Source organism: Perissodus microlepis, chromosome 1 (assembly GCF_051167445.1).
Source record: "Perissodus microlepis isolate ML-2025 ecotype Zambia chromosome 1, ASM5116744v1, whole genome shotgun sequence".
Lineage (NCBI taxonomy): Eukaryota > Metazoa > Chordata > Actinopteri > Cichliformes > Cichlidae > Perissodus > Perissodus microlepis.
The window spans coordinates 7124755-7376922 of NC_140461.1; the positions used below are offsets into that span (position 1 = coordinate 7124755).

A 252168-nucleotide genomic window follows, 5' to 3' on the forward strand; every position below is an offset into this window, starting at 1 on the left:
ATCTTACATTTTTCACAGGGCAATTGCATAGGTGGCCTAGTGGTAGGCAACAGCTTCAGACAAATTAAGGAGCTTGAAAAGAAAAAGTGACTGGACTACGTCATCTCTCATTCGAGAAGCTTCTTAGGGACAAAGAACAAATGGTGGAAAGTCCCAGCTATTTAAGCCCTAGTGGGAGTTGTCCCTTAAGAGGGTCGTTGACCCACTATCGATCATGTGCCTCATCACATGAACGAAGGTGTGAAAAAGGGTGTGGGTTAGTATCAGCAGTGGTTTCAGGTGAAACCTTTACTCACCCTATCATGTGACCTATTGAGATCAGCTGACGCCAGATGTGAGTGGGCGTTAAAGTGCCGGGGAGAAGATCTCAAAACTGGATTGTAGGTGGCAGACAGTGGGTGTGATAAGCCGCCCGTCTGTTCAAGGATGGTCTTTCACAGATGGCTTCTTCACTCCTCTTTCAATACGTTTATGAAGTGGCTGTTTGGTTTCTCTAATGTAGAGGTCTGAGCGTTCCTCGCTGCACTGCACAGCATACACTAAGTTGTTTGGTTTGTCTCTGGAGTTTTGTACTTGGGATGAACCAGTTTTTTGTCTGAGTGTGTGGCTAGGTTTGAAGTGCACTGGGATGTCATGAGTGGAGAAGATTATCCTGAGTTTCTCTGATAAACCTGCTACATAAGGGATGACAACGTTGTTTCTGTTTGTCATTCTGTTTCTCCCTGGTCGGTGTCTGACCTTCTAAATTGTGCATCTTTGCTGATTTGATCAAAACCCAACTGGGATGACAACTTGTTTTAAGAGGTTTCTTTACATGTGTGTGCTCCTTCTCTTTTGGTCTTCTTTTTTTAGACCGATCGTTTTCTGTTGCAGGGTCCTGATTACTCCAAGTCTGTGTTCCAGAGGGTGGTGGGAGTCAAAGAGCAGGTACTGGTCTGTGTGTGGGGGCTTCTTCAGTGTTGAGGTTTCCATTCTCCTCAGTGTACACAGCACAGTCCACAAATGGAAAACTATTATCCTTTGTATCTTCCCTAATTAAATATTTCTTTTCACTGAGTTGATTTGGACAGTAAAGGTTGGTTACAATAGGTGGGACTGGGGTGCCCATTGCACATCCATGTTTTTGTCTGTAGAAACCCTTGTTGTATTTAAAATATGTGGTGGTAAGGCAGAGGTCTAACAGTCTGCAAATCTGATCAAGGGTAAGTCTGGTTCTGTTTTCTAAGGAGCTGTCTCGCTGTAGTCGTTTTCTGACTCCACTGCCTCAGTTATAGGTATACAGGTGAAGAGTGAGACCACATCAAAGGACACTATGGTTTCATCTGTGTACGTTTCTGGACCTTATTGGTGAAGTCAATGGAGTTTTTGATGTGATGGGGTGTATTCCCCCCAAGGGGAATCAGGATGGTGTCAAGGTGGTTGAAAATGTTGTAGGTGGCTGAGTTTATACTGGTAACAATGAGTCTGAGAGGGACTCCTTCTTTGTGGATCTTTGGAAGTCCATGAATACAGGGTATAACATTCCCTGGGTACAGGCAGTGGTATGTAGGACGGTCAATGGCTTTATCCTTTCAAGCTGTTGTAGCCAACTGATGATTTTCCTTTGTAGTTGCTTTTCTGGTCTCGTCTTAAGGCTTCATAGGTATCTTTGTCACTGAGGAGTGCAGTAATTTTTGTGTGATAATCAGTTGAGTTTAGAACAAAAGGCAGTTGGTAATATGGTGATAATAGGAAGTGATAGCCTTCTTTTCTTGTATTGTTAAGTTAAACAGAGTAATTTTTGCTCAGGAAAATGTATCTGAAACCTTTAGCGTGATTTGCTCTGCTTCAGGTTGTGTTAATTTATTAATCCTTATCGCTGTTTCTGTGGTTGTGATGAGTTGCTGTTGTGGAGAAATGGCAAAAATGAGACCTTTGGCTAGCACCTTCTTTTCAGGTTCAGTGAGGTTCCTGTCTGATAAGCTCTTCACCAGTGTTGGGCAAGTTACTTTGAAAAAGTAATTAATTATAGTTACTAGTTACTTCTTCAAAAAAGTAACTGAGTTAGTAACTGAGTTACAATATTCTAAAAGTAATTATTGCGTTACTTTAAAAAAAACATGTTTAACCCTCTGGGGTCCAGGGTATAATTGGCCATTTTTAACTACTTTTGATTTTCCCTCCACATTTTACCTTTAAAAACGATTTACTTTGCCTTGTTTGGTATCATCCTTTTCAGCACAACCTCACGTGTCTGAATTTACAGTTATGTTTTCATTTTGACATACTGTATTAACAGAATTGATCTAAAATCAGACAAAAAACATAAAATCAGAGTAGAAAAAGTTATATTTTTTACTGTAACAACCACAAACATGTTTAATGAATCATATTTCATAACTTTAAATGCAAATATAAATTGTCAGTTTTAAAATCCTATGCACAAGTTTTGCAAACAACAAAGTTATTTGCATCCATTTACCTTTTACCTTGATTTTTTTAAATAACCATTTCAAACTATTTACAGAACAATCAACTGTTCTGCATTCAATAAGATGCTACACAAATTATTTGTGCCACTCCAAAAAATACTTTCTGTCCACTATAAAGGAGAACATCACAGCCTGATACCTGCAGGTCTGACAGCAGCAGGTGTATCGCTCCTTTTTCTACCTGGAGACAGCAGTCGCCCCATTGTTCTGACACACTACACAAAACTATCCACAACACTACACACTAACTACAAAAGACAACACATTAACTACACACTCCAAACACGCTTGTCTTGTCTGTATGGTCTAAGGATTGATTTGGAATTATACGCTTTTGTTTGCAATGTATTGAATTTCCAGAATTGTCTTTCTTTTCCTTTAATGTGTTGGGCCGGCTGATCCTTATCCACAAACTCAGAAATCTCTTCTAGGACTTTCCAGTTTTTGATGGATGGCAGGATAGTAAACAGCCTCCCAAAAAAAAACGACATAAGCTATCCTGAAGACAATATAAACAGAGGTAAAAATCATTGTTCCTCCAATTTTGAGAAAGGGTTGAAACCTGCTCTACTCATCGATAAAATCAACGAAACAAAATCACGTGAAGAAACCGATGCTAGCTGTCACACAGCTAACCTGGCTTCGGATGATCCCAGTGGAGGGGAACATCTGATGAATTTAACCGTGATTCTTAGAGAAATATGCAACTTCAGACAAGATGTCAAAGAACAGCTCGAAGATCCTAAAGGAGAAATAGGGAAAACCGACACAAGACTGGATGAGGTGGGAAAACGAGGAGAGGCTGCAAAAAACGGAGGAGGCTTTATCTAAGCTGCTAAATATGCACAAGCAGACCCAGCTGAGACTAACCAACCAAGAGCGATGCTTAAGAAGAGAAAATGTGAGAATATATGGTGTCCTGGAGGGAGCTGAGGGTGAGCCAAAAGCGATGATTCAGTTCGTAGAGAAATTACCGAGAGAAAATTTGGACACTGACAATGAGAAAAACATGGTGATTGAGAGAGCTCACAGAGCGTTGGCTCCAAAGCCCCCACTGGGAGCACAACCCCGATCCATCCTCATGAAGTTCCTGAATTACAGAATGAAGGAGGAAGTGGTGAGGCAGGCCTGGCAAAAGAAAGGCTACACATGGGACAACTGTAAGATCAGCATCGACCACGACTACGCTCTGGGAATCCTTGCCAGAAGACATGATTGCATGGAAGTGAGGAATGGTCTGAAGGATAAAAACATCAGGTTCCACACCCTCTACCCTGCTCATCTCAGCATTCTTTACGAAGACGAGACAAAGATATACGAGACTGCTAAGGAGCCTCAACTTACAGAGAAAAGTTGAACTTTTGGGACTTCAATTTCAAGTTAAACCCTATACTAGACTCATTGTGATCATCACCTCAGAACAAACCCCTTCCTAAACAAGTGAAAACATTAATGGAAGAGATGGACATAATAGATGTTTCGAGAAATCTTCACCCAAAGAGTAGAGGCTACATACACTACTTCATCCCACATTAAGTTTACTCCATAATTGATTATGTTTTATATTTACTGCAGACAGATTTAAAATGAAGGACTGCAAGGTTCTGACAATTGACTTGTCAGATCATAGCCCGATTGGTTTGTCCCTGCTACCCGGAATGAGAAATAGGAAAACATGAACTGACTGATAGCAAACTGACTCTTATTGCAATTTTATCTCTGTTCTGATGTGCCAACATTGGTTTGAAGAAAGCAGCTGTGAGTGTTCCCAGACCTGCCTTCTGTTTTTGAAGCAGGCATTTGTTCATTGAACACAGTCGTAATAATTCTGGTAGGCAAAGTCTCCAACAAAATGGTAAATGGCCTGTATTTGTATAGCGCTTTTACTAGTCCCCCCAAAGCACTTTACACACCCAGTCACACACACATTCACACACTGGTGGAGGCAGCTACAGTTGTAGCCACAGCTGCCCCGGGGCAGACTGACAGAAGCGAGGCTGCCATATCGCGCCATCGGCCCCTCTGGCCAACACCAGTAGGCGGTAGGTGAAGTGTCTTGCCCAAGGACACAACGACCGAGACTGTCCGAGCCGGGGCTCGAACCGGCAACCTTCCGATTACAAGGTGAACTCCCAACTCTTGAGCCACGATCGCCCCCAAACAACTGCTTTCCTTAGTGTGGCTCTAGCATAAGGGGATGACAGAGGGAAATTAAGCACTTTTTTGTGCAAAGCAAAGCACTGTGACTTAAATTGTGGGTGACATGCTAGCACCATTATTTCAAAAGGAGGACTGACAACATTCCAGATGATATCAAGGTACTTTTGTTTACTTGTTTTTGCTATTATGAATGCAGTTTCCCTTTACATATTGGTTTAAAACATGTGGTTTAAAAAAAATCTACATTCTCAGACACTGTCTCTGTGCTGTGTTTTTGGTCATTGTGGTTGGAGAAAAAGTTATTTATGGTAAATCTCTCTTTCCCATCCTTTGCATTTTTTCCAACTGGCTGCAGGGCATTGGGACCCAAACACTGTGAAAACAAGCTCCATACATAATGAGCACTTCTACTGTTTTTGCAGAAATGTTAAAAAAAACGTTTGTGCAGTGGAACTCAAACCAGCAACCTACAGTCTTAGTCTTATTTGAGTTGCTCTAGTATTATTTGATTATACCTCATTTATTAAATGATTGTGTGGCTGAGTTTAGTGCCAACCCAGCAAGTCTTAAAAATAAAAATTCACTTTCTTGTTATGCTTTATTAAGTATAATTTGTTTAGGTACAAATCAATTGTAATCAGATTAACATGTTTGCAAAAATGCAGGATTCTGAATGCTGTTACTTAACTTAAATATCAAGTGCAGGTCAATTATCTGCTCGTCATTGCTTTTAGAGACAACTGCACTTACAGTTTTGTGTTCTTGTGTTGCTATATGGAGGCCCTGATTAGTGTGTTTACAGATCCTGGCTAAAAGTCGTAACTTGGTCAGAGTGTGCAGCTGAATGTGCCAGGAAAGCAACATCCATTTTTTGTCGCATGTTTCATTATGTATATGAATGAGTCATTTGTTACTTTTGCTCATTTCGCCATCTCTAATTAGATTTAGAAAACAAAGTAGGAAAGTATGGCTAAAAGCAGTGACACAGCCTGAACCAAATTAGAAAATGACAACGTGATTCAAAGGCCTCTGGTGTGGAACAATTAATGAACTCTGCAGACTCGCTGTGATAACCAGGGAGCTAATGTTGTGCAGCACTGCCAGAGCAAACAAGCAGGGGCGCTTTTGACTGCGAATCCTGGGTAAACACTGCAGTTTGGCATTCCTCAAAACAGCAAGTTTCACCCTCCAACAAGTAAATAACATCTCCAGAACATCTTCTCACAAACACTACAATGTGTTGTTGGAGTAAACAGGTTTAAGGTCATTCTGTTACATGCTTAAAACTTTTTTGGTATTAACGACTGTTTTTTGCAGTTGAATTATGTTCCACAGGCCTGGGAGTCGCATAAAAGTTTTAAAAATGAAAACTGTGCTAAAACTGTAACTTACAAAAAAAAAATCGATCCTTGCTCTTTTATCCTTTTCTTTATTCTCCCCACTAAGCATTGCTCAATGTGAACTCTTGAATCAGCAACCTGAGAGAGGTAATGAAATGTAATGGGAAATAAAATGGGAACCAAAGAAGCTGCAGTTCTCTGTGTTCCAAATGCACAACTTCTGAATCCCACCTGTTAAAATGGATTATGTGTCCATTCACCACATGAGTTTTTGTGTAGCTGTGCCTCGTGAGTCAGCTCTCTGGTCGATTTTTGACATTTTCTAAAGCAGTGGATGCAGATCATGTTTATCAATGAGTGATGCTCCACATAGAGAGGGAAGAACATTAACTCAGCCTCTCCTTTCTTTTGCCCTGCTTGGCTCAAGCCCAGCAACGTGAACCAACACTACACAGCCTCTGGGCTGAATCACCCAAGCCTCAATTATAAAAATTATGGATATTACTGGCAACTGATTTCCTAGTTGATTAAAGAGTAGGAAAAAAGCAACTAAGCAACTAGTCTAAAAGTAAGAAAACATTCAGAAAATAGTCCAAATTTAGCAAATGTTAGCTAATGGAATTAGACATACAAGTCCATGCAACTACTCCATATGTGTTCATGAGGTATATGGCACTGTTATTAACATCCTTCTAAAATAAATATAGCATTGTACATACACTTGATTTTTTGCCTTATATTGACCAGTTTACTGAGTGTGGCTAATGTAAGCACTGGTTACACCAGCAGCTTTCTTGTGTGTGTTACGCATGTGGTAATATGCCACTTTATTCTCCCACAGCCGATATAACGGTTCAGTTTGTTCATCACAATGCTAAAGATCAGGGCGATTTTGCTGGGATTTAATTTTTTCATCACCCTGCTTTTTTACAGCTTCCTGTCAGACAGAGAGTGTTGCTTTCTGTTGCATGTACATCTTAAGCCTAACAGTTATCTGGCTTTGCATGTCCATAAATATCAAGAAGTACAGCTGGACAAGTTTAATTTTAATTTCAGTTCTGATTTTGGCTTCCAACGATTATCAAAAAGAAATAATTATGATCAGCCAAATCCTTTTCACAGATTTTTATTCTGTGCACCAGTGCATTTTCACCCACCCCATAACCTTCAAACTCACTCACTGTTCATCTCCAGCCAAGGTGACGAAAGGAGGGCATCCGTTTCTTTCTAAAAGAATTAAAACTCACAATGTTTCCAATGATCAGCCACTGGAAGGATATTAACGGAGCTTAGCTTTTGTCTCAACATCTCAGGGTCTTCATCTTTTTTTTGGCACTTACTACTTGATTGAGGCTCTCAAGGCTCCCATCTGCATACATAGACATCACGCAGTGGAAGCAGGTGGCCAGAGAACAGTGGTACCCTTTGCAACACAAGCTTTAGAGTCAAGATCACCTCATCAGGATACCCTACTAGGTGACTGTGTGGCAAAAACCTATTCATCACCTATTTCTGTAATATTTTCATATCTTTCCCTTTCGTTTTATTTTCAAAGCACATAAACGAAATCCTTAGTAAAAAAAAAAAAAGACAAGGTTTTAGTTTTAGTAAGTGCATGATGTTCATTAAGTAAATGAATAGTCTTTTTAAAAGTTGGAAATTACAGTATTGATCAATATTTTTATTTATTTTTTGCCATAGTCAGACTACCTCTGCTCAGTTGACTGGGGTTTTTGGTGCTAGAATTGCTTACATGGCAATTTGAAACACCCGTGCATCTATTTTCTTAACCTTTTTTCCAGTACACAATAACTACAGGCAGCGTACATCCTGGACAGGCCACCAGTCCATCAGAGGGCTGCCATCATTCCTGTTCACCTTTTTTCCAGTACACAATAACTACAGGCAGGGTACATCCTGGACAGGCCACCAGTCCATCAGAGGGCTGCCATCATTCCTGTTCACAAAACACAAAGAGATAGAAAACCTTTTTTTTTTTTTCACATTCACCCCTATGGGCAATTTATAGTACCCAATTAAGGGAAACGGCATGTCTTTGGACTGTGAGAGGAAGCTGGAGTACCTGGAGAGAACCTATGCAGGCACAGAGAGAGCATGCAAACTCCACACAGAAACAATCCAGCTGACCAGCAGGTTAGAACCAGGAATCTTCTTGTGTGAGGTGATGGGGCTAACCAGTGTTTTACCATGCTGTGCACTATTAAAAACAGATTCCTTAAAGAATGTAATGTTACTATAATGAAGGTGGTCTTTATTCTGTTATTGTTTGCTTTTGCGAAGGAAATAGAAAGTTTAGGTTTGCATCATGGAGCAGAAAAGATAAAGTGTATCCCCTCTCTGTTACGTATCCTAGTGAACTAGTAAAGCCTCTGCTGCCATTGTCACAGCTCTGCATTTTTATGACCAAAATCCATATGCAAATTAAAAGCATTCTCCAGCTGAGCTGGTTCAGATGATTATGATGTGGGTCAGACATGGTGGTGGAACATTACTGATGATTAAGTTGTTACCAAATGAAGCATTGTTCATTGTTCTGCAGCTTGCTACAAGTCTTTAATGTTTTGGGCTGAATCATTAAACACTTTGTACAACAATGGCCTTTCCCGGGATGTTATGATTCAGACTTGTTATGTAATACAGGGAGTGCAGAATTATTAGGCAAGTTGTATTTTTGAGGAATAATTTTATTATTGAACAACAACCATGTTCTCAATGAACCCAAAAAACTCATTAATATCAAAGCTGAATGTTTTTGGAAGTAGTTTTTAGTTTGTTTTTAGTTTTAGCTATTTTAGGGGGATATCTGTGTGTGCAGGTGACTATTACTGTGCATAATTATTAGGCAACTTAACAAAAAACAAATATATACCCATTTCAATTATTTATTTTTACCAGTGAAACCAATATAACATCTCCACATTCACAAATATACATTTCTGACATTCAAAAACAAAACAAAAACAAATCAGCGACCAATATAGCCACCTTTCTTTGCAAGGACACTCAAAAGCCCGCCATCCATGGATTCTGTCAGTGTTTTGATCTGTTCACCATCAACATTGCGTGCAGCAGCAACCACATCCTCCCAGACACTGTTCAGAGAGGTGTACTGTTTTCCCTCCTTGTAAATCTCACATTTGATGATGGACCACAGGTTCTCAATGGGGTTCAGATCAGGTGAACAAGGAGGCCATGTCATTAGTTTTTCTTCTTTTATACCCTTTCTTGCCAGCCACGCTGTGGAGTACTTGGACGCGTGTGATGGAGCATTGTCCTGCATGAAAATCATGTTTTTCTTGAAGGATGCAGACTTCTTCCTGTACCACTGCTTGAAGAAGGTGTCTTCCAGAAACTGGCAGTAGGACTGGGAGTTGAGCTTGACTCCATCCTCAACCCGAAAAGGCCCCACAAGCTCATCTTTGATGATACCAGCCCAAACCAGTACTCCACCTCCACCTTGCTGGCGTCTGAGTCGGACTGGAGCTCTCTGCCCTTTACCAATCCAGCCACGGGCCCATCCATCTGGCCCATCAAGACTCACTCTCATTTCATCAGTCCATAAAACCTTAGAAAAATCAGTCTTGAGATATTTCTTGGCCCAGTCTTGACGTTTCAGCTTGTGTGTCTTGTTCAGTGGTGGTCGTCTTTCAGCCTTTCTTACCTTGGCCATGTCTCTGAGTATTGCACACCTTGTGCTTTTGGGCACTCCAGTGATGTTGCAGCTCTGAAATATGGCCAAACTGGTGGCAAGTGGCATCTTGGCAGCTGCACGCTTGACTTTTGTCAGTTCATGGGCAGTTATTTTGCGCCTTGGTTTTTCCACACGCTTCTTGCGACCCTGTTGACTATTTTGAATGAAACGCTTGGTTGTTCGATGATCACGCTTCAGAAGCTTTGCAATTTTGAGACTGCTGCATCCCTCTGCAAGATATTTCACTATTTTTGACTTTTCTGAGCCCGTCAAGTCCTTCTTTTGACCCATTTTGCCAAAGGAAAGGACGTTGCCTAATAATTATGCACACCTGATATAGGGTGTTGATGTCATTAGACCACACCCCTTCTCATTACAGCGATGCACATCACCTAATATACTTAATTGGTAGTAGGCTTTCGAGCCTATACAGCTTGGAGTAAGACAACATGCATGAAGAGGATGAAGTGGACAAAATACTCATTTGTCTAATAATTCTGCACTCCCTGTAGTTGCATCACATTATTAGTATGCTTATTTTTATTACAGACTTCTACACAGCCCTCTTAACACTGTCAGGGTGCTGCTGTTTTGTCAAAGCTGCTGGCATCTCACAGATGGTAATAGTGGGACAGATCTGTCCTATGGACACTTGTAGTGGGCCCATGATGTCACATTTAACATTAGCAGCGTTAATATTGTGAAAGGGACTATCGGGATCCAAATAAGGGTCTTCTAAATACAACAAAGTAGATTTGTATGAAGGGATATTAGAGCTGCATTAAGAAAAAAATATTTGATTATTTTGAGAATAAAGTTGAATTTTTGAGATTTAAGTCATAATTGTATTTCGAGGGGGAAAAAGGTCAAATTACTGTTTCAAGATAAAAGTCCAAATGTGAAGATTACAGTAAATGGTTCAAGACAAACTTGCTATACCCTCAATGCCCTCAATATCTCTTCAACGTCCTTATGCTCACTAAGGCTACGTCCACACGTACCCGGGTATTTTTGAAAATGCAGATTTTTCTATGCGTTTGCACCTTTCGTCCACACGTAAACGGCGTTTTCGGTGACTGAAAACGCAGATTTTTAAAAACTCCGGCCAGGGTGGATATTTTCAAAAACTCAGTTTTTGCATTTATGTGTGGACGAGAAAAACGGAGAAAACGCAGAAAACGCAGCATCAAAGGTGTGCGCCTTTTTTGACATCACACTGTGCGCCACGTTATTGTTTCGGTGAAATGAATTTCTACAATACTATTACTGTTAATTGTACTCTCTGCAGTGTTTAAATGCTTACATATACACACACGGTTACTGTCCCTCCACACATACGACTCGGTTCTGCTTCTATTAGTGATGTGCGGATCGATCCTGAAATATCGATTCCTCCGATACCAATCATTTATGTTCTAGAATCGATTCTCACATTAAAATATTGATATTTTAGTAATTTAGGGTAAATTTGTAGTTTATCATTAACAGGAACACAGTGGAAAGAAACTATAACATTCGGATTGTCTACATTCAAAGGAACTACTTCCTCTTCCGCCTTTCATAGTCATGTGCGAAATACGGCTGTATAGACCAAAAATCAAGATGCTCTTCAAACTTCACTCCAATTATACAGAAAACCCTAAAAAAGTTCAACCAGTGGCTGCAAAGGGACTTGTCTTTGAAAGGTAGAGTGTTAATTACTAAAGCTGAAGGGATATCCCGATTAACATATGCTGCTCTCTCCTTACATCTGGATAAGAAAATTAGTAAAGATATTGACCGTATGCTCTTTAATTTTATATGGAAAAACCGTACGCATTATATTAGAAAAACTGTTGTGATGAATAAGTACGAATCAGGTGGGCTTAACGTCCTAGACTTTTCTACTTTAAATAACACTTTCAAAATTAATTGGGCTAAACATTTTCTTAAAAACCCTACCTCTATCTGGAACTTTATACCATATTATATTTTCTCTCGTTTTGGTGGCTTTAATTTTATTTTAAATTGTAATTACAATGTTGAGAAACTCCCTGTAAAGCTTTCATCCTTCCATAAGCAGGTCCTCTTAGCGTGGACCCTCATTTATAAACACAACTTCTCACCTCACAAATACCTTATCTGGAACAACAGAGATATTTTATATAAAAATAAATCACTTTTCCTGGAAACTTGGATCCAAAATGGGATCCTATTGGTGGCTCAGCTGGTTAGTAAAGAGGGACAACTACTTACTTACGACGACTTTATTGCACTATATAATTTTCCAATCAGTGTTCAGGAATTCTCAATGGTGCTTGGTGCCATACCCTCAGGGACTTTAATGTTATATAAAAACACTGACAGCTCAATATCTACCTCAGTCACTCTCCCTGATCCAGCTGAGTCACCAATAGGAAAAATCTGCTTTTCACAGGAACTTGGTAACAGCAATAAGAGAATACGTAGTTTATTCCAAGAAGATATCGTCTCTCTCCCATATATAATATCTTATTAGAACCGCTTTGTTCCAGATATCAAGTGGAAGACAGTCTGGATGGTCCCCCATAAATATTTGATTGTAAATAAGGTGAAAGAAGTCTCATTTAAAATTCTACATAAATGTTATCCAGCCAGTCACTACATGGTAAAATTTAAAAGGGACATAAATACTAATTGTACTTTCTGTGGGGATCATCCAGAAACTGTGACACATCTTTTTTGGTACTGTTCTTTTACACAGAGATTCTGGAAGGAATTTAGCAGGTTTGTTATTGTCCATATTTTAAGGGAGTTTTCTTTACGATGGGAAAATGTTTTATTCTGTTTCTTTAAGTTCCCCAAGAAGTATGATAAATGTTTTTTTATGATAAATTTGTTAATACTTTTAGCTAAATTTTTTATCCATAAATGTAAGTTTACTAACAAAACACCATATTTCTGTCATTATTTTAAGGATGTGGAAATGTACATACAATCAATATCAGACTCCACCAACAAAAAGGCTCTCAAAACAATATATGTATGTGAATTTTTGCGTGTATTCTTATAATTGTTACCTTTTTTTTTTACCCTTGGCTTTTTGTGTTCATGTTCTGTTGTTTTGTATACTTCATCTGTTCGTATGTTGTATACTCATTGTTTGTTAAATAAAGTTTAAAAAAAAAGAAAAAAAAGAAATAGGGCTGTATAAAAGTCTCGCAGCCCCTTGGCGTGCGCACTCACAACAATGGCTGAGCGTAACTTGGAGTCATGTGCGGACTTATTTTACCTCCACAAACAGCTGAGACGTGGTTTGCAATACATGTGGCAAAAAAGTGAGGTGTAGTGGCCATACTTGCCAACCTTGAGACCTCAGAATTAGGGAGACATTAAAGATACATTTTACAGGGTTTATTTATCGGGTAAAATACGTTAAATATCACCGTTGTTATTGGCCGACCTGGAAACAGCGGGGGTGTCCGAATTCAGAGGCTGCTTCCACCTGAGGACCCGGCCTTCGCGGTCTAAAGAAAGCCGGGTAGTACGTCACGAGCGGTGAGTGGAGTGGAGTGAAACTCTGCCGTCTGCTCCTTGCTATCTAAAATATAACAGGGCGCTGACGTAAACTCTCGACCGTCTCACACTTTGTTTAATTAGTTTTCTGTTTGACTTTTTTTCAGCTGTGTGAAAACCCCGGAGGAACCCTCCCGAGGGATTAATAAAGTTAAATTTAATTTAATCTAATCTAATAACTCAGCCAAACTGATTTACTCACGAACAAATAAAACACTGAAAAAGCCAAACAATAACATTTTTAAGTTATCAAAGTGACTTATATATCATGTTTAACCCGAGTAATGAAAGACCGCGGGGGTTTGAAGACGATGTGTCGGTCGGCTCAGATATTTGAAGTTTACACAGCTACATTCTCACCTGAAAATATGTTAAAACTAAGTACCTGCCGCCATTGGTGGAAACTGGAATTGGCTAGGCCGCGCTATGAATTCTGCAACATGGTTTTTCAATTTTGTTGTCCAGGTGGAAAATCGGGAGAAATTTGGGAGAATGGTGGCTCCGGGAGATTTTCGGGGGGGGGGGGGGCACTGAAATTCGGGATTCTCCCGGAGAAATCGGGAGGGTTGGCATGTATGGTTGTGGCAACATCACTAACCTTGTCAAACACCTCAGCGTAAATCATATCACAGAATATGACAAGCATATGTTGAGGCGAACTGAAGATGAGGACAGGGACAGGTGCTGCTAGGGCAAGACAGACGTCTCTCACGGAGTCCTTTAGTGCTGCAGGCAGGCAAGGTGTTCAAAATGCGCACAACTTCAGTTTTTTTATTTCTATATGATGAACTCTGCATTATTAAGTGATAAGAACAAGTAATCTGATGTCCTGTAATCATTATGATGCTATAATTTGAGATACAATGAATAAAATAAGTTTTTGTACAAAGTATCGGTATCGGATCAGTATCGTCGATACCACCCTGAATATTACTTGATATCGGATCGGAAAGGAAATCAGTGGTATCCCACATCACTAGCTTCTATGCCCCATATTTGTTTACTATTTCCCACCGAGGCTTCTAGACTTCTGATTGGCCAACATTTCTACACGGTTAGGAATATATCGCCATGTTCCTAGCAGCGTTTTCCTTCATTTCTGCATTTACGTGTGGACAGGATTATTTTTTAAAACGAAAACGGAAAACCTCCGTTTTCAAAAATACCCGTGTACGTGTGGACGTAGCCTAAGTCTCACTAAGTCATCTACAAAAGGCATTTTGTAGCAGGTGTAGCAGCCATGGCAGTTTGTCATGAAACAATCGTAATCTCCACATTATGACTTTTTTCTGAAAATTTAATTTCAACTTTATTTTCCTAGATTTTTCTACTTTAATTTCAAAATTTTGTCTGTATTCTCTAAATGTTTGAACTGGTGCTGTGGATCCTATTTGAATGAAACTTGCTGACCTTGATGTCATAATGCGAGCCATCTTTAAATGCACCAGAGGTGTCAGTTCAGCCTGCAGCAAAGTGTCTGTATTCAATATGTGTGGACATAAGGCAGAGCTATTTTCACTTGTCAGTAATGGCTACTTTGATGAGTGTCTACATCAACAGCATATCTATTAAGTTTCAGCTCAAAAATGTTAAGAGATAACTGCCAAATGGAGCCTTTGACATGAATGTGTTTGGATCAATAAGCACTCTGATCTTAAGCTCTATTCAGATGGGATTAGGGTGATTGGTATAAGAGATGTGAACATGTCTGTACATATGTACACTTGAAGACAAACTCTAAACAGAACAGTAATGATATGACAAGGTGAGTTATATATGAGTTATATATAAAAGTATATTTTAAAAGTTTGTTTTACAAACTACTCAAAGCAAAATTTTGACTTTTATTTATGTTTTTTTATTTTACTTTTTGTTTTTACGTGAGTCTCATGTGGGGTTTTTTTATTACACAGTATCATTCTGTTCATTTTGTGAATAGAAATTATGAATTGCGCAGGTTGTTATGTTTGTTCGATCTGGTGTAGCAATCACACCTAAAGGGGATTGTCTTTGATTTTCCTCAAATATGTCCAGTCAGAATGGTAGATATTCATATTAAACAGGGCCAGGCTTTCTTATTATGAGGCCCAAGACATGTACAAATCCAAATCTCAAATTATCCATTTGAGAGAAAAGCTCAGGCTTCAGGCTGCTCTAAAGACTTAATTCCAGGGTTGTTGCTTTTTTACCCATGGCTCTGTATGTTTTCAGTAAGAAAAGGTAGTCTTAATATGGCCATTTCAGGCAGACAGCCCTGAGTGTGAAGCCAAAAGAACAAAAGAGGGGCTGCACCAAGGCCCAGTATGAGACAAATGAGGACTATTTTGAACTGTAAATGCAGAACTGCTGAAATTAAACTTAAGAATAAAAATGTGAAGTTGTAAATCAGCATAATTAGTCCTCTATAAGTAGCCACAGAAGTGTCTTCTATCCTGTTTCACACATTTTATTTAATTAAGGTTTGTCTTTTATTTGTGCTGTCCTGTTGCGAGCTGGTGGGAGATTTAGCACCACCAGCTGGTGATCTCATCTTGATTCTTCCTATGCATAGTATATTGCATGTTTTAAAATGAGGTCTGGAAATTCTTTTAAAAACACCATCACATCAGCAGCAGTGAGACAGTGGTGCAGTGGTTAGAACCATCGCCTCAGATCAATGACATTCTGGTTCCAAACCTGCTGCCTGGCTGGAGTCATTCTTGGTGGAGTTTATATCTCTTTCAGTGTGTTTGCAGTGGATTCTCTTGGGGAGCTCTGGCTTCTTACCACAGTTCAAGACATGCATGTTAGGTTTAAGTGGTGGGTCTCAATATGAGCATGGATGACTGTCTCTCTGTGTTACCCTATGAGTGTACTGCCTCTTGCCAGAAATCAGCTGGGATAGGTCCCCTGGAACCTTGAATTGGATAAGCAGTTAAGACTTTAATGGATGGATTCACTGTTACTTTGCAGTGTGCTCCTGAAGACATTTCTGTTATAGTGTGTACTATTAGAAGGTCATGTCTGCATTCACCACTTGTTTCTGTGTTTTTGTGATGCTGAAGTTGTTTTGTGCTGAGTTCTCAGGGTCATAGGTTTACAATTTTCTACTTAAATAAATGCACTGGGAGGATAAGTGATAGTGCAAAACAACTGTACAGAAAATAAAAATAACTGTCAGTATAAAGAATGATCACATCCATGATGACAGTTCTGCAACTTCACAAAAAGATGTATTTGTGCTTGACATCCTGTACATCGGTTGTTACTGTGATAATAAACAAAAAAGTGTCAGTGTGTGCTTAAATAAACCATGCAACATTTTTCACAGTTTGATCCTGAGCTGCTTGAACAATAACGAACCAGCACAGCTGTGGAGGAAAAAGAGAAAGTGAACTAAAGCACAGCGTCTGAGTCTGATCTCAGTTTGGAGTGAACTGAGTGTTTCTGCGCTTTTAGGTGTAGTTTAGGCAGATGGCTCTCCACCATATGCTGTTGGAGGGAGGCTTGCCAACATCCTCACAGACATCATTTTGCACAGGTCTAGTTACATGTGAGCTTATTTTTTACTGAGTATTTAAGAGAAGGTTGAAAAGAGGACTGAGTTTTTCCTGGCGTGACTGTAAAAATTACTGGCTTGCTGAATCCATGTGGGACTGCAAATACAGGTGTAGTCTAATCCAGTTCAAATATGCATTTAGCAGACATTCTTATCAGGGAGACTTGCAGCAAGCGTGCAGTAAAATAAGCCCGAGTTCTCCTATCACCAAGAGGGCGCCAACAGGAAGGAGTTTATAGCTCTTTTTAGAAACATGAAATATAATCAAAGGAAAAGCGTAAGAACAACTTCTTTGTCACCGAAGGAAAAACATTACTTTGATTTGAGTCCAACCAGATTTCTTACCATGTATGAATCCCACTTAAAATAGGAGTTTTTACAGAGCTTTGAATAGTGAGACAATATATGAATCACTAGAGTTCTCCACCATCCAAGCAGTCTTTGTTCATCCTCTTACGTTTGACATTCCCTATTTTAAGCCCTACATGTCATGTCTCTTTCATATGAAATTAGGCTTTGATGAATATTGTATGAAAAAGAACCTGCTCACAAAGAGACTGACCTTCACAGCTGCTTTGCTACTGCCTTTGAAGTATTGTCAAGTCCTGTGAGCTTACGAAGACACTTAGACTAACAGATGTAAAAAAAAAAAAAGAGAAAAGGACTGCAAAATATTTAACTACCGTCGCATTGATTTGAAAAGGCTAGCCATGAGGCTCAACAGGCGAGGGCTTAATCACCAGGATGGTGGTATTTGAAGCGGCAGTTTAAATGCCCTTTCTCCTTGTTCTGTATTGGTGAGCTGTCTGCATTGGTCCATTCAGCTGCATAGCTGTGATAAAGGTTAATCTGTCCGTGTCAGATATCACAGTGTAATGGCTGTCTTTGAATTAAAATAACAAACCAGGAGAAACCGGGCTAAAAGATGCATGCACATACACATCAAGTCTTTGACTTTGTCTCCATTAGTAATGTGTTTTATCAATCTTTTTATCAGTTTGGTTCCTTTGAAAACACACTGTCCTTCCTGCTAAAGGCACTTTATAAATAAATGTATCTGGACTTAATTTTTCCCTTTCAGTCTGATGGTCTGCGGCACTGCCAGCCATCTGAAGAGTTTTGAGTAAATAACTACTGACTTTTTAATCAAAGACACTGAGGCTTATGGCCCCACCTTAACACACGCGCCTGAAACATCTGGGTGACCAGCTGCTTCTTTCACTAATCCGATCGACTCTTTAATGTTCTCTGAGAACATCTGGCAGCGCCTCAGATCTTTGATTGATCTCACCTGGCAGAATCCTGCTTTTTGGCTGCTACCTTGCTCAGTAAGCATTTTTTTAAGAACACGCTTTAAAAATGTCATTGCACCTCACTGCGATGCGTCGATTGAAAAGTGGAGACATAACCGGTGGCACATCTGAGGTGCTAGTCAGGTGTTTGGCCTGCAACTTTTTATGTTGACACAACAGCCTCAGGTGACTCTGATTGCTGGCTCATTTGCTCTTTTTAACGTGTCACTGACTGTTCATACTCGGGGTTATTGGGACCAGCAGCCTGTTAATATCAGCTGCTCTGATGTAGGGCAGAAACGCTGCAGGCTCCACTGACTTCACGCTGCATCCTTCACTTTCCTTCAAAGCAGAAAAATGACAGAACCTTGATGGCAGAATGTGACCAAGGTGATTGCCCCTGTAGATCTAAATCAAACCTTAGTGCATGATTACCTTTCAAAAGGATGTATGAGATATGTTAGGAATGTCTGGAGGAACAAATGATAGCTCTTGGTAATGTGCCACCATTAGTAAGGATATAATAATTGGGGAGGTAGGGGATAACATAGTTAGAGGGCCATGCTCTTAATCAGTGTTGATTATAATTCTAAGACTGATGGCAATGGATTATCCAATAATACTTTGAAAAATCAAATCAAGCATTCTATTTTGAGCGTAATTCAAAAACATTTCACTAGTTAAACAGCGCAGTCTGAGGCTCTGGAGCCACAGAGTAAACAATAAAAGATGCTAAATATGAGAACAGACCTCCATATGCAGAGAGTTTGTCAGACTGGCCTATAGGGCCGCTTGTGCTGTGCTTGGCCCACTTCCTGTTTGAAACCTGAGATGCAGAGCGTCTGTCGGGGCAGTTGTCCAAACTACAGCCTAATCAGGCCCTGTGCCATCTTTGTACAACTTCACCACAAGCTGTCGAGCTCAAGAACGCTCTGGTGCCCTTGTGGGCAGCGAAAATGGCCATCACTTACTATGGAAACACAATCTTGGTAAATTTAGATGGAGAGACGTGGAGCACAGCTCTGTACACTACATGCTGTGCAGTTTCTCTCATAGTAGCTTCTTACCATAATGAAACTGGCAATTGAGATGCTTATCTGAACAGCTGGATGGCTCAGTCTGTAGATATCACAAGCAAGACCACTCTCAACCCTTTTTTGTGCCTTTCTCTCTCTCATCTCATCCACGTCATCCTGCTGAGTACCTGGACTAAATAAATGGTTGGAGTCATAAATTGTATGTGGTGCACCCTCAAAGTGTCTCTATTCTGGGATGTTATGCAGTTGAGGAGCTGGCTTCACCCAGACCACGTGCTTCTCTCTCCTTGCTGTTAAAATTGTCAGCTGCACTCATTTTCACCACTTGAGTGCAGGTTCTTATGAACTCAACCTTGGCTAATCTGCAGAGCAAGTGTAGCACTTACGTGGAGTTACATAAAATACCAATGGATAATTACCAAAGTAATGAGTAATTTGGGCTAGTGTCAGAAGACTGAGAACGACTCTTAGAGCTCTGGTACACGAATGGCAGAGAAACCAGACAAACACAGTTGTGTGGCTTTTAAAAATACTTTAGTGATGTTAAGCCTTGTAAAATAAATTTGTAAACAACACAGTAATTCAACAGGTTTTAACAGAATGTCAAGTATAAAAATTTCCCCCAAAGTAGCAAAAAAATAGAATTAAATAAAATTGTGCACAAGTAAAAGAATTAGTCTTTTTAAGTCCAAATGGTACCGGTGGGGCCCATGACAAACAGGTGTATTCCAATAGAATTCGTCCGACAAGGAGTGTGTGTGTGATTGTCTGTCCTACCGTACTACTTGTACAGTAGAGGATTGTAGTCCATCAATGTGCAAATGAGTGTGCGTGTATATGTATATCGTCTCCTAGGATCTTGGGTTGGCTCGCCATCCAGTGAACACTGGAACACTCTGGGTTCTGGAATCGCTGACCTGGTCTTTGGATTCGTCCCATATAAAAACCTGACCTATAAACAATGGCCAAATATATGTCACGTCCCCTTTAAGGATAACTCTCACAAATTAAACTAAAGTAGTGTCACAGTGCAGTAACTACTATTCAGGTCAGCTATCATCAATTCAATCATCATCAGTTCAGTCATGTTGTACAACAGTAAAATATTAAGTTTCAAAGTTCAAAGTATCAATATCCAAAATTTCACAGTATCAAGGTTCAATACTTATTTGTAACCTGCAGTAACATTAAAGATTATCTACAAGGTTTTAAACATTCAGGAATTATAGTCACCATATAATTCACTTTCATTGTAAACATTAATTACATCCATCAAAATAAACTCACTGTACATATATATCTAATCACAAATAAATAAGTATATTACCCCTTTTAAGAAATGGAATAATATGCAAATGCTTATCAGAGATTGAACAAAGTGCAAATAATCAATTTCAATAACACGTAAACACAAGGACTCAGTCCACAAATAGGAGTATTAAAATAGACGTGCTTAATCCCGCTTGTACCATAGGCCTACTAGTACAAGTGGAAATACACTAAAAATTACCTCCAAGTGTTCAATACTGAGTATTGTAAAACAACTGATTGACATCAAAATTTAAACAGGAAGCAGGATAAAGTCTGCTTACAATTATCTCTCATAAAGTTATTTTTAGCTGCTTTAACCATTTACAGCTTTTCACATGTTAATGACTTAGTTAATGATCTAACTAACATAACAACAGTGCGTTTCAGAGACATCCAACAACTGTACCCACACTCCGCACATCACGTGTCTGATTAGCCACATTTAGCTTACCGCCGTCGAGTGGATGCTCAGCGTTTACGTGAAGCCACAGCTCAGTAAACCTTCCGGTTTCGCTCTGCCCTTGACCACAACAAGTGCAAATACATAATTTGTGAAAAATATCAGTTTAGATGGTATTTTTTTTTAACTCGTTAGAGGTTAATTTCTCCAGCTTACCGATAACAAAAGTTTTAGTCCGTCTGCTCTGTTCGGCTGTAGAAGCAAGAGACTGAAAACTTGGGAGCTGGTACTAAGGAGGGACAAGAGCTGCCTAGAGCTTCACCGATTGGCTGACATGCGAGGAGTGGAGTAAAACAATAGGCTCTCATCAGAGCTCATCAACCCTCTGAGAGAACTTAACCCTTGTTTGACCAGAGCATATCAAATATAATCTGCGTCCCTTCTATGTTTAAATAAATATTTTTATCTCATTTCACTTTCATTAACTGGGACAGTAAGAACAGAACAATGAACATTAAATGTTTTAATTTTTCTTCTCTTTTTGCTTGAGATGATTTTAGGAACTGGGTTACACCCTCCCCTCTTGAATTCATGCAAGTCCCTTTGCATGTCTACTGTGAACTGCATCATCTAAGAACAATAATTCAGCTTTAGCATTTAAAGAGTCAATGAAAGCTGTGGTTAAACCCTGAAATAATGATTTGACCACAGTGACAAGAGGATTTCCCAATTCAGCATAGTCTAGCCTTTTTGGTGGCTGGCGACTTCTTTCTGATCTTCGGACAGGAATTTCTTTGCTTGTTTGTTCATCTCTCTCCTTGTTTACTGTTTCTCTGTCAAATATCAAGTCCTCTCCTTCCTCATCACTCCCTAACATGTCTGGGGGAAGTAGGATTTGTTCATCCCTCGTGTCAGGGCGATCCGTAGTAGGTAAGTCTCTTTCCTTTTCAGGTTCGTCATTTCCAGGTAAGTCTCTTTCCTTTTCAGGTTCGTCATTTCCAGGTAAGTCTCTTTCCTTTTCAGGTTCGTCATTTCCGGGTAAGTCTCTTTCCGTTTCAGGTGAGGCTTCTCCATAACTCGCGATCTGATTGTCATAAGGTTGGTTATGGTCAGCATGACTGGCTGGAACAACATCAGAGACGGTGTCTGCACAAGCTGGAGTATTACCAGCCAACTTGTCTTGATCTGCAGTCACATCATCTTGACCAAGACTTGATTTATGAGTCAGCAGAACATCTCGCTTGACAATGTACGCCGAGTCATTTGGCACTGATCTATCTGCAAACCAGTGGACTGAAACAATATCATCCTCGTCCGAGGGGTGATCTGCTCTTTCATTGTCTTTGTGAGTGGTCTGTCGCGTTCTGGGCCTTTTCTTCGGTTCAGGCTTCACTTCCTTGGCTGCAGAGAGGAACCCACAAGGGAGTAAGAGGTCTCTGTGTAGGGTGCGTATGGGGCCATCCCCGCCCTCTGGTTTAACGGTGTAGACGGGGAGGTCTCCAGCTCGTTTCACCACCACATAGACGGTCTGCTCCCATTTATCGGCGAGTTTGTGTTTTCCTCGAATGCGTATGTTCCTTACCAGCACTCGGTCCCCGATTTCCAAGGTAGATGTGGTCACATGTTTGTCAAATCTGGTTTTGTTCCTTTCGGCTACCTTTGCAGCACTCTGTGTAGCTGTTCTATAGCTCTCCTCAAGATGGGATTTGAGGTCCTTAACATATTGGGAGTGCCACTTGTTTTGTTGTTCTCTCACAGGTAAACCGAAAGCCAAATCGACAGGCAACCGTGGCTGACGCCCAAACATCAGCTCATACGGTGTGAATCCAGTTACCTCGTTCTTGGTACAGTTGTACGCATGAACTAAAGGCTTTACAAAATCCTTCCAATGTGACTTGTCTTTGTTCTCCAGAGTTCCAAGCATACTTAAGAGTGTTCGGTTAAAACGCTCCACCGGGTTGCCCCTGGGATGGTACGGCGTAGTCCGAATCTTCTGTATGCCTGCTACTTCACACAGCCCCTTGATCAGCTGAGACTCAAAATCAGGCCCTTGATCGCTGTGTAATTTTTCAGGAATGCCATAGTGTACTATGAAATGGTCCCACAGACACTTTGCGACAGTCCGAGCTTTTTGGTTCGATGTTGGGATAGCGACTGCATATTTAGTAAAATGATCTGTGATGACAAGAACATCTTTCACATTACTGCTGTCTGGTTCAATGGATAGGAAATCCATGCAGACTAACTCGAGGGGTCTTGTCGTCATGATATTCACCAAAGCTGCAGCCTTCTCAGGTAACGTTTTCCTGCGCACACACCTGTGGCAGGTCTTTATCTTTTTCTCCACATCTGAGGACATTCTCGGCCAATAGAACCTGGCTCTGACCAGATCGAGTGTACGCTCTATTCCCATATGACCCATGTTGTCATGTAGGCTTGTCAACACAGACTTTCGCAGGTCTTCAGGTAAGACCAACTGGTAATGTTTATTACCGCCTTCATGGCGTGTTCTGTAGAGAATGTCATTGCACAGCTCGAACCTGTTCAACTCTCTCAGCAATAGGACTATGTCTGGAAGTTCTTTCCTCAATGTGGGAGGGGGTTTCTCCCCACTCTCCATCTGGGTGATAATATGTCTGATGCACCGATCAGATCTCTGGCTGTCTCTGAGATCTGCCTGTGAGAGTTTGGGAATGATGTCTAGGCCTCCCAACGTCTCTTCGTGCTCAAAGCTGTCAGGTACAGCATCTTCAGAAATGGCAAGACTTTCGACAAGGGACATACCTGCATCATCACCCAAAGTTTCAGAGGTGGTTGAGTGATAAACAAACTGTCTCTCACAGATAGCATGAACAACGTCCTGATCGACTGAGTCAATATTGTCTGGATCTGACAGATGTTGTTTGGCAAACTGGCATATCCGGTCTCTCTCTTTTTGAGATGTAGGGTCATCAGGTAGCTTGCCATGAGGATGACGCGAGAGTCCATCGGCATCTCCATTTTGTTTTCCAGAACGATACTGGAGTCTGAAATTGAAGGTAGAGAGGGCCGCCAACCACCTGTAGCTGGTTGCATCGAGTTTTGCTGAGGTGAGAATGTAGGTCAGAGGGTTTGAGTCTGTGACAACGGTGAACTGATTGCCATAGAGGTAGTCACTCAGCTTCTCTGTTACAGCCCACTTTAAAGCCAAAAACTCGAGCTTATGTGCTGGATAGCGGGACTCACTACACGACAAACCTCTACTCGCGTAGGCGATAACCCGCAGCTGTCCCTCCTGCTCCTGGTATAAGGCTGCTCCAAGGCCCGTAGTGCTCGCATCCGTATGAAGGATGTAAGGCAGCTTTGGGTCAGCAAAGGCCAGGACTGGAGGCGACGTTAGCTTGTCAATGATAGCCTCAAATGCTTTCTGGCATGCAGGGGTCCACCGTCCATAAAACGGCTCCTTTGGATCATGATACTGATTACTCCTCCCTTTTGATTTGCAATGCTTCCTCAGTGGTGGATAACCGGACGTTAGATCGTTCAGCGGTTTCACAATACTTGAGTAGCCTTTAACAAACCGTCTGTAATACCCACAGAACCCAAGGAAGGATCTCAGCTCCTTAAGGTTCTGAGGGACTGGCCAAGTTTTAAGTGTGGCCGTCTTTTCTGGGTCAGTTTCTACTCCGTGCTGTGAAACAACATGCCCCAAGTACCGAACTGAGGACTGGAAGAACTTGCACTTTTCGGGAGACAGCTTTAACCCATACTCCTTTAAGCGTTCCAGGACTTTCATGAGTCTGGCTTCATGCTCCTCAAGGGTTTTCGAGAAAACTATGAGATCATCCAGAAAAACAACAACTTCCTTCAGATTTATGTCTCCCATGCATCTCTCCATAAGCCTCTGAAAAGTACTTGGCGCGTTTGTCACTGCCTGTGGCATACGGTTGAACTCCCAGAAACCTAGTGGACAGACAAAGGCAGTCTTGGGCTTATCACTCTCTGCAACTTCGATCTGATAATAGCCGGACTTAAGATCGAGTGTACTGAACCACTTGGAACCTGAGAGTGCGGTGAAGGTGTCATCCAGTCTTGGGAGGGCGTATGCGTCTTTCACTGTTTGTAAGTTTAACTTACGGTAGTCAACACACAGACGTACCTGACCGTTCTTCTTCCTGACCACAACAATTGGCGAGGAGAATGGGGACTCGCTCTCGCGGATTACTCCAGTTGCGAGAAGCTCTTGCAGATGCTTTCGAACAGCCTCTATGTCGTGCGGGTGAATCAGTCGGGCTCTGTGTTTGAATGGTGTCTCATCTGATAGCTTAATGTGGTGTTTGACCTTGTCCGTCCTTCCAAAATCCAGATCAGTCTGGGCAAAGACCTCTGGCATACTGCTCAGCTTTTGAGTAATGCGGTCTTTCCAGTCAGAAGGGATGGGAGAGTCGGCAAAGTCAAATGTCACACTGGAGGTCTTGGATGGTTCACGCTCTGATGATTCGCTCACACTTTGCTTGTGAGGTAGGACAATCTGTATTGCACTGAGTTCGGCAATCACGCTCTTAGCTGGGATGGTAATGTCATGCTCTGACTCATTGGAAACTACTACAGGTAGTTTGCACAACTGGTTACTTGGCAAGTCAAGGAGACAGGTTTGCACTAAAAGCCCCCCAGGCAGGGAAGATACTGAAGGATATTCCAACAGGGCAGATCTCTCAGTGTAAAATTCTTTGATTGATACTGTCCCCTCTAGAACGACTATTTTCCCAGCTGGGACGATCACTTCATCCTTGCCACGCATCCTCACTAATCCAACGTTTTCATCTGAACCTTGCTTTTGCCGCAACTCCAGTACTTTGAGTACGGTTCTGTACCCATGAGGAATGGGATGGTAGCCCTCTGGGTTTGTCTCTCTGTACATTTCATACACTACATCAAGAGTGTTTGTTCCAATCAATACACAAGACTTCGTTAATGTCCCGGTGTCTGGGACTACTAGAGCTAGCGTTTTGACTTCTAGTTCAGCACCAAGAAAGTCTTTAGGAAAGGTGATTCCAATCTCAACATAACCCAGGTAAGGTACAAGCTGCCCATTGGCCCCTTCAACCTCCAGAAGGTCATGTAGTGGCTCTATCTGTTGCTCAGACAAATACTGGTCATAGTAGGACTTGGTGACAGTGGTCACTTGAGAACCTGTGTCAAGGAGACAACTGCACACCTTACCTTTGATCGTGACTTGACCTGTACTCTTTGTGCCTATGAGCCTCTTAGGTAGTCTGAAAGGTTGTTCTCCAACATGGGATTGCCTCAAAGTGGCCTGTGCTCTTGGTTTAGCTTGACTTCCAGATTTAGCGGGACGATGTTGACCTGCTTCAGTCCCAGTTTGCCCCACAACTGAGACTGCGTCTAAAAATCCTGGTCAGCAGATGGAGTGTTTTGCATCTCCCCAATGCGACGCTTCTCTCGCAATTGCTTCCTCTTATCAGCGACAAGAGTAGGGTCTGGGTCATTACTGCAACTTGCTGAGATGTGGCCATCCTGACCACACTTGAAGCAGTACCATGGTTTTGGCTGGGTGCTCTGCCGCAAGTTGGCAGGCTTCGCACTTGTGACCTTGATGCTAGGTGTTGCCATAGCCATCTCACGTAAATCACACTCAGCCTTGTCCTTAGGCTTGGAGCTTTTCTTCTGTTTCTTTGCCATCAAATTAGTAAGCTGACTCTGTAGGGATGCAACTTGCTTCCTCAGATCTGTCAACGGGTCAGAATCAGATTGAGTCACTGCCTGTAGCTCACTACAGGTGCAAGTCTTTTGACAGTGTGCCACAACCCGCTGCCGGGTTGAGCCAAGGTGTTTCTTCATCCGTGTAGCTTTAGCTGCCAGTCTATCTTCTTCTGTTCGGAGCATTAATAGAAGTTCTGAGAATGTTGGAGGTTGGCTTTTCTTGTTTTCAAGATCAAGATCCGAGAGCAAGGTGTGGTCCCAACATCCACGACAAAACTGCTTGAGAATGTGTTTATCGGCATCCCCAGCAGAGACTCCTCCCCTCTTCAGAGTAAGGTTCAATGCGCCCTGAAGACGGCAGAGGTACGCAGAGGCCTTTTCACCAGGATCCTGAAGAGTGTTCATGAATTGGGTGAAAAGCTCCTCTCCATCTTCCACTGTTCCAAAAGCTGCATCCAACAACTGAAGGTAAGTTTCAGGTGCAGCTTCTGGGCTCAGTCTGTTGACAATGTCAGCTGCAGGGGACAACAAGCTCTCAAAGATCTTTCTAGATTGTTGAAGTTCAGACATGGCGGGGTCTTTCCTGAGAAGTTCGACATGTGAACGCCATGTGTCATAATCTGTCTCACCACTGGGTCTGGGGATCCTGCCAGAGAATGAGCGGAGTCTCATTGGAGAATATGAATGTGCAATCAAGTCATCTTTCTTCACGATGTGTTCCACAATGACTTTCTGAATTTCAGGTGGGTTGAAACTGTTTGCCACACTGAGTGGGCTCTTTTTGAAATCAACAGGTAGGTGTAGCTCCGCACCACCTTGAATCAATCCTACCTGTGGTGGATCTTCAGACAACTGCTGGCATGCAATCTCAGAAGTTTCAAGAGAGGGGTGAAGCTGGTTCTCCCTGTTTGGATCATCAACTTGCATGGAGGAGAGCATACATTCATCTTCGGTCTCTGAACTCCCAATGATTTCACTGATCTCTGTCATCATCGACTTCAGTACCTCTTCAAAACTTTTGCCACTCAGTTTTGCCACCTGCTTTATTTCATCTAAGTAGGATTTGGTAGCACTGCCACCCACCTTGGCAGTGTAAACGCTGGAGAGAGCTCTTACATGGTATTTTACACCAGGCTTCCCTTCAACTTCATATGTGTATGGCAAAAGATCAGTTAAGGCATCAATGGAGTTACCACTTCGGTACTCGACGATCAGGTTTTTGAAAAATTCTGAGTTTGGATCTACAACTGGGACGGCTCTAAAGGTACCATACTGCTTAAAAAAGTCAAGAACCCCTTCATCATCCGATGAATTGAGTGTACCACTAACAATTACTGCATTGGGGACTTTGATACCTGAGCTCAATACAAAATCCATCTTGTGGCAATAACAAAAGATGTTTCAATGAAAATACACACTTTAAGGAGGTTTCACTGCTGATATTCATGCACCAAAGAGCTCCTGGCTGGCTCGCCACTTTTGTAGCACTTACGTGGAGTTACATAAAATACCAATGGATAATTACCAAAGTAATGAGTAATTTGGGCTAGTGTCAGAAGACTGAGAACGACTCTTAGAGCTCTGGTACACGAATGGCAGAGAAACCAGACAAACACAGTTGTGTGGCTTTTAAAAATACTTTAGTGATGTTAAGCCTTGTAAAATAAATTTGTAAACAACACAGTAATTCAACAGGTTTTAACAGAATGTCAAGTATAAAAATTTCCCCCAAAGTAGCAAAAAAATAGAATTAAATAAAATTGTGCACAAGTAAAAGAATTAGTCTTTTTAAGTCCAAATGGTACCGGTGGGGCCCATGACAAACAGGTGTATTCCAATAGAATTCGTCCGACAAGGAGTGTGTGTGTGATTGTCTGTCCTACCGTACTACTTGTACAGTAGAGGATTGTAGTCCATCAATGTGCAAATGAGTGTGCGTGTATATGTATATCGTCTCCTAGGATCTTGGGTTGGCTCGCCATCCAGTGAACACTGGAACACTCTGGGTTCTGGAATCGCTGACCTGGTCTTTGGATTCGTCCCATATAAAAACCTGACCTATAAACAATGGCCAAATATATGTCACGTCCCCTTTAAGGATAACTCTCACAAATTAAACTAAAGTAGTGTCACAGTGCAGTAACTACTATTCAGGTCAGCTATCATCAATTCAATCATCATCAGTTCAGTCATGTTGTACAACAGTAAAATATTAAGTTTCAAAGTTCAAAGTATCAATATCCAAAATTTCACAGTATCAAGGTTCAATACTTATTTGTAACCTGCAGTAACATTAAAGATTATCTACAAGGTTTTAAACATTCAGGAATTATAGTCACCATATAATTCACTTTCATTGTAAACATTAATTACATCCATCAAAATAAACTCACTGTACATATATATCTAATCACAAATAAATAAGTATATTACCCCTTTTAAGAAATGGAATAATATGCAAATGCTTATCAGAGATTGAACAAAGTGCAAATAATCAATTTCAATAACACGTAAACACAAGGACTCAGTCCACAAATAGGAGTATTAAAATAGACGTGCTTAATCCCGCTTGTACCATAGGCCTACTAGTACAAGTGGAAATACACTAAAAATTACCTCCAAGTGTTCAATACTGAGTATTGTAAAACAACTGATTGACATCAAAATTTAAACAGGAAGCAGGATAAAGTCTGCTTACAATTATCTCTCATAAAGTTATTTTTAGCTGCTTTAACCATTTACAGCTTTTCACATGTTAATGACTTAGTTAATGATCTAACTAACATAACAACAGTGCGTTTCAGAGACATCCAACAACTGTACCCACACTCCGCACATCACGTGTCTGATTAGCCACATTTAGCTTACCGCCGTCGAGTGGATGCTCAGCGTTTACGTGAAGCCACAGCTCAGTAAACCTTCCGGTTTCGCTCTGCCCTTGACCACAACAAGTGCAAATACATAATTTGTGAAAAATATCAGTTTAGATGGTATTTTTTTTTAACTCGTTAGAGGTTAATTTCTCCAGCTTACCGATAACAAAAGTTTTAGTCCGTCTGCTCTGTTCGGCTGTAGAAGCAAGAGACTGAAAACTTGGGAGCTGGTACTAAGGAGGGACAAGAGCTGCCTAGAGCTTCACCGATTGGCTGACATGCGAGGAGTGGAGTAAAACAATAGGCTCTCATCAGAGCTCATCAACCCTCTGAGAGAACTTAACCCTTGTTTGACCAGAGCATATCAAATATAATCTGCGTCCCTTCTATGTTTAAATAAATATTTTTATCTCATTTCACTTTCATTAACTGGGACAGTAAGAACAGAACAATGAACATTAAATGTTTTAATTTTTCTTCTCTTTTTGCTTGAGATGATTTTAGGAACTGGGTTACACAAGACTTCTTATAGCGTCTTTGTGGAGATAATATTATTGGATAACATGTGATAAATCTTGATTGTTAGCAATCTGTTTTAGAGAGATTTGGAGAAGAGGGGGAGGTAGGAAATGGTAATCAACATTGTGAGTGGCCTGATCACCCTTAGGGGATGTACACTTGTTACTTTTCAATTCAATGAGCTTCACAGCTGTTGATTTATCCTACAGCAACCCATGTCTGTCTGTTCTGTGTCTGTATAGACAGTGATAACCTATTTTAAAAGTCACAGCTCCCAGTTCACACAAAGAGCGGGCTTGTCACAATATGATCATAATGTGGTATTGATAACAACACAGCTGAGTCTTAAAGCCCAAACACTTCTGTTCACCTTCACTTCCACAGTTTATTCTTACAGATGGAGATTTCCTGTAGGATAAAGATGTTTTTGAAGAGTGAGAAGATGCAGCTTCACTCATCACATTAAAACCCAACTGATGTCCTCTAGGATTAGGTGGAATAGGATGTGGCAAAAAAAAAAAACTATGGCAACTTCTGTGCCAAAATGGGCAAAGATCCCTGCAGCATTGCTCGCTTAGTTCACATCTGCAAAATTTCACATGCAAAGACAGTATGCTCTGCGTGTGTATAAGCTCAACGTGTCAAGCTATCTTTCACACATTGCAGCAGCTCCTGTTTTTGTTTTGTGCCTAACAAACTCAGACATGCTAAGCAGAAACAAAGAGAAGCAGGGACAATAGATGAAAGGAGACAAGACAAGGGGAAAAGAAAAAGCAAAGGCACAATGCTGTGTGTGTTTTTCTCTAGCTCAGTCAACAGCTATCGATGCATAATTTGTTTTTAACTGATTAACTAGCATGTATAAGGACTGTGAGGTGCAATTGTACAGCACTGTAATGATCTGTCACCTCTCCTGGGAGCATAGTGTTTTTCTGATTGAGTGTGACACTTTTCTTTATGGATAACCTTCAAGAAAGTGAGAGTGGACAGCTTTGCAGCAGCCTGGTCTCATAGTAATAAGTTAAGTTGCCATAACCACCAACTCAGTGCATGCTGTGGCGGTAAAATATAGGCTTTACAAAACAACAAAAAACAACTTTGGATTACACATTCTCAGTTCAAGCGGCATGAATCTTGAATCCAATTTAGTTTCAGTTAATTTCCCAGAGTGAGTTAGCTCAGTTTAATGTTTGTTCTATGAAACTTTTTAGTTTTAGTTGAGTTAGTTGGGCAAAGATACAGTTTTTGTAGTTTTGCCTTTGTACACCACGAGAATAAAGTTTAAATCTGATAACTTGAGCTGTGATTGAAGTACACGGCTTTAAGTCAAGAGCATTAACTGTTTAAAAATCATGGCCAGTCTCATACATATTATTCCAGATATACATATCAGAGGCAAAATATTAACATCTTCCTCTCCTGTTGCAAACACACCCTTGTGTTTCAGACTAATTATAAAGCTAGAAAAGTGAGAATACAAAGCTTGTTTTGTTTTTGTCTTTTTATATTTTTACCTGAAGTGAAAAGGCCATTGCTTCAAAAAGTACTATCATTGTAAATTGTTTGTATCTAACCCCACAGCAAACAACTAATACCTGTTTAAATGAACAGAACATAGCACTGAACCTAAGCCTCTGTTTACATCAAGAACTGGTATGTTTTTTTGTCACAGTGGTGTCTATTCATCTTAAAGCTTTAGATGCCATCACAAGGCTATTCTAAGCTGCAGGCCATGCTCAATCTATCATCTCTTTGTAAAAAAAGAAAGAAAAAATCTATCAGTGAAAAAGTCAGCCATAGCCACCTTCTGTGACATCTCAAAGTGGGGCTGAACCGCTGCTGTATTGCTACAGGATTACAGGTGATCTGTCATAGCAGCCAGGTGTTTTGTATGCTCTTCAGTGTCCCTTAGAAACAGCATCTGCTCCCTCGCATCCTCCCAATCAGCTGCCCTGTGCACACACACACACACATGCACTCTTTGTGCCCGATGCCCTCTCCAGCCCTGCTGTTTATCTACACTTTCCCTGACACTGTTCACCTCAACTTGGAGGCGACACAGTCATACCTGGGCACAGGCGTTTTCTAAGTAGCAGAGTTTGGCCTGTCAGCAGGCTGGATTTGCTGTAAAGCTCTGTGAATGCACAGGGAATTAGGCCAGTAGCGGTTGGATGGGCACAGTAACAATTAGTTGCGGTGGAAGACAGCGAGAGGCGTCTCTGGCTGTGAATATGCATGCTGTGGTTCTCCACTCCTTGTCATTGGGACTTAATAAAAATGCACGACTCAACAAGGGGCACTGAGCAGAAAGATTAAACTGGGTTAATCCACCAAACTGCCTGCATCTCTTGAATTTTACATCTTACAGGGCTAGAGGCACAGTCTATCCTTCTGACATACTCCACTGGTCTTTCAAGCAGATCTCAATGCATTCACCGATGTGTGTGAAGTGATACAGGAAGGCCCCTCCAATCTCCTTACCAGTGGACTGGAACGAAGCTCACCAACACTGCATCTCTGTATCTGGACGGGGCTTAGATCTGAGCCACAACATTCAAAAGGAGTCCTGACATGGGTCAGCCTAAACCAGGCCTAAACAGATACAGGGAAGAATGACTAACCATGACTCACATGACGATGCAGGTGGGAGCATTTGGTAATAATACACACTGACAGCAGGGAGTTACCTCAGACTTTGAACTTTAGTTCAAATATAAAGTAGTAGATAAGGTGATACCCCCAAAATTAGAATAAATAAATAATCTGCAAAGTCGGAATGTGGTTCCAATTCAAATATTTGAGCTAAAAAATGTTTTACTTTAAGCTGAGACTCAAGAAAATATTGTGGCCAAATAATTCAGACTTTGTCTCATCTGACTGTAAAACGTTTCTCCAGAAAGCATTTGGCTTGTTCATGTGCGAAGCTTCAAATTTCAGATGAACTGCAGGGTGTTGATTTTGGAGCAGAGGCTTCTTTCTTGGTCAGAACCCCCTCTGTTCATAGTGATGTAAAACTCGATTCAGTGTGGACAGTAACATTGGTGTTTCACTAGTTTTCAGGTCATGACAGGTTTGAGCTTTTGGGGTTGTTCTCGAACATCCTAACCGATGACATATTGGAAGAACTTGCACTTAGTACATACAATTGTTTGAACTGATGATGCTGTAATATGCAGTTGTTTAGAAATGGCCAGCTAATCTTCTGGAATGCATTCCCTATAAAAAAAAAAATCTGAATTTATTGACTAAAAGCAAGCTTTGTACCAACAAACGAACTAATTTGAAAGCACTATACTAATGCTGCAAAGAAGAGTAATCAAATATTCAGCCAGATTTATGCTAGAAGCTTGATGGGCATCAAAGGTATCTGGTCAAGGTGCAGCTTCCTAAGGAACATCTTAGTGATGGATTAAATAGAATCTAAAATAATTTTAAACTTGTGTACCGAATTTCTTATTTTTTAAGTCGTTAAAGATGTATGCTGTACATCTTTCCACCCTGGAAAAAGAATAGTTCAAAGAAATCATTAAAAACCCAAACCAACTGTGATATTCATCCCCGTGATAATTGTATGTGAACTTTTGACCACTATTGTATCAAATTTGCACATAGATTAAACCTCTGGTATAATTCTTGTTTTATAGATATTTTTTACTGTTAAACACTGATGAGCCTACAGCTAAAAGAATAAAAACAAAATATATCTCACATAGATTTTAATATTAATTCAATTTAATTTTAATGGAAAAAGAGTTGTGAACGATTCCTCCATGTTTTAAAGTTGGAGCTCTGATGCTGGTAAGTCTGTTAACTCGCACAGTTGGCGGTTTTGTCAGCTTCAGATAGGCTAAGCTTTTCAAAACAGTACATCTTTTCAGAACTCTTAAAGCACGCAAACTGTAATACAGCTCCTGAACACAAAATGACTGTTCTGTGCTGTTCCTGTTACAGACACTCTGCTAGCATACCACTGAATTTTCTGCAACAACGGTAAATAGCATGCCAGTCACAGCCAAGTCAGAAAAGTAGGCGTATTTTACACCAGTGACTTGAACGTGTCTCAAGTTAAATTACATATAAGTGACATCACAGCTTGAAAAAAAATCCTACTGTAAATTGACAAAGCTGCCCACAACTATGTATTAAGTCTAACATGATTGAATTTGCATTGCTTCACGCATGCAGCATTGTCACATTTTTCACCTGAGCGCCACACTTTACAAACAAAATGTTCAAAATGAGGTAGAATGATGATCATGTAACATTATTGATCACAGTAAAAAACTAACTTTTTAAGGCTTTGATACTTTTTGAGACGAAAATTTGTAACCATAAAATGTCATTGGAGATATGTGGCTAAAAAAAGGATTATTTAGATTAATATGAGTACTGATTCATTCTTCTCCCACTCGATCATATGCAATAACGACAGTAGTGGCCTGTCTGTGTGTGGGCTACCATCTGCTTCTCTTTCGCATTCACTGGGCATCTTCATTGCAGTCAAGAGAGGAGGGATACATCATTCCTCCCCGGCCATATGTATTCATCAGAGGAAGAAAGCCTTCACTCATACTCAAGATGTTGTATAGCTAAAAATGAGGTGCTGTCCTAAAGGACACCTGGCAGGTCAAATAGACCAGCTTTAATCTGTTCTACTTAACTGCACTGTGTCAGGAAAAACAAGACTGTGTCAGTAGAAAAAAATTCATAAATAAATCAGAAAATCTGTGAGGCAAAAGTACAAAAAAGCATGGAGTTGAAAAGATAATGTTTCAGATTTATTTTCCACTACAATCATCCATTTACTTAACCTGTTATAGCTGTTAAGAAGGGAAAGGTTGTACACCATGGACAGGCTAACAGAGAGACTGAAAAGGAGACACTCCCACACCTGAAGCCAGTACAGAATCACCTGTGGTAAAATTGTAAAGCTACATCCACACAGGGAGAGATGCTCATTGGACATCACTTAAAAGCTCATGGATAGTCCAGGCTCTGGTTGCCTAGGTAACACTCTCATATCTTTACTAGGTCATATGTCAATCAGTGATACCCTGCGCTCCCACGAGTACTTGCTGCAGTCGCTGGCCTTAAAATTTGATAAAAGTTTATTTCAGGACCCAACCACTTCCTATCAGATTTTTTTTTTCTCTTTTTTTCTAAATTTTGTTCCCCCATTTGTAATCACTTGAAGTTGCCAAATGCCGCTGACTTTCTATGGTCTTTGCTCGCCACATCACAGTGAATCACTTCCTGTGTGGAAACTTAACTGTAAGCTTGTCTTTTATCCCTTCTCGCATAATGCTGTCTGCATTTATGTTTGGCAATTATTTGTACCTTGTAACGTTCTCTCTTTAAGCACAGCTTATTTACAATATCTGGTGGGTAAGGTGCATATCCTTGATATAAAATATAAAAACCTTAACTGAAATCCTCATTTGCATGAATTGCTAAAAAAAATAACCAGGAAAATGCATTTAAGTATTAAATAAAAAATCTAAATATTAAGATCAGAAAAGTATATCCTACTATTATTATTATTATTAATAATAATAATAATATTGACAGTGTCAAGTTATTTTTTTACAGGGGATGAGAGAAGATGTGTGAGGACAGATGCATAATGCCACCAGAACATAATGAAAATATGACAGCAGTATACTAATGATATACAAAGCGTCAATGGATTTAATCTTTTCATTAATTTCTATTCATTAGGATTTTTATTTCCATTTTTGATAGAAAGCAGAAGGCCAGCCCAACTGAACAGGCTGACGTCAGATGTGTGTCCTTCTACAAACCAAGTCAGAGTATAATAGGCAGTACACAGCCTAAAACAGGACATATAAGCATGCGATGTAAGCTTCTTTAGTGTGCTTGTATATTAACAATATGAAATGTAAACCTCCTGAGACAATTTTATAACCTCACTAATCTTAGCTTACTTTTTTATATAAATGTGTGGGTGCTTTCAACAAGTTAACAGTTTCTTCTTTAACATTCATTTTCATATTTATAGGGTTTAAGTTAGTAAATTGTGATTGCTATTATAAAGACTAGTGCAACAGGTCATTTCTGTAGAAAGTCTAATTGTGAGAACTGACTAAAGGAGAAAATTGCTTTGTTATTTTATTGTTTTGTTTGCATTTGTTCATGTAGTATGTTTCTTCATAGTGCGTCCCTTGAACTATTTATTTTAATTTGGTGTTGTCGCAATTGCGAGAAATGCATTTCCCATGAATATTGTTAGTCATTGTTCTAAGGTCACTGGGGCTGATGTTCGCAAGGAAAACTACTTAACTTTCTTAGTAAACTTAGCTTAATACTCGATGTTACCATAACTTCTTACAGACGTTGAAACCAATTTTTTAAAGCATTTTTATTCAACTTTTTACAGGTATACAGGATTGAGATGTTCTCCTTTGCACAGTGCTGTAAGAATGCTTAGCCATAGTCTGGACGCCTACAGCCCTTCTTTTGTATATAGCCATAAGCCTATAAAGGTTTTAATCCTTTTTTGAAAAAGTTTATGTTATCCACATTAGCTTTACATCCTTCTACCATCCTCCTCTAAAGTGAAATATTTACCCCCTGAACGTCCTACCAGCTGCTATTGGCCCAGTGAGGGAAGTCTGTGGTTGTACTTATATGTGGAACTCATTCAACTCTCTGCTTAAGTCCGGATTAAAATAAATACTTTTATTGCTCTGATACTGCCAGTTCAGATAGAGGGAGAGGAGGTGGAGGTGGTCAACACATACAAGTACCTCGGGCTGTGGGTGGACAACAAACTGGACTGGTCATGCAACACGCAGAACCTGTATAAAAAAGGCCAAAGCCGACTGTACTTCCTCAGGAGGCTGAGGTCTTTCAACATCTGGAGGAAGCTCCTGAGGATGTTTTACCAGTCAGTGGTCGCAGGAGTCCTTTTCTATGGCGTGGTGTGCTGGGGGAGCAGCACAGCAAAGAGGGACTCATCCAGACTGGAGAAACTAATCAGGAAGGCGGGCTCTGTGGTCGGCATGAAGCTGGACACTCTGGTGACAGTGGCAGAGAAGAGGACCTTAAAGAAACTGATGGACATTATGAACAATGCCGGGCATCCTCTGCACACGGTTGTAAACAATCAGAGGAGCCTATTCAGCGACAGACTGCTTCTCCCCAAGTCAAAAACCAACAGACTTAAAAACTCCTTTGTCCCACACGCCATCAGACTGTTTAACTCCTCACTGGAGGGGAGAGGGAGGAGAAACAGGGGGACAAGGGAGGGCGGGAACAACTGAGTTGTAGGTGCTTTTCTACACTGTGCAATATTTGCAATATTTGTTTTTTGTTTTGTCTTTTTTTTTTTCTTATATTTGACTGTGCAATAACCACTGTGCAATATACTCACTCAAATGAGCAATCCTATTTATCCATATTGTATATTCTGTATATATATATGTGTATATGTGTATATATGGTGTATTTATTTATGCTTATATCCTTACTCTCTTTCCCCTTAATGTATCTGTAACATGCAACTTCTTTCGGTGCTTTGCTACTGGAAACTGAATTTCCCGGAGGAACCCACCCGAGGGATTAATAAAGTTTCATCTAATCTAATCTAATCTAACTATGAGTGCTCAATATAAAGACTTATGTTAGACTAAGAGAAACGGGAAAGCCCTATTTTGCAAATCAAAAGGTGAGTAAACTGAGTTTAGATGGGTTTATCTTCCTCTATAAAGTGAATTTCAGTCTAACTCCCTTGACACTCAGGCTTTGCTTAACAAGAGGAGCTGAGACAGAAAGCCCAAGGCACTGAAAGTGAAGGACTGTTAAATAATTTTTGTCAGAAGGGGTGGCAGGCTTGGATTCAAGCAGACAAGGCTTCAGCAAAACACAAGGGATCATCCTGTGGGGGGAGAATGAATGTGTGTCATGCTCAACACCTTCGCAGGCCATTCTGATCAAGCTTTTTCACTAGATTGGCAGCTGCTGAACAGAGCAAAGTCCTGAAACACACACACACTTATATAAGTCACACACATACCTTAGATTGAAACTGAGGATGTGCATTTCAAGAAATAAATGCTATTTGATTTTCAATGGGAACTATTCCTTTGTTTATCGAGGAGTTCCCCAAAACTGGTCTCAAATGCTGCACTTAGTCCATCCATCCAACCATCCAGCCTCTTCCTGGTGGGACATGCCCAGAACACCTCACCCAGGCGGCATCCAGGAGGCATTCTTGTCAGGTGCCCAAACAACCTTAACTGGCTCCTTTCGATGTGCAGGTGTAAGTGGCTCTACTCTGAGCCTCTCCCGGATGGTCGAACTCCTCATCCTATCCTAATGTGGGCAACAACAGTGAGACCTGGCTGCACGTAGTTGTGGCAGATTTGTGAAGTGATAACTTTATTTGCCACAATTTGCACTGGACTTGAATTTTATTTTGTTTTGTTCTAGTACCGTCTAATCCCGCGTCTCACACATTTTATTGGTCTTATTTCTGTTCTTCTAATTCTGTTCTTCTAATTTCATCAGCAGACCACTTCTCGATACATTATCACCATCTTCTGGCATTAGCAACACATTAAATGAGGGCAAAAATTTTGACAAAGGGGTGTTCAAGTCGGTCAAGGGTCCTTGTCGTGATCCGATAGTTAGTAGGTAGGAAAAGCTCCTCTTGTGCTGCATTGCTTACAACGCTTTACCTCTGCTGTGCTGATTACTCATACGTCTGCTATACCTCCTACTCAAAACTTCCAACCTTATCTGTTTATTTCCCAGAACTGCATGCCACAACACTGGGTGCATCTTAATTGGAAAAAAGTAAATGTTTTAGTGTTAGGAACTTTAAAAAAAAAAAAGGTTATTTCTCTGTGTTACCAAGTAATAGTAGAAACTTTCTAGTTATGTTGATATTCTTTCTCATATATATATTGTACTTCTCACACAGATGATGATCACAAATGATCACCACAGAGCTGGGATCACAGTCTCACAAAATGATCTTTAAATTGGTCTATATATCATGAGCCCAATGTGCCGTGGGCCTGTAGCTTCTATGCTCTCTGACCAAGCTAAAGACAAAGATATGAAGAGCTGTAATACACTATTATGTGAGAAAGACATATTTTCACAGACACACAAGGTTTTCTACAGCTGAGTTTTCAGTGTCCTTCAAGTTCTGTTTTTTAAAGTAAATTTGGCCAACTGAGTTACTTGGACTATGGAAATATCCACAAATGCTGTGCAATTTACAACAATAGGATTAAAACACTTGAGAACAAATTGGATGATAATAGCCCCAGACATCAGATTCATTGGCTGTATCCCAATTCAGGGTCTGCAGCCTTAAAGGCCGCATTTTAAGGCCGATTACGTCACATCGACGCGACGAAGGCTGTCCCAATTCAAAGGCTGCTCAAAATGCGGCCCAAATGCGTCCTTCATTTCCCAGAATTTTAAGGATGTGGCGGTGTAGACTTCGTGGCCCAACATATCCCAGAATGCATAGCGCGGCGGTGGGTGTGGATAATTTTGCCGAAAAAAACGGCGGATGAGGGGCACCCGAAGAGTAAACTTTAAGTAAGTGCTGAATATTATGTCACTTATTTATGTGCAAATGTTTAATAACGAAGAACATTAAAACATTACTGTTGGCCACATGTCGGCAAAGTTATGTGACATTAGTGACCTTTGTACTAACTTGGTTTTAAAGCCTTTACTTTAAAATATATGCCGTTCAATATCTGACCTTAATCTTACAGAGAATGATCAAAGCTCATGTAGAAACAAACAAACAAATGAACAAATGATTTTCTCCTTCATTTCTGTCACACAATGCTGTATGAAACGTTTCCAGCTGTTAGTATCATGGTTGCTAGGCAACCTGGGCAGCGCAACGGAGGCTAGACCGTCCCATTTCACAAGCCTCGCACTTCCGGCCTTAGCGGTCTTTGAGTACACGGCCCTCGAGGATCGTTGAGACTGCGTACTTTAAGGCTGCAGACCCTGAATTGGGATACAGCCATGGAGAAATGTCCTGCAATTCTTCACAGATTATTCTTTTCAGCTGCTCTTTGCTGCTGGTGTTCGATTAGTTTAAAATCAAGATAGAGAGATAGAGAGAACTTGCACCTTTGCCTCCTTTCAAACCTTGGGGAGTCAGCGTCATGTTGTAATATCATATGCTTTTTGACACTGGGTGTAGGACTGCTCAATTATGAATTGAAATCTGTGCTATTTAACATAATTAATCAGGAACTTAACAACCATTGTGCATTTGTTGAACCTAAAAAACATTTGCGTTACATGGGATTCCCATGAACCTAAGTTCAATGAAAAATGCCTAAACAAATGTATCGAATGGTACTATGGTAGTGGGGACCTGTAGCAAGTTAAACTTAATTTGTACTTTTGGTTAACGCGTATGTAGAGCCAGCCTATACAAGAGGCTGACTTGGCAGCATTTATACCTGTACATCTCGCGGCTTCATTTCTCTGGATTTTCACGATGCGGTTTCTGTCTTTGGGTTGACATAAGTTGATCCATTCTCTTCTAGTCAGTTTGTAAAATTATGTGACACAAGAAGTAGCTAAAGATGCATAAAAGGAAATAATGGTGCTTTACAGGTCAGTCGCCGTTATTGCAGGCTATGTCGACATGAAGTGTGGACAACCACCAGTCGCGCAGCCACCAGTCCTAAATCCTCCAAGTGGGCTGCCTGGGTGAAGAGGCCCACATGGGAGTGGATGGTAATCACAGCGAGAGCAATGGAGAGCTGACAGCCAGCCAACACTTGGAACATGGAAAGCTGAAAGCAAGTCGCAGAACCCAGTGTTGTGTTCAGAATTTTTGGAAGAAATCTCAGGAGAAAGATTTGTCTTTTAAAAAAGGATTTACTTTGCTTTTGGCAGTTGAAATTACAAGTTTACACAGCGGACCTCTATGTGAACCAACAGCATGTTTCACAAAAAGGATGCCCCTCAAACGGGCTGTACACATCTTCCTCTATATTTTCATGTCCTCAAAACTTCTGTAAATCTTTATCTTTGTTGCTAGTGTCAAAGTGGATGCATTTTGAGCTCTTTTGATTTTCCGCTGATTTTTCTTGTCCATTTTCCATGTTGTTCCAATCTTCTTCTTTCTCCCTTTCTTTACGGAGGGAAAGTACGGCAAAAAGTACGGCATTTACAATTCCGTCTTTTTCAGAAACTCCCACGAAAATCTATTTTGTAAAGGCCACTTCTTGTGCCAATGCCTGTTTGTTCTCAAAAACGCCACTTCTCCTTTCTGAGTCCAAGTCAGTTCAGCTGTAGAATGTCTCTTGGCAATGGTTAAAATGTTCAGTGATGAAATTATTGCTCCAGCATCAGCCATCGAACACATCTTTTCATCCTCGATTGTACAGGTCTCCATTGGCTCCGTCATAGGTGTTGTAATCGAACCTACATATATTCCAGGGTCCTATCAGTATGGGTTTTGGTCCAGATCTCGGGAACCGCCTCTCCCTTTAAGCGGGGGCCTTTTTTTGGTAGTTTGGTGCTCTCCTATTATCATACTCTGGAATCAGTTGTTGTCGTCCAGATTGGTCTCTGGGCACTTATCTGTTGTGGATATTGGTTTGGACATTCCTTCCTTCAATGTCCTCTCATTCGACAGGCAGAACAAAGATCACCCTCAGCGTGAGGCCTTCCTTGTAGTCTTTCATACACTTCTGCCTGGTGTTCCCCTCTCAAGCGTCCTCTTTCAACATTCTACATTTGTTAAGGTCATGGGCCTGGACCTCGTTCTTGTTGTCGCCGTGGTTTACACTCAGGCTTTGTTTGTGTAGCCAATGCAGCAGCCACAGCTTGTCATTTCCCACAATATATTAGTCCGGACAGTCACGCCGAACGAAGCTTATGACCTTCAGAAGACTGAGTGCCAACTCATTATGAGCACGTTTGCAGTAAATGTATGAAAATGATTATAACCACTTATTTTATTAAAAGAAATCAAACATTTTCAATCCCAACAACAGAGGCAAAAGCAGTGGTTGGCTGCTATTAATGATTCTTCTACAGGTTTACCTGCAAAAAACTTTTACATAGTTTGAGTGCACCTTAGATCCTCTTTCTATTTGGGTCGTAAATGATAAACAAAGATGGACAATGTGTCAGCACATCTTCCCATTGTGCAATTGTGAAACTACAAAAGGTACTGCCATCATTTACAGCCACGGTGTACAAAGTAGTGACTGAGTAATCAAGGGAAAGGGAGAGACTTCTACACTCCTTTCTTAATCCATTAATACACACACGCACACTCATTTTCAGATAGCGCATCATTCTTGACCTGGTATTGATCGTTTTTATGCATATATGGATAACCTGCTGTATAAGAGACTTCATCTGCCTTTTAACTTAGTGTGAAGGACTAGGAAAGAGGCATGACCTTGGTACTGATTCTCTAGCCCCCTGTCACTACTGTACATACACATTGAGATTGGAAGCATCACCAGTGCAAAATGGTAGCTCCCATTTAAGACGTATTTTGCATTTATACAACCCCATATCCCCATTCTCCCACCTCTTTGTTTCGCATTCAGCACAAGTCACTGCGGCAGTGCTGGCCAGATCCAAGTCAAAACACGCTGGACCCCATCTGTCCCAAACTAATCTATTTTGGTTTCATCTGACCGAATGTACTGCCAAAATTCACCAGCCTTTTTTTCGCCTCTTCCCTGTATTTGGAGACATTTATTCTTGTATTTTTGTGTCCTTTTGTGATTTTCTTCTTGTTTATAGACATTGATTTCATAAAAAGTCCTTCGCACTGTTTGAGCATCTCCAAGACACCAGTTTTCAGAGTTAAATCCTCTGCCAGATCAGAATAACTTAATATGTGTATGGGCAGAGAAATTAATCAGCATTCAAGGATAACTTCTGTAAAACAGACACACAAGTTCAATACATGCATTCTTTGGGCTAACTAAACAAGATTACAAGTCATGTAATCAGTCATGTTAATTATTTTTTCCATATTCAAGCAGCTCTAACTGGAAATTATTTTTACTTTGCATGCTCCTAACCACTGCAGCAACTTTATGTTCAGAACTTGCTAATTCTCCTGTACCTTTGTATCTTGGAGTTTTTTAGACTGTATCTAGGGCAGGGCTCTAGACTAACTTTTTGCCATGGGCGTACCGGTACGCCTAACTTTTTAAAGTTAGGCGTACCGGCACAAAAGTTAGGTGCACACAAATTTTATAATAATTTATATAATATAATGTGTTTTTCTGGATACACTGTGCTTTTTCAGCATTCAAAGATTGATGACACCGTGTCAGAGCACTGGCTATGAATTTCAGAAGGATCAGGCCTTAACTTAACAGAAAAGTTAGCAATAGTTCTTTTCCTATTACAGCTACATCCACTTCTGTCGTGCCTAGGCTGCTCACTAGGGCTGGGTATCATCACTGATTTCTATAATCCATTCGATTGCGGTTTTCAAAGTCCCGATTCGATTCAACTTAGCCTCAGACAGTCAGAAATATTATAATTCTGATCATTTATCAGTACTGACTTCATCAGAATTGTGAACATCACAGCAGATGCCTTTGTGTGAAAGTAACTGAGAATAAAACAGAAAAACATGAAGGAGATTTTCCTGGTCTGGCTTTTTATAGCAGATAACCTTAAAAATATTCTACAATGTTCTGCATATAAAGTTTAAATTTCTTCAGTATTGAACAACAGAAAAATAGGCTTTCTTGTCCGAGGTCATTTAAGTGAAAAAAAGAAAAAGAAAAGAAAAAGACAGCAGCCGACAGCGCTGTAAACAACGGTAGACTGGTGGGTAATAAGCGAATGAATAATACAGAAAACAGAGATTGGAGACGGGAAACTGTTCTTGAAGTACAGAGAGAGATAGAGAGAGAGCTAGCTGTGCATGAAGTGTGATTTTAATAGTCGTGGAAGCAAAACAGCAAAATTCATGACGACATTGATCAAATGTGAAGCGCAGTTTGCTGCTTCTTTTGCTGCTGGCTCGGTGAATTTTGGTTGCAGAGAGACAAAACCTGCAGCTCAGAATCAGCGCAAAAAGACGTAATCACAGCGCGGACCGGCGCATCAGAATCGCTAAGCTCCGACAGCGTGTCCGTCTACGGGCCGTCGGGTGAGAAAGCCGAGAAAGACAAAGTTGATTCTGATGCGTCGGTTCCGCTCCGTGTTTACGTCTTTGTGTGGAATCCGTGTACCTGCTCTCATTTACTGTTTGGTTGTTGTTGAAATGGTTTTGTGAGCTTTGATCTGAGAATCTGGCGTTTCTGGCAAAACACAGTTATATTTAAAAGTCGATTCAGGATTTAATGAATTGATATCGCTTTATTCAAGCTACTCACCTCCCACTTCCACCTGCACTTTCAACTGGACCACGGCCAATCAGAGAGGTCCCGCCCCTTACTATCTCTGATTGGTTTAGTCCACGATAGGGGCATAACGTGTGTCTGTTGTTGACCACAGGGAAGGTTTTTTTTTTTTTTTTTGCTACCCGAACAGTTGGTCGCACAGGTGCAACCAAATATTTTTTTTTAGTCGCACCACTGAAAAATTTGGTCGCATTTGCGACCAAATTGGTCGCACTCTAGAGCCCTGATCTAGGGGGATTTGGGAATTTCCTGAAGTTTTGTTTTACTGATGATGTCAAACACCTGTTTAGACCATTACACAAAAATGTCCCCACAGGTCAGTAAGTTGGATTAGCTACCTATAGCAGGCTGAACCTGGGTTTGGTGTAACTTTGGCATACCTGAGGCTCTTTACACAAACATCCACTACAACAGAATTGTGCAAGCTATAGCTAAGGGTAGTGCTTTCAAACAAGGGCAAAAGGTTTTATTATTTTAGTGAGGGAGCTAAAGACTGTCCAGAATTTTATGTGGTATGTCCCAGTATGATTCAGTTTGTTACCTGTTCAGATAGAAAATGTTGTTAATGGCTCCGCGTGCTTCCACCAAAATGGGAAGTTCTTTTATACCTGTAGGAGGTTAGGGAGAAGGAGAGTCACAGTCTGATTAATATTGTAGGTCTTGACTTCTCTTGGATCTGCATCTGATTTCTGTTTGAGAACTCCCCAATCTGCTCCTCTGTGTGAAAAGTTTTAACTCCTGGTAGACAAAATATAGTGTTTATATTGAGCTGTCTCCTTTGAAATGATAAATATCAGCAACAGTATCAATATCTTACCCATATTTTGGTCTTTTAAATGCTTTTTTATCCTATGAAATGCTTTTAAAGAGAACTGAAGATTTTATTGCGTGCACTTTAAAACATCAGAATGTGCATGTGTGTGAATCTATAGTGTGTGTACAGATGGCAATGCTTCAAGAAAGTATGTGGTTGTGCGGGAGGCATTTCTTATGCACATGCACATGCGCTCCTCCTACTGCTAATGGCCTTTTGCTTTTTGCATCTGTATGCTAGTCGTGACGCTGCTTTCTCTGTCAGGTCTCCCTGGAAAAAGAGTTTTAATCTCAACAGGATTATTCTGTTGCTAAACAAGGTTAAATAAAGTCAATATGAGTTAAATATGAGGTTGAATAAAATAATAAGGTAAATACTGTGCCGAATTATGCATGTTAGACTTGGTCCCAGTTTTGCCTGATTTGTGTTTGGTTCACTCTCTCAATAAAAACAAACAAACAAACAAAAAAACAAGAAAATCTTTTACTGAAGACTACAGTGGATGTGTGCAGTAGCTGTTAATCATGTGCTAATGTGATGTCACATTAGATTTCTTTTCTAATGTAGCATGGTGGGTAACTATGATTTAATTCAGCTTTATAACATTATCAATGATGTGAAGCCTGATATATTTTGATGGGTACAATGTTAAACTATTTAACTGTTGATGTTAATCACACTGCTACTGCTCTTATGTTACATATGTTATTCATTACTACAATTTTTTTTGTTTTTATTGTTAACATCATTTCTTCTATATAGAGAGTTTCACATAAGAATTTGGCCCAATTGCCCAGATCCAGTTCAAAAGTATGTTGGGCAAACTGATTTGCTGTTTCCACCAATCAAGTCTGTCTGTGAAGCAAACTGGTTGATACGGACTCTTGTAGGGAGCTTTTTCTCCGACCTCAGACTTTTCACATCAAAATACCAATAAAATTCCTTAATTTTCGAACAGATATTTTATATGTGAAGAAAATCAATGTTTATAGCTCTCCTAAACTGTCAGTTTGTTTTATAGAGTGACAACAATACAATTAAATTAAGAACAACCTAAGATACAAGCTGTCTGTATGCAGATAAATGAATAAATCTTTACTTGTCAGATTTATGTAAACTCCTGTTGGATGACTGTTGCCACACTCTCTACCAGCAGTACCTGCAGCATTCAGGTATTCCATGCTGCATGCAGACTAAAATAGTACATCTGATTTTAAATGTTAATATGTAATCTACCAGTTACATGGCAGCAACTTAGTGAACTTGAGTGACGATCTTCTGGAATTCAAGTATCAAAGAGAAGATAGATGAATTGTGAGTAACTTTGAACATGGCATTGTTATTGGTGTCAGAAACTGACGATTTATTACATTTTCCCATAAAACTAATTCTAGGGTTTGCAGAGAATGGTCTGAGAAAGAGAACATATCCAGTAAGCAGCAGTTTTCTGGGTGAAAAAACCTTGTTGACGCTAGAGATCATATTAGAATGGGTTGATTGCTTGGAGCTGATAGGAGGGCAACAGTAACATCTGTGACATTCAGATGGTAGAGTCAGAATTTTGCTTATACTGCATGAACATATGGATCAGTGGTTCAGGCTGATGGTGGTGTAATAGTTTCGTGGACATTTTTTGGCACATTTTGGGCCCCTTAATACTAATTGAGCATCATTTAAATGCCTACCTGACTGTTTGTACTGACCGTGTCCATCCCTTTATGACATGCCATGTCGTGCTCAATGTGTCTCAGACTGGTCTCAAACTATTGAATGTGACAGTGAGTTCACGATGGCTACCAGAGTGAATAGATCTCGATCAAATAAAAGACCACTGGGATGTGTTAAAACGGGAGATTTGCATCATGGATGTACAGCCAACAAATATGAAGCAACTGCGTGATGCTGTCATATCAGTATGGATCAAAATCACAAAGCAACATTTCCAGCACCTTGTTGAATCTGTGCCACAAAGGATTACGGCAGTTCTGAAGGCAAAAGGGTGTCCATACAGGTACAAGCAAGGTGTACCTCACATAGTGGCTGGTGAATGTAGATTGATAATTTAGAGAATTCACTAAAAAAAAAAAATTTCCACATTAAGCTAATAATTAAAAGAATTCAAATAGTCTTTTTGTGGGCCAGTAAAGTTATACAGAGGGTAAAACCCTGGTCTGCTATTCCAGTAGGAAAGAAATATTCTGTTTGAACACTGTGTATGTTAAACTATACAGCAAGTGTTTGGAAGGACACTGAGGAGGCATAATAGGTTACCTTTTACTCTTTAACCAATTAAGAACAAATGAAAGCATTTTCTATGCCAGGGTGCTGGAAAGGAGAGTTCGTCCGTTAGTCGAACTTCGGATACAGGAGGAACAATGCGGTTTTCGTCCTGGTCACGGAACACTGGACCAGCTCTTTATCCTCTCAAGGATACTTGAGGGTGCATGGGAGTTTGCCCAACCAGTCTACATGTGTTTTGTAGACTTGGAGAAGGCATTCGACCGTGTCCCTCGGGGTGTCCTGTGGGAGGTGCTGTGGGAGTATGGGGTGTCTGGCCTATTGCTACAGGCCATTCGATCCCTATACAACCGTTGCAAGAGCTCGGTTCGCATTGCCGGCAATAAGTCGGACTCGTTTCCGGTGGGTGATGGGCTCCGCCAGGGCTGCCCTTTGTCACCGATTCTGTTCATAATTTTTATGGACAGGATTTCTAGGCGCAGCCAAGTGGCGGAGGGATTTCACTTCGGTGGCCTCAGAATCTCATCTCTGCTTTTCGCGGATGATGTGGTTCTGTTGGCTTCATCGGGTGATGGCCTCCAGCTCGCACTGGAACGGTTTGCAGCCCAGTGTGAAGTAGCAAGGATGAGGATCAGCACCTCCAAATCTGAGGCCATGGTTCTCAGCCGGAAAAGGGTGGAGTGCCCACTCCGGGTCGGGGATGAGTTCCTACCCCAAGTGGAGGAGTTCAAGTATCTCGGGGTCTTGTTCGCGAGTGATGGGAGAAGGGAGCTGGAGATCGACAGACGGATTGGTGCTGCGGCTGCAGTGATGCGGACGCTGCACCGGTCCGTCGTGGTGAAGAGGGAGCTGAGTGTAAAAGTGAAGCTCTCAATTTACCGGTCGATCTACGTCCCTACCTTCACCTATGGCCATGAGCTGTGGGTAGTGACTGAAAGAACGAGATCGCGGATACAAGCGGCAGAAATGAGCTTCCTCCGAAGGGTGGCTGGCCTCTCCCTTAGAGATAGGGTGAGAAGTTCGGCCATCCGGGAGGGGCTCAGAGTAGAGCCGCTGCTGCTCCACATCGAAAGGAGCCCAGCTGAGGTGATTCGGGCATCTGACAAGGATGCCTCCTGGGCGCCTCCTGGGTGAGGTGTTCCGGAGAGACGCGCTGGAGAGATTATCTCTCGGCTGGCCTGGAAATGCCTTGGTGTTCCTCGGATAAGCTGGAGGAGGTGGCTGGGGAGAGGGAGGTCTGGGCTTCTCTGCTTAGGCTGCTGCCCCCGCGACCCGGCCCCAGATAAAGCGGATGAAGATGGATGGATGAAAGCATTTTAATCTTTTATCTTTTATCTATCAGAAGTCCCTAACTGACTTTTAATGTCCCTCCCACTTTGTGTATTCACAGCACAAACTGGCAGTGCAATTGTTTGTCATTTGGCTTCACTTTTGTACTGTTGGAGAAAGCAATAACACATTTTCCATCTATTAAAAGAAGAGCAAATTCACCTTACCAGCACCTCTAAAGCTCATTAAATTATGTTTTATCTTGTTTGTTTAATCTGCAGAAAAAAAACAAAATGTAAAAGTGGAAATTAAATCCACATTGATAACCTCGTCTAACTTTAGTTGTATAAGCCAATAAAAGTATTGACTTATTGACTACTCCTTTAATTAGTAAACAGTTATAATGAAACCAAGCAGTTTGAATAAATCAGCATAACGAAAAAGTACGAATAAGGTGCTTTATCAGTCAAGAAAAAGATAAGGGGAAGTGGCATCCATTGACCACCAGCACACTTTCCTATTCAGATTGGCATCATCAGGATTGTAGGTTTGGAACTTTGTACTTTTCCAACCTGGACACCACTCTGAAAGTAAAACTATATCGCTTCTTGTTCTCTTTCCACATTCTTTGCACAACTTTTCAATCAGCAGGTCACAACTGAGCACAATACCATGAATATCTGAAAGGGAAAATTACCAAAAGCATGCGCCATTATCCATATTTGTATGATTTACGGCCGTGTTCCCATCTCTGACAGCAGCCTTTCCACTCCACCTTCTAGTCAGACCATTAACAGACTTGTCGCCAAGGGCTCTAAGCACGCCTCTACCTGCCAAAATTAATTTTAAAGCACAAAAAATGGAGACTGATTAACAATTACTGTGTCCACAGAGGATGCTGCAGCAAGCTGGTTTGCTTGAAGCATATTGAACCGTTTATTGAGCCAAATGGACAGAAACTCAATGGTGAACGCAGTGCATTTACAAAAAAAGGGAGAACACAATGAGCTGCACTGATTAATTTTCATTAATATGTGATTAATGGCACTCCTGACATTTTGTGTCAGGTAAAGACATTTAAACACACTATGCACCACATCTGAACAGTCGATGCAGTGATGAACTAAAGCAATAACAATAATACCACAAGTTGTTTCAAAAATTACATTAGTTGCTTCTAAGATATTGAAAGGGTCTGACAAATGAATAAAACATGCATTGTGAGAGAACCTCCTATTAAAGTTCACTTTGTCTTCTCCTATCAATGTTACTAGAGGAGAAAACGGACCGCAGCTGTATTTTGACAGACAACAAACTAATGTTTCAGTCATGCAGCAAAAAAGATTAACGTGAGCCTCCCATCGAGTTTCATATCATGCAAAACATGATACTAATGTTCCTTTTTCTGCAGATGATGCCGTGTTTCTGCCTCACGGAGTTCATCTAGCTGGTTTCATACGTGTCTTTACCACATCATTAACGAGTCAACGAGGCGAAAAACTGCAAGGGCCTCAGACAGACTGAGACTTGCAGCCCAGTGCTGAAAATAAAAGTAAGAGAAATATACTACTTTTCTCCCCATGGCCCTTATTTCTCCTAGAATAGGGGTCTGGCTTTCTCCTTGGATTCTATTTTCAAGGCTTTGTTACTGTGACCCATTGAACACCTTTGTTAACGCTTTGTAAGCATCAAGGGGTTGTGTTTGTGTTCACTCAATTTTTTTCTATCACCTTTTGCTGCTGTCACAATTGGTCTGTGTACTGCTGAAGATTTTCTTCTAGTGTCTGTGCCTAACACCACAGTTTCACTTGGATAAATAGTCAATAGACTTAAGTTGTTCTTATTATGGGATTACTTTGTTCTGTTCCAAATTCTCTTTTACACATTAAGAAAATAAAAGTTCAGAATTTGTCTCCTTTGCATTTTAAACATCTTAATTTAAATCTCCATCCACGTTCAACTTGCACAATAATAACTAGATGATGATGAATTGGCTAATCGCATTGGGAAATTAGCCAGCATCCCAACGAGACATTCGGTTTAATTGCTTGTGTGTAATGTAAAATTACGTGGCATGTTTTAAAAACTAGTTGCGGACTAAAAATTGTTCTGTATGTATAATGCCCTGGTCAAAATTTTAGTTCTAACCAGTGCAGCAAACAACTTTGTAATTGTGTTGTTTCAAGGATTCAAGGAGGATTCAAGGAGCTTTATTTGTCATTCGCATCACATGTTAACATGAGGTGGAACGGAATTATGTACACACGGTCTGGAATGAAAAGAAACAAAAATAATGAAGAAACAGAATTTTTTTCTTAAAGCTATAATAAATAGTTGGGGTTTTTGTTTGTTTGTTTGTTTTGGGGTTTTTTTGTTTTGTTTTGGTTTGGGGTTTTTTGTTTTTTGTTTTTTTTTAACAAACAGAAATGACAAGTAATAAGACAATATGACAAGTAATAAGACAATAAACAAGTAATAAGACAATGAACAAGTAATAAGACAATATGACAAGTAATAAGACAATGAACAAGTAATAAGACAATGAACAAGTAATAAGACAATAAACAAGTAATAAGACAATAAACAAGTAATAAGACAATAAACAAGTAATAAGACAATAAGAGCGTGAGTAGCCGCTGCTCTTCTATGCGCTGCCATGTTGAGATTAGAGTTTAGAGTTCCTTATCAAAAATAATGAAGTCAGAAATGTATCATCTGTAAAAATACGAGCACCCTTCTTGGGGACATAGATTCCAAAAGGTCCTTTAATGAGATTTTAATCTACATTAACGGAATGGGCCACAATAATACTTAGGTAGGATGTGGTGTTTAAACAATGTCTATTTTGTACTAAGGGACCAAAGTGTGCCAAGGAAATACCACCCACACTATTACATCACAACCATCCGCCTGAACCATTGATACAAGGCAGGATGGAACCATGCTTTCATGCTGGTCAAGCCAAATTCTGATCCTACCATCTGAATATTTTTGTTGAAATTGAGACTTACCAGACCAGTCTTCCTTTTTCCAGTCTTCTGTTTTCCACTTTTGGTGAGTGGATGCAAATCATAGCCTCAGTTTTCTGCTCTTAGCTGATTGGAGTGGCAGCCAGTGTGATCTTGGGCTGCTGACCCATCTGCTTCAAGGAGTTGTGCATTGAGAGATGCTCTTCTGCATACCTTTGTTGGAACAAATGGTTATTTGAGATACTATTGCCATCCTATAAGCTTGATGTAGTCGCTCTCCTCTGAACTCTGGTATCAAAAAGGCATTTTGGCAAGAGAACCGCCACTCAGTGGATATGTTGTCTTTGTTTTAGATGACTGTCTGTGAAACCAAATCGACTCCACCAATGACCAACGACCATGCTATGTTCAAAGTCACTTAAATCACCTTTCTTTCCCATTTTGATTCCTGCTTTGAACATCCAGCAGTCATGTTCACATGACTACATGCCTAAATGCACTGGCTAATTAGATATGTGCAAATAAAAATTTGCAGTGTGTAATTACTAGGGCTGCCACAAACGCTTATTTTGATAGTCGACTAGTCACCGATTATTTTTGCGATTAGTCGACTAATCAGATCGTGCATCCATTGGACGTAAAACGTACAGCTTATTGCACCAGCATGCATCTGCTCTTATATAACTATCATTAGCTTACAGCTTTAAGTGTTTAAGGTATGTGCTAACTAAAATAAAGACAAGATGATAGTTTATTAAATGTTAATGAAATTTGCAGATTGTTTCGGTGAAGTTTAATAAACTCCTTGCTATCTAAAATATAACAGGACACCGGAGTATATTCTCGAGCATCTCACACTTCTGATAATCAGCTGTCTGCTTGACATTTATTCAGCTGTGTAGAAACTATAACTTTAATCTCAGCCAAACCGATTTACTCAGGAACAAATAAAATGCTAAAAAAAGGCCAAACAATAACATTTTTTAGTTATCTAAGTGACTTATATATGTTTAACCTGAATAGCGAAAGACGGCGGTGGGTTTGAAAACGATTTGCCGGGAGTCCGGTGTTCTCACCGGCTCTAGTGAGCCTTGCCCCCGGCTAGCTATCGAGCTAGTGGGTAACAGACGTCTCCGAAAACGTCGGCACGCTTTTGAAAATATGTGGTGTCTTGATAAACTGAGCAGATATTTGAGGTTTACACAGCTACATTCTCGCCTGAAAATATGTTAAACGTTTATTTTGTGACCCAGAAAGAATAATAAGAGTAATATTAAAACTAACTAGCTGCCGCCATTGTTGACAACTGTTGGAAACTGCGCTATGAATTCTGGGAGAGAGCTACTTCTTCTTCTTCGGGGTTTAACGGCAGCTGGCATCCTTGTACATGCAGTGCTGCCATCTTCTGTTTCAGTCCATTATTACACTCTTAAATCCTACTACTTATTCCTGCGTCTTTTGTGATCTTACAAAGCTTCAAACAACGTGTCGACTATTAAATCAGTCGTCGACGATTTTGATAGTCGACGTAATCGTGACTAGTCGACTAATCGTGGCAGCCCTAGTAATTACTAAATTCTTAGTTTTAAATATCACAGTCATTGGGATATTTTTATGTGAAAATGAAATAAAAAATAATTCTTCTTTTATCATCATAAAAATGTTTTAAGATATTTATATTACTACGAATTTTTAGTAAGCATTTCTTGTTTTGTTTTTTTTCCTGTAAAATATAACTGATTTAGCAATCCTAAAGCAACATCTGCATTATGCCCGCTCTACAGAGATAATTTTGCTGTCATCAATAAATAATGTGATACAGTTTGGTAAAGAAACAGTGAAACACCTGAGTGTTTCCCTCAGGTGTTTCCAAAACCCAAAGCTAATTATTTGGTAAATTGTAGCTTAGTGTAGCATAGAAGCTTTTGCTTGAAGAGGCTCTGCACCCAGTGTTGGTCCCAGTGTGTGGTGAGTTAAATCTCTCTACTTTGCACACAATGTTACTTTATTTAAGTTAAGTGTTGTTAACCTAACCCTAACCCTACATATTTTCCTTAGGCCTTAATTTCTTTTTGAATGACTATGTACATATAGTTAGAATTGAAACAGATAGAATTATACATGGATCTATAATCGCACATATAGTTACAATTTGTGATTTGTTTTGTAGCCTGTAAAAAGGATTGATTAATTAAATGTGACTGGCACTTGCAGCACTGTCTTAAATGCAATTTTAACATTTTGTTTGCTTGTTTTTAACTGGTCATCTTGGTGTAAAACACTCATTTTTATTCACACTGTGTATGTGTGCAGCCACAACTATACACATAAGTGTCAACTCTGTCATAGTTTTTATGAAACACCAATGTGAGGTGAGCCAAATGCCCCCCCGAAACTTCTATCCTTGCTGATCAACATCAACGTACCTATACTAAGGGAGAGAGAAAAACTTTAGCATTGGTATATAAATCCCTTGACGGTGAAAGAGAAGAGAGGAGGTGCTCAGTGCGTCATGTGAGGTCCCCCAGAAGCTTGAGCCTATAGTAGAATAAAAAGCCCCTAAAATAGACTTTATTAAAAAGGAATGTTTTAACCCTGTTCTTAAAAGTAGAGTGGATGTCTCCCAACTAAACCCAAACTGGGAGCTGGTTCCACAAGTGAGGAGCCTGATAGCTGAAGGCTCTGCCTCCCACGGTACTTTTGTAGACTCTAGGAACGACAGGTAAGCCTGCCTACATTCTGAAAGTGGAGTGCTCTATAGATACAATGCAATACCGTGACCTCTGCAAGATATGATGTAGCTTTGCTGTCGAGGGCTGGAAAGACAAGGGTTTAAATTCACTTGCAGACTTTTGTAGACTAAGTGACAAGACAACTTACGTGGGAATAATATGAACCCTCCTAGTCCTGTCATTGCAACGTTTTTGATCAGCTGGAGGCTTTTCGAGAAGCTTTTAGGGCAACTTGAAAATAAGAAAGTAGAAATGCATGGGTTCGTTTTTCAGCATCATTCTGCAAAAGAATATTTTTACTTTCAACATTGTCACTCAGATGGAAGAAGACAATCCCAGAGATGTGTTGTGTGTTTGAGCTGAAGGATATATTCTAGTTAAAAAATAACTTCAAGATTGCTCACAGTAGTACTGGAGGCCAAGGAACGATTAGATAGTATTGTAGTTTGGGAATTGACTGATAAGATTCTTTATATTGTATAGCCAAATATATAATATAGCCAATAATATTTAAATTATTGGCTATATTTCCAAAACATGCCAAAGCTGTCGTTTTGGAAGCATAGAGTATTCAGCTGTTTTAGCCCTAATTGTGTCTAAAGCAGCTTCAAGCAGCACAGACATAATTCTTGGATGTTTTCCATTTCCTCTGTGCAGCCGCAGTGTAAACGGCTGCTTCCTTTGGCTTTTCAAGGACAGCGGGGTGCACTGTGTGGTTAACCTCTGTTGTTGAATATAATAAAGTATGCAGCATTGTGCGGTATTTCGCCGGTGAGAGTATGATCCATGAAGGAGAGAGCATTATAAAACCATCATAAATGAAAAGAGGCTGCAGATAACAGTCCCTAAACACTGCCGCTGCTCTCCCGCTATCCATAATCACCAAAGAAACGGTGCATTACAGAGCGCCCAAACAAAATACAGCACAAGCACTTGGTCATTTAACCTTGACTTAACATCTAATTCTCTCCAACAGAGGATAGATATTAGCTGTGTCATCCAGCGGAGAGGAAAGTACAATGAGGAATCTGTTCTTTTGTTTGAAATGAGTAATTTGTCTTTTTTTTCCCCTGAGCATCACGCCGCACCACAGGCAGACAGTTTAATCTCAAATGTACATATTCTGCACTCATTTCCCGTTTTTAAATGTGTTATAATTTAGATTTTTACTTTGTAGTGTAATGGTGCAATTCTTTCTCATACATTTGTATTCTGAGTGTAATTGGCCAGATGGAAGGATTGGATGCTTTACTTTATAATTTAGGTTGATGATTTTAATGTTTAATAAAAAATCATTTAGAGTGTAGCCTTGAGTATTTCTGTTCAAACTGCTCCATTTCCATTTCTTATCGTGCTCTAAAGTTTTTTTCTCGTTTGACACCATTTCCCCTGGGGAATAATTGGAAGATTTGTCTACTTCATATGTTTTGTAATCCAATTCATTCATCTTAAAGCATCATTTATGAATAACTATTTGAATACAGGTTGCAGAAACGCAGACATTTAGGCGTGGGGTGGCTGTGCTTGAAGGAGCTCACAGATAACAGTGTTTGGTTGCTGATTGGCTGTAATTGTGCAGCAGAGCAGTGGGAGGCTGGCTTTAAAGGTGGCTGCCAGGCCAATACTCTGCGTGTGTGCTGGCGTGGCGGTGCCAGTCCAGGCTGCAGATGAATAACAGATGTCGGCTGACAGGCTAGGCCATTTGTCATTTAACTGTCTAAGCAAAATAGGCTGGAGGGTGTCACCATAAGTCAATGTCACCAGCTTGGACGGCAAGGAAGAGATCCAAACATTTCAATACTATTTAACCCCTCTCAGCTTTGTAGCATTGTATAACAGTGTGACCTGTTGTGCCTTTCCACTGCAGATACCCACTCTTCTTCTATGATCCTGATAAATTGCCGGATGTCACTCAGCTTAGAGGTCTCTTTAAAGCCGAATTCACGGCGTGCTGACGAAAACTCTTCACGTGTGTCTTCAGAGTTGGTGTAGTGGTTTAGACATTCTAGTTTCCTGTCTGTGCTTCTATATTGGAAAAAAAGAAATCCCGACAGCTAAATTGTGATATGAAAATTGATTTTTTTATGCCTGCTGTTCTCACTCTCACTAGACTGTTTTGAAGAATATCGCGGCAGTTATCTCGATTAATTTCTGATGAAGTCTGATGGTTTTTCAATTCTTCCGATTTCTGTCATTACTTCCTGTCACCACCTGTGGAGAATAAACTGTCCCAGTCTTAAAAATGCACAGATTTTTTTTTTTACCATGTTCTCAGGCCGTTGCTTTCATAACACTGAGATTTACCACTGCCGTTTAAGCAACTGAAATGGAACTATAACTGTAAATCATGATATTTTACTAGCGTGAAATGCATATGCAGTTAAATTAAATAGCATTATGCTCCATTCCTTCCTAGCTACCATCTTTAATAAACAGCTGAACTGCCTGGAGGTAGTTTAGAGCCACAGCAAATGCCAAATTGACCATTAATAGTCAAATATATAATAAAAAGCTCTATTGTCCCATGATGTACTGTATTACGTTTTGGTTTAATAAATGTCAAAAAGCTAATAACATATCAAAGCTGTGAAAGGCATGCATCTCTCGGTGGTTCATTTCTTCATGTTGTCGAGGTACAGACTGTGTTCTGTGGCGAATGATGGCTGCTTTTATTACCAGACAACAGCACAACAACATCCCTCATGTTGACAGGTCTCCATATTCTCCTCAGTACTCTGGAGGCGCAGCTTGGCCATTTCTTCCAGAGCTAAACTCAAGGTCACCATCTCCGCTCGCACTAAAAATCTCTCCCGGTTGTTTTGTAGTGCGCAACGAGAGTGGGATGCACTCAGCTACATTTGGATTCTGTCCTCTCTCTCACCCCTCCTCGTGGAAGGATCGCATGTTATTTTCTGTCGCCGTCATAATGCTGCCTGTGGATAACTGTGACACAATACCCACCGGAAAAAAAAGCAACAAGACATCACGGAGAGGAGCCGTGATGCAAACAGTCGAAGCCCTGCGAGATGTTGGCCCTGCGGCATCACAAACCAACCCTCCAAAAATCCTCATGAAACTTAACCTACACTCCAACAATGAAAAATGAGCAATTATATCACTGCACAGACAGCTGCCAAAAAGAATATTAATAGAATTCAATTGCGGAAGAGATTGGACACAGATCTTCTTGTATGCATGTATTAATAAGAGGCAGCCTCTGTCCACGACGCCAACTCTAATGTGGGGTTATGAGGAGGAATGTATAGAAGCGGAAGAGAGAAAAGCATTCACAGTTAGAGCACTGATCTGAAACTATTATCCAGGGTGACATACAATGAATAAGAGATAGAAAGAATGAGTAAGAGAGAGAGGCAGCGAGGAGGCTCACGGAGCAAAGGAGGGTTAAAAAAACTTTAATGAGAGAGAGAAAATGAGAAGGATAGACAGACCTCAGCAGCACATCACAGCTGGGAATTGGTCACTTCCTGAGGCTTTCAGTCTGAGAAAAATCTTTGAACCCGTTTCTCAAAACCTCCCAATTTCTTTTATTAAATTAGTCAAATTCCTACAAGGAAAGAATTCTGAACATTGGAATAATAGCAATGAAGTAGAGGGGACACAGAACACCGTTAGATAATACCCGCTGGCCCTGCTTATCTTATGTATATTATGTATAGACAGCTTAACACGCATCAAAATCAAGGCTTTTTCTTGACTTAAACCAAAAGGTGAATCTACAGCGTACCTGCAAACTAATAAGCCTTCTATGTAGCAATCAATGCAGCAAAAAGGAAAGTCTGAGCTGAAGCCAGACAATTTCAGCTGAGGTAGGAGACTGAGTAGTTTACGTCTTTAAGCGAGTGCAAAGAGAGGTACATGCACCCATTTACCACAAGATGTCCTCTGTTTTTTTTTTTTTTTTAAAAAACATCGATGTTTGAATCCATATACCAGCAAAAATATGGAGCTGTAGAGGGAGAACACAGGCTTCAGAAAGTTGCTGAACTGAAAAAAAGGCATGTATCTGCAGCAAAATAAGTTTTCTCAAGCTCAGTCTCAAAGTGATAGAGCTCCAAGGTTTTGTTTTTATGTTCAGTCAGTTTCATGTCTGAAGGCAGGGCTGTATGTTACAGGTAAACTAAATTATCAAGATTTTTTTCTTTCTTTAATGAAACTTTCCACGCAGCCATTGAGTCGTGATGTTCAGGCTAGGCAGTATTTACAGAGATTATAGTGAAATTAAAGAGTTATTACACTGCTTTTACATCAGGATAAGATAAGATAAGATAACCTTTATTAGTCCCAGACGTGGGAAATTTGTTTTGTCACAGCAGGAAGTGGACAGTGCAAAAGTTATGAAACAAAAATTAGAATACAATAAGAATAAATACAGTACACAACTGTACAGAATAGAATAAAATAAAATACTATATACAGTAGAATAAAATATACAATAAGATAAAAATAGAATACAAATGTTATATACAACTGAGTAAAAAATACAACGATGCCAGAAAAGATTATTGTACTTAGTGTTATTGCACATGTGTGGATGTGTGTGTTTGATCAGTTAAAGTCTTTATTGTGGAGTCTGACAGCAGTGGGGAGGAAAGACCTGCGAAATCTCTCCGTCCCACACCGTGGGTGCCGCAGTCTCCCACTGAAGGAGCTGCTCAGTGCTGTCACAGTCTGCTGCATGGGGTGGGAGATGTTGTCCAACAGTGATGACAGCTTAGCCGCCATTCTCCTGTCACTCACCACCTCCACTGGGTCCAGAGGGCATCCTAGAACAGAGCTGGCCCTTCGGATCAGCCTGTTCAGTCTCTTCCTGTCCCCGGCAGAGATGCTGCCGCCCCAGCAGACCACACCATAAAAGATAGCAGAAGCCACCACAGAGTCATAGAAGGTCTTCAGGAGTGGGCCCTCCACTCCAAACGACCTGAGTCTCCGCAGCAGGTACAGCCTGCTCTGCCCTTTCCTGTAGAGGGCGTCTGAGTTATGAGTCCAGTCCAGTCTGTTGTTCAGATGAACACCAAGGTACCTGTAGCTGTCCACAGCCTCAATGTCCATACCTTGGATGTTCAGTGGTTGCAGTGGAGAATGCTTGTGCCTGCGGAAGTCTACCACCAGCTCCTTGGTTTTACTGGCGTTGATCTGGAGGTAGTTCAGCTGGCACCAGTCCACAAAGTCTTGAGTCAGTCCTCTGTACTCCTTGTCGTCCCCATCAGTGAAGAGGCCGACTATTGCAGAGTCATCAGAGAACTTCTGCAGGAAGCACTGGGTGGAATTGTGGGAGAAGTCTGCAGTGTAGATGGTGAAGAGGAACGGAGCCATAACCGTTCCCTGTGGGGCCCCCGTACTGCAGACGACCCTGTCCGACACACAGCTCTGAGTCCTCACATACTGTGGTCGGTCGGTGAGGTAGTCCAAAATCCAGGTAGTGAGGTGATGGTCCACTCCAGAGTTCTCCAGCTTGTCCTTCAGAACCGAGGGAAGAATAGTGTTGAAGGCACTGGAGAAATCAAAGAACATGATTCTCACAGTGCTTCCAGCGGTCTCCAGGTGAGCGAGGGAATGATGTAGGAGGTGAATGACGGCATCATCCGCTCCAATGCCAGGCTGGTAGGCAAACTGAAGTGGGTCCAGTGATGAGCTTATTAGGCGCCGAAGCTGAGCCAGGACCAACCGCTCCAGGGTCTTCATCAGGTGGGATGTCAGAGCCACCGGCCTGTAGCTGTTGAGGTCCTTGGGGCGTGAAGTCTTTGGCACTGGTACAACACAGGAGGTTTTCCAGAGCTGTGGGACTCTTCCCAGCCTCAGGCTCAGGTTGAAGAGGTGCTCCATCACCCCACACAGTTGGTCCGCGCAGGACCTGACGACCCTCGAGCTGATGCCATCTGGGCCCGCTGCCTTCTTGCCATTAATCCTCCTCAGTTCCCTCCTAACCTGGGTGGTTGAGAGAGACAGGCTGGAGCCTTGTGTTGAGTGTGTATTGGATGCTGTTGTTGGGGGTGGGGAGGAGTGAGCAGGGTGAATAGAGGAGGTGTGAAGTGTCTGAGGTGTCAGAGGTGGAACAGCAGCAGTGGGGGTGGGTGAGTCTGCAGCCGATGTTGGAGACTGCCTCATGGCTGAATCAAATCTATTGAAGAAATGATTCAGTTCATTTGCCCACCTCACATCCCTCCCAGGCAGAGAGTTCTGATGTTTGTGGCCTGAGATGGTTCTGAGGCCTCTCCAGACTTCACCAACGTTGTTTTGCTGAAGCTGGTTCTCCATCTTTTGCCTGTAGCTGTCCTTCCCATTCCTTATCAGTCCCCTCAACTCTCTCTGCACCCTTTTCAACTCCTCTTTGTCTTTGGATTTGAAATGGCCCATGTTACCAGTTCCTGTCAAATACTCGTTTGAGAAATAAGCTGCTGGATTGGCTGTAAAACGAATCTAACAGCATAATATAACTTGGCTAAGTTATAAATACTAATAAATATTTTCCTGTTCTGATTGAGACTGTATTGTGTTGACTAGAATGATGTATGAAACATAAACAAATGTACAAAGAAATTACACACTCTTTCAATTTTCAGAATTCATTAATCAGTACATGTTAAAAAAAATGTTGGTCCTTAGCAGGTCTTAAAATCAGATAATTAAAACCCCAGATTAACAGAAAAACATATAACTCTGTGTTATGTCTAAAAAATGAAGTCAAATTACAGACGCCATGTGTATAAACACTAAGTATTGAAATGATGATGTAAAGAAGAACAAGACAAAGCTCCTTTGCAACAATCTGAGAGACTGATAAAACTATACCAGGAAAAAAAAATACTTTGTTACAAGTTCTTGCTATTAAAGGTGGTTCTACAACCTGTAGCCTTTAGTTCTTAGCAGACTGAAGAAGCACCTGGTATGCTGTTGGAGCTGATCTGCTTACAACACATTGTTTGTTCTTCTGCCTACCTGGTTTGTAACAATTGAGTTACCAGTAACAGTATGGACCAGTGTGGACCATTCTCTTGTAAACCCCAGGAATGGTCTCTTTTCCAGCAGATTAGCAGCTTCTGAAATACTCAAACAGCCCTTCTGACACCAACAACCATGCTACGTTCAGTTCCTTAAGTCACCCCATTCTGATGTTCAGCAGGTCATCTTGACCATGCCTGTTTGCTTAAATATAGCTGTTGCCACGTGATTGGCTGATGAGATATTTGTGTTAATGGGCAGTTGAACAGATGAAGTGGCCAGTGAGTAGTTTTTAAGGGATCTTGCTCTAACCTTGATCTCTGATTGTGTTTAACAGGTTACCTTGCATATGCACCTTGTCTGTTTTCCCAGATTGCTATTATTTCTGCCCACATTTTAAAAATCGTTTCCCCTGATTAGGCAGCTGCAATATCTATGAATCCTCTGAGTCTAATTTGGCATGCGGAATTGCTCTCATTCAACAATTGTTAAATGTAGTGTTTCTTTTTGTGGCATTCGTGCTCTATTTAATTTAATCAGCACTCTTGTGCATTGGGTATCATGTGTTTTGGAACTGAATCACTTGCTTTTTACTCTGCTTATCCTTAATCAGTTAGTCCAGTTCACCCTGTCCGCTCTTAAAAGTTGAACTTTTCTCTCTGCCTTGACTGCAGAGAAGCCAGCCACAACAGCTTTTGCCTCAGCAGCCACTTTCTCCTCACCTTGCTTGTGCTCCCTGACTTTGATATTGGAAAAGTTGTGGCAGTCTGAGAGATGCAGAACCATGTGAACAAGCTCACCCGGTGTGAGGAGACAAAGGTTGAGGGAAGCAAAGGTAAAACTAAAGCTATCATTATTTTCAACTTTGGGAAAATGATGTGCAAAGGGGCTTGGTCCTCGCTCCTCGCTCTGCTGCCTTTTTTTGTGGAGTGAGACAATCCTCAATAGGCAGGATTACAGCAGGTTATGATATTTTTAGGGATTGCAAAGCAGTATGCTAAAATCGCCAGCGACAAACAATACTGAAACAATGTCAAATCTTGAATGAATATTAGAGTCTGCTATCTTAGAATAGCTCGGCATCCATCATCATGACCATAAAGCAAGCACACACCTTCAGGTGAATCCCTGCGGCCCGTCATATCCAGAAAACACTTTAGTCAGAAAACATATCCTCACCCAAGTCTGACAGTGAGCAGGGTGAGGGACTAAACTGAATTTGCATATAAATGAATTTGGGAATTACTATCAGTTTGTTCTTGAAGGGAAGCTTTACTTGTTTGAGTGTATAGAGTAATAGTATGTTGAGGGCATGTCAGCGTATGAACAAAGACATCTTCTGCAGATGTTCATGCCTTCCATCATTTTTGCAGGCGATATCTGCATCCAGCCAGTCAAAGGATCAGTCTGACTTTTATTTTAAGGGGAGCTCTTTTAACCACAATTATCAATAATAGCCATCAATTTCATGGCTTATAGGTAGATGTACCTATTTTCTCCCATAATTAGCTTCTCTTCGTTGGCTTAAATCCTAATAATTTTACATTCTTCATCTTTCACACTCTTTCTTTAAACGTTCCTTTTTGATAAAGCTTATAGTTGGTGCTCCCATCTGGCACAATTAGTTGAGGCAGCTCTTCCATGCACCCAACATCATTTCTCATAGAGGTTTATCTGATTGTTGGGGTTCTCTCTCTCTGATTTTGTGTGGTCGTTACTGAACAGTACAAAGCACCTTGAGAAGACTGTTGTGAACCGGAGCTATATAAATGAAATGGAGTTGAAAGGTCTTTTACAGTGACAAATACACGGCATAAATGTGTCTCCTCCATTAGTTACTGTAAGATTTCACCACTAGCTTTCCTTCTTCAGACCTAAAACAGAAAGAATGTGTGATCTGTCACAAAGCAAACTTCTCTCCAGTTCTTTAGTTGTGGAATGTATGAAAAACATTTACAGTCAGTGTTTACTTTATTCTTTGTGTTGTAACATCTCGTAAACACTTGTATTAAATCTAGTTTTTTTTACATGTTTCAACAGAACACCAGTGATTTAAGAATTGGCATCTGATATAGGAGAGGCGTGCACTTTTGTTGTGTATTAAAAAGGTACAATTGGGGATCCAGAGTGTGAGCTGTTGATTGTTTTTATATATTTGTCATTAGTTTCAGAACTTAAAATCTTTAGTTCAGTTAAGTAAATATCTAGTTACTTTATTAACTCAAGACAGAAGTTTGCGTTTATCCTTAGTTTGTTATGCAATTTAGGGAAATATAATTCTTCTTAAGGAAGCAATTTTTTGTGTGTGTTTAAATATGTTTGTAAATTGAAAAAGAACAGATATATTCTGAAGACATTTACTTTTAACCATTTGTTTATATTTTATTTACAAAATAAACATTTCTGTAATTTCATTCAAATCCAGTCAGTTTCCTCTAATTCAAAACAAATACTACTCTTACAATCTAGGCTTCTAGGCCTAACTATCCTACTTCGGGGTGGTATAAGATGCCATGGGGACTTTATTTGTCAGGGAGGAGTTGGTAAAACGGACGATTCAGATGTCTGGCTGAGATGACGTTAACATCTATGCAACCACTTCCTGTTAAAATAGAGTGAAAAGTCCAAAATGCATGCTGCCCTTCTCTGCAATTTGCACATTCTGCAAAGCTATCCAGAGAGTCACTCTGGATTCTGTCGCATTCTGGTTTTGGCCCTCAGGCTACATGCTTGACCCACTAATGGAATGCAAAATGTAATTTCTTTAAATTAGCACAACAATTAATTATTAAATTTGGATGTCATTTTTGCTCTTAAATTTATACAGTATGCTGATGTTTTTGTAAAAGGAAGCCACAGCTTACATTGAACAGGCAAAAAACATCACACAGTCAAAAGACACGTCCCATTATAGTTTTTAATTTGAAAAGCTAAAAATGTTAATTTTTACCTGATGAGAGAGCATGAGATGAGAGCAGAAATATGTGCAAAAGGATCATTTAAAAAGTAATTTAATTGGGCAATGGAGAATTCAACATGGTTATTTAATCAGGAAAGTTGGATAGTAAGAAGAGTAATATAGCAAGATAGTAAAAGCATAAGAAAAGTAATTAAACCAAATAATAAAAAAAAATAGGACATATTCAGTAAATTGTGAATTTTGTGAATTGATTAGCTGTTAGCTCGAAGTAAATGAGTTTCTCCTCTTGCTTGGAAGTTTGGGGTCTAATATCTTACAATATTATGATGTCTTAATCACCATGTTTTTTTAATTACATTGAACAGAGTGCGGCTATTGACAGGCAGATTATAGGGGAAGATTATTACATAATGAAGGATTTGCTTTATGTCAAGACACACTGAGCAAATAGTATTTCATGCATTAAAGGATAGGCCATATGATGTTGCACAATTTAAATTTGAACACATCAGCAGCTTTTAACACAAACACAGGAAGTTGAGGGGGTTCACCACACAATGTCCAGTTTAGTGTGTAAATGTAGTCTTTGTTTAAATTTCACTCTAAAGTAATAATAACGGGGATTTTTCAGGATTTAAGATTAAATCAACACTCATCTGTTTCAGCTGTGCGATACATAAGCAGTGATGGATTTTTCTCTCCTGCTCGCAGGAAACTAATGAAATATGTGATGTCTTACAAATGCTTCCATTAAGTGCGACATCATCCTTTTTCTCTATTTCCCATGTGTCAGTAAGTGGTTTTCAGGCCTATGGGAGCCTTCCACAACTCTCATTAGAAACTCAGTTGTGACCCTGCCTTAAACATGTCATCTTGCGAGCGTCTCTGAGGAACCATGCATTACTTAAAGGGCTCATTGATTACCAGCAGAATCACTCGGCTTCTGACTGTCAGCCAGGCTGATGAATCCAGAGGGCCGTGGACATCCGCCGACTCCACCAGCCTCCCGCAGTTCAATTCCCTCCACATCAGCGCATCGGTCAATACCGCTTTCTATCGATAGGACACTGAGGAGAAAGGAATGGGTTTTCATCACCTGAACTGCCCACTGGTACTGACAGCTGTCAGCATCTTCAAAGATAAAATCAGAAGTACTAAATAATAATAGCGGGCTGCGCTGGAAACGGCCAGCCCATGAAGACTTCAGACAACCATGTTTACCGTTAGCCGGGGGTATAATTACTCGCAGGTGATTGGGCGATTGAATCAGCCATTGATTCTCACTGATTGTGAGCAGACTGACAACAGGGGAGTGCATCTCTCACTCTCAAGATGAGCAACTGTTTACGTGCCTAAAATCAACTCAACTAATTAAGACTGTGTTGTCTCCCTCTGCAAACAATCAGATCACTTCTCTTTGCGAAATTTAAGATTTTTGGTATGGAAGAGAGGCTGTGCAATTACAGTGTTGTGCCTCCCTTTAAATTCACTGAGTTCTGAGGTGCATCCATTAAATTAAAAAGCCTGACTTGCTATGAGAGGAGGGGGGGGGGGGGGGGGGTGCCGTGTCTTGGTGTGCACACACAGTGCAACTGATTGAAGGAGAATGCCACTGATGGAAAATGTGCCAACTGCTGAAGGAAGAGAGCAGTAGATAAAACAGGAGAGATAAATATCCCATCAGCCTCAGGCATGGGATTTAATTTTCCTCTATGAGCATTTCTACTTCAGCTTGGAAATTGATCATTTATATTCCCACACCAGGTGGAAAAGTGGAAGGGCTTGTGTGCAGTGAGCAGTGTGAGTGTGAAATTCGATGTGTATGTGTCTGGAGGAGAGAGAATCTGAGAGGAGAGAATGCATGAGAGCATAACTAACCACACCGAGCCCAGAACAGCGATTCACGGCGGCGATACAGTTGTTACTCAGTTAAATGATTCAGCAGTAACAGGATAAACAGAAAAACAAAACAAATATCAAACTGACAGTCTGCTGGGGGAAAAACCAACAGAAGCTGACAGGTAGATTAACGCAATCCCACAGCCTGTTTAGCTCCCAAGAATAACATGATCATATTAATCACGCCTATTGATTGATAGCCACTCTGCTAGTTGACATCTCTATCATGCATCACCAACTGCGTGGTATTCACACGTGTGCAGTCCCTCCAGCTGCAGTCATGTTTCATCACGGTATATCCAGCGTCAGCCTGCTCTTCACCCATCCTGGCGTTCTATAAAACATTATGCTGCTTTTATGTACATTATTGGAGATATGCAACACATACAGCGTGTTCAGTCATGTCCTTGTCAGCTTTTTTCTCATAAATAGACATCAGTGCTTGTGTGGGCTACGTGTACACCACTGTTGAAAACAATCTCTTCAGCCACGCACGGTGACATTAAGATCACTTGACAACAACACACAAATACTCCCACGAGGCAGAACATGGAAACGCATTTGCATTGACTCGACTGCTCAGCTGTAATACCTTTCAGAGCTTTAGGGCTCTGCTGGGAGGCAGAAGTGTGCAGTGTAGGTTTGAGATAATGACCTTGTTTATACTACGGCTTAAAACTGTTTCACTGCAGTGGTAGGAAATAATTCCCATTTTGAACACCAGAAACAGCGTGTTAAAGTAGTATTTAACTGCAGTTGAAAACTGGTCAGTGCAACCAGATGTCGCCTTTTTACTTTTAGTTGCTACCTTCTTGGTATTTAAAAGCGGTCCAGGGACTCATAAAGTCCTTCTTCACCAGTACCTACTTGCTCAGCTCAACTATGTGGTAGTACCTGGTACTAGGTAAGTTTTTTAGTTCAACTCAGCTGGGATTTCAAGCGATCTGAAAATGTGACATCAGCAGACTGCCACCGAATAGCTTGTCAGCGGTGTGACTCGATGAGTCATGAGAGTAATTCCTTCAAGAAAATCAAAGCCACCATTTTTGAAAGCCAGCAATGAGGGAATTGGCTGCACAAAAACCAACACTGTGGTTACAGAGTCTGACAAAAAGCCAGACACCGAGCAGCAGGTGCACCGTCACCTTGACGTCCTCTATTACTGTGTTGCATTTGTGTCGTCTACAAATGGCATCACGAGACTTTCGGCTGCGTTGTTATGACAACTTCATGCACAGTGTAGGTACTAAGGGAAAAACGCTATTAGCGTTTAACTGGAATGGCACATCCACAGATGGAAAGCATTTACACGCGTTTCCAAGAAATAGACTTAATTTACTATTGGACAATCCCTTTGCTAGCTTTTGGAAAATTCAGTTGTTGTGAACCAACCACTACTGCCCTATCCTGTTTTCATGTTTCCCAGCCAAAAAGCTCACCCGATCACTGAATCTTATCCTGCTGTTCAGGTAGCGCCATTATCTTGGGCTGCAGCTGTGAACAATGGTCCATGTTCTTATCTGGTGCAAGCTAGGGCTATGCTAACCGGAAGCTGCTGAAAGACAGATGATTCACATGCTGCTAGTATGACCTCCCTAAAGGTCTGCTCTTACAGAGCAAAACAAAGATCACTGTTATCAACTACAGTTCAAGATTTTGGAGTTATTAAATCACATCACCAAATATCACATCACATCCTGCCAATTGGTGGACACAAATTTTTACAGGATTTACATAACACCGCCTTTTTCACCCGGAAGATCCTCTTATCTACTAACCGTTGCATTGTGCATGGAGAGAATCCTGTAAGAAAAGGAACTGTTTAATTTTCCATCCATTTTCTAAACTGCTTATCCAGTTCAGATACGTGTGGGGGCTCGACCCTATCCCATGTGTCACAGGATGAGAGGAAGGGTACATCTGAACATGACGCCTGTCTATTGTGAGGCTAACACATTTGTTTAATCTTTTTTTCATTTATTTGGTTACATTCTGAAGGAATGTTTTAAGAATACTTAAATGTCAGTTAATTCCATTCCATAAGATTAGATTTTAAAGGAAATGGAAATGCAAAGATGATAGATGCCTTAAGGATTGTACATTACTGTGTAACAGTCTTGAGACATTTCACATTTCTTTGTATTTTGCGTTCAAGGAGTCATATAGTTTTGTATTTATTTCAAAAGTGACCTTAAACAGTAATTTTCCAGGTTTTCTGAAGTCCTTTCAAACTTTTGCTTTGGACACTGACTGCTTATTTTTAGTCCAGTTCTTGTACCTCACATTTTTTGGCACTTTTTTTTATTAATCCACTTAAGAGTGACATGTGAATCATTCAAGTCTGAAAAGAATTACAAAGCCATTTATAAGGCTTTGGGACTTTAATGAATGAGGGGGAAAGTTCCAATATAGCTGAATTAAAAGATTTCTGCCAAAAAATCGAGAGGGCCAAAATTCCTCCATAGCGTTGTGAAAGACTCATTGCAGAAACTTGTACAAACAACAAACTGTCCAAACTCTATTTTTGATTTTATACTGTATCCGTGTATATTTACACAGTATTCAATAATTAGCTTACTTCCCTTCTCCTAGCACAATGTAAAGAAATAAGGGATGACTCAAGACTAGCAAAGTTCCATCATCCTAATTTTTTTTAATTCAATCAGCAGTTTGTTAGCACGGGCATTTTACTTTATATTGTAATTGTATTTATTTGTCTCTGATTTTTATTTCTCTTGTGTACAAAGAAGAAAATCATCCATCTAATGACCCACCTATCTAACTAACCATTATTAATTAATAATAATAATGGATTGCATTTATATAGCGCTTTTCGGGACCCCTCAAAGCGCTTTACAATACCACTAGTGTATGAATGTTTTCACTCTCACATTGGTAAAGGCAAGCTACAGTTGTAGCCACAGCTGCCCTGGGGCAGACTGACAGAGGCGAGGCTGCCATATCGCGCCATCACCAGTGGGCGGTAGGTGAAGTGTCTTGCCCAAGGACACAACGACCGAGACTGTCCGAGCCGGGGCTCGAACCGGCAACCTTCCGATTACAAGACGAACACCCAACTCTAGAGCCACGATCGCCCCCAAATTATAAGAAACAAACCTTTGGAACAGCTTTCTGTATCCCGTGTATAAGATGTTCTTTGGTCCAAGGAATCCCATTTACCAGTAGTGGTTTTTGATACGGGCGACACGGGCGGTTGCCCGGGGCGGCATCGTGGTGGGGGGCGGCATCACGCCCATTTACTCGTACTCATGCTGCCCGACGTCATGCCAGCGCATATTGGGAATGTCATAGGCACCGATCGGTTTTCTATCGCCCATTTGCTGGGAGTAAGGGCGCCCTCGTTTGCGAAGTGCGCCTGCTGCTTGCGGCACAGGGAGGAGGGGGCGGGGCGGGGGGGAATATCTGGCTGGCTGGAGCAGCATCTAATAACCAACCCGCAAAATAAAACAAAATAAAAACAAACCAAACACGAAAACAACAGACATTATAATACTTATAATTTGCGATAGCCCTCGGTGCGCCTGCTCGCTGCTGAAGTCAAAGTAAACTTTATTGTCATCTCCGCTACATACAGTCCAGTATATAGAGAGACGAGACGACGAGGCTCCAGTTACAACAGTGCAAGTAAAGAAACAATAAATATAAGAAGAGTAAGAAAATAAATATACACTTTAGGACTAGGGGTGAAGGGATCAATAACAATTTAAAATTTATATTTGATGATTTAAAGTCTCACACACAACCCGTCGAAAGGGGAGGGGGGCCGGCTGCTTCCAAATAGAGCACATTTCATTTATAATATTGTAAATCCAAGCCCATTATGTATTCATGATTTGAATCCTGGGTTGTGCGAAATCCCAGAAATAAACCCTAGAAAAAGTGATTCTGTGAACTAAGGTGTAGGTCTATTAGGTTATGTTGTGGTGATCCTCGGGTTGGGGGGTGATTGTTCATACTGGAGTGCAAAATTAAAACCAATGGAAGATGGACAAGAAAACTTCAAAGCCATCAGGTGCTCAGTTTAGAAAAAAGAGAAAGGAAGAGGAGGAGAAAAGAGCAAAAGATACAGGTAAGCAGATGTCATGGCAGGTCATGTATCCTGAAACAATTAGAATCAGAATACTTAACAGTAACAGACTAAACTCCAAACATTATGTAACATTATGTTACAGATTTTACACATTTAAGAAATAGCACTAATATATATATATATATATATATATATATATATATACTACATATAGTATATAGTATATATTATACTAATATATAATCAGTTATAAATATCAAGGATTATCAGAGGTGATTATAAATAAATATCAAGAAAATTGACGAGAATATTCCAGAGTAGAAAAGAGCGTGTATAAAAAGGGTGTAACTATTGCAGTGTTCACAGTGGTGCTTTTTGGTAATCTCAGTCTCTCACTGAACGTGCTCCTGCCATTTACTGTAGTGTTTTCAAGAGTTTTATTCTGTCCACATGGTCACAGACTCACTAGAGAGACTGCTAATTAGTGTCCTGTTATATATAGATAGATAGATATATATGAAGCAAACTATTTCTGGTATTATTTATTAATTTCTGCACACAGGAAAATAAGGGATTTCTTGGAAACTTTCCTCCCAGTACGGGGTTCCAGACCCTAAAAATTCAGAGAATTGCTTTTCTAGGTTGTTATTGAAGGAAATGCTAATAAGATGCAGCCTTAGAACTGCAATAGAATGGAGAAATCTCAGTCTAAACACATGCTAAGAAAATAAAAAATAAAAAGATGTATTACTGTATGTGCTGGAGTTTAAAATTAAAAACATCTATGCCATTTAAACATGCACTGAATATTAGTACATAATATGCAATTAAAGCAAATGATCTTGTGTGTAAAAATCTAGTTTAGGCAGCATGAATGCTGGTAGATCTTCAAGTGTACAGATATGCAATCATGCATAGTAAAAATATAATTATATTTTGTGAACTTACAGCAGCACTGCAGTCTGAAACAGCTTTAACAAGTTTGATAAAAATGTGTTTCCCCTTTAACAGCAAAGGGCTAAAGAAATGATAGTCGCCACTGATCTGAATTTGGAGGAAAAAAGATTAAAAAAACATCCTTAAAAAAAGAAATATAATTCATCTTCTGCACCTTCTGATTGCGATTCAAGTGATGCCCTTGGTGGTGGCTCCCATGGGAGAGGCTCTGGGGGAGCTGGGCTAATCAGATTGCTTCGTTCTAAATTAGACCTCCAGGGAATAAAATGCCCAAACAAACCGAAACATTAAGTGTGTTTCTCCGAACACAGAGCGACAAGAAAGATTTCCCCTACAGTGCTGCTGAGATTGGACTACCTCTTCTCCAGCTAGGTTCTCTCTTATCTCGTCCTGGAAATGTTTTGGTACATTTTTGTCCCCCCTGTAACCCACTTCTTGTTTTCTTACTCCTTAAAACACAGTGTTGTCTTGTCAGGCACAAACAGAGCAGGTTCCCACAGCTCCGGAGGTCCGACAACAACAGCAGACTATCCAATCAGCTGTCACTCCGTGTCTCATACCAACAGGGAAGTAGCTTTCCTCCCTGCCGCTGAGCACGGAGGCAGCCAGCAGTGCTGCTATCTAGCATCCCCACTTAGGCAAAAAGGTGTAATTAGCTGCTACAAATTACAGGATCCTGTTTCTAATTATGTACGAATGTTTGACTTTAAAAAAGACTTACATATTAAAGAAGGAACTTGCTGTTGTAATGAATATATTAATGTCCAAAAGTTACTTGTTAGAATTTATGCAAAACTTAGCTGAATGTCTTTGCTATGTTTATCACAGGGGATTCTAGACAGCATGCAGTTTGAATGAGATACTGATGAGAGTAAGGTGGGACACTGCAGTGCCAGTGACCTTCAAAGATAGAAGGCAACAAGGCAAAACAAGGCATGAGTTTGCCTAACAAGGCACACTCATGAGCTGCGTTATCTAACATGCATAAATTAAACATAACCTTTGGAACTGAACTTAATCTGTTGATTTTTCTTTACTTTCGCAGCACTACCGTCACTCTTTTAATGCATGCGGAAGCCACTAATTATGTGCTGGGTTGCTTAAGTGAGAGCATCACTCAAATATTGTCGTGAGCAGCAGTATGTAAGCTTGTAATGGCTTTCTGAGACATCCTGTTTCAAATACCTCTCATGGCCTTGACTCTTTTCTGAGTAGTATTCACACTCACATCTCTCACATTTGTCATAAAATCTGTACTTGCAGGATCCCATTGCAGTGAACATGAGAACCTATTCTGTGTTCTGAGCTGTAGCGTTTAATGCCCCTGCTGCTAAAAATGTTATATGTGCAGGTGCGTGAGTTTGGCTTGCAGTGTGTGGCATTGCTAAAGGAGACACTTTCCCACCTGTTTTGTTGGGTTTCTCTGCAGTACCCTTAATCTAATGAGAAAAAACATCATCACATAAGTGAAATATGAAATAATGTAGTAAGTTAAGTCTGCATTTGTGGATCTCAGTTATCAGGCACAGACTCACACTGGCTCCTTTTGGCTTCTTGAAGTGGTCAGAAGCAGTTCCCCTGACAGTTCCCATTTTTCCCACAATCTTTGTGAGCTCATCATCTGTGACAGTAGTAATTCTTTGCTATTTGGCAGATTTGATTTCGAGATTCATCTCTGCAGTGAAGACGTCAAGAAATGCTATGAGTTTGTTAGCTGGTGAGTTGTTGTTTATTTCATCTGTGGCATCAAAACATGTCATAGATGCCTTTAGAAACTTCTGCTAGCTAAATTGGGCTAACGCTGTTAGTTATGACTAACTCTTAATGTTCCACTAAACTGGCTGAATGTAGTCTCTAGCATTTCAACATTAAAGTTAAAAGAAGCTACTTTTGGCTGCTCACTTGTCACTCGGGGTTGTCACAGCGGGGAGCTCCACATGTTTGATTTGGACAAGTTTTACACCAAATAGCCTTCCTGACGCAACATGAAAGAGGATTTGTGTTTCCAGCTGTAATCGAACCAACTACAAATGTCCCATAATGCAACACTATCTGTAAAAGATGTAGTGTTCCAAATGTTGACTAGATGCAAGTGATTTCCAAAAGTAAATATAGTCCTTTTTTCTAGCCATAAAGTTTGATTACATTTGTATGTGTTTTCACCCTCGGGGGGCTGTAGAAGAAACAATAAGACTAATTGTCAACTTCTAAAACTGAAAGTTAACAATATTTGCCCTATTTTTAGCCATAGACAGTAAAAAATGTGGACCTAGCTATCATGACGTCACCCACCGAACTTCAGCTTCAGCTGTTTGGAGCTTCAGCATCTCCATGTGCACTGCATGCAGAATATTTTATCACTTTGCAGCTCTTTTTTTCTTTCTTTTTTTTTTCTAGCACCATATTCTTTGGATATTAGAAAGCACCCTGGGAACATGCATTTGCATGATGAATTCATAGGTAGCTATCAAACTGTGGACTGTAATACCAGTAGTAGTAAATGGAGAACTGCTGGTGCTAATGCACTTTGATGTTTCTAAATTTATATTGTTAGTGGAGGTGGCGTGCTAAGGTCACTTGATATGTCCAAAAAACTGATAAAAAAACGTTTTCACAGTCAAACTCTTAAACTCTACATGCCATGTAAATTTAGAAACAAATCTTTGGTTTTCTTGTAAGACCTTAAGACTAAAGATAGGAATTAAGAACCATTTATCCTTTAAAAAAAGACATTTAAAATTATCCAGTCCTTATTTAGATCTCTCCAGGCTTATCAGCTCCTTATAGCAATGTTGGCATGTTTTCTGACAGTTGAACACCAGAAAACAGTGGTGTGAAACTCTTACACGCTTGAGTCATATGCAAACATTTTTCTTTGTGTTCAGATAAAAAAAGTAGTCCTGATGGTTTAAACTCTATGTTGGCCAGCTTTGCTTCTCACACAGATAATCAGGAACCCAATCTGAAATTGAAATCATTAAAGAACTGGATCAGTTAGCAGGAATGATGATTCTAAATGGTGAATCATATTAATTTCCACTCCTACTTAAGACAAGATCCTAACAGGATCAGTAGTCCCTGTGCTGCTTTTTAATCACGAAACCACACTGGTATAAACCTCCCAGTCCTGAAGCTCTACAAGCCATCAACCGCTGAGTTTCTGTGTAGAGTGGAGGTCAGGACTGTGCCTCGCAGGTTACAGGCTTAAACATTTGGGAAATTGGCCTTGCTGCTCCATGCATAATTTAAATCAGGACTGGTGCGAGGACAGATATAGTCAGGAAGATGAAAAGGTCTGGCAGCTCACACATAGCCCGAGTCAGAAAAAAAGTCCATAATCTCAATGCTAACAGTGGTTGTCAGCGATGGCTTGAGCACCTTGATCTTCATAATGCTTGTTTTTTTTCCCCACCAGAATCAGTTTCTGAAATGTTCTTTCCCTCAAGTATTGCAGGGAAACAGGTTTGATATGATAATTCTGCTGCTCAGCTCTCCATTCTGCCATATGCCTGACCTCTCTGTGGGGAGAGGAATGCAGCTGGCTCTTCTCACTATTAATCAGCCTGATGGGGGAGGTGGAGGATGGTGGTTGTGGTGATGGGGCTAGGATAGGGAGGTACTAGCTGCATCCGAATGCCGGCCAAAGTTTCATTACACAAATGCACGCACACACACACACACACACACACACACACACACACACACACACACACACACACACACACACACACACACACACACACACACACACACACACACACCACCAACTACTACATGTGTGAAGACAGCTGGTTCAGCATTCTTCTGTTTGGCTTCTCCTCTGTACATCTTTTGCTTCTTGTCTCCTTCGACCCTTTCCTCGCTCACTTGTTCTCGCCTCCTTTCTTCTTACATTTAAAAGTCTCTAACATCAATCACCCCTCAGACCAAATACACTGAGCACAGAGACTAGCAGTGAAGGCCCCAGCAGGGCAAATCTACCGAGTGGACAAAATATGAGGATATCAGGAGCAGGTACTGTCTCCATCTATCAGCCTGCTCAGGTGAATCCAGGTGAAAGCTCTGATCCCTGATTGATTTACCTGTTAAATCCACTTGAGTCATGAAGGAGAGATGGAGATGAAGGAGACTAGACAGTCTAAAGACAGCGGCATAAACCTCGAGGAACCTGAGGTATGTGAGATGAGTCAGACATAATATCAGGCAATAAAAACAGAATCTTGAAATGCAGAGAAGTTAAATGTATAGTGAGGAGAAAATTAAATAGCATAAAGTGAACATAAAACAATGAATCAAAGAATGGCAAAAATGTCATTTTCATTTATTCCACTGCTTATTTGCATAGTTATTTATGCAGGAATGCACAATTTTACTGATTAAAAGTAGCCCAGTGGATTCATTTTCTACTGCAAGCTAATAATGTTACACTCAACTTCACAGCTCTTATGCAGTAAAGGATGTTGAAGAATACCCTATGAGGCGGAATCATGTTGAAATACCACACAAGTCCCTAAAGGTCTCACCTCTTTGTTGCTAACAGTTGTACACACTACAGCACAGTAATCAGGCTAAGTAGACTATTCTCTGTAGCAATATCCACATATGATTTGTATTTATCCTGCAATTGCAGGCAACACAGAACAAGCTGTCCGAAATGTTGTAGTTTGTAAAAACTGAAAAATACTTCTGTTTTTTCTGTTCCACAAAATGAAACATTTTGAAGTTGTTGATTTGGTAAATGCACATCTAGTTCACCCTAACACCTGCAGTACAGCTTCCTTGAGCCTCTTTATGAAACTTTCAGGGATTAATTCAAGAATACTGTACAACTCCTTCAAAGATAATGCTATACTTTTACTACGAAGATGCACGATAATTAGGTACCACTGCTGTACTTTCTGCTAGGCGTAATGAGCTTTGACATCTGGAAATCTCACAGCTCATGCATAGTGCCATGTTCAACTCGTACTGTACAGAGCATAATTGCAAACAGCTAGAAAAGAATAAATGCTCAGCCTCCTACTTGTAATTACAGGCTGTAGATGGAAGATACTCTGAAATCTGGCAACAACAGCTACAGTATAAGATTGCTGCATTACTCACAGATACATCTAAAGGTTTTTACAACTGAGCTTTTGCTTCACTTCTAAATGAACTGCTACAGATATGTAACAAGATATAAATAGTACATTTGGGTCAATTTATCTAGCATGCCTGTAAGACTAATAAACAGGATAATTACATTTTTGATAACTTGGAGGCTGACATTAATAAACCTGAACTATCTATAAATTATCTCCCATTTGGTTATTATAATATGAATAAACACTCTCCACCTCCAGAAAAAGGTTGTTTGCGCAAGAAATTATTGTGACCTATATTACAGAGTACAGCCACCTCTAATGTTGTGTGAATAATTGGATGTAAAATGTGGGCTTGTGTCATGACCTTTAGGTGGGAGGGAACCCTAGAAGCCTCAGAGAATGGAGATTTATTTCAAAGACACGTTTAACGCTGTAGAACCTAAATTATGAACTTTTCCTGCTGTGGTCAAGCAGTTTTGAAGACTAAACCTAACCGGACCATGAGAGGAAAAAGAAAGCAAACATTTAATGACAGTGAAACTTCTGTGACGAGATGTGAACTCAGATCTCCAAGTCAAATGCAAGTACAGTGTGTGTTTCGAAATACTGACTTTTTGGTTTATTTAAGTCTAAATGCTACTCTACATCATTTCTAATGACTTGCACAAGTCTATTTTATGGGTTGCGCCAACTCAAGAACAAGCAATGTAGAACTTTTAAATTGATAACATAAATGTATCTACTAAAATATTTGGATGAGGTTCAATCTCAGCGACCTTGGCCCCAAAGTCAGAGGTCAAGCTTTCTGAAAATCTTGTGAATGCCATAACTCAAGAAGGAAGTCATCTAGTATTTTCTCATTCATACCATAGGTGGATCTATTAGGAGGCTGGTGGCTGCCACTAGTGTTTTTATTTGCAGCCACACAAGCCTCATGGCTCAGTATTGTGCTCTCTGTTTCAGTCCATTGCTGACAGTGTCAAAGTATTAAAATGGATTGAGCCAACTCTATATCATCTTTCAGACAGACTGACTGAAATATAGGAGAGAAGGATAGTGCTTTTGGATGTGTTTCACAGGCTTAAAAACCTCCCCTGTGTTTTACCATGAAAATATTTGCTTTGGGAAGGTGGCTTTTAACAGGACACGGCATCAGCCTCAGGGTACAGTATGATAGAAAACAGATGGCCTATTCGATTCGTGCCTTGTGGTTGCTGGTGTGGAGTTACTGGAGCTGTAATGGAATGTGATGGGAGAAGATGATGGGTGTTCTAGATAGGTGTTGAGAACAGATCAATGGTTAGATCCTCGCTGTTTTGTTTCTCAAAAATCTTTTTTGTGGGATTTTTTCTGTACATATTTTTCTTTACAATTGATTTAATCAGTGAGATTTTGATTAAATCTTCCAAAATGAATTTATTCTACTTCTTACCGTGAGTGATAAAATCTGAAATATAAGATCAGGGTTTTATAAGGGTTTTTTCATATTGCAGATTTCAAGATTTTGATGTTTTTCACTAATTATAAGTGGGTGGGACTCCACTGTAAATAAACTTATGTGCACCTAACAGACTTTGGCAGTTTTTAAATACTAATAAGGCTGCTTTAATGTCAACCCACAGGAACAGCCATGAAAGTGTTTAATAAAATAATGCTGCCACTAACTTGAATAAAAGTTCTTAGTTTTTATGAAAACAAAAATATTGTTTATATCTACTTAATATGATCCAAATGCCATTTGAAGCCACGGTAACTTTATTAGGTACACCTCACCTGAGCTGGGTTGAACTTTTTCCTGCCTTCAGAACTTCTGTGACTCTTTAACAAGGTGCTGGAAACCTCCTCAGAGGTTTTAATGTCAGTGATACCACATCCTATTCTCTGTTAGATTGGGATCTTTGACTGTGGAGGTCATTTGAGTACAGTGAACTTATTGTCCCCCTTTTTTTTTTTCTTTTGCCTGTCCCATTTGGCTCTTTTGCCATCAGAATTATTGTCTAAAGGCGAAGAAAGATGCCCAACAGATTTACTTTACCAAATGGACCATCCCAGCCTTGCCGTAATGGTCTATTTGACCGGGGACAGATTTGACTGGGGAAAAGAAAGGGGAGAAAGAAAGAGGGAAAGAAAAACAGCGGGGAAGAGGGACGGGGATAAAGGGCAAAAAACAAAAACCAACAAAATAAGCAGGCAAAAAATACATATATCAATCACCTGGATCACCTGTTGAGAAAGAAAAAAGAGAAAACCCCTTGCCCCTGGAGGGGGAAACTGCACCCAGACCCAGGTAGTGTTACCCTTTTCCCTGGGGTGGAGAGAAGCAGACCGCCCCGACTCGGCAGCAGCAGGGAGGCCCCACATTCCAGACCCCAATCGGACGGCCAACTCCTCCTCCCACACCCCCGCTCCAGCAGGCTGCAGAGAAGGGTGTGTGAAGACTCCAAACCTCCCTCTGCCCGCTCATATGTAGTGTTGATGCATGTGTGTTCTAAGGTGCATTTAAAACCCAGGAGGACATGGAGCATAGCCCCTCCTGATAGCCCTCAATGTCTACATGTATTTAAAATTGAGAGGTGGGCAACGACGCCAGGGGTGAGGTTGTACACCCTGATGGTCTTTTGGATTCCGTGTAGCATGCCCACCCCCAAGGTCCTATATGTATGTGTTATGAGAGTGTGAGTAATGTGAATGTCTAAGTTGTGGGATAGAATTGAGGCACAGGCAGCCAGAAGGTGACAAAAGGGGGGATGCCTCCCCTGCACTCTGGTGAGTGTACTGGTGCTGACAGCCACAGCAAGACAGTGTTGAGGTACACAGTAGGGGTGACAGAAGGATTCAAGGTGGGGGTGGGATTACACCAGGTGTAATTTCTGAGCACCTTCTTGTTTACTGTTTACTTATGATGGACAGTTTGACAGATGATGAGGTGAGACAGGACTCCCCATGGACTATGATGTTTGCAGATGACATTATGATTTGTACTGAGAGTAAGGAGGAGGTGGAAGAGAGTCTGTGGAGAGGGAGGCATGCTCTGGAGAGAAGAGGAATGAAAGTCAGTAGAAGCAAGACTGAATACATGTATGTAAATAAGAGGGAAACGGGTGTAACAGTAAAGCTGTAAGGAGTGGAGATGGTGATAAATTTACCTTAGCTGTTTACATGATTTTGTTGAGACCTGCAATGAAATATGATTTGGAGACTGTGGTATAGGCACAAAGACAGTACAGGGAGTGCAGAATTATTAGGCAAATGAGTATTTTGTCCACACCATCCTCTTCATGCATGTTGTCTTACTCCAAGCTGTATAGGCTCGAAAGCCTACTAACAATTAAGCATATTAAGTGATGTGCATCTCTGTAATGAGAAGGGGTGTGGTCTAATGACATCAATTGGTCGCTGATTTGTTTTTGTTTTGTTTTTGAATGTCAGAAATGTATATTTGTGAATGTGGAGATGTTATATTGGTTTCATAGGTAAAAATAAATCATTGAAATGGGTATATATTTGTTTTTTGTTAAGTTGCCTAATAATTATGCACAGTAATAGTCACCTGCACACACAGATATCCCCCTAAAATAGCTAAAACTAAAAACAAACTAAAAACTACTTCCAAAAACATTCAGCTTTGATATTAATAAGTTTTGTGGGTTCATTGAGAACATGGTTGTTGTTCAATAATAAAATTATTCCTCAAAAATACAACTTGCCTAATAATTCTGCACTCCCTGTAGATGGAGCTGAAGGTGGCAAAGCTAAAGATGTTAACGGACCAGATTAGCAAAGAGTACATCATAGGGACAGTACAGGTTGATTGGTTTGGAGACAAAGTTAGAGGTGCAAAGTTGAAATTGTTTAGGTATATGCAAAGAAGGGATAGTTGATATATTGGAGGAGGAAACGAGGAAGATCACGATACAGATGTTTCTTAGATGTAGTGAAGGTTGGTGTGACAGAAGAGGATACCAGGCATAGGACAGGACGGAGGCAGAAGATCTGCTGTGGTAAACCCTAAAAGGAGCAGCCATAAAAAGAACAACAGATTATACAACTAGATTATTCTTGCAGTTCCTGAGGTCCATGCTTTCAACCAAAGATTTCCTGTTTTCCTCTGTTTGTGAGAAAGCTCTGCCTCTGACTGATGTCAGAACTCACCAAGAACTCCTGCTTTTTTCCCCCAGTTGGCTTTTTTCCTCACATCGCTGTTCATTTCAAAGTAGATTCATAAAGCCCAGAGAAATGCAATATTTTTACAGGAGTTGAAGAATTTTCAGCTCAGCCTGATGCATCACCTGCTCAGATTGCAACACTCCGAGTGAATTTGAGTCTAATCATGCCCACTGGCGTCTTTTCATTGACTTTGCATGCAAACACCTATCCCATAAAATTTGTATTATGTTCTGTCTGAGAGCACCTGAGCACATTTTCCATAGAAAGATTGTTTGACCAGCTGGATGGAACTGTACACTGTGTGTTGCCCTTGCAACAGACTTTCAGAGGCCACATAAACAGCTCCCAAGTATTTGATGCCAAATCACCTCTGTGAATGTCATCTCTTAAAGGTGGTACGTGGCTGTGAAGAAGTCCAAGAGAAGCACAATGCCAGGCATCCAGTTGTAGTCACATTTCCTGTCAGGAAATGTGACATGAAATATTAACCTTGATTTTGTCCTAATTGGCTGATGCTTCTAAGGAGGTTATAGGTGAAGTTTAAAAAGCACTTTGAACATGAACAGAAAGAAAATAGAAGGCGACAGCTTACGGTAGGATGCTGTGAATGTGAGAGGTCGCATTTAATGAAATTTGTTTTCAAGCTGTTTCCTACTCTTCGGTTAATAAATTTCCCACACATCTATCCGTATCACTTACCTGCTGTACCTCTGTGGTAGCTGTCTTCAGGAAATGTTCTGCAGGAACACAATAATAATATAAAGTCACTTTTCAGGACTGTGACAAATCCTGCATGGCAGCCAGCAGCTTGTACCATTGTGTTTCACATTAAAACAAATCTACTGATATTCCTTTGGACTTTCTGGCTTAAATATTTATTCAGTAAGTTCGGGAACACAACCGTACCTGTCACTTTTCAATCTTTCCTTTCTTTTTGTGAACATTCACTCCACCCACACGCACTTCATTCATTTGTTTAATTCCTCTTGCCTGTTCTGTATCTCGATGTAGTTGTGTTCCTCCTCTCTATTGTGTTACATAATTTCGGTTTCTTCTACCTGTTTATGTTTGCTATCTTTATTTGCTATCTCGATTTGTTGAACTTTATATTTATATGATTTTTATTATGTGTTTTTTTTCCTCTAAAGTTTTTCTATCGTTGGCATATTTTCAGCTTTTTAATATTTTTTCTTTGTCGTTTGGGAGTTGATAAAACTAAGCTCTGGTAAACAATGATCTCCCTTCTTTGTTAATGTGAAGCAGGAGCTTGTTTTCTAACACAAACACTGCTAACTTTAAGAGAAAACAATGTAATGACGTAAGTGCAAGAACGTTAGGTGAATGTGGGCTCAGTGCCTTACCTTTAATTGAATCCTTCCTTCTTCTCCAGACAAAAACTTGTGCCACAGCAGCACCCTTTATTTATTGTCCTTCATCCTGAATTATTACGGGGGGGAAGAAAGGGAGCCATTAATTAGACAGGGATATAAGATGTCTCAATGCCAACAATTTGTCTTGCAAGTGATTACTTAGAGAAAAGCTTTTTCTTTGATACGTGGCTGAAAGCCACAGAGTTCCCGGGAAGCTGTACAGGAATGAAGATAAGGAGCACGGTATCCTTCAAAAATACGCAAATCCAGATCGGTGTAGTGACAATGGTCACCTATTTATGGCCAAGAAAAATTCTGATACAATGGCTAATTTAAATGAACAACCACAAATCATGTCCATTGGGATAGCTGAAGTATAAACATGGTTAGATCACATTTCATGTCTCAACAAGATCACGCTAAAGATGGATTAAAGTAGCAAAGTCTATCCAGAAGCAAGTCTCAATACCCAGCAGATATTTTGTTAGCACTTCTGAGCAGCTATTTGGACAATCACTTTGAAGTCCTTGTCTGTATGAATGAGGTGGGAAGATCAGCTTTTATTATAGTAGTGTCGTATAACCAGTCAGTCTGATAAAAACTGTTTTAAAACTTGTGTGACTTTGCACCAAAATTAAATTTAATATTTGCATTTTCTTCTTGCAACTTATGATACTACTCGCAGAAACATTAGAGAGATATGTGGTCCTCAAATCAATGGGAGATGTTCTAAGACCAAAGTGCTCATCAGTAGTTAAACCAGTTAACGTATGAGCCAATCATGTTGTTGCACTGAAGCGCTGGTAATGCAAAGATGTAGATAAGTGTACTCTTGTTTATCTTGACTTACTGTGTTCATTATGTGCATTACCATAGCATTTTTCAGTGCCCTGATGGGATGAACCAGATATGTTGATGATGCAAGTTTCACCACTCTGCAGCCATATTTTTAACATCTAGGTGCAGTTTTTTGGCAGCTTTGATGCCCCTGTATTAAATAAAATAGGAGAGAGCAATATATTTAATTTCAAAGGTCATTTGGACACAAAATGCATATATCTGATAATCTGACAACACATGCTTAAAATATTGTTGACTTACATTCTGTTATATTAGTACTACATGACAGCTAAATTTACAGCTCAGAGACAGCCGATACGATCAACGCTTTTCCCATCAGAGCACTAACTCAAGGTACAGATATGGTTAGTGAAAAGAAATCATAAGTAGACTTGCCTATATCTTTACTGTGCTTAAATTGTGCTATATGCTATATGTGTGAGTGCAACACTGATTGGCTCAATATGTTCCACAATTCATTTGTTAAGTGGCTCTTTGGGGCAGGTCAGCTACCATCTTTAATTTAAGAAATTCTCCTATAGCTTTCTATTCAGGATTCTTCGAGTGTATCACTCCCTTATAATGTCTCTGGCAGTAAGCTTTCTCATACTCCTTAATTAGAGCAGCCTAACCATGCTGAGAACAGACTGAGATCAGCTGCTTTCACACTTAAGCTGTTAAAATATGTGAGTAGAACATGTGAGGTAGCTTGATGCACATCCAGTCGTTGATGTAAAAATACAAGTCCCATGGAAAAACTTGCTTTTTACTAATGTTTTTGCAGATAAAAATGCAAACAATGATAAACAGAAACATTCAGTTTTACGCACATATATATATATATATATATGTATATATATATATATATATATATATATATATATATATATATATATATATACTCAGATAATGAGTGTGTAAGATATATTGTGATGTCTTAGAAGCTAATATTGCTTCTTTGCAGCATTTTTTGACCACTCGTCCATGGAAGATGTTTGGGGGGGTTTCCTGTATGCACTGCCCATTTTTAAATCCCCCACAATGTTTCAATGGGATTCAGCTCTGGGCTTTGACTATGCCATTCTAAACCCCTTTCTGAGTTATTCCTTGGTGGATTTGCTGGTGTGCTTTGGATCATTATCCTGTTAAAAGGTCCAATTCAACTTTAGCTCCCAGATAGATGGGCTCACATTATCTTCAGGCACTCTTTGATATGATACAGAATTCATAGTTGAATCAATGACTGCGAGTCTCCGAGGCAGCAAAGAAACCTTAAACCATCACATCACCGATCTCATGGTTAGTATGGGATTCTTCTCTTGAAGACTATTTGGTACAAGTGACCAGCTTGTTTATTTCATTCATTTTCATGCAGTATACTTTTTCATATGAATGTATATTTTAGTGCAACATGTTATATGCAATTAGTATTTTAACTTTAAAATTCATGTTTAATGTTGCCAACTGGGAACTGGTTTTAGTAGTTGCAACACACAAGATCATAACATCACTGATTGATTAATGAAGATATTGGCTTTTTTAAACACTTTATTATTATTGCAAGTATTATTTCTTAAATTAATGTATTATTACCCCTAATTAATGAAATTAGGGATTCAATTCTATTTTAAAAAATATTTTCTCATACCTGTCCCCTCTCCTCTTTATCACTGGGACTCCTGAGAACAACCTGTCAACAAGTGTGAATAGAACATGAGGCTATTTTTAAGAGAAGCGCTATCTATAAATTATGCCACCTGAATTAAATGTTGAAATAAGCTGCAGACTTAATGCAACAGGCCTTTGGATTGACTTTACACATGCATGTTATGTATTTATCTGACAGCTAATCCCAGGTTGATGGGGCAGGCATTTAATTAGATACGCAAAAGCCAAGCATAAACGAATGGATGATAATAAATAAGATTAATGAATGTTATACTTTCAGACTCAGTTTTTACAGTAATATCACATGGCAACACTAAAGTACAAAGTTAGAAATACGTTTAAATATTTCTACTAGTTGTAATAATTGTAAGTTATAATAAGTTGTAATACTAATATGATATATATTTTTCAGGGATCTGAAAAGGTATCATTGTGTCCTCTAACAAGCCCGTGGGCTTGTTAAAGCTGTTCCCTATTTATTTAGTCAAAAAAATGAAATATCGGGGACGTGCTCACTGCTCTATTAGGCTGTGTGGTAAAACCTGCTTCCATATAAATCAAACTTTCTTTAGGTCGTCTGCCTGATTATAGCTATTTGTAACAGGGCTGATAGCTGACAGACATACATCTCCTTAAATGCCTCCTCAGTGAGATATCCAGTGAGAGCAAAGGCAGGATTTCTTTGAAATCTCTGTTTTGAACATTGCAGCAGGACAGTGACTGGGCTACAGTTTCTGTTTGCACTTTAATCTGGATATGACATTAAACAAAACCACGGGTGTTTGCTGTGATTTATACCATACATCTGAGTGCGTGACTTCATTTCTGTGATCATGTCTAAAACCCTCTCTGTGCTTGAAATCGGCTTTTCAGTAATGATTAGAACACGGGCATGGCGGCAGAGCGGGGAGGTTATGAGCATGCTAATCCATTCATAAACATTGCTTTCTCACACAGGCAGTGCAGTAGACAATACTGAGAAGTAATGCAGAGTCGGTCGTGTGCTTGTGCTTATACTTGATGCTTGCCAAGATTTTCCTTAAGCAGGCAAAAGGTGTTTGATTTTTTTTTCTCCAAATCCTAAGCAGTGATATTAAGAAGTTTTGCAACAAGATAAGATTATTATTAGTGCTCTTCATGTACCATATGTCCCTCTGTCATTGTGAGATTGCCTGACAGTTCATTCTTCTCTATCCCTGTCTCTCACTCGCTCTTATTTTCCTTCTGCTTGCTGTGTTGCTATCAGCAGCAAGTCAGAAATGTTCCTGTTATTGATGCACACCAATGCACAGCCTCTGACAGGAGCAGACAGCATGAAAAGAGAAGCTTCTGAAATAAATACATATGTAATGAGGGAAAAAGGGGCTGCCAAATGGCTTGCCAATTTGTGTTTGTCAAAGGCTGAAATGGGGTTACACTGACATATAGATCTATAATAGAACCACTTCTTAAGTCATTTGGAGGGGTCTACTCAAGGCGTCACACCTTCCCCAACAGCACAATCTTTTTGGAGAGGTACTAGATTAGCGAACTGTCCAATTTTTGTCATTACAGAAAATTGTTTTGTCCAAAGGAGACTTGAAGTCACTTTGGCTGTCTTCATGGGGAAAATCACACACCATTTCTCCAAAGGCAAAAATTGCAACCTGGAGCTGCCAAGCTCTGTATTTCAACAGCAATTTCTGTAATGTAGAAAAGTATAGCAGCTGCACTCACACTAAGTTAGTAAATTCACAAGATTTTCAGGTGGATTTCATTGCTGTACAGCCACACAAGTCTACACATGTGGGTATCTTTTTGTCTCAGTAGGTCTTGGTCACAGTTTGGCTAAAGTCACAAGGAAAACAAAATCTGTGGTCTTGTGTTTTACCTGCTTCCACTAAAGTTGGGGATAAAAGTTCATTAAAAAAACAAAGAAAATGATTTCCATTTAAGCCCTATATGTAACTGAAAATAGTACAAAAAGAGCAAATCTAACGTTGAAGCTTTTAAATATTCATTTTTGTACTGAAGGCTGATCTGACAGGAATCCAGGAGGAAAATCCAGGAAAACCTGCTACATAATATGAGATGCAAGCATAACCAAAGTCAACTACTAAGGCACTCTGTCTTCTGATATTCTTGTATATCAGGTGTTATAATGATCCAATCAAAGTCAGTCCAGTACTGCGGTGCGACCTTAAGAGAGTGGTGCATGAATAATACCAACAAGACACAATTAACTGAAGCAAGGCTGTAAAGAGGAGTGGGTTAAAATTCCTCCACAATGATTTAAGAGGTCATACAGAATGAAGTCATACAGAAAATGATTCTTTCAAATTATTGCTAGTAAAGGTGCTTCTATAAGCTACTGAACCATGGGATGTACGTAGTTCTTCAGACATTGCTTCTGCATTTTGGCTTAGTTTGTGCTAAACAAATAATGGCACACTGTAATGTATCACATGATGTTGTCAATTTGAGGTTTTAATAAAATAATATTAGAACCTGATGAGGATCAGATGTTTTTTTATGATGTCCTGATATGTGAAAACTTTAGGATTGTCGGTTTTATTAAGACTGTAAACCTCTTAGACAAACATTGAAAGTAAATAAGTAGCAAGCAGAAAAAAGGTTTAATTACATTATATTTAGGGTTTTCATTCAGTGTTGCTTTTTATTATCCTTCAGGATTTGCTCCTTTTGCAGAATATGCACTGTTGAGTGTACTCCTCAGGTGTTCTATGCATTATGCACAATGCCAAGGGCTGCTATTTAACTCAGACTGAGTCGGTGTTTGTCAGATGAGGACTAAGTCAGTCGTGCTTGACTTTTTATTCTAACAACTTGCTCAAACGATAAACTTCGGTATCAATGCTATTTTGAGTTTTTTTGCTACTCTTTGGAGAAATTTAGTTTGAATTCAGTGCCAGAAAACATTTAAGAAAAATTGGGATATGGAAAACAAAACAAGACTAGTTTTGAGGCATAAATCACTGTTAATAACTATATCATTAATACAGTTTACGGGTTATGTCCACAAATAGAAAAAACCTCTTTACCATATAAAAAAAAAACAAACATATATACATTAGGAAACCTTATCTGGTCCAAAACTCATCAAAGTGTTAATTTTTAGCTCGTCCATAAAAGCGCCAATGAGTTTATGCCATTGCAAACTGTCTTCCTGTTGCTATTTGTTCTTCCACATTTCAAAAGGTTCTCTACTCTTTCAGCAGCATTGGTCAAAATGTAATCAGATTTGCATGCAATGGTCACCCAATGGGCTTTCACCCAGTGACCACCTGCTTGTTATCATCACACGGTTTAAAAGCCAGCACACCTAACTCTGTGGATGGTGCATTAGTGTAGTGCTGTTCCATCTGGGCAAGCAAGGCAACCAGTGCTACTTTAATGAAAACATATTAAAGTAAAGCAATCTCACCATTCATCTAGGTCAAGGTCACTGTGAGAAAGCTTCTCTCATGCATGTTTGCATCCATCCTTTGCATTGTTACCAACTTGTAGCCACAGTTGGCTATTGTCTCCGTAAGCAGAATTATCTCTGTTTGATGACGGATCCTTAAATCTGTATGGTCCTGTCTGTTTCCTGTTAACAATGCGTCGAGCATGTCGAGCTGACGGGCTGGCAGCTTTTTTCTTGTTGTTTCAGCAGGAGTATTTAGAAAAGTGTGTGATTTTTCACAGAACACTGATGGAATATTAGTGCACAAAGCAAGGAAGAAATTCGTTATGTGGACAGGTACTTATTGTACAGCTGCCATCAGGAGTACCTGTAATGATTGATTGATTGATTGATTGATAAATTGTAATCCACAGCCAATTTGTAGTTATTTCACTCACTGATATGCATATCTATTTATACCTTTTATGGAATGTGTTTCTTTTCTAGATCTTTGGTAGCATTGTGAACTTAAAAAAATGATAAAAAGATTACAAGTTTAAAAAAAACCCAAAAACACTAACTTATTAGGAAGCTGGGTTTTAATACACCTGAAAAAAATGTTGATTTACCTTTCCAAATCACCAAAGAAAACTCAGTTCTTACTGTAAATTAGCTTTAACTATCTTTTATACACTCATATCATTCCACAGGTTTTATACAATATTTTTAACAATGTGGACATGCTTACTTTTAACAAAATAAGTATGTCCACGTCTGTGAAAGAGCCGCTCACGGCAGCTTTTCTGAGCTTTATGGGAACCATCCAAGGCTGTCTCCCACACAGGGAGCGAGGTCATCACAAGCATACTAAACTCTTAAACAGCTGAGATAGAAGTCATGCTCTGATGTCAAATATCTGCAGTGTACACCAAGAAATCTAAAGTACAGACAAAGTTTCAGCAAAGACAGCTGTTTTTTCACCATAGCACTGCTCACACTCGGGATAGAGGATAAAATAAGTTTCTAAAAGGAGCTGTTGGAGTTGTTATATTTTTAAAATGTTTTTCTTTTTTCTAAAATTATGTTATGTAAGCTGTCAGAAAAGAAAAAAGGAAAAATCTAGCCGTAGAGCTCTTTCAGTGACAAAGAAAAATAAATGAGTAAATGTGATGATTCATATTTGCGCTCACTGGCTGCAGTGGCGATTTGAGAGCTCCCACTGACGCACATGATTGTTTCTGTGGAATCGGTCTGATAAATCAACAACATGAAACTTGAAAGTTTTGTTTCACTGTGGTAAACATCCATTTTCTCTCTGGTAGGGAAGTATGTACACACTGCTGAGCACTGGTCAAAAAAACAGTCCAATGAGTCCAATAACAGAACAGTTTCTTTCTTAGCTACATTTTTGTGTTAACACAGTTGATCAGTTCATATTAGTCTTGCTTTGTGTCTAGACTGAGTGTTTTCCACTCATCAGAACACTCCTGTTGCACATTTCTCAAAAAATGAGTTAAACTCATTGTGATTTTAAAAAGTTCACAGCTTTCCAAAATTTAAAAAAAGCCAACAGAATGTAAATAAACAACAGCTTTATTGTTATGCCCAGCTCCGTTCAGTTTTACACATTAGTTCAGAAAAATCGAATTATTTAGTTTTGAGTAATACCAGTTTTTACCACTAAAAAACATGTAGCGAGTCAGTGTGTCTTTCCTGAGCCTAACGGGAGAAAAATACTCCGGACAGCTTCCAGGTTGGAAAAATGAAGATGTGTGTGAAGACCACCTCATGGTGATAGCTGTGGTTGTGACACAGAATACATGAACACGTGTAGGTAGCTGCTTTCTACACCTGTGCAAACACAGTGAGTGAATGAGAGAGGCAGAGGGGAGTTTGTTCCTCACTTCCAGCATGAGGAGACAGGTTTTTACCAGCCAAAGCAGAGAGTCTATGATTAACTGTGTTTACATACAGAAATGGATGATTAATTCTACTGTAATTAATCAGTCAACTGATAGGCAAATTGTGTAAAATGGCTTTCCCTAATATTATGTGTATTCTTTCTTCATATTTCTTTATCTTAAATGGGAGGGTAGCAGTAGGCTTATAAGGTATGTTTGCTGAACAACAGCTCTATATTAAAAGTTGTGGCTGTTGCCTGTTAAATACAGAACCCCTGTTGCTTAGGCTCAGCTGGGGAAGCTAAGCTGGGGTCAACTGTAGCCAACTGTTACTGGGGGATCTCGCATAATCTATAAATCAATTTTCTTAATCATGTTGGGCTGGAGCATAGACAGAAGAGTTGCTCTAATGTTCACATTTACGGCCAGTTAATGTAACAAACCCACCTTTTTAAACCGTGGAATAACAGAAAGACTCCAGATGAGCAGGAAATTTGAGCAAAAAAACCTTTTTGTTGTAAGGAATCGGTGCTGACCACTACACCACCCCAATTTCATCCTAAATACAGCATTTCTTTGTTTATTACTGCAGGGAGAGCTACACCAACACTTTCTCATTAAACATTGCCCTAGTGGTGAAATTTAAAAATTTTTTTTTTTTTCCAATTCTATTTGCTCCTTTAAAGTGGCGATGAGATATATTTTAACCCAAAAAAGGACTTTTCCACAGGCCTAAATGTCTTTGGTGAATAAAATCTAGATAGAATGAGAGTAACAGCAAATAACAAAAAAGGGAATTAACCTGCTGCTTCCTGATTAAAGGTGTTGTGATTTAGTAGGATACCTTCTGTGTGTGTCAAACACACCGGAAACTTTGATAAAATATTTGATGCCCTGGAATTGAGAATGGGTTTGTCAGATTACAAACCTCAAATAGCCTTTAGCTTGTCAACTATGCTAACCTGATATGACATGCCAGTACATTAATTTCAGTCGATTAGCAGTGAACAAAAGAAGATTATTGCTTTTCTAATACTTTCTGGCTCATTTGTATCAATATGACCACTATCTCATTTCTTTTTTTTTTTACTCAGTTGCCTTTGACAGGAAGATCATGAAGAGTGGAGAGCTGGAAAGTAATAAATAAAGGCCACCCATCAAGAATACAAAAACAGAAATATAAATATCTGTTCAGCCTTTAAGGACACTGGACTCTGATTTGCCTGAATGTCAATCACGTCCTTGAGTGTACCTGCATCTTGGTTGCCCGCATTTGCATTTTTTTGTGTTTCAAATTCAATTATTCTATTGGCATGAATGCAAATGGAAAGTGGTGAGAAAAACACAATTTAATTGTCCAAGGCTTTGACAGTATTTTGCAGAATGCTTGTTGCGGCACATTTCCCCCGAGGAGTGTGCAAAAAAATAAGCTTCCCTCTCTGTTTAGCTACATTTAGCCTGGAAACAAATGGCTCACAGATAAAGAAGTTTTGTTTTAGGGGAGCAGAAGGCGCATAGGACGTATACAGTGTACGGGTATGTTTGGTGTTCTGTGAGCTGACAGAAATAGCCGGTGCTCTGAAAGTATTTTTGAACTTATAGTTGTTTGTAGCACATCACATCTCTGACATCTGAGTGAAAACTGCATATGTATGAGTACTGCAGTCATGTTTTCACTGGGGGAAATTGTTGAGTGATTGTTCCACTCATTTTGTCACATTATTGATCGCTTGTTGCGATTTATATATAAATATAGTAATTACAGCAAGAAATGGAAACACTCACAATGAGCCCTAAAACGAAAGATTTTACATCAGCTTTCAATTTTTCATTCTGCAGCGGTGCCTCGAGACAGGGAGTAAAATTACCAGCATTACTAGAGGAAACAGGAAACAAATTCTGCCTAATTTACCTCGAAAACTAAATAACTACTGCATTATTGAAAATGAAAAATAATATTGCTTTTATAATTCAAGATTAAGAATCGTTTAGTTTTCATTACACAACAAGAAACTGCACAATGAAAACACAGATTAAGTATCCCCAGTTTAAAAAGAGCTCAACATTAAAATGTTTTCTATTAAGCTGACTCCCAGGAACCAAAATCTGTGTTCATCTGGTGCACATTATTCAAAGCATCATTGTGAGAATAATGTCATTCATATTTCCCCAACTTCTTCTTTTCACATCTCTTCTTAGCACTTCTTTCTTACAGTATATACAGTTATAAATAAGGTACTTGTAATATTCATTATCTAACATCTGGAAACATTTGCAATGCTCATGTTTGGACAGCAGTTCTGTTTTGAATTGTTTTTCATTTTTTTAAAAAAGCGAGGAGTAAACTGAACTAATTACACAGTCTGCTGATCCACTCTTAATATAACTCAGCATTGGCAAAACATGGTAAACAAAAGTTAATTTTGATGGGTTAGACAGCTAGAAACTTTAGAAACTGACCAGTTTCTTGTAAATTCTTATCTAAGAGTAATCTAATTACATTATGGATATTGTTCAACCCTCATTGCTCAGTCACATAAGTGAAAACAGAATGGCAACCTCATTGTGAGCGGGAAGATTTGGTGCTTTCAGTGACAAAGAAAAATAAATGAGTCAATGTGATGATTCATATTATATTACAATCATCTAATATAATGTGATTATATTAATTATATTAGATTTTTTTCACTTTTGGTGGCCAATTTCAAGTGGTGGCAACCAACTTCAATTTTTGCTTATTTATCCAGTAAATCAATATATTTTATATGACTGCAAACCTGATCTGATTCTATCACAAACCGATACTGACTGGCTGTCTTATTGTCATTTTATAGCCATGTTCATGTACCAAAGTCACTGTGATGACGGAAGCTGACCGCAAGAAGCCACAGACCACTTTAGCAACCATTTAGTAACAAGATTGCTAGTTCATTGTACATATTCATGGAAATTTTGGTTGTTCCGCTGTCTAAACCACCATTTTCACTAGTGTGACTGCAACATTATAGAAAAGGATGTAAAGCAATATTTATATACTGGAAACGGTTATCACAAAGTTTTGTAGTATATGAGTTGTTTCTGTGTTTCAATGTAAAACATACCAAATGTGAAGTCCGTCTTGGGAATGAGACAGAGGATCTTTTAATCATTATTATCAGTTATACTTTAAAAATGAAAGAAAAGAAAACTTTTATTACAACTAGGGTCAAAACGTTGGTGCCAAAAACATGGCAGCTGTTGCTTTTCTGTGTTAAAGTAGGTATGTGTATTGTAGAAGATATTGGACAGTGAACAACAACCTTTTAAATGTAGGTGTGCTGCATATTATATGTGTTTCACAGAAAGTATAAAACATGGATAAAGCACCTTAAAAAGGGAAGCTAGATGTCTTAAACTTGTATGCTTTTAATAGCTAGCAGAGGGTGACTCCTACAGTATGTACTTATGGTTATATAGAGTTCTATGGGAGAGCAGCTCTCCCTTTTCACTATGACATTAACTAATAGTATGCTGATGACTTGATGCTGAAATACTATCATTTGTTTGGTTTGTTATTTTTAGTATCATTACTCGTGGACTTTTTATGGAACTGACACTGCCATCATTAATAACTTTGTAGCTCACTTTATTAGCAAACCTATAATGTCACCACCTCTTGTAATGTTAAAATTCAAATATGCAACCAATGAAAACCAGATAAAGACAATATATTATGTTCTCAGTATTTTTGGTTAGCCCTGCAGACCAACTGTATTGTTTTGGACTAAATAAAATGTATAATACTACATCCATTACTTTACTGCAATATAACAGCAGTGCTGATTCTTCCTTTGCATGTCTTCTGTGAGGATGCTTTAGCTTCATTCTTATGTCATATATGGAGCCATATAAGTGCTTATTTAGGACAGGGCTGCCAACACTCGCTCTCTGGCTCCATCCACACAGCCTGAACAAACCTAACACTAGAAAACACAAATATTCAATTTTACAGTTTGCAGACTGGTAAACATGAGAGAATCCACTTCCAGTTAATGAATGTGAAATTGAGGGTGGCTATCAAGCAGTATGAATGCAAGCAGCAAACCATTTTTTCTTTTACTTTTTGTGTTTCTGCATTTGTGCTGTAAAATGCATAACTTGTGAATGCATTGTGTGCTACGCGTGAATGTATGAAATTATGTTTTACTGAAAACAAATTCCTTAAAACAACCCATTAAAAAATAATGGCAGAAATGAATGTGAGTTACCAGTAATTTGTTTGGACAGTGGAGTTTAAAATTAAGCGCTATGAACATGGGTTTGTAATTTGAACAAGTACTTGACTGTGAATAACACTACCAGTTGGTTTGTTATGGGTTAATAGTTTTATAGATGTTTAACTGTGTCATCAAACATATAAAGGATTTTGTGTATTCAGAAAATCCTGGTTAAACTTAGAGAATTCTTCTGTTATAAAAATTTGTGTTATAGGACATCAGAAAAAATATCATCTTTAATACAAGGTCGTTCAAAAGGTCAGATTACTGTAGAGTATTACTATAGAACTTTTCTCTCGGGATGCATTGACATATCGTCTGAACATCAATATTTGCCTGGCTGACTGATATTGGCCTACTTGATGTTGACATTTTCAAATGGTGATGTTTGTCTACTGTGTAACATCAATTTAACATTGACTAAAGGTTCGAGCAGTTGAAGGATGCAGTAAAAGACAAAAAACTACTGTTTTCATAAAGATTATGTTTTGGTTTTTTTTTTTTTTACTTTCACAAACAAGGAAATGAAACAAAAAAATGAACATATACAATTTTTTGCATAATTTGTTGGACAAAAAACTTTTTATATTTCTGCTTTTGTACTCAATCGTAGTGATTTTAGTGATTTTGAAATCAAACAATCAAGACATGATTGAATGCAGACTTTTGAATTTAATTAAAGGGGTTTTACAAAAAATTTGAACTCAACTGATCAGGAAGAACATCCATTTTCAGCAGCTCAAAATTAATTGGACAAATGAGTGAGGAGCAGTTTCATGGCCAGGTGACCCCTGTTCCTTGTTATTTCATGACAAATGAAGCAGGCTAATTAATATGTGAAGTTGATTCACAGTATTGATTTTGTATTTTACTTTCATTTTAATTATGAAGCCAAAGGAGGCCATGAATAGGCTTAGGAAGCACCAACTTCAACTACCTGGAACATTTTTAAGTTAATGCATTCACCAGCTCAGCAACACCAAAAGGCCTGAAAGACCATAGAAGACACTGCAGAATCATTTCTTAGGTTTAAAAAAAAGGAAGGTATGGAGAATGAGAGGAACGCCTTATAATCTGAAGCACATCATCTGTCAAACATGGTGGAAACAATGTTAAATCTTGGGCACGTATGGCTGCCAACTGTCCGGACTGTCAAGTCCGCTGCTGAACTGGATCACTAGTATGTATTGATGATGTGACTGTTGATTGAAGTAGCAGGATAAACTGTGAAGTGTAAATGGCTAGGCTCTTTGCTCAGATTCAGTCAAATGCTGAAAAACTGATCAGACAGCAGTTTGGTGCAAATGAATAATAACCCAAAGCTTACTGCAAAAGCAGCCCAAGAGTATTCTAGATGTTAGCCAGACACTGCTGCAAAGGATTTTCTCAGAAACTTTAAAAACTATCCATATATTTCGATTTATGCTAGTTTGCCATTTAATTTGGATCTCTGAAGGGATTATGGAGAAAAATGTAAATGACTTAAAGAGTTAATAATTTTAATTCCTTCAATCAAAGCTGAAAGTCACATATTCATCATTGATCACATATTGATTGTATGACTGAAAATCCACTGCAGTTGTGTAAGGGTGCAATAAAATTGTGCCTTTATCCAACAAATTATGAACCTAACTTTATATACTGGTGTCAGCGTTGGTCATTGAACATTGTAGTTTGGTTCATGTTCATTTGGTCTGAACGTTTACAAAGCGGATCCAAAATTAGCAGAAAACAGATAAAACATTTATGGTACCAGTGCTTGTTTCTGCTGCTCTACAACAAGGATGTTCAATTGATATAGTGTTGCTATCAAAGCCAAGACATATTCCAATAATATTGATGCTCAAACTTGGTTTTAGAAAAAATGTGCTGAATTAAATAAAAGTTTTGGTTTAAGCTGAAGTGAAGTGAGTGTAAAAGCTTCAAGTGTCTTCAAGTGAGATGGTTGCAGTTTTTAACAGAGTTTGTGTTTTTCAGCTGTGAAAATATAAATATACCACATCTATTATAAAATCTAAAAATATAAATATCATATAAATTTTTGCATTATTGTACAATGACGTCAGCTGATTCTGAGAGGGAACCTTTTTCAGATTTCTACATTTATACATTTTTTATCAAGATCTTCTCACATACCCCTGGCACTCTCTGCATCCAGATATGTTTGCACACATACTTGTCCTTATATATTTATATTTAGAACTGTTTCTCTATATTTTCTATTTGTCTTAATATTTATCTATCAATATCTCTGTTTCTACACTCATTTTATATGAGTGCTTGATGTTTGTTTGTTGTATATTTGCTGCTATGACAACTCAATTTCCCTCTGACATTAATCTCTGTTAAGTGTCATTAAGTGTCTCTGATTCTGATCCTCGGTTTTAGAATGGTGGAGTTGTTTTTAAGGTGGAGATGAATAAAATAAGATATACTTACTAATTCCTTTGTCAGAGCAGGCACAAATGAAGTTAAACACAAGGAATAACATCGATATCTTAAGAAGGTAAAAACGAATCTGAAATTGAATACAATGATTTTACTTAAGATGATTTTGTTTTTTGGAACGATTCTTCCCAAACAACAGTTCATTAACACAACAGAATTTTTGTGCATTTTGCAATAGGGTCTTTAAATGTTGTCCAACATGTTAACATCTAAATCAGTGTGAACAGCATCTTAGAAACGCCTCTCAGATTCGGTGCAAATGCGGTGACAGTGGAGCTCCACGATCACTGATTCATGAGCCACAATCGCAACTGAGACATCAGGAAGTAGCTGCTGTTGTACCCACAAACAATCCGTGCTCCTTCACTTATCTGCTTCCAGCTGCTGCACATCCCAAGCATTCAGATTGCGATTTGTTTTTGTTTTTTTCGGAGCAAATGATCTCTGAGTATGAATACAGTGATCAGCAGCTCGTAGATAATCAGTCAATCAGAGATATATTATGCAGTTTTACACTGCGGCACTGTCGGTCTGTGTGTTGTTTACTAACAGCCTGCACTTTGCTTCAGTGGAGAGCAAATCAGATCCCCGTGGTCCGCGTGAAAGAAAAATCACGCACATGCCAAGTTCATATTATGGGCTGTGCAAAAACAGGCCTACCATACATGATTTTTTTCTCTTCTACTGACTGGAAGGCAAGAAAAATAGAGAAGCCCTAGCAGCATTTCCTGCTGACGGTATTACTGCTCCTCCCGCTCCCTCCTCTCTCTCTCACACTCTCTCACTCTTTCTCTGGCGGTCTGATTATCTCTCTCCTCCTCTGACATCAGAGTAGCTTCACCAGGAAGCCAGGCAGTAATGTTCACTGACTGGATCTCATGCCAGTACCCACATAAGTCGACATGCCCCCATCATACACACACATGCAACCGCACACCCTCTCTCTGTGATGTGTACACATGCTTCTTCCCCATCGTTCTCCTCCTATTCGTTCGGAGCATGCAGGATGCAGAATAGGGGATATTACATGGGATCTGGGACCAGACAGTTTCCACCCGTTCCCTCAGTCGCTGATGTGGTTTGAATCCCTGTGTGTCTTTCTCCTCATTTGTCTCTCTCCTCCTCGTTTCTCTCTCTTTACGGCGAGCATGTGCTTTGAGTGAGCGACCTTCTAACTCTGCTGCAACAATGGCAGTCCTATATCTAGCTGGGGAACAGGGTCTAATCTACAGAGCTGCACCCCGCTATAGCACACACGGAGACATACATTAATCCTCACCATTGCACTCAGAGAGAAAAGAGAGACAGAATTCAGTTTTAAAGTAGCTCATAGAAAGACAACACGGGTTGATCTGTTTGTGCCTTTTGTTTCTCGCTCCTCCTGCCTTGTTGTGCTGCTCCCTGGATATCAAAATTAATAAGAAAACATGACTTGCATTATTGTGGTCAGTCACTGCAAAAACAAAATAAGTTTGTTGATGATGAGCAGAGGCGCAGCCCAGCATCAGTGTACAACGAACAGCAATATGTCACAAGTTCCATTTAAATTTAGACGTGCCAGGCTAAAATGATTGGCTCTTTAATTAATTGCATTATCATCAGCAAACACAGTGATTTTCTCCCAGCCACGAAAGCTCCTGAGAGAAGACAGATATAATGTGGCAGAGGCTACTATCCTCTCAGCAACTGCAGGTGGAAATCAACAGGCACATCCCTGACACAAAGTCACAGTGCCCCCTACTGGGTAACATAGCACCAACATCCTGAGAGAGAGCAGTACCCTTGGCACTTCATCCAGTAGCAAAAAACCAAGGGGAGGGCATTTGTGCACAGAGCCATGGGACACTCAGAAAATGGCATCCCTTCAGAATATGAAAAGGATTTTCTGCCAAGTGTTTGGCAGTCCGTGCAGTGCTCATGCATACTCGATTTCAGGGTTGCATTTGATAGAAAACAGCTTTACATGATAGTGGGATGTGAATGTGTACCATTGAGATGGAAAATATTCAGCCTCCCATGTAAAGCATTTGTAGGCTGCCAGAAGGAGGTTTAGAAATAGAGTCAGAGTGTATCCACATCTGTGCCACAAAGGTTCAGAGGTTCGTGCACTGATATGGATACAGGCAATGTAGTGTGCAAGACTGAATCTACATATCTAAATGCATTTCTACAAGTCTTTCCACAATCGTCAAACATCTCTTGACGAGTTCCAGATTATTCCATTGAAAAGACAGAATCCGCAGGATGTAAATGACTAAAAACGACTAAAATGTGTATTCTTAAGCCGAGCAGCAGAGAGAGACAGGTTATGTGGAGACACGCTGAAGCTGATCCATACACACTGAATAATGGAACAACTGTTAGCACACTGCACTGCATGGCATGTTTGCAGCTGTGGTGAGAGTTTAATGGGATATCGTGAGATTTTGTGATCCACAGCTGGAAGCTACTGTGATATAAAACTCAGTCGGATTGAATAGCTCGAGCAAAAAAAAATAAAAAAAGGTGAGGTAACAAGTCTGGTAGGAAATTTAGCATCAATTACAGAACATAAGCTCAGCAGTTAAACGAATGTCATGCTCTGGAGACTTACTTTAGTGCATCATGACTTCACTGTCTAAAAGCGTGGCTGGATGTTAAGTCTGATTTAGGGGGATTTTCTCCTTTAACCTCTGCTTCTCCAGCTCTGTTTCTAATGCAGAAACTGTCTGCATTAATACTACTTGAAACAGACATGCCAAACACAGACTTGTTGTGCTAAAGTGATGCAGTTTGTTTGGAAACAGCAGCAGCAGAACGGGCATATGGTTGAACTGGGCAGAGCATATGTCCCCAGCATTCATGCTCAAGTCTATCTCTGCAAAGATGACAGACCCAGGCCAACATCCCGGGGCAAAGAGTCTGCTCCTTCTTTCCTTCAAACAACTCCCAAGTGCTCAGAGTGTGCATTGCCGTTAACGTCCTTTGGAGTGAGAATAATTTACAGTAGAAATAATTGAAACGTAGAGCATACTTTTTTTTATATGTCCATCCTATTTTTTTACTCATTTAAATGGTATGACTGCAGAGAAATTAAATTCTGTACAGCATCTCCTCTGATCTTGATATATGGAATCAGCAATCGGGAGAACTTTAATAATCCCCACAAGGAAATTGTTTTGCAATAGTTTCTCAATTTTAGAATGAGAAAGATTAAATAAAATATAACGAAAATTGAGTTCAGGGGAAAGAAGATTTATATAACTAGATGGCCACTACCTCTTCGTCTTTCAGTTAAGCATTTAGTCATTTTTAGTCTCTGACTGAATGTTCCCTGGCTAACAAGAACACTGTGTGTAGCCTGGGAGATGCGGTCCATGGTGGAGAGGAGTTTTGACATCATCTCATCTCTACCAGTGCAATTAGATTGTCCAGCTTCGCCCCCAGGACTGATGCAGCCTAAATAGGTTTGAGTTGTTTGGTGACATCCTTCTTTAGGGTTTTGCCCCAGCAGACAACAATCTACAGAATTGCACTGGTGACATCTAGAGCTGAAGGAGTCAGGTCACTCCGGCCCATCATTTAGAGCAGTGCAGAGTTTTTGGTCCTGTTTCCTCTCCAGGTGTTTGCATTCATGTACCTGCCCTGTAACTTCTTAAGTCCACCATTAGTTTCACCACCCAAGCTGCAGATGATTCAACGCCCAACTGTCTACAGCACTCTTAGACACACATCAGTGAGCATCCATCACATGCCGAGTCATTGGAGAACCTCCTGATTGTGGCAGTTGTGCTATGAGAAAAGAGGTCAAAAACATCCACGTTTGAGTTTGTTTAGTACCTCTAACCTTATTAACAGAAATGCTCAAAGGATTGTAGTTGATGTTGTTGCTGGGTGGTTGATGATCAATGTGGTGAATGTGAATCTGTTAAATAAAGCTCATCGGCTCTATCCGTGTTCTCATCTCTTGTTTGACTGTTGGGTTTAGTCGGTGATAAACATATTCTTTACTGTTGGCTTGAAGGATATAGATTGCACTGCCTTCTACATTTACAAGATTTTTGAACACAGAGCTAAAAAGCAAACTCTGGAACATGGAATCTGCTTATAAGTGATGATCTTAGATCATCATGTGTTCTCCGCAAATGGCTACAAGCCTAGAAAACTCAGTGGAGATATATTAGAAGATGAAAGTTACCTGCATGTTTGCTAGAAAGGATTTGTGTTTGAAAGTTGGACAATAAAGTTAAAGAAAAAGCTTTGACGGAAACATCCTATGCACAGCAACAAATAATATACATTTACATTTTAAACAGCTCAAATTAAAAAAAAAAAATAGGATAGATGTGCTGTGATGGATGCTGATCTTAACGAGCCATCAGAGGAAGTGTAGCAGTAATCAACCATTTTTCACAGCAGACACAGGAAAATCTGTGTTTTAATTAATATCGCTAAAGACGCTGTATTCCATTTGGTTGACTGGAGAAATCTCCTGGGATATTTAATGGATCAGAGCCATTGTTAATGTAAGTAGTTCTGCCTGTGCAGTCAGAATACTGCTGTGAAAATGGGTTAGAGTCCCAAATTATAGAAGAAGAAAAGTTATGTAAGTGTTATGATATAAAATATTCCTGCAGTGAAATATGTGACAAAAATGTATCAGCATCCACCCATGCATTTTCTTTCAGATGACTTTATTGAGCAGTGCGGTACACCCTGGTTGCCGGTATGATTTACATTAAAAAATAAAGAGCAGTACACACAAAAAATGACTGAGCTCACACTGCATGTAGTGTAATATTCATATACACTGCTACTAAAGATATTCATATCTATCCATCCATAGATATGATCCAGTTTTTGGTAGTATTAAGTGCCAATACTCCAAAATATAATTTTTTCTTTTTTAACCATATTTGATCAATGTTTGGATTGATGAGATTAATCTATGCACCCATCTTTGGTCCTGAGCACTGATACAGATCTGTTTTAATTATCATCCATCTCGGTTCAGCATTTAACACTGTTGACTGAATTTTTTAAATCGTCTATGTGTCAAACCACTCCTGTGGAGTTTGGGGTTCCCTATTGTGTAGTATCTACATGTCTTTTACTTGTCATTGAACATATAATATTACCTTTCACTGCTATGAACATGATACGATAAATATCTATGGCATCGTAAATGATTTATTGATGATCTCCTGAATTAAAAAAGCATCATGAACATGCTCGTCCTGGTGCTTTTTTTTTTTAACCAAACATGAACCAAGAATCCCAAAGTATGGATGGAGTCTTCAATTCATAGTTACCTGGATAGTTAACCCAAGGTTATGTGATTACCATGCAGATGTGTAGAACTAGAGAAGGCCATCTGTGCTTTAGTATACTCTGGACTTGAGTACTGCAATGCTTGTTATTCTGGTTTATCTAGGAAAAAACAAGCAAAGACTATAGCTGGCTGCTTCAGAGCCTCGGGGCCAGTTTCCCAGACATGAATTAAGCCTTGTGTGAGATTAAAACGATTTTCACTGGAGATCTTCGTTGGATTTTTCTTTTAGTTTGGGCCTGCTTCACATAATCCTTGTCTGGCTGTCACTGTGTACATATTAAAAATATATATTTTCTTCCAACTAATTTTTATCCAGTTGCTTTTTCTTAACAGTTGTCTTAACTGATTTCATCTGGTCATGTGCGACATGATTATGGATGTTATATCGCTATTATTGTTTTTTAAGTCACTAGGTTAGGGAGTCAGTTTTAGCTGGAAACAAAAATGAATGCCATCAACATACAGCAATTTAAATCAGCTGTTTCATGCTATTAAAGCAAAATCTGAAAAATAGCAGTGGCTCAAGCATTGAACGCTGAGGCGCTTTAAATAGCACCTGATTTCATTTTGTTAAAAAACACCCACACAGGCTCCCAGATGACATGTAATTCAAGTTTAATGGGTCTTGGTGGCAATAACAAGATGCAATGAATATTAATATTTTAAATTTGTTGAATTAATTGAATTTGACTAAAAACAGAAAATGGGGTTCCTCTTAAAAATAATAAGAATAAATGGGACCAGTGGAACGTTTTTACAGAACATTTTTCAGAAACAAAGAGAGCACTCTGCAGTATTTTCAATACATTTTTTAACATTTTTAAAAGAAAGGAAATGGGTATCTATTTCTCTTTTGTAAATTTGGATTTCTAGATGTTTAGTGAAAAAGCCAAGCAAGCCTTTCAATATGTAGGGAATATGTCAAATTATACTGGAGTATTTATCAGTAGCAGTTATCATTTTAAATGCTCACTGCATCCTTTCATTAACCCTCTACCAACAATGAAGTGCTCAACCCAGCTGGAATCGGGCCCACAGAAAAAGGCAGACGGGATTTATTTTCTGCACAATGAAATGCACAGTGACCCTCTTCACTGGAGTAGTTGTTTCCTGAGTAACAGTACTTGTTCTTCTGAAAGCAACAAAGCTACTTGGATCTAATAGATGACTCCCCTATTCTCCCTCACCTCCTCCTCCGCAGCTGAAAGAGGAGCGCCGCTTCTCCTCTGTATGTTCGTTCCAGTCAGCAGGTTCACGTGGACTGCATCCAACTTCCCTGCAGTCTGCAGGGTGAACAGAAGGTCTCTGCAGTACTTGCCATTTCCTTTACAACCCAGCAATTAACTTCACCCGGTGAAAAAACAAAGATTTTTCTCAATGCAATCTAAATAGGAAGTGATTTCATTTTGTTAAAAAACACCCACACAGGCTCCCAGGGGATACAAATGACATGTAATTCAAGTTTAATGGGTCTTGGTGGCAATAGCAAGAAGCAATGAATATTAATGTTTTAAAATGACAATAGTGCTCTGTATGGATTTAAAATCCTGTGAGTCGCTGCAGCGTAACATATCAAAGGCTGTAAAACGGCATCTGTTTAGCAGTAGCATGACCTGCTGAGCCAGAGCAGAAGCACACGAGTTTATTCAGACTTGGTGTCACAGTTCGGCCAGGCTCAATGCAAAAACAGATGGTGTACTTAGGAGTAGAGGCAACACAGAGAGACACAGATAGGCCTCTGCAGCAGCCTTGCTCCCAGATTACTTTTTAGAGCGTACTGTAATTATTCTGGGAGAGTCAGCTGAGCTCCACGCTGTTTGTCAGCATCGCCCAGCTTCACGCTCATACACTTCCTCACATTCATGCTGGTAGACAACCAGGGGCTGCTGCTGTCAGCTGCAGAGCTGTTTTATTGGACAAACAGGAGGCCACCCTCCTCCATCCTCAGAAGCATGGATTGTTGCTGAAGGGAGAAGTGTTTGCTTTCCAAGCTCGTAGAGTTTTGCCAAACCATCTAGGATTCACACCACTTACACACTAACACGTTTGCTTCACTGCTCTCCAGGTTAGTGATTCCCAAACAGCAAAACTGGTGCAGGTGCCAACTGATACTTGGAAATGTTGTAGAGCAGCTCGTGGAATAACACAAAATATGTGTTTTTATTTGACTGATTTCATGTTTTAAAATGTATTTGCAATTTATAGTCTCTAAAGTAGTGGTTTACTGTAATGCAGCAGCTTAAATTAAGAGATAACAAAATTCAAACAGGTATGTAAATGTCATGCATTTGTTATGTAATGGTATGCATAGAAAGCTGTGAAGCTGAAACACTGTGAAAGTGAACCTGCATGGCTGAAAATTTAAAGCAAGTACCAAAAATTGGATTAAAGGTAATCTAATATCCATTTGTGCCTCCAAAAAACGATTAGTCACATAAACACACATGTTAAAATGACCAATTTACTCAAGCTTAAATGATCATAACTTTTTGTGGCGTTTTTATTTATTTATGTATTTATTTATTTTTATTATTGGACAAATAATATGGCCTGCTGTGAAGTGCAGCCCAATCAAGTTTGATGCAGTGCTTCAATTTTGGTGATTGAAATTGTAGCATTTCCTTTGTTTGTAACGATGATTAGGAGGCATCGGTGTGTTGCACGCGAGCAGGGCGTTGGCCAAGCTTGCTGGCAGTAGCGTAAACCTCAACACTCCACCCTGTTGTTGAAACTGGTCACTTCTGAGTGATGAAAACAACAAAAGTGAAAACTCCATAAAAAAAACAATGGGTGTTGTTGGATTTCCACCTTTTCTATGCAGCCCATGGGAAAATGAGAAAAGCTACTGGATAAATGGTAAAAATAGCTAAATGTAACTGATAAATGGTGGAAATATACAGCTGAAATAGAAGCTCCTGTTGCTATGGTAGTAGTACTAATCCATATTTCTTCATCTGCGGGGCTTCTTTGGGTCGTCAGCTCACAAAAGACTGTTCCTGATTGCTCTGTACTGTGTGTTAACTCAGAACCAGGATCACTTGAATATTTAACTGTGGCAGACAGGATGCCAAGAAGCCTTTTTAAAAACGTATTTTATTCTGTTGCCCCCACACTTCTGGAAGACTGCACCACCTTCCATGCAGTGAACTCAATTAAACTCTGCTACTGACCCATTTCCCTAGCAATGAGCTCAGGGATGTATCTGACAAATGCTAGTTCATGCCTGCATGTGCCCGGAGGATTGTGGCTTCAAGGAACAAAGTTTTGAGATCAAAACTTTGAGGTAAGCATAATTGCATGCAAATTTCTGACACGCAACAAGCTCAAAGAGACTAGATGAAGCAGACTTTGAGTATTAATAGTCTGTTGTTTTTCTACAAAATATTGCTATGACTCATGTTAAAACTGCAGTTTAATCTCTCAAATCAAATGGTTAATTCCAACACTCTGCATCTGATTGTGTGATAAAATAATAAATTGCACCAGTGGAATGATTCCTTGTAGAATAAGTCACAGGCTTCAAAGAGATTCTATTAGCAGATGAAGTAGTAACGATTTTAGGACACCAGTCCATTAAAAGCCATTTCCTTTATAGAGTTGAGAGGAAGGCTCTATAGTCTTTGGAGTCCAGTTCCACTCCTATCAGCTCCAGTGTGAGGAAAATAAGGAAAAAAAACAGGAGCGCTGGGCCACTGGGACCTTCCTGCAAGCATTATCAGCGCTCCTTAACTATTCTAAACTGACATGAATTGCTGTGCCGGCACGATCCCAGCGGACCTTGTTAGCTCCATTTAATGGCAAAATGAGCCAACTTCTAAGTCCTGTGCTGGCACTGGGAGCTATGAATCCTGCCTGCACTGTTGTATTAGATGGTGAATGTAAGAAGATATCACACTAATTACTGAAGGGACACAGGTTTGGGAAGGCTAAATATTTGTACATTTGTTAACACATGGAGCCAATTTGTCAGAGCAATCACAGAAAGACATTTCCATATAGACACTATAACTATGGCATTATACACACACTGTGTTTTTACAAGGACTGTCTCAATGACATGACCTCTGACCCTTGACTGCTGAACTGTAATCTATATTCCAGTTTGTTATAGAATTCTGGACAGCTATACTTTTGCCATTTTCCTCACATCCATCGGCATCCATGATTTCAAACAGGTGTTGATGCTATCTCAGTGTTTCTCATCTATTTTTAGACTATGTAAATAACAGAATATTCACATATAAAACTGAATTTGGCAAAGATGTTCTAGGTGAAGTAAATTTAAAAAGAAGTCTTGTTTTGAAACCTCAAGCTGAGCACTTTGGCCATTGCCATTTTAGCTTTTTGAAATCTTGAAGAGGAACATTGATTTCTCATTGACTTCTTCAAGTGTTGTCCCCTGATGGCTGTTGGAAGACTGCAGGTTTAAATTTCCATTGGCTTCACTTTTTAGACAGATTCAAAATCTGTCATAAAATCTATGGTCATGATGTTTTCACTTTTTTCAAATGCCATTCGCCTTGTTTTACATTTTCATATTGTTCAGCCGAGCAAAATAACAGAGCAGCTTTTTTTGCTGCTATGAGGTGTTTTTCGGTGCATATATCTCCAACTTGTCCACATTCCTACACCCTAGATTGTAGTAGGCATAGAATTAAGTCCTCTGTTTTGAGTTTGAGTCTAAGGGTTTATGAACAGACAGAGAATCCATGAGTTGGCCTGAAGGCAGCAGCAAAATCCCTAAGAGCATTAAAATTCTTCTTGAAGAAACTTTTTACTTCTAAGACAAAAAAAATTCAGAGGTTTTCCCCCAAAATGTGGAGAGGTACAGTACAGAAAAATAGTGAGAAGACCAACAGTGCCATCTGGGGAATTGAAACCCAGAAAATATTACGTTAACAAACTTTAATTATATTGCAAATTGACAAAAAAGTGCACAGATGAGGCAGAGATGCGATATAAAATTAGTCCTAACAGTTTATTTACATTAATTCAATAAATCAAATGGGCAGAGGCTGAAGCTGAAGAATATTAAAAACCAAAATTAAATTGCAGATACCAGTGAGAAATTAAAGTACTACTTTATTCAAATTATACTCCAAAATGGCCTTAATAAGAATCTAAAATCACAGACACTAAAAAAAATCTAAAACCATTAACCCAACATAAGTTTAGAGAAATTGAGAGAACGAAGCAGAGGCCAAAGAGAGAGTGAATATAGAGCTACGCGTGTCCTGTGTAATCAAGTCCTTGATTACACAGTCAAAGCTGAGGCTGCGTTCATCAGCACTAGGAAAGCATTTCCTGCCACAGAAAGTTGGGCAGTTTTGTTCCCAAGAAAAAAACAGCAACCCTAATGTGACAGTGAAAAACATGAACGTATAAAGAAGTGTTTTTTAAAGCAGTTAATTGATGAATCAAAGCTAAACTGTGAACTTAAATACAGATAAATGGATGACCTGACAGATGTGATGTCATTCATCATTTCAGGTTTCAATTGTTCATTTAGTTCCCAGCAGCAAACAACACCCAAGCTTTGTTTGCCTTTCCAGTACCATCCATACATACATACATTGTTCAATTTAGGGTTTCAGGGGTCTGGACCATATCCCATAAAGCATTGCTTCAACTTTTAAATAAAGACAGACCTTAATGCCAGCAATGTGTGATGTGTTACATAGTGGCTAGCTGCAGAGCTTATATAAACACTTTAGCAAAGGGAACTGTAGGATGAGGGTAAGAGATGAATGGCATCATATGACAGGAAGAAGGCACCAAAAAATGAGCCAAAAAGACATCTGAGATGTCATTAGTCCTTAATGTGTTGCTGTTTGGTGTTGATTAAACTTGTGATCAAAGGCTTATTGTCCATACTAAAACCATATTTTCCCTGAAAATCACTTTTCTAAAGTGTTAAAAATTTGATTAGTGGACACCTTGAGTTTTTAAAATTGTAGCCTAATGAAGTGCTGCACATGAATAGAGCTAATAAAAATCTGGAGAGGCCCAGAACGGCAAGTTAATAGTTTTGAAGGGCTGTGTCCATTCAGAGAACAAGAGAAAAGGCACTGCGGCATGTTAACATGGTCCCAAGCATGGCAGGAACAAGATTATTATGTCAGTACTTAACAGGTGAATTGTTTAAAAGCAAAGTTTTTAATTGAACTGTTTGCATCTACTTGACTTGACATGAGAACCACACTGGTTTAGAGGCTTTACAGCAGCTGCTTGACCTGTTGAACAGTCTAAATTTTTCTTTAGACTCATGTCAAAGGGTTCATTTCCAGCTCCATAATTTTTATTCTTTTTCATTCTGAACTTTACTGGCGTTGCTTCACTTAATTCAGATTTAAATGAATCTTTATGTGTTAAACTGTGCCTTGTTGCAGCTTATCAGTGCAGCCACTGTCTGAAACCAGCTGTTTTAGCTGTATGCCTGGGATAACCATATTAGCACATCCGCTCTCTTTGACATCATCCAGATTCAAGATTAGAAAAACTGTGTGAAACAGGGTGTTTGGATCACTCTGAAGCCTGAGCTTTTGGCTAACAGAGATTAGCATGCACTGACCTCATTATTTCACACTTTAACATGAGCAGCCAACGCTGTAACAGCATGCAATAACAGTTCTCCTTAAAAGAAGAACTATCATTGTGATATCAGCAATTTTAGTCTCTTCTTTTGAGCTAAAACCAGACAGTGAAGTCTATTCTAAATAACTAGCGAGTGAGCCCAGCCACACTGACCTGAGGGCGTAGATGTGGTCGTGTTAGGTGAGCACTAAAAGCCGAATGGAGACGAGATCAGATCAGGGAACGCAGCTCTGCCACAGACAGCCACAGTTTGGAAATGCTAACCGAGTTTATTGAACAGAGTCAGACTGTTGTATTGCTGCAGAGTAAGGTCGTGCGTGTGTGTCTGTGTGGACACTAAACAGTGTAACCATAGTAACTGCCTGGACAAAACAGAGGTGGTGACAGCTGCAATCTCAAACTGCTAGAATGAAATATCTGTGGTTCTTGTATTTTAAACAAAACTAAGGCTGTATCGTGACTAAAGACTTCAGAGTCTGTGTGATATTTTTCTGTATCAGACATGTTTTCAAAACCCTACACAGAAGTTAAAAGGCAGAAAAAGTTGGAAGGGGTTTTGGAACATAATGAAGATCTAAGGAAGAGAACTCACTTCTGCCCTTTGAAAGGCTGGCTGACATTTCCTCCACCTTGCCAATCAGATCAGCACAAATGTCCTGGGGAAGAGGCCTCTGCACGTTGTCATCTTTAGTTTGAAGGATGCGACCCCCAGCAGAAAGCTTTATTAAAAAGTTTGATCAGGAAGTTTGTCTTCACTTCCTGAAGGAGAAGTTAATGGGGGTGCTGGAGCTGTTTATTATATTGCTGTAAATAGTACAGGAGAAACTATGGTAAGGTGTATGAAAAGTTGTTTTGTTTTTAGGTGCACTTACTCAAAATACGAATATAGCACAGGGCGTTTAACTGAGCCCACAGAAATATACTTATCTTAATCATTAGTTATTACTTGTTTTACAACTGATAATTTGTAATATACAGTATAAATAGAATAATAAATTATGCTATATTAATATTATTAAGCTAACCAGACAAAGACAAAGTAATGAAAATGTAGCCGATGCTAAAACATGACATTTTGTACTTAAAGCACGTTCGTTTGTATATTTGCATCATCTGTTGCAACACAGAGCAGCACACACAGTAATAAAGTACTTTTTCCATTTTGGTAGTATTAGTATTTAGTATTTTACTTTTTATTAATGAGACTCGAGGCACTCGAGATAATTCTAAATATATAGGAGCAGATGATGCAAAGACAGACAGCGTTATCAAAATGCTGTTTTAGTTTTGCAAACGTATACATTCACCAGCTACTTTATTAAGTGTACCCATCTAACATCAGGTCAAACCCCCTTTCCCCTTTAGAACTCCCTCCTTTCTACATCGCATAGCTTTAACAAGCTGCTAGACACATTCCTCTGAGACTTTGGACCGCATCGACATGCTAGCATCACACCTCAGATTGCATTGCACGTTTGTCAGCTGCACGTCCATGAGGTGAATCTCCTGTTCCACCACATCCCAAAGGGAGTATCGTGAAATCAGTTTGAAATGATCTAAGTTTGTGATTGGGTGTATTGTCGTGCTGGAAAAAGAAGATGGGTACACTGTGGTCCTAAAGGGATGAACACGATGATCACCACCTAACATTCCAGTAGACTGTGACATTTAAATGATGCTCAATTAGTGCTAAGGGACCCAAAATGTGCCAGGAAAATGTCCCCCACACCGTTGATAGAAAGCATGGTGGATGTTTGCTTTCATGTTACTCCAAACTGTGACCCTGCCATCCAAATGTTTCAGCAGACCAGACAACATTTGTCCAATCACCTATTGTCCAACTTTGGTAAGATTGTGCAAATTGTAGGCTCAGTTTCCTGTTTTTAGCTGATAGGAGCACCAACAGGTATGGTCTTTGCTGCTGTAGCCCATCTGCTTTAAGGTTCAGTATGTTGTGCATTCAGAGATCCTCCTCTACTCCCTCTCCCCTCCCCTTCACCTCAGCTTGAAGCAGTCGGACATCAACAAGGTATTTTCACTCAGAGAACTGCAGCTCACTGGATATTTTCTATTACTCTAGAAATGTATAGAAAAATCACAGCAGATCAGCAATTTCTGAAATTCTCAGAGCAATGCATGGTTGTTGGTGTCCGTCTGGCATCAACAACCATGCTTGTACCATGCAGGCTATTGTGCTAGTAAATGGTGATTGGTCTGTTAAGGATTTAGAACAGGTGATCCTACTTCAGTGGCTCATCCATCCATCCATCCATCCTGTTCAGGGTTGTGGAGGGACTGGAGCTTATATATTATATTTTTGGACTATACTTTATTTAGTCATTCTGATTAATCTCATGAGCATCCCTGTATGAAGTAGAAGGTTCCTAGATGAGATATAATGTATCACTCAGAATTTGTTTCAAAATATTTCTGCACCTTACATTCACCACCCAATATTCAGATACAATTTCAACACTGCTGTAACATCAATACTGCCTTGACAAAGGACATACAGCAGAACATAATGTATGCATTTATGTCTGGGTAAATATTGCTTGTAAAAAAAAAAAAGAGCCGCAAAAGGTTCATTTTCTGCCTCCGTCCAGACTTTCTTTGGCTGTTGCAGCCTGCGGGGAGTCAAGGTGACACAGGCAAACATGTTGATCACAGCTCAATAAGCAGCACCGAGGTCATCAAGAGCTTCTTTAAATGAGATGGGCTAACTGTTACCTCGGCAACAGGCTACACCAATGCACAAACAGAGCATCCCCAGACAATATGAACGTGCACATGTCCGTATGCCGGCACATTTTCATGTGTCCATGTGTGGCTTTGAGACGTGTGTTTAGCAAAAGAGTGTTTGCTCAATGTCTAGAGGTGTGAGTGTGTGTGTGCCTGTGTGTGTCAATGTATGGGTGTCTGTGTGTGTTTTATTTTACCATTTTAGACCTCAGACTGCAGAATCATGGGTAGTTGTTTTGTCCTTTCTATTTTACAAAAAGGAGATAATTGCTCTGCATTGCAGTCCATATAGTCCCAAGATCATTACTGGTAATGGCAGCCTGTTTATAACAGTGAACAGTGAACATGTGATTTACTGAAGCAGAATGCCATGTGAAATCTTAAAAGTCATTAAAAAGATTTACAGGAGCTGACAGAGACACTGAAGTCCTGTTTGACTTACTATGACTAGTAAAAACTATAAGAGGCTCAGCCACCATTCATTGACAACACTGTTTTATAGAAAATCTGAACCATTATATTCACCACATTTGTTGTGTCGGTTAATTCAGTTCATTTTGATTCATAGAGCGATAATTCTCAACAACAGTTGCCCCAAGACATGTTATATTGCAAGAAAAATACACTAAAATTTAAGAGAGAAAATCTCAACGAGGTGGTAGCAAAGCGGGAAAGAAGAATTCTCTTATAAGAGAAAGACAGGAAGACATCTCTGGCAGAGCCAGGCACAGGGAGGGGCAACCATCTGCCGCAACCAGTTCGAAAGAGAAGAGGGAAAAGGATGAGCGTAGAGAAAGTCAGAGATGGCATCTTTGGAAAAGGTCAACAGTACCAAATGCAAGTTTAAAATGGAGCAGGTACCCAAATCGACATATGGAAATATATAATTGAAGCCCTGCTCTGTTGAAGGTGTCCAATGATATGCAATATTTCAGTCTTCTGGTTCCTGCTCCATTTTAGTCCTGCTTGATCTCAGTGCTGTTTTTGATACTGTCAGCCTTGTTTTTGACATGTCTGCAGGGTGAAGGCGGCTAGTGGCAGAACTAGTTTTAAATTGATTTTCCTCTTCTTTGAGTGATTGAAACTTCTCTGTCAGAAAGGGAAGTGGTTGTTGGGGCATCCCAAGGATCTATTTTAAGTCCTCTTCTTTTTTAACAGTACATGTTAGCCTTTGGCTCCGTCTTTCCCAACCACAATATTCAGAATTGCTGAATGGTGATGGTGGCGCTGACAAAAAGACAGGAGGTTGAGCTGGAGGTGGCAGAGTTGAAGATGTTAAGATTATCAGTGGAAGTGACTATATTGAGCAAATATGGAGCTGCCAGGCAGGAGGAAAATAGGAAGACTACAGAGAAGATTCATGGATGTAGTAAGGGAGGACATGTGGAAGCTGGCGTGACAGAAGAGAATGCTCAACGTAGGGGGAGATGGAGTATGCTGCAGGTTGAACATATCCGGTCGTTAAGTCTGACGTCACTAGTCGTGTCTGGGCCTAAACTCCGCTGCAGGTCCATATATCAAACGATCACTATGGCATTACTGAGAGTTGAAAAACTGTCTAAAGTCTTTCATCTTTAATAAAATGATCAGCGTTCTGCTCTACCAGGTGTAACAATTGAGTTTAACATCCAGGCATCCATGAAAACGGAGTTTATGATATTTAACGGAGTTAGAAGTTAGCAGGAAGTTAGCTCGCTAGCTTCTATCTAAATACAATATAGCATGTCCTGACTGCGGGGTTTTGGAAACAAATTAAAACGTACAGCTCTGTTATCACTTCCAACATAAATGAAGACAGAAAACTAAACAGCAGTGACGTTTGTAGGGTTACTGAAGTTTGGCTAGCTGGTATATAATGATGTGCTACGTGACCGCGAGCGACACAGCTATGTTAGCATAATATAAGCGGTATATTAAGATTAGCGGTAATAAAAGCCGAGGGAGGTCAACAGTGATCACTGACTGTTTTAGGAGCTTTTTGAGATTAAATAGAAGAAAATACAAAACATTAAACATGTTAACAACACAAAAGCCATATTAAACGCAGACTACTTTAGGCCCGGAAGTAGGATTTGTCACGTCATCACTTAACGACCGGATAGACATAAAAAAGATAACAGATATAGCACCTGGGTCTGAAAAGCAAAGCAAATTGGAAGTGCTGTAAAACTTGTACTTTTTAATGGCCAAACTGGGAGCCAACTCTCAGCTGTCGTGCTTTGTGACCTCAGTAAACACTTATCTGATGAAAGTGTTTACTGAGGTCACGTTAAAGTGAATAGAACATGAAGTTAATTTTGTAAATTACGGTCATTATTAGAGTCAGAAAGAAGGATTATCCAGCGTCTGCTCAGCTTGAGTAAATGACAGTCAGTTGCACATCTTTGTCACTTGCTCCCTGCATCCAGCTTTAAAACACCACGAGTGTAATGGCAAAAATACCCTCTTATTAGGTTTCATAATGGGGCTTTACTGACCAAGAGGTGACATCACAGTGGCTCCATCCATCTTTCATACTGTCTAGGGTTGTCAGCAAATGAGCCAGCTAACAAAATGCATCCGCACAAAGAAAAACACTGCCCCTTCTAAGGGGTTTCTGGATGTGCTAATATTGCAGTGCCATCCTTGAAAGGGGTTGAACTGCAGCAAAACCCCATCTGCATGACTGATGGTGAATGGCAGTAATAGGTAAATGTTTATTTTCATTAGCCATATAAAACCTTTGTCTTAGTCCTGTTTTCTCATGAATGAGAGCAAAAAACATGTAAACATAGTAATTGGGAACTTGGAAGGTCACAGCTGTGCACAAAGGATATTTGTATATATGTGGCCAACTCTGCTCTTCACAGAACTGCTGTGAGACTGGCTAAAAATGCCAGGATATCGCCTACTAAATCATTGCAGTGAATTAGATGAAGTTATTAACATAATGGTTTTCTAGTGTGAACAGCTTGTGAGCTTTACATTGTGCTATAGTGATGGTGCTTCTTGAAGTACACTGCCAGCTGGTTTTTGACTACAGTGTGGTCCTTAAGTGTGGTGGCAGCTTCCTGCACACTGTGTGAGCCTTCTAGCCATTGGAAAGTGTGTGTAATCAGTGTGTGTGTGCGCGCGCGCATTAAGGCAGGGTCATTGAGGAGTAATAGGATTGCTCGGCCCCGCTCCTTCTCTGGACACCCTGGCAAAGACAGGCCTCCTAAATCATCCTCACATCTCTGAGCAAGATGGAGGACCTGGCATAGGCTCTCCCCGCCCTGTATCCCCGCTGCAGCCGTAACTACTCACCCCGCTGTGGTGCTGTGATTTTCCTGCAACCTGCAGGAAGACTGGAATAATATCTACTCAGCATTCTGTAAATATCCGCTGGGAGAAAGTACTCCTGTTCATCGCAGCTGTGCCACATTTAGTGTTTAGGGGCTCGGCTGCTCATCCTAAACTTCTGCTGTTTGTTATTGAACTTTTCATCCTATGACTCCTAAGAAGGATGCGACACGTTAGGTGAAGGAGCCTACTCAGCTGCTGTAATTTATTATTCATGTTCTGTACGCGCTTTCTCCTGTTCAGGGTCGTAAAGAGGCTGAAGCCATTTAAACCTGATGTCTGCATATGACAGCTTTTGCTGGTAAAAAGAAAAAAAAAAGCTTTGAGACAATGAGGACTTGTTTCAAGGTACTTCTTTTAAATTCAGGACATTAAGGTAGTTCAGTCAAGTGGCACAGAAAGTCAAAGTTGCCCTTTTTTCTTCTTTCTTATGTGTTTAGTCCCAAATGGGAAGCAGTATTGGCCCAGAACATAAAAGCAGTGGTTGGGTCTTTATGTATTTTTGATGAAAACAAATGCAGAGGTCTGCAGACACCAAAGTGTCACCAAAGATTTCTTTTAAAAAAGGGCAGATTACAGATTATTGTAGTCCATCCTTACTAGACCAGATAAGACATGCAGCATAGTGTGAGCATGACGAGTAAAAACCAATCAAGTCAAGTGAGATATCGTGTGCATGGCACAGATGGACAGCATGAAAATATAATGCCTCTGGCCACGGCTGTCGCCAGCAGGGACAGTGTGCCACTCAGGCTCGCCCACAGTTTTCCCAGCAGTTACTTGCTTATTGTAACAAGAAAAAAAATCCACAGCAGCCCCAGAAGGATTATCCACGTAGATCTCCATTTCAAAAGAGATGTTTGTAAAACTAATGTGACAGGAAGCTTCCAGCTGGAAAGAAGGCCATTTTGACACACTGCCTGTTATTAATTTCAACCCATGAAAGTTCCTCCTCGACAGTGCCGATGTTATGGACGGGCTCTGGGGGCCCAGGACCATCCTAAAGGTCACTATGCCCCATCAGCTGAATTCTAATGATGTATTTTTGGAACTGTAAGTAAAACTCTGTTGTATTTTTTGGTAATGGAGAGGTTAACCATCCACATTCCTGATAAGATTTTGCAGTAACAAACAAAGTTTATTACTGGTTAATGTAACTTGGTGCATCTGTAGCAAGATGGTGGCATGACCGAGCAGGACTTTGGAGCACATGGGGGGATGCAAGTAAAACTTTGCAAAGTACCCCTCATGTCTCTTTGGAACTAAAAGGAGGTGATTCATCAGCTTGTGAGGCTAGTTTTAAAACTAGCTGATCTCACTTGATTTCACTCCAAAATTGCTAAACAAATGGAAATGCGCTGAGGGTGTTCAGAATTTAAAGTCAGTGACCCAAACGTCCCAGTGTGTGGTGAGTTCATTAATCTACAGTCAGAGAAAATGTCTCTCCTGCTTTTTTACACTATACTTTACACTTTCTTAACATTTGTAACTGTGGCGAGATTTTTTTATTTTAGTTTGCTAAATGTGTGCAGGTTCATGATGTGGCTTAAGGTAGGTTTTTATTCTTGAATTTGTCGTGTAGCCTGTAAAAGTTTCCCCTCTGATTTGTGGACACGGCTTGTGTGATTGCACGTAGGCGACAGTATGAATGCAGTTGTTAAATGGGATGCTAACTCATCCTTGGAATAAAACTGTCAACTGTTCCTTTATCACAACAAAATGCTAAACAGCACTCACCTTTAAATCACCTAGAAAGTGGCCACCTAGAAAGTGCTCTTAGCAATGAATAACTTGAAGCCTTAATAGAATTTAATTCAGTTCCATTCAATTTTATTTATACTGCATTCACATCAATAGTTGCCTCAAGGCGCTTTACATTGTAAGGTAGACACTACAATAATACATAGAGAAAAACCCAACAATCATATGACCCACTATGAGCAAGCACTTTGGCGACAGTGGGAAGGAAAAACTCCCTTTTAACAGGAAGAAACCTCCGGCAGAACCAGGCTCAGAGAGGGGCGGGGCCATCTGCTGTGACCATTTGGGGTGAGAAGAGTAAGACAAGATAAAAGACATACAAAAGAGCCAGAGATTAATAACAAGTAATGATTCAATGTAAACAGGATTCACACAAAAATATATTTTCAGTGCTCAATGATAGGTGATTAGGTTTTGGGGCTTTTTTTGTGTGTGTTTTTTCCACATCCACAGGTTGATTATACAGTGCACAGATCAGCCTCTCCTAAATTTTAATGCTGAAACCGTCTGGATATTTTCTTAATGTGACTTGATTGGCCGATGCCTGTGCTGGCTTGAAACATAACTTTTTAGTGCAAATGACCAGAAAAAAAGTCTTGCAGTGGATCCACAATTCAGTCTGGTAACATGTGACATCACTGCATGTAAAGTGAGTATGAAGAGCACTGACGGCTAATCCTGTCTAAGAGGAACTTCTGGAGCTTCTGGATTGGGTTAATTTGAAAATGTCAGAGATTACAGCACGTTTATTGCCCCGAATGGCTAAAATTGGTTCCTGCAGGTTTGTGGTTTTATATTGTGGTATTTCACCTTTGACTCATGAAAGAAATATGAGTACATCTTCCACTCCTAAAGATCTGAGCTGGTGATGGTCTTATTAGTGTTTCTGAGTTCTATTTTCTACTGACCAAAGGCTGAGTGAGTGGAACGAGCTGCAGAGAGATTATTTCTCAGTGAAATTGAAGCCTTTTGCTGTAACACATCAGTCTATTGGAAAGTGGTGATGCTTTGATAAAGTTGGCTGTTCTAGTTCAGCTCAATTCAAAGCTGCTTTCAAACTATCAATTAGACAGATTTAGACAGTTATCATGTGACGGTAATTAGCTCAACAATGCCAAATTTATCTTATCAGCTGCAGATAATTAATAAATCTGAGAATGTACCATGAAGTTTATCGTTAGTCACTCAAGCCTCACAGAGTTATCAGCATGAGCAGCACGGCTTTTCTCCTCTTCTTCTAAGCTATGATGAAATTTTTAATTTGGAATATTTACATATTCATGCTTTTATTTCCCCTCTTTCCCTCTCTGCCTCCCAGCTTCCACTTTTCACTCGAGGCTGTGTGGTTTTCTGTCACTGCACGTCACAGGCAGACTTGCTGTCTGCTGCTCTAAACAGAGATAGGTGAACTTTTACAGGGGTTTGGACCAAGAAACAGAATTTGCACTGCACCTTATCAGGCTACCAACACGGCTGAGTCTTATCAGCTGGTATTTTGTCTCTGGAGCTTATATGTGGAATGAGCAAAATGGGGAAATATTTAGAAAGATCCCATGGTGATGAACTGGGCATAGCATACAAGATCCTACAGTTAAGGGGAAAAAAGCCTCCGCAGTCGAGATTTCCAGAGGCAAAACACCGCCGAGCATGGAGAGATGAAAGCAGCTGGCTCTTTATTTATCAGGAGAAACGAGTGCTGCCGTGTGCCACCACTGCTGTCAATCCATCAAGATCTCTGTCAGCTTTTTCCTCTGGTGGTGTTCAAACTGCAGCACGACAACAGGAAACAGGAAATCAAAGCATTAGCACAATTTAGTGATAGCAATTTAATTGCCTCTGGAACAACAATTGGATTAATGAGAATGATTTCTTTTTTTTTTTTTCATTATTGTGATAAAGCTTCCAAAAAAAAACAGACACAGTTGCTGCAGTCAGGACCAGAATACTGATCAGGATAAAGGGGAGAGAAAGAATCCCAGTTAAAAACTGCACTCATTACCAGCCTGGATTATGTACTGGGCAAAGTGGGCAAAAATCAAGGATGGTCAATTGGATTATAGTTTTATTAACCTGACAGTGTGGGTCTACATGGCAGACTACCATGTTAATACACATGGTGGTATAAGTCACCAAGTACATGTGTTAGTTCTAAAGTCTAATAGAGCTTTCTTATTGGTAGGCACAGTGTCCAGATGTGAAACACTCACAATTATTTATTACGACATGACACAGCCTGAGGGTTGGAAATGTGCGAACAGCCAACTTCCTAATGGCAGCGGATCCAGTGAGTGTGCTCGGTCGTGCAGGTAGGCCAGAGGTCTTTAGCATGAAGCAAGACGGGGGGCTTAGCATAGTCACCTCAGGTTTGAATCCATGTTTTCAGTGTTATGAAGGTGGCTTAATTTTTTAGCGGGTTCACCATGATACAAAACGTCCAGTTACTGACCAACCAGTTCTCTGGAAAACCTGAGCATTATCCTGGCAGACCTTCTACTGTATAAACTCTGTACATGGCCTAAGCCATTCTGTACTTTTTAACACCACAGTAGCTGCAGACAAAGCAACAACGTTCTAAAAATCTAAAAACGAATAAATTTAAAGCTTAATTATGTCAGGTCCTCTTGTGTCTTAAAGATGAAGCTGTGATACCATATCAGAAGTACCATATCATACCATAAACATGCACGTTTGCAAGCTTTCCAAAATGATTTTCTGTATCCCTTACGTTGATATAATGTTGATGCTTTTTGCTTTTACAACATCGTTTAATGTAGTTTGATTTAGAACAGGGGTGTCAAACTCCAGTACTTGAGGGCCGTTGTCCTGAAACTTTTCCATGTGTCCCTGTGGCAACATACCCGAATAAAATTAGTAGCAAGAGTATAGAACTTGACTGCCTGCTGAAGTGGCAACCCCTAACCCTACTCACGTAAAATGTAAGTGTTTGGAAAAATTTTGTTCTAAAAGTACTTTTATCGCACCGTGTTCATTCACTTATGAGCTGCTGTAACATGAATCAAATTGTCAACTCAAGTTCTACAGAGTCTTGCTAATGACCTACTAATTTTATTCAGGTGTGTTGCAACAGAGACTGGAGTTTGAGACCTATCCCTGTTTGCAGCAGTCTGCTGAGAAACCTGAGCACTGTACTTTGAAACAACTTAATTTTTCAAACCTTTCTTCATCACACTTGGTACCCAAACTCAGGTGGGGGTGATGATATCTTCCCCCCCAACCTCTCCCCCTTGCCGTAGCATGTGTCGTCAGTCTCTAGCTGTGAGATCAGTCCCTTCTTCCGAATAGAAGATCCCAGTTGTTGTTGTTGTTGTTCGTGAATGTTGGGTATCAAAAATTCCATTCCATTCCATATTCCAATAGGCTTGGTTAGCATGTGTCTAGCCTAGGACCCTTTCTGGATACGAACTTGCGACTCCTACTCCGAAGGCGTGTATTATACTTAACAATTTAATGTTCTGTTAAAACAAATTAATTTACTTTTGGAAATCCTGCTAAATAATGAAAGTGGTGCATTTTAAATTCTGTATCATTCGTTGGTAAAATAATAATTAGAATAAATGTTGAGGACAAATAAGTCAGCAAATCTAATAAGTTATTGGGGCAGAAACGAATTTGAAAATCTTCTCCCTGAAGGCACAAAAACATACTGTTCTCTCAAGAACTGCAGTGATGTCTTTTTTTTTTTTTTTTTTTACAAAACGCTGAGAACTTTCAGAAAGTTGGATGTTTTTTTTAAACTACAAGTCTTCGTTCTGTATGAAGTCAAAAAGAGAGGACCTTGATATGGTCCTCTCAGAAGCCCCACCATTCTGCTGTTCAAACCATCTGTTTCCATGGGGCACGAGCTGTAACATCAGCAGTCTTGTAAGTTCACTACAAGTCACACTATGTGACACGCATAAACTTTTTTGTTTTCTTTTTCTTGCAGCGTCTTGTAGAATCTGCAGAATGAAGGCAAAGATGCACCACTGTTACGTCTCCACTGCATTCCCCATGGTTCGATCACAACAACAGCTGGAGGACAAATATACAAGCAAGTATCTGCTGCCAAAATTGAACTAGATTTTTCTTCTTTGCTACATCTAGTTTGATTTATTATTTATTATATAAGTACAGGCGTCACAGTATACAAGATGGGCGTAGCCTCTGGGTCTGAAAAGTCAAGCCAGCAGACTCCTGGTTTCAAAAACACTTGTAATAGTAAAACAGAAAACCAGACCTCCTCACTCTTGTGACCTCTGTAACCAAGTTTCTGATGAGTTTGTCCTCAATCAGTAGTTTCAGGTCATAGTGAATAAAAGATGAGATCATCTGTAAATGATGTCCATCGTTAGAGTGAGAAAGGAGTCAGGATGTCAATTGTGGTATTTTTTTTATTATGAGAGAAATACACCTTTACATTGTTTATCACCTTGTTGGTGAGAATAAAACATAAATAAAACATTCTTACAAAATGCTTCAATAAATCACAAGTCAATTATTTTTTACAAGTAATTTGTATTATACATAAATCATATTTACACATTTGCCCTTCTTTTTTCTTCTTCTTTTTTTTACATTGCTGAGAACGAAACAACTGTGTACCAGTTGAATAGTACAAACATTTCCTTCCTTTCAAAGCAGAGGTATAAAAGCTCTCCTCTCTCCTGAGAAGACGCTGGGTTCTACTCTAGTGCATTTTATCATTAAGATTTAAGGCTACGCAGGGTTCACCTAATGGACACACTCGTCTCTCGGACAGGCTTATCATCATCACTGGGTGAGGGAGTTCATTTTCCCGACTTGTGTCTGCTGATTGTCCCTTACAGAGGTCTGTGGTTCTGCCCAGTCGCTTCCTCCAACCTTTTTATTCCCCCCACATTAAAGCTGCTGCTGACTGGTTACACTGAATAACCAATTACAATCTCTGACAACTTATTTGTTTCTGCAGTCAATTACAAATGCCGTGGGGAAAAATGTCGCAGAGTGTGAGAGCCCACGCTCATCACATTATCTCTGACCTGCTGAGAAAAAAATACATCAATTTCTCACAGCAGGAGTCACAGGGGAAAAAAACTAAACAAAAAACTAAACAGTTTCATACTTTCTGGTTGTTGCTGTTGTGTGAGGGAGGGAAATTATTTAGTTATAGGTGCAGTGCTCCCTAGTGGTCAAAACACACCTTAAAGCAACACCAAAAGTCTACCCCTCTCCGTTTCTTTGACAGGATTACACCAAAGCCATAAACAAAAGACATGAAGCAACTAATTGGCAGGCCGCATAAGCCTCTTACAAGACACACTATAATAAACCAGCCTGGACGTGAAGTCAAATCCTCAACACAAGACAGCGAGTTAACAAATAAGCACTTAAACGTGAGAAAAAGAGGCAGCAGTTCGGCAATGCTGCTCTGCCTTTCATGGGAAGAGGATCCTTTTTAAACGTCTCTTTGTCCTTCCTACCTGTCCCGCAGGTAGTCCTGCCCACAGCGTGAGCTTCGCAGGTCTTAAATATTAAGATGGGTCATCTTTGAAAAACTCCATAAAAGCTCACAGCCCCTTATTTAATCTACTTAAACACTTTAACCGTCTTTGGATCATTTTGCCCTTGATTAAAAAAAAAAATCATATTTACTCGTATCTCACACTGATTAAAAATAAACGTGTTAACATTTTTAGGACAAAGTGCTCAAAAACACTGATGAGTGTTGACTAATCTGAAATGATCAGAGACTCACGAGCTACCTGCTGAGTCTGTTTAGTCACAAAACAACAACAGAACATATTTGTAGCTAATGTCCACTCTCATTCCATCTAAGCGGTTGCTTTGTCCGTAAATTAACGGCCTCCGTTCCTACGACCAGCAGCTGTGTGCATCTGCAGAATCTATTATGGGAACTGAAAGGAGGCGAAAGAGAGAGTTGATCTCTTTAACACACAGAAACCATTAGTATGCTACCTGCAGAGTTACATGCAATTAAAAAAAACGAAGGAAAGCCCTGCTTGTCGGCGCTCAGATGAAAGATGAGGGCTGCATGAAAGCCCATTGACAGGTAGATGAAACGACAATCGAGCCAATATCCATCCAAGACTCTAAAACACACTAAAGGATATGAATTGAGCCATTAGACAGAGAGAGATATCTCTCAATCCTTTCATTACTGAGCGCCTAAGAAAATACACATCTGAAGAGCTTCACTCCAAATTGGAGATAGCCATAATTCAAATAAATTAAAACCTCATTAAGGAACATGATTGATGGCATGAAGTCATCATTAAGGATTACACAAGTTAGCCAATTCCCTTTTGCTTGCAAACTGGGGACAGACTCGGCGGATCTAATCGCATCTGCTTTTTGAACACTCGACGCGAACGTCAGGCTATGATTCACTGCGTCTTTGACTGAAGCACTGAAACGGCTTTGGACTCTCTCTGATTAAGAAATGTTGCTAGGACCCGTAAGTTTCCCCCCCCGTGGGTTCAGTCATCAATTAGCTGTCAATGAATATGATTAGGTGTGAGGAGTTTCCAGTGCCACAGGGAGCTCGCTGACATTCACAGTGGCATTTGGATTTGTCTGTGTCCTTGAACGTGTGGTTGAAGTCGCATGGAAAAGGCCCTGCTTCTGTAAATTAACATCACAGCCTGCTGGTGTGGGGCTCTAGGAAAAAAGGCAGCCGTAACACACGAGCCCCTGACAGACTTGGAAGAGCCTGAAAGGCAATTCGCTGTGAAATGCTTTCAGCGTGATACTGAGCTGTCACAGATGTCTGATTTTTCAAAATGAAGAAATTCTAACCATTTCTTTGGAAAAGGAAAAGATGAATTTTGGACAGAGAATAATGAAAAAGTGCACAGCCAGTCCATCCTTCCCATTTTTAGCTACTGAACTGAATCCTAAACGCACACCACAGCAGAGCCTAATATATCCTAATTCCCAACAAACTAAAAGCTGTGGTATTTGATTTTAAAATGTATCTTCTTCCATGTAATGTTAAACAGCTCTATGTTATGACATGGAAAATTAACTAAAAGCGTTTTCAAGGTGATTCAAAAAGCCTGTGTGCGCAGGTGAATGTGTTACTACTTGGCAGCACATTCCACCGTCAGAGTGGTTTGATGGGTTCATGGTAATGATGAGGAGGAGGAGGAGGAGGAGAGCCACTTGTCTCAGCAGAAAAAAATCTCTCCATCCAGAGGCGGCTCTGGAAGAGGCTGGGAGTCTGTGAAGAGGAGAACAGGAGTCAGCATCACCCCGAAAACACAGGATTTTGATTTCTGATCAGTTGCCGGTGACGTTTCACCTTATACACATCAGGATTTTGCAACCCACAAATATTCTCTAAATGCCAAAACGAGAACTAAATGCTTCCAAAATGCAACTCATGGCTGAAATTTAGTAACAGCAACATATTTGCAGAAACTCCCAGCTTGTTGTTCTTCAACGCTTCAAGGACAATAGGCTTGTCCTCCATTTTCCATTGCTGGAGGCCAAAAGAGAAACCACAGTCTACGAGAGAATCTGAGTTATAAGCCTTTGTAACATAGTGTCACCAAATTTTGCACAGAAATTGAAATATGAGTTCCAAATAATTCAGAGTTGCCCGTATCACTGCTGCAAGAACACTTGTCTGAAAAGTGTCCACACTGCATGAACCAGGGAGGTCAGAGTTCCTGCAACACAGGGTGTGCCTCACAGTGAGTACTGTCCAGCACCAGCAGCCTTTACATTTACAGTGATTAGCCCAGAAGCAGCAACTGGCAAATTTGTGTTGGAACTGAACACAGAGAAATAGACCAAGAATAAAGTCCAGGCTTTATTAAGCCTTTATGCCTCTAAGCTGTTATGGAAGTAACACAAGTGAAAATGTTCAAAATTCTATAGCATTTTCTCTAATCTTTCTGAGCCATCCAGGAAATTATAGTGGGGAAAATGCAAGAGAAAATGGTGACGCTGAAATGGAATTGGATAAAAGTAAAAGATAAAAGAAGATCTGAAATGGTTTAGTGGACACCATTTTTGTCACTGATGTTTATTTGCTGCTAATTTAAACATAAACGATTCATTACTCAAGGGTGGTGGTTGTCATCAATGACACTGTAGCTTCTGTTTAAGCTCTTAGTAACACGTACTGAAAATGGTGACTGGTGGAGTTGTATAATGAAGCTGGCCAGTATGGGTTAACTGCATAGTCTAAATTCAACACTATAGCATCTCTTTTTGAACTCTGCTGCCATCAAGAGACCCACAACACACAGCAAACACACTGCTGCAGTCACAGCTGGGTAGGATATTAGCATTCCCCTTGGGCACTTTAATGCAAACACAAAATAAACTCCTAAAGATATGTTGTTACCAACAGGGAGTCCCAACTGTGTGGCCTTATGCTGGCTCACTGCTCATTTCAGAACCATCAGTTCACATCTACATGTAGTTCATGTGTTTCATAACAACTGTAGTTCTTCTGTGTCAGACATAAGCTCACTTCTAACAGTGTTCAAGATCCCCCTAAAAATGTAGGACAGTTGAATAATTTACTTTTGTGACTAATTTAATATTGTAACAAATTTAAGCTCCATGTGAGACCTCATGACTGAGCAGATCTGAACATGTGACCAAAATTACACGTCTGTTTCTCACTGAGATCAGTTTTTTCAAGTCTGCTTTAAAACAAGATTGGCTTCAGATCATTCTGATCAATTTCATTGTGACAGAACATATCAGGCTAACAGCTGACACAGAAAGTGATTTAATATGGTGTAATATAGTGTTTACATGCAGGGATGCACAATGCATTTCTAATGTCTGATCAGCTCTCTAAAGGTGGATTTTCTTTTTAAGTGTTATTTATTCATTAAGCATTTGCATTTTAAAAAATTCAGAAAGAAGCTGTTCAGATCAGAAGCAGACATTTCTACAAAGGGCAGAAGCATACGTCACCGCATATGTACATCAACATGGTGGACTTGTGCAGGAAAAATGCTCAAATTTTCTTTAATTGGATTAGGAAAAGGAATATTCCTCCACTCTGAATCCAATGCAAATGTAAATAATTCTGGACCTGTTTCTTTCTGGCGGAGGTATTTATATGGAGCCTTTTTATTCTGTTTGTACTTCTAATGCAGTTAGACTAGAAACACCATCATGCATGTAAACTGGGCAGTAGGAAAACAGGAAACTCCCTCTTCATGTTCTTTCAATAGGGGAAAACAAAAGATAAAATCTAGTCTTCGTGTTTGTAATGTATATTCCAACATTAGCCAGGTGCATATATCAACTCAAGCGGCTCTCTACTAAAATATCTTCTTTTTAGTTTACATTTCATTCTGTTTCCTGAGGCAGTGTCATCAAACTGAGCTGTCGTGGTGGGATAGTAACACAAAGATTGAATTTTGCACCAAAAAAAAGGTAAAACTTTGAAACATTCTCCTTTCATATGTCTAACTCCGACTTGGCTTCAGATTAGATACTTAAGAGCATACATTTAAACAGAATAAACAGTTTGGATTTTGTCTCCCATCACTTCCGTGGTGATTTCTCTGAAGTGCTGCAGTTTAGCAGAAACTAAAAGAATATCTGAAAAAATTCAAACTTTATAAGGTCAAAAAAAATCCTTTTTCTAAGTTAGTCATAAAGAACACTAATTTTTTTGGCTGATCGTGACAGATGATGCACTGTGGCAGGAAACAAAAAACTACCTTGAAACTTTGCACTCAGCTGTAGACCTGACATATCCTTCCTTCTCCTTCCATTATCCATCCATCCACACGTCTACCAATAATGTCTCCTTTTCAATAATAACTAAACACAGTACATCCTTGACAAAAAGCACTCCACTCCAACCTGCTGACTCACTGTGAAACACTGAACAATTCGACTCGATCCAGCCGGTTTATCATCTTATACCTGCTGACTGTGCGCTCCCCCCTTTGGCCTTTTTCTTCTTCTTCTCCTTCCCATCTTTGCCCTTGTTCTTGGCTAGCTGCAGGAGGCTCTTTGAGATCTGGTTGTTGCCTTCGCTGCCCTTGAGGTTCGTGGAGGATGAGGTAAAGGGATTGAGGCCTTTCCCTTTGGGCTTGGACCGCTGGGGCTGCAGCCTCGGCAGAGAGGAGGAAGAGGAGGAGGAGAACTCCGGCGGGTCCAGCTCCAGAGACTGGGAGCTGCCAGCGAACTCATCAGACGTTGTAGAGGGAGTCCTCTGGAAAGGAAGGAACAAGAGGCGCTTAGGAAGATGAACAGCTGCGGTCTACATCTGTATGTGAATATGCATTAAAGGCTTTTTGCTAAATGATGAGCACGACTGTTTCTAGAAGAGCTCAGTTTTGGAAAATGATCATATTTAGATTTTTTGGAGAAACATAACAGTGCTGTTTGGTTTGTGTTGCAGCGACGCTCGCTAGTTAAAATGAGGCCAAGAGCTTTTTTAAATCCACTTTTAAGAGGACCCAAGTTCAAGCCTCTGCTGTAAGCATCCATAAACATCAACCAGGCTGGAGTGTCATTGAGCGCAAAAAATGAATCCCTCCAGGCTCACACAGTGTTCCCCTGCAGCTGAGGGGGCGACAGAAGAGGCAGTTTCCCTGCAGGGATCAGTAGATTGTGTTATCATTATTATGATTTTCAGAGTGTCCCTGCTCACCTCAGCTAGACGCAGGTCCTCCATCTTGTTGAGGTGCCGCTGCATAGCCTCCCTGTCCCTCTCCAGCTTCCTCTGGGCATCTCTCAGTCTCTCCAGGTCCTTCTGGTACTCCTCCTTCTTGTTCTGCAGCTCCTGCTTCTCCTCCTCCAGGTCCTTCTGCTGCTTCAGGATTTCCTCCTCCTGCAGCGGTTGATACAAGTGTAGATTGATTTATTGAACTGACAGACACGTGAGGCGTCACATTGTATGTTTTCAGCTCCTTTCCTTTAGTGGAAACCTGCAATAACTGAGCCTGAATGAATAAAAGCTAATGTCTGCCTGATTTAATATTGTGATCACATTCAGTGTCTCAACCTCTCCTTAATGCACGTTTCCCCATCAGGAAAAAATAAGCTGGAAAAAAAAAAACTGAAGTCTAGACTTTACCAATGCTGACTGAATAATTTATTGTCTCCTCATATATTAAATCAACTTCATAAGTCCACAGGTGCTGCTGCTGCTGAACACAACTGCATTTAACTTGTTGATTTTAGCCCACAATCAACTTATTATCGTTTAAGTATTCAAACTTTGGGGACACACTGCAGGGAATAACACGCGCTGCTGATAATGAGTGTGAAATTCATTTAAACAAACAATGACCCACTCGACAGATGCAAGGATATACTGCTCATATCATCCAAGGTGCAGTCACTACCAGTAAACAAACCATAGACTGCTGCTCGTTTTGCTGTTTACACCTGCAGCATATGATCAGCGTACCACCCTAAACTTTAATCCCTAACCCCATCAAAATAAAATTTCTCCAAAGTCAAAGCAATCAGAAAATACTAACATTGTTATTGTAAGTATCACAATTCAGGTGTGTTTTTTCAAAATGTACGATTAGACGTAACCCTGTGGTGGGTTAGAACTCGAGGGTTAATCCAGAAGTTGTGGCTTTTTAAAAGAACGTTAATCATCTCCATGTCTACTCGAATAGTTCGGGTTTCTTGTACTGTTGTAATGCTCAAACTCTTAAACATTAGTTTCTTTGCAGATCTGGATGACTAACTGATCACTATTTTGTAATCATTCTGCCATTTGGCAGTAATTTAATATGGAAAATAATAAGCATAAATTGCACAATTGAGCACTCACGTGTCTCATTCACCCACTTTTTTCTACATCTTAAGTTAACATTAAGACAGATGATGAACGTGTCAAATATCCTTGCCCAAGGATACTTTGGCACACAGACTGGAGCAGCCAGAAATCAAACCACCAACCTTCCACCAACCTACTAGATGGTTTGCTTTGCCTCCTGAGCCACAGCTGCCCTAATTCACAAACAGAGAGAATGTTTACTGCATGTTGTTCAGCCTTTAGTTAGTGCAACGTTTCAGCCAGCCGTGGAGGTGAATCTACTACCACGCCTTTGCAGCCTTGTCAGATGAAATTTGACCCTGCAACTTTTCTTTCAGCGTTTCAAGCTTGTCAGTGAAAGCTATATTTGAAGGCAGTGTACCATCTCTTTAAAGCACCACAGAAGACTTTAATGCCCTGCACAAGTACGCATTGTAATTTATCAGATAAAACACTGCATGAGGTGAAACACTGCAGCATGAAACCATCCTGGGGGGTTACTGTCAGAGTTATAGCTGCCCTGAAACTATTAATAATAAACAGGGCTAGTGGAAGATGATGCATAGTTACCTGTGCGTGCACCTGTGCCTCCCTCTCAGCGAGCTGCTTTTCCCTGAGCTCCCACTCCTTCTCTCTTCTCCTCTTCTCCTCAGCATGAGCTGCCTGTTGTCTCTGCAGGGATGCCAACTCCTGCCGCTGCTTCTCCAGGCTGCGCTGCTTCTCCTGTTCGATCAGCGAGCTGGGCCGGGAGGACGGTCGTGATAACGATGTGCAAGAGGACGAGCGCTCACTCAGGGCCTGCCGCTGGTCCTCTATGAAACTGTCCTGCTGGACTACCACTGCCTGTGTTAGACAGAGCCACAGAGATTAGGTTAGACATACCCATCCTGTGGATTGTGGGGTATTCTGCACTGGCTCTATGTGGATGGAGGTCTTTTTTCTGTTCTTTTCATTGGAAAGCTTCACAGACTTGCATCATGTCAGTTCTGATCTGGAGCGCTGGATGTATTGTAATGCTTAGAAACCATCATACCTGCAGAGTGCTTAGCAGAAGATGCAGATTGGAGACACTGTGGAGGACCTGCTGTTGAAAAAGAGAGAGCAGTGAGTATAACCTCAAACCTCCGGGTGTGTTCTTGTTATCCAGGAGAAAAATCCACTTCAGCTGCAAGGACAAAGCTCTTTGATGTTGCCTTACTTACTGCTCCACTTGACATGTTAAAACTCACCATTATTGGTAGCGGTGTTTTATACAATATCAATTTATAACAATATGCTGATTTAACTTTACAGAGATCTGACCTTTTCTGCACTCAGATATTAGCACAGTAACCTTGTATTTGTCATCCGTGTTTACAAGGACTCAAAACTGATCCAAACCACGTTACTGCGAACTAAACAAAACAGCTTTCATAAAGTGACACGTCTGGAGGAAATGTTGTGGTGTCACACAGAATATTTTAATGTAATAATAAAAAACTGATTTTACTAAACTTAAAGTTGTTTATAGCTCCACAAACCAAGTATTGTTTTAAAATCACACTTTGCAGCCACGATAATAAAACCACTGACAGATGAAGTTACAAATGTTGATCTTCTTTGAATCGTTAAGTCTTGCATTATTGTAAATGCTACTTTAATTCACTGACCTACACATCATGACTGACTAAGCACACACATTATAATCAAAAGCACACAAACCACCAGGAAAATGTTCCCTGCTTCACTGCAAAAAATGTTCAGGAATAGCTCAATGAATATGACAAGGAGCCAAAGGCATCAATACACCAGAATAGGACCCATATCTGCAGACAGAGGCATGTACAAAGGGAGGCCATGGAAAGCCTCCTTAAATCGTTTCCCCCTTGGACTTATTCTAGGAGTAACCCTTGTTTTTCTTTGCTAAAGACTGGCTATTCTGACTAAGGAGTAATTTTACTTTTTAAATAAAATACTTTTAGGAAGCAGCCAGATACAGAAGAAAAAAATTGAAGAAATAAAATAATTAGAACTACTTTGGGCATATTTTTATGGTTAATGTTTTTTTATACCTAAATAAGTTTATGACTTATTCAAATAAAAGGTTCTAAATACCCATTTTGCAAAACAGCTCAGGGCTGGATATCAGCTTAAAAATTATGCATAGATTTCCGACGACGTATTTCTTCCTGATCAAATGTTCTGATTTGCTGTTGTTCGTACACTTGAAAATGCTCCCAAAGCTGCAAAAGTCATGTAGCCTAAGCTGTGCACCATTTATGGTTTTATATCGCGTGCAGCGTTAGCAACATGAAACGCAAACAACTTCACCGACCCACTAACATGGTTTTAGACTTGTAGTCTTGTATTAACTGCTTCTGATTATTGTGCATTTTAATAACAATTTTCACTTAAAACTCTTCCTACTTTTATTAAATGACAGCTTACTTTGCTTGGCACACGCTCACTTTCACTTTGAGCTATTTTGTTATTTATTACTTAGCAGAGCGTTTTACAGAAACAGCAGTAAATCCCTAAATGTGGGCAGATTAAGTAAAAACAATTTCAAATTTGAATTTATAAAAAAATTTATATGTTGTTATTGATGGAGTATAAAAGTGTTTGATAGGTGGCAAAAGGAAAGCCGTTAGCGGCAAATCAACCTCAACAAGTGAATAATAATAAATAATAATTAAACAAGTCGATCAAAACCAAAAGGAGGAAACAGTCCATCACAGTTCTGAGTCATGATCAGTGCTGTGGTTAAAGGTTTGTGGAAGACTTTCAGATTTCAAACTGGGCCGACGCATTCTGGCTGAACTTGAGCGTTACTGCTGTTTGAGACAACACGCTGATTAATGCCGGTAACAATGCCGTAGACACAGGGTTTTGGCAGTTTCTATGTAAACAGTGACTTGAACTGAATTAGACACAGGAAGTCAGTGTTACCTCACTGTTCCTCTTCAGCAGCTGCAGCAGGTTGGCGTTTCCTCCCTGCACACAAACATTAAGACACACTGAGTAAGCTAAAACACAATAATATACTCGCATGCAAACATCTGCTCTTGTGTACAGTATGCGTATGTGGGCCTGTATACTGTATATATCACTGAGCGAATGTGATTAAAGTTGCACATGTGGGTGTGCTGTGAAGTCTAATTGTATCTGGCTATGATTATGTGTGACGGATTTAGTGTCGTGCCGCTTTATTTTAAATGGGGACGAGACGAACGGTTCTAAAAAGGTATTTTCAGTTTACAAAAGAACGGTACAGACCAACGTGAATACAATAGAAGATGGAAGGCTGGAATCAACTCCGCATTGTATTTTTTAATGATGACTTGGACTTCTGAACACCCTCCTCTTACTGCTGAACTCTCTTTGAACTTTGCCACCATGCCTGGGGTGAAATGTTAAGAAAAATTAAATGCTTCCCTTCTGTTTTCAGAGAGCAGCATTTACAAGGAATGGCCTGGTGAATAGCTGGCTCCTTTTTCTTTATTAAACAGCACATTACGTTTACTGTAGCCTGTCTCTGCTAAAAGATTCAAGACACAATAATGTGCAGTCCAGCTGCTGGTATATGCAGTATAAATGACTACAAAGGCTGGCATCCAGTGCAGAGCTACAATAGCAGCACCTAAAGGCACTCCATTCATTTCCATCATCTATTGAATCCTACACAACTGATGGTCGCCATTAGCAACGGGACCTGGGAGGAAGAGTCAAGAGGCTAATTCATTGGAGGGAGAGAAGCAGTTAAATTCATCTTAATGGTATTGTTAGTGTTGGAGGACAAATGCACCCCCACACATGCCCTCAGGTTCTCTGTGACGTGTAGGGGCACATTGGCTTCAGAGTCAAGGAGAATAACTGGCTGCTGGGATGCAGACCTTCTTTAAAACGCTGTCGGACTCCGTCCTGCGCAGGTCTCCCGCCATATCCTCACTCTCATCTCTGTCTCCACCTGATATAAAGGGAAACCACAGGAAAAAAAGATGTGATCAAGAAGAGTGCTGCAAGACAAAAGGAGAACTCTAAGAGCTAGAATATGAAATAAGACAAATGTGACTGGAATTCAACCAAGACAACAGGCTATGTCCTCAAAAAAAACAAAAACAAAAAAAAACCCAACAACAGTAAGCTGCTCTGCTCAGTCAAAGTCAAATGCTGGGGGAAAAACCAAACCAAAAACAGCTAAGGTGAACAGGAAAGGAAAGCACTGCAGATCACAAGTTCACCACAAAGAAAGAAAACACACAGAAAAAGATCCGAAACACTGCAGTGGTCAGATGTCATGTCAATGAACAGTTTAAGTTCTTTGACGTATCAGTGAGAGCACAGACTTATATGAAGCATTCCAGGTAATCCACATATTTTTGACATTGCCTCCTGGTGACAGCAGACAGCCACGACATGTAGACATGGGTCTGCAAAGCTCTGTGTATCAGCTACAGACTACAGCACCAAATCATGCCAGGACCTTTAGCCTCTCCACAGCTGTGGCACATCTGCAGGCTGCTTTGCAACCCCCACCACCACCCCAGATCCTCTTTTAATGCTAAAACTTAATCGGTGACAATGTCTGTCATTAATGGCTGTTCTGTTATGGCAGCTCATGTTGCCTTTCCTTCCACATATGTGCACATGGAAGAGCGGGAACGTCCCAGAACAGAGCCAAACCGCCAAATCTAAACTACTGCAGATGGAAATAACAACCTCTTGATTACAATGGCCCTGACTGAATTATGGTTACTTATCAGAATGTGGGTGATTAAATGCAAACTCTTTCTTCTTGGTGAAAAGTTTTGGTGGCGAATATGAGCACAAATTTGTAACTGAAAAGCAAAATTCGTGTTTTATGAACTACAGGTTGCAAAAATCAACCTCTTCAGATCCATTTTTACTAATTTTGTAGTTTTGCTGGGTTGTTTTATCCACATTTGTCATTTAACACCACCAGGGCTGCAGCTGAAAAACAATGGCATCTAAATGACACATGGATTTAATTAAATAACTACACTGCAATTACAGTCAAATCTCCACATCTTAATGACAGAGCTGTGATGCTGAAAGTCTATTAACTTATGCAGTCTGCATTTTGACCAATTTCCCTTCCGGCTTCTAATCAGGCCCCAGAAGAGGAACAAAATTAGCTAAATGAACACCAAAGCTTTAGCTTTTATCAAAAGAAAAAAAGCAGTGAGTAGATTTGTAACTTAAACAAAGAGTTGGTAGACGTGGTGTACAAATTAAGAATTTATTTGGTGTTCATACTGAAATAATGTGAGGTGATTAATAATGATTAATATTAATATCAACCGAGATCAACCCCTCCCTGCAAGGAAACACTTTCTCTGCACCCTGTCGTTTCCGACAAGGTTAATAAAAGTCCTTCGTTTACCATTAGAGAGAGATCCTGTGCAATTTTGTGTGATAGTGCATTTCTATGATTTTAAAAAACAGAAATGACACTTAAAATTGGGGGAATCGTAGATATAATTCATGCTTTTGACACAGAGTCGACTTCCTTGGCGGCCATCATTTCTTTGGATGTATGGAAAATGAGAAATTCTCACTACATTTCAGTGAAAAGCAAAGTCTGACAGATCAGTGCAGCAGAGCAGGCCGTTCAGAAATGCAAGCTCTCAAACAGTCTGCAGGAGAGCTTTTGTAAACCCCCCCTCCCCCACCACCAAAAAAAATCCAAAGTATTACAGGTTTTATATTGTCAACAAGTGACTCCTGTGAAGGTTACAGCCGGGTTTGCTATGTCAATAAAATAAGTGGCTCTCACATAGTCTCTGCGGAAACTCGGGAAGGAATCAAAAGATTTTCTGCTGACCTACATTCATGTTGTGTTTATGTTAATGTTGAATCTGGCATACCATCTGAAAATTATGCTCTGCCTTTTTCTTTTACATTTTTTTAGTTTCACTGCTATTCTTTGATTTACATTTTCTTCCTTCTCCACCTACAGAGACTTATGTAAAGTCTACATTTACTTTAAAATATAATTAACAGTCAACACATTTATCTATCTGTTATATTCCCCTACATTAGTCTCTATATTTCATTATGTTTGCCTATTTAAATAAATCAAGGCTGCAATAGTGTTTAAGAGACATCCCCCTTAGACAAAAATATCATTGTTTAGCTGTAGTTTTCCAGGTATGCTGGCGATGTAGAGATCTGGACCTCTTAGAGCTCTTGTGGTTCAATGGATTCGACACTATCAGCTTGCAAGCCACCAGTTCAGAGATATCGCCCCAGGCCACCTTTCCCTCAGGAAGCTCCAGCTCTGCTGTCCAAGCCTCCATCTGAAATGTTTTATCTAACTGCTCTGAACAGGGGAATTGTGGGGAGAGGTGGGTATGACCACCAAAACCCCGTTTCAAGATGAAAAATGAAATATTCCACTTTTAAAAACTGTGCTTTGGCTTTCAGCAGTGTTGTTACACATTTGCAGTCCAGTCACCAAGTCGGTGCAGTTATCTTGACAAGCAGGTGGGGGTTCAGCAGAAGTTTCACTGCACTGGATTGCACAATGTTTAAAAAAAAAGAAGAAGAAGAAAATAAAACATAAAGGAAAAAGACACCAACAAAGTCCAGAGCAGCACACTTACTCTTACTGCTGTGCATCTGGTGACTGTCGAAGCCTCCGAAGGTCTCAGCCCTGCGGGGCAAACACACCGGCCCTGCGCCACCACCTCCTCCCTCCTGGACGCTGGCCATGGCCCCGCCCAGGCTGCCATTCACCAGTGTCTGTAACGTCTCCACTGTCACGGACACACACAGAAGGAAACATCAGCGTGCAGGTCAGTAAGTGAATTATCCAGCTAACTGTGTTACAGTTCAGCTCTGCAGCCATATATCCTGGCAGGCTGCTACCGGCTCCTGTTGCTAAGCAACTATTGACAACCTATTAGCGCCACAGAGCCTCTTCACTAAAAGTTTAAACAGCTTCGCAATTTGAAATGTATAGAAACTCTGAAAAGATGTGTGCGCTGCTATCAGCATACAGTGTACTGATGCAACACTGTGACCTTTCCTGTCTGGCAGATTCTCAGTAAAACACAATAACCTGAGGAGGAGAAATCACATTACTGCTGCCAATTCACATATCAAATAAGGACAATTACTGCTCCAGGCTTTACAAAGACGAGGTGAAAAAGACATTGTGCTGTAGAGTAGGTAAACTTTTACTGCTAGTTTGAAAAGTTATAATCATTACAGGAGTTTTCCTTCATTCATCCAACCTCCATTAGAGCTGCAGCTTGTTTTTCTTTGAACTGTCACAAACTTACCAAACTTGTAAACTTTAAAACAAATCCTTTGTATTTTTAACCAGCTCCAGATTTTTGTGGAACACTCTTTGCCTGCAGCGGGACTAAATAATAATAAGGAGCTGTTTCCTTACACAAGTCACACTCTGACCACCGAAGCTACTCGGCTCCTTCACAGACAAGAACACACAACAACAACAACAGGTTCAGCTTTTCTCTTCATTTTGTCATATTCAAGTCATATTCAACTACATTTTAAGAACGGTAAGGATTTCCCAGCATACATAATCAAAATTAATGTTTCACTTCATTATTACTCAAAGCTTGATGTCACTGTGCTACAAAAGGACATCAATGGGCCCGTAAAAAGTCCAAAATTGTCTTAAATCCACATTTACTGGTAAAAATCCTTAAAACAGATCAAACTCTCTTAAATTATTTTTGCTTCCAATTCTTAGAACACAATGGCACTATTCATGTAACCTCTGTACAGTTAAGACAATGCAGTTGCACTGCTGTTAAGGCCACGGTGGCTTAATTTAGGCCCCACAGCCTGCTGAGTTTGCAGTTCACTGTTAGGAATGCTGAAGATGATGAAGGAGAGGGCCTTCCAACCAACACGCTCGTTAGTCTACGGAAATGGAAAGATAGGAAGCGGATAATCCTAGAAATTTTATTTGTGTTACGGTCTTACCTGATTTTAACTAATAGATATCAGACATCAGATGGATATGTCCATGAGAATTTTGGTCATTAATTATATCTAAAATGTTATTTAAAAGTTCTTTAAATAAACACTGTGATTGATTGATTATTGGTTATGCAATCATTTGCTTCCATTTTTGACTGTAGGAAGGAGCTAAAACTCTCCTGGCTGCTTGATCTTTTTTGCATTTTCAGCTTTCACGCTAATGCTTATTAGAATAACAAACTCCAACCCACTGATCTGTCAAAGGGTACACATGGAAAAAAAACGTTATTAAACTTTCTCCAATTTATTATTTTCAATTATCTAAAAAGCAAACTATCTAATATTCAAACAGCAATTCCCCATTAAAGTAATGCAAATACAGTTTCAAGCACTTAATCCAAAATCCAAGCACTTTTCAAACCTTGAAAACATCATCTTAAAATTCACGAGTTTGCAGCACCTGCAAAATCCCTGCATGTTGTTGTTAGACTGTATCATGTAAAATCCAAAGTAAACCCATACACTTGAAATAAAGCAGTGCAAATGATAAGTAAAGTGAAAGCTATACATACATATATTTCAATACCTTTAACACAGGATACAGTAATTGCTCTGAGCTCACCTCTCCGCTTTCTTCTAATACATATTTGATGAACAACACTGCCAAAGCACCAACAAGCGCTGGAGTAAAATCTCAAAACGCATCCCGACTCCTTTAATGTTTGCTATACACTTGAATCTCTCTCTCGGGCTATGAAGGGATCCAACTACTGAGCTCATTACATACTCAATTACATCATTTCCTTAGGGATTAATAACATGGTAGGCTCTCATCAGAAGAATTAAAATGAATAAACAAGTTTTCTTTACATACAAATTGTATATAAACTCCTAACATACAAAAAGAACTGAAAGTCACAGTGGTTTTTGTACAGTGAATTTTTCCATGTGGTTGCCAAAGTGTATCCTTTTCACCTGCAGCCTCAAAAATGTGTGGTGGAAAGAATTTATCAGAACGTTTTTATGAAAAGTGAGGGCAGAACTGTCCATATGTGCATAATCGATGAAAAACAATAAGGTGCTTTTTAGCAGACGGCTTTATGCCTCATGTCATGACACAAGTTTTGGTTAATAATTGAAATTAGCTATACATATGAATGAGTCAGTGCTTTCTCTTCAATGAGATGTTATAATACCCTGTTTTATTCTCAAGGTGTCATTTACAAATGCGGTGTTAGGACCGCTTTGGTGTTAAGAACTCAAACCTCACTAAAAGGAGAATAGACCAAAAACTAAAAGGGAAAAAATGGTCCGCCTGCCTCCCTATCCTCACCTATAGTCATGGTCTTTGGATAGTGACCGAAAGACTGTGGATACAAACAGCGATAATGAGCTTTCTTCGAAGGCGTGGCTTGTGCCTTAGAGACAGGTTGATGAGATCAGTCGTTTGCGAGGGGCTCAGAGTAAAGCTGCTACATTTCCACATCGAAAGGAGCCAGTTGAGGTGATTTGGGGATCTGACAAGCACGTCTGCCCGATGTCTAGTACAGACGCCCACCACAGTGGATGCTAATAGCTCAGTCACACCAGAGTTAGAAATAGGAAGAAACCCTCCTTCCAACTAGAAAAAAAAAAATCAGTGTTTGCCCATTGAATGTTTTTGCTGTCAGAGATTCATTGCAAGTAGTTGCAGCGTACAACATCCTCAGTCACCATACGATCAGTTTTGATCACAGGTTGCCTGGTGGGAAGCAACTTGTCTCCACACAATTACAATTTGACTCAGACCGACTGCAACCACTCTGACAGGTTTGAAGGTTTGCAAGTAATTGCAATCTGATTTATATCTGATTTTATTTTCTAACTTGTGGTATCATTTAAAGTAAAACAGACAATGAAGGGCTGGGCATGATTAGGCCATAGGTATCCTGATTGAGGAGCCGAAAACGCTTCGTTTAAGGCTTTAAAAACACAACTTCAGGATATCGCACTTACCCACTCAATCTTTTACATACCTTTCTTATATACTTTTAAGTTTGCCTAGATGATAACATTTAAAAACGTAAACAGGATAACATGTGTAAGATGTACTTTATGTTCATAAAGCAGCAATGACACGTGCCACATACTAACAATGTGTAACAGTGTTAGTATACAAGCCTCTCACTGTGTTTTTTTTCGTTCATTCAAATTTATTTCTCAGTATATTCAATGAATGACGCATCCACAGCACATATCTTAGAAACCCGTCTTTCTTACCTTCCTGCAGGGCATCTTTCATGATGGACGCCCCCCCAGGCGGCTCCAGGCTGCAGGGTGACCTGAAGAAAGGTTGGGCCTGCCGACAGGCCTCCTCGCCTGGGCTCACGCCCTCCCACATCCCTCTGAAAAGCCGCACCTTCTCCTCCAGCAGAGACATGATTTCTGTATCCTTTTGCCTCAACAGTTCTGACCAGCAGAGACAGACAGACAGGAAGACACAAAGACAAACAGTGAGAAATCTCAGGCAAATGTGTGTGCGTGCTTGCTATCATACAAACAAATTTAATAGATTTCTCTCACCTCTCATTTCCTTTGCTTTAGTCTCTAGCTGTCTCTTGTCATCTTCTGTCTCACTGGGAATCCCTTCATCCTCATCCTTGTCCCTGTCCAATAAAGAAAATAAAGATGATGTACAACATCCCATAAATTAGACAGGATTAAAGACCAACAAACAACCAGAAATCTACATCACTTACAGTGTACAAGTGTTTAATCAATTAACTGGAGTTAAATTATTCACTAAAGTTTTGGTAATTAAAAACTTAAAAACAGTATTCTGAAACATTTTCATTAATTTGCAACATTTTACAGATTTCTAGACTTCTTAAAAAGACGAGTCATGAAAATAACCATTAGCTTCCGTCCCACAGGACAACAGACAAGTCTCCCAAAAGTTTGAAGCACATGAGCACATGGTGTTTTTAGTTCAAGAGAAAAAAAACAGAAGCCATAGCCTTTTAAAAAAAAAAAATCATTTCTGCCAATAGCATGATCTCCATTTGTGTTTTGGCAGAAGTCAGACTGCGAGGGAGACAGAGTACCTAATCTCTCTCCTTCCCACTGGCTGCATTCAAATAATCCTCTGCTTATAGCGAGCTGTCCTTGAAGCCAAACCAGCATTAGACTGTCCCTGAGTACATCCTATCCCCAGGTAGAGTAGTGCTAATCCTCCTGACAGCACAGTGCTGTCCACAGTCCACAGAACTGGGCTTGGTCTAACTCGAGGTTTACATCACAGATGGACGGGTGATGAACTCTGAGAGACAGAGCCCTTAATGTAAAGCACAGTGGAGGCAGAGTTTCTTCTGTGGAAGAGGTTACAGGTTATGGTAAACCAGAAAAGATCGGGGTCTAAGCTTGCTCTTACATGTAGATTACAAGATGCAAAAATAATTGCGTGTCAGGTACATTAATATATTTAGTCTTCATATGTTTTAAAATAAAAACACTGACATGAATTCTACTCACATAGACTGCATGGCTTCCTGGATGAGCTGCATCCAGGTGTTGCGTTCGTCTTTCGAGCTGGCCAGGACCTCCATCATCTCCGGCTTCTCTATGCCTGCCGTGATGAGGAAGAGGCCGCGCTCTTCGTTAGCGACCTCCCTGACAATCAGCTTCTGGAGGGAGATCACGGTGGAGCGCTGATCCTGCAGGGAGAGAGGCAACATGGGAGGAGAATGAAAAAAGAGAAGGAAAAAAAAGAGAGGAGAGATGATAAGGGGAGGGCCAGGAGGGAGGAAAGGGGGTGGAGGGAAAACAAATGGTGAGGATCAGGGAAGAGGATGGAAAAGGCAGGAAGAAGGGTGGGCTAAAGCAGAGGAGGAAAAAGGATAATTACAGGAGAAAAGCGTAAGAGAAACAAAGACAAAGGGATGGATAGGGATCACAGACACACAGGGGAAAATGAAAAAATATGGAATAAAGAGAAAAGAAGAAGCCAAATTGACATTCTGGCTAATTTTGTGATTATCATGGCTGTCGGCTGATTCACAGAGCCTCTGCTAACCTTGCATTCTTAAGAGTGCCAACACTGTAAAGCACATTTTAGTACACCACAAACCACTGCATCATTTCTTTTCAAACCAGTAAAACTCCAAAGCTGTAACCACATCCCTACATTTTTTCTCCAACCACTTGTCTGAGGTTTAAAGAATAGGTTGAGTTTTTTTCCTGTGTGTTTGTCTTCCTGGTGTGACTACATTGTAAACAATAGGAAGAAAATCCACAGCACACGTTCTACAGTTTAAACCAAATCAAGCGAGTATTTTAGAGGGGAAAAAATGTTGTTGATGCAGCTCAACAAGTGGAACAGAAAGATTGAGTTTGCACTAAAAACACTCCACATTCAACATGAAGAGGGGGGAACTATGCATTCCTACATCAGTCACCTAAACATAAATGCAAATTGTCACCTTTAATTGGATACTTTCACCAAAAATACTGCAATAACTGCTAACTGCAGTCTTTATCAACAGCCGTCAGTCTGCAGGAACTTATGTGGGCTATTTCTCAGACACTTCTTTGTCAGTTAAACCGATAAAACCGGTCTGGAGATTTAGATGTGGCATTTGCATTCAGAAATCCCACAACATGCAACCCAGAAGAGCTCGCAATACTATCTTTAAGCTGCAAAAGCAAAACTAACGCATCACAGAGAGAAAGAGGGGGAACATTACAAGAGACCAGATCAAGAGCTTTGTTACGTGTGGATGGGAAAAAAAGAACACACAGGGAAGACACACAGCTACATAAAAAGGCCTTGATGTCCACAGAAGAGAGCAGTAGTGGATGATCACAGGATCCTTTCCATAGCAAAGGAAAGCAACCAAGCAGAAGGACTCCAAAAACACAAAAACAAAAACCCAACTGAAGACAAGACAGAAACCAGGAAAAATATTTCAGAGGAAGTCTTTTCTTTGTGATGATCATTGGTTCCAAGCTTTAGGGAGTCACTGACTGAAAGTGTTTAACATGCTGCTAATTTGTCCAATTACATGTGAGTTTGAACTACAATGGCTACCATTCCTGTGCAGTTTATGTAACTTTTTTTCCCATCAACCCATGAGAAAAAAGCACTTTAGCTTTGTTCATTTTTGGGCTCCCAGCTTCAAGCTGTGGTGATGATGCACACATCACACTAGATAGAATAGAGCATGGCCACCACATCTGTGCGCCAGCAAGCTAAGTGCACTGAATGCAACAAAATAGAAAGCTGAGGTGTATTTACTGAGTGTGTAACAATTTCCTAAGAGACAATTTCTGCTTTCAAAGTAGATCATTCCTGCTGTCATTTTGATGTTTGAATCATCATTCCAGCAAAGATATGGAGCCACGGACAGCTCTTCAGAATAGAGCATCTTTGAGGCCAGCCTCAGAGTAATGAAGTAAAAGCAGGTTTAAATTTTGGAGCCATTGTCACAGCGGAAAGTTGTGCTGAAATATGACAAAAGATCTTTTGCTTTTCCTTCTTGTTTTATGCTTTTGTCAAACCTCTCAGCTTTGAGTTGTTCAGGCCTTTGACAGAGGCAAGGCAATACTCCCCTGTCTTAAGCACATGCCCATGTAAGTAACAGCAGTTTGAATATACGTAACACAAAAATATGGAGCCAAATCTATAATATGCAGGTTTGGTAATAAAGCTCCAAATGTTTCAGCTGAAAACATTTAGATTCTCCTCATCTTTTTGTTTATTTCCTATCATCCATTCTCTTTTAGCTCTACGGGTCTGTGTTCCTGTAAAGGTGGTGATGATCTACGACCTGCTACAGTAGCTGCATGTACTCTTGTTGATCCACAGAACTGATGCCTATACTCTCAAAAACAAACCCTCTCCACATGGCTGCCATCCATTTCAAACCACATGTTATTCCCCTTTCTAATGTCAACAGCTCCAACTCAAACATTGCAGGCTTTTTTTCTTTTTTGCTTTTTCTTTTTTTACTGATGGATGTGATTATTAAGCCACCAGCCTGCCTCTGTTTCCATTCCTGCGAGTGTGAGAGAGGGAGAGGGAGAGAGAGTGTGGCATGCCATGAAGCTGTGAGTCCTGTAAACATGGAAAAAACAACTCAAACCTATATGATTTATCACAGCTGGGTTAAGGAGCCCAGGGCCAGATAAGCTTTATTAGGTGCAGCTAGCGTGCTAGCAAGAGGCAGGCATTATTTCACAATGGGATAGCTAAGAAGGGCAGCTCCTGCTAACAGCAACAACAGTGGGAGAGGAAAATATGACAGCATCATCTCTGGCAGCACTCATGAGTTCTTCATAACTGTAGGGCAAAGGAGAGGGAAAGAGATGACCTACCAGCATGGCAAAGACATATTTCTGGTCTTTCTCTTGGAGGAAGACGAAGACGTCTGATAGGAGCAGAGCATGAACCTCTGGAAGACGACCAGAAGAAAATCAGTTGTTGTTGGATTAGTTTAAATACATCAAAATGTTAGACCCTAAAAAGACAAACAAATTTCCCATCCCCAACTCCTCACCCTTTAATCTTCCCTGGGTGTTTTTCAGCTGTAGCGCTCCATCGTGGATCAGCCGCCTCCTAAGCAGATCCTCCCTGGCGAAAATTTGCCCGTTCTTCATCATCATAATCGACTTGTTGTCCATACGGCCGTGAAATTCCTTCAGGCGCCGTCTTTTCTCGTGTTCGTTCACCTTGCTATCAACCGCCGCTATCACCTCCTTCACGAGTCGAATAGCCTCCGTCAGGTCAAAGTAGTCTTCGTCGCTCTCTGTGTTAGAAGTGTGACAAGATTTTAGAAAATTTATTCTACAAGAGATTACCATAGGAATGTGATTTTAAACCAGCTGAAGCAAAAATGGAGCACCGTTACATTTGGTAGTTTAATGACTCCAATCTAACACACTTAACCCTGAACGGCTCAGACAGGTGGCGTTTAAGTGCGGCAGACGATGAAGTGACATTTTACTTCTCATTTCAGTATTTTAACCGTGGCTGCATTTACACTCACTGGAAGAGAGTACTGAAAGCTTTTTTATGGTATTAGCTGGTCACAGTGAGTCACACATATTATTATAGAGACATCTAAGACATCTTATAATTTGTTTTTAATTCTTGTACACGTCTAATGAAAAACCTTCATTTACAGTATGTATATAGCAAATTAAAATGATCATTAAGTTTCTTAGTAAGATGTTCGAGCAATACTTGGAGCCAGAATACCTTCAGTGTAGCTTTAACATCATTCCCTATTTTGCCGTTTGATGTTTTGATAATTTTGGAGAACGCTGCAGAACAATTTAGAGATCGTGCCTGAAAAGCACAAAATGTATAGATTTTTGTGATTAAGAAACAATAGTGTTTTACTCGATGATTCAAATAAATATGTCGTTCTGTATGGATTTTGCATGTTCTCCCCATGTGGGTTTTTCTACATACTTGGCTTCCTTCCACAGTCCAAACACATGGAGTTACGGTAACTGGTGAGTCTGAATTGGCCATAGGTGTGAATGTGAATGCGAATGGTTGTCCGTCACCCCTGATGTGGAAGAAAATGGTTGGATGGAAGGACAGACAGACAGAATAACTTGTTTAGACCTAGAAAAACTTTTTAGCTGTCTAGACTTTTTCATTCCCCTGTACTTATGCCTTCATGTGCACACCACAAATCACAAACCGTAGTAATTGATGACTTCACAAAGCCAACCTGTGGGCTGAATTAGACCCTCTACTCTAAGGGGACTCAAGCCATAAGAGCACCCACTGTATGTGTATATTACATTTTCTCTTTTACAAAATGCTCCTATGCTCCTTACTCTATAAATCCAAATATTGAACTTATTTTCTTTGCAGCAAATTGGACAAGAAGACTGATACCACTTCCTTTGCATTATCTGCTAATTAGCTGCTGGCGATAGACTCATGCAGTGGACACACACCCAATACATATCAGTTTCAGCTTATGCTCAGCAGGAAAGAGAACGAGGATGGAATTATTTCTAATGAAATACATTTTTAATCAGCGTAGCTGCAAAAGCCATCTGGTTATCTAAATAAAGTACGCACATAAAAACCTTGATTAACTTGACAGCAGCTGAGTCACTGTCAAGTGACTCAAGCTTAACATTTATTTATAGAAAAGTACTGGGATTTAGTTTTTTAAAGTATAACAACAAAGGAGTAAAATATCAGGGTCTGCCGTGAGTCAGGAAACATGGAGTCTCCGCTGGGGTACTCTAAGGATTACAGTAAAGTCACGAGTGCCCTTTAAGTCTGCAAAGTGAGGAAAACCCCAGTCAAACTGTCCCGAATGCACACTTGTTGTACTCTATATAACACTCTTGAGTTTTGGGCTCAGCATGCAACATCCTTCCCTAAAGTGTAATATTTTCCTCCTGCGTTGTATGTCTGTGCTCCAAAGCAAGAAAATATAATCTCAAACTGTGACTCTACTGTGTTATTTCCTCTCAGTACATATCAGAGTTGGCAGGAGAGACTCTTCTTAAAGCACCTTGGGGATTAAGGCAGAGCTCCCCCATCCCACATAGAACTATAAACAGGCTTTGGGGAGGGATTAGAGAGAATGCACACAGTGGGAGGCCAGCTGATGAGAGCTGCTTTAAATCAGATATAAATATGGTGTGAAATATTCCAGCTCCTCAAAGTGTGCTTGATCTATTATCCTATAAACATCCATCCAGCACATGTCTCATTTTTCTCAAAATATATGAAACTGTGTGCGAGAAATTGTACTTTTCAGGATGTTTCCTAAAACAAACGGCACACTGCTGTGGGCGGCTTTTCAGTGTACGAGCGGAGCCGAATGCTGTCAGGAAAAATATTAATAATGAGGTACTCCAGGAGTTTATTTTCTATTCTCAGGATAAAGGTGATGTGATAAATATTACTGTAGATAAACTCTCTAAATAAATATATAAATCATAGAGAATGATGTAAAGAAAATATTGTATTTGGTTTGTGAAAAGTTCTAAAATTAAAAAAGCCAAAACTGAAATGGGCAAATTATATTGCTTAAATCTCCAACTTTAAATTCACACATTTCTTTCTGCACTAAGTGAAACTTAGTGAAATTTTGAATTAAGATTTAAGCAGCATCCACATAGGAAGTGAACTTGTAGGAACGCGGTGACCAGACCACAGACTTTATAAGCGACAATGGAAATAACCAGGTCAACCGACCGAAGCAGCTACCATCAACATATTTAAGGGTAGTAAATACATTAGGGCCTTGATGCATACTCAATCATGCAGGTAAGTAAATCCCCAAAAGTTGATTCTGTTCATCTGGACGTAACGTTTTCAGTGGAAGAAACGTTTCGTCACTCATCCAAGTGACCTGACTGCAGGATTCCCCAATCTTATGAACAGCACATTTGCATAATGACTGAAACCAGCCCACTGAAGGAACAATGGGCTGGGAGGCCAGTTCCTTGATCATTAACATGCAAATTCTCATGACCATTGATCAACAGGCCATGGCCATGAGTACCATTCACAGAGAGTTGGGGAAGGCTGCAATCACAGCATTGTGAGATGGTGACAGATGTACCGTTAGGCCCCCTCCTCGATTCAGACATGGTCTTTCCCTTTTCACGAAAATGGCCTCCTTTGATCAGTGGTTGTTGATCAATGGTCATGAGAATTTGCATATTTTGGTGGTATTACGGCCTTATTCGGGCAACTGCAACCTGGAATGTTCGCTAGCAACAAACTTACAAAGTGATACTCGATTAGGAAACCTTCTGGTTGTTTGGTTGGTTTGTCTTTGTTAGTTTCTTGAAGTTGCTTTGCTTGTTAGTTTATTGAAAATGTGTAATAAATATATCGATTAATAAGAAATTCAGTATATTTAGCCTGCAGCAGCAATCTGTAGTAAAAAGTAGACAAAGTAAAAACAGTGAAAAAAAGCCAACATGAAAATAACCTTTAGTGTGCTGCAGCAGTCTCTGAATCAGCACGGGGTACTTCGTTATCCTCTGGGTCACAAGAAGGATGCATTCTGGGATGCCAAGCCTCCGCACAATGCTGCTACTCATCTTTTTCTGAAAGAATAAACAAGAGGTGCTTTTAGTAAAACATGCCCACACACAACAGGTGGCAGGGTCTCACATAACCAGCGAGAAGCTGCAAAACTCATTTGGCGTAGAACAATACAGCAGTAGTACTTGAGAGGGTGTTTATTGTTATTGTTTATGACGGCGAGCACTGGCGTTTCTATGATAAAAATAAACTGCCTCGAGGGTAATACAGCTTTTATTCAAATGTCTCCAGCACATGCCCTGATTGAAATGAACTGCAGATGCAAAATAATACAACTAAAAGGAAAGCAACACAGAATAAAAACGAGCTCTTTGTTCAACGCTACTTCAAGCACTTCCATACAAGAGAAAACAATGTCAGAACTCTAGTCAACAAACACAATCGTGTCTGGAAAGCCAGACATCCTGAAGAAAAATGTGTTTTCATCAAAAAGCATGAAAAGAGACTTCTCCGGAAAGTTTGTCTGCTGTGTGAGAGACACTTGATAAATCCGCGAGAGAAGCCTGACGCTTACTTTGATGAACGCTTTGAAGCGTTTGTCTTTGGTTAGGAGGTCCTTGTGGAAGTTAACAGCTTCGTTGTGGCGACTGCAGAATCTTCCGTAAACCCTCTTCATGCTTTCACCATTTGATCCCGAAAACTAGAGAAGGATTTGACAGATGTAAGCACACAAAAACTAATGTTGGTAGAGCAGAAATAAATAAAGGTTAAAAAGCTAACATTATTTTCAAAGTTTCAGAACTTCAAACGTGAGTTGAGACAAATGTTTGGGATTTGTGGGAGCAATATTTGACTCAGAGATTGTGTAAATTTACTTTGGAGGTGTAAACTTAGACGAGAACAAAAAAAACAACATTAGGCCTTTCATAACAGCCACGAACACACATGCATTCTGTCGATAACCTTTCAGAAAAACATCTCGTTTCTGTAAAATAAACAGTCATGTTACCTTTTAGGTTTTCTGCAAAACCAGCTTGTGTTAAATCAGCTGTAAAGAATAGAAATGAATTTTGAACCAGCCCCTCCCCCCTCTCACCTGGCTACCCAGGATGTCCCCTATCCTGCTGATGATGAAGCCTCCTTCAAAGACTCTTCCCTCTAACTGGCTCTCCTTTTTCCTCTCCAGGAGGCGCAGGAGGTGCTGTGTGTGGAGCTCAAGTAGATCATCTAGAACGGGAAAGAGCTTCTCCAACATCTGCTGCTCCAGCTGAACCTCCTTCTGCAGGCCTTTGCTGTACACTTCTGACATGATGCGCAGCGTCCGAACGTGATGCATCTCTGTCTGCATCAGTTCTGCAGGACATGAAGGGAAATGACACTTAAGCCTCCGTTATAGTCACTGACATATAACATCAGCATCGCACCATCGCCATTTCCACTTGTATGTGATTCCCTGCATGATTCTCCTAAATAACAGGTTTCACAGCTCAGAAAGAGAACAGCTTCACTGGTGGAACAGGAAAAGAAGTAGTCGCTAACAAAGTGGTTATGGAGGTTTTTCCAAAGTTTTCTGCAGACTTTCTCATATTTTCAAACTGCTGCAGCAATCTGTGCCATCTGGGAATCCCTGCACTCATGTATCATAAGATGCCTGCAGAGACTCATGCCTCCAGCAGGTACCCAAAAAAAAATTGGAGGTGCACAATAAGCTGAAATGACAGCCACCAGCATACACCACCTGCTATTCAAATACATCTATACCCTCCCCGTATCAGAGGTGCACAGAGTTTTATAGAGTTCATAACTTTGCAACTGATCTGCAACTACAGTGGTAGGGGTCACTGCATAGCTCGTGTAAAAGGAATACGAAGAAAATTTGACTACAAATAGATTCAAATCAGCTCAGGCGCATTAAGAGTATCTCAGTGCACATTTCAATCAGGTAAAAAAAAGCCATACTAGATCACAGAGCCTGGTAGATACAACTGAAGAAAATTCAGGAGAAAATCCTTAAGTGGGACCCAATTAAAATACTGTAGGTTCACCCTTAAAGTCCATCAGGCATGAAAATAACAATGACACAGATGAAACAGCAGTGACATTTTTATTTTATCTAACACTGTTAATCCTGGGCTTAAAGGCATTACCTCCTTTCTTGAGTTTTTGTCTGCTTTAAATAACATTGGTCCACTTTTACTAGATGCTTCCTTACTAGCTGACACACAGAAATGTAGGAAACCAGGCCAAGAATGAGCTTGATTAAAAATGTTGCTACTCCATTTAAGAAACTATTACCTTTCCTTGCTTTGCCAGTTACCATCTTCAGATTAAATTACGTTTAATCAAAGTTACTGCGGTGAGTATTATATGTGGTGATTACCGTAGATGACATCTTGTCTCTTCACCAGCTCTTTGTCCAGCTGCTGCAGGTGTTGCTGATCCACACCTAAACTCCACGAGTCTGCTTCCAGCTCTTTGGCCTCAGCCTCAAACTCCCCCATCAGCTGCCCATCCATCATTTCTGTTCCTGAGTCAACAACACAGCCTGAATTAATATAACTAACTTCCATTTATACGATAATCTACAGGTGAGAGGTTTGGATAAACCACATTAAGTTTCTGTTCGGTGCAGTATATGCATTAATCATTTATTTATTTTTAAAAAGTAATTATTTTTTCACATTAAACTAGCTTAAATTAAAAAACGTGGAAAATGAATTTGTGTGTGTGTGCCTTTATTAACCTTCATCAGTAAGTGATTCCATGGATTCTGTGACCTGGTTGGTTCTGTTGAGCGAGTCGGTGGATTGAGAGAGATACCGCAGACCTTTAATGGGCATCTCGTCAAACACCGGACTGAATGGAGACACGATAATAAAATTCACGTTATTAATGTTGTCTTTGTAACAGGCCATACACAGTTACCCATATATCTGTTTAAACACATTGTACAGGGGTCAAATAATGCATTAAAAACTAAACTATTAAAAATGAAATTAGATTAAGTACAGAAACATTTCACTCCAACACACACACAGAGCAGCTCACCCAGCAATGTTGCTTATTGAGAGACTCTTGGAGAGGTTGTTTCCCGTGAAAGTCATGATGTTGGTGTGTCTCCGTGATGGGATCATTAAGGTGGAATGGTCCTCAGGGGGCAAGATGGCCGACCAGGGGCGTTCCTTTGTCCCACCAGCTGGACCAGAGCAAACTTAGGTTACAACAATAATCTGAACACTTTTCAAAACCAGCAGGAGATCCTAACTTATCCTGACTTTTTGGGGCCTCTGGTATAGTTAGAAACCTCGGTTTCATGACAAGTCATTGCTTCCAAATGCTAAATTTAAAAAGCTAAATCACTGACAGGTAAAAGCGATGGTTTTAAGACTGTATTTTGGCAAATACAGTCCATCTTTTTCTCTCCTCACAGACTGTCTACCTTCTTAAACATAATTTATTAGGAGACTTCAGAGCAAGCGGACAGCATAAAGCTTCTCTATTCAAAGGAAAAAGGTTTTGTCCTTTGACTAATTTAACAGTTTAAATCTGTTTAAATCATATTTATGTGTATGTGTGTGTGAGTGTGGCTGAATTTTCTAGGAGCAACACTTTGAGCTTTGGTCCTAAGAACAACCCCAAAGAAGCACTCTGTCACGGTGTGTAGATAAATCCTACACTTTTTGCCAACTTTAGTGTAAGTAATTATCAGAACAAAATAAATGTGCACAAAAACCTTTCAATCTCCTCTTATTAGGGGATCAGAGAAGTTTGGCGATAAATCTGCAAATAATTACTGGCTGTGACAACTGTGTAGGCAATCTTGAGCTGGTTTCACACTCACGTTTGTTCCTCATCGTTACTGTAGGAAACAAGCTCGAATCTGGTACCGCAAACTGCTGGTTGGGCAACTAAGCAGAGAAACGGTGAGAAAAAGCATAAATGAAAAGAAAATCGATGTTGGCTTCGGGACAGCAGAGTACTACAGAATCGGTGGAGGAGTAACTGCGAGGAAGCTGTACCTTCATCTTCACCTTGGCACAAACAGCCAGGCTGTCTCTGCAGCCCTTGTGGACGGAAGCATTGCAGTCTGGAAAGAAAAGAAGGAGTGAATACTGTTAGCCTGATGGTGGTGGTGGTGGGGCATGTGAGGGTGTGCGGAAAAGTGGGGGCTAGAAAATCTGACTGGTTTTCATAGCCAGCCAGGAAACTCCACCAGCCTGCTAATGAAAGCCAGACTGGAGCAAAGCATGTGATGCAATCGAGGGGTAATGCTGCTCGTGGACGATGGGGGGAAAAAAACAGATATGACACACACGCACGTCACCACCGAATTGCATGGGAAAATTTAAATCATGTAAACATTCTCGAATCACCATTTAAGAACAAAGTCATGGTTTTAGATTGCTGACATTTGACCTCTTCTACAGGCTGATCTGTCCACTAAACTCAAATTCTCAGTTTTTCCTAATATTCGCTCTTTATTTTTAATGCTCACATCAAGGAGGGAAAAAAATGGTGGCTGATCAGGATTTAATCATACGGGCATATTTCCAGGAGACAGAAGTCCACTCAACACACATGTGAAACCCACAAACGCACTATCAGACCTAGTCACCCAAGCTAGAATGCATACAGTGCAACATTTCCGTTCCTAGGATTACTTCAACAGCCGCTTTTAGTCTGGGTGAGAAAATAGCGCTGCACGAGTCAGAAAGGCAGCGACACTGTCAGGGCTGGGAGCTATCGCCTGAAAATGTGTCACTGTAAAAATATTAGCAAGTAGAAGATTGCATGATTATCAAAGCACCTTGATTTCCTGCAGTGATATTTTTTTACATGCCTCTGGATTTTATTAGGTTTTTTACTGCTTTTTGGTGACGTCCAAATAAGACCAGCGAATCTGAGACAAAGGATCACTGTATTCCTCTGCTGAATGGACACTAGCCAGAGTACAAACCTCCCTCACACTGTCTGTGGCTCTAACAATCTGAACCAGACTGACTGAATACAACAGGGGCTGTTTTTGCCAGTCTGAAGCATCTGAGGCAGATTGTGGCCAAGAGGTCTGCTGTGATCCATCGCAGAGCTTGTTTCTCCTTTTTAGGCTTTTTCTGGGCTTGCGCCAAAGGCTTGTGCAATAAACTAGAACCTCTTTAGGGCTGCCTCTGCCACTCCAGTAAAAAACAATGCAAAAAAACAGTTCTGTTGTCTGTAATCAAAGTCTGACTGGGTTGCATTAGAAGTAGCTCTTTGGGGAGTTTTGCTGCAGCTGCACAACTAACTGCTAATATAATAGTTCAGTTGGTGTTTCATGTTTTCTTGCACTGTCCTTTATAATCAAATAAAGGAATTCTAATTTACTTTTTCTTTAAATTAAATCTTTTCTTTTAGTGCCTAAATGTAAACACAGAGCCTTTACAGTAAACTGACTTGACCTACTATAGGGTCTGACTCCTCTGCTACTCATGCAGTTCCTGTTCATGAGCTACAATTTAGAGATATTACCTAAATGCATCACATGCAGGAAATCAGTTGTTGTGAAAGTTAACAGATATAAACATAGCATTACTGCTCTGAAAACAATGACTGAACACGTGTCTGTGTCACTGCTAAAGGTGTCATTTAATTGACATAGAAACACTATTTTCTTGCTATACAAATGTGTGTCATGTCCCATCACACATAAGGCAGGCTGTAGTCCACCAAGGATATCCTCCATACATTTATGTTTGTTTTAAAATTTTCAACCAGGGTCCTGCTTTAGAACTACCTGCAATAACCAATAACCTCTTAACCATTTGCTCACTGTCAACTTCAGTCATGCCGGTCACCATGATTGCTATAAAAACACTAAACTACTGTAAACCAGATAATTAAATTGAGCTTGCATTGCATTAACTTAGCAGTGATACGGGTGTTTACCTTTTTTATTACCAAATTGCTTGAATTAATGTAACTTATAGCTGAAATATATCAGTAGAATTCAGCTGAGGGGGCACAACGCTGGTAACACAAAACAACTTTTAGCCAAGCAGCAACCCCAGATGCTACCGCTAAACGAGAATCACTCCACACAGACTCTCATTTTAAAATGCCCAACTTCAGCTACAAAGTGAACACCTCATTTTATTTTTCAAATTAACAAATTTAAATTGGCAAGTTGGTATATTAAGTTGGTTTAATTGACAGGTGCGCTGACATGTACAGCTTTGGTTGTCTGCTGTCTGCTAGGCCAGTTCTTAACAAAATTATCTGACAAATAACACGGCCTGCTTTGTGGTACAGCCGTCAAAGAAGTCTGTCCTACATTTTTGGCAGGAGAAATTCTACACTGTATAATTCTGCTCCTCAGCACCAACTCAGCAGCCATTTGTGCCTGTTTGTTTGGGAATGCAGCTTGCTAACCAAGATAGCTAGCTTTAGCTGACAACTTGACTCTTTTAATCCTAATATGGTCACCTCAGGCTTTTTAAAACAAGCGTGTACCAACTATGAAGCCTCAAAATGCATAATCCAGGGACTACTGGGTAATTTCATAGACGCGTGGTCCATCATTTACATACAGTCTGTGCTTTTAGCCAAACTATGAGAACTGCTAATCAAAACAACTTTAGACTCAGCACCGCTCTTACTTAGGTTCTCAGTAACACACATAACAAGTGTGAAGTGGATCGGATGAATGGTTGTTGAGAGACAAAGACGAGAAGAAACATAAACTAACATATTCAAACATGCATATTCCTGGATTTATTGGTGAAATCTTTTCATTTCCTCTCCTTATGTTCAGCATCGTCTTTCAGAAACGACTCGCAGCTTAGTGTGTTGTCAGATAAGAAATTAAAATCTTCTAATAAAATAATTAAAGGTTATTAGGATTTAATATAATTTAAAGCTACAGCAACTCTGCAGAAAACAAACAAGACAAAAAGGAAAAAAAACAAAGTTACTTACATGTGCAATGGAAAGCATCCTTGCCATTAAAACCTTTATTGCACTGGGAGCACTGGGTGGCGTGGTTTGAGCTGACTGGTGTAAAAACATGACCGTTCACAGTCTTCTTGTCCTTCTCCTTTCCCTCCTTGTCCTTCTCCCGTTTGTCTCGCTCCTTTTCCTGCACAAATGGAAATTAATTAGTTAAGAAGACAACCCAACCTTGAACTTCGCTAATTGCTTCAACTTTGCCATCCAATTAGAAGTTTCGAAGTGAAGCGTGGTGACGTGTAACATCCACTAACATACCAGACACTGACACTGGGCCAGTTGCTTCTGTTAAATTCCAATCTGAACCCTGCAGAGCAACATTATTACTCGGATGTAGGACGCAGCGGGAGGGTTTGCATATGAAGTGATGCATTATTTATCCTGACAACAAATTGTCTCATTAAGGAACTCTTTTAAATAAATTTCAGACACTTTTAATCCTTTTTTCTGAGGTGAGACAGAAGACTCAGAGGTGGAGATCTTCAATGACCATTTATCCCAAAAGGGCAGCATATTTTCATATTACGTATTTTTTTGGTTTCTCAAGACACTCAAATGCTACTATTCAAAATCTCTTATGAAGAATGAGGCATTTCTGCAGGATGCATGACTGGTGACGGAGACGCACTGTCTGGGAATCACTTCTATGACCTTTCCATAACAGGGTGGGCTTTCTGCTGCCTCTGCATTAATGGATGAGATCGTCCTCAGCAGCTGGTCATCCCTGTACACTGAGCTGAATCACAATCCCATAAAGTGATGCAGAGAAGAACAGAGCTCTCATTCTCTTGGATTTACATCACAGAGCCTCCACCCAAACCCAGAGGAAATGGGAAAATGCAGTTTTCCAGCTCATTTTAATGACCAGCCCTGGGCCTCTTGGTTTGAAGGGACCACAAAGCTCTGACATACTAGAGCTCATTTGGTTCAGCCATTTCAAGATACCAAAAGCCTGACTGGCCCACGCTATGTTTCAGAGCCAGTACAACACACAGCTTTCATTCTCACTTCCTGCAACAACTGTCTAACCAGCACTAAACCACAATAAACGGCCTGAAAAAGTATTCTTCATGGCAGCAAGAATGCTTGTTTGATATCACGCCTATTGATGCAAAAAAAACAAAAACAAGAAAACGCCAGCAGTTCAACGCATTTGAAAAAGATGATTCTCTGTACTCTTTGTTTTGGCTGCAAGCATACACAACAGGATAAGTAATCACTAGTGACATCTAAACCAGAGTTTTAAACAAAAAGACATTCCAGTAAAACACACTGTTAACGGGCAATGACTTCACTGGAAAAAGACATCAGCCCAGAGGAAAACACCAGCCCCTTTTAACATGATATTGTGACAGTCTCTTCCACTACAATTCAACTGGGAAACCAGAGCACTGTGTTAGCCTACCTCCAGCCAACCTTTCCATCTCAGTGAGAAGCCACGGCTCCCTGGGAAACTCCTGTATAACATCCCTGGTTGTGGCTCAGTGGCTCAAGCTACTACCAGCAAGTCTCCATTAGGAAGGCTGTGAATGAGGAAGTCACTGGCTCGCTACGGGAGGTGCTATTTCTGCAATGACCCTTCCGTCAGTCAGACAGAGACACGGTGACAAAACTGCACAAACTAGATCCCCTTCCAGAACAGTCAGACTTTCAATGTTTAACCTAAAGAGGAAGACACAAATTCTCCTCCTTAAAACTGGTTCTGGTTTATTAATGACAGGAAGAAATGAGATTACCAATTCTTCAACACATTTGACAGTTACAGATGCAATCTCAATGCTCCAAGGAGAGCCAATAGACACCAGGCAAACCCATTTTGAACATCAAAGCTTTAACGGTGGCCAATAACTTTGACCTCTGACAGAGAGCAATGAGCTGCAGACGGAGGGAAGCTTTTTCAGAATCCTGTTGCTTTAAAAGCAAAGTGACGGCTGAGGTTAGAGGGGAGATTATTAAACCACCAACTCTATCTTCCTGTTTTACTTCCTGTTCACCCTTTAGTGTCTCTTTGCAAGGGCTGCATATTTACAGGAAGCAAACAGACATTTCACTTCCCAATCAGAAATAAAAACTCTGTGCTAAATTCAGGGCATTTCAGACCCTTTAATCACCACATGGTACAAATTTAAATGCACGCTTTGTGATCAAAGCAGTTATGACTGGCAGCAGAAACATGGATATCTATCGTTACAGCCCGTTTTTCTTTCTAATACTTTCAGGTAGCATCTAACACCAATTTTGATCATGAAGTAAACTACATATCAGAATAGCTATCAAAAGGTAATATGTTAATTTGTGGTTTTAGTGAAAACAGAATTTGCCTTTTGTACTTCCTGGTGCTGTGTGAGTGTCCTTTGGTTCAATATACTGTCACAACAATCACACACAGTTTATAGCTGTGTAAGGTCTACCACACAGCCCACAACTGGATATAATGGATATAAAAATGCTGTATAATTACATTACTGCTTATAATCTGTGAATTAAATGTAAGACTATTTAATACCTTCCAAGGCCTCTTTTTTGGGGAGAAGATTGAATGCAATTATTGTTACTTTTAAGCACCCACAGCTACCCCGTTGAGTTTTAAAGTCTTGATACAGACAACTGTATTCCTAAATCATATTAATGGCTACTGCAATACAGTAAATGCCACTTCTGCAATTTAAAGTGAGCAGTGCTGAGCAGTGTGCTTTTTAAATGCAGTACTGTACAATAATTTCCATGTCATAATAGTGCTGAAGCCATTGTTTCACTAAAGTAACTTATTCTGATCGATATTTCAACAAACTAACAGCATATTATTGTCACCCTGTGACAGGAATGGAGACACTGCAGTTAGATCCCCTAACGGAGTACGAAGGGCAGGAGAAAGAAAGTCTGCTTTGACCACATCTTACATAGAGGCTTATCTCTCTGAGAAGACATTGCTGTGAGGCGCTTGGGAAATTTGAGAGTGGGAAGTTGCATCTAACAACGACTTGGGCAAAAGCAGGACATATAAGGAGCTTTTGAACCAGAGGGGCCTATTGATAGTTCTTAGAACTTTTTAAAGGAAGTCTTTTGTGTGGCGTTGCATGAGGGACCATCAAAGTTCTCAGAAGCTCATTTGTCTGTCATTTTTAGCTCCTACTTTACGGTTGATCCTCCAGCAGAAGGGGAAGCTCTAACTGACATAAGTGTGTGGTCTGAATGCAAGCATGCATTGCAACATGATGAACATCATATTTGTAAAAAGAACACGTAAACTTAACATAGAAATTACAGAAAAACCATGAGTTAGCTCTTAAACATAAAACACAAACAGTTGAGCTGGCAGTGAAGACCAGGCTTTATTAAGCCTGTGTGCTACAGAGGAAATAAAAACTCCTGTCACCTCCTTAAAGGAAAACAAAAGTACTTCCTCTCAACTAACTTTTTCACATAGAGTGAAGCCAGCGTAGGGAGAAAATAATGACGCTAGAATAGAAACTAAATGACACATTCATCAAAGTGAAGCTTAATTGGTTTGGTTTACTGCATGTTATCCTTGGAAAGAGTCATGCATTTGTTTGTAGAGTAGATGGAAAGGATTTGTTAAGCCTAGTTTATGGTCATCTCATTGGTTGTTTTGCATGCCAACTGCAAAGCTGCAAAAGTACAATCGCGATTTGAACGATAGGTATTCAAGAGAGTAGTAAGGACCCGAGATTCAGGAGCACTGTTATAGGGTAGAAGCAAAGAAATTGGAGGTTTTTCCCACAGTTTTCTCTGGAGGGTGTCATCTTTTCAAACTCCTGCAGCATCTCCAATTGTATAATCGGAGAATCTCTGAGCTCCTGTACTGATGTATATTTGAAATGGTGGTAAAGACCAACATGATCTTACATTCATGCCTTCGACCTGCCTGCACCCGGTTCCCAAAACAAGGGGTGCACAACAATCTGAAACACCAAAGCATAACTCAGTTCTGATGCCAACATTGGCTTACACTGCCACACGTAAACAGACTTTAATAAGGATTCTGGATCCTATTATCAGCCACAGTGGAAGCTCTGCCTGAGGTTAGTCTGTGATACACCTGACATAAAAAGACAATTAGCCACTTGTAATGTTATGTTATTTTAACTTGAATCAGAATGCAAGGCATCTGCTATCAGGAAACTCAAATGCACAGTATGCTCCAACTTATTGTTGTGGTTGTAGTTTAGTTGTTGCTATGCTAATCGCCGCCTGCTTAATACGCCACGCACCTATTGGGAGTTGTAGTGCAAACAAAGAAAAGAAAAAGAGGACAAACATATGTAGTTCTTGAGGTGCCACACCTATAACTGTTCAGCCCAGAACTGCCTATAACAGCCCTGCTGTGAGACTGAAGCCAGTCAGGAACCAACAGAAAAAGAAGCTTAAGATTCATATATGTGTGAATACTTGAAAACTGTGGTTGGGCATTAACTGCTCATTGCTCAAAGGGGATACACTTGTAAGAAAACACTGAAGATGGTTGCCTACTGAATGAACTGTAAGAAGCAGACTACAGTGAAGTGTAGTCAAAAGAAGACAAACTCCATGTTCCCTCACCCTGGTCTTTTTGTACATCTTGTTCTTGAGGTAGCTGAAGGTCCGGCTAACTTTTGTCACACTCTTTCCCTCAGTGTCACTCCGCAGAGGCCCAGGCTCCTCCTCTGATATACTGGAACACACAAACAGGTTTAATTTCATCTCCAGCAGCTGCATTCACACAGCATACCTGTTCACACATTGTGAAATGGTTCTTTGAAGCACCATAAAGGTCCTATGGAATCATTTGACCACTACTCCACACTGCTCTTTATAGGACTATAAAAGGTCCTCCAAACAACGAAAGCCTTAAGAACAATTTTCTGGTAAAATGTAAGCGCAGGATTAGACTGACCTGTATGCTAGTGACCCAGAGGTGCTGGAAAACCTCATACCTGGAAAAAAAAAGGAGAGGAAGTGAGTGGCAGGATAGTAAAAACAAAAAAAATATATGTCTTTAGGGGCTGACCGCACTTTTCTTATTTTTCCTGATTATAATTGAGAGTAAGCTACAGATTTGGCTCCCTAAAGGTAAATATGCAACACTTTAGGTACCCTTGTACAGCTGTGTGACAACTGACAACCCACTGACATGACTAAAGGAGGCCAACAGCTATATCGAGGACTTCCTTTTCTACCATCTCCTTTAAAGGTGACCTATTGTGATTTTTTCCCCCCCATTATGGTCAACTAAAGCACAAAGCTGAAACTATAAACACAACAACCCCACACAACTGCAAGGGGCAGCCAATCAGCAGAAAGTGTAAAAGCAATTTTTTGCCATCCCCAACTTCAGAGGCCAATTTCAAGTAATAATTAACAATAAAAATGACTGAAGTATAATTTTAGTAAAATAAAAGCACAATCACAAATGTATTTATTATTTTTCCCTGGTTGGCCAGTCCTCACCTGCTGTAGCTCTGTGCTCTACAGAAGTGAGCTAAACTGCTCTGTTTTGAGACGGGGGGATAAATGAGGGGCTGTAATACAGTCAAAGACTAAAATTATAGAGTTTTAAATTATCGTGCATTGAAGGCTGGACAATGGATGATGACTCGGGCAAAATTTCATATTTTTTTGTCTGCTCATCCTATTAGAACAAAGCTATGCTGGGTGTAGCTGTTACTGCAGCCAGAAAATCCAGATTTTCAACAATAGAGAGACTCCTCTATTGTTGAAAATCTGGATTTTCTGGCTGCAGTAACAGCCAGAACGTGTGTTTTTCAATTAATCTCTGTGCCAAACGCTAAGCACAGAGTTAAACATAAGGCATGCATCTTTTCTAGGCAACAATCTGCTTGTCTCTAAACAATCATTTCTACCAATATCCAGACGCACACGAAAATATGCAAAGCGCTGCTCGCATGCGCTGCAGAAGAAAGTCAAACCCAAAACAGGATAATGAGGACAAAATCTTGGCCTGCCTGTGTTCCTAGCAATGGAGACAAGGAGACAGAGAACAGTGCTAATGGAAATATTGCACAGATAAGAAAAAGGAAGGAATGCCTCGGTGTCTTTGACTAAAGGTGACAGGCTCGTATTTATCTGCAGAGAAGAAAGGGCTTCCTCAGTTCACCTGCGGTGTTTATGATTATTTTCCTCTTTCTCTGGTAATTGTGTTTCAGTTTTTTCAAAAAGACTGAAGTAAGGCTAGTTTATGTAAAGGTCATCCGATTCTTGTGCTGCGTAGGAAACACGAGAAGCCAAGGTCTTATTTATTGCTGTCAACATGGATTATAATTTAAACACAATGCTGCCTAGGTGAAAGGTGATTTTCTACAGCAGCAATCTGGCTACAAGCGTCTAATTGCATTCTCACACTGCAAGTAGATTAATATCAGCAGCAATTAGAAGCTTCTTCATGACAAGATTGTTGCGGCTGAATGTTTGGACTTTATCTTTGATGAAGTTTAAAGAGTAAAAATTTTAATTTTCCTTCAGACAACTTTGCTTCTTCTGTTTGACTCAGTCTAGGAAGCATTTCACGCACACACTTCATGTTGAGTCACAAGTAAACACTTCAGTGTGGGTATCAGGCTAGCTGCTAGCTGATCTGGGTGCATCGCTGTCATCTTTGCAGCTCAGATCCAGGTTGCTAACCGGAGCAGCTACTGTTCTCCTTCTGACATCACAGCTATTTTCTACTGCAGCTAAGTTTACATGTCAGTACTTACTGAAGTCATCCTCATCATCACTAGATGAGGAGTCCCCATAAATGACCTGAGACTTAGATTTGGTGAGGATGGGGGAAAGGTTGAAAGAGAAGGAAATTCGCCTCTTACGTCTCAGGCGTCCCACTGCTGGGGAGCAGGAAGGAAAGAACCACAACAGGCACTGATCACTTATTGAAATATATAATAACCTAATAATAGTGAGGATGGGGGCAGGAAGTGGAGATGTACGGGAAACGTGTAATAAGAGCGATTCAGTTTAAATATCTGCATGTTAAACTACCACTTTCTCTCTTTATCTAGCTTTTTGACCTTTTTTTCTATTCTCTTTGCGATGGGGCTTACAGTGAAAAACATAATGAACTCTAAATTTCCAATTACAGGCTGAAATGATTGTGTCCCTCTGCTGAGTCTGGTGATGTTAAAATGAGGAAATGAAGAATGAGGACTTTGCACTGTACTTAAATTTAGTAAGTTAAAGCCTAAAGAGGATAACAAAGAAAACCAAAGGATAAAAAGGTGAAGAAAAGGGCTGAATGTTACAAGTAGGGACTTGATAGCTGCCTCATAACGTGTCACTCACCATCGATGTCTCTCTGGCTGATGGCCAGCATAGATACAGACTTAGTGAGGGGCAGACTCATGGGAGGACAGCTGTTTCGCAGGGGCCGATATCGTCTGGATTTCTGCAGCAAGACACAGGAGACTGAATGAAACCAAGTGCATGAAAATGTTAAAAAAATGGAGTGAGCCAGGCAGCGATAATGTGGAACAAAGCATTGCCAGCCAGTCAACTGGAAACAGGAACATGAACTAAAAGAGGAAACTCGGCATTTTGAATTGGGACATTATGTTTACAATTTGTTTTAAATTCAATGGGAGAAGTATAAATCTGCCCGAAGAAAGTCATGTTTATTAATTCTCACTAATCCCCAAACTGACAAGGCTCAGATTTCCCTTGACTGTTTATAAGTCTTGTTTATGTACAAGCTTTACAACGACTCTTTTCTCTCGTGAATTAGGCTGTGTGGGTTTTTCAGGATCTCTTGGTGGCCGACTGTGTGACAGTGTAAAGAAGTGGCATCACATCAACAAACTTCATGTGTGCGTGTGTTTATTAGCTCACCGGGTCATGCACTCTGCTATACTCCCCCCGGTCCTCCTGTTCCTCTGTCAGAGAAACCAAAGAGCCTCTGTCATCGCTGTCTTGCCGGGGAATCCTTATAGGTTCTAGGATACGGGGCCCCTGGCTGGTGGGGCCCCTGAGCTCTTCAGGGCCTCCACTGAGCCCCTCCAAGCTGTAACTGTGTACAAACAGAAAGCAAAGATGACCTCAATAAAAGAACACACACTGTATTGAACACAATCACATCAATCACAATCACAGCTTTCTGAATGTACACAACTGTCGCTGCAGCAAACACAAACACACAAAGATGTACCTGTTGACACACACACACACACACACACACACACACACACACACACACACACACACACACACACACACACACACACACAGCTGGTCCTACACTGTGTTTAGCCAGCTGAGTTATCACTAGCCTCTGGAGCAGATTTACAGCTGAAGCAGCTGCAAATGACTCCCAACATCAGCATCAGCATGGAGAGCTCTGCAGCTGTGATTTACAAACCCAATTACATCGAGCTATGACTGGAAATAAGAGGCCTTGAAAAATCCAATCCAATGATTATGGAGAGGAAAACTACTGCTACATTTCAGGATGAGCTATGCCACGAGGCTGCAGCTCTATTCGCTTCAGGACAGACTCTATGATAGTTAAAGCTCCAGCAGTAAATCTCTCATCTCCGGCCCATGGGTTTGTATGCTACTCCATTATCCAGCAAATCATCAGTCCAACTCATCCAAGCTTCACTAACTAAAACCAGAGTAAAAGAATCATGATTTGGTGATTATAAGTGTCCAGAGTGGAGCAGCACTCACCTATCCTCAGGGCTGTGAATGTAGATGGCTATATCTGTCATACTAAGGCCTCCTTGGTGGCAGTATTATTACATACTATTCTACAGAGCCACAGGGCCCTCCATGCTCAAACACTAGCAGCTATTTCAGCTCCCTCTCCCTCCTTGGTGTAGAAGGTTGCTGACTGAAAGGGTTGGGCATTCATATACACACGAAAACACCCACAACAACGGCTAATGCAAATCAAGCAGCATGTAAATATGCCATGTTCAAATAAGGACATGTGCCCTCGGCAAATAAGAAAACATCACAAACACAGTAATGCAGTAAACCTGAGGAAACAACTTCCACACTGTAGCCAATGACGAGGGGGCGGGGGCACATGCTCATACTAAGAGAAAGTGAGGTGAAAGAGGTTAGGAGAGTGATGGGAAGATTGATAAGAGTATGGCAGAGTGGCAGTGAAGCACACAGATGAGGACATGAGCAGGATAGAGTTGCAGGCGTATCTGAGAACACTGAAATAACTGGGCAGAGTGGATGTATTTTACATTGTGAAGCATAAACATTGCAAATGGGTTAAAGCTGATTTCCTGCTGCAGCGTTGTTGTAATATCAGTAGCAGACAGGAAATCAACTTGAACCCAGGGTGTTTCCCAGAAATGAAAAACTGGCAGAATAGCCAAGGCACCATTAACACAGCTGGAGCCGCTGCTAGGGTGGCCGCTGGCTTCTTGAACGTGACAGATGTGACCAGATGGTTACAGCAGTGGACTGTGACAATAACAGACTTGTCTTCATTACAACTTGACAGAGATGGAGGAGGGCTGATATTATTGGCCATTATTAGCTAGTAAGCATTGATATATCTGTATTAAAATACATGTCAGCCAGCAAGTGATGAGAATCTGGAGGTCAGAAATACTACAGTCTGTGGACCAAGGAGTCATTAATATATATTGAAGTCAGAAATATAAGTAATGTTTAACCCTGATGTCTGCCCATGATTGTGATTCTGTGATTATGCATCTAATTAAAACTAGCACAAGTGTGGAAGACACTAGTGCTAGCGGTGGGGTTTTTTTTTATTGGTTTTTGTTTATGTTAAATATATTGTATTAACTTCATTTCATGTTTTATTTTCTGTATTTATTTTTCTGTTTTTTTCTCTTGTGGAGCACTTTGGTCAAACTCAGTCAAACTAGCCCAACAAAGAGTCCAGTCCAGTCCACTGGATAGCTGTGAATACCTCAGAGATGAAGGGCTTAATATTTGTACTTTTCAGTGTAAGAATGGATCACCTAATGAGAGTGAATCATTGTCAGTCTTAAAGCCTTGTTACTCATAAATACAGCCAGATGTGTTTGTTTTTAATGAGAGCAGACAAATTGCACCTTCTTTTTGAATAGGACACTTTCATCTTGGTAAATAGTTGTTAACATTTTCAGAATATGTTTGTACCTCTTTATATTAAAAGGAAGAGGAAAACATTTATATTTTTCTATAGGTTAATATGAAATGGCCTTTACCGGTCCCTGCCATTTGAGATCAAATTGGACTGTATGGACTAAAATGAGTTTGACAACGCTAATCTACACCATGAACCTGTCTTTTACCACCAAGAAGCTCTCTACACCATTCCTGAACAAACTTATTTTCAGTTAGATATTTTTTTTAGTAAGTTTTTATTAAAAATGTCACATTTTAGTTTGAGTCTTACTTTAACTCATTTTGATGACCTTATTAAAAGGATAATAACCAGGAGAAAGAGTTGACATGTTTACACCAGTTATTAAAATATAAATACCTAATTTGAATTAAGCTTTAGTCATTAGTGCAAAATATCGCTTCATATATATTACTATTTACAGCCTAGTTTTATTTTTATTTTATTTAACTGAAGAAGTTTTTCCACTCCTTGCTTAGTTTTCAGTTTAATTAACTACAATAACTACGACACACTTCAGATGTGTCTTACTAAAGAAGCCTTTTACCGTTTTCAGACACTGTTGTCAAACATTTTCATATCCAACAGACTTTCTGAGTAGGAGTGTAAGCATTCGGCTCACCCAGCAGAGCTGAAATAGATCTATTCTGCATATAATCAAGATCAAGTGAAAGATGCTGACTCTTTTTTTTCCACTGCTTCCTCCCTCCTCCTTCTGGGTCAAAGAGCAACATTTCATACAGTCAACAAAGCTATTTTGCAGTGAGAACAACTTCCATTCTGTTTTTACTGCTGCAGCCCACTGTCTTCTGATGCTTTAGAGTTTTGAATAATTCTCTACAGGAAGTTATTAAACCCACAAAATAAATAAATAAAATAAAAAACAATCGTCTGTTCTAAAACTCTAGCCAATGCGGTTCAGCCTACAGAAAGAGAGGAGCTAAACTCCTCTCTTTCTGTGTGGCTGCTTGTTATTACCAATGCAATACAAAACAGCGGTGCCACCACCACCCATTTGCCACAGTATTTCATACAAACTCCAACAGGAGTAAAAAGAGAGCAGCATTTTTCAGAGCAGTTGCCTGCAGGGATGGAGAGAATGCAACAGCAGTTCAGCAAGCATACATTAAAAGCCGGGAGGTCCACAAAGGGCACAACTGCATAAATTTGCCATAGCATGCCACTAAAAAGCAGGGCAAGCTTAACAAAACATGAACTGATGAATGTGATGTATTAATACCTTCTCCTGTGAAAGGCCGGCTTCCTCTCACCAGAGCTACGAGTGGAACTGGAGGTGATGGAGACGGAGACAGAGACAGAGTGGTGGATGAAGGTGGAAATGAAGTGGGATTTGAACGGAAGCCATGACAGCAAGAAAATAATTAATCAACGAATTGTTCTTATTGCCGATGGGACCATTGGATTTTTATGGCTACTACTGTATAGGTAATGATCTAAGAGAAGACAAGAGTGATAAGACTGCTGTACTCAGAGTAAATGATGAAAGATGATAAGCATGAAATAATTGTGGTGATATCTTTGCTCATAGTTTCAAAATGATGTTTATCCTTTTTAGTATTCCCACCTCACAGTGAGATTGCTGGTACAAACTAAAGTTTCCACAGGCAAAAGCTTGCATCTCATCATTCAGCAGCTTGTAGAAGCACCTTTAGCAGCTCTAAGTTGAAGTAATCATTTCATGTATGAGTCATCACACATCAGTCTCTCACATTTTTTAGTGGAGGAAGTCTGGCCAACTTTTCTCTATAACATTGTTTCAGTTCATTGAGGTTTGTGGACATTAGTGATTGCAAATGAAGGTGCCCAAGTCCTGCGGCTGCCAAAGAAAAAAAAAAGTAAAAACAGGAAAGCACTGAATCATCACCCCTGCACCACAGTGATTGACAGCAGGTATGAGGTGTTTGTGTTGATATGCTGCGTTTGGCTTTCCCCAAATATAGAGCTGTGAATTATTATCAGACATTTCCACTTTGACCTCATCTGTCTAAAGGACAATGTTTCAGACGTCTTGTGGTTTATTCAGATGCAATTTTACAAAGCCAAGTTGTGCTTCATATTCTTTTTAAGCTTTGTCCTGGCAAAGAAGTATTTTTTTGTCTGTACTTCCATGAAATTTAACATTTAAAAGGCCAACTGAGGCCTGCAGAGTCTGATGTCATTCAACTGTTTGTGGCATTGCAGGGTCTGACTTTGGTGTGACTTTACCGGATTCTTAAAACTTGAGCTTTTATAGAGGTTTTCACACTTGCTGATGACTAGTGAAGCCAGTGTATTTGAATATCAGCACATAGCTGCTACATTCCCTCTTAATTTGTATGAAAGCAATAAAGGTGTACTTTATTTTTCACAGGACTGCACAGAATCCTGTGAAAATGTTCTTTTTCGTGGAACTGTACATCTTCTAATCAACTGATAATAACACAGCATGAATTGAAACACTCAATAGACAGAAATGTGTCAAAATGTTTGGGATTCAAAGTTAGAGTTCCAGTTGAGTATTGTGAGCAGAAACCCTATTTGTATCATAACCACATGAAGGACAGAGTCTCTGCTGGTCAGTGGATAACCTCTGAAGTCAACTTTAAAGGATGTTACTGGATTCCGACAAGAATTATCCTTGTGCATTCATCCCCTGTGATACCGTTTAGCAAGATAACCTATCCTCTAATTAGTGAACTTTAGAGTTGCTGGTACTGGAGGAGTTAAGAGTAGTGTGGGCGCACTGGTACCCTAGGACCAGGCTTTATTTCCAGTCTGTGCTAAACTATGATAACAGCCTCCTGGTTTTTAATGGTAACACTATTTTGAAGGCCACTTCACATTACAAAGAGTTTTCTGCAGTCGGTTACTTGTCCACCTCAGAAATTAGACAGATTTTCATTCTTTCAAATCTATCAGAAGAAGGACTCTGTATCATCGGCAGAGACTCTGAGGAATGCATCTGTGGTGCCCCGTGTTTTTGTTTGTTTGTTTCACACTTCAAGTCAGTTTTTTCAGGCACACTTTGTGGTGCATGATGTCTCCACAGACAGCTGTTTAAACCAAACAAATTTACTGAACTTGATGAACATAACGCACCATAATAACACACTGTATCTAAAAGTATCGATGATTCCTTCCTGCTGCGACCACATGAAAGCTGCCTTTATCCAGTAAACTTCTGTTTAGACCAGCTGCTCCTTTCAGCTCCTCTGTGCTGACAGACATCTGTTTGGCATCTCTGTCTGAGGATGGAGTTTGTGTGGACTGAACAGATCAAATGCTTCAGTAGGGCTTATGCAACACTCATGTCACTTTTATTGTGGATTCCTAATAATCTTTGGCAACCAAATAAGCATAATTACCAAATGCTAGACTGTTACTTTAAAATGTCACCAAACACTATACGAGACATTCCGAAAACTTGTTTTTCTCATAATTTAAAATCTTATTACATTTATTTTGTCTTTTTAAAAAAAGATGTGTCCTAGACCCCACTCACACAGACAGGCAAACCCCCTGGTAACCTTTGTTTATAGGGAAAAATGTGTATTCCCTGACAGGCTGGCGAGTGTTTGCTGGAGCGGTTACTGTTGCAAGTTGCAACGACGTATATGGTGCTGCACTAAAGAAAAACCTCCTTGCAATTGTTTTGTTTGCTAGCAGATTGCCACGGTTTCCTGTAGTTTGCATAGACGAATCAACTTGCACCTTGTGAAATGGTAAGCCACGACTTTTACTTTCAAGGCAAACATTCTCCATTTTGGGTTTGTGTTTGTCACGGGGTGGAAATGGACAAGTTAACTAGATTTTTATCTCGCATGCGTTGCTGTGTTTTATTATTGTTAATATTTTAATATTGTATAGTGTTTTATTCTTGTTTTATTGCATGCTTTTATTGTATTTATTGTTGAATTGTCTTGGAGAGACTATACCCCTCCCTGATTACAAACTTGGCACACCTGGGAGGTCACAGAGGCCCAATAAGAGGGCCTAGCCGGTCAGGAGAAGCAGGGCAGCAGAGATGGCGGAGTAGATGCTGGCAGGAGGCGGCGGCAGCCGCAAGCAGAGGGCGGCGTTGGTGTGGGTTGGTGTGCAGTACGTGGCGAGGGCATACGACGGCCAGTGCGTAGAAAGGCAGTGAGAGCTGTGCTGCTGCTGGAATCGCTTGAGGCCAGAGGACGCTGTGGTGGGGGATTAGTTAGGAGTGGGACAGCGCCCTACCTCCGACGGTGAGACCATAGTGCTGACGTGCCACAGAAAAGCGGCGGGCAGAGTTAGGAGCTCTACCCATCCGGGCACTCCGGATCGGAGAGACTGACAGGACGGCCGGGGACGCCGCCGGGTTTTCCTTGCCCGCTCCGATTTTGCTGGATTTTAACGCCGTGGCTGACTTCACTGGACTTTTAGTGTGTTTATGTTTTATTTAGATTTTTACTGTGTGTTCTCCCTGGACAGGGTTGTTTTAATTGCTTTTAAATTTTTAACTGTTTTTGTATAATAAATTATATTTTAGTGATAGAGTTTTTATATCATTCTATTCCCTTGGCTGCTCCACTGCTCTGTCTGTTTTTTGGAGGGTTTCCCTCCTTTAATAACACCTGTTAATCCACTATTACATGTTGACTAGAGGAGATCGCAGTACCCTCTTTGTGATTTTACTTAGTGAGTCAGTAGGCTTCTATGTGACTGGTCCTTATTTAGGTTGATCTATAATGAAATGATATGATATGATATGAGTTACTTGGCAAAGCTGGAGAAATGAGCCTAGCTTTTGACTTTATTATGATCAGGAAATCTGGGTAGCAAAACAAGACAGCATATTAACCCTGCATGCTTTCTTCATGGCCATCCGGTATAGGCCAGACTTCCAAACACTGTCCTCCAGTGTTTGGAAGCTAGAGCCTATCACAATGTGTGACATGTCTCAGTTTGTGGGATAGAAATGCTCTATAGTTCCACTTAAAGCGGGAAAACTGCCACCCATACATTGCAGAGTTGTATCACAGTTGAGCAGATGGTGATGCAGGCAAGAGGCATTTTTACATTAAGTTGCTGCCTAACTTTTGAAATAAATAATTTTATCTAAAAAGTAAATAATGATATCAAAAGTTGCTGTAAAACCATGCCTGCATATATACATCTAAGCTCTGTGGCTCATGAGGCAGCACAGGTTACTTAATAATTGAAAGGCTGGTGGTTCAATCCCCAGCTACTCTAATCTGCATCTTGAAATATCCTTGGGCATAATGAACCGGAGTTGCCCCAGTGCATCCATCGGAGCGTGAGCATGTGCACAAACGTAAGATGTAAGGTATAAGAAAAAAGTACTTGTGTGAATAAGGATTGTAGTAAAAAATGTTTTGAGTACTCAGAGTAGAAGAGTGCTATACAAGTACCTGGCCATTTGCCATATACTAAAAACAATGGCCAATATATGATTAATGGATTTCTTTTATACTCCCTGTGAATGAGTAATGGTCTCCAGTATCGTCAGGCTTTAACACACAGATGCACATATGAAATATACACTACTGTCAAAAGGAAAAACTTAATAAGACAGGGGATATTAAAAAGAATATTTAAACTTGCATGTAAATTCCTCTACAGACCATCACTAAGAGCCAATCGTTTGAGCAGTGATGACAAAACAGCGCTAAGAGTCCCGTTGTAAAAGTCACTGTTAGCCTTTCTATTGAACCGATGTTTGTGAAATAATCTTGTTGTCAACTCGTGACAACTGTACAGTGTGGCTCTGAATGTGAAAGCGTGAGAACATGTGTTCATGTTGAAGTGCGTATCTGTGCATTTGTTTATAAGCATCTGTGTGTACAATTTTGGAAGCTCCCTGCCAACGCAAGACAAATGGCAACACAGCTGCTCACAGCATGAAGAGGAAACACTCAACATGGCACAGAAGGACTGACATCAACAAGCTCTAATAATGCTGAAAGAGGCACACATCAAGTCTGCTGACATCTACTGACTAACACCAGATTAACACCAGCAGCCAGTATCTAGGACAGAGGAGAAACATTTCTATTTCTACATCCACTTCATCAACAATGCAATTAGACATTATTCATCCTGAAGAACCCAGTATTCATCATTCTCACCTCCTCTGGTTCATCTCTCCGTCTCCTCCGTTGTTCTTTCCAGGACCCCAGCTGTGGCGGCGAAGAGGTGACAGGGAACGGTTGCTGTTACGAAAGAGACAGGAACGCCGCGGCACCTCAGTTACTCTATCTTTGGCCTCTTCTTCAGCCTCTCCTGCCCCTCCTCCTTCTCCACCTTCACTGTCCAGTCCTTCAGTGGTAGGTGCCACGGTCTGGATGCCCTCTTCTGGACTCCAGCTACAGCCCAGGCCCTGGCTGCCCTCCGGGCTGGAGCTGGTCGGGCCAACGCTGGCGGTGTCGTCTGTGGAAGAGCAGGAGACCGAAACCTCGCTGGCACTGTCTCCTCCAGTCACAGGTTCATCATTCTGAAAGACATCCCAAAAAGAGAAAAGGTATAACTTTACACTACTTTAAAGCATTACTGTACCATCAAAAAGTTATGGTTTATCATGAGCCAGTATGCTAAATCAGCACTATATGAAGTCAATGCCACACTAATAAAATGTTGATTTATTATTTTAGGGAGCGAGGACACATGTAAATGCAACTGTTTCCACGTAAAGTATTAATTTCCAGGTTTAATCAAGTAATGCGCTTGTGAACCGTGAACAGTAACTGAAAGTGTGAAGAGTCTGGCTCTGCTCTGAGAACCACAGGAAGTGGAGCGTGAGAACATGTGTGTGCTTACTAAGCTATTGTGAGGCAAGGTTGAGGATGACAACTTGAGGAATTAGTGATAATCAACGGCAAAAAAAATCCCACAAAAAAGCCTGCAGACGCTATGTCTCAACAGCTGCTCAGCTGATATCTATCCATTTATGGTCCCTAAGTGCATAAGGCTAAATCATTTATTGTAAGTGAACAAAGCTCTCCTGCCCTCTCACTGGCTGGTTCTATTTTTGTTTGGGTCACATGGTACACATTACACAGAGTGGATAGCATCACCTTACATTAACCCTGGCCTTGGTGACGGTGATGGTATCAGGTACTGGCAATCCTACAAGGGAACAATAGGACTATATGAAGGACCCAAAAGGTTAATTCTGTTCATCTGGAAGTAGCGTAGTGTTTTCTATATGGAGGACCACACAACCCCAATAACAGGAGACTATTTAAGATCCATAATGTGATTTTGCCATTTTATTACACCTGCAGTTTATGGGCAGAATGTAACAGAACAGGAAAAAAAGGGCACTCCAACACAGCATAATAAATATGAATAAAACATAACACAGCAAAACAGATGTCCTTGAAATCATTGTTAATTACTCAGGCTATCACATTGTATATCAATCAGCATTTCTTCACTGAGGCATGAGATGAATTAAGAGTAGGCTGAAGAGCCATTTAACCCACAGGAATGGAATATAATGAGGACCAAATGGCATGGCTTAGGGATAATGAGCCAGCGCCACTTTATAGCAGCACTGGCATTATAACAAACACCAATAAATGATAGCAACCTTGTTAAAACAAACCTTTCCCAGGAAAACACTTCTTAGTGATATATAGTCTTTTTAAAGTCCATTTGTCATTGTCACAGGACCATTTTAGTGATCCAAATCCACAGACAGTTGGCAGTTAGCAGTTGGCAAATATAAAGTGTACATATACCGCATATGTGTAAACTAATATGTATTCTTGCAAGTTAATTAGCCATATGCTTGTGTATAGTTTGCTGATTTCTTGACAAGTCTTCACCTGACAGCTCTATAATATAAGAAGCACGCAGAAAACAAATAGTTTTGGTAAAACCACTCTTTGGGAATGGTGGGAAAAAACTACTGCCCACACACACACACACACACACACACACACACACACACACACACACACACACACACACACACACACACACACACACACACACACACAGAGGTTTGGGATAGTCCATTTAGAGTTAATTTGTAGGTGTGAGCTTTAACTGGGCCTATTGTGCTGCCAGCTGCAGTATGAGGGCCGAGCATAGAGCTGCTTCTGTCGGAGAGCTGCGAATGAAAGATCTGCTTTATGCTGCAAACACAACTTCCTCTGGGAGTCGGACAACGCATGAGCATACATCAAGGGCAGAGAGTGCATGTGAACGTCAGCTTCAGCGCTATAGGAGAAGGACCCAGCTGACTTTTAAACTTTGTTTTATTTCAGGATTTTAAATGTCATCTGATGGCACAACATACATGTTAAACTCAGATAAGTCAGGACTGTTGAAACCGTCTATGTCCTCTTTATTCTACATTTACAGTATTACATTTCACAAAAGAAGCGTTTCCCTTCAGAGAGCAGCAAAGACGTTAATCCTCTCTTTCAGAATTTAGCTCCTGTAGTCTTTGTGCGGATTCATTTTGCCCATCACGGCCTATCTACAGTGTCCCAACCCTCAGCACCACACTGTATACTCCCAGGCAGCTGATATTCTCTTCTCTGGCTTTGTTTGCACCAAACATGACATACGGTTCACATTACAATGAGCATGTTTCAAGTGCTCAACACAGCAGAAACTGAGAGATACAAGTGTTTCAACTTTAACCAAAGGGTGCCTGGCTTCAAACAGACTTTCAACAGCAGCAGAGTGACAGCAGGGACCACAGCTTGCACTTTCCCAGCAGCGGAGGAGAGCTGCCGGCTTAAAAAGATGCTTAGTAGATGTTTGGCATCTCTGCCTCAGGGTACTAATAAATAAAAAACAGACACAGACTGAGAAAATAGATACTTCATATATAGTATATAATCCCTATAGGAATAGTTGCAGAGGCAAAATATATTCTTGGTGTTCAGCGCGACTGAACTGGATGTTTGGACCACAGCCAGCCAAGGAGTTAGTAAACAGGGAATTTGCTGCTACATTTTTCCTCATTTATACGTTTAATGATTGATGTGTTTGCAGTTTGGATGTGTAAGAAGTTCATTCTACAGCATATATAGTGTTTTTGTTTACATTTTTAAATATATATTTTCTATATTTTTTCACAGATTTGTCCTCATTTGCTTTTCTCACTTTGCACAGATAATTAAACCAGTTTAAAAGAATTGTTTTTGAGCACTTTAACATTGATTTGAAATTGATGGGGGTCAGACCTTTCTGAAGATGCTGTCATATCCGGGTTCTGTGTTCAGGAAGCTCTCTATGTCACTGCCAGAGTCTCTGTGAGCTGAAGAGGGGCAGCTGGTGGCACTGCTGGTCCTACTGGGCAAACTGGAAAATGTTGAAGACTCTGAGGATCCTGAAAGACATTTAACACATCGCAGGGTTAAAATCAAACAGAGGAGAAACGAAGCATTCTTGTGAAATCAGATTTAAAATACATTCACTGATAAGTTTCTCAACAGAGGCTGTTAAACTGAACCCCCCACCACCACCACCACCACCACCTTGTTTCCAAAACAATAAGTCTTCATTCTTTGTTCTAAAACACAAGCAGGTCTGTAAGACATCAGTGAAAAGACTTGTGGGAATCTGAGAAGGTGTGAAAAGCCTGGTGGATCAATGACTGACTGTCCTCACCAAAGCGGTCTGTGCTCGACTGCAAACAACCAGTGTTTGTGGGTTTCATAAAGGTACCAGGGCGGAACTGAAGTTAAAATCTGACTCGGAGAAAGACAACGTAAACGGTTATTGATGTACTGCAAAACTGCTTTCATGAAAGAGTCGCATTAGTCACCCTAAGGCCAAATGGACACTGATGCTTACAAAGAATGTCTGCACCTTATTTTAAGCTTTAAAGCAAGAAGTAATTTTTTACTTCTGTTGCTTGATCGATAGAAATTACAGACATCAAGCAGACAGTTACTCAAGTTCATATCAGCCACAATGATATGAACTATAATAAGTCAGAATCGCGTGTATCACACTGACTACTTTGAATTTAAAGTAGTCGCTCTCAGACCTCGGCTTATATGATGCCATGTTAGTTTTTCTCAGTAAGTCTCTGTGCTCTTTACCCATAGCAGCTCACCACAAGCCATTTTTACTTTACACCCACTATTCTATCTCACTGAATTACAAACAGCCAAATCTAAAGTCAGCACAGAATACAACAACTGTTATGCAACAAGGTTCTGGGGCTACAGCTTTTTGGACATGTAAGGACATGCACAGATAATATTCCAGGCCAAACTAAAAGAGGAAGCCTGTACTCAGGCACAGACATCTACCAATGGGCTGACTTTAGCCAGCAGCCAAGAAAAACTGCATGAGATCATTTGCTCAGTGTTGTTATGATTTTTTTTTTTACATTTCTATTTCTGCTCAAAAACCGGAAGTTATTCTTAATCCCCCGGGAAGACTTGCATCCCCTACACTCATGTGAGCAAGAGGAAGCTAGATTTTGTATACGTATGTATGTGCTCATGCTTCAAGAGCCTGGATTCTGTGTCGCTGAGTGGGTACAAGTAGATGCCTCATACATGAGATATAATTCAAGTGGAGAAATACAAATCTATAAATAAATGTAAACTGAACTAAACATGCCACAGAAAAGGGCATATTTAAAATAAAGCATGCCCTGTATTCAGCACAACCCAAAAGCAGAAGCAGATTATCTTGTTTTTCATAATTATTCACAGCCAAAATCAAGACTAAAAATAAAAGTAGATTAATTAACCAACACCAGCAAAGGATGGCTCGAGGAATCCTGAAGCTAGCAGAAACATAGCCCTATAAAATTCAGCTCCCGTCAGCTGCTGTTAGGGGTGGGGAGTCTCTTTACATCATAGTGTTGTTAGACTTGAGGGAGTGGGGGTATACAATTTTTCTGTAGAATAACCATGAGCTCCTTTAACAAACATCGGTGAGAGAGCAGGTTGACACAGTCAGTTCTTAATGAAAGGAGGGTAGTCAGTTCACAGCACCGACAAACATTATGGTTTCATAATGTTTCAATCAGCCCAATTACAACGCCAATGGGACATCACCACTTTGGGTCGAGTGATACCACTGAATAGTGTGTCACAATGGACAAAGGTAGGTGCTATCCTGACATAAAGATTGTGAGACTTCCTTAATTGTAAATTCTTACACAATGGTTCTGTCACTTCTATCTAAAATAGTCTGAGCCTAACACAAACAATCCAAAAACATGAAAATATCAGATAAATAAGCTTATTGAGCAGCAAAAGTCCATATGTTTTTTCAGACACTGACAAGTTGTTTTCGCTAATTAGCACATTCCTGCGCTGAGAGGCTGAACTAAAGATGGAACTCAACTGCATAATACAGCACAGATTTGAGTATCACTACTATAGAAAATAATCATTCCTCATTAGAGCACTTGAAAGAGTTCATGAAGTCTCAATCGAAACTTTGTAATCAAAGGAGTCAGCAGTTTAAATCATATTTGGGAAATTAAAGTTTCCATATTGGCATCAACACTGCTTTATGAGTCCTGCAGCAGACACCACAACATGACAGGCGCAGGATTATTTCTGGTTTCTGCTTTGAGAAGAAACAAGGTCACAAGTTTAGTTCCTACATGACAACTGACAACTGGGCAAACCACATCCTGCTCGCTCATACTACAACATGTAGACAACATGTAGACAACATTAAAGGGGAAGGCTGCCATATCATGACATCACTAGATCTTTTCAGTTAAGATACCAAATCCACACTGACCTTTGACCTCAACTGCTGCAACAGAGCTTAGTCTTGACCACAGTGCATTGGTGGCTCGATGCAAAAACATTTTGCCCCTTTTTACGTCATATTTCCGCTATTAGCAGACAATCCAAAAATGAACGTGCGTGAGAATGTTGGAGTTGCAAGTGCTGGTGACACAAGTGGACTCAGGGAGTTTTTCCTCAGACTCCACCCCCTCACAGCTGTCTGTCACAACTAGCAGGGGACTGTGAGTTTTGACAGCTGTCCTCCTCCCTCTGTGTCAAACAGACCCCAACACCACTACCACAGCACACATAGAAAAGGCTCAGAGAACAGGTGTAAAAGTTGCTCATGAGTCGACGGGTGGTTGAGGCTGCTGGCCAAGTGTGAAGAAGGTCAGATATATATACTTTATATATATTATACCATATCCACTTTTTTGCACCTTTTATGCAATCTCTATAAATTGATCTGCATATACATATAAAAAACCCAGAAAAGGGGAGAAGATTTTTGGTTTCTATTTAAAGTCAACTTGTAGTAAAGGAGGATTTCGTTTCCTGAAGGTAAACAGTCTGCCTAGCGAGCAACAGAGGGAACACATCTGATACAGATTCAGCATTTTATTAGCTTTTTAAAAAATGAATCTAAATTCATAAACCAGCAGACACAAACAGAAAACTTGGCCTTGACTGCAGAGATACACGTCACTTTTTAACCACAGGAGCTTTCCTCTGAGAGTAGAAACTCTTGAAGGAATTTCAACTGCATTTCCACTGCAGACACCTGAGTCTAAATTAAACTCTGGGGAAATTATTTTACCCCCCAAGTCCCTACTTGGTAGGCAGTACTTTGTCAAAGCATGGAAACTTTGGGGATGGGGCTTGAAGCGATGAATACTTCTGATTGGTCAAGGACTCTTCTGTATTGCCGCCTACTGGTCTACAGTAGGCGGCAGTTTTTTGTATAGCTGCACGCAGAAAAGAACTGTCAAACTGTTCTAGCTTTCCTTGTTTCTTGCACAAGGTATAAAAAGCCCCTTTAGTCCTTTCAAACAATCCTTACATTTAAAGAAATGCAGCTTTATACTGCAGTGTATACTACTTTTTGATTACTGCAATTCAAATCATTTGAGTTTAACGGCAGGTAAAAACACCCCGAAGTGATTAGATTAGATGAAACTTTATTAATCCCTCGGGTGGGTTCCTCCAGGAAATTCAGAGGGTTAAAAATAAGTGTAACGTGCAGCTAAAAAAATATAAAAGTAGATACAATCTAATCTAATTTCAAGTCTGAAATAATCGGCATAGTAACCAAAAAAAATTAATAAAAAATAATCTGTTGGGTTAGAAACATTCTTCTCTGCAAGTTTTCCCTGTTAGGAAAAACACTTATCTCAGCTAAGTGTAGATTTTATCAGAACTTTCATATAAAATCTTATTTATATTTTCTTTCGACCTATACTTCCTTGTCCTGTGTTTTTTCATGTTAAATGTGTACAAGATTCTCTGTCTAACTGGGCTGATTTATTACACATAGGAGGTGTTGAAGATTCCAGTTAACCTTTCTTAAAAGTTGATCAAAGTGCATCAGACTACCTGCGAAATACACCATCATCTTGCTCTTTCTTTTTCTTTGAGTGACCTTTGTCTGTAGACTGGTTCAGTTCATAATCAGGTATCACTTCACCATCTGTATTTCAACACGTTTACTAAATTAAACATCCGTTTTTCTAAATTCAGCAAGTGCAAAGGACAAAGTCCTCATACTTCTGAGTAGAGGATGTTACCACATAGCCTCCTATTTTTCACAGAGATAAAAATCTGTCTGCACACAGTTTACAGAGTATATTAAACAAAACAGCAATTCAAAGCTTCCAAACGGCAAATGCAGAAACATCCAGCATGATTCCTATAAATATGGGAAATGAGTTCCGATAAACAGAACAAGGCTTTACCTAAAAGTATTGCATGACCTACAATGCTCTAAAGCAGAACAATGACTTAACATGTGTTAGCAAACCACAGCAGACATGCACCACAACATGTACCAGACGCATGATGGGATAATTCACCCTAGAGCACAACAATGCACATGTTCTGCAGCTACGAGAAGAAGCCTCAGCTGTTCTTTTTTTTTTTTTTCTTTTAATGTCTGATCAAGTCAAATGAAATGTCTGCAGTCACTGAGGTTTTGCATAAACTTGTAATTATTAAAATTATGGTAAATGGCCTGTATTTGTATAGCGCTTTACTTAGTTCCTAAGGACCCCAAAGCGCTTTACACTACATTCAGTCATCCACCCATTCACGCACTGATCACTGACTGCTACTTATGTAGCTTGTTTGCCTTTAAGTGTCCTTTATTCTGTCTTTTCTACAGAGAGAAAGTGTTGTATACTGCAACTGTCATGCAACACTTCACGTACAGAATATGGCTAAATGCTGCCTGATCATCCACAGCAAAACAGTATCACAAGGGCCTTTTCAACCAACAGAAAATTTGCATTACTTCACACAAACACAATGTCTAGCACCAAGATTACTCCTTAGCAAGTTTAGCATGACTTTTTGTTTTTTTTTTCCCCAGGTCTTTAAAAGTGAAGATGACAACGGTGTCTCCAGATAACACAGAGATCAGATCTGACAAGGTCTGGTTCTCACTAAGAACCAATGTTTCAGTTTCCAAAGAAATATAGAGTGCAGGTCAAAGGTTGGAACACACCGCAGAGCATGGGCGTTTCTCATTATCTGAGACACATTAAAAAGTAAGTAAGTAAATAAATAAATAAAATAACATGCACAAAAGCACAGAGTGAACATGAAGCCTTTGCAACAAATTCCTTATAAAGGTAGTAATTACTTAAAAATTTTTCTGAACAAATTAAATTTGCAACAGAACAACAATGAGATTTATATGATATTTATAAATGAGAAATTTTACAGTGCCATTTCTAATCATTTTAATTCACTGTAAAGGTGTATTCATAGCTTAGTCTTCCTCTAACTGACCTGTCGAGCATATTTAGTAACCAAAAAAAAAAGCTAGGACCAAAATACCAAATTACCAAATTTCCTGGTTCAACAAAAGCTCAGCTGGGTCACTGAAGAAGTCAGGTGATGTTATTTGATTACTATGATTACTTATCATATGGAATGCAATGAAAATAATGAACTAGTACAAGTGTATCCAAACTTTGGATTGACTCTTATTTTTGCAGTCCAGTTGCGTAAGACTGTGCATATTGACTTTGAAGGTGTGAGTATCGACTTTCACCTGGAAGTTTTTTGCAGTCAGTAAAATCACATTGACCTTTGACACCAAAAACCAAAAGATCATGGAGAACTTTTCTTCTATAGCCAAACAAATACTGTGAGCTACTTTGATTTTGACCTCTATCTGAAAGGAGCATCCAGTCACCATTAATGTTCCTACACAATAAGAATAATAATCTACAGTGAGTTGTTCTGTTGGCTCTACAAGGCCGTGTTGATGCCAACATCTCCCATCTCACAATGATAGTGCTATGTATTACACCTACCAATATGATCATGTGAGAATAGCATGCTACCATGCTACACTCATCCTCCAGTTTTAAAGAGTTCACTACGTTTAAACCAAAGTACTGAATGCAATGAGACTTGACCAGACGATGGCACTGAGTCAGAGGGCTGCATATATAAACCACCTTTCATGAAAAACAGCAGTCTGACACAGTCCACTACAACACCAACGTTGACCTGAATGATAAGGCATACTATTCAAACAACATATTACCTATGACTGGATATCACAGGCATCATGAGAGTGGGCTATAATTAATAAAGTGGTCATTATATGTATATTACAAAAGCAATCAATTAAATTGGTAAGTAAATTTAAGTAAATCTTTTCAAGCAGCAACTTAAAAAACTACTTTTGCAGTGGTTGAAACATGGATTACATCCCTCTGTTGCCAAGTTAACTAAATAAATAACTATCAGAGAGAAAGAAAGGGAGGGCAGAAAGCATCTGGCTTAATGAGGAAGAAAAGGAAGTGATGTCAACTGATCCCAGCTGCAACAGAGGAAATCCCACCGTCACCCACCCTTCCATTTTTACTTCCACTTGACACCCATGGTTCTTCTCCCTTCTGTTTCCATGTTTGCCTTTTCTTTTGTTTCCTCAGTATGTCTCATCCATTTCAGCCTCTTTTCCTCTCTCCCCCTGTCACACACACTGATGTTTCATCTGTTTTCTACTGCAGATAAAAGGCAGTTTGTTCTCCGCCTGATCCAGCTCATCGATCTGTTGGTCTTTTTTTATTGAGACCAGTCTCCCTACAGACAGACTCATCTTATGAAGGTCAAAGAATCCCTTTTTCTTATCTTGCTTTGGCTGTTGCCCAAACTCAGACATATCTGTGTCAACATCTAAAATGTTTCACATTAATATTTCTCCTACAGTCATTGCCCATACTGAGTGAACTATATCCCCATGGCAACAATCAACCACTTGCTGCACTGACAAGTGAGCTGATATTTTTCCCAGCTACACTTCCCTAGTGGCTCGAGGAAACTGCTACTGTGGTCCAGGCATAAATGACGTGATAAAAAGTGGGCATAAATAAATTTTTAAACTATGCAATGTCAAGACACTTTTAACCACAAGTGAAAATACTAAATGATCTTACTGCTGATGCTGTAGGGTCATATAACTTTGTACATTTGAAATAAAAGTGCAACACGGAGGGACAATAAGGGTGTTAAACCTTCTGGAGAAACTAAACTTTGTAAGCATTTCTAACATATCTGAGGTGGGACTCCATACGAGCAATTCTGTAAAAATGTACTTAATGAAGTTGACGACTGAAATTAAAGATTTGGCTCTCATTGTCTGTTAACTGCCAAAATAACTGCCCTGATGTGTTACCAAGTTGGTGGCGAGACTTCCTTCTAGAAGGAAATTGTCTAAGCCTTTAAAAGTAGTGTTCCTACGCTAACATTAAATGATTTCTGGGGTCAATTCCAGAAATTTCATACACGATCAACTGGGATATCACCAAATATTGTTGTGGACTTTACTGAAATATAAAGCACAGCATCACCTTATTTGTAATAGGGCTGCCACGATTAGTCGACTAGTCACGATTACGTCGACTATCAAAATCGTTGACGACTGATTTAATAGTCGACGCGTCATTTTAAGCTTTGTAAGATCACAAAAGACGCAGGAATAAGTAGTAGGATTTAAGAGCGTAATAACGGACTGAAACAGAAGATGGCAGCACTGCATGTACAAGGATGCCAGCTGCCGTTAAACACCGAAGAAGAAGAAGCTGTGTCCCAGAATTCATAGCGCAGCCCAGCTCAGTTTCCAACAATGGCGGCAGCTAGTTAGTTTTAATGTTACTCTTATTATTCTTTCTGGGTCACAAAATAAACGTTTAACATATTTTCAGGCGAGAATGTAGCTGTGTAAACCTCAAATATCTGCTCAGTTTATCAAGACACCACATATTTTCAAAAGCGCTCCGACGTTTTCGGAGACGTCTGTTACCCACTAGCTCGATAGCTAGCCGGGGGCAAGGCTCACTAGAGCCGTGAGAACACCGGACTCCTGGCAAATCGTTTTCAAACTCCGGCGGACTTTCGCTACTCAGGTTAAACATATATAAGTCACTTAGATAACTTAAAAATGTTATTGTTTGGCTTTTTTTTTTTTTTTAGTATTTTATTTGTTCCTGGGTAAATCGGTTTGGCTGAGATTAAAGTTATAGTTTTTACACAACTGAATAAACGTCAAGCAGACAGCTGATTATCAGAAGTGTGAGATGCTCGAGAATATACTCCGGTGTCCTGTTATATTTTAGATAGCAAGGAGTTTATTAAACTTCACCGAAACAATCTGCAAATTTCATTAAAATTTAATAAACTATCATATTGTCTTTATTTTTAGTTAGCACATACCTTAAACACTTAAAGCTGTAAGCTAATGATAGTTATATAAGAGCAGATGCTGCTGGTGCAATAAGCTGTATGTTTTACGTCCAATGGATGATGATCTGACTAGTCGACTAATCGCAAAAATAATCGGTGACTAGTCGACTATCAAAATAATCGTTTGTGGCAGCCCTAATTTGTAAGCACAATTATATTTAACATTCAAATATAATACACAGTGAGTCTAGCCTATATTGGTCAACAGTCCCACAGACAACACGAACTATATGACGACACTTCCTTCTCATTTGGGTTTTCAGTGTTTCTTTCCTAACAGCAGTTGTCTAAATCAGTATGAGCCCTTGTTGATACAGAGATGAAAATCTTATTAGAGTGTGCATGTTCTGGCCCTTTTCACAGCAATCAGGGTCACTGGTCCCCATCTGTTCTGTATCTAACTTTTCATCATCTGTGTGTGCACATGCTGGCAAAACACATCAAGTCAACAGCCCATGTTTCTACTTACTCAAAGTCTCATTTGCACGATGTTACTTAAAAACCTTTTAAAGTAGCCTCATAACATCTCCAAGTGTCAGCAGACTTAGACACTTAAAAGTGTGGTTTCAAGAATATTAGAGCGCAAAGGCAGCCTGGGCACGTGTCCTGGGTGACAGGTTAACCACTCAACCATTTGGCTTGTAAGTGGAAACTTTTTTTAATGTCAGACTAGAAACAATAGAACGAGATCGGGCTCTAACAATACCGATATCAGGCAACAAAATCTTATCTTTGTCAAAGTTGGTGTTTTAGGTCATCTGAGTAGATCAAACTAGGACAAAGAAAAAGCTACTTTCACAAGTTCACAAACAAACTGCTGCTCTCAAGTCTCAAACAATGTAACAATCTTACTTGATGTCAGTGCTACTTTAACCAGGCCAAAGAGAAACATAGTATCACTTCAAACAGGATACAGGCTTAATCAGTGCTAACACTAATCCACACACGACCCAAGAGCAAAACATTTCTTGCTAACAGCAAAGTACCCATGTCAGGCAGATTGCTGTAAAAGGAACCAAAGAAAAAGTCATAACAGAGATAACCATTAAGAAATTAAAAATACCCATTCTGTCAATTTTAACATGAAAATTTAGAGCAGCAGGAGCTGCCAGTAACTCTTACCTGAGTGCTGAGTATTGCAAGGCTGATGGAACGACGTCTCTCTGTCTCGGTGGATCTACAGAGAAACAGGAAGACACTGAATCACTCTCAGCAACATGTGATCATCACCCACAAAGAAATAATGATGCAGACCAGCATGTCTGTTAGGAAGTGTTCCTCCGAACACAGGATGGGAGGCACCGATAAGACACCCTTTATAACAGCGGTCTTAAGAGTATTCACAGGATTTAGTGACTACACTCGGGCTCTATCTCCATCCCCCCCCCGAGGAACTGTCTGAAAAGATCCAACTTTTTCAGCCTTCAGCGCTCACAGTCACACTGACACCAACACACACACACAGTGCCTGTCAGAGCTCTGTGGCTGGCTGTGAACACGCAGCGCTGTGGCTCCGCTTCCTCTGTGGTCTCTACAACAGCTGTGTATATGTGTGTGTGCATTTGTGTGTGTGTATATGAGCTGGTTTTAGCTACAAAAGCCTCAGACTCCCTCCCTCCCATCTTTGCAGGCAACACAAAAGATTCGACAGTTCGGACGAAGCTGTGCAGATTTGACTGACAGCACTGAATGTGAAACTAAGAGTCAGAGAGAAGCTCATTGTGTTTTAATGAACTTCATCAATTATATCTAGCTAAAGATGATGAACTTTGACTTTCAATGTGTGGTTCATACAAAGTCACAAGGCAACTAAAATCTGATTACCAATTTATTAACAAAGCCAGATTACCAAACCCAGACGCTTCAGATAATTACAAACCTCATGCTGATTGAAAATGCAGTTTTTTTAAAGGGTCAAGTGCTTTCTGAAGTAAACTGGAGCTACTGTCATTTACAGATATCATCTTCTATAAGAAGAAAAATAAGATGCTTGTACAACCTCCTTCAATAATTTGTTTCCTCTTTTCTTTAACTTCCTCCTCACTTTAACATTTAACTCCCAGCCCCAGCAAGCTCGGATCAACACGCTTTAGCATGACCCTGTAAACTTTAAGATTCATGCAAAGAAACCTGAAGGAACTGTATAAACAGGTCGCTAGTCTAAAGACCTCAAATGTTCATCTGATGAAGGAATTGTTGGAATCAAAGACAGCTGTCCCCCACAAGCTTAATTCACTGTGACTGTATGGATGCTGTAGTTTTTATCATACAAGTAAAAGTGGTTCTGTAATGGCAAAAACTGAATACCTTCAAATGGACAGGCCAGTTATCAGAGTAGAAAAAACAAAAAAGGGGAACAACTTACTTTTTTTTGTTCGATAAGATCAAGTCTGTGTTTAGCTAGCAGCTAGTATGAAATAAAGACAAAGGCAGCAGACTAAAACAGCTTGTCTCACTTTTTTTCAAAGGTAAGAAGTAGAAGTAGTATCTGCTTGCAATTACAAGCAGAGGCTGAAAAATGCCCGTTACAGTATCCTAGAGCTTCCAAACCAGCATCCAAGGAAGCAGAAGATTTTTCGACTGAGGTTCAGACTGCGAGGGCCTGAGCCCTTGACAGCCACCCAATCCAAGTGTTACTGAACCCTGATGGCCCCTCCTTGCTGGTGGTGGTCCAAGTAGTTACTTCAGACACTTAAGGATGTGCTAAGGCCTGGCCCCAGGCACTCACCTCGGTCACGCCTCCTCCCAATTCCTCGTCCCATAACTGTCAAGTACACACACGCTGGGGTTCACTATGCTTCCCAAAGGCACAACATGCACTGGAGAAGCCAGGCATTTCGTTTCATCGCAAATGTTAAGAGTCATAAGCAACAAAGTAACAAAAGAGACTATTAAAAACAAAAAGAGGAAAAGAAGTCATAGCTAAACAAGACTTAATATAATGCTCAGGGGAAAAAAAGAGAAGAGAGACTGAAACAAAAAACAAAAACAAAAAACCCATATAACACAGAATGATAAGTGAGTCCAAGCCAACTAACAAGGTCAACCCACCCCCAGAATACTTTGATCGTGAGGGAGCTGATCTCAGCTTTTATAAAACTAACCCTGTGCTATCTATTGAGGAGCCCACTGAGAAGCAGAGAAACACTGCACTCTGTTTTCCAAGCCTGGGAGTGGCACGTCTGATCTTCCCATTTGCATTCCGACAAAGACACTGACAACTAATTGCATACCAACTGGCCCCATGTACAGGCACCTACATCATGCATGCATGCACCCACATGACAAACACTTGCTTATGCTTCCTTTCCCCACCCCTCATCAAGTCTCACATGAACACAACAAAATCCCCCACATTCACAGATGCATGCGTAGAACACACAGACTTCTTCTTCGTGTCTCACAGCTGTGTTCAGATATCAAACAGAGCCCGCTGAGAGAGAACAAACACGCTGACGAGGAAAGACTAGCTGGTCACAGAGGGCGCCAGCACACGCACACGAACACAGACGAACGTGGACACATAAATGCATACACAGGTTCTGGTCAGAGGTAAAATGACTGCCAGAGATTGCAAAAAATTAAAAAGGGAAAAAAAAAAAAAAGGACAACAAGACTCGACCCTTAGCAGAGGACAGGAACAGCAGGACAACTTCAGAACAAAGAATTCAACGAGGCGAGAGAAGCAGCTCTGTGTGTTTTAATACTCTACTCCACAGTGTGTTTTGGCACTAATTATAAAATGAACTGAACCCTTAAGTATGATGAAGTATGAAGTGGATACTTTACCTAAGAAGTAGTGATACAGTGTGTGCAAATTCCTCCTTTTAATACACGAATATTACTCAAATATTACTGCTGTATTTCCTTTATTTTTTGGCAGTGTGTTGCAGGCTAAGGTATGAAAGGTGAGTGCACACAGCTCAGTCTGGACAAAACAAAAGCCTTTTCGATTTCAGTCACAGCATCAACTTCTTTCTCTTCTCAGTTCATATGTTCTAATTCAGTTCCATCATGCCTACTGCAGAGCAGCTACAATGCTTGCACAAAAGTCATTGATTTGCTTAAGGACAAGTCATTTTTATGATTGTTTCACTGAGAAAAACATCGACTCAAAGGCAACAATATACTACCAAGAAGCAATTTAAAGGCCATAAAAATGATGAGAAATAAAAAAGGAGGGAAAAAGTCAGAGGCATGCGCACATAAAAAATGTGTTTATTTTTCCTCACAGACGCACCATGGATAAATGTGGCAGGCGATGTGGTTAGTATGCTCGATATAAACCAAGACGCACAATGATTCAGCCAGTAAAGCAGCCACTCATTTAATCAGTTGAAGAAATCACACATTTATCAAATCAGCAGTTAGCAGGTCTGCTAAACAGCTAGCCATTCAGGAACTGGTCCCCCGTCTGAAAGCTGGCAGCCTCGATTCTGAACAACACAGAGCATATTCGTATTGCCGAGGGAATCTAAACTGTACCCAGTAAAAACACATCTGGTTTAAAAATAAAAAGGCGGGATGGTTTGTCTATACGCCGGGGCACGCAGGACTTGGACGGCTGCCTTGTTTCTAAACAGGCAGGCGGCCAGTGAGGCTCTGCAGCACTGAAGGATGCCATGGTGGAATGAATGACTGTATCCAGTCCAGCATGTATACATGGTCTCATCCCTGAGGCCTGGTAACAGCAAACCCGTGGATGAATCTCCTCTGTGGTTCACCTTGGAAGGACTTTTATGAATTGTTCCATTCATAGAATGATCTTGTGATTAACGCTATAAAAAGATTGCAATAAAAAGGGTCAAGAAGGTGCCACAAATAGAACAGCTACTTTTCGTATCTTTAAATCACATCACAAATGCTCTAAAAGAGCCCAAATAAAGAAATATCTGGGTTTGTCAAACCAAGAGTGTAGTACAACAGAATATACACCTATTAGCCTAAACATTAAACATTAAACATCCAGCCTGTTATTCTGGAGGTTCCCCTTGTGCCACAAGGCAGCTCTTACCCATCTCTGGACCCAGATGGTTTAGGAGTATGTGGCATCTGGTGCCTGAATGTTTGGGTCCTGCAGATGCTCGCTCAAGATCTGGATATTTATGGCACATTGGGGCCATACTGGGGTGTGCTTGTTCTGCAGTAATGTTTAGGTAGAAGTATAACCTGAAGGCCAGCACTCAAGATTTCCCAGCAGAACATCGCAATAAGATTCACTTTACCCGTCAGTGGTTTTATCGTTTATGGCTGATGGGTATATTTACTGTAGTACTATGTTAGTATAAAGGGTTATTCACAGTTACTGTAGATGGTAAGTGGAGTGATGATGTGTTTTGTGATTCCAGGCCAGCAAAGATGCTGGGATGTGAAACACTGGTTGGAATGAAGTCATTTGGCCGAATGCCTGTTTCCATCTGAGGCCAGAGGAAACCGTTAGCCCAGAGCAGCCTTTTTCCCACACCATCATATCTCTACCTCTCCCTCTCTCTCTCTCTAACTCACTTGCACACACCCTTGCTATTTCATACCTCCGGGGTAAAGAGGAGCTGACATTTGGAACAAGTTTAGAAAGTGACAACAGACTAAAGAGAGGTGTTACATATACCAGAGCAAGTCTCTTCACTGATTTTCCTCTGCTCTGCCCTGAGTCTGGATGTCACGACCAGCAGACACTGTGACAGTAAATACCCCATATCAAACGCCCACTGCTGCGTAGTTACTAGTTTATTTTATGCACGATAATTAATAGTCCAGCCATCAGTAACTGATTATTAGTTTAGATTATAGTTTATAGTCATCAACCAATAGGAAACAGTCCAGCTGAGTCATTGGCTAAGTGCGACTTAAATAAAACGAGGCTCATCACAGTCTGTTGACACCTATTTTGGTTCAATTTTACAATTACAAACAGTTTTAAATGACTTTACAGTATTTGCCTTTATCACATAATAATTAAGACTAAAACTGAAACTCTGAAACAGAAACCTATTTAAAATAAAGAACCAGACAAAGTGAGGGTATAACAGTTTAAAGGGAAAAAACAGCAAAACCAGATACATCGTAATTTCACTTATTTTTGCAATGTTTGACAGCTGAGTAACCAGCTGACGACAGACTTTACCATGCTTTTTGAGTAAATATATTACCATCTACTCTAAATAGCTGCATAGATTAGTTTTTACAGCCTGTGAAATTCTTTCCCCGAGTCTGTATCTAGAAATTATCTCTAGATCGATAAGTTAGTGAATATCATTTTCTCATTACTAGTTGAGATTTGACAGGAAAAGCCTGATTTTGTTCTATCTGAAAAAAATCGCTGGTACTTACCCTGCTTACAAATCAAACCAGTCACCTAATGTCCCTTGATGGAGTTTCCTCCACTTGTGACCGCTAACCAATGACATCTAGGGCTGTGTAATATGACAAAATATAATGGATGCTGACTGCAACACAACAAATATCTCCCGCCACCTAGAATCACACGAAAGAGCTTCGAGAGAGCTAACAAACAAGAAGCAAAAAAAGAGCCCTTAGGTGCTCAAAATAAACCAGAATGTCAAACGCTAAAATCAGCTTTGATGTGAGGCACGCTAAATACTTACAAAGATGGAAGGAGATAACAGTGGAAACTTTTAAAGATATGGTCTGAATTTACACTGTTGGTCAAAAAACCCAAATCCAGGTACACAATGCCCAGCAGAAAATGCTTTACACAAGTCAAGTTGCGTTGTTTATATTACGAGTGTCAGGCCAGAGTAGAGGATGAGATCAAAAACGCAGCACACAACGTTACAACAGATATGTGGACGAGCCAAACAACTCATTCCTGTATGATGTTAATGGTGCACTTCATCTGAGCACTTCACTCTGCAATAGATGCCTATTGTCCTGATAACCATAGAGCAGAATTGGAAGCTAGAGGCCTCAGAAAAAGCTCTTGAGTAGCGGTGACTGCGTGAGGGTCATCTATGTGCGTCACTACGGATAACGCCACGAATTTTAGAGCGTTTACTGAACACTTATTGAAAACTGTTCTATATTTTATACATTAAAATGTTATGGTTACATTCTTAGTCAAACATTTTCCAGATGCTCTAAATAAAAAAACAAAAATAATCACATATGAAACAATATGAAATAAGTTATATTGGGATATGAGGTTTTGGTAATATCTCACTCTGTCCGAGCGAAAACTTAGAAGAAGCACGTTTTTCTTTGTCTTTACTAAACAGGGATCTATTATGATTAAGATTTTAGTTACATAAGTTCCTATTGCTTTGATCAACAGTGCACAAGTCTCTGAGCTGCAGCAAGGAGAAACTCCACAGTGGAAAAATGTTGTAAAAGGTTCTATATATGCAGAGAAGGGAAAGTGCCTTTTGGGCTTTAAATAGCACAAGTTTTGGGAGCTATAAACATCTCATTTAGAAAGATTCCATCGAACCCCCGCTACATTTGGTTTAACACAGAACCTTTACAACACAGTAAGGGCACCTCTGAGCGAGAGGGAAGTTAGGGTATAGCGAGACATTTTCAGCAACTTTATCTTCTGCTTTAGTTTGCCAGATAAGTACCCACTGAGCTGACCAAAAAAACCCCAGAAAGACCTTAAACTGTCTGAGCCTCATTAAGTTTCATACACAGTTTATTCCACAGAGACGGATAGAGCGCAGGCATCTGTCTCTGTGTCGCATACAGCATACACATGCAGCGAACATCCAGAAACCACACTCCACCCAAAATAATCAGCACTCTGTGTCTGGAGGGCCACTATCAACAACCATGCAATCATCTCCCAGGGAGCAACACAACGAAAGCCGTCACAACATCCCTGGCAGAGGACTACAGGTTTGCCGACACACGCTGAAGCACTTTGTGATGCTTATGATTACCTTTTTCTAAATAAATATCTTTTCTGAATAGCTTTAAGGGGGAACGCTGATGAGGCCTTCAAACTGTCTGAGGACTTACGCTGCTAAATCACTCCAAAAGTATCTGGTTCACAGGCTTAGTTTTAGGTAATAATGTCATTTATTATCTTTAGCCTCTGTTTTATGGTTTACTTTTATGAATTAAGTTCTGCTTTAGACGCCTTACCTTGCTTTTATTGCTTTAGCCATTACATTTTATCTGTCTGGAGCACTTAACTATGCTTTCAAAGCTTCAGCTCAAATGAGCATTAATACTGTGGCAGTAGTGGGATCACCACACCAAACGACTTTGTTTGAAAGCGCCGATAGGTAGCCTACCTTAATCAAAACCACGTCTACAGCTCTCTCCCCTTTGGCACAGAGACTATACCTCCGCTTGTGTCGTTCGTACATTTTCCCTTAAATATCCAGGGCTGCTTTATTGAACAGAAGGTTAAAAAATCCAAGAGAAACACTGTTGAGGAGAACTGAAGCAGTCTGCTAAGCTTTTCACATCTGGCCACAGAAGCAGCTTTCCACCAGACTCCAGCTCTACTCCTCCCTCCTTCACTTCTCCCCACCTCCCTCCCATACTTTTCTTTTCCTCTGTCGTCTCAACTTCTCTCTTGACTGTGTTTGACTCATGCCTTTGCTCTCTCTCTCTCTCTCCCTGTGAGGCTGTGAATGCCTCTCTCTTTTTGTATGAATCAGCCATCCAGAGCATTGCATTGTTACTGTATGACAGATGACAGTGGAGCATTATTCCTTCAGTTAACGTTATTCAACAACATCAATTAAAGCTGCTGAGTTTTAACACCCCCTACTGGTGAGCACCTTCTGGGTGTAACTACACCTTTTTCAAGCTTTTTTTGCCAATACCATCTCTGACATACAGTTTGTAAAATGTTAAAACTCTTAAATATCAAGATTAATCCAATATGGATATGTTATATGATAGATGCCAGCATGGCATATGTATGCACAATCACAAACAAAAATCTATATATAGGAACAGAACACCATGGAGGGCTATGGTGGGGTAGCTGTAGCTCAGGAGATAACAGGTCACTCACGAATCGTAAGGTTGATGGTTCTGCTCCATTCTCCATGCCAAATATTAACCCCGAGTTGCACCAGAGTATGAATGTGTGTGAATGTTAGATAGAAAGCACTTAGTATAGAAGAAAGTGCTTGTGTGAATGGCTGAATGAGGCGAGTTGTATAAAACGCTTTGAGTGCTCAGAGCAGAAAAGCCATTTTGTGGACATAAAGACACTAAACGCCCAAACCCTTATTTATTATTTCTTGCAGCACATTAAGCTCCTGCTCAAGCTGTTCTCTCTTTTAACTCCCCAAACGAGCTCAAAGGCAATATGTTTGAGTTTCTTGATAAGATCAAAAATGAGTACACACAAAGAATAATTTAGAATGCCAAGAAATCAAGCTCACTAGCAATTCTGGCAGATCAGCTGATCTCAGTGCCAGTATAAAAAAATCAGCTGAGATTCTTCTAAATATCCAACTGGCAAACTGCAGACAGGATGTGATATTAAAGCTGATGAACACTGCCTATAGTTGCTTTGCATCCACAAGCCGCGTTGTAACCCAGCTCTGGCACAGCTCCTCTTTCATCCTGTTTCTGATTTACTCAGTGTCACGTCAAGATTTCAACGACGCCTGCTCTGTTCTATAATACTGTGTGTGGGAGGACATGGAGGTCCTAGAACAAGGCCAAACCACCAAATAGAAAAGTGCAAATAGAAAAAAACAGTAACTATAGAGGTCTGAACTAGTTTGTGTGTGTGCATGCGTGTACACATGGGCATATTTCATATGTGGCACGCCTAACAGACCTAAAAAGTGTAAAATGAAAAGAAAAAACTGTATATTGAAATTATAAAAGCAGCTGGACAAAAGCTTACAAAAACTCATCTAAACATTGTCCTGAACCTGCTTCTGATCTTTTGTATTTGCACATTTCATCACAAATTGCTATTAAGAAAAATTAAGCATAACAGATAGGATAAATCACAAATCAAAGTAAGAAAGTTTAATCCCCCGCTGCCTCTGTAATCAAATCTATGCTGCTGGGAAGGAAGCCTGAGGTTGAGAACCCTCTGAACGATATTTGGATGGTATGCAAATGTGTTGAAGTCCCTGCTGTCGGTGGGTTGTTGCTTACATGAGAATCCAGCTTTGACCTACTTGGCTGTAGTTGTTCAGCAGCACAAAGGCGTGAATCTCAGTAGCCACAAACAAATGAAGCTCGGCCCTAATTGAAACGTTCACAGAGCACCTGGTGCCTCATAGCTCGAGGAGGCTGCTGAATGGCATTTTATTTTTTTTAAACAGAAAGCATGATGTTTGATTCTGAAGTTCTGTTTGGTGGGTTCATATATTATTCTGCTGCAACCAATAGTTCAATTCAATTTACCAGTATATGGCACCAAATTACAACAACAGTCTCAAGGTGCTTTGTATTGTGAGGTAAAAACTCTACAATAATACAAAGAAAACAGAAAACCCCAACAATCGTATGACCCGCTATGAGCAAGCACTCTGGCAACAGTGGGAAGGAAAAACTTCCTTTTAACAGGAAGAAACCTCCAGCAGAACCAGCACAGGGAGGGGCGGCCATCTGCCGCAACCGGTTGGGGGTGAGTGGATGAAGACAGGACAAAAACACCCTGGGAAATAGAGCCAGAGATTAATAACAAATAATAATTAAATGCAGAGTGGTGTATAAACACACAGTGATTCCCTGAACAGCTTCTCAGTCTTGGCTGACCATTGTTCCTCACTGTAAAGACAGAAAACTGTGTACATCCATGTAAGAGTTCATTTTAAAATGTAATAAAGGAATAAAGCTATTCCGTCACATGACCTTAACCACTGACTACAGGATACCCTTAGAATCTCTTATTTCATTGTGAAAATGTCTCTACAGACCATTGCTCTCTCATTCACCAGAGGGTCATTTGTCATGTGCAGTGATTAATCAAAGACATATTTCGCCTTGAAACTGCACTTTACCAGGAAAGGTTTCCAGTACACAAAAAATTATGCAACAACTCCTCCATATTCTCCTTATAATCTATTTTGATTCGGATGAGTGGAGGAATTAAACAGAGCACACACTGAAAGCAAGGACACAAGCAGAAGTTAATGGGTCCATCATATTGATCTAGCCTCACTGTGATGTCACATTAAATGATACTTATGGGTTTTGTCTAAATAACAAAGCTGTTGGATTAAAAATCCTCAACAAGAGGAGATTATAGCTTTCACTCTCTCTTACACATCTGGAAAAAGACAAAAAAAACCGAACCCTAAATCTAATCTAAATTTGTCTCGTGTTCTTATCTTGAATATTTTACACTTCTTTACACTTCAAACAGACTCACAGCTGTTGATGAAAACAGTTTTTGTCTGCTTTGACGTGCAGTTTGGAGGAGAGAAAAGCATAAACTTTATGGGTCAGAGTGTCACCATGCAGATTGGCTAAGTCTAAAATATGAAACGGAATCATCCAGGACTAAATTATCTGCAGTCTAAACAGCTTGAATCTCGTCAAAACACTGTCACACTCTTTTTGATTTTAATTACTTTGTTAACCTTACGCATCTCATTTCATGCATTCTGTTAAGCAGTCAGGTGTTTTTGCTTCCTGCTGCCTTGAGTTTTAGAACACACTGAAAATATATTTCATGTACACTTTAACCCACTTGAGTTATTTTGAATTATTTTTCTAATTATTTACACTTTTACAGAATAAGTTGAATAAATAAGTGTGGCTTATTATTGTGATTGTTCTCGATTGCCATAAATGCTTTTGAATTCAAAAACTGTAACTTAGCATTCTTAAAAGAACATCTGAGGCTCTGTCTTCAGGCCATTCTTCACCTCAGCTTCTTCTGCAGTTTGTTCAACACCAGCATGACTCCAGATTTCCTCCTCATCATAGCAATTAGGGGATATTTCAAAAGGATCAAATGACAGGTCATTAAATTGGTCAGAAGAAGAAGCTCCAGTGACGCAATTGAGGTTACATCTCCCTCTGCTGGCGACCCCACATTCCTGCACACTGTGTGTATACCCTCCTGCAGTCAAACATCTGGCATTTAGAACAAGCCGATGACTTAGACCGCAACCCAGGAATAAGCAGAGCCACTCCAGTCTATGGCTGCAGAGGAATCTGTCAGTCAGCAACATTTCAGAGTAAAGCCTCGTCTACCAAAAGCTGCATCCATGCCTTCAGTAGCTGAGCTGATAGTAAACCAACTGCATGGCAAGTCTCCCACAAGATGAAGCAGGGAAAAGTTGTGAGTTTATAGGAAATCAAATGCATCAGTGTTACATAAAGAAACTTCACAGAGTAATATATTCCTTTTGAAAAATAGAAAAAAAAAAAATAAATAATCCAGTCCAAGCTACAAGTCTTACAATGTTCCAGACAGCTTTCCTCCTGAACTCTTGCCAAATATCTAGCTGGCACATCAAGCTGCTTGTAAGAGAATCTGGCTTTTCTTTCTCCTCTAATATTTGTGGTGTACTTTTTCTTTACTTGAAATTTTTTGCAATCCCTGGCTATTGCTGTATCTTAAGAACGTCAAACTTGGTTACTGTTTCCAGAAAACCTGAAATTTGACTTGTGCATACTCTTAAGGACACTTTCAGCAAAACACAGCAAGTTTGGTTAAAACTAGCAGTAAAAGCCTTTTCATCCATACCTCACATTAGATTCTGTGCAGAACAAAAAAAAAATAATCAAGTATTAACTTTGCTTTAAATCTAGACAGATTTTAACAAACTGTGCATGCTAAAACGATACACAATTTCTAAACTGAATTCAGAACAGAAAACAGTAAACTCTGCATTAGCAAGAAACAGCAGCTACATCTGTAACACTCTTCCATAAACTGTACAAAAACTGCATATAAAAGTCCAGCTGTAGATGTAAGAACACAATTGTTCTTATTTCCCATTAAAACAACAAAGACTCACCTTAGCTGCATAGTCGCTGACTGTTTGGTCAGAGCATTTTTACTCCAAAAGCTACTTTGGTTGTTTGAAAGCTTCAGCAAACAGTGACTCATCTTGTGTTAATCAAACCCACATCAACAGCAAAGCAGAGCTTGATAGCTGACAACAACAGAAGAGACTTCAAGCATACCGTGGAGAAGTCTGCTCCCTCCGCTGGGCCATTTTGTTCCTCCCCTGCATCACTTAAAGTGTCTTCAGACTTGATGACATCCACCTCTAGAGAAAGGCACACGACACAATGCAATCAGTGCAATGGCAAATCTTCCAAATATAGGAATCAATAACAAGTGTTTAGAGTGAATGGTTCTGAGACTTATCTTTCCTGAGCACAGATACACTGATGAGTCACAGACTTTGTACAATAGCAAAGTAGCAGAGTGTTTCTGGATGGTTTTATTCACTATTATCCTTCCCTGAAAAGGACCATTACCACTGAATCTGAGTTTATCAGAAGCCTAAAAGTCCAGTTGTTTTCTTTTTTTTTGGTTTCTTTTATTCTATATAGCTGTGAGAGAGAATTTGGGGGCTTTATATCTTGGTATTATTAGTCAACATGAGCTGATGACTGTCATTGGAAGCTTAAAAAGTCTCATAAATATTCTACAGAAGAGAAAAATAAATAAAAACGACATCTTCTTTTGAAGCACTCACTAGTAGCAGATTAGATTTTCACTCTTCATACCCAAACTGGGAAACAACAGAAATTTTGTCTCTGACAAGCTCACCAAGATATTACCTGATGCTGTGACACTGTCATGCTGTAAATATATCCTCTAATTCATAATGACAACGCACTCCCTGTGTGACGCACATCACAACCTTGCCCTTGACCTCTCTTTATTGGACTCGGTTCCGGCACAATTATTTCAGATGAGCAAAAACTGCCAACAGAGGACTGCTGAAGGTTCACTCTGTGAGTCTCCCTTCCTGCAACACGCTCACATCAGCTGGCTTGTGTATGTTTGTTTTACAGATTCCAGACTTGTAGCTGTGTATCTGAGGCCGAGTCACGTGCACTTGTAATGTGACTGTGCATGCTGACTTAGACTGTAGCCAGACCGTGCTTTTGTGAGTGTAAGAGAGACTAACAAAGAACATATGAATATAAAGGGTGTTGTTGTCAGACTAATCGTGGCCTAAGGTACTGGTGGTACAAACCAGCTCCTTACTTCCCATTGCATAACATGTCAAAGTGTCTCATTGTGAGCTACTATGGCATAAAAATGCATCTGTGGATGCCAAACTTTGATCAAAGTGTTTTAAAATCCCATCTTTTTTAAAAATCAGATAATTGAGACGTACTAATAACTCTTCATTAGAATTGCAATTTCCTCAAAATAATATAAAGACTTAGGACAACATATAGTCACAACAGCAATGCATCACAACGGACTGTCACAAAAAAGCTAAAACCCCTGTGAGCTCAATAATGGTGAGCTATGTGGCATTTAACTTCGCGGAGCTTTTGCCATTAATCACCTGAAGAGGACTGAATCTAATTTAGCATATTTGCTTAGGAATAAGACTTTGACAAACATATTGGCGTGTGATGCATGAGTGTGTAGACCTGGAATAAACCTGAACAAGGACTGAAATAAATCAGCATTTACCCACCTTGAGCTTTAGTGCTGCAGCTCTCCAAGGATCCATCCACAAAATCAGAGGGATTTTCAGTCATCTGATTCTCAGTATGAAGTTCTATGGATCCTTCACTCTTAGGTGAAAGTGCCGTTATTTCCGAACTTAGATCAGCACTATTTGAAAGCACAATGTCATCCTGTGGGATAGACAAAGTGATCTGATTCTCAGGTGGCCTTTCCTCTGCAGTTATCTCTGAATTATCCTGTTTAGGTTGAACATTTCCACTCTCATCTGCTGCCACTACCACAGGCATATCACTTGTCTCACTGGTCTGTTGAACATCCTCTTCAACTATGTTGGTGACTTTGCTCTCTTCTGTTACAGGTGGCTCAGTTTCGGTAAGTACCCCGCTGCCCAATCCTGATGCTGAAAGCTCTATCCCTACATTCAGGTCAGAGCTATTGGTCTCCTGAGTTTCACTTTCCTCCACCTGTGCTGTTGGAGTATCCTCACTCCCAGCTGAGTCAAAGGACAGATCCTCTTTGGAAAGATCTGGGGCTAGATTCTCAGTCGCTTCAGAATTTAAATCATCCAAGCTCAAGAGTTTGGGTTCTGATTCAAGCTGGGTGTCAGGCTCCGATGAGAGTCCTGTATCCACAGTTGTGAAATGTTCACAGGTTTCTTTAGGTTTAAAATCACTGGGGGCCTCAATCTCAAATCCAGCTGAGGGCTGCTGTACTATCGTTGACTGAAGTAAGTCCTGATCCTCCATAGCGATGCTGCCATGAGCGGGCTGGAATATTTCTGTTGTAGAGCTTCCAGCTGATCTGAAACTGCCATCGTCATCACTGGAGAGTCCGTGGGCCGTACCTGAGTCATGGTCAGCTTGTCGTTCAGTCGGCATCTTGTCAGGCAACGGCTCACAGTCAAAACTATCAGTCTGTGTATCTACTACGATGTCACTGAAAGCCAAAAAGACAGCTGAACTGTCAGCTTCTTCCGCAGGCAAAATGCTGCTTTCAATACTGTATCCAGAGGGTTCTTCTACGTCTTCACTGTGTAGCTCTTTTCCACCAACTGCGTCAGTACAACTCCCAGAATGACAACCACTTTCTGATGCCAAACCCCACTCCTGCTCTGTAGCATAATCCCTACCAGCTGTTTCCTGGTTTTGTTCCAGGCTGTTTATGTCTGGTAGAGGTTCCCCTTCATGGAGACCTTCTATCAACAGACATGGAACAGGTTCAGGCTCCTTGATTACATCACCACACTCTATCGGCGTTGGGTCTGGGAGGTCCATCGGGGTTGATAAAGTGTCTGTTAACCCTTCACTCTCTTCCTCGTTTGCATCTAGAGATAGTACATTACAGACATCCCGGCTGTGTTTCGCGTCTTCTTTCCCAACATTCTCTTCTTCTTGGGAGCACTCCTTCACTTCAGAATCAGAATTGTCTGAAACCTCAGAATATGATGATGATGCTGACTGACCCATGATTGACTCGTTTGTGTCTCCGCTGGCCTTTAGTAGATCTGTTAATTCAGAGCTGATCTCTTCCTCCCTCCTCTTGGCTGTGCTGTCCTCTGCTTCCTGCTCAGATCTATCCTCTCCCTTCTTGGCCTCCTGTCCTTCCTGGATCACAGCCTCTCCTCTATCAGTTTCCTCTGCCTGTTTACCACAGCCTGCCTGTGGTAGAATTCCCACAGTGAGACCTTTCCCTTCAGCCTCACTCTGTACTCCTTCAGTCCTGTCAGACAAACTCAAACCCTGCATGGAAACAACAGGCCGCTCCTGTTCCTCCTCCTCCTCTGCTTTGGAGTAATCTCTCTCCGTGTTTGAACACACCCAGTCCTCTGGGGGAACGAGGCCATGCTCCTGGGGGTGTACTTCTGATGTTGGAGTACTCACAGTCAAACTACAGTCTTTCTCTGCATTTCCAGGCTCACTGTGTCTACAATCAACAGTGCTGCTGCTCTCCACTGGGCAATTTTCTAACCAACTCCCTTGTGTTGTTGTATCCGGGCACTCCGACGCCGTATCAGACTGCTGGAGTCGATCCAGACATGTTAAGTCTGCTTTGACACCGTCAGAACATTCAGCAGCAGTGTGCAGAGAATCAAATTGCAGCTTCAGTAAAGAAACTCCCTGCAGAATACGGAACAAGACAAAGAAAATGTTAGCTCTTCTTTAAAAAAAAGAAAAAGAAACAACAGACCTGCTCTTCAGTTCTTATCAAGCGCCGACTCTATGATTGCATAAGGTGTTCCATTGGTTATACAAATGAAGTTTGAAGGTTAAAAAATGAGGGCAGTGAAAAGACAAACAATCCAACAATGTTCAGTAGCAGCAGAGCTCCTGGTTTTAGCCAATGTGAGCACAGATAGCGTGCTAAAAGAGGAAGGTGGCATGACTCACCTTGGCATGAAGATGACAAATCAAGTGCAGCAGCTGCTCCACACTCTTCTGAAAGGACGGTGTGTCACGCCCAGGGTGTATGCTCAGTGTCAACGTGTGTGTGTTCAGTTTGGGAAGGTGGCAAAACACCTGAACGTCTTCAGAGACCTGCTGGGCAGCGACAGACTCTTCGTCCTTCTCCGGATCGGTCTGAGCCCTGCCGTGAAATAAACACTTAGATCATCCGGAAGTGTCTGTATTGGCTAACATGGAAAGGTTTTAACAGTGATGTCAGCCAATTCACAGAGTGCAGTTTTTCTTCAATAACTCACATCCTTAAACTTCAAATTGGCTAAGGCCGGTTGTGAAAGTCTATTCCAGTAGTCAGCAAGTAATCAGAGATTAGATGTTAGTAAATGTTAGCAAAACTTTAAAAGTTCCAGATGCCATATCCTGTCCACTAAAAATTATACTTTTCTTTCCAGTAGTAAAATACACGTACTTAAAGGCCACTCCTAACTGATAAGCTTTCCGAGAAAACTTCTCTCCCCCTGCTGCATTTAATTCAAGAGTTGACGGTAAAGTATGTGCAGTTTTTCATTTTTCATATGTTGGTGCTGCACAGGGGAGACGCCTCCTAGTAAGGCAGATCTGTTTGCGTAATCCTGGGTGGACTTCTTTAACACCGAGGCCCGGCAGCTGAGGTAACCAGCCAAGGCTACAAGTGACTTCACTTTTCATGAGGCAAATGTAATTACCAGCACATAAAGAGTGAGATGGAGGTCATAAACTGGCTTCAGTGCAAGCTTAGCAACAAGGAAGCTCGCTAAGTGGCAGTTTTCCTTCAGTGTGTGGCATCTTCACTTTGAGTTTAGTGAAACGTCCTCTGCAAAGACATAAAAGGAGTCTCTTTCCACTTTAAGCTCTGTCTAAGTCGATGTACTCAAACGCTCCTTTTCCCCCCTCTGGGTTTTAATTTTGAATGAAAGAATTTGACCTCACTAGTCTCTGGAAGATATTATTAGAGGATAATACTTGACAACTTTAAACAAAACACATACATCACCATGCCATTAAACTGCAGAGACAGCACTGCAGTGTGTTTGGATTAAAGTGGAGCTGCGCATAGTGAGACTGAAAAGGTACTACAAGAGGTCAGTGGAAACAGGACTTAGGCTTTTGTGTTGCAGAATAGTTTCCCATCACTTTAGATTTCCTTGGAACAATACTGGCAGCCCACAACTTTTCAATTTGCCCTCAACTATCTGACTGCAGCTGAAAGTGCTAAGCTAGGCTGCTGCGTGGCTTGGTGGTGATGTTCTTTGAATACTTCTATTGTTCTGTGAGGACAACAGACAAACAACATTGCTATAAAAGAAGGAGGAACCACGCCATCTGCCCTCTGATATATTGACATGGAACTGTTTGTACAGAGAAGAGGGCAATGTTCACTGAACCTCAGGGCTAATGTCACTGTCACACAGTGTGAGGACAGTTTAGACAAATAAATCTTTTTCAAGCATAGCCATATGACACGAAACGTTCACGTGAACCTGAACTGAATGTTTTGAGAATAATACAAGCACTTACTTTGTGAGGAGCTCATGGAGGCATTTGTGCCCTCGTAATTCCGCAACGGCGGACGGGGTGTCGCCTTGCCTGTTGGCCAAACGAAGGGCTCCTCTTGCCCCAGCCTGCTGCAGCAAGAAGTGTGTAACCTGAAAGAGACCTCGACGTGCTGAGAAATGCAGCAGAGTCTCCTGAGGATTCAGATCTGAGGAAGAGAGAGAAGATGACAAATAAAGACCAAAAGAATCAAAAAGAGAGAGCGTGACAGAGCGCAGCGGTCCGGGGAGCTAAATCGTGGCAAAGCAGCCAACATACCATCAATTGTGGCAGCCTGGCAACACTGCAGAGCAGTCTAATTAAACCAGTTCAGGATCCACGATGACCCAGCATACAACGGACATTTGCACACTCACAGACTGATAAAACCATAACTTGTCTCCTTCCTGCTATGTCCATCAGATGATCAGTACAGGTATCAGCAGGACATAACTGTCATTTTGTGATTAAACCCAGCATGCCGACTGACTGTAATTGTAATCATGTCTTCTGTGTGCCTGAAAAATACAGACCATATCAAGATTTTGACATGTTCAGTGAATGCGGAAAAGCCTTTGAAGCATCATCGGACAAATCAAAGCAACAACAGTAATGGCCCTATGAATAAATCAAAAGACACCATTTCATTTCAGCAGATGTTAACCACATACCAGCACACCACAGTCCCATTTTAATTTAAGTCCATTATTAGCCCAGTATATCAGTCAGACTGCTAATAACACCATCAAACACCAAGATCCTCCCTTTCACACATTCAAAGAGACACTAACAGAGACTCATGGACACACACACACACACACGCTTCATCTTTCTGCTAAAGCAACAGGTTGCCAGCAAGGCTCTCTTCAGTACTAAAGGCCGGCTGAGGGCTGAGGGCTATCCCAGAAATTTCCTCGTTTCAAGTTGTGTAATTAATTCTCGCTCTGTCTTCATTGGAAAAGATTATGAAAACACTTCTGGGTCTACAGGAGTTGCCCAAACTTTTGTGTTATTAAAAATCTCTTTTACTGCCCAACCACTGGCAAATTTATTGTCAATTTAAGAGGGCACGCTGACATAAGGATGCCCTAGTTTTAAGTTAGTGGGAAATCGAGTCCTGAAGTGCAATAAATGATAAATTGTCAATGGAAAGCAGAACAAGCAGCTCATTGGAGAGAAATAAAAAAAGTAATAATATGGGAGAACTGGTAATCTAAAACACCACACAACATTGCAAGCTTGCGAGTTTAAATGTGGTGTTCATCTTCAGTACCCAGATGTCTTTAACGTAGTCAGTAAACTGCATATACAGTGCTTTTGTTTATCACCCAGCTGGTCTGTGGTTATTTATAGCAGCAAAAAGTATTGTTGCTGGTTCCAGATTTCTCTGGACGGTGTTTCTGCACTGTTTATTAGGAAGATTATTTTTGTTCTTTCGCTTTCATTTGTCACTGCCTATGAGCAGAGGATTTTCTTCCAGTTCGCAGTACAGGAAATCAGATTTATTTGCACAAACAGATAAAATATAAGGCTTTTGGGTTAGACACAAACAGGATGTTCTATATATGTCTGTGAAGGTTCTCAGTCATCCAGGTCATCGTAGTCAAAGGAGCTTGCAAAGAAAAGCGTCTGGACTTCGAAGTCCAGACGCTTTTCTTTGCAAGATGTTCTATATACCAACTCCTCTGTGATTTCTTCTGGGACTATTTTACTCTGCCTAGTGTAGGTTTTAACAGCAAGATATGATCAGCTGGAAAAGAATGAAAAAATAAACTGCAGAACAAATGCTTGAGAACAGGGAAAGGGGCAGAAAACACATTTTCCTTGGTGTTATCAGCATCACAATAATCGTTAGGCAACATTCACAATGCTGGTTGTGTCTGCTGATGAGAGGTTTCAGTCCATTTACTGTGGGCCTTTATGAACAAGCCTGCCCTGATCAACCTCAAGCTAATTGGTCAAATTTAATGCTCCACTTGGCCGAGCTGGGCCGGTGTGGAATGTGAGGTGCCAACAGCAGCAGGAAATGCTTTACTGCTGGGTTTGTTTGCGGTTCCTCAAAACTGGCTGCCATAACAGCCATGTCATTTTCATATTATGAGTGCCAGCTAGAATATACATGCAATTTTAGCTTTCTGATCTGGGACAGAAATCACCAACACAATGTGGCTTCAATGAATGATTGGTCACAACAAAGCAGCTTCCCCGCTTCCTGGCAGAGATCCTGGCTTCTTGCTGCTTCCCCAATTATTCGGTATAGTTATTCATCAGGGAAATGAGCCAAAAAAAAAAAAAAAAATCCTTTACCCAAAAGTGACATTTTACTTTTGTAGATAGCTTTGGAGAGAAAACAGAGGAAAGCAGCAAATCCCCAAAATTCAAAAGCAATTTTTAGCCTTGATAGTGGCTCTCAAAAACTACAAGGCAGAAAATCTGGTACAATCATAGAATGAATACAGACTTTGGTCGTGTGAAATGATTTAACAACTGTCAGAATACTTGCCAGGATATTATCACCTGATTTTCATCTAGCGCCATCTTCAGATCAGAATTTTATTTGTCCAATACCATCAGTAAAAAAACAAAACAAAAACACAAACAAACATACCCATTAACCTTAGAAAGACTTTGTGGTAATGAGCAAATTTCTGCACTGAACCTTAATTTTGCTAGCAGTTAAATGTGATGAAAAGGTGAAAGAGGTTAAAACGGGTCAGTTATTTTTCTATAGTGAGGATTTCCTTGCTTCACTGGCACAAAGGGAGGAAAAACAAAAATAAATTAACAAATTGGCATCAGCTGATATCTGTATCAGGCCTTAGTTCGCATGCAAAAATATTAAACTAAACTGAATACAATTTTTATTATACAACCTATGTAAGTGTTATTATCTCACTTTTTACATCAGGAACAATGGTGAGCCTAACCGAATTGTTAGCAGGGCTGCAGGCTCTTTGTCTTATTGATGAATGAAGTAAACAACTAATACATTATGCAACAGTTCTGTTAGTTGACTTTAGTGAATTTAAAGGCCACAGATCATTGAGTCATCTACTTTAATGGCACTGATTGACAACCCACGGGCTTTAGATAATTTGACACTGAATGCATCTGTTCAAAACCGAGAAATCAGTTGGGAACTGTCAACCATCTTTAATGATATGCGCAGTTTTTCCAGGTGACGTTCCCAGACGACAATAAATGGGTGGCTACAGTTAGAGCAGCGAGTGCTGCGTGCCCACAGCATGAAGGATGACTGAGATGAAGCACCGTCACCTCCACCTATAGTCTAATGCTATCCATCATCTGACAGATCTGATAAATGGAGAGCCGAGTCGCGCTCCTCTTCCCTCCCTGCGGCTCGGCACCGCTGAGCATCTTGTATTGAAGCTGTGACATATTGTGAAGCAGAGCCTATTAGAGCACACATCACTCACCACAGCATGAAGCCGCCTTCCACATCAACAACATGACAACTGACTTCAATGCAAATGAGCCTGTACGTGTGCGTCCATCGTTAAAGCGCTCTGACACACTTCACAGTACAAGTGGATCGGATCTAATCGGGATGAAGGTCAATACTGATAAGCTAATTTTTGATATGACGAGTTTTCTTCCTAGAACAATAACAAATTCAAAATGTTAAGAAGTGTGTGAGCTTTTCTGATCTCCACTCCACATTACTCCAGTCTTCCCAGCTCTTTTTCTTTTTTTTCAGTCAGTTTTGTCTAAAATCTTGCCGGCTCTTCTGGTTTGGCCTAATATCCAAATCCAAGTTTAACCATTAGCTATTATCTGAGAAATAGCCAGAGGCTGAGGCAGCGCTCTAACTACTCCCAAAAGTCTTGTTTATGCCGTTTCACAGAGAGCAATTACCTCGCAGAGTTTATCATCTGCATTGGCTCGTTTGGCTTCCTTTAACTGATTAAAGTTGTCACAGTCAATGACTGGAGAAAATTGGCACTTTGATTTTAATAAAAATGTATGTTTGTTTCCACTGATGTAGCAGTTTCTCACTACCTCAAGTGCTCAGGCTTCAGCAAAGGGATACTCAGCTCTATTTGTTCATACTAATACCAGAGTTAGAGATAAATCCGTGTAGTGGCGTGTTCTGTAAATACACCAGTGTTCAAATACAATGCACGTATTTGAACACACGCACTCTATTTTAACTCTGGAGTTTTCTGCTCTGGAGATCAAACCTGCTGTTTACTTCTTTATTTTGACCATTTAAAACAGCTGACTAGCCACTATTTTCAATATTTTTACATTTTGCACACCTGAAGTTGCTCTTTGATTGTGTCAGAATGGCACTTCACATGCATCTGACACCCCGAAGAAAGAGTGTGATGATAAACTGAAGCAACTCGAGGGCTTCTGGTATCAATCAAGCCATAAATGGTATGTTGCAAATGTTTATTTTGGGATACTTTGAAAGCACCTGTCGTATATTATTAAGCTCTTAAAAATAAATATCCAAATATAAATAATTAATAATGAATATATAATTTTTATATACGGTCTTCTTGGGATGTTAAGCTTTTTAGCACATCTATGATTCTCATTTGCAGCTCCAGCATTTTTACTGTTGGATTCTCCCAGAGTAGCTTTGCATGAGTGACAAAAAACAAAATAATACATTTTTATATTGGGCCTTCATCCGCAGTCTAAAACACAACGTTTGAGCTCCCTCTGCACTCTTTAAACCAGCCCTCTTCTGATTGGCTGCACCTCTCAAACTCAAGAGTGAATAGCAGGTGGATGTGGTTGCTGTTAAGCCAGAAATATACTCCTGAGATCACAGTTTAAACTGAGAGACCACAATAAATATGTAGAAAATCTAAATTGCCATTATTTTTATGGCATACTCATATTTCTACAAAAAAATGTTCAGCATTAAACCCTTTATTAGTGAATAAAACTGGTTTTAACTACCCAATACTTGATCATTTTTAGGTTGAATATGACCAAGTCTAGAGAATAAAGGCGTTTGAGTGCCTTTAAGTAATTTTTTTTTTTTTTAAATGCCTTGGAGGTCTTGGATTTTTAATTCCCAAATCCTCTTCAAAAAGCACCTAAAAAATTAGTTGTATCCAGGAAATGCTCCTCCTCAAACACTCTTCAAGTGGATGAATAAGACTTCATCTGCTGTGACCACATTGACATTAGCACACAGAAAATACACAACATTATTAAAGACACTACCTGGCAGTGTCAAGTCAATGGAAGATTTAAGACAAATTATCAGGAATACATCTTTTGAGTAAAAATTGTTTACATCCATATATTAGCCCATTTGTTGATCAAATTTCTCTGCTACCTGAAAAATGTGTATTTTGACAGCAAGTCTGGTCAAAGCTAGATTTGCACTTCTGCATTGGATTTTTAACTGATGATATCATCACTTACTGCATATAATCAAGATGCCACTACTTCAGTATGTGTAGCTGAAGAGGATGGTGTCAGGTGGTACCAAATCTTCACTGGGTGTTTCAACCCTTAAATGCACAACCCTCTAGTTGGCAAGTAAGCAATGGTGTTGAAATCTCTGCCCATCAATTCCAGACCTCGGGCTCACCTCCTGCCATGTCCGACAGCAGGTTCTTTCTGCTGCCTCAAGTCAAATTCTGCGCACAGCTGTTTCAAATCCTCCCCTGATATTATCTGTGAGCACCGTCCATGTAGATCGCACTAGCAAACATCTAAACCAAACTTCCACAATAAACAGCCACTATCTCTTTTTGTTCTCCAAGAAAAATAACTGGAACATACAGTACTGCCTCCTTCGCATCTCTGACCAAAAGTCCATCCTCATCTCCACCCACAGAGAGTTCCACAATTGCCCTTTTTATTCTGTTGTAGCCGTGTTATCAGCTGATGGATTAGTCGGTATCGTTTTCACTTTGTGGGTCTGTGAGTGTTTATGCATGTGTCCTCGGGGCAAAATAAGAGACGTAATACAGCACGAACTACAACAAAGGGGGTTCTGGGCAATTTGCTAGGTGTTTATACAACTGTCTTGGGACAGATGATACCACTGTTTCAGCACAGCAAGAGCAAATCAAAAAACTTTATAGCTATGTAGTTCAGATGAAAATGGAATGCCAGATTCAACAACAGCTGGTATAATACTGTGGTTGCATTTATGCGGAAACATGTCTGATATGGTCTCAGGTCGCATATATAAGCTCCACAACAGCAAGTTAATAATAACAGAAATTTGGGAGAACAGTGGAAGGCAAATGTCACAAGCAAAGTCACATTTAAAGCAAAGTGCCAAGAAAAGACTAACCATAAACTGCTGAAGAGGGAGTGATCGTTCTACAGAGATAAGCTGCGACCACAGATACCTCTAAGTTAATAGTACATTTAAACTTTCATAGTGTCACGCATTTCAAATTTTTATAAAATGATGGATTTCTTGTGTTTAAAATGAACGAACAGTTTAGTGATTTAAATTTTAAGCTAGGAGCTGAAATGATTCCTGCTGGGTTTAGGTAGCCAATTTAAATTTACAGACTGTGAAGGTCAGACAGAAGTGGTACCTTAATGTTATTTCTTTCCCAAAAGCTGTGTCATAACCAATTTCAGACTAGCGTTGTGAGACTGGATAACTTCTACAGTTGCACAGGCTAAGTTCATCTGTCAGAAGGGGCGACAGCCGACTGTGATTAACCCAAACATCAGTGCTCCCGCTGTCGTAATGTAAAATGTGTTCAGTTCCACTCTGCCGTTGCAGTAATGGAGGTGGTGTTCCAGAGTGAGAGTGCAATATATAAATCAACCACCAGATTTGTCTATAAAAATAGAAGTTAAATGGAAGTCACTTTCAGTAACGCATGCTGCAAAGCACACACATACCCACACAACGTGGAGACAATAAACAGCTTGTTACATCCATGCACTCATCTGCACTAATCAGTAACAAAGTCTTGTTGTTTTGACCAGTAATTACAGTGTCTCTCTTTGAAAATGCCAAAAAAGAATCCTCAGTCTTCCTAGTCTGCTGATATCTGCTCAACAACATAAAAGGAGCCAGATAAACAAACACACAAACAGCAGGGTCATGTGTGTCAGTATGTGTTATACAACCATAATTTGTCAGTATGTTCCTGCATCAGTGCAGAGACATTCTGCCTGTTTCAAAGAGTCCACTGCCCTCCAGACTCACCAGTGCTGTTGGATCGTTTGTTCCCCAGTAAATTCCATCCTGTAGGCAGTTTGAGGTGGTGTAGGGCCAGTGCCAAACTCTCATCCAGACGCTCACACTCCTGCAGAGGAATCTGACACTCATCCAGCAGCAGCGCCCCATCGAGGCCATCAGCCCGGCCCACAGTGCTCACCTGTGTGGAGGGTGATTACAGAGATGAGTCGAGTTTCATAGAGGTTGAAGTGAGCCGTAGAGTAATGGGAGCACTCATTTTAAAGCGCTCAGCATGAAAGCATTAACCAAATGCCTTTTGAATAATGAAATATGTAAATGTAGGAAGAAACATCCACATGAGTGTATCAGCGCTAAGCTCGATTTGGGGATGCACTGTTTTGACAAAAAAAAAAAAAATCATGTACGGATTTATAAATTGGAACATGTTCCATTAAGTTTGAGTGCCCAAGAAAATTATTTTATATTGTCCTCCTCCTCAGAAAAGCAAACTCATAAAATTTCTATGGGATGATAAACTATGCTGAAAAGAATTCATTAATTGAGCGCCAAGAACTGTCAGACATTAGGCCTTGTCAGGAAAGAAACAATAACAAGGCAATCTTTTGTTTAACTGTCACTTTGTACACAGAGCTGTATTACTTGTAACCAGTGGTAACCAATTTTGTTTTCCAGCCCTGTGACAAGCTTCAGTATTTCTATTATTCAACTGATGACATACAGTAGGAATAGAAATGACTCGTCTTTCTGCTCACCAGGAACTGGGCCATGTCAAACGCCAAATCCTGAACAAAGCTGAATCGATGCTCGGCCAATGGCGCCACGTGAACCAGATGGGATTGTGGCTCCTCGGGGACACCTCGGGTGACTGAGCACAAGGTGACCAGCACCACTTCGCAGCAGTCATGAGCTACAAGAGAAACAAAAAGCAAGGGTGAGAAGAGAGAAAGAGGGGATTACAGAGAACTGACCTGTGGAGGACAGTACCATAGTGTGTACTATTTTCACAACGACAAATAGATTTTATTGTGTATTTTCAGTGTATGAGATTAAACGTTTCTTTGTTAGGATTAACCCATTTCGGCTATAGATGACTGACCTTGCTATAAACTCAAGTCATATGAGCTTAAATAATAACAATACAACAATATTTCAACTAAACAATAACAAATTATTGCTCTAGCTAAAACACTAGTTGCTTGAACTAATTATTTATACTTTATTGATGTACAATGCCAGCTAACTGTAGGGTCTAAGATGTCCTCAGATGCCAATCTTGCGGAAATTAACTTTAGTTACTTCAGTTACAGAGTATATATATTTCTGTTGATGCAGCCCACACAACTATCACAAATCATCGCAACAATATTGGCTACTTGCACAGTTCATGTCGCAGGTTTAAAATAGATTCACTGCATGAGGTACAAAATGCATAAACGATATTTCTACGCAAAATTTTTTGAGATTAAATAGAAGAAAATACATAACATTAAACATGTTAACAACACAAAAGCCATATTAAACGCAGACTACTTTAGGCCCGGAAGTAGGATTCGTCACGTCATCACTTAATGACCGGATATCGAACAGCCCTAATACAAACTCATTTACAGGTGTGCTGTCACAGGCAGCTGCAGTTATTTGCAACAGTAAGCCTTACCTCACTATTTTTGATTCAATGTAATATTAACATAAAATGGTATAAGAAGATTGTATTTAAATTTTTGATGAATGAAAGTTGTTGGGGTTTTTTTTAATGTTACTTAGTATTAATTGCCAATTATCTTCATCTTTGCTATGCACTTGTGGAATTTATGGTTGCAGTTAGCTGATAACTTAGATTGGCACAGTTGACATCCAAAAAATTAAAGCCCGGATTATACTGCTGCAGACAGGGACACCCGTTATACTTCTGTGATGCCTACTTGAAGTCTCCTGCCTGGGGTGTAGTTGGCACATTATAATGTAAATTCCCTATGAACGAGTCCACGTAGTCACAAAAAGAAAAAACAGTCAAGCATAACTACGTCCACACCACTGTACATCACTCAGACCCTAGTAGACCCTAGTGGGTTTGTGGATGCCGAAAATATAATCAAGGCTTGAGATGGCACCATCTAAAACACTAATGTTGTGGATGTGGATATTGGGTGACACTGGTTAGCAGCATTCATCTTTTACATATAGTCTATGGTTAAATGGGTCAAATATGATGGAGCGTTAAACAGGGCGCAGAAAGTGATGACGCGGCGATCCCAACATAATATGTGCTGTAAGCTCAATTTCACATTACCAACAGTCCATGCTGGCTCAGAACAATTAAAGAAAAATTATTAACAAGTCAGGTGTTAATGTTATTAGTAACACCTGTACTGTTCTTAGATAAATCAAAATATTGCTTTAATTCAATCTGCTCTAATAAGAGGAAATCAAGCTTAAATTTAACTTTTAAAAAAAGTATCTTTATTCAATTTAATAACTCCATTAATTGAATTTTTTCTCATTTTAGAAGCACTACTTGGATGAAATGGTGAACTAATTTTGTCACAGTAATGAGCTACAAACGAGTGCAGAGCTGCAATGCTGATTTAAATCCTAATTAATACAAATAAATTCACAATATTATTTCACTTAATGGAACATGTGTTAAATTCTTCTGACTAACAGCCATTTACTCACAAGTCACATCGCAAAGACTGAACAAAGCACACTAATGTCCACAGTGGTTTCATAACTATTGCTAGGGAGTGGGGCAGTGCCTGTCCCCGACATGGGAACTCAACCTCACTCTCTGAACCCACTTTCCTCCCCAAGAAACCATAGAGAAATATATTAAGTAGAAATCAATTTATCCATTAATGCATTTGTTCATTTTCTTAACCACTTATTCAAATCTGGGTCACAGGGAACTGGAGCCTACCTCAGCTGGTGAGAAGAGTGCCCGTCAAATCAATTTAAAAATATAACATTTTTAATCTACTACGTTTTGGTATCATTTACAGTCCAACTAGTTTCTCTTCCTTCCTCTGCTCTGGATTTCACCATGTGTAAAGTGTACACGGTGTGCTCCTTTTGCCCCACAGTGTATAGTCGAGCAGAGTAGAAAGCCATAAAACAAAGTTACTTGAGTTGAGGACAACTTGATATATTATTGCGGTGGCTCTTTTTTGGCACGGCCCACTTCAGAAACAGGAAAAAGTACACACAACGCACACCTCACTTTTCATCGGTTACTTACAATGAAAAAAAGATTCACTGTTAATTTCTCCTAAACGTGGGTACATGTTATCAGTGCAACTGCACAGACATACTTTTTTGGAAAAAAAAAAAAAGCCTACATATTTTCCCTAAAAAACAAGACATCATATTAATTCAAGTTCATTTCACTTTATATTTTTCACCTTGCTGTGCCGCCCCAGTTTTGACATCCTCTGTGTTACTGTAGCAATTGCTTTTTAAAATGTGTTAATTTGGCAAAATAAGATTGAAAAGTTGCTCATTTTTTCAGTTTTGTCTAAAAGAAGAAAACAAAGAGAAAGTCAGGGAACACTGCCATGGTCCATCTGTCCACTCCCAACAAGATGTCAACACACACAGCCAGTTTCAAAACTGATTTCCCACTTGTAGTTATTAAGCATTGCATGAATTCACATATAATTTCTGGAATCTACTCCACGTCACTGTGTGCTCTACAACAAGATCAGCCACATTTGCACGTCTGCAATACCCTTCGTTCTGGGAGAAAACTTTCTGTAACAACAGATCCATATATTTTATAATTTGTCGCTACCAACGCAGTCAGAAGGCTACTAATCAGCTTGATAAATATTATTTGAATCAGAGATATCTTAATCCAAAGCAGTGATTCAGTGAGTTTGCAGTCATTTTCCCAGGTCCCCTGGGAACTCTATCCCGCGACCTAGTTGATCCCTTTAGAGCCCAGAAGGGCCTGATGGAGAAAGCATTGAAGCAAAGCTAATATGCTGGTAAAGTGACACCAACTCCCTCTCAACTTTAAGCATTAATTTAGTGGAACTCGTACCAAGATAAACACAGTTTATAATCCTGCCACTTTTATTTTCCTCTGTGGAACGTGGACCATTGAAGGAAGCAATGACGTCAGTGACATTTCTTATATCATAAGACCAGATTTTATTACATGAACATTTTGGTAGCATAAACCCTTGTTACCACATCCAGAACATGTGACCTCCAGTAAGCTCTGATGTTCCCTAAGAGCTCGAGATTTTTATAATGTAATATTTATTCTTCGAAAGCCCAAACGGTCTGGAATAACTTAATGTCATAGCTGATTCCTCTTATGCTCTGATCAGTCAGTGACTGAAAATATTCAATTAACATGAACTCTGGTCACAGGGTCACAGCTGCATTGCAGTTTTGACTACCTACTTTGTGTGTGCAGAGATCTCTGACCTTTGCTATCAAGGTTTCCTGTTGATTCTTGTTTATTTTCCAAGAAAAACCACAGAAAAACAATTCAGACCAAATATGTTCCATTTTGCAAGTAGAAGTGGGAAAAGCTCCAAGAGGAGTGATAAATGGGATAGACTCTAGAAAGTGAAGTGATTCCTCTTTCTCCAAAACAAAACATTAGTTTAAAATGAAGACAGCGGTAGCAGATGATTAATCTTTTTTTTCTCCTTCCTGGTTTAACACCTCTTTTAATATTAATTTGGGATGCAGCACATGATGAATACAGAAGAATTTAAAACCACCTTTTAAGATAATGTTCAAACTTTTCCTCAGTTCTTCTGGAGCACTGCTACTATGTTTTGACTCAAATACAATACAAGTGATCTGCCATAAAGTCGACTTTTATGATGGCTATAAAGGTTTAGAAATGAGGTCAAATTACTGGGGGTGCTCTTTCATGTATGTAAATGCTGATACTGTACTGAATTACAATAAAGTGGACAGCTGCTAAAGTAAAGTGACAAGTAAGGGGATAAAATACACTTACTTTGTTAGATAGACAAGTTCAGTTGCTTCTTAATGCAAATATTTACTTAGTCAATCATGAGGAAATGCAACTCAGTGCATTTATGCATGTAGACATGGTCAAGACAACCTGCTGAAGTTCAAACTGAGTGTCAGAAAGGTGATTTAGGTGATTTTGAACATGGTTGTTCAAAATGGGCTGGTCTGATTATTTCAGAAACTGTTGATCTACTAGGATTTTCCCACAAAACCATCTCTAGGGTTTATATAGAATGGTAAGTAAAATATAAAGCGAGCAGCAGTTCTCTGGGCAAAAGAGCATCGCTGCATGTGAAACGCATTAAACCTTGAAGCAGATGGGCTATAGCAGCAGAGAGCCAAACTGGGTGCCAGTCCTGTCAGTTAAGAAACTGGTCAGAATTGGTGTAAACATAACAAAAGCAAACATCCTCCCTTTTATCAATGATTCGGGCTCTTCTTGGCAGACTCAGGGCTCTTTAGTAACAGCTGAGCATCAAACACCACAGCCTACCCATGTTTTGTTGCTGTCCATCCCTTTATGACCACAACATACACCTTTTTCTGAAGGCTCTTTTCAGCAGGATAAGATGTTCTGCCAGAAAGCTCAAATCAACTCAGCTCCAACTGGTTCCCTGAACACGACAATGAGTTCACCATACTTAAATAGTTTCCACAGGCACAAGATCTCAATCTAACAGAGCACTTGTGGTGTGGATGTGGTGGAATGTATCGCGGATGTAACTATGTGATGCTGTCATGCCAGTGTGAGCCAAAATCTCCATTTGCTGACACAGACGTAACATCTTGATGAATTTACGTCAGCAGTTCTTAAGGCATGAGGCGGCCCAACAAGATACTAACAAAACATTCCTAAATAAAACAGCTGGTGCACTTTCATAGAGCATCAGCTTTAGTTGTTAATAATCCAGGCTAATCTTATTTAAAAGTGTCTGCAAACACAGTCTCTAACAAATATTGAATGCTGTAGGTGGAGCTGCCATCCTTTGGGTGCTAGTAAGCTGCAAGGCATTGTGGGTACGATGGCTTACCGGGACACAAAGCCTGCAAGGTGTCATGACTGCTCCTCAGGGTGCTGGTCAGGTGCCTCTGTGTACTGCCAGCGAACAGCAGGAAGTAGTCCACGCCCTCCTCACTACCAGCCAGCTCGTCATCACTGAGCTGTACTGTGATAACACAATGACCCTGCAGAGGCATGCAGACAGAACGTTAGGAGGGAAAAGGAAAAACAGAAAGAGACAAAAAGAAAAGACATGTTTATAACATGAAATGGGCACATATCATTTAATCACGCTGACATGGAGTAAATAACTGTCGTAAATCTAACTTTTTTGATTCATCATTTCCTTCTTAAAAATAAAAAAGAAGATATATATTTAATATTTTTGTTACTATTAGATCTGATCTGTAAGCTGTTGAAATGTTGAACACATGCAGCTAAGCTCACATATCAGGAATCAGCTCTGCCGAGTGCAGCAAAACAAGCAAATTTTCCATCAGTGCTTAATTAAGAGGAACACTGACTATTTTCATGCTAAAACTTTAACTCTTCTAAATACATCCAAATGCAAATAAAGATGCATTTGGATGTAACTTATACAACCACCTGCAGATGCCTGCAGTCTAACTCAGCCCTCTTCTCAGTGGCCTACATGTCTTGTTTCATCTGCTTAGCCATAGATACCAATCTAACACCATCAAGTCAGTGTAACTCAATCACTGTTTGTCACTTTAGATGCATTTATTGGCTGCAGTACCAGGTGTGAACTAGACTCTGGACAAGTGGATACCAGATTTTAAGAGTGAATAATAGTGCGTGCGGAGACTCCTGATCTTCGTAGCACCGCAGTTGTTTACAGCAATTACATTAACGCCTCAAATTAAATATGGTAATGTTTAATTGCTGATGAAATGTTACACACCACATCATTAACAAAGAAACAAGCAGACAACATGGAGGAGCAGCTGGACTTCTGCAAAACAGTGTGAGCACAGTCACCATCAGAGAACAGCACAACAAGACAAAGAAGCACATTCAGCTTAGAAATCTAATACAATAATAATCATCACAACAACAACTAAAAAAAGTACAGTTTTAGTGACAATTGACAATTGGCTGATTTGTGACAGAGCATCAAGGTGTCATCTGAGGACACTGAGGAGGAGAAATAGTAACAAAAAATAGGGATATTGTTCAGAATTAGCTGCTTTCCACTGTAGGACTGCAGCTTCTTGACATGGAGGAGGGATAATGGGACATTTCAACCCACTTAATCTGGCCACCGTTGCAGTCTTTTTACTGGCCTCGTCCAACGTGAGCAGTCTGTCGTGACGATCTGAGCTCAACGGGGTTAAAGGTGTCTCCTCCTTCTCTTATAAAATGGGAGCCTCCGGGCCATGTTCCTCGCAGGCGGATATCAGCAGGTGGACAGCAGCGAGGCAAACCAGCAACCCCAACATTGCAAGGTCTCTGTTTGGCAAACCACTACTGATGCTTAACAATGTGAGGGGGCAAAATGTGCTCAAAGACAACCACATAGCCCAGAGGCCATACAGCCAGAAAAAAAAGCCTTCAGTAACCTTCAGACAACCAGGACTGCGCACAATGTAAAGGGTGTAGGCTTTTCTATGCACAGCCAGTATCAGTTTTAAAAAGCAGAGCCACTGAAGTAAATGAGTAGTAGATGGGAGGAAGCCAGCAGGCATGACATTTTCTCCATTAAAAACTCATCTCTTATCCTGAGCCCAGATTGGAAATTAGGGCTTGGTGCTATTGAAAGGATTGGTACCTCAGAGGATTTGTGAGTTTGTACTCCACGTGAAAATGAAAACGTATTAGTGTGAAATAAGTTCCACATTTTCACAACGAACAAAAGAGAAGCAAATGGAGAAATGGTTTTCTCTCCATCGCTGGAGGCGAGTGGGAAATTACCTCAGTCTGAATACCACTCTGCTGCTTTTTGACACAATAGGTGCTCAGATTTCTTAAAGCAGCCCACCAAAATCTCCTTATTCCACCAAAGTTAATACCCACCTTTGTAAATAACATTATAAGCGATTGATAATTTCCTAACAAAGAAAAACACTTTAAAGGGGACAAAATTAATAACACAAATCTTAGAATATTCAATCTTGGTGTTTGAAATTCAATTATTTAAACAGAAGAAAATTACAGCATAGATCTGAATGATCAGATCAACCAGATCTGATCAGTTCCAGTCCTTCAAATATGTCAGCAGGAGGTGGGAGTGAAGGTGAAGGTGAAAAGCCAGAGATGTGAAACATCTGCTGGAGAAGGGAGGAAAATAGGCAAACGAGCACACAGAAGCCCCACAATAAAACTAACCCTGCTGACATTAAGTTTTCAAAACAACAGTAATTAAAATGGGAAAAAGGAAATATTGCAGTGACTCTCCAGCTTAATATAGAAAAACAAACCTGTGGTTTTAAAGCGGTGCTCAAATGGATGTCTTTCAGCCACACTGTATGACTGTGCTCTCTGCTGGTTATAAGTACTTAACTAAGTGACCTGCTGGGGTATTGACCTGCTAATCGTGGAGCTTCAATAGGGAACAGGCAGCTTTTAAGCAGCATCAAAAGCACAGCTGGAGACTATGAACCCAACCCCCTCTTTTTAAATATGCATATGCGTGTAGCCTTTTCCACACATCCTGCTGCAGCGCTGGTTTCATCTGTCCAGGTAAGGTGAGGCTTGGTTTTAAGCATTTGCATATACTGTTACGACTTCACACTGATAATTATTTTTAAACTTATATTGAAATTTTAGTGATTGTTCACTTAACTCAGGCTTTGTTCCTTACTACAGGCAGCTCTATCCTTCACTTCACCACCCAAACTAATTGTCACTTGTTACTTAAATCCAATAGATCTTCATTTGTATCTTTTTGTCCACTCTGTCACATGAAATCTGCGATAACAGCACATTTAAAAAAAAAAAAAACAACAACAAAAAAACATCTTTTAATGATATTCATTAAAAAGTTAGCCTCAAAGTTTATGGGTGTAATTGCTTGGCATTGTGATTCATCCTTCGTGGCATTAAGCCATTTTTATTTTTACAAGCAACTAAAGCCAACTCAACATGAGACCCTTCTTTTGGAAGCCATATATTGCAACCTTTTGCATGGTTTACCCTTTGCTGCTTTTGTTCCCAACATACAATTTCAAAGCCAATTTACGGCGCAAAACAGGCCCCTGTTTACACACTAACATGAAACATTGGCAGAGCAAATTAAGCAACCCACAACTTACAAGTCTGCTGACATACAGAGCATCCCTTGTCCCTTCAGGAGGTAAACATGCACCAAGCAGCATTCTTCATGCAATGAAATGTTTATATTGCCAATATGTGAACTGACTGCAGCATAATCTAAAAAATTAGAGCTTCACAAACTGTGTAACTAGCAGATCATCAGAGTTAGCAAGTAAGCTAATGTTAGCTAGGATAATGTATAATAAACCTAGTTGTATCAAATGAAACCCTTATGGCCAAATATTAATGTCAGTAAAACTGGGGCAAAACTACTTTTAGCCAGAAATTCGTGGAGCAAAATACCAGCATGATTAAGGCGTAAGGAAGTCCTGTGACTGACTGACTGACTGACTGTTTACGTTATTACAAATGTTACAAACAAACCATTGCCACATTCACGCAGCAAGGGACGGGATTTTTGGGATATTAATTTATACAAAAAAAATCGAATAGTTTATGCAGCTATTTTAATTCTAATCTAAAAGACCCCCCCCAACTTATTTTTACTGTAGTCTGGTTTAATGTGCTATTAAAACATTAACAAAAATAAACCTATAAGCTGTTTGCCCACAAACACACAAGCTGTTTTGTGTGGGACTCCTTTAAATAAGAACAAAAATGTGAAATATCACGCAGGCTACTCCAGGTGAAGCTAACATGTCACACTGATTTTAGAGCAGTCTGCTCTGGGGGACAATCTTTGGGCAATAATCCTAATACTATACTGCCAACAGTGAAAATCAGAAAGTATTTTTGCCTGAAATGTCCAACCCTGAGGTTGCTTTATTGCTTGATATAGATACAGGCAATGTAACAAATAGGTCACAAAAGCTAAACCAGATAACTTCATCAGTTAATGTCATTCATGATACTAACTTGTGTACTGTGTCAAATGGTATTGAATTTAGCAGCATGCACATAACAGTGCAAAGTAAATGTGTATGTATGTATGACCCACAGCCCACAGTAGCAGCCAAGAGCAATACAACACTGGCTGTTAGCTATCAATCTGTAATCTCCCAGCATGTGTAGCTTTATCATTTCAAAGTCAATTTTGTCTTTATTATGCTAATAATCAAGAAATCACTATGGCGGTCTCTTTATTGCTTTGAAAACTAAGTACTCACAGGACAGCTTACAGAACTCCCTTTATAACTTGAAGTTATCAGTTCCTGTATCATTTTATTAGGCTCTCGTATCTTTGTGGGGAAATGTTGACCGGCTCTTCTTTACAGCTTAGCTTTATGCATACCTTAACGTCCCACAACAACATTTCAGCCCGACTGGGCGATTGCAACACTTTTCTTTTTCAGCTATTCTGTTGTAAATTTGCTACTGTGTTTGGGATCATTTTCAGCCAAGCTATAGCTGTCTGACAGCTGGCCTCACATTTGACTAGAATACTTTGGTACATAGAAGAATTCACAGCTCACTCCATGACTGCAAAGTGCTCAGGTCCTTAGACTGCAAAAAAGCCCGAGTTATCAACCATCAACCACTGCAATTAACAACTGGTATGAAGCGCTGATATGCTGTGTTTGGTTTGGTTGGCACTGTGTATTATGGACAAACATCTCCAAATTGGCAAACATCTTGCAAGTTTGCACACCTAAGCCATGCTGCCATATTTGTTTCAGAAAAAAGAGGCGTTCTTCAGGTAACCCTTTCATACAATTGCTCATTCTGTTTGTAACTACAATGTCACAAACTGGCTTATGTGCAGTTTTTCTGAGCATTACACAGTCTCAACTTCTGGTGAATTTCCTGAGATGTCCAGTCTGGAAAGATTGTCCCGCTGTGTTAAAACATGTCTGAATGTTCAGAGATTGGCAAACGGCTAAAGCGTCTGTTTTTACAGAGATGGTCATTCTTGCAGATGGTTAGTTAATCACGTGCTGATTAGCAGCACCTGGCTACTACTTACCCTCTTAATTCCTACTTCATAGAGTGAAAACGTTCCTTTTTCTCATGACTAAACATGAAAGCCAGTACATAAAACAGTCCGACATACTTCATGACAGTGTGTGTACGTCTCGTAACCATTTTGGCTGTATTGATACATGCCATGTCAATATGCCAGCTATCGAATGTTGGCTGCAATTCATTTAAAGGCTCTGGATGCCATTAAAAAAAAAATAGTATAATTGTAGTTATCCAGAAAAGCTTTAACCTGGAGACAATAACCAAGCAGTCAGTTCACAGGTTCAGCCCATGTAACTGGTACCATGCCCACAGTCACGCATGCTGTGTTAACCACTGAACCCCTACCTGCTTATTTAATTGTAAGCCGCTCTGGAAACATTGTCTGCTAAATGCCAAGAATGTAAATAGCATGTTTACTCACAGCTAGAACAACAGAGTCTCGCTGTTATGGAAAGAAAACTCATTTTGTTAAGAACACCCACAACTAATCCCCTGCCTAACAAATCATGTAACCCTCTCCCAGCGCTCGCTAAAATAAAATCAGCCCTTACTCAATTTCTTTACCCATAGCATGCTCATTAAGAATCCTTCTGAGGACAAAGTAATATTGCAAGAATATCAAGGCCTTGACCTCTGTTCTTCTCAGAATATGTAGCTTCTAGATTTAGTTCTACACTTATAGACTGGGGCTGCCATTTCATCTAGAAGGTAGAGCCCATGAACTATATCTTTTTTTTTTTTTACGATACAATTACAGGCTGACTACTTAACCCCTATGAGCTATCTCACTGTGAACTGCTGTGATAAGTTTCTAAAATCTGATGTCTAATGAGGCCTGACTGCCTGCCTGGTTCCACTGAGGAGTTTGAGTGTAAATCACAGATAAGGTTGTCTGGGTGGTTAATGTGTGAGCCAGTATTGCCTTTAGAGAGACACACATACACAAACACACACATCCCTCACTTATCTCATTTCCTATGTGCCTTCTACACCTGCCAGTGATAGGAGACCAGTGTAACCACTAAGATCAACTCAGAAACTCCCCTCAAAACACAAACCTCATTAAATATTTATCAAATACTGCAGAAACCCCGGTAGCACTCAAAGACATTTTAACTCTACCTGGAAGACGTAATTCAAAAGTCAGTAATTAAGAGTTATAAATGAGCTATAAATGGAAATTTTAATATTAAGGGATTGCATATATCACTCACATGTACCAATCAGTTTGAAGTGGTGCATGTAACCATATCTATATTAGGCTTTGTAGTTTAATTACAGATACTGAGTTATCTGTAAAACCAAGGTTGTATAAAGTGGGTTTAAATTTACTTTAAAATACTAAATGAAGCAAATGTGGCTTATCCTCCTTAAGCGATGCACACTCAAAATAAAGATTATAATTCCCTCCCTTAAATAAAGACTACTCTTTTTTAAGCAAGTTTGCAGAATTGCTATTCATTTATTTTATTTTATTTTTTAAGTAAAGCCAAGTTATCTGTTTTTACACCATTATGCAAACTCACCATCTCCAAAATAACAATAGCAGCTAAAAGGATCATGAAATTGATTGAACTTAAAAGGAGGAGTGAGTCGAAAAAGCCATATGGCCTGATCAGCAATATGAGCAACAATGCAAAGCGTTACATTTACAAGTTGAACACCAGCTGTGTTGCCAAGCTTTAGGCAGTGACAATGAAAGTAGCTAGAAAACTGCTGACATAACCCACATGATATGCCACACAGTTCGGCAATCTGAGACGACCTCAGCAACAAGCTACATCTCATCTACTTGATCTACCTCACGTGACTTCGCTAAAGCAAAACACACAGGTGCCTCGCTCCAAAGGACGGGACAAAGGACTGAGAATGACAAGAGACTCAAGCAAGCAGCAAGCCTCAGGGTTAAAAAGTTAAGCCATTGTGTAGTGGCCGCTTGAAACCATCTTCAAGAGTCACTCCCAACAGACTCCAATGTCCAGCTCGTTCATTTGTACCCAAATATGGTTTTAATACGTCCAAACGTGCTCACTTCGTGCTCCAAAAATCAACATAGCAATGATCAAAATGCTGACACTGAGCATCACAATGGCTATGTCCGTCATTTAGAAACAGTGTCTCGCCACATGTTTTCGCCAGCTATTTTATTCCAGCAGACAACTGCACAGAATTTTGTAATGATTAGCCTACAGCACCTTGAGCTATTATTTTATGTAGGCACAAATGGAAAAAGTCTCTACGCAAAGGATATCAGGGGCAACATACTCAACCTGCAGCCTTGACATCCCAAACATTCGTCAATGCGGTTAAAATATGAATGAATTGATGAATATATAAAAACCTACTTCCGGCTGCTCACAAGGGCTCGCCACAGCGGGGAGCTCTGCATGTTTGATTTGGCTGAATTTTTTATGCTGGATGCTCTTCCTGATGCAACCCTAAAGGCATTCGTATCTCCTCGTCAATAAAAAAACAGTATGACTATGAATGGCTATGATCAACTTATCATGAACAAAGGAATCTTTGGAAAGCTTGTTGTCTTTGAGAATGTTCATCTATTTATCTCTGTAACGTTGACATAATAACAGGTAGTTAAGATACCTATGTACTTCAAAGCTACACAACACTAGGTTAGGGTATTCCTGATGTGTATCTCTTCAAAAATGAATGGATCAAAGAAGACACTTCCGGTCGGGTTTTATTCTGACTGAAGCCACAGTGCTTAAATGTTATTTAAAAAATTGATTAAAAAAAAGATGTGTTTGGAAGACTAGTTTTATGCTGTCTTGTAATATTTCTTGTCATTCACTTCCTACTCAGTTATGTGGGTCTATTTTCTTTCTTTTTCATCATCAGTGTGTCAACATGCAAAATGATGACCTCAGACATAAAAGCGGACAGTAAAAACAGTATAGACCATTTTCCAGTCAGCAAACATTAAACATTTAGTTCATTTGCATGCAGTCCAGTATGCTCTCTACTATCTGGTCCTGCACACCCACGCAGCTGTTTTCAGTTGTTCCTGTTAATTAGACCTGTTATCAGGTGGAGAGGTGGAAATCAAGAACTGACATTCCAGGCATTATATGAGGTCATCAAACCATGTAAACAAATATTGATAAAGAATTACGGTTTCCCGGCTTAACGGCTTCAACAGATCGAGCGCCTTCACCACCACACCTACACAGCACGTGAATGCAGAAACGTTAAAAGAAAAAATAATTATGTGAACTGGAACAACAGCTTTGCTGCTAGTGTTGTGTGATTATGTGATACTTACATACAATGGAGCTTGCTGTGGATTGAGTTTCATGTCCCTGGACACTGTAAAAAGAAGAACAAATTAAGGGTTACAACTCTAATTAGGCATCTATATTGTAATATAAAACAAAATCATGTCTTAAAGCGGTACTAAAACCTGTGTGGCCGTTAGGGGCACCACAGCAAGCTGTAAACACAATATTATCCTATCAACAATTTGTAAAACCGATATTTATATTGTATTACATTTGATGCAGGCACTAAGCAAAATTAGCATATATTGACATCTAGACTCTGGTGGGTCTAAAATTGACTTTGTGTTTAGCTCTGTTTTGCTTCACTTTTTACTCGTGCAGGCTGCCTACGTATATTAACAAATGCCTAAATATATGTGGCGACCAGGTCAGTGTTATCCATACACTAAATTATTTGTGGCAGCAACCTCGACTGCCATGTATTGATTTTTTGATCTCCTTACTATTTAAAAGGGTACGGTTTTATTCCAGTGCTGAGCTGCATCCAAGGAAACAATTTTGCTCAGCTTCTTCTTGACCTGCTCTCACACACATACACAAATACAGACTGACACATTGACTTTCTGTGAATAGTCCTTCATTGTAGTGCACACAATCTGAATGTATTACCAAGCACTGAAGGAAGGATTATTATTGGTCTTTCTCCACATAGTGACAGGTGACATCATCATAAAAAGTTTGTTCAAAACTGGTACATCAAAGTCTGACAATGCTCTTACTCCTCAAATAAGTTATTAACATGTTTATGCCCAGAAAGAAAGAAAGTGGGTGGGTGGGCATTAAAAACTAAAACAGAATTCACCTCCATAACCATATTACCTTCAATAATCTACAGTCAAGTGTGTCAAATAAGGAGCAAAGCAGTCAGGTCAGATATGGTTTGAGGAGATTAGCACTCTGTTATTAACTGTTAATAACTAGACCTGCAATCAAATATTGCTAAAGTTATTTAACTCAGACGCTCAGGGCTTACTGAGATCCAGACATAGTCTGAACCAGAGCTTAACTAAACAGAGTCCATAAAGTGTCCAGGAGAATATCCAAAAGTCCAACCAGTGTGATAGCTTACCACTTAAATTATTTATTTCAGTATTTCCATGCTTCAGCCAGCACTGATGTGGCAGCTAAAGCAAATGAGGGTCAGAAAAAGATATCTATAGCTAACATGAGGAGGACAGCAGCCAGCATGCCGCTGTGGGAGAGCCAGAAAGGGCAGAAGCAGCAGATGAGACAGGCACGCATTGAAAACGCCTCCTTGCTGCAGCTGGTAATTATCCTCTGAGGGTTCATCAGTACAAGCGACATCTTTCACTTTATAGAGTAATTTAGTCCAAATGAGAAACTGCTCTGAGGAAGAACTATACGCTGCCTGCCCAGACAAAGGTAGGTGTGAGCTTGTGTAAACATATAATGGAGGCCTTTAGCTTTTAAAAAGCCTGATATTTCCCTAGGGTATTGGCAAATACCAAACAAATGATTCATCAGGTGGCCAGAAACTCAACTTCACATGAATGCCTTTACTCCTCCATGCTCACTGGTTGTATAAATAAGCAAATATTTTCTAACATGTCAGCCATAACAACTTAATGAATTGATAATGTATCAGTCACAGCTCCAGAGCTTGCCGCACAGTTCAAAAGGGACAGAAGATAATTAAATAATGGAGATTACGACATGTAAGCTTAGTGGGGTTTTGTTTATTACCCTTTTAGAAAATCCTTTAAGTCTGTGTCAGACAAATACATATACAGAAAATCATACTGAAAATTAATTATTGACAAATTTGTTACATTGACATTGCTTACTTTTGAAAAAGCCAAAAAAATGCAATATGGAATAAACACTTTATTTCCCAAAACATTAGAATATTATATATCTGAAAAAAATGAAAAAAAATGATATTAATGTGTAAGACCCTTTCCTTCCTTAGGCCCTCCTTTTGCACAGTACAGGCATTCATTATTAATAGAGAACACGGGCTACAGGGAATACATGTGTAATATATATGCCTGATTAAATAAAATCCCAATTTATAAAACTGGCTAAAAAATAACTCCAGTACTGGTTATTTATTTATTTATTTATTTGGTTAAAATCTCTTTGGGGTGTCAAAAATTACTTTATACAGAAAAGACCTTCGTAGCTAGAACATTAAACCCTATACATATTTTGCAGTACTTTGGAAAATGCTGGCAAACTGCCACTGGGACTACTCTATCCTACTGATGCTTGCTAACTGAAATAGTCTGGATACTGGAACAGGAAGCATGTACAGCAGCTCTTCAGAACATTGCTGTGGACAAGGTGGCAGTTAAGCTTGGCTCTGGCGGTTGTCCCAATACTCGGTGGGAGGTTAAGAGTACAGAACAGACACACACTGGATCACACGTGGGTTCCTGCCTCCTCTTATCACTGATTAGTCCCTCACTAAAAAAAAAATAAAGCAAGAAAAGTAAACCACCAATATATTTTGACTTTTAGTTCTTTTACAAGGATTTGTATGATCAGTTAGCAGGACTTATCAGCTTATGTTCACATTTGATTCCTCACTCCCACTCGAGGATGCGGGCCTCAAAGCCTTTCTCTGGGCGCAAGGTCAGAGGCAGTGGGTGTGTAATTACATCCAAACAAATGCATAACAGCTTTAGACTTGAGGATGAATGGATTTGAAACCTTTGTGTTGAACTTTCTTGTGGAGCTATTGGGCTGCTTGTGTTCATCAATGAGTCAAGGGACTGGTCACTTTTGAGACCACTCTCCTTGGTTATTTGCAGAGAAAATTTTCTCTTTTGTTTGCTGTTCTTTGGCACTAAAACAAGTCCTTGCTGCTGGCCTGCAGTGGTCAGCAGTGCATTAATCACATGAACCTCACAGCGGGGGAGGCAGCGTCAAAAAAGGCCAAGACCTAATGAGTTCAGCAGAGAACTCCAAAGGAGTCTATGCTGGACTCAACAGAGCGCTCAAGTGCAGCGAGACCAATTTACTTTCTGTAGCCCAAACCAAACTTTTTTCCACATTTTCTGCTAAATAAATAGGCTTGAACTAGAATTAGGCAGATCAGGTAAGGGGATAATCAGTAGCTCTAATAATACTCTGGAGCCTAATCCTCTTGCCTTAAGTGCACTGGGCCAGAGACCAGCTTCCTCACTCACCACATGCACAACTTTGACTGATAACACTCTCACGTAATGTCCTCAACAGTCCCACTGCTTCTTTTATATTTTGATATTTGGAACATTTGTCGTCTCCTAGTGCTCTTTTTATAACTACTCCAGGCAAGACATGGGTAGGAGCCTTTACTCAAGGACGTTTCAACACGGCAGACTGACAGCTTTATTGACTTGTGCAGCCAGTGGGTCCTTGTTATTTTGCTAATGTGATATCTAAGTAACCGCTGACTTAACTCAGTGCACAACACAACAATATCTGGTTGGAAGCAGAGGCTGTGCTACATTCACATTTTTCACTACTGAGGACAGAGATGATAACACTTACTCATCCAAATGCAGGTTTGTGCGCCCTTTATCAGCTGTGCCGTGCTTTACATTTGCGACGCCTTCACACCTGGCAGCTGCACACAGCAGCTTATTCTGCTCACTTCTTCAAATTCATTAAGGGGGCCAAAAGTCCTTGTGACACCCTGATTTTGCCAGCCAGTTATGGTAAATGTTCCTTTCTAAGAAAAAGCTCTTGTTAAGCTCTTGTTTTGTTTTAAATCAATCTTTAACATCTACAGATCTCAACAACAAACAGAATAAGTGGCCGTTCGTCTGTTTAGAGCGAGAGTGCATTAAGCAGCAGTAAACTAGTAAAACAGTTCAAGCTTACAAATATTTAGTTAAGAGAGAAAATAAAACAAGTGAGTAATCGGAGTACAAAAGTTAAGCACACTTGAAACACACTATCTAAATGCACTTTGGCCATTTCCCTTTTGAAAAAAAAGCCAAGGTAAACGCTGGGTAATGATATGGCCATCCACCTCATTCCATACTCTGGTCACTTCTGTTTTTGAGTTCTTTATTCCTGATATAATGTAGAGCTGTGCACACCAAATAAAAGGAAATTGACAAAGATCTACTGCATCATCTCAGGATGTAATTGCTCCACCGTCTGCCTAGAGTTCATGGAGGGGCCTTTAATATTACACCAGACCTCCAGAACTTCCTCTTGGGTGATTTTTCATCTTGTCACAGCAACTAACTTCAGCTTCATGACTAACAGGCAGCACACACACAGAAACACAAACCCACTAGTTAATGCAACTAACTAATACTTGTCGGTTAGCATGTTTGTAAATAATTTCCAAGAAATAAGTTACATGTCACCAGACCAAAGGTGGGAGATATGCTGATATCATACTCTGCCATAACAGATTTACAACACTGCCATTACTTTGAGAAACACACACACTCAGGCACACACACACTTAGGTTTTAAATAAACTGTTAAATGATAGTCCCTCCCACTGATTACCTTTATTAACAAAAGCGTTCACCTTTAAGGACTTTTGGATAACATGATCTGTCCTGAAGAACAGTGAAGGCTTGGCCTTGAAACTAATGGTTATAAACAGTGGGTTAGTTTGCCTGTATTTATATCTCAAAACAAAACATCAAGAGGAAAGATTAAACAAATTCTGAACAGGTTGATGGAAGCACAGCCTGTCAGGGGCTTACAGAACTCACAGATGGTAACAACCTGCATTTAGCACACAGGCTACACTCCACTGGTTAGTTACTATATTCAAAGTCGTAGCTAAACTCAGAACTTTAAGTACAAAAAGTACCCAGTTTTTGCTTAAGGTAGAGTAAAAACACCACATTGAAGAAATACTAGATTAGAGTTAATATCCATTGTATGGCTTATGTGTTTCTGGTATGCCAGATGACATGCAGATGACCATCCACTGAAACAAGCTGTTTTAGCTCCTTTCGCCTTAAGACAGCTTCTTCCTGATTGGCTGCCTCTCACAAACACAGGGACCACTATCCTCACCGACAGACCTGGAGCCTTATTGCATTTTCACACCTGCAGTTTGCGTACTCTGATGCAAACTGCAGGTGTTTGCATCAGAAAACCTGTAGGTTTTCCTCATGGTTTAGTTTCTTTTCACAAAGAAAACACAAAAGAGTGAGATCTAAATTATTTTTAAAATGTGTTCAGAGTGAGGTATCCATTTAATGTTTAAATACCATAACAGAATACAGTATTGATGCAAAGGAAAAACTGGGATACAAATTTCAGATTACATCATCTGCACAGGCAATATTCTTTATTCACCTTATCACAATTGTTTGGTATCTTGACAAACTCCTGAGAAAATATTTGCACCTTTATCTAGCACCAGTTTACTTTGGCTCTTATTTGACATTTTGTGCTACAGGTCCAGGAACAATCAGGTTTCTCTGAGCTTTGTCCACTCGCTCCTTTTTTTCCCCAGGGTTCTTAATAGAGGTGGGATTCAGACAATAACAGTAAATCAAACCAAAACAATGAACTAACAATTCTCTATGTATTTATGACCCCAGGAAGCCCTTTCACAGGGAGGATAGGGAGTCGCTTGATTAAATGTAATAAAGTATAAAAATATTACTGAATGCATGTCTGGTATCAGTTCATCAGATTGCCATTGATCTGCTTTCTTCTGCTGACCTCGTGGTCATACAATATAGTGGGTGTGACAGTTCATCTGGTCTAACAGTTCCTCTTGGCCAGCAACAGTCATTCAGAGAGAGAACACAGGGGACTTCTTAAATAGCTACATCTGTGGGTCATTTCTGGTGCAGGAAATTACAAAAAAGGTTCACACTGAATGCATTGATTTCTGCATCGCATAGGGCTGCTGAGAGGTAAACAAGTTCCAGGCAATTTACTGCAGCAAGACAGTATGCTGCTGTGAATAATACCTGGAGTTCTGGGTCAAGTTACAGAGTGCACATACAGATTTCATCCTTAATAATGCTAAAACCTGACAAAACAAATACTGCTTGATGTTGTTTTAATTACCGGTAGATTAAAAAACAACAAGAACAACTGTGTCATTTCCAAGTGTGAAACTAAGCAGGAGTAAATATTACGTTAGAGCTTTGCTTCATTTAGACAGAAATGAGCCTAAACAAAACATTATTTTGCCTGTGCAATCAGATATTGAGAAAAAATTGTTGACTCAAAACTGCACCAAATCATACCACAAAAGAAAAAGAAAATATTCAGTGAAAGAAAACTCTGGGGAAAAAATAGTGTATAAAGCAAACCCTTTCTCTGGTAACAGAAGAACCTTGAGAAATGACATCCCCTAAGCTTGCCCTATGGCCACCCGACACCTGCTTATAGAGATGACACAACCCATTAACTCCACCTAAAGCACTGGGTGCAGCCAGCCTTTGGCCAAGCTGCTTAAGAGTCTCTTTTACAGCAGAAACTGCCTTTGAATTGCTACTAAAACAGATTTTTTTTCCCTCTGTAGCTGAAAGGCTGCACAGAGGCAGGGCATGAGCCACGTTCAAGTGCACAGCCGTCACAAATGGACCAATGAATCAAGAGACAAAGGCCCCTGAATGCTGTTATCGGGGCAGCGATGTGACGAGTCAGGGGTGCTGAATGGACCTGTTATGGCTTCCGCTGATCCCATGGCTATCAAAATAAGCCATAATAGCCATGTGACTGCAGAGTGAATGGGAGGATGAACAGGATTAGCTTCCCAACTCATTAATCGGACCGTCTCCTACACCCTTCCTGATAATCAGCTGAGGATTCCCCAACATAGCCATGTGCACAAGACACATAATGACTGTTTATTAGCTGATTAAAGAGCCTCATTCTTACGGGGCTGCCATACAAGTGATTGTCCCTGAGGAAAAATGTAGCCAAAGAAGGTAAATATCACAAAATGACTAGTTTAATTTTAATGTCATCTTTGGACATCCCGGCCTGCATCATCACATCCATTACATCTGGCTCAAACAATCATGACTCAGTATCCCAGAAGAGCTTCCGACAGAGAAGGAAGTTGTTATAGTGTCTAGTTTTTGAGATGCATTCTGACACATGTTCAAAAACCTGGAATAACAAAGAGTAGAACTACACAAACCCAACTAAAATTTTAAGTTGTGAAATAATCAAGCTGTTTTCTTTTTTAATCTCTTGGTTTTACTCTGTACTTTAAACTGGAGTGGCATTATGTTGGTAGTCCACAGGTGCTGTGCAGAGCTTTGTAGACATGTCTACATAATGCAGTGGCCAGCTAGGGTAGTGAATAGAAAAGAATATGTGGAAGAAATTATAACATGCTACTTTTTATTGTGCTTTAGTTGGTCCTGGATCAAAGTAGAAACAAGCATGCATGTATGTGCAACCTTTACATTTTTTATCTTTATATTTCAAGATTTTTAAAGGATTTTTTTTGTTTGTTTCAAAATGCCTGAGATTACTATTGATTGGATGAACATGTAGAAACATGTAAAAGCCCATTGACACAGGCCTAGGGAATGTTGATGACCCCACTAGGCAAAAATATGTATTCCTCACTGACTGAATGATTACTGACAGTGCTACACCAACAATCTCATTGCAATTACTTTTATCACTAGCAGATCACTATGGTTACCTGCAGTTTGCATGTAAGGCTAAGTTGTCTACAAAAACTCACCAACTACTTGCCAACAGGAAATGAAAGTGTTAGAAGTGAAGCAAAAAACCAGAAACAGAGACAGTTTATCTTTGAAATTAAAGTTGCACCTTCTGAAATGCGCGGGTCAAAAGTAGAGCTAAATGCAATCATAAATACAATCTTTTCCATCTCTCTCTGAGAATTCCTGTAGGACTACAAGAATATAGGCTGTATCAACACTGGCAGAGCATTTCAAAAACAAAACGCTTCAGGAAATAAAGACATTGTGGTTTCATGGATTATCCTAAGGCGTTGACCTAGCCCCACCCCACAAGTATGATCTACGTGCCCATTCTCAGAGAAGCACTGCTCATCATTTACAGAGTTATTATCCCGCCGCAGTCTAGTGACCTATAATCTTATTCATAAAACTGAATTAGACATAAAGTTCAGAACATGTTTACAGTGCTGCTGTATTCACTGGACAAAAAAAAGAAAAAAGTTTGTATGAGATTTTATTAATGTTTTTAATTGTAATGACTTTTAAAGAATTATGGTCAACATTTAAAGCATCATCAAAGCCAGCAGGCTTGAAGAGAAGCGGTTTGCCTCTTAAAACCACTAATTTCGAAATATTTAGCAAATGCTGCCTCGTTTAACAAATGTCATTAAGCAGATCAAATTTGGTTGTATTGGCCTCTTCCTGAGTCTGTATCTTTACCTGTGATGTTACAAAATGCAAAAGACACAACAAACCTTTCCTGGATACTAATCCCAAAACAGCAACATGCACACTCTGGTGCAGAAAACAGGTCAGACCACTGGACATGACAGACATGTATACCTTTGCATTAGCATTTAATAGCCTTAAAACTTCATACAGCAGCCTTTCTAGGCCAAAAACCTCCCATTGGCCATTAATTAACTTGAAGAATGTCAATGAGGATCCTTGTTATAGGGGCAATAGTTACCTGCGGCTGCTTCTTCACACAGCTTTTTGAATATGGCTGTGCAGAGGGAGCTGCCATCAAGGACATGGAGGTACTCTAAAGAGGGACAGAAGCCCAATATAGCCCTGAGGTGTCACCCAACACCCAGGTTCCATGATGACAACATAGAAAAGTCTCAGGGAGGAGCAAAAATGAGTTTGTGCCTCACCTATAATACAAAGGAGATGAGGACAACCTGGCCTGGATACTTTATCCTTTCTGCCCTTTTGGTGTTTTTTGCTTTAAACACACACACACACACACACACACATATGTATAGTTTTAAAACACAGAAACCATCCCTTAAAAGCATCTACTTGGGATTTTTGTCTCGATGCATGCTCAATCATCCGGGTAAGGAAATCCCAAAAGGTTCATTCTGTTCATCTGGACGTAGCGTTCTCAGTGGGGAGAACGTTTCGTCACTCATCCAAGTGACTTCTTCGTTCTCAGCTGAATGCAGGTTTCCCCAATCTTATAAACAGTACATTTGCACAATGACTGAAACTAGCACCACCAAGTCATCAGTTCAGGTATGTGATACTTGGGATTTTTGCGAGGCAAACTAAGATCACTGACACTAGGAGAAAGTTTACAGGTTCACAGCTCAAGTCACGCTTGCTTTAGTGTAAGGCCTCAAGGTACAGTAAGAGGCTTTGAAAGAAAGCCTCCACCAAATGGCATAGAAGAGTGCCAGAGAGACAGCTTTCAGGCTGGTTTTAAAGTCTCACGAAACACAGGCATTAAATGTCCTTGATCCCCACGTCAAACGCTTTGTTAAGACTTAGAAATGAACGTGCTCTGAATGAATATTGAATCAGAGTTTACACGTTAAAGTTGCTGTTTAAATACTAGGCCTTTTAAGGATGAAGGAGTTCAAGCAGTTTGTCCAAACAAATGTTTCATTCCAAACACGAACAATATCTGACTCACAAGGCCTCTAAAACTCTAGACGATGATATCAGTCAAATTCATGAAGAATTCACTGGAACATTTGGGCCCGTTGAGAGTTTTCTGCATGAATAGAGCTGTGCCACACTGGAGGAGGATTAAAGCATGGCTCAGCTGGGTTTGATGTTTAACCCAGAGGTTTGTTTAACCTCTCACATTCTCTCTCCCTGGTTAACCGCTAGTTACTGACCTACTGCTACAACATGACCATTGCTGAGAGAGAGCACCTGCTTTACGCTGCACCCTTGTCTGGTTCTTTTTACGGTTCACTATCAGCCCTGCTCCTCTGAAGCACTGCTAAATTAGTCAGGGCTACGTCACCTCCTCAACAACCCCACCACAGTTACTTCGACACACCATGTTGACTACCACTTAGGTAGTCACGGCTGTTTGATTTAATCAAACCGGGCTATTGTCTCTATGAACAGATATGAGACCGCGGTGGTGACGCGACCTCACCCTGCCTCACAAAAGCTGCCTCTGTGCAGAGACAGCACACAAATGCTGGCTGACAACACAAGGCCGGGGTATGAAAGGTCTCCTCAGTGCGTGGTGACAGTTATTACCCTCTCCACTGAAACCAAATACCTGTGAGCCCAGATAGCATTATCTTATTGTGAGGCACACTGGGGGCCAGCCTGTAATCAGGGCCCAGGCCTTCACCAACTCTCCTCCTTAGGTTTAAAGCCATCCCTTCGCTTCTGTTTCCACACGATGGAAAATCTGTCTATTTGATTCTTCCCTGACACCTAGATGATTTATATTTATTAGGAAGTTTAAATTCTCTCAGGACTACATGAAAAAAATCTATTGAAAATGAACAAGAAAGCTTTTATGCAATAAATTCAGCAGGATTCCAAATGCACAATCCATTCACTGGCAGGCGATGGGTGAGCATTGCACAAAATCTCTCAAAATGATCATCTGACATTTCATGGGACCACAGTGTTAGTTACAAAACAAACTACTACGGAGTACAAAACAGAGGGCAAAAAGCACACAGAAAGATGGGGAGAAAGCAAAGTTTTAGAAAAGGAAAGTGCTGGTTAGTCTCATTTGGGAGGTAAGAGGTTTAGCCAAGAGAATCCTGAGCAACGCTAACCCCAGCTTCACAGCAGGCATGATCAGATTAATATTACGTCTACAGCAAGACTGATGCACATTGTTAGGTAACTGCTACATAAAGTACCAAAGTTACATGTGAAATTAATGTATGTAAATACTTAATTCTTTGATAGCACAGCAGCTTTTTGGTTAGTGTTAGCATTAGACAGTATTGGCCTGAACCTAAGGTTTGGTACTCTCTCAGTCAAGTTAAGACATGCAAGTTCTGTCAATCAGACCCTCTAAATTGCTCCCAAATATGCATGTGTTTGTGTGTGTTTACACTCCTGACCTCTCTTGGATCATTTCGGTGAGTTCCACAATTCAGATAACAAGTAGCTGTCAACCGTTTCACCACTTCTTTAGAAATGGTTTTAAAATAGGAATCTACAGCTACTGCAGTTTGTTTGGGGAACTGAATTCCCAGTGGGGCATGCAAGTTTCTACACAAGACACTTTTAAGTTGCATTATGAGAAATAAATGACATCCACTCCAAAACGGATCATGCCTGCCATGTGATCAAACTAGGAGACAACTAAAAAAGAAACTGAAGAGTAAACCATTTAGAACAATAATGTAAATGAGAAAGCCGTCAGAACCCTGTTTTCACCAATTACAGGAAGATTTTGGAAAATAAAGAAGTGAAGCTTCCATATTCTGTCTCAAAGCACATCTTTCACAGTATTCCTACCAGTTTAATGATGCCCTATAGAATGTATTAATTTGCAGCTTTAAAAATGGCTTTCAAGGAAACGTGTGTTGAGATAAATATGTAAATTCCCATGAGGAGAGCCCAATTACAACTTTAACAGCGGTCATATTAGTTGTTATTGAATGCATTATCAGGGAGGCAGACATTGCTAGGTGCATCACAGACTTTGCCCCAGGGAATTGCATCAAAACAAACACGAGAAAGACAACCTGCAAATTCAGTGTGCCGCTTCACACATGGCAATGCTTTTATTTAGTCATCATCACCGCCTACAACATAAAAGCTGTTTGTTGAATTGCTCTTATAATTCTGTCACATCACACTGAGAATCAACTTTCAAAGCTTTTGTCTCAGCCAACTAAGACGCACATGAAGGCATCAATGGAAACCTTACCCACAGTTTATTTGACGACACCGGCTGTGAGCAGACTCCTTCAGGTGATCATTAAATTAATTTTAAGTCCATCAGAGAGAGCAGGTGTGTTTATACTAGGCAGGTATTCTCAGTAGGCATGCAAGCTCTCACCACACTGATTACACTGAGCTAAATATGGCTTTGTGCTAACACAGACAGTAGGCTGATCAAAGCCCTGATGTCACAGGGCACAGGCGGAGCCAACAGACTACAGGTCAGGTGTATGCTGCAACTGCAGTGGCATAACTGCAAGCGTACTCTTTTTTTAGCAATGCTGCAGTTTTGAGCATGTGCAGATACACAAGTTCTACTTATGGCAACATGTTTGGGTATTCAGATCACTTAAATGTTGAGATGATTTATATATATTAATGTATATCCTGATATTGAACCAGAAAAGAATAGATAGTAAACACACTCTAAACTGATTTCATCTGGTGGAAAAGTAATCAGAAGTAATCAATGGCAACAGTGGCTTGGTACATTAAAAGTCCTGCAGTCACATTTATAAATCAAGTGTGCATTCATCAGAAAAATGGTTTATGACTTGATTTATCTGCTAAGTTTGGTTCAAAACAAGTCAATTGGTTCCAGGTTCTCACATATAAGAATATTTAGTTTTTCAATCATTTTAAAAAAATTACAGAAAATTTGGGGGGGAGCTTTCACTGTTGAACAGATTTGACATTTTTACAAAATATAACTATTTAAGTCACAACATATTCAAAAACAAAAATAATCATTAGCTGCAGCCCAATTCAGCTACAGGGTATTTTTATTTTCTAGGTACAGACAATCTAGCCCCACACCGTTCCATCTCTTTCCCCTCCTTGTATGCTGGTCAGGTCTTTGTGTGGAAAACCTCAGTATCATCCAGATCCATCTACAGAAACTATGGACTGTATGAAAGTTGGAGGCAGCCACCGTGACCTCTTCTATTTTTTCTGAGCACCTGAATCTTAGCGTTTTGGTTATTAAACTACAAGAAACCAAACTTAGACAAGAGGGTGGCGTTCCTAGTTATTAGCTAATGCTAGTGAGCTAGGTTAGCAACCTGCATCAATAAACTGTACGATTGACTAAAAAACTAACAAAATAATAGAATTTTCACAAAACATTTTCCACAAATATCTTAGACTATCTGCACCTCGCAGAAAGTCATTATTTCTTTTACAAACAGCAAACACTGCTGAAATACCCAGTTTAGTGACTACACTTGGTGGAGGTGAGGTAGCTAGCAGACATGATGGCCACCTCTGTCATGACACCTGTCCAACAAGAGTCGACACTCCTAACTGAAGCTTCCAGATGAATGGCATTATAAAGAGAGTTCACTCCAAGCTACAACTGCTATAAAGTGGGGAATAAGAGAGGCTAAAGTTATTTGGGGTTTTTTTTTTCTTCCCTGGCTTCATTTTTCAGCCTGGGTGGCTGCCGCTTGAAGGACACATGAACCAGCTCTGATTGGACTGGCCCTAAAACTCAAGTCCACTTACAGAAGGATGACAGGAGTGTGCAACAACACTGAATTAGCTAATCTGCCAATTAGCTAGTCAGTCATACGATGGCAACCTGCTTGAGACGAGAATGACTGCATTCTGGTTACGTTCCTAAAAGCACGTTTGCCAAGCGAATTTATGTTTTCAAACCTATGTAAGTCTATGTAGTACATGTGAATTTCCATGTCAGACTTCCAATTTTCACATATTCATCATTTATCACCATATTACAACCAACAGATTGCATGTAATTGCCAATTTGATCCCATTCAACTGCAAATCAATAGCTGACTAAGACTTCATCTTATTGCCACTTTACCTCCATCTTGATGCACCAAAATCACTTTGAAGACGGCGACTGAGCGTGAGCAGTCGCAGACCTGTTCCCTATTTTTGAATCAAGTGCTTCAAAGGAAACAAGATCACAAGTTTATTGAATACGGTCAATAATTGTGGTCGTGCCTCATTCTTCAACTACCGTTTTCTCCAGTGCGACAGTAGCACAAAGGAGACACGACACAGGACTGGTTTAGCAGTGACAGAACTTTCAGAATAAAACACATGTAACACCTTACAAATAAAGAAAACTGCTGAAATTTATACTTCTACATGTTAACTGTGAGGTAGAAAAAAGCAGCGGACTAACATTCAGAAAGAAGTGTTGTAGAGATATATCTCATGACTTCTGGTCAGAAGACAACAAACAGTGATGTTAGTTGGTTTGTATCCTGGCAGGCTTTATAATCTGTTAGCTAGTTTAAGTAAATCAAGTAAATTAGCAGAAGTTGAGGATCATCATAACCTTTTGACTATCTCGCACACCTTTGTTTCTCAAGTACGGCTCCCAAACATCACCTGCATACTGAAATCAGATTTCACTATGTAAACACAAGACCTCCTCCAGATGCCTTTAAATCCACTAGTAAATATTCAAGCTGCTTTGTTCCTCATCCATCCAGGCAATCCAGTTTTTGTATGTTGTCTTCTGTTTGTTCTGTTTGTCTTCCCGTTGTGTTGGCACACAAAGGCTTATTTCTGTTCAATAAAGAAATTCCCAGAGTTATATTTATTGTTAGGTTTTTAATAAAAGGCTATTCTAACCAATTCCCAAGGTGATTTAAATTATCTGACATCTGTGTCATTAAAAAGAGCTAATCTGATCAAACACAAGTAAATAACAGAGGGTTTAGCAGAATGCATGCAAATGGAGAAACTGCTACGGTTATACTTGTTTACAGGATTATAAAATCCTGCTGCACATGTTGGTAACAGAGAGAGGGTTGTAAATAATTCATCATAAGCAAACATTAAGAAATCAAAGTTAGCATTTTGTCACAAAGCTGGTACTTTTCATGATGTCAAATTTTGATATCAACATAGGCACATTAACAATTAACATCAAAGTGTTCTCAATAATTTCCAGAAGAAAATAAACTCTGCTCCAGGGCACAAAGTTTGGACAAGCTGTGGAAATAGCTGCTGTTTTGGAACAATGAGTGCGGCTGCTGTTTGGCGTGCTGAGAGGATTCCAGCGATTCCAGCCTTAACAAAAACTAAGTCAAGGCTTTATTGTGAATATCAGTGGGGAATTCAGCAGTCGCCCTCCCAGGCATACCAAAACTTATCCCTGAGACAGCACTACATGATGAACTAGTACCTGTAAGACTTCCTCTAATGCTTCCATTCTATAGCAAATACAGTGTAATTACAAGGCCCACACTGTGCGTATCCTCCATCATCATTAAATTAGGGGGTTTGTAAAGATGAGAAATTGACAGGGTTCTGCTTGGAGCCAGCAGGATCCTCATGGAAATTTACAGTACTCAAAATGGGAGGCCAACTCCTCTTTCATTTGTCTCTCATAACGGAGCTAAACATATATCGCTAACTAGGACGTCCTAAGAAATAAACCTGAATTTTGCAGGGAAAGACGCAGAGACCAGAGTAATAAGCTTTTGTTTAGTGGAAAAGTTGCACAGTCCTCTCCTGATAGCTTGTGTCTTATGGAAAAAAAAACGTGGAATGATGTGTACTGGTTTTTAAAATGTGTTGGCAGTGAAAGAGCTCAGCTGCAGCTCGGTTTACTGTTGCACTCACTTTCTGTCATGTTTGTTAATACCATCATCTGAAGATGGATATAATACATGGTTTGAGACCATTTTTAAAAGACGACATATCCAGTAAGTGCCACTCTAACAAAATCACGATATTAACATTTCATTCTGGTTTGCAAATCTCAAGTTAGTGTTTTGAATTTCACACTGATCTTCACATCTAAATCTTCAAAGGAAAGTGAAAAAACATGTTTGTAAAATATTAAATGAGACTTATTATGCTTTCTCTTAAATTTATAGATGCCCATTAAAAATATGCACAAAGTTTCAAATAATGAAGAAACTGTTTGTCAAAGTAATCTCTGCACCAAAAGCTCAGGCTTCATACTCCACTCAACGTTTCAGATAGTTTTTTTCCCACTCTTAAAGTTGTATGACAGCAAATATGTATGAGAGCAAATATCCTTACCAGTCATTTCAGTCAAAAAGCTCTGGATGTGTGCACAAAGCTAAACTGACCTGCTGTTCAAAGCTAGTTTAAAGGGAGGGTGCCCTTAAAGGGAGAGAGGCCGCAATTGCTTACTTCATACAGTGGAAGAACTGAGGCCACACCAAGGCCCAATATTAGTGAAATAAGGATTATTTTAAATGGCAAAACATACAAAGCTTATCTAGGAGTGTCCTCAAAAAGACCAATATGGAAGATGAAAATGAACAGGTTCCCATTAAATTCACAAACAGTCGTGAAACTTTGGATGATTTTGAATTACTGCAACTGAAAACTTCTTTGACCAACACCTGACAGGATAAGCAACTGCTCAAACACTGAGAAAACAGTTTAACATTATTCAAACACATTGACACATTACACAAGTACAAAGCACATTTGAAGTATAGAAGTGTTAAGTTAATGAACTAGGTGAGTTTGCAGGGCTGATTCAAAGTCTTTATAAAGCTATTCTGTACTCGCTGTCAAAGTACTAATAATTAAGGCACTGCAATCTCACATCTCTACAATATATCTGCTTCATATTTATCAACTTGGAAATTTCCTTTTGCAACATAAAAGTTCATATCAACTAGGTGAAGTGTTACTGCAAATGTGACACACCCACTGTGTAAGAGGTTTCAAGAAGGAAGTCGCAACAGATCCATTTCCTTCTTTCTCTCTTGGTCAAAGAATATAATATGGGGATGATGGATACTTGGCCTACATTCATTGGCGCTGACTCATTTTTACAGGACAATTGCACAGTCAAAGGCATGCATGGAGCGATACAAAATAGATGAGTGGGCTGCTTGATAGATAACAGAGCCAGTTCTACCAAGTCAACAATGACAGCAGGAAATCTCTGTAAACAAGTCAGATTACCAGGGTCACTCCACTATGAAGGAGTGACAACAAATGTGAGCAGTGTCACCTGTTCTCACTTTTACTCTTGCCATTACTAGGGCTTATTTAAAGTTGAAACACTAGTGTGGAATCCAAGGATCCAACATTATTATAGACTGGGTGATAGCGTGAGTATTAAGAAAGCGTAGAATCACTTGTCAGATTAGTGTTGATGTTGAGGCCAGAGATAATCCTCAAAGACACTGGAAAAATGTAAAACATTTAGCACCCGACTCTTTTTAAGAGAATAAGAAGATTCTCTTTAAACAAGCCACTGATCGGCTTCACTGCTTGTACCCAGGCCAGTGGGATAAACTCAAATTAACCAGGAAGTGAAGAAGATGAGGCTTGTGTTGTGACTTCAGAGCGAAGCTATGGGTGTGTTACAACATGGGAACCCAGAAAGCAGCCATGCCTTGGTGCCTGGCCCTTTGAACATGTTCAAATGGGTGAGGTCAAGCGGGTGTAAGTGAATTAGTAGGCCACTGCTTTTGCTTACATGTGTGCAGACCTTCCCAACAAACCAGGAAGTAAAATCAGCTCTTGGAAGTAGGCTTCCTTAATGGGGAAAAAAATAACCCTGAAAAGATTTTAAGTATCTGCCCAACCCAACAATGACTTTAATTTGTTTTTGTGCTTGTGGGGGGTTATTAGGTGCAGAGTCAGTATAATTATTGACAGTTACCAGGGTTTCGGCTTCATACAAAAAAACAAAAGAAAAATGGTGCCAAAGATCCAACAATTTTTTTTTAATGAAACCAGTTGATTTATTTTTGGTTAAAGATCATTTTATTAACTTAATAATTAACATAATTTAATATAAATTTTGATAATTTAATTTAATAAACAGCCAAAATAGGTGTAATCACCCCAAAAGGCCAACTTTGAGCAGATAAAAAACCCTGATAACAACTGGGTAATCTGAGTGTTCCTCATTAAATCCTTAAGAGTGGTAAAGGTCAATCATGTGAAAATAAGTAATCATACAAATCAATTTTATTTCTCTCAGAATGACATATATATATATATATATATATATATATACATACATATACATACATATACATACATATATATATATATATATATATATATATATATATATATATACATATACATACATATACATACATATATATATATATATATATATATATATATATATATATATATATATATATATACATATACATACATATACATACATATATATATATATATATATATATATATATATATATATATATATATACATATACATACATATACATACATATATATATATATATATATATATATATATATATATATATATGTGTGTGTGTGTGTGTGTGTGTGTGTGTGTGTGTGTGTGTGTGTGTGTGTGTAAATATAGCTAATTATTAAATTAAATGCCTTTTTTTGAGAACCAACTATGACATCACTGTTGAGGATGTATCCATTTCGGATTCTTTTTACATTTGCACATAGATACACCTTACCAGAGCTACCTTAACTTTCATGGCACACATTCATCCAGGTGCTTACGATTGGCCTCCTATCAGCTTGAAGCAATCAGGTTGTTCTCCTCTATGGTACTTTGAACCAGAGAATGGTTACTCACGCTCACCTTCCTTTTTAATGACAGTGCTGAGATTATTGTAAACAATGGAGAATATGCTATGCTAAACAAACTATGTAATGACATCATTTCCCATCATTCCCGCGCGCACACACACACACACAGATAGATAGATAGATAGATAGATAGATAGATAGATAGATAGATTCCTTTTCTTATTGCCACATATCAAATAACCATTTAAATTTAATAACTACTGATAAATCTGTGTAAGACAATAATAGCTGATATTGCTGGTTTAGTTCTTAATTTCCTTATCTCATTTTAACTGAATCTATGATACTTTTCCTAGTCCATCTATCTATCTTATTGCACTTATCCAGTTCAGGGTTGCAGTGGGACATGCTACTTAGCCAAGCTGCAAAAGGGCAAGAGCCAGGGTACACCTTGGACAGGTTGCCATTCTGTCACTGTACTAAAATAGAGATACAGACAACCATTTTTACTCACATTCACACCTTTTGGCAGTTTAGAATCACCAATTGAACTAACATCACTACCAGGTTTTTGGACTGTCGGAGGAAGCCAGAGTACCCAAAGAGAACCCAAAGAGAACCCATGAGGAGAAGATGGTCACTAGATGATGGATACAAACTCAGAACCTTCTTCTATGAGGCAACAGTGCTTACCACCATGCTGTGTGGTATTAGCGTGGCACATTGGTGGATGCTTATTTTAAACACAGCACGTATATTCAAGTAATCTCTATGTGCCAAAAAAAGCTCTAAATGGCTGATTTCTGACAGTTTTTTCTACCCTTAAAACTGTATCATGTCAACAAGAAGGGATCTTTTTAAAATATTCATCTCAGATGCAAGAGATGAGAGATATATCTTAATTTTTTAAATAACTCAAGCAGGTAGCAGACCCACCCACCTGCTTTTAGACTTTCTGTTTGCAACAGACAGCCAATCACAAAAAAAATTGTAGAAGAAGGGAAAACAGCTTCTTTTCTGGCAACGCACGAACCAAAGAGCTACACTGAGGCCAAGTATGAGATAAATAATGATTACTTTGAACTCTGAATCATGCAAAGTTACTCTTTGACTATTTTATGACTTGATCTATTTAAACTACATACACCTGAAGACTTTTTTAACCAAGCCCAGACACCAGGAACATTTGGTTTAAAATTCTCTTGGTGGGGGTTATACACTGCACAAAGCACAAAACAGCCTGAAATCATGGTAAAAGAAGGTCACCGAGCTGGGTGGTGGAAATGAGGGGCCTAGTATAAGATAAGGGTTAGTTGAAATCATGCAAAGCTACTTTAGTAGAATCAACATATAAAGAATAATAGGGCTCCTTAAATGATACAATGCTAAATACTATTATCTAATGAGCACAACATTTAATGCTAGTATGAGAGCTTTCGGAGTGGTGATATAAGCATACTTGCATAAGTCACAAGCCTTTCTTCTTTACCTCCTAAACTTTAGCTTCTTTTGAACAGTATCATTTTACACGTCTATGTTGGTCTTCGTCGTTTTAAAGCTAGCAGAAACGTGAGAAGCTCTAGCTTTTGGCCCCACAGGCTCTAAGTGAAGATGTCATGGCTACCAAGCAACATGTTAATAAACCCACCCAGCAGCCATTTAACAACTTCTTTCAATGTAAAACAACCCCGATACGTACAAAGCCACGCCGGGCTCCATTCATAGTACAGCTGATAACGGGTTTACATTGTAAAGGAGTCCTCTTACCTTCAGCACTTGAAGCTCAACGTGAAGAAGATGAAAAAGAATGTTCTGAACACATAATAATCCAACTGTTGGTGAACTCGCAGTATTTGGATGTTCAAAAAAAGAGTGAAAAGTTGCGCAGCGATCAGGTTTTCAAACCAAAAGTGTTCTCTTCAAGGAACAAGACTGACTTTCTCAGAGTTGTTAGTGTTTCCCAGGACAACTCAATGGGGAGGAGTCAGCACGAGGACTATTAAAAGCTCAGTGGTTTGTTTTTCATGGAGTAGACTTTCAGACAAGAGGAAGTCAGTGTAAACTCGTGAGGGGGGCTTGAGTAACTTTAGTGATTTCCCAAAAATTACTTCGAGAGGGAACTAATATTGTGAAACGGTCACTGTCCGGGTTTGTGAAAAAGTATCGTGGTCGGTCCCCAGAGTCGAAATGAAAAAACGGAGGAAGCTGGAAAGATCAGATTAACATCCCGTCTGTGCTTTTCACAATAAAGGAACACGAACCCTGCACGCTACTAGGACCAAGGTGTCATGGACCGCATACCACCGAACTAATAACTAGATCACTGAATGAAAACACATTCAAAGTTACTTCGGAAAACTTGAAAATGAAAACTACGTCAAAGTCTGTGTCATAAATAAGAAAGGAATATATGAGAAGGACTTTTCATTTTTATTTTGAGAATAAAGTTGAAATTGTGATAGCTATGAAAATAAAACATATGGCTGGAGCTGAAATATTGCTTTGAGAATAAAGTCAAAATGTCGGAATAAATGTGAAAAGTTACATCCAGAAGAAACAGTAGTTTTTTTTTTCTTTCAAAATTAAAGCTGAAATTACAAGACTAAAACTCAAATATTAAGATAATCAATGAAATGTTACCGGTGTTAAGTCAAATTAGGGGTAGCTAGTGCACAGCTGCCCAGAAAAATGCCTTGTGCTTAAAAAGCATTTAATCACACTACAGAGTGACAACTTTGGGAGCTAATCTTATTCTTTAAACTTACTTTATTCTTTACATACATTTTCAATTTCACTTTCAAAATTTTGACTTTACGGTAACAATGCAAATAAAAAAAATACTTCTAACATTTTTTCTTAATTGTGGCCTTAACAAAACTTTGGATAGATCCAAAAAAAAGTACTTTAAACTATCAAGACATTTACATTACTCTGTAGTAACAAAACAACAGGAATAGTAATGTGTTTAGTAACAGTAATGCATGCAAATGATTTGAAGGATGACTGCATCCAGTGGTTTCCAGTGTGTTTGACACCGCCTGCTCTGGGAGACATCGTCTTAAATACAAACACACAAACGATAATGGTTTGGCATCACTTTGCCATGTATCTGAATGGATTTTTAAACTTAGAAGCTAAAATTTGTTTGTATGGCCCAATGCAATAGTCTGTATTGCATTTTTCTCATGGAATGGTTGGGATTACTTCAACATTTATTGGTCCTATGATGGGTCAGATTATTTGGGAATGATGTCACTTACATGGCAATTATTGTAACTTGCAACATAATTGTATATTTATTTTTATTTTTCAGTACAACTGTCATGCATTTCCCAACACTGAGCACTGACAGCAGATCATAATCAGTACTATCAGTAAAAAATAGTGCTTGAAACTGTACATCCACAACATACACACACAAAGCACTTTGCTCTGTGTAACACCAGGGAAACACTTATTCAAAGTCTCTATTTTCGATTTTCATTAAGTAAAAAGAAATAAAATAACTTTATAGTTCACAAATTGTCATTAGTAGAAACTAGAAGAATTTTATACAGTAAAATTCATCAGCATATTGAAAATTTAACTACCCAAAACATAATCACACAAATCCAGATGATTTAACTATAAATGTAATCTTGTAGTTACTAATTTATTTGTAGTCAAATACGCTGAAACCATAGCAAACCCCATCTTCCACCATATAAACTTTTATTTTGAAGGGAGCGCTTCAAGCCACTAACTTTAACCACTAACTGCTGCTCAGCTGACAGACAGTGATCCTACACTGCTTTCTGTAATAAGGCTAAAGAAGAAATTAAGTGAAGGTTGCTGCACATTTTGCTTAATTTAAGTTGTAGCTTCTCTGAACCACAGTGACCTTTATATGCTGGGCGGACTCTACTTTTCTATTATTACTTTGCTGAAGTCACAGAACTGCTCTGCACAGGGCTGCTATAAATCACGTCTTGTAGCAACATTAGTTGTTAGTAACGCTACACAGAGATTAAAATGCATTACACAAAGACACTGAATTCATTTGATCCATATTGGTTGCATGCCATACAGTACGGTAAAGGTCACTGATTCCAAACACATTAAGCTTCCTTTCTTGCTTTCCCCTTTTTCAGTTTGGTAACGTATCAAAAAGTGATCTATGATTTAGACTATCTATGATCTATGATTTGGACCCAGTGATGAGAGGTGAAAAGTACAATCTCCTGACATTACATTGTGAATCACAGGCGCTTTCATTTTTCAGCAGTGCAAACATTAGGTAGATGCTTATAATGTAGAACAGCGAGTTTCAGTGTTGTCTCATCATGACTGCAAATCCCTTCCAGGCAGAGGGGCGAAGAAAAACTCCTGTGGTTTCAGCTGCCCTCTGCAGGCACAGGAGGTTTTCTGCAAGGATCTCTGTTCCCAACACATTATATACAATATACTGGTAAAGGAATGCTGTTTGAAACTTTTATAACACCCCCCTCCAAAATGCTGGAAACGCAAACATAAGTAGTTTCCAAACCCATGAAATACATTTGTCTCTTTCTGTGTTAAATATCAACAGGAAGAAAGAAAAAAAAAGAGCACAAAAAACAAGACCTTGTGTGCTCGGTTTACTCAGTCTTGTAAAGAATACAGTGTTTAGAATAACCTTACCTTTCTCATACATACTGATACAAAGCAGGGCAGCACTGAAAAGGAGCTTTCATTCCCTCTGGCTTTAGCCGGCCAGATTTATAAATAAATAAATGTATGTTGTTTGTGACTTCTATTATTTGCCTTCGGGCATCAACAAAATGAATTAGAGCTTGCAAATACCATCACATATCCTCATTCAAAAAAAGGATAATGCATGCTTATGTGTTTAAAATCAAGCCAGAGTTATTTCTGGATCTTTAGAATGACATGAACTGAGCTAATGAAAAAAAATCAGTGTTTTTCAGCTGAGCCTTGCTGGCATGTGAGGCCACACTTCCGGATGGAATCACTTTTAATAATGTCACAGTGTCCCTCGGGCAGGAAAAAAAGAAATCTTGATAAGTGAAAATCTTTTAAAAAGAAAATCTACTGTGCAACTTCATGAACCAACTAAGAGTCTAGATAGATGACTGGCTGCCTGTATGGACAGACTGACCCGTCAGAATGAAAAAAATATTTCTGAGTATCAGTTCCCAGCTCAGAATTTGAGTTTGAGGCTGTTTCACTCCATCCACAGATTATCTGCTGTTATGGATCACAGCTGTGACAAAAGCATTACTGATAAATCAGACCACTCTGCTGCCTTGTGCAAGTAAATGTCTCTTGCCAGAAAGAGAAAATCACAATAAATACCCCATAATCTCCAATGGTGTGTCTTTGGCTGCAGCAGAACCGGATGGATAGATGGGTGTAAAATAAATAAAACATTTTTAGACTAAATTTCTGCACAATTCTGGGAATCGTGGGTTATTGTGCTTCCATTTTTGTCGTTTCACAAAAATGAAAATACTGATCACGCTGGAAAAAGATGAAAGCTTTGATGTCATAAACATACATATAAAAACACTAGAAACTAGAAAATGTTTAAATATTTAATGCTGAACCTGAAATAAAAGCTATCAAGATTTTACCTGAAACTCATACAAAGACATAAAACTTACTACCATCTTTAAAGCTCACCTTTCTGCACAGACGCTGGCATCTGGCACCTCATCAAACACATGCGTACGGTGCCATCAACACAACAGGCGTACTCTTTCCATCACTGTACGTGAAATTGAACCGCATAAAAGTTGTTTTGGAGGCCCAGCAGGGATCCAGGCCTCCCAGCCATCACAAGCATCTGGGCTCGGAGCTACGCCTCTCTCCTGCACCTGTAACCACCCGAGGGTTAGATAAATGGCAGGTGGTATTGAAAAGGGTCTCCATTCACAGCCATACCGAGCTGCACTTAGACACATTATTGCAGCCTGGAGGAGGAGTGGAGGGATGTGGGGAGAATGATGAAGCAGGGGGGGTCTACAGAGTGCCAGAACATGAGTGAGACGGGGTAACAAGCATGACACAAAGAAGTACATAGCTGCCTTTGTGTGGTGATAAAAGAAGGTTTTGTAAGTTGGAGGATTTGGATGGAAGAGATAGAGCTGGAAAAAAAAGCCCCATCCTGAGTAAACACTTGGACAGAGAGAGGAGCGAGAGGCATATCATTTGGCTGAAGTGCCTTCAGAATAAACTGCCTCACAGCTCAGTGGAAGGACCCTCTCACTCAGCACCAGTGTCCACAAGTCTTTTAACTCTGACCTTTGTTGTTTATATACAGTTAAAGCTACACTGGGAAATGTTTGCAGTCCAAACAGCCACAGTGGGGAGATGTTTGAAAGTGTTTTTAATACTCAAGGTCAATTTAGCAGCTCTTTTGTTTGTGGTTTTTAAATTTATAAACACATAACGCTCCAGGGATCTTGCTTGAGGTTCAATTTTTAGTTTTAACCTTGTTTAACAAAGCAGCCATAGCTGCCAATTTACAAAAACTGACTCCACAGGACACTCGTGCATACAGCTCATCTAAGCCACTTGAGGCTGCCTTAAAAAGTCATTCAGTCCACACAGACCCCAGTGTTAGAAAGCTCACCTTCAAGACCCAGCTGCACAGACCTAGATTTCAGATGATGACCCCCCCCCCTGGAAACCCCAAATCTGTATAACCTCCGGCATCTGATAAATAAATAATGAATATATATAGACCACCGGTTCCCAAGGGTCTCCAACCAGTCTCTAGGCCTTTGTGTCTGGGACTTTACAGTAGAAATAAAACATGCTTATACTACAAAAACGGTATTCTCCATAGCTATACAATAGGGTATTTATTTGCTGAGGCATCTATTTAGTTAATAAAAGGTTTAAAGTAAGGAATGTGGCCACTCCAAGTGACTAGACTGCTAAGTCTTTTTCAAAAATGACCTGAGCTTATTTGAGGCACTGAATTGGACTGCCTGTGTTTGCAGTGTTGATGGCGATTTCAAACATATTAAATGCAACTGCCTGACAAATAGCATGGCAAGTTGTGTGGTTAATTATAATTAACTGCCTCGACAGCCAGCAAAAGAGGTCTGTGTTCCAGATTGGACAAATGAAATTGTAGTATTTTACTGTTACGTTACTTACAATTAATTAGAAGGTGTCTATGTCTGTGCAGTCCACCCATATTGACTGAAGGTGCAGTGTGCTAAGAAAGCTTGCAAGCCACAACTAAAACCGCATCTCAGCCAGATATGGTTACCTTTAGGTTAAAACACTAAACAAAACAGGAAATTACAAGCCAACGTAGGCCATTTTTACACACCCTTAGTGTCATTATCACAACGCCATCTAGTGGCTTTGATAATTATTAGAAAGGTGAAAGTTAGTAAACTCATATTATTATTATTATTATTATCACTTGTGGTAAAAGATTGATTATGAGGGTTATTTTTACTTAATAAAATAAGGCTCTGTTATATTTTGCAGCATCATATAGATTTTTTTTGTGTCAAAATTTGCTCAAAATCTGATTTAGATAACATGCTAGCTTGATTTAAAGCAGCACTGCTGGATTTCTGTCCACCTGTCAACAACACAAGTTAAAGACAAAATTTATGTACTACCACTCTATATGGTGTCTAAGGTAAACACTCAAGCAAAATTTGCATTCTAAATGAGCATTTTTATCAAGTCTTCAGTCATTTAAGTCACTTCGGCCAGTACACATTAACCTACAGGAGCTGGTTACTCATGGAAAAATGACATGATGCTCCTGGTACACGCTTTCATGCAGATGTTAATGCCAGATGAGGTCGGTGCTCCATAGCTGTAGGCAACAGCAATGCACCATGCCTAGCAGCACTCAGCAACCCTGCTCTGTAACTTTGCATAGTCTAACAGTTCTCAGCTGAGTTGCTGTAGTTCCCAAAATTTGGGAACCACATCCACATCAGATTACACCACCATACTAGATTTAAATGAACCCACAAGAATTACCCATTATTTTTCAAATGTTAGTAAAGAGAGGCTGCATGACTAGGTGTTTGATTTTATATACCAGCAAGTGTAAACACCTGAATTCAAAGATGAAGAGGTCATTATTTTGTTTGTTATTTTTGATTATGCCCTCAGAAATAACATATAGCCATTTAACCTTTAATATAACCATATTGATAAATGCAGTTTTAGATTAAATGTAAGGAAAGAATGAATAAAATCTCAATGTAAATAAACAGCTTGTATGTTAAAAAATATCACGCCATAAGATGCTCTGACTATTGTTCTTTGAAGTTTCATATCATTGTTACTTTGGGAAAGTTGACACATGTTCAGCATAAAAAGTTCTGACACCATAAAGATAAAAGCTTCCTCTGGGCTGTAGCTGTCTGTTTTCTCAGCAGCACTGTTCACTCAGCTGCCACCCACCATTTGTTACAGCAGAGCTTTTCACATGCTTACCTTACAGGTACAACAATTCTCAGGATACTTCATACCAATTCTCTGTAACTGTCAACTTTAAATTGACTCTGGGTGTGAGATTCTTACCATCAGATCCTTATTTTCTTCATCTCGGTGTGCAAAAAAAAGCTCCAAACTTCAAAGTGTACCTTATTATCATGATACAGTGTGGTATAATTGCACAGATAACAGTGCACCAGTCATGCTGCTGTCATTCAGCTGAATGGACTGGCTGACATCCAAACTGCCACCCCACAGTCATTGTGTGTGATGAATACGTGGATGCTTGTATTTTAGTATCAACAAATGCCAGGAAAATACCAAAATTAACATTTACGAGTATTTCCTGTGAGCCTGACATGAGGCCTCGTGTAGCTTATTTCCACAGTGTTCTGTGAAAGGTCACAATAAAGACCTCGATGACATAAATCAATAATGTTTTTGTAATTAAAAGCATTTATCAATAATCTCAGTGCCCACAAGATGTCAGTATCTGTGGCGCTGCAGGTCTGTAAGTCCATTTGATCCTCATCACCTGGGATTTACTGTCTCTGTGCAGTCGAAACACACCACAGTACAAATCACTGTCACATAAACTCAGTGTGTGTTCCACCAATCAGAGCATGCACACTAAGTTTCTGGAGCAGTTTTTGACCAGTTGAAATGACTCCAGTGACGCAAAACCATGACTGCACTTTGTTCACACCCGGAATTGAAGTTAACCAACTGCTTTGTTTCTTCACACTTCTGTGTGTCTTAGCATGCAGTCCTGGATCCGTGCCAGAGAGCAGGTCAGGTGACTTAAGCTAAGTTGGCGTGTCCAACCAGATGATTGGGATTTGGGGTGGTCGGACTCTGGCCGTCTCCCACCCGCCACCACATCCCACCTCCATTCACCAAAGCTCAGCAGATTAACTCCCTCAGATCTTTCCTCTTTAATTAGGAGCAAACAGGAGGCATGAAGGCACAGCGACTCCATACTAATAATTCATGATAAGCACAGCTGGGGAAATAAACAAAGAGGCCTCACTTAGATTTCACCAGAAAATCTGTATGTAAAACCATTATTTTTCTGCTTCTGAATATACTCCACAAAATAATGTTTACTCAGCTGGGAGAAAAAACTCATACATTTCATCTATTACCATTTCTACAAGTCAGTTGGATCACATTTTTACATATAGTTTTTTATCTTTCAACTATAAGCAAATATGAAGAACAGGGGAAATGAGCTACATATAAGACTCGGCTTTAACTTGGAGACCCACAATCATGTGGAGCGTCCTCTCTAAGCTATGTAGCACTGACTCCATTAAGGCCCAGGCAGCAGATGAGAAAAAACACCAAGCTATGTCTCAGTAATTGTACCAGCAGGGTTCTGTTTGCTGTATTCTTCACCGCCTTGTTATCTTAAAGTTATTTTGCGCCCACATATATAGAAGATGAGGCACTCAACAAAAGGAAGCTGCAGTGCTGAAAAGAACTGACACTTGAACAGAAGATGCAGAAACCCTGAGGGTCTTATAAACAGTATTTTAAGCAAATCAGACTGTAAACAAACAGTTGCAACAATTGAGTTCGCATCAGACATGAAAAGGAGAGAAAGCAAGGAATTTCTCTAACCCAAGTCAATACCTAAGTCAATGCAAAACATATAGTAGAATGTAGTTATTTGTCTGACAATGACTCAAAAATAAACTTTAATTCCACAATAATACAAGGTTGCAAGGATGTCAAAGGTCACGGAAATAAAAATTTATTTGGTCCTGCAGTCTATACAGATTTCATAGGAGGTAAAAGCAGTAAATAGTGAGTTCATGTTAGACTAAAAGGGATGCAAGAGTGGGTTTATCACGCCTTCCCAGAATCCTCCCCTGGAAGCCATTCATTTCCTGGATATTTGCATGAGACGTCTCCTCAGTTCATTGCAGGGATTGCCCCTCCTCCTGAGGCAGGCCTATGGCGGGCACCATCAGCTGCAATCTCACTGTGCTGCCAGAGGACACAGCTCTGCAAATGAAGGACAGAGACATTACAAAGTGTAAAACCCAGGCACAAATTTTCACTCTTAGAGTCTACATCAAGTGTGCACAGCTGTGACACAGTATCATTAACGCTGACAGGAGGCAGGGCCAGAATAACAGGCCGAGAGGGTGGATTATGTGGATGCGCATGTCTGTAGATGTCATGATGGCGTAATAAAGAACTGCAATGTGTGATTGGTGGATAGTGTCCCTACATGGATGGGTAAAGGCAGTCACAGGTGGGGCTTGGAGGAGGGGTTAAATGGAGACTGGTGAAGACAGAGAGTAAGGGGGCTAAATTTAGCCAATGGCTCTGCTGGGGTGGAGCTAATCCTCTTTGCACTCGAATTATCTGGCCTTCGGATTAGAGAGCTTTGCCTCTATGTAAGACATCTACTCTTTATAATGATGTCCCATAGCAGGCCGTACCAAGTCCACTGATGGGGGTGTGAGAGTTGACAGACTGACCACAGATATGAATTTTGTGTGCGCGTGCATGTGAGTGTGTTTTGTCATGGTATGTCACACAAATGTGCGTTATATAGTAACAGCAAGTTAGTAACAGCTATCATATATTGCTGCATATGGTGCATTTAATATTGGATCAAAATTAAAATTTAAATCTTAACACAATATGTACACTAGTGAGCAAGGCACAAATGATCTCTGATATATACAATGAACAACTCAGACAACATATATTCCTTAATATATAATTCCATCTTGTTAATATTTAATAATGAAACTTAGATGTGTCTGTGGAAAGAGATTTTTAGCTGTAAATGCTGCATAAATATCTAAACCAGCAGGTAGGTATATGGTTTACATATCAGCTGTAGAGACTCCAGTTAAGGCATAGAAAAACTAATCTGATGGGTCACAACAAGATGACTAACGGAATAGAAACGCAGTAAATAAGTATTTGTGTTACACTGCTGGATTTTTATTTTGCCAGACTTTTCCCGCAAATCTTATTTACGTGTGAATAACCGGGCAATTTTACCTCTGAAAGCTTCTTGTAAACAAACTGCATTTATATACCACTTTTATCCAAACTACCTTAGATTGTGTCTTCAATTCACCCACTCAACACACACATTTTTGAAAGAGAGCCGCCACCACTATCTTGATTTATCAGACCAGTCATTGCAGCTGAGGGACAGAGCTGACTGAGAACCTTCAGAATTTTTACATTCAATACTTTATCAACATTTTATTCTAAACGGGACCCTAATTTACTAAATGAACACAATGTGTTAATTAAAAATGACACTAGCAACTGAAGCCATAAACTCACTCGAAACGTTTTTACTGACGTCATAGATCAGTAGATTCATAGATAGTCCAATATATCCGCTGTCCCTTCTCTGCACATGTCCAAATGAGCCTCGTCTCTCATCTCTCTAACTGCTCAACCTGAGATTTTGTCCATCCTGGTCAGTCCCAATGAAAGCCTCAACATCTTCAACTCTGGCACTAACCTTTATTAGTGCCATCCTCTCACTCACCAGGTTTATGTTAAACAGTCTGGTCAAAAAGTCCACTGCTCTGTCTCCTAGACATCTCCATATTTTCATAGGTATGTTTTCTGGACCAACCCAGCAACATGATCAAGGAATCCTGCAAATTTCACTGAAGTAGTGTGACTTGTTTCACTGACTTGCATGCCTTCAGAGCATAGCTGCCATGGTCCTGGATCTTGGACCTAGCTTTTGGGTTTATGACCGTGTGATTCATTCTTTGGGATTTAAGAGATTTTCATGTTTTAGTTCTGCATTAGTTTTCTGTAGTTAGTATTCTCTAGTGTGTCTGAGTTTGTTATTTCTAGTTCCTGGCTCTCGTTTTATTATGTTAATTCCCTTTTGTGTTTAGTCTGTTCCTGGTCTTGTCTTGTCATCAGCATCTCCTTTTGCAGCCTGTCTAATCTCCATGGTCTTATCATTTGTCTCCCTGGTCATAGTCCCATGTCTGTCTGGTGTCTCTTGTCCTTTCATGTTAATTCACAGGTCCAGTACCTGAATCCAGTTAATGTGTCTCAATCTAGATCTCAGTGTGTTGTTGTTTGCTGTTTTATTTTGATAGAGTCCTGCCTCATGTGTATGATTCGGCTTTGTTCCCCAGGTGTGTCCTCTCTGTCTTATCTTCTCCCTGTGTATATATTATTTGCATCTCCCTCACGGCGTGTGAGTTTCTGTCTGCCCAACCAATAGCTTGGTTAGTTAGTTCATTTTCTCTGTTGTTTTTCCAGCATTAAATAAAGCTGTGATTCTTAGTTTACTTCTGTCTTTCAAGTCCTGCATTTTGGGTACATCCTCTGCCTGCTACCACCTGCATCACATCACAGTAATAAAGTGCATTGTATCATATCCATCTGGGTAAATAGACCTATACAGAAGTGTTTTAATGTCTTGCTCAAGCAGATTTGGACACTTTCAAGCCTTTCACTTTTATATTGCAGGACAGTGTAAATACCCTCAGTAAAAACAAACTATATAAAGATGTTTTGGCCCAGGGAGACTGCAGATAGACGGTGGAGAAGGCCTCTCGAGGCCTATGTAATACATCTATATATTAAAGGCCTTTTATATTATATAATCTACTATCATTTGGGAAATGCCGGGCATCCATATACCGCACCATCAAACCATAACTGCAGTTTTTTTTCTGTAGCATCAGACCTCTCTTCTATCATAGTCAGTATATTCTGTGTATGTAAACCACAGGAATGATATGTGGAGCAGCAAAGCTATGATTATCCATCTT

General features: G+C 40.0%; 2 protein-coding genes across 6 annotated transcripts; both read right to left on the reverse strand.

The window, feature by feature from the left end:
* Nucleotides 1-26180: 26180 nt before the first annotated feature.
* LOC146393236 (zinc finger CCHC domain-containing protein 18-like) lies at nucleotides 26181-26903 on the reverse strand. The gene has a single exon (XM_084925179.1). The coding sequence runs from the start codon at nucleotides 26901-26903 to the stop codon at nucleotides 26181-26183; it is 723 nt and encodes a 240-aa protein (XP_084781305.1).
* Nucleotides 26904-120325: 93422 nt separating this feature from the next.
* akap13a (A-kinase anchoring protein 13a) lies at nucleotides 120326-241095 on the reverse strand. Of its 5 annotated transcripts, none has more exons than XM_084928359.1 (40): nucleotides 240689-241095; nucleotides 220622-220665; nucleotides 212177-212330; nucleotides 206903-207057; nucleotides 206157-206328; nucleotides 198971-199154; nucleotides 197402-197597; nucleotides 195022-197131; nucleotides 193538-193623; nucleotides 181574-181628; nucleotides 171953-172098; nucleotides 168878-169242; nucleotides 164002-164049; nucleotides 160499-160676; nucleotides 159956-160058; nucleotides 159376-159501; nucleotides 157557-157596; nucleotides 157223-157334; nucleotides 152633-152792; nucleotides 149701-149768; nucleotides 149523-149589; nucleotides 148730-148877; nucleotides 148425-148537; nucleotides 148062-148208; nucleotides 146778-147034; nucleotides 146256-146381; nucleotides 145626-145743; nucleotides 142203-142451; nucleotides 142021-142097; nucleotides 139180-139361; nucleotides 138232-138314; nucleotides 137929-138117; nucleotides 134319-134471; nucleotides 131586-131659; nucleotides 130642-130686; nucleotides 128747-128794; nucleotides 128284-128556; nucleotides 126589-126768; nucleotides 125856-126147; nucleotides 120326-123171 (listed from the first exon to the last, which is right to left on the reverse strand). In XM_084928359.1, the coding sequence occupies exons 2-40, from the start codon at nucleotides 220652-220654 to the stop codon at nucleotides 123119-123121; spliced, it is 7365 nt and encodes a 2454-aa protein (XP_084784485.1). In that variant the 5' UTR covers nucleotides 220655-220665; nucleotides 240689-241095; the 3' UTR covers nucleotides 120326-123118. The 5 variants fall into 5 exon arrangements, with proteins under 5 accessions (XP_084784485.1, XP_084784469.1, XP_084784476.1 ...); XM_084928343.1 differs by having other exon boundaries at nucleotides 128747-128797; XM_084928350.1 differs by lacking the exon at nucleotides 240689-241095 and adding an exon at nucleotides 232398-233365 and having other exon boundaries at nucleotides 128747-128797.
* Nucleotides 241096-252168: the final 11073 nt, after the last annotated feature.

Coding starts and splice junctions, on each gene's coding strand:
- LOC146393236 (XM_084925179.1), bottom strand. CDS start 26,903: ATGAACACTCTTCAGGATCCTGGTGAAAAGGCCTCTGCGTACCTCTGC.
- akap13a (XM_084928343.1), bottom strand. CDS start 220,654: ATGAAACTCAATCCACAGCAAGCTCCATTGTAT. Junction 164,050..168,877: donor GGAGAGATGAACCAGAGGAG/GTGAGAATGATG, acceptor CATCACCTCCAG/TTCCACTCGTAGCTCTGGTG. Junction 139,362..142,020: donor AATATGTCTTTGCCATGCTG/GTAGGTCATCTC, acceptor CTCTCCCTGCAG/GATCAGCGCTCCACCGTGAT.